This window comes from Aedes aegypti, chromosome 3 (assembly GCF_002204515.2).
Source record: "Aedes aegypti strain LVP_AGWG chromosome 3, AaegL5.0 Primary Assembly, whole genome shotgun sequence".
In the NCBI taxonomy this organism is placed as follows: Eukaryota; Metazoa; Arthropoda; class Insecta; order Diptera; family Culicidae; genus Aedes; species Aedes aegypti.
This window is the reverse complement of record NC_035109.1, coordinates 44754171-44997963: the sequence shown is the minus strand read 5'-3', so window position 1 is coordinate 44997963 and position 243793 is coordinate 44754171. Positions and strand designations below refer to the sequence as shown.

The 243793-nt window shown below is 38.5% G+C and overlaps 5 protein-coding genes across 13 annotated transcripts in view; 3 read left to right on the top strand and 2 right to left on the bottom strand.

The window, feature by feature from the left end:
- The first annotated feature begins 1474 nt into the window (after window positions 1–1474).
- On the top strand, window positions 1475–190173 carry LOC5568147 (mucin-5AC). 9 transcript variants are annotated; one of them, XM_021848622.1, is made up of 12 exons: window positions 1475–2254; window positions 78027–78033; window positions 94374–95026; window positions 162210–162756; window positions 176584–176743; window positions 177658–177868; window positions 177935–178044; window positions 178329–178701; window positions 178761–179236; window positions 179298–179415; window positions 179484–179960; window positions 187401–190173. In XM_021848622.1, exons 3-12 carry the CDS (start codon window positions 94399–94401, stop codon window positions 187619–187621), a joined length of 3321 nt encoding a protein of 1106 aa, XP_021704314.1. In that variant the 5' UTR covers window positions 1475–2254; window positions 78027–78033; window positions 94374–94398; the 3' UTR covers window positions 187622–190173. The 9 variants fall into 9 exon arrangements, with proteins under 9 accessions (XP_021704314.1, XP_021704316.1, XP_021704319.1 ...); XM_021848624.1 differs by lacking the exon at window positions 1475–2254 and adding an exon at window positions 35803–36665; XM_021848621.1 differs by lacking the exon at window positions 1475–2254 and adding an exon at window positions 77197–77531.
- A 430-nt stretch (window positions 190174–190603) lies between these two features.
- LOC5568148 (serine/threonine-protein kinase pelle) lies at window positions 190604–223439 on the bottom strand. The gene is made up of 6 exons (XM_021848629.1): window positions 223357–223439; window positions 223019–223294; window positions 222826–222935; window positions 222186–222763; window positions 203238–203367; window positions 190604–191155 (listed from the first exon to the last, which is right to left on the bottom strand). Exons 2-6 carry the CDS (start codon window positions 223214–223216, stop codon window positions 190639–190641), a joined length of 1533 nt encoding a protein of 510 aa, XP_021704321.1. The 5' UTR covers window positions 223217–223294; window positions 223357–223439; the 3' UTR covers window positions 190604–190638.
- On the top strand, window positions 202499–203430 carry LOC110677663. The gene is made up of 2 exons (XM_021848630.1): window positions 202499–202949; window positions 203016–203430. The coding sequence occupies exons 1-2, from the start codon at window positions 202668–202670 to the stop codon at window positions 203220–203222; spliced, it is 489 nt and encodes a 162-aa protein (XP_021704322.1). The 5' UTR covers window positions 202499–202667; the 3' UTR covers window positions 203223–203430.
- Window positions 223440–232388: 8949 nt separating the features above from the next.
- Window positions 232389–235073, top strand: LOC5568149 (thiamin pyrophosphokinase 1). The gene is made up of 4 exons (XM_001652045.2): window positions 232389–232684; window positions 233454–233586; window positions 233650–233813; window positions 234397–235073. The coding sequence occupies exons 1-4, from the start codon at window positions 232667–232669 to the stop codon at window positions 234865–234867; spliced, it is 786 nt and encodes a 261-aa protein (XP_001652095.1). The 5' UTR covers window positions 232389–232666; the 3' UTR covers window positions 234868–235073.
- A 5525-nt stretch (window positions 235074–240598) lies between these two features.
- LOC5568150 (asparagine--tRNA ligase, cytoplasmic) overlaps window positions 240599–243793 on the bottom strand; it is a 19691-nt gene continuing 16496 nt past the window's right edge. The window contains exons 2-3 of the mRNA XM_001652046.2: window positions 241564–242431; window positions 240599–241497 (exon numbers count right to left, since the gene is read on the bottom strand). Coding sequence (XP_001652096.1) covers window positions 240723–241497; window positions 241564–242431 — 1643 coding nt within the window. The 3' untranslated portion in view covers window positions 240599–240722. The remainder of the gene's footprint in view (window positions 241498–241563; window positions 242432–243793) is intronic.

Genomic DNA, 243793 nt, shown 5'->3' with positions numbered 1-243793 from the left:
GGGATTGCTTTATAAATTCCTCTATGAATCAGTCCATATAAGATTTCTAAAGTAACGAAAGGTTTGAAATAACCTTATTGATAAGTTATTGAATAATTGCAGCTTAAACATACTTCGGAAAATATCATTGAATTCCTGTCGTAAAATTTAAGAATTTCTGAAACATGTTAACAATGTACCTCACAGAAAAGCTTAAGTGGTTCTTGTAGGATTTACTACATAAAATCGTATTCTTTTTGACGTCTTTTATAATACAAAATGATCCATGTTAAAACGTATGAAATTTTTACTGAAAGTATTTGTAACTAGAGTCTTATATAATATTTAGTATGAACTCTGAAGATTCATGATACTATGGTGAACATATTGATGTAAAACCCATTTTTTCCTACCTCTAGAAATTCCAAACAAACTTTTTTGAAGGTTTTATTATCGACTATTTTGTAGTACTGTAGAAGTTTAACGTGAAAATGTAAGATTCTAATTTAACTCTTTCTTTCCCACAGCTTTGTTTGACAATTTAACTATCAAAATGGCGTTTCAAAAAACAAAAAGTTTTTACAAATAAGCTATATTATTCAAAATCACAATAAAATTTTTATTGTTTTTCAATAGTTAGTTGATTGTTTTCCAATAGTTTGACCCTAAGGTCACTTATTTCGATGTTTGATAAGACAAATGAGCGAATAAATTTATTCCAATCATTTTTGAGCTACTTGTACCAATTCGGTTTAGCTACCGTTCGTTGAAAATCGGTGGCACCTGTGCTACCATGGGAAAGAGAGGGTTAAATCTTAGTGAAAACTTCTGCATTACTTTGAAATTTTGTTGAGGAATTCCTCATGGATTTTCAGGAATTAGAAACGCATAAGAATTCTGTAAGTTTTCACAAGTTACTATAGGAATATTTGAGAAATTCCTATAGTAACTTTGTCTATTTTTTCAATTATTTTTTTCGGACATCATACGAGTCTAAGTTAAATGGATTTCTTTAGTGATTCAGAAGATTTTGCTGCAAGTTAAATTGTTTGTTTGTTTTTTAATTTTTTAATTTTATTATCATCAAAAATTCTGGAGCGGACCTGGATGGTTCTGGAGGGGGCCAGGCCCCCCTGGCCCCTCCTGTTCCTACGCCAATGGTTCGCTGACTAGCGCCCTGAAGTAAAGAAGAACTTGCATCTTGTCACCTTTATTCGCAGGAGAGAAATCGATCACGTTACATTTGCCCTAATTCAAACACACGCTTGAAATATGGTTTTTAAATCCAAACAGCAAAATGTACCAAAATGTAGTATTTTGTTTCCATCAAATTATTTGAAAATATCTTTTTCGTTTCGTTGCTTAATTGGAGTTTTTCAACTATTTGAGCAAGATCTGCACTTCTGATCAGCTTTTGTATAGATTGCGGCCACTGTGCACCGCATCCAAGTTCGTTGCAGAGCAGGAGGGTCTTGCGCTTGATTCGCCGTCAGGCAGTCATCATTCCGTGTTGGTTCGGTTCCCGTATCGGTCGAGCGACTGCTTTTGCTCTCGGATTTCTCTGCGTGGCAGGCAACGTTACTCCCCCACCCCGCCCCACTTCTCTTCACAGTGGTTTAATTGCTACAATTGCCAATGAGCGATGCAGCCTTGATAGTGGGCTCAAGTGGCGCAAAAGTGCATTGCGGAGCCGCGTCGTTTCACAAAGGCGCACAGACGCATCGAAGAAGTTGGCTTTGGGCGGTGGGGTGTGATGCTCTGCGTTCTGGGTGCGTTTCCCGTCCCGAGAATTAACGTCGTTTCCCGAATTCCGTGCTGCAACAGATGCGTTATATTTAGCGTGAGAAGCAAAGTGGGAAGTGGGCGCGTAAAAGTTGTTTTTCGCGAGTGAAAATTTTTAAATTTAGTACTTTTTGAACTTGTGAGGTAGAATACTACGTACTAGGCTAGAGCAAGCGAACTTGAGTGGTGATAGTGTGAAAAGGTGTTGGAGGTGTGTGAAGCGACGCGCACAGAAGAAGCAGCAGGTGGGGACCAATTTTCCGCTTTTTTCGTTCCGAGTGTACACGAGCAGAAGAGGGGTTACAGCGGAAGTGGAAGTGTAGTGGCGTTTGGAATAGTGAACGATCCCAGATTCCGGTGAGAAGCTTGGAGAGAAGAGCAACAATCTAGCGGTGACCGATTCTAGGTAGTGGTTACACAGCAGTTCGGGCCAACTGCAGATTGAGAAATCCTCAAGACTGAGGAAACATCGTTGTAAAATTCAATACTAAATGTAAGTATGGAATATATTTTTTTCTTTAAATCATCTTCAAAGGTCAGTTTCAAGTAAACTTGAAAATTTGCTGAGTCTGAGGATTTTTTTTTCTGATCAGAGAAGGCAGTGACGAAAACAGCAGGCTAGAGCTTGTGTGCTTGATCTAGTTGACCGTGGTGTACGTGCACGGCAACGTGAGCTATCACTACTGCTCACAGAGCTCTTGTGGTTGTGATGCTTATTTTAATCGCATAGCCTGCTGTACGCGCGTAGCTTTCTGAAGCATATGTGGCATGTGTACAAAAAAGCACCGTCAGACGCCTGCTTCGACCGGCCCGCAATCTACACTTGGCGCAAGCTTTCCTCCATTGAACCATAGATTGTTACAAAATTCTGCTGTTTAAGCAACGCGGAAAGGTGTCGTTTTGGGACTCTAGCAGTTACGTTTGTAGTTCAGAAACAAAGGAATCAATGGACCTTCCCATGCAGACCGAAGCCCTCTACCGATTAAAGGGAACGGCTCCGGTCACGGTCAATTGATGCATGCAAGGGAAAAAGAAAAGAGCTTTTCGACCCGTCGTTGACACGACAATGACGGCTGACGACGGTTTGCGACTGTAATATTGTGTCATTTGCTACAAAGCGTACAGTTGTAGGTGTTGTTTTCTTAAAATTTCTCGTTTCACTGTATTTCTTCAACTGAAGCATTCAAGTTGTCATTACGTTCCGTTTTACCGTTCTGAATACTGTCAACTCTTTCTTACTCGAAATTTTCCTTAACTCGATGGAATGTGCGGTCCCTTCAGTTTAGTGTACTTTGACCCCTCTGTAAGTCGATACCTCTCTAACACGACGTTCCTTAACTCCATCTTATCTTTTCAGTATCCTATGTAAATTTACCTCTCTAATTCGATATTTACATAAAAAGCTTCAAATTCCCTGTAAATGTTGATAAATCCCATCAATTTGATTATCTAGATTATGCTGATGGTAATATGAAAGATGATAACAGCAAGAAATAGTTATTGGTTATTAAAAAAGAAAAAACGGTGTGAATTACAAATCAAATAGTCAGGAAAGATAAGGACTCCTGGCTAGCTTTCTAAAACATTTCAGGTGAATGTTCAGTAAACATCTCCAACTGAATACGTTAAAATTTTCTAGTAAATGTTTTGAAGAAGCTTCTGGCCAAACTCAGCAAGCAACTTTTGTATGGATTTTCTGGTCGAAACATTTCAATAATCTTTGGCAAAAACCAGGACCAATATCTGACAGACCTGCTGAATAAATTCTGAAAGAAGCTCATCAAAACTTCTCCGGAAGAAATGCTAGAGACGGTTAGGAATAACAACCAAAAATATTTAAAGAGCTTGACAAAAGCTCCTCTAGGACTTCAAAAACGAATACCGTAAAACGGGGTAACTTTGATAATGCGGGTGACTTTGATAGTGCGAGACCCTCAACATATTAAACGAAATAACGAAGTTTCTGTCAATCAGTTAAGGAAAACGAATGCAAAAGTAAAGGGTATTAGTATGACACTTCATGCCAAAGCTATTTCCGTTGGAATCAAGTGCATTTGAGGATTTTTATGCAAATAGTAAAAATTTACAAGATTTTAGCATTTTTTACAACGCTTACAAACAATCTGTTCTACGACCACTCTTTGATGAAGTCATAATGAGATCGTCACTTACCCATGACAGCCTAGTTATAGTAGAACATGAATTCAGTCTCTAATCTCTTAGCGAAACCCATTTTTACAAACTGGGACCAATTTTGTAATCAAAGTCAGAAATTTCCATATAGCGTTAAACGCCTAGAGGTATGCAACACCCTATAAATGTTCCGTAATTCATTCAATCTTGTTCGATTTATACTCCATTATCAAAGTTACCCCAAAACAGAAAACCGACTTTCGATTATATGAAAAAATATATATCTATTCAGAATAAATCTTTTGGCAATCTATCAAGTGCAATCGATAGCTAGGATGTCAGTACTTGTTTTAAAAATATGAATTGTAATTCTTTGAAACAGCATGCATAAATAGTGAAGTTTTCTTCGAAAAAAACTATCAAAGTTACCCCGTTTTACGGTACTTATTATGCTATACATTTTTCCACTGATTAACCCTTTGTACTGTTCTTACACGACTTTGGCAAACTTCTATACAATAAACAAGCTCCCATAAAAAAAATTCGAATATTGTTGGACAATAATGATTAATCAATAGTGGCTATTCCCTAACGCCAAATTCACATGTTTATGAAATTCAGCAACAAATAATCGATTCCAATTGTTTACTATTTGCTTTATAATCTAAGTAAACAAAATAAGTCATTTTCAGGATCGTATATCATATAAAACGGGAGGTTACGAGTCGCCATTGAGTGATATGATAGTTTACATTAATTCATTTATTGGAACATTCAGAGGACACGCATGGAACAATTTTATAATTACTTATGCACAACATTCATCTAATTCGCTTTGTCTCTAGTGAGTGATTCCAAGCAACAGCACCAAAATTTGGTAAATTTTTTAATTCATTTTTTTCTATTGAGCTTTTGAAACTTTGCACAGTTTTCCAGTTCCATCTAAATCGTCATTTTCCGATATCAAATCTTCAAGTTGAGTCACGACTAACTTTTCAAAAGGGTGTATGTGAAAATGGTTCAAAAATATTCAAAAAGCTGCACAGCAAAAACGGTTCGTTTGATTGTTAGACAACTAAAGAAACAAAGTTAGACAACTAAATAAAGATTCCAAAAAAAATACACACAGTAGAAAAAATTTTTTTTTGCATTAAAAAACATAATTTTTGACACAAAAACTCAAATATCTCAAAACCCTATCGAAATACCAACGTAATTTTTTGAGGGAAAACGGTCCATTATATTAGCTATCTACCATAAAAATTTGGTGATGGTAAGCCAATAAACAAAAAAGTTATGACATTTCAAACATGTCACAATTTTCACATTTAGTAGAAAAAAAAAATTTTTTCGGTGTAAATTATTACGGGAACCGCAGTTTGTTGCTGATTTTATTGTTAAGGGCCTTGCGTGAATTAAACAAGTCGTTTTCATGTATTCATTAGTATTATGTATATTATATGTATAAATATTATGTATATGTATAAATATTATATGTATATGTATATATGTGTAAATTAAAATGAATTAACAGATTACACGAAAATAAAATTTTTTTTTACCAGGATATTTTTTTTAGAGTATGATCGATGAGTTTCTAAATGTTATATATAAACTTTAAAAGTTTTGGATTTGGGTATGCGTTATGAGATCATTAAAACATTTTATTAATACTTATTTATTTATTTATTGTTATTCAATTTTTTTACAATATCGAACACTTTTGCATCATTATCAGTACAGTTCGAGTATAGTTTTGCTTTAATTTTATTTTCTGACAATGGAATGAAACAGTGAAATTTTTGGGTTCCTTGGATCGTTTTCGCGTTGTTATATTGCTCGCTGAGCTCTGATGCCGTTAATTCGTACTCTTCAGTAGTAGTAAAACAAAATGATAATTTTGTTAAATCTTCTTCTTTTCTGCGATTCGCCCAATCAAATAGTTCTTTTGCAGTTTTAATTGGATGCTCACGTTCCTTGGCTAAACTTGCTCTTGTGGCCATGCGCTTTATGGTTCCTCCCTTAGCATCACAAGGACCTTTGCCATGTGACGTAGCAAAGAAATGCCATTCTGCATCAATTCCGTACTTTGATTTAAATTGACATAGGCTCGAAAAATTCTTACGGTTTTTGTACTGCGATGCTGCTCCATCAGACATGAAATATATCTTTCTGATTTCTTTATCCTTATCAACGCGTAAAAAGTTAATCATTTTGGCAATGAACAAATTTACAGATACTGAGTCGTGTCCTAAATCTTCGGAAATTACAATAAAACTAAAATGTTCAATTTGCGTACTTCCATTGAAATAAATAACGAATGGATGAATTGTAGCTTGTTGTACGTTCCAGTGATGGGACTGCACTTCATCTTTGCAATACAAAGCTATAGTTTTCAGAAAAATCACAAATGACTAAAAATTAACCATCTTGTAATGTATTTTTCGTATTTTTTAAAAAGCGGGATTGCTCTGTTTTAATAAAGTCGTGAGGAATTAAACTTTCTAATTTCAAGCAAAAAAATGACACAAACTCATCTACAGGTTTTACAATAGTTTCTAGGTCACACCTATCCGTGGTCACCCATTGCTCAAATGATAACTGATCAATATAATTTTCTTCAAACTCAGCGAATAAAGTATTTTCCAATGATGAAGAATCTGGACAATCCGAACAAGATCGTAGATAATTTGATGTTGTATTTTCACACAAAAGACTACCAGTTAACATTTTAATATCCTTTGATAAATTGATTCTTTTCAAACTATGTAAGATTAGGTTAATATTTTCCTGTGTTGTGCACACACAAACTTTTTGTGTTCCTGAATTGGATAGAAGCTTGCATTGCCTTGGACGAAGGCTTGCAAATGAGGAAAAACCTACCTTAATATTTTCGTTAATTTCCTTGAAGCGTGTATACGCTTCTTTCAAAGTAGTCATCATTAATCGTTTTTGGATTGCTTGACGCTTTCCATCTTTTTTTACAGATACATAATCTTTTTGGCCAGGCATAGCTCTACTTACTTCATCGTCTTCAAAATATTGAATTATTTTTTCTTTTGTCTCATCTGTTAATGAAGTACTCGACCTAGCATTTTTGGTTGCAAGACAGTTATTTTTGAATTGTTTTGCCTCTTTTGCTGTATTTCTATTGGTTTTGAAATCATCAATGGCGTCTTGAATAGACCACGAGCTTGGCAGCATCGACAAAATCAATAATTTTTCTTTCCTTGTCGTGGCTAGATTCGAGAACATTTCCTTCATATTCATAATTACCTCATCGTAGTCTGTATTTTCCACATCCTCAGGTCCTAATTTGAAGAGGTTTCTTCGTACAGCTTCGTTGATTTCACGGTATTTTTTCTCGGGATAATTGACGTAACCCATCTTCGTCCATTTAATCGGAGTCACTTTTATTCCAGCTATCCCTTCGTTGAAGTGTTCGATGTTGACCTTCTGGATGCACTCATCTTCTGATTGATTTGTTGAAACAGATGTCGCTGATGGTACCGTGGCAAGACTATCTGCACTTGGTACTTCTGGTAACTCCTCAGTTGTTGTCGGTGCATCTAGTAATTCCTCAGTTGTTGTTGTTTTCGAACTTCCTGCAACCTGATCCACCGATGATGTACAGATTGCCCGTTTGTCAACGTTTAAACGTCAGGACGTACAAATGCGTAAATTTGTATTCAATGTAGACATTGGAGCATAACCAGCCGCTTTCAGTTTATCTATGGTGCTTTCGGTGAGATTTCGTAGCTCTTTCGAACACTTTTTTTCTGCAAACGGCCTGCAATAGTTGAGAAAGCGACTACTCATGTTGCTCGTTAGATTTAAAATCAAGTCTTATCCCAGACAGATAACTGTTAAGAAGTATTTCGAATTCCTGCTACAAATTACAAATTCATCCAATGTGTAGATTGGTTATTTTAACATAGAACGTATTTTTTCCATTTTATGACTAATTTGTATGGTTTTGAAGTCACTTTTAGGTCACTATTTGCTCATTGTTTTGATCACTTTGATCACTCAAGTCACTATTATTTTTCTGTCTGACCTCTACCAGCCCTGCTCTTTTAAATGAACAACTGTAATGTCTGCATTATTTCTAGGAAATTTTCATTGTACATATCTTGTTATCAGTAGACCTACATGTTCTTTCAGTCATTCCATTATTAAACACTATGTTAAAAACACTTCATACATCCTTCAGGTTGATGCAATAGGGTAACTATTGATAAACAATCAAAAAATAATTGATTTGTAATTTTTTTTGTGATTTCGATAAATTTAGACAATATCCAAAAACTTTTGTTTAAGCTAATTTTGTTTGAGCATTTTACCCATTCGAAACATTGAAAGAATTCGATTAATTAATTCTTCAAAATATTTCTTTAGAAATTACTCCTAATAATTCGACTACATGGTCCTCTCTACAAAAGAGAAACACTCTTTGATTGATTTGATTGACGTTCTTTTTCGACTATTTATACGATATTACAGTAGCAGATCGAAAAATATTTGTTAAAAGCTTAAAAAAATACCTGATATCCTGTGCAAAAGTAATAGGGTAAATGATGGCTTCGGCACCCTGAGGGTATTTTCGGCATCACTAACTTATCGCCCTAGTTAAAATTTATCTACGGAACAAGGGTTACCTTCAATGTACTCAACATATTCCTTGAACTATAATTTTCCATGTAAATCATATCTTTCACAAAAATATTATGTAACATGGGTTTCATCATTAAATGAAATAAATGCTTACGAAATTATCGTAATTTGTGAGCTGCCGAATAAAACAACATAAGAATAGCTTACAAAAACTCACCACTTTGGAAGGTCAAATTCTCTGCTCCAAAGCCATTTTTTCACAAAAGCTACGCACCGATCACTTATGCACTATTGAACTTTTGATTTGTACATAAAGCACTCGAAAATACTTAGTTTTTATACTTAAAATCACAAATTAAAACTAATGCACTTTGATTTCCTCGGCAATCACTTTTTATTACTGGTCCAGGTTGCCAGAAAACCATATTCAATGGCGGTGTATTTATTATTCACGATTTAAATTCACAGACAAAATCGAACGTCTTATGTCAGAAAATGACGTTTGCCTTCGTTTTAGGTGGTCTATAGCCCAACTAACGGGTGCCCAATTAAAACGTAGCCCACTTAAAGATAGTGCAATGAACGAAATTCGACTGCAGTTGTAAATAATTTCAAGGATTTCCACGGTTGAGAAGGTGATGTATTCTGAAAACTGATAGCTACTTGATGACGTCATTCCTATCCATCTCGAACACATTTGTGAAAATGAATAGAAGTGACGTCGCTTGTTTACAACCAAATTCGAGTTTACACCAGTAAAGAGCCTGCCTAGTTAATTGTTATGCCGTGAGAAATACTACATTAATGTTTTTTTTAATATTCCCAATGCTTGCTGAGATTTTTCAGATTCAGAATCGCACCTGCTGCAAGTTTATAACCATGGCATGTCAATTTTCACAGCCGAAATGCTACCACAGTGAGACTAGGCAGCGTCAATTTATGACGTAATGTTAAACTGTACAATTTTCGACCCCCTCCCTCCTCCGTAACGGTCTTTGTATGAAAAAGAAATGTGTATGAGCCGCAACATTTGAGCTTACATCCCATCCTCCTAAAGCGTTACGTCATGTGTGGACGGCGCCTTAGTCTGCACAAATTAAGTGGCGTTGTGCATTCAATTTGATTCTCTGTTACTGTATTTATAACTGCAACGCTGTTTTCAGTGTAGTCTGTATTTTTCTGCATTGGCCCTTTCAACGGGTAGACCATAATGAGTGCCGTTTGATTTCAGGCATTGTCAACACATGCGAAAAGTAACCAATACATAAGCTAGTTTTTGCACAGTTTTGGATTGCCGAAGAGAACATTTTGGTTGCCGACAATAGTTATTGCATTGCCGATAAAAGAACAAGTGCCTCGTGACTTTGGGGAGGAAAAACAGATGATTTAGAGAACATAATAGTGTAATGTGTATAATGATTAATTAACGAAGAGTGCTCAAGTGTAGTTCAGGTGTCTCCTGCTAATTGTTGTGTTTTATTGTTGTGTATAATTGCCTTCTTAAAAGTTCAGCTGCTTAGGCTGCCGACAATACGTAAGTTCCCCTACTTGAATTTGTTGAGAGAAGCAAGTAATTACTAGAACAGAGCGTACTTCAAGCGCTCCTTTCTTTCGCAGATATGACATGTGGCATGTTTATGGTTCCGATTTTGTCACAAAATCTACCAGAAATTCTTAATACAAGAATCAAATTAGGAGATTTTATTGATTTTTTGAAAATTCCTCCAATGATGATTACAAGCAATCCTTCATGATTCGTTCCTGGAATCATTCGAATTTTCAACCAGAAATTCCACCAAATTCCTTCAAATATTCCTCAAGGTTACTTCATGGAATCTTCCAGGAATTCTTACGGGTTTTATTCGGGTATCGGTTCCGGGTAATTTGGCCGAACGCCATTTGACAGAATGGGTCATTTTGCCGAATGCCGTTTGGCCGAAATTGAAAACAATATGAACTACAAGCTTATTCTTAAAAAAGAATAAATCATCATTGATATACAGCTCTTTAGTGTAAGTTCAACGAACAGTCAATGCTGAAAGAAGCACATTCTAAATATAAGCAATTATTCACTTCTCTGCTAGCAGTAATAGCTGCCATAGGTTTGCACATTCCGTTACAGTTACTAAAACGGTTCACGACTTATTCGTCTTTCTGTAGCATCGATTTGCTTCAATCCCTCTGATAGTACTTAGTAAATTAATTAATTTCTAGCAACCACAAGTTTGGCTTCCTCTTTTCACAACGGAGAAACAATTAGCTTCTTTAACGTAAATGTTCACCGACTCATTCAGTTTAATGTTTAATAAGACGATGTGAACGTATAATAAGAGCCTTAGTTCCATTAACTATGAAAAATATTAAAATACTAGTGGTCCCGGCAAACTTCGTCTTGCCATCAAGTAGGCTGTAGAAAACCGCTATGAATCGTCCCAAACAAAATGACAGTTCCGTTCAGTCCCGTTTTTCCTACTCTCCCGGTGCACATCCTGGAACTTTTATACACACAAACACGTCGGAACCCTTGACGAACAAAATGGAGAAAGAATCATCCAAATCCGTTGCCCCGTTTGTGAGCCATTTCGTGACATACGAACACCATTCAATTTTTATTTATATAGATGAAAGAACAGCCTATGATTAAAAGAAGGATATCTCTTATAAAAAAAATAAGCTAGCGACATGCAAATAATTGTTACATCAGTATAACTATGAAAAACTGCTGATGATTTAAATAAGGTAAAATTTCCAATTAATATATAAGCTAAAATATTCCCAATAATAAAGAAACCAGTACAAATTGAAAGAATAGCCTATGTTTAAAAGAAGAAGAAATTTCTTATGAAACTGTCAAAATCATTTCAAACCCTAGCACACCATTGGTAGCCCGGACACGAACCAACCATGAGTTCAGAGCCTTGACGCCACTTCACAACTTCGTCCTGAATGGAGAGACTTAGGGAGGATAAATGAAAGGCACACATGTCTAGTTTCAGAAAGCCTCCCGGAGATCCGGATTTGGGTTTCCAGAACCGGGTCCAGTCCACGTGAATACCTATTCAGCAACATGAGGACGGTTCAGATTACTTGTTTAGCTCCGAAACTTCTGGTTGTCAAAGTAAGGGTCTCTAAAGGGACCTTTTTCAGATGTAGCAGGTTCCCGGTGGCCACAGTGATCGAATCCGGATCTCCGAGAGTTTCTGAAAGACCTCATTAAAAATACAATCCACAAACATTTTAATAAGGAATTTTCTGTCGGATTTCTTGAACGAACGTTTTTTTTTTAAATGCGTGGAGAAATTCGGGAGTTATTCCAGGAGGAAAAGCTGGTGGACTCTATCTTAAGGAATTATTTGACAAACTATAAGAAATACTTATATCCCACTTCAACAACTAGCTAGGCTGAAATTGCTGGTCTGTAGAAATCTTCAGGCTTTATCAAATTTGAAATTTCCCAAGGCGTCTAATGGACCCGTAACTCAGCCAATAAATTGAACCAAAATGCGTTTCAGATTCCACCTTGCTTACTATAAAAGTAAAAGGGGGTAGATGACCATTATTTTTCGAAAATTCATATCCTGTATTTTCTTGGAATTCATAGTAAAGTTCTGCATAAATCATATTTAGCAATATTGCAGAGGCTTTTTCTTTGCTAAAAAAGGAAATTTAAAGGTAAATAAAAACAAAAATTCAAAATAATAACAAATTTCAATAAAAAAAAGTTTCAGAGGTGAATCAACCGCGCATGAATAACACAAAAAAGAAAAATAAGTTTGCCATAAAGAACAATTTTACTTATGTTATCAGAGAAATGGTTTCATGGTAGCTACCATCCTAGCTTGAGTCTTGCTCTGCATGCGGTTCCACTTAACAGTCAAGTCAATTGTCATTATCAATCCGAATTCAACATACCATTGTATGAAGGGCCAAAATGGGGTATGGCGGACCCGTAAGCAGAGACACTTACGCGAAACCCGCGGGAAATAGAGAATCTCCTTCCAATAATATGATCCAACGGAAAGCATAATGAAATTTGCAATGCCTATCAAGTTATCCACGGGATGGTTTGTTATAAGAGGGGCGCGTCAAATCCATTACAACTGTTGGGATAGAAGAACCCATCTACAAGGATGTTACGGTTACTTCAACCCTTGACTTCGGCTGGCACTCCACTCCATTGTCCAGCTGTAACTTCAATGATGCCCTGATGCACCCTCCAAATATCACCCGTATTATATGGTTCAATTAAATGATTGTTATGTAATAAAATTAAATACAATAATTCAAAATATAAGAAATCATGCAATAACTCGATGGTTTGACCTAGAATCGTTGAATGAAAGATGATAAATATTAAATACATATTAATAGCTTGTTCCAACAAGCCTGGAAAAAAATACGATGACCTTTTATACTAAATGTTTACGACGGCTTCCTGCAATTACATATTGCTAATATACCCTTAAAAAAAGAAATGCATGAAATAAAATTATCATTTGCAGTTCCTTTCCAATGATCATAGGACATGGTGCAGTAATTCTGTAATCAATTTTGTATTAATGATTCAAAATAAGCCACATAGCCAATGACTGAGAGGAATGGAGGGATTCCACGGAGGCATGCAAGTCGATTCTGATCGACCATTTCAAAAATATCTGAAACTTTGCACAGTTTTTCAGTTCCATCTAAATCGTCATTTTCCGATATCAAATCTTCAAGTTGAGTCACGACTAACTTTTCAAAAGGGTGTATGTGAAAATGGTTCAAAAATATTCAAAAAGCTGCACAGCAAAAACGGTTCGTTCGATTGTTAGACAACTAAAGAAACAAAGTTAGACAACTAAATAAAGATTCCAAAAAAATACACACAGTAAAAAAAATTTTTTTTTTGCATTAAAAAACATCATTTTTGTCACAAAAACTCAAATATCTCAAAACCCTATCAGAATACCAACGTAATTTTTTGAGGGAAAACGGTCCATTATATTAGCTATCTACCATAAAAATTTGGTGATGGTAAGCCAATAAACAAAAAAGTTATGACATTTCAAATATTTCACAAATTTGACACTTAGTGAAATTTTTTTTTTTCATTGTTAATTTTTTTTAGGACCGCAGTTTGTTGCTGAATTTTTTGTTAAGGGTACCACATGAGGTTAACAAGTTGTTTTCATGATATTTTATTTAATTATTCATAACTATTATAGCATCTATTAGAAAGTTAGACGCGATCCAGTGTTGTGATCTAAAGTCTTGATAGTGTCATATTTTTTATTGTACGTAACTGAAGAAAAATTCTCTCAATAGTGTTGAAACCTTTTGATAAAAGAAACCTATAAGAAATCTAATATTGAAGACAAAAGCTACAAAAAAAGTTTTCTATACAGGTATACGACTAGTTTACCTGCAAAAAGTTTACCTCGTAGAGAACAAGGCGGGTCTATACCCAGGTGATCTAGTATACGTAAAGCAGGTCGGTTTTCTTGGCGCTGGTTTTCTCCACAAAGTTAAAATCTGATTACACCTGGGTATAGACCCGCCTTGGTAGAGAATAGACTTTGTTAATCATATTTGGAAGAAAGCGAGTAACTTCAACAACATCAAAAACATGATAGGTACATACCATGAACATACTCACGAAAAAGCTAAAAATATACTACCACTATGGTTATAAAAGATTTAATTGTAAAATTTTTCTTCAGTCAAGCAAACGACACCAAACTAGTCAGTAAAAACTTAAAAGTGATTTTGTTTATTAAAATCTAACGAGCAACATGAGTAGTCGCTTTCTCAACTGTTGCAGGCCGTTTGCAGAAAAAAAGTGTTCGAAAGAGCTACGAAATCTCACCGAAAGCACCATAGATAAACTGAAAGCGGCTGGTTATGCTCCAATGTCTACATTGAATACAAATTTACGCATTTGTACGTCCTGCCGTTTAAACGTTGACAAACGGGCAATCTGTACATCATCGGTGGATCAGGTTGCAGGAAGTTCGAAAACAACAACAACTGAGGAATTACTAGATGCACCGACAACAACTGAGGAGTTACCAGAAGTACCAAGTGCAGATAGTCTTGCCACGGTACCATCAGCAACATCTGTTTCAACAAATCAATCAGAAGATGAGTGCATCCAGAAGGTCAACATCGAACACTTCAACGAAGGGATAGCTGGAATAAAAGTGACTCCGATTAAATGGACGAAGATGGGTTACGTCAATTATCCCGAGAAAAAATACCGTGAAATCAACGAAGCTGTACGAAGAAACCTCTTCAAATTAGGACCTGAGGATGTGGAAAATACAGACTACGATGAGGTAATTATGAATATGAAGGAAAGGTTCTCGAATCTAGCCACGACAAGGAAAGAAAAATTATTGATTTTGTCGATGCTGCCAAGCTCGTGGTCTATTCAAGACGCCATTGATGAGTTCAAAACCAATAGAAATACAGCAAAAGAGACAAAACAATTCAAAAATAACTGTCTTGCAACCAAAAATGCTAGGTCGAGTACTTCATTAACAGATGAGACAAAAGAAAAAATAATTCAATATTTTGAAGACGATGAAGTAAGTAGAGCTATGCCTGGCCAAAAAGATTATGTATCTGTAAAAAAAGATGGAAAGCGTCAAGCAATCCAAAAACGATTAATGATGACTACTTTGAAAGAAGCGTATACACGCTTCAAGGAAATTAACGAAAATATGAAGGTAGGTTTTTCCTCATTTGAAAGCCTTCGTCCAAGGCAATGCAAGCTTCTATCCAATTCAGGAACACATAATGTTTGTGTATGCACAACACACGATATACCTAATCTTACATAGTTTGAAAAGAATCAATTTATCAAAGGATATTAAAATGTTAACTGGTAGTCTTTTGTGTGAAAATACAACATCAAATTATCTACGATCTTGTTCGGATTGTCCAGATTCTTCATCATTGGAAAATACTTTATTCGCTGAGTTTGAAGAAAATTATATTGATCAGTTATCATTTGAGCAATGGGTGACCACGGATAGGTGTGACCTAGAAACTATTGTAAAACCTGTAGATGAGTTTGTGTCATTTTTTTGCTTGAAATTAGAAAGTTTAATTCCTCACGACTTTATTAAAACAGAGCAATCCCGCTTTTTAAAAAATACGAAAAATACATTACAAGATGGTGAATTTTTAGTCATTTGTGATTTTTCTGAAAACTATAGCTTTGTATTGCAAGATGAAGTGCAGTCCCATCACTGGAACGTACAACAAGCTACAATTCATCCATTCGTTATTTATTTCAATGGAAGTACGCAAATTGAACATTTTAGTTTTATTGTAATTTCCGAAGATTTAAGACACGACTCAGTATCTGTAAATTTGTTCATTGCCAAAATGATTAACTTTTACGCGTTGATAAGGATAAAGAAATCAGAAAGATATATTTCATGTCTGATAGAGCAGCATCGCAGTACAAAAACCGTAAGAATTTTTCGAGCCTATGTCAATTTAAATCAAAGTACGGAATTGATGCAGAATGGCATTTCTTTGCTACGTCACATGGCAAAGGTCCTTGTGATGCTATTGGAGGAACCATAAAGCGCATGGCCACAAGAGCAAGTTTAGCCAAAGAACGTGAGCATCCAATTAAAACTGCAAAAGAACTATTTGATTGGGCGAATCGCAGAAAAGAAGAAGATTTAACAAAATTATCATTTTGTTTTACTACTACTGAAGAGTACGAATTAACGGCATCAGAGCTCAGCGAGCAATATAATAACGCGAAAACGATCCAAGGAACCCAAAAATTTCACTGTTTCATTCCATTGTCAGAAAATAAAATTAAAGCAAAACTATACTCGAACTGTACTGATAATGATGCAAAAGTGTTCGATATTGTAAAAAAATTGAATAACAATAAATAAATAAATAAGTATTAATAAAATGTTTTCATGATCTCATAACGCATACCCAAATCCAAAACTTTTAAAGTTTATATATAACATTTAGAAACTCATCGATCATACTCTAAAAAAAATATCCTGGTAAAAAAAATTATTTTTGTGTAATATGTTAATTCATTTTAATGTATACAAATATACATATACATATAATACTTATACATATACATAATATTTATACATATAATATACATAATACTAATGAATACATGAAAACGACTTGTTTAATTCACGCAAGGCCCTTAACAATAAAATCAGCAACAAACTGCGGTTCCCGTAATAATTTACACCGAAAAAAAAATTTTTTTTTCTACTAAATGTGAAAATTGTGACATGTTTGAAATGTCATAACTTTTTTGTTTATTGGTTTACCATCACTAAATTTTTATGGTAGATAGCTAATATAATGGACCGTTTTCCCTCAAAAAATTACGTTGGTATTCCGATAGGGTTTTGAGATATTTGAGTTTTTGTGTCAAAAATTATGTTTTTTAATGCAAAAAAAATTGTTTTTTACTGTGTGTATTTTTTTTGGAATCTTTATTTAGTTGTCTAACTTTGTTTCTTTAGTTGTCTAACAATCGAACGAACCGTTTTTGCTGTGCAGCTTTTTAAATATTTTTGAACCATTTTCACATACACCCTTTTGAAAAGTTAGTCGTGACTCAACTTGAAGATTTGATATCGGAAAATGACGATTTAGATGGAACTGGAAAACTGTGCAATGTTTCAGCTCAATAGAAAAAAATGAATTAAAAAATTTACCAAATTTTGGTGCTGTTGCTTGGAATCACTAAATGGTTTCATGGTTTCGAAATATTGAGAACAACTTATTCAGCTAACATTATGTTTATACAGCTTCTTTTCAGTTGAATAAGCTGTTATTGAGTCACCAATGTTTCCTGGGTATGATACTATGCAATTATCAATATTTCGCATTATTTAAGTTCAGTAGAAATTTAGTTTCTTTAAGTTTAACTTTTAGCAGTGAACGATGAGGTTCTGTAAGACTAGAGTTTCCATGTAGAGAAAACTAAATCATCAAATAATACACAAGTTAATTACAAAATTCAAATTCAGCAACACTTCTTGACACCGATTAAGATATAATAAATGACAGAAGTAAATAATTTTGTATCAATTTTCGGGAAGTTGGTCTAGTATTATAAGAAATTATCAAAGAACTTAAATTTACAGGAAAACATCCAACCCATACCCCAATAAAAAAAAACCTGTTCCGGCGAAATTCTCCAACCAAGACATCAACGAAGCTGATATTTGGAAACAGTTTCACAAAAACACTCCCAGCTTGGAAAACCGCACACGAACCCGACTGGGAGTTGTGGTGATGCCTTGGCAGTTTCCAGTCCCGGCTTCATCAGTCCATTCCGTATCTTCGCACCCGCACCAGAAATCTCTGGTGGTGGTTGCATTTTGATGACGCAGCCCCAAAATGTTTGTGTTCCTCCCTTCTTGGTCCAGCTTCTCGAGTGCGTATTGGGAGCCGACACGCATACGCACCTCCAATCTGGGATTCGAACCTCTCTCGCACGCACATTACACTTCGTCATCAAATCCCGGAAAGTGGCAGTTTCGTCGGGTTTCTTTCTTCAGGTTCGGCAGAATGGCCAGCTCGGCCGTATTCGAGAGCGACAAAGGCGAGATGTGTTATTGCTCTGAGCGGTAAATATTTGTTATTACAGTATAGTTTCCTGTTCTTCTCCCTGTTACCTCGGGGAAGAATGGGTGAGATTTGTGCCGCAACAGTGCGTACCCATACTTGGAGAGTGATTCCAAGAAAAATTGCGATGTTTGGAAGGAAATTCAAGTCGAGACTGAAGAATCGGACTTGTTCAGATGAGCCACACAGATCTTCCAAGGCGATCTAGCAACATGCCTTCAAGAAGAACACTGCTTCCACAAGTAGGCAGCGATTTTGTGCGTAACGTACCAACATCTTCTCACGAGCTCGTACATTGCTCTACGCACAGAGCTTCAATCAAAAATGATCGATAGTTCTGTACAGAGTCGCCATAGAAAGCGATGATGATGGCGATGATAAAGCCTACTTGGATACATGTCGATCACCTTGTGCTGTTATTGGGCAAGAAGCGCTGCTCCCAAGAGGATGGAGCTTACAGAACAGGTTGACTCCAAACCTGATGGAGCAAGCTATCATCATTCTTGCTGCTGGATTCGTTTCCAGCATAGTTCACTGTCCATCGTTCCCGTGGGTTATGTGTATGTATGATATACGTGAGTTGGTGCGAGCAGAACTATTCGTAGTTTTATGGAAACATCGAGACGATATTAACTCACTCTGGGAACAATATACACAAGATTTTAGAGAAATTGATGTGAATCTATACCAAAGCTGTTTCCACTAAATGGCTCTTCCGGTCACGTCGATACTTTGAAACTTGTGAAGTCGGCTATTCATAGTCTTTGTGATTTATCTGTACGTTTCTATCTCATATGAGTTGTACCAGATGAGTCATGAACAATTTTCGAAATCAGAAGGCAATACTGGGTAACTTAACACATAAGTTGTCATGAAATATAAGAGTTTACAAGACATTTTCTCTGTTTTTTTTGCATTAATAATTGATGTAGGATTTAAGATGCATTTGATATGTTGAAAGAAGCCTTGAAGCTCGGGCCTTGAACTATGGACCTAGAAGTTTAAATTCCGGTTAATTTATAATGGATAGACGATTAACAGGACTGTTGGCGAACAGTCAACTGTCTGACTCTGTTCCGTGACTAAAAACTCGACATTTTTCCCATTTCCTCCATTACTAAGTTTCCGAACGAGCGGTGTTTCTGTAAGAATGTCGTAGAAGCATAATTTGCCATATCTCCGAGTGAATTGGAAAACGGTGGCGGTCGCCGATGACGACGACAACTCCAGTACCTACATTGGTATGTTGCTGTAGGGTTGTTGCTGCAGCATGGATGGAATCTACATCTGCACGAGAAGCAGAGAGTATGCCCGGTTTTCCGAATGTTCCCACAAATGCTGACGATGTAGAGTCAGAGCATGGGAGAGAGCATAATATAGCCCGCACATACACACTAGCCGGTGTGATTCCCATAAATGGGCGTTTATCGAATGCCAAATACCACCGACCGCCCTATTCTATCCTATGATATAAATACGGTATATGCGATCCGGCGTTTCTCTTATGGTGCCCTTTGTTGATGTTTCTCGACGACGATGTGCATCGAAAGACTGTATCGCTCAAATGAATGGAAAGGTCGATAAATCCACTTATTGTAGTGGTTGTCTTTACCGATGATCGATAGTAATGTTAAAATAAAATAATATCTTTTAGATTCCTTAAGGGCAACTTCACCGGTGGTCCAAATCAATTGATTGGTTCAAAATATTTGGACCATGTTAAAAATTGTAACATGCACCGGTGTTGCAAATGATGTTCCAATTTTTTTTTTATACCAGTTTTCTGTTCTTCTTTTCTACTGCCTAGTCCATTTTTGGTCGGTTATGGACCAAGATTTCAGCTGTTCCAAATCTGATTTGACACCCCTTTTTCTTTACCAGTTTGGATTTTTCTCCCGGAAAAAGCCAAGCTGGGGAGACGCTCATCCGATTTCCTTCAGAAATTCCTCTGGAAATTGACATTCGGCCGGGGATTTACTTCAAGAATTACGCCGCAGATTTGCTCCAGGAAATCCATCGGGTATCCATCATGTATTTCAGAAATATCTCCGTGGATTTCCAACCAGGAATGGATTTTTTTAGGAATTCCTCCGGGGATTTCCTCAAGGAATTTCTCTGGTAAATTCGTACAAGAATTACTTCGGAGACTTCAGGGATTTTCTCCAGGAATTCATTGAAGGATTTTTCTCAGAGAATTCATCCAAGAATGTCCTCTAAGAATATGGATTTGCAGCAGGTATTTCTCCGAGGATTTCGTCTAGAAATTCCTCCAGACATTTTATCCAAAAATTCTTTCGGGGATTTATTACAAGAATTTATTCGGGGAATTCCACCAGGAGTGTCTCTTGAAATTTGCATCAGGAATTTCTCCAGGAATTCTCCGGTGTTTTTCTTCATATTTTTTGCAAAAATTCCGGGGATTTCCTTCATGAATTCCACAGAAGACGATTTCCAATATCAATTCCTCTGGGAATTTCGTCCAGGAATTCCTCTGGTTATCCCTAGAAATTCCTTCGGGGTTTATTTTTTTGACAATTTTTCTAGATATTTCCTCAAGGATTTTCTCTGGGCATTTTCAACAGGAGTTTCTCTAGGGATTGCTCCGGGTATTAGGGTAGGTCTTGGGATTCCTCCGAGGATTTTCCCTATGTTCTTCAGGGGATTTCTAATAGCAATTCTTCAGGGGATTCGTTCAAATATTTTTCCGAAGATTTCCTCCGCGGATTTCATTAAGAAATTTCCCCGAAGATTTTTAATATTCACACTGGGATTTTCAGGAACTCAGGAATCTCTTTGGGGATTTGCAACAGGAATTTCTGTAGGGATTTCGTTCAGAAATTCCCCCGAGAATTTCCTCCAGGAATTCCCCCGTGGATCATTGGCGTAGAAACAGGGGGGGGCCAAGGGGGTCTGGCCCCCTCCAGAAGCATCTAGGCCCCCCCAGAATTTTTGATGATAATGAAAAAAAAACAAACAATTCAATATTAAGCAAAATCTTCTGAATCAATGTACATGACTCTTGTTATTGGTAAAATCTCTTCAATAGCTACGTTATTTTATGTTGTACAGCTATAGTGAGAAAACCTCGCTTGTCTTACACAGCATCAGCGTGGCGGTTCTGATTTCGGTGAATTGCGCGACAACCGAAAGCGTAACCGTCCGGTTGTCGATCGATTGGTTACTGTTAGAACTAGCTTCTTGTTGTTGTTCTCATGTTTTTGGAGGAAACCGTGCCCGAGCTGTCCGGTGATGATGATTTCCCATATGAGTCTTTCCCTTATGATCTTGTATAATGTCAGAAAAAAAAATAGATGAAATTACTAAATGGATTTCTTAGAAAATACATAGCGAGAATTTTTGTCGAAAAATAAGGTTTAATATTCAAGTAATTTCGGCATGCCCAAGTTTTCTTGAGATGAATGGCAGAAATTTAACCTTGCGTGAAAAATATGTAACATAATCGACAATAGCTTTTTATTGCAGCAATAAATTCTCTCTTGGAATTTGATTCAATTTTTCAAGTATTTTAGCGTGCATAAATTTATTGCTTTAACTATATTCTTCCAAAAAAAAAACTTATTATTTCATAATTTTTTCGACTATTTTCCAACAGATTTGTAGCAAACAAAAACTTTTCGATTTTCTTTATGGAATTTTAGTTTCTGAAATTCCTCAACGAATATTGAAAGATGGTTTCAGAACTTTTGCAAATCGCTTGGAAATTAGTCGAATAATATTATGGGACTTTTTCATACTTTCAAAGCAAATTCATCCCGGTGGATATCCGGTCCTTCTATGTCTACTTAATCTTAATCTTTCAAAGGTTCAAAGAAAACTTCGTAAGAAGATTCTGATGGACCTTCTTGAGAAATTTGTTTTATTGGTAAATTCATTAGAGAGGTTCTAACTATCCTGTAATTTACCTTCAGAGAAACGATTATTAATTATTCCATTGCCCATCATTTATTCTACCTGCTTCAACATTTTGATGTTTCTCCTTCCTCCGCATGACACTTTGAGGAACTTCGTACAAAAATCTATAAATACTTCAAAAAGCAATATTTTAAAGAATCTTAAAAAAGGTAAATTATAGAAGTTTTGAAAAATTGCAAATTTCTTATCAGTTTAAATCTAATAAAACCGTACATTACGAATTTTATCACAATACATCTCCGAATGTTCTTAAAAAATGCCAGCAATATTTTCGCGTTAAACTTATACAGTACTACAAAATAATCAATAATAGACCCTTCAAAACAGTTTGGAATTTCTAAAGGGAAGAAAAAATAATTCTACATCAATATGTTCACCATAGTATCATGAAACCTCAGAGTTCATACACAATATTATTTAAGATTTTAGTTACAATTACTTTCAGTAAAAGTTTCATCCATCTTAACAGCAATGATTTTCTATTATAAAAGACGAAGAGAAAAAAACAAAAATTTTTGTAGTAAATCCTACAAGGACCACTCAATCTTTTCTGTGAAGTACATTGTCAACAAGATTCAGAAATTCTACGATTTATGTATAGAATTTGACGACATGTAAATTTTTGTTTGTATTTAAGCTGCAATTATTCAATAACAAAAAATACCAACAGATTTCTTTAGAAATCTGATATGGAGTGATTCGTGAGGAATTTGTAAAAAATATTAAGATATTCTTGGATTTGATTTTTGTTATTTTTGTTTGATTGTTATTTAAGAAAGAATACTGAGATTACCTTTTACAATTCGCAAAAAAAGTAGTTTTTACAACCTAAAAAAATACTTGATGGAACTTCTGGAGAAATTTTTTAGAAGTTCAGGAAGTAATTGCAAAATCGTAGTAAATCTGGTGTAAAATTTCTTCTAAAGATTCTCAAAATAAAACCTCTGGAAAATACTTAATAAATACTGGTAAATTTTTTGGAAGAAGATATCCTTGAACAAATTACTCGGGGAATCTTTGAGTATTTTTGCAGAAGAATTTTTGAAAGAACATTTGAACGTATTTCGCTAAGAATTTAATAGGAATGTTAGAATTCATTAAACATTTCTTAGTTAGGCATTTGAAACAAAGTAAAAAATATATTTTCGAGAGACTTTTTAAGGAATTAGAGATGTTGGTCCTTGATTTTAGATAAACCTCAAAAATAATTATCTGTGAAAAAAATATCTGCATTCTGCGGAGGAATTCTCTGAAAAATCATGAATAAAATTTTCCCAGTTGATTTTTCTTAAATTCCTCATGAAATTCATGTGGAATATTACAAGGAATTCTTACAGTAACACCTGGAAGAATTTTTTTTTTCAGGAAGTCTAGGTATTTTTTGCTGCATTTTTTTTAAACAATCTTGTAGAGAAACTTCAGGAAGAACTTCAAAATCAAAGTTGGAAAAACTGTTGGCGTACTCTCTGATGAATTCGTGGACTGAATTCTTACTTGGTGATCTTGAAGACATTTTTGATAAGACTCTCAGAATTTTTTGTACTATTTTTTGAGAAAATAGCTGTAAATCCTGAAAATTCTAAACAAATTATTAATGAGTACAGCAGGATACTTTAAACTATCAAATAGAATTTATATGTAATTATTACGTAGGACCTTCAAGAAGAAATTATTTTAAAAATACTAATGCATGGCGGAATCTTTCAAAAGAATTTTTAAGCAATTCGATAGAGATTTTTCAAGAAATTTTCGGGTGAGGTCAGAAAGTCTGGGAATGATTTTCCGTGGGAATCCTAGGACGAACTAAGTGAAAACTGATAAAGGAGATTTTGAAGAAATCACTGAAAAGTACGAAAATAATGCATGAAGAAATTCTCGTAGGAATTCTCAGAAAAAATCTGCTGAATACCTGAAAAGTTCGTAGAAGAATTACAAAGGACATTAATTGCTAGTTTTTTTTTGCTAAAATTCTTGAAGGATTTTGGCTGGGTTACAAAAAACATTAATCTTTTTCGTAGCGAAAATTGAAATTTACAAATATGCCTGATGTCCCACGAAATGAGACAAAATAACAAATAAATAAAATCAATACAAATCTGATAAAACTACGAAATTTTTGAAAACCGTCATTGTTGCGACCAACATTACTTCTGTAAAAAAAAAAAATTGCCCCTAGGCCCCCTCCAGAAAAAATCCTAGCTACGCCAATGACGGGGACTTAATTATGGAATTCTTTTAGACATTTTCTCCAGAAACTCCTTAGGAAGCGAGTTCATCCGGGAGTTTCCTCTGGGAATTTCTATGGGGTTTTGCACCAGAAATTTCTCCGGAGGGGCTTACCCCAGCAATTCTCTCTAAATTCTTCCGAAGATATTTTTCAAGAAATCCTCCGGCGATTTTCCCCAAAAACTCCCGGGGATTTCCTCTTGGAATTCAAAATTGCATTTTTCATAGAAATTCCTCCAGGGATGCCTTTAAAAAATCCTCCGCCCACTTAAATTATTTCGCCAAGAACCCAACAGCTGAGATTTCGGTTATTTTCAATACCGAATATCGGTATTTATTTTACCGAGACAGGCAAACCTATTTTTTCACAGAGATCTCAGCAAACGTTAGCGAGATTTGGTAGACACTTACCTCATGGAATTTCTTCGGAATTCCTCCAGGGTGCCTCCTGGCATTTTCCCGGAATTTCTCCAGGAGTTCATCAGAGTTCTAGTAATACATCGTTAATCCTCCGGATTTGCACTAGGAATTTTTTACGATTCAAGAGACTCAAGAGTTTCTCCAGGTATTCCTCCAGAGATCTTCGTGTAATTTCTCCGGAGTTCCTCTAGGATTTTTCTTAAGTTTTCCAAAAATTCTTCCTGATTTGCTCCGGCAATTCCTCTGAATTTCATCCAGCAATTTCTCAGAGCTGCTTTTGAATTTCCACAAGGAATTTTTACAAAGTTCTTCCTGAAATTTCTCTAGAGTCCCCAAGCGTTTGCTCTTGAATTTATCCAGTAATTCGTGGAAAATTGTTCCGGAGATCCATCTGGAATTCTTATGAATATCCTCCATAGTTTCTCCAGGAATTTTTCCGGAGTTCCTCAAGCAACAACCCCGGAGTTCCACCAAAACCGCCTCCGGAGTTCTTTCAGCAACGCATCCGGGAAATCCTTAAGTACTCATCCGTGGATTTTCGCGAGGAATTCCTCAGGGTAATTCTAATAGCAGTTCCTCCGAGGATTTCCTCCGGAGATATCTCAAGAACTCAAGAACTTCCCCGGGGATTTTCTCTAGGAATTCGTCAGGGGATTTTCAACAGTAAATCTTTCGAGAAATTTCTCCTCCAGAGTTCTTTCAGTAATTCCATCGGAGATTTCCTCCAGGAATTCCTCAGGGGTTTTCCTCCGGGAATTTCAAGGATTCATCCGAAGATAAGAACTCCCCATTTTCTCCAGGGGAATTCCAATAGCAATACCTTCTGAGACTTTGTTCAGGACTTCCTCTGGGGATTTCGTCTAGAATTATACTGGGGATTTCGTCCAGGAAATCCTCCGGGCATTTAATTAAGAAATTCCTTAGAGGATTTTTTCAGGGTGTTTCTCCGAAGATTTCCTCCAAGAATTCCACCAGAGATTTGTTCCAGGAATTTTTCCGGACATCTCCAGGAATTAATTCAGGGATTTCCTCCGAGAATTTCCTACAGGAATTCCTTCGTGGATTTACTCCAGATATTCCTTCGAAGATTTTTTTTTCTGAGAATGTATCGGAAGATTTCTTCCAGGAATTTCTTCGGGGATTTCCTCCAGGGATTCCTCCGTGGATCACCCCCAGGAAATCCGCTGGGGATTTTCTCCAGGAACTCCTCAGAAGAATAGAATATTCTATAGAGGATTGATAGACATTCTTCCGAGGATTTCATCTAAGCATTTACCAGGAATTTGCTCCAGAAATTAATCCGGGGATTTCCTCCAGGAATGCCTTCAGGGATTTCTCCCAGGAAATACTCTAGAGGATTTTTTTCCTCTGGCGATTTGCTTTTCTGCTTCCTTGGGGATTTTCAATAGTAATTCTTTCGAGGATTTCGTTCAGTAATTCTTCCGGGGACTTCCTCCAGGGATTTTCCTCCAAATTTTCCGGCTGAGATTTGTCCAAGAATTCCTCCAAGAATTATCTCCACTGATTCCTCAGGAGATTTTAAGGATTCATCCGTGGATTTTTGCAAGGAGTTCCCCAGGAGAATTGCAAAAGCAATGTCCCCGTAGATTTCGTCCAGGACTTTCTCTGGGGATACCATTCAGGAATTTCTCCGGGGATTTCATGAGGAAATTCCTTCGGGTATTTCCTCCCGAAATTCTCTCGAGGGTTTGTTTCAGAGAATTTATCCAGAGATTTTCTTCAGGAATTTCCTTGGGGATTTGCTCCATGAATTACTCCGCAGATGTCTTCAGAATTTCTTCGTACTTGGTCCAGGTCCAGGTGGTTCGCTGTTTATTTTGTAATTCCTTCAGAGCTCCGCTATAAATTCTTCCGGATTTCTGTCAGGATTATTTTCAGAATACTTGCCGGGAATTCGTTCGAACCTCCATCTAGAATTTCTTCAAAGTTTAGTAGTTATAACGGCAATTTCACCGTCGGGTATTCTCTCCAAGTATTTCTCTGAGGATTTTGTCCAGACATTCTTTCGGTAATTTCCTCCGGGGATTTCATTGACGAATACTTCTGGGAAATTCCGCCTGGAATTCCTTCGGAAATCCAACGAGAATGCCTCGAAATTTCTCCATTCTGGAATAAGTAGGAGATCCACTGGAAATTCATCAAAAGTTCGTTCCAAAATTCATCCGGAGTTTCTTCCGGAATTTTTCCACAGTTCCTCCATGAATTCCGCCGTATTTCCTTCAGGAATTCCCCTGCGAGCTGCTCCAAGAATCCCGCTGGCAGTTTTCGACCGAATTCTACCCAGGAGTTCCTCAAAAATTCTTATCGGGCGTTCCATCAAGCATTACTAAGTCCGTCTCTCAGGTTACAGTTTCTCCGGAAATTATTTGATAAGCTCCACCAGGAGTTCCACTACGCAGAGATGAATACGCAAAACGCCAAGAATTCCTAAGTCCGCCAGAAATCCCAGGATGAATGAACTCTGCCAGGAACTCCTTTGTAAATTTCGCGGTATGTTTAAGGTGAAACATCTCGGAATCCAAGGATGGCCTGCACAATAGCCGACTTGTGCCCCTACTCACGTTTCAAAGGCACTGAACTGAAGAAATAGTTGGAAAACGTTTCTGATCTTCTTATTTTAAGCTTGCTGTTAGTGTACAAAGCCAAAATAAGAAGGGCACGGTTGTAGTATGCTTTTTCGTTAGATTTGTGCCTTTGAAGTTTTAGTGCAATCTTAGAAGTTGATACCAATCTGTTTCACCTTAATGCGTGGTTCTTACGTGAATTTCTACAGAAATCCCTCCAGGGATTCAGCTGGAATTTCACTTATTTCAAGCATCACCAACATGTTTGTTGTTGCGATCACGTTCGTAATAAATCGAAAAAAAATACAACGCCTGTGCATGCTCGTGCGGTTTGGTCTATTTTTAATGGTCTAATTAATTTTGACAGGTCTATTTTTGGAATATATTTGGATCAAAAAATGGACCACCGGTGAAGTTGCCCTAACCTAATGGTGGAGTCCGCAGATACAAAGCAAAGTCATGCTTGATGGAGTCTGGATTTGATTACTAGTTGGCACAAGATCTTTTCCTAATGGTAATTTCAATGACTTCCCTGTGCACCATCGTACCTGCCTCACGATATACTAATGCGAAAATGTTAACTGTCTCAAAGAAAGCTCTCATGTTATAACTGTGGAAGTGTTATTAGAACACTAAGTTGAGAATCAAGCTCTGTCTTAGTGGAAACATAACGCCAAGAAGAAGAAACATGTTGATGACGAAGTTGAAAAAGACTTGAGGCTGCTCAATGGTGAGCTCTTTTCATGTTTTTTTTAATTTTGTACAATATTATGAACCAAATTTTGTCCAGATAACTGTAGCCATTACTATATTTTCTGACTGAGACTGACAACTGTCATATTGAGTGAGGTTTCATGAATGGTATCACTCATTAAGGTAAATCCAGATAGTGTAACCTTTGAATCCCTTTATACTAGCGTTTGAATCCCTTCCTACTAGTAATAACTTCCTGTGATATCTATGGAAAATGAGTCTTGTAAAATAAACTGAAAATGATCATTACAAGTCTAATACTTAGAATGTTTAGGCATAATTACAATTTGAAAAATATGTAAGAGCGCTGTTTGTACAAGAGACAGTTTTTGCACTCTGTTTTCGCATATGAACTCATTCTAAAACCAATCCAATTTATCAATTTAACTACAAAATTCTGCCCCCAAACGAAAGCAAAAAAATACTACTCCAAAACTAAAACGAATAAAGTACTGGTAGCAATTCACAAACATCCATCCATGTATGTGAACCAAACCAGTCCACAGATCGTCATTCTACAACACCGTGTCTTCCATCGGCGAGCATCCAGCATAGTGACTCGTGATTCACCACCACCTATTTCCACACAACGCTTCCAACTTCCATCCCCTGACGGTGGCACACCAACACAAACGTTCAGCGCCTCAACGCAATCAGCAGGTTTATGTTTTCGTTCATTCTCTCTCTCTCTCTACTCTCTGTAGCTACAAAGCTCGAGTGTTTCTGTGTTATGTTTTCTGACTCCCATTGTATTCTTCCGGAAAAATAAGTGAATGTGCTACAATCTTCACTTTGTAATGATGGTGAATTCCTCAAAATATGATGATTTTCACTATTACTTGTCAACATGTCATGTGTGGCTTCTTTTTAGCGTATACGTTCTCTCGCTCAGTTTTGCAACGCCGACGATCCACTACACGTGTTGGTATTGAAAGCGCGCCGCACGCTTCGATGCTATAAATGTGTGTGTGCGTCTGTGAAAAATCGAGCCGAGAGAGCTCGAGTCATCACGATGCAATTATCAGAGCAGGCCAGGAACAACAACGGTAAGCGTTGTACGCCGAAAAATGCTCGAAAGCCAAAGCGGGACGGCGCGCGGGAAAATTTATTCACAACAACGTATCGAGTCGGCGGCACTCGCCGCGAGTGTGTTTGTTTTGCAAAAATAGCGTGAGCACCATCAGCATCGTCATCGTGCTCTTGGTCCACGCGCTTCGTGCAGCTCAGGCCCGACCCCACTGCCAGCGAACGACGGCAACCAACAGCAACGCGCTTTCGTTTTACGCATAAATGTCTCATGTTCAAAAATATGAAAACGAATAAAACATGTTTGAAGATTTCAACACATATATGCCTTTTAATGGAAAAGCTTTTGAAGTAATTCAAATAAATTATATGCAATATATAGGGCAAATGTACTATTAATGAAGAGCCTAAGGGAGAACAGCTAAGATATGTTGATAAATGAATGAAACTTGTAATTTTAATGTATCAGTCGATAGATTTCAAACTCTTGTATCATTCAAAATGTATGAAAATCACGAACAATTTGAAATTGCTTGCAGAAATCCTTACATCAATATTAGGAACACTATTCCTTTAGTGGAGATATACCTGATATATATGATATATTAGCACCATGCTAAGAAACCATTCTTTTATGATGCAATTCATTGAGACAAAGCAAGCCCTGGGATTCTATTTTCCAGGCAGTGATTATTGTAGATATATGGTCGCTGTATTCTGTAATGTTGATTCGATGATTTCCAAGACAACGGCAAAGTTTATATTATAATAATTAGATATACCGTTTTGTCTCAAATTCTGAACAGACTCATATTCCGAACACTCCGTTTTTGTATGGCGGTTCGGTTGAAATGTTTCGCTGAAATATGTCATCAAATTACAACGAAATGGCAAGCAATTGCAATTCAATTTAAACGTCTTCCAATCTATTTTATACCTCGGAAGTAGTGATGAGTCTCTAGTTTGAGACCAGTAAAACTAGTTTAGATACATTTTTTGCGAAATTTTTCATTTGAATACTCAATATTCACGCTGTTCGGAATTTGAATCAAGGTGTTCGGAATATGAGACAGAATGAGAACAGTGTTCGGCATTTGAATCAAATAGTTGTTTCATACTTTTGCGTAAAAACAATACTAAATAAGTTTAAGCTAACAATTTTATCGTTACACCAAACAGCTAACAGTTAGTCTTTGCGAAGAAATTGAAATTTTCACAAATATCAGCAAATTTATGCCTATCAGATGCATTTGCAGTCACTGTTGGCCTTAAGTGTTCGGAATATGAATCAAAACGGTATTACCTTCTGATCTAATGATTCATGTCAAACTACTGCATAATACAGCGATCATTCATTAAAGTCATCTATACTCCGGGGAAACATAATTTCAACCTGGTGGGAAGATTACAAACTGAAGGTTGTAGCAGTTTGTGGGAGTCATTCCTTTTTTTTTTTTTGAGTGTAGAGGTAGGAGTGTGAATTAAACTGAATTGTTGAGAAGGAAGTTGTAAGATCGTCGAGATTTTAGGAGATGACATCCGGTACAGACAGATAGATAATAGTCTGCCATGATGTATGGCAGACATTTTTTTGTAATCGGGAAATTTTTATTTTAATAAAGTTAATTTGTTACGAAAATGTGGAAATTCGGCTATAGGGTTGATTATGAGCTCAATCAGATCCATGAGTATGCAGAGTAGGTTAGTATATAAGAAATGTCAATAACGGCTTGGATTATTTTACGAGTTTTTTTTAAGACCTACAGGTCGCGTGCATCGGGTAGCGGATATGAAAAAAGGGCGACGCTTAAATTATTATTATTATTATTATTATTATCTTTATTAACGAGATTTGCAGCCCGAGGCTGGCTCATCTCGGTAACGCTTAAATAATAGCACAAAATACCGTTCTATAACAAGGTGATGTTATGTAATCTCTTATGGTAGTAGTAGTATAAGGTGATTCACTACTTGAAAATTCTAGCCTATTTTTCTATATTTGACGAGGCGGGGAATATTACCAGATCACGCGGACAATTTGGAAACAAATTATATCTATTACTTAATCTTATGATCTGAAAGTCTTAGCATTGCCGTAAAACCATTCATTAGAAAGTTATCATTAGTACCAAAGACACATTAAAGACCCCCATGTCCCTTGCAGTTGCCCATAATTTTATGGCTCATAAGGTAATCTAGAATGCCGCGAAAAGTGTACTGCGATCTGTCAAACTTGGGTACCTTTTGCACTACCGAGGGACCAAAGGCAGTACTAGAAGTGGTACCCAATCTGAGCACGAGTGGGACGGACCTGTGAGTACTGTCATATAATAATCGTAATGCAAGATACATTCATTGTTAGCTTTTGGGCTTACGGGAATGGGGACATTAAGGCGAAGATGAACCGAAGCCAGGCTTCAGTTTTTCTGGAGAGCCCAACAGCCATTCAAGCTGAGGAGTTGGTCAACTGGTCACTCGCTGCTGACCAATTGGGCGGGATTTTGACACGCTACACAGCTAAAAACATGTTGTAAATTAAAGTTTATTTCCATGCACATATTTGAAGCATCAAAATTAACCTCAATTTCAACGACAAATCCATTATTTATCAATCGAAGTCACTTTAAATTTACACGATCATGTAATCATCAAGCATATTTAGTTGAACATGAATGTATATTCATTTAGGTTTACATGATGCTGTAACAACAAACGAATTTGATTTATTTTTACAATAGGCTTTCGTTTACATCGCATAGAAAATGTAAATATTTTTCTCTGTGTACCTTTACAATTCTTCCAGACATCTTCAATGCTGGTCGTGTTAACACATAATTATGTATCAAGTAACATATTTAATGTTATCTGAATTGTAATGCATTTATATAGAGTATAATATATAAATTCACATAAATCTGATTTATTGCCGGAATCATCATCAAAGCATCAATATGCTGAAATCCGCTTATTCTACTATTAGTTTGTGGTGATCATCAGCAGACAAAATCGCACTCAAAGGTAATCTAGTAGTAGATATAAAAACCATCTAAGAGTTTTCCTTTGTCATATTCGTCATGATAAAACTAGATCACGACCATACAGCACAACTGTTAAATTTTCGCACCGCCGTAGCCAGTGGAAATAAAAATAAACGCTCAACTGAACCACTGGCAAACTGCAAAAACAAATATACTTCTTAGTTCTATTTCCAACGAAATTGGATACAACAGCAATGAAAAAAAATCAGACCTACCCCCACATGGTGTCAAAATTTTGCCTGTTACCGAAGTTGGATGTACCTTTGATATTTTTTGCTGAGAATAAGCATAATTGAAACTACCCGAAAAAAATAATAGTAAATGAGAAGAATTTTACTCCAGATATTAATGAAATGTGTTAGTTGAGCAAAATACGTACTACTGCGGTTTTCAAAACGAAAGTTTGAAAATTTGCTTTGTTTTGGTTTTGTTGTAAGCATCATTAGGGCTAGGGTCACATAATTTACGTAATTAGAAACCAAATAGCTGTATAAAAAAAAACAATGTTTTAGATTTTTGTGTGTTGTCAGCAGGTTACAAATCGTATTACTAGTTACGAAAAGTTTGCAACTCTTCGTACGATTTGTAGCTCTGCTGAAGACGGCTTACATCTGTTTTCAGAGCAGCATTTTCAGACGTTTAAATGCAAACATAAAACCAGTTTCTAAAACAATTGGCTTTCATTGTGATGCTGTTTCAGTACTATTTCTAAAACATTATGTAAAATGTCTTGGAACGACAATCAAATAAACGTCGCGTTTGGTAGTCTAATGGCTATTGCTTCGGCTTTCTAAAGCTAGGTACGCTTTTCCGCTCAAGAAAAGTAAAAATTTCTACTTGAAAAATGGTCAAGAAATTTTCTACAGTGAGCTCCATTTGAATTGACATTTCTTTTCAACTGGGTACTGCGATCAAAGAAAAATGCTTTTCTTGAGCATTTATCGCAAGAAATTCCTCTCGCATCGAGATAGGCGATTACATTTCTGTTGAAGTGTACACTTCCCTTAAGCAGGAAATCGTGGGTTCAACCCCAGGCCCTCATTCTCATATTTTGTTACATTCTTCCTAATAACTATCTTTCTGTTCATCCTCACGGCTTGTTTGGTAGAACAATCCGAAGCAATCAAAAGTTCAGACAAGAGAGCATGTTTTGGCTACATCAGCTACTTTTAAGTATTTAACCAAAAAAATGTAAAATGTACTTTATTTTTTGTTTTTGAGTTATGGCCAATTTTGTGGAAAATGACCATATAAGCCTTTTCTTTGAAAACCCATATTTCAATCGAAGCATCGGAAAAACAAAGATTTTATATCAAAGCAATTGCAAATTTTCTAAAACATCTGAAAAAAAATATGGGATTGGTTTTAATGAAGTATGAGTCGGAATGGATGATATTTTTCATGAAAAATTACACCGCTTAGAAAAACTGAAAAAAAAACTGTTTCTGCCTCCACTTTTTATCACACTGAAAAGAGATTCTTTCTTTTCTATGGGACAAATAAGATTATTATTATTTGTTTTTATTTTATTTATTCAATTATTCAGTATATAACTTACATTTTCCTCTTAATACTATCTATTTTTTCAACCGGGAAGATTGTCTTTGGTTGCTAACACCAGAAGATTTTCGTTTCTGGTTAATCATAATCATGCACTTAATGCAGATTTTCATCTTTTCCGTAATCCACCGAATTCCATTCGAATGAAACTTGGTCATGAGACCATGGCTAATCGAGCGTAAATTTGTGCTTACTGATTTGTGGCCGTCCAGTCCGAAGGGGTTACAGCATAGCGAATAGTATTCGTAGTATTGAACTTTGTCCATTTCAACAACTTCGGTAATAACGAGCAATATACAGCTGACAACACTTGCACTTTCTCACTGCTCTTTGTTAGTTTTTTTGGTAAACTTATAATTCTCAAGTCATTTCAACGCTTTAAACCAGAATTGGTAAATACCTAATTGCCATATTGTCTACCCATTGATTTAACTGTCAATTTTGTAGTTACCTAACAGGTAGCTGGAAAAAATGCCTACATTATGATTGAAGAAACTTTTGTTTCTATGCTGTTTCGTTCTTAAGTAGTTTTGTTTATAAACTTATAAATATGAAAACAAGCTTTATAAACTTAAAAATGTATAAATTTGTAAACAGCTCATCTTGGCAATATTTGATCATGTTTTAGGAACGAAAAATGAGCGTATTTAAAAAAATGTTTAGAATTGGATCTTATTGATCGCTCTTTTCAAATAAACTTTGTTTGTAAGCTGGAATAGCTAATCGGATTATCATTATTTATTTTCCTTAACGGTGAAAAATGTCCTGGGAAATTTATTCCATTTCAAAAAATCTCAAAGTTTTGAGAAAATTTGATTCCGACTTGACAAAAAAAATGTTTCTGTGACGCTTTTATCTTCAGTTATGATTTTCGAACGAAAATACTTGTACGAGAAATCTGGGCATTTTTCACAAAACTATGACCAAACGCAGGAATTAAAAAGTAGTACATTTTAAAAATTTCAGTGAATGAAATTTATAAAATTCTGTTCTCAAAAATATTTCTTTGAAAATCTTACACGAGTTGGAACATAGTTTTCCCGGCTTTTCTTTACGAATTTTCTCAACGGTGAAAAATTTTGTAAAAAACTTTTTCCAGTTAACATTTTTTCTATTCCTTAGAAAATTTGCTTTCATTTTCATAGAAAAAAAACTTTGTTTCTACGATGCTTCTTTCTTGAGCTATGATTTTTCAAAGAAAAGGCTCAAAATGGCACATTTGCACATTTTTTACAAAATTGGCCATAACCTAAAAACGAAAAAAAAATACCATTTCAAAATTTCAGCGATTAAAGCTTATGAAATTACCTTCTCAAAAATATTTTTTTTGAAAATTTTCCACGAGTTGGAGCATAATTTTTCCGGCTTTTCTTTACGAATTTTCTCAACGGTGGAAAACTTTGTGGAAATACTTTTTCCAGTTAATATTTTTTTTTATTCCTGAGAAAATTTGCTTTCATTTTCGTAGAAAAAACTTTGTTTCTATGATGCTTCGTTCTTGAGTTATGATTTTTCAAAGTAAGTAGTGTCAGGGGAAAACAAAAAAATTCCAACTGAATTTTCCGGGAAAATAGGCGACCCTGAATTTTTCTCAATTTTTTTTATTCATATATTGATGAGCCCTGCCTGTGGAAAAAGTTTCATGAAAATCTGAGACCTTTCGGCCCAAACCCGTACGGAAATAGAATATCCCCATCTGTTACATGAAAAGGCTTATTATAGATATTGCTATATTGCCTTATGTGCCATAAAATTTTGGGCAACTGGTTTGGTCTATATTACGTCTTATGTAGAGACGCATAAACTGCTAAATAATTGCTTATTCGAGTGCTTACTGGTTATTTGCACAGCGCTTTGTTTAGTGTGACAGATATGCGTAAAAATAAAGTAGCGGAACAGTTATGTGTGCAAATTGAGCAACGGGTCAAATTAACTAGGAATGATTTTCATAGTTTCCGAGCAAAGTTTACTTCTGTAAGCGTTTTCTTACAATGTGTAACGTGGGACATTTATATGTACAACGGCAACGCGGCGGTCGCTGCTTTTTGGTGCGATGATTATAATGATGAGGATGATGACGATGGAAAGAGGCAAGCGAATATCAAGCTGAGGAGACCAACAAGCAGTGTTCTCACAGCCATCGAGTCGGTCGACAAGCAGCGAAGTTCACAAAGCGCTCCCAGTAGCGGTGTCGGTTACACGTCACTTCAGTGGCTCAGTTCTGTTGTAGAGTATTCTTCGGTAGTAGCAGAAGCCGCACACGGGTAGACTAGTTGGGGCACTTTTCCAGGTTTAGCTCTAGGGCATTCTGATAAGGCGCTTTCGGTGATCACTTTAGAGCTCTAAGACGTCGTTGGCTGAGTTGATCTCAGAAGTTAGTCGGTTTCGTAGCAGGCGTTGAAGAAGGTGATCCGCAGCCTACTGTGCGTAGACTCCTAGGTAACGATTAGTGTGTAGGTAGTGTACGGAAGGTCGATCCTAGTTGAGGAAGTGCACACGGCGAACAAAGTGTCGGGGAAGAAAATTACCGGAAAGTGAGAATTTGATGTGAATTTCAACGGTTTGAAAAGACATAATCAATAAAGCGAGAGTCCGGAAAAATTCTTTCATCGTTGTCCAGGGGTGAGAAAAAAAAGTGAAGCTAGTGTAGTGACGACGGGTGAATGGCGGCTGGGGCGTGCTTCAGAAGTGTGTTTTGCTTTCTCGTGGTCGTAGCAGCCTGATGTTGTGTAGTGTGTGAACTCGTTTCAGTAGAGAAGAGAAGAGCAGGCGTGTACACGTCCTCATCCTCAACGTAGTCATCGTCGGTTGCTTGGATTTGGACGGTCGGTCGTTGTACGCATATTAGCAAGCGCGCGAACCAGTCAGTCAAGCAGGCAGTGGCCAGGAAGAAGAAGGCACACCAGCACTACAGAGCAGCAAACAACAGTCGACACACGAGGAGACGAGAGAACGACTGGCTAGAAACACAGGAAACACAGAAAAACATAAAACGGTAACTTTATGCTTTGTTCTACATATACACAAAGTGGGAAAAGAAGGGGGATCCCATCCCATCAACGCAATCTCTATCTATAGGGTACGCAGTGGTGGTTCGGCTTTGGTGGCTTCACTGGGTGTTTGCATTGATTTGAACTTCTGTTCATCACTATCCCTCGCATTTGTTATACAGTCTGTTCTATATACATGGAATTCTCTTTGTTTTGAACAAAACCTAGAAAATGTTTCTTTCTACCACTAGAAACCCTATTGATTCAAATACAGACAAACGGTCTTGGACTGAAAGGACAATTGACTAATAGTGACTATTGTCATTGACAGAAATATCAAGTTAGCTCTATATTGAATAATGGACTGAAAAAACATCAATATAGCCTTATTTTTTGTAATTTTCATCGTAATAGGCTGATTTTTTTATCTTAAATCCGTTACGAAACAGATTACTTTCATGCGTCAAATTATGTGTATCGTAAGAGCCCACAACCCAACTGATTTCAATTATGTTATAGTTCATAAGGCAATAGTATTTTATTACGTTACAGATTTGAGTTGCATAATGACTCATTACACAGCGATTTTCATTTTTTAAGGGGTGTTTTACGGCATTGAAAATAATGCTGTACGCAAATTGTGCAAAACTCTACTTTTAAAGCACTCGTGATTCTCCAAAAATGACGCACCGACGACTCATGCTGTCAAAAATCTGTATTTTGTTGCGCAAACTACTATTTTTTACAGTCAGATTTTCAACCTTCGAAAACTTACTCCATTCAACTTTCCATAACTTGATATTAAAGGGATCATTGAGTTAGAGAGGTATCATGTTATAGAACTAAAAACAGCGCAAATGCCATCCAAGGAACCATCGAGGCAGAGTCTATGAATGGAGAGTTGCGCAAAGAGAACTGGCAACAAGTTCCCCAATCACAAATCATTTAATTATTTTGGCCACCTATTTTACTGTGTGCGCTTTCAAGTGACTTCACTCAAATGTACTCTCAGCTCGAATGTTTGTTTATCAATTGCAAAGAACAAAGTTAAGCTTGATCTCTGGTTTCGTAATTATAAAGTAATCACAATGATGTGTTTAGTAGAGTATTGCAACAGCACATACGACAAAAAGCTTGAACTCAAAAACTTGATCTTTTTCGGTTTCCGCTCCGCGCAACTGACAAAACAGTGAATTTCTTTTTGCCGTTTGCCGCCCCAAAGGGAATTAACCGAAAACAGCCGCATCTATAGCGTCAGTCTGTGTTGAATAACAATTATATATTTTTTAAACTAATTAATTTTGAATAGTTTATTAAATTGCAGTTACAGTTCAACTATTGAACGGATTGATATATTTCCACTATGGGGTGAGATTACTTACATTACTGTTACATTACATGTAACAAGTAGGGGGCTCATTCACAAATCATAGGCCCTAAAGAGTAATTATTTCGTTACATAATTGTAAATTATGTAACTTTTTTTTTTAATTTCGTCACGATAACAATACCCCTCTCGTCTCAAAACGTGTTTGTTTATTCTGCTCGATAGGTAGACGATTTGACAGTTCAATAGGTAGACTTGGTTTCAGTCTTCGCGCAACTCTCCATTCATCGACTCTGCATCGAGGTAGGCATGAAAACCAACTTTTACTATGGTTAATTATTTAAACTCCTGCATGATGCTTGATGCTTGACAAATTTCAGGTAGTATTTCGGTTCACACATGTTAAGATCTTTGACAGATTTATGTGGTGATATTTGACGACACCAGGCCGCTCTTGGTTTATAAACTGTTTGACTATTACGCTTAAACCATTAAGAAAATTTTAGGGCAGATGTTGATGCTTCTACTTAGCACAGCTTACTTCAATGCAAATTTCCGTCTACTACGCTTTCAGAGGTTTCGCCTACAGCCAAAATACTAAATAAATCGCCTACTGTCTAGGAGGGCATTTCCCTCTTAATTGTTCGAAGATCTGTTTATCTCAGAATTGGATAGCGTATCTCATTTGATAATCATATACCAACACTTATTTTTGTCGCAAAATATTCAGGTTTTCCCACTGATGATCGTTCTTTCGCTCGGTGCAAAACTACTTCCCCCACAGCCAGTGCAGTCAGTGGCTCGAAGGAACCCGGCAGAGGGGAACCTGTCTGAGTCTAACGGTTTTCGCTCTCCCGATCGACGAGACACGAAAAACAACAACCCTGTCGGCCCATTGTTCAGTGCGTTATACATATTCACGCGAGGTTCCCCCCTTTCCCCAAGCAACCACCCAGTAGAGGTTTGCGCGAAAGTTGCTCATGAATACATTCAGCGCAAGACCCGAACTCGTCTTTGATTTTGTTTTTGCCAACTCGGCCGGACGGATTCGGGAGAATGGGGAACGTCACTTTTTTTGTTTGTCATACGTTTCTCGAACGAAAGTTTCATCATCTGGAGGTTCCAAAATTTACAACCACACACCACCAGCTCGCACTCTTAAAAAGCTCCGAACCGGTAGTGGTAGATTTCGCGTATACCTGTGTGCATGGTGTGTCTGAAACCAGTATAAGCGAAAAAAAAGTCCACTAATATGACACTCACTATTCAAAGATGTAGTATTCCAGTTTCTCCTCATTATATTTGATAATATTCTAATTTCATCTAAAGCATCACATGTTATAGTTATTTGCGCATTTTTCATTATTTGCAAGAGATCCGATTCATATGAAATCGTTTTATGAGTGGACTCTACTAAAAACAAAAACAAATGTCCAAAGGTTTGACACTTGCAATTCAAAAGTTTTTGTTTTCTTTTTATTACACTGCGGAACACGTTTTTGTCTCAAACATCAAAATACCGCTGTTTACTTAATTAAGGGTTGCTGAATCCATTGTCGTTAAAAATATCAAAAATATCATAGCACGTCCTGGTTTTGAGATATTGGCTGTTGAAAATGCTAACTTTGACTATATCGTCCAACTTGCATGCAAGTTTCCCAACTTGTATGGCAATTTATTTGCTTAATTTGTCTCAGAATTCAAACTTTATGGGTACAACAATACTTATCAGCAAAGTTCATAATACTTTCGATGCTCACAAGTTATTTTTTGGTGATTCAGAAAAGTATTGTATTTTTCCATATAAGAGAAATGAAGAGTTTTGTATGGAGACTGCAGTCATGTTGAAAAAATCGATTCAATCTAAATTTGATCGTGCGTTTTCAACAAAATTATATCTGAAAAGAAAGTTTAAGTCCTATTTTGCATGCTTGCTGGATAAGATCATAAAGAAGTTTGATAAATCATACTTTTAATGTCATGTAAACATCAATCAAACCAGTGTTTTATACAACTTTGGCGGCCTGTAGCTAAAAATTGTGACGTGTAGGGACATTTCTAAGAATGGCTTCAGATTCAGCGACCCCAAATCTTCAAGAGATACATAATTTGATCCTTGAGACACGAAAAATTGTCAGTTTTGTTTCGCTGTGTTATGTTTTAAGGTACTTTAGTAAATTTGAAAATATCAAAGGAAAACAGAACTATAGTAATTTGGAAATTACGACAAAGCAGTTTTCGACGATTTAATTAGCATCTTCGGTGTTCTCACCATCAATAAGTACAAAAAAAATCTCAATGTTTTATTTGATGTGATTTATCACTCCGAATTCTTCATGAAATCAGAAAAAAAGAAGATATTGAATGGAATACCCAGAGATAAAAGTAGAGTTTATTCATGTACAGCACGCATGCATAAACCATGAACTTTTCAAAAAGCTGTTCATCAGTTTGACAACAGTCCTAAGCAAGTATTTGTTAATCGGTTTATAAAATTTGATAATGCACTTGCTAGTTGAAGCTTATAGATATTCGAAGCTTAGGAGGTACGAAAAATTCCACGCTAATTCATATTAATTATTCATACAGTTAACTCCATTACTTGATATTCCGTAGGTGAGTTAGAGAACCACAATAATAGTTGGTTTTCATGACTAACTCGATGGTCCTTGGACCGCAGTTGCACTGGTTTTGTTTTCTACAACTCGATACCTCCCTAACTCGGTGGTCTCTTCAATATTTAGTTGGGGATGGTACACAAATTATGTCTGAAGAATGCTGAAAGTGGTAGTCGAAATACGCATATCTGTCAAAGATAAGCAATTTGGGCGGAACTGTAATCTAATTTCTTTATTGAAATTCTGCTCAGAGGATTTGAATTCATTAGAAAGAGTTATAAAAGTTATAAAAGGCCGGAAAAAACGGGAAATACCCGGGAATTTGAAAAACATACCGGGAAAATGTATATCAAACATAAGAATACCGGTTTATTTCAGTTTCAAGCCTATAGGCGAAACTAGAAAACTACCTGTCAACTCGTATTTTGTTATTTGTTTTATCACAATCTTGTAAAAAAACATCACTGTCATAGGTAATTGCTTGGCAAATTATTCTAACAATTCTCACCGATTTCTTGTGAGATGCTTTGTAGGAAAGATATTTAACTCACCTGATTTTTTAATACTTAGTAGATTCGTATTAGTTGGCGAAAACCTGAGCCCAAAACAGTGTCAAAAATTCTTGGCAGAACTATTGAAATTTTGGGCAAATGTTTTATTTAAGAACTCCGTTTGACGATTTCTGGAGTTACCGATGGTACTTATTCTTGATGAAGCCTTGCCTGTAATGAATAGTCTTCAATTTATGACAGAGCTTTTATGAGGTTTCTGACAAGATTTTGTATGGATTTCTGCAGATTTACAGTAAATTATTTCAATCATTCTCCACAACTTGGGAAGATCTTTTTAAAGATTGTGTCAGGGTATTTCTTCCGTTTCACTACAACACAAGTGTTAACAGCTCAACTTCCAAATCAAGCCTCACCACTCTTTATTCGATCATGTATTTATACATGTATGGATTTTAGTGTTTGTATTCCAAATGGTTGGCAATCGTTCGAACCGACAGTATTAATCTGACAGCATAGCACACGCTTGAAATAATCATTCAGATTTCAAATCTTACAATCTTCAATGGATTAACAAATAGCGAGATCCTTTAGGTAATCTTATGCAGATTTTTGTTGAGTTGTTGACGAGGTTTTTGGTCAAATGGTTGTTATTGTTCGGAAGATGCTTTTTCGAATCTACGTCGAAAATTGTATATAGCTTAATGGAGGAACTGTGAAATGCTTTTTGTCAATATATTGTTTCTTCTTGGGTCTAACATAAGTTTAACAAAAAGTATTTCTCCAAGAGCCTGCCATGTCTAACACATAATTCACATAAGGCACTCATAGAAGATAATGGTTTTTTTATGCAACTTTGCCGTTTTGTGAAAATATATTGTAAATCAGAGAGTTAAAAGTTATTCATATAATTCCAAGTTCTTATTTTAGATACTTCATCAAATAGTTTGTTTTATCCTTAATCGAAATTCAAACCGTTTTGAACTCACATGATTTTATAAATTTGATAAAAACTCATTTATAAATAAGTTAAATGAAGTCCTCCAAATTTGACAATTTTGTATGAAAAAAAAAAAACATCAAGTCGCAGGATCATTTTATTATCCATTTTTAATTGTTTGGGCACCTGGGAAAAATCCGGGAATTGGAAAACTGATTTTAAATGGACATCCCGTGTACTTATTTTTGGTGAAAATTAAAACTTATGTATTTGCCATTTGAACACAAAATGGCAGTAGTAATAGAAATTTTATATGGGGTTTATCGGTCTTCAAAAACCAACATATCCTTAAAACTAAAGATCTATAATTAATACCAACACAGATTCTTTAAAAAAAAATGAATCACGTTAAGATTAAGAAAACGTGTGTTGAAAATATAACGCTGCAGGTAGACAAACTTGTACAACCCTCCTTCCTAGGTTCATAAGTAACTATTGAACGACCCTTATTAAATTTTATTTGTTGACTGCTCGGAGCCGCAAATCAACCTTAACTTATTTTTTTTCTTCGAACTTTTAACGAGATTTTCAGCCCTGGGTTTTTAAATAACTGTAGTTTTTCTAGATTCATGAATAAATGTGAGGAATTTCTTACTCCATTTGATTAACAAAAAAAAAAAATAATGTATAATTAACGTAGTTCATATTCTGGAAAAAAAATCAATTAGTCCAAAATATAAATTTTGTTTTAAATATGCGAATAATGTTCAAAGAAATTGCCATACCATTCTATGAATAAGAGATTGTAAGCCTTATTTTTTAAAAACTAGAATTGGAATTGGAAAATGAAACTAACATATTTTCTAAATTTACTAGAGAATGTTTTCAACATAGGAAGCTAGATCTATATTAATCAACAACATTACGTATAATTATGTCGGGACTTTATCCAGTTGAAATGATCCTAGAGGTATCCACCGAAAATTCCTGGCATATTTCAAGCTTCTCCTTCTTCTTCTTGGCATTAACGTCCCCACTGGGACAGAGTTGGCTTCTCAGCTTAGTGTTCTTATGATCAATTTCACAGTTATTAACTGAGAGCTTTCTTTGCCAAAGTTGCCATTTTCGTATATCGTGTGGCAGGTACTATGATACTCTATGCCCAGGGAACTCAAGGAAATTTACATTACGAAAACATCCTTGATCGACCGGGAATCGAACCCATACACCTTCAGCATGGCTTTGCTTTGTAACCGCGGACTCTAACCACTGTAGTAGTGATACTTGAAAAAATCTCAAAGCTTGTTGATGAATATCTGAGAAGATTGCTTGCAAAATGTTCAACACTTTTTTTACGGTCGTTCGCTTCTAAAAATCTTAATAACAAGTTTCTCTAAATGTTCAAAAGAGTTTCTAGAACTTAGTGGACACCTAACCTATCTTTCAGAAAATTCCGGGCAAGAACTTCACGGATTATGGTGAAATCATAAGGTATAATTGGAGAAATCTTTCAAATCTTGTGAAGACCTTCAGTGATAGTTCTTCAAGAAATCTACATTTTTTTCATTGGATGTTGATTATTTTTAAGAACTTCCAAAACAGATTCTTAGAAAGATGTTCGGTTGATTCCTTGCTAGATTCTTAGTGGACTTAGTGAAATCAAGAGAGTCACAACAGAACTCTATACATCATCTGTGGTGGATTACAGGCCTGCCTTTTGGGAGTACCTGCTAAAAACATCTGTGGATTCAATACTACACAAAATTTCCAATCAATAAATAGCGTTGAAACACATAGTGTTTAGTTTGATGGTAAATAAATTCAGTGAGTGCAGCTGCTTCGCTTTCTTTCCTGCAATTCAATTCAATTGCCCTTATTTCGAGTAAGTAGTTCTTCCCATAAAACACCTTCCACACCTGTTATCGTATACTTATGAATCAAATAACTTAAGAGATTCTTTAGTAATGTACAATTAAAATGAAAAAGTTTTGGACCATGTTTATATAATCGTTTATAATAATTGAATGTATCTATAAGCATTCCCAGTTAATGTATTAGCCCTACATTTTCCTTTTGAAATGAAACCCAGCCAGAAAGTGTTGTTAAGCGCCCAAGAAACAAGAAGTTCAGATTATTAGATTATTCTTTATCTGTAAACTTCGTAGTTCTAATTTGGTTTCACAGCAATTTTTTTTGTGGAACTTTTTTACTAAACAAATCGTCTGTGGTGAACTCGTTTTAAACTATAGAATCAAGTTCTACCAAAGCACTAAGATAGAGCATTGCTACAATAAACTTCAGTTTTATTTGAAAGTACGCTGTAAGTTCAAATGAAATCTTTGTAGCAACTTGGTAAGGATGAAATTGAACTGGTTTCGAACTCTTTATAATTAAATCAGATTAAATTAGTGTGATACCAGTGCTGTAGAACGTCAAAATTTTGGGAAAATTTCAAATGCTAATAGCATTTTTCCATGCGAAGTACAACATCAGCTAATATTTCCAACCGATAGTAATTCGGAAAAGGTCACAGGGAAAACATTTTCGATGACTTTTTCCATGGGAAAGAATGATATTAGCAATATTCGATTGTTAAATTGATATTGATTCATGACATTGAACAGCTCTGGTACTAAACGCACCTGATTTGAACTTCTTTCGAACTATAAAAAAGTTCCAATAAAAACAAAAAAAAGTTTTCACCTAGCATCGACCATGGCCCTACGGATTCAAAGACCGACACCTTACCACTACACCACCAAATGATTCATGACTAAGGTGTGATTATTTGCTAATTTGAATGCAAACTTTATATACAACGTTACTTGCTTTGTTATTTTTCGAGATTCATCGTCAGCAAAGGGATCAATGCACGAGTTCATTATTTGATGTTTGAGTGGTGCCATCGCATCAAGTGAATTCGGCTCCGCTCAAACGTCAAGTTAGTGAACTCGTGCATTGGTCCATACCAAGCGTGGGTGGCATTTTTTGCTAATTACTACGATTTCATTTGATGCTTTTATGGATTGATAAACGATCTGTCAGTTTATGCAACCTGACATGATTCTAGATTATAATATTAACTATATGTTTTGTTTTTAATATAGATTGTCGATAATGAATCATAGTGAAGAATTATATACAACTTGTGTTAACATTCAAAAAGTTTAATATGGCATATTGTGCGATTCTGATTTTTGACGTTCGAATATGTGATTTTCAGGGTGTCTACTACCTGGAAAAACCTGGAAAACCTGGAATTATCAGGGAATTTTATTCAACCTGGAAAAAACCTGGAATTCTCAGGGAATTTCGATCACAATCAGGGAATTTATTTTGAAGCAGTAATTCATGATAGAATATGTTCACGACAACGGATTTTTGCGTTATAACCCAGAGCTATCATTAATTGCCAGAAAACTATCTTCATTCGAAAAAAATTCGGCTGCGCCGCTCTCCAAAAACTATATGAGCTGTTCAGTGAGAATTCTTTCGAGTATGAAATTTCATCAGCTTATCAAAACATGATTGATGTTTTTAATGTATCTAAATTTATTCGGTAAAGGATTAACATATCTAGGGCTGGTAGCAGGTTTGTTTTTATATACATTTTTTTTTTGCAATTCTCTAAAAAGTCTCTATTTTTGATAAAAGGGTCTGAAGTCTCTATTTTAACCAAAATAGTATCTAAAGTCTCTTTTCTTTCCTTATCTTGCTTGCAGATAACTGAGATGCAAAATTTCTTCTCGTATTTCTCGAGAACAACCTCAGGAAAAATCCGTGTGGTTTCTCCAAAGATTTTATTATGAATTCTTCAAGAAATTGCTTCAGCATTTTTTTCATAGGATGCTTACAGGAGTTCCTCCATAATTTGCTTCAGGAAATCCTTGAACATTTCAACGTTAATACCTCTAGAAATTTTTCTCAGGCAGTACTTTGAACAAAGACTATCTTAGGACTTCCTCCAGATATTTTTTTCACTAACTATCCAACCGAATTCCACAGTCATTAATCAAAGAGATATCCAAAGTTTCCCACAGAATTTCTCCCAAGAAAACTTGACAATAATTTCAACGCCATTTCGTCTACGGTTATTCCAAAGAATAGATCCAAAAGCTCCTCGAGGGGTTATTCGAGTCAATATATTGAGAACATTTCAAATAATTTCCTCAATTCGACCTGTGTTTCATTATTAGGTTTCTTTAGAGTTTCTAGCAATTTCGTCCAGTGTTCCTGGAGATCCTGCGCACTATATTGCGAGATATTATGATTTTTCATTTTTTTTTATTATCGTAGCAATAATCTTGGAAATCTTCTAAAAGTTCTTCAAGAGTAAGTCTTCCTGAAAATCCTCTTTAATCAAGGGTGGCCTAAGAAATTACATAAGGGGATTTTTTTTTATTATCGGACAATTTGGGCCGGAGGTTCTCCGATTTGCATGAAATTTTCCCCAGAGGTAGAGCTCGTGGATACATGACCAAAAGCGAAATTCAAAAAAATTATAGTGGCCTATTTTCCCGGAAAACTCTAGATGAATTTTCACGATTTTTCTATATACCTCAAACTTTGAAAATTCATATCTCCTGAACTATGCATCGTAGAACAAAAGTTTTTTAGTGAAATCGAAAGGAAATTTTCTCAGCAATCTATTAAAAATATAAAAAGAAAAACATTTCTCGGAAAATTTTTCACCATGGAGAAAATTGTCGGAAAAATAGCGAAAAAACTATCGTCTGTATCATAAAAAATTTTCAAAAAAATATTTTTTGTTTCATCAATCCATACTCTAACTTTCGTCCATAGACGCCAAAGTGGTATCTTTTACCGTTTAGGCGACAGAACTGAAAAACCGATGACCACCCACACGCTTCCCATAGGAAAATGTGTGCTATTGTGGGCCTCATAACCGTGCGCTAACGGCGGCAGTAATTTACACGCATTGTAAGTGTAACGCAGTAAACCATCCTTTCCTTTCCAGTCAGAAGAAGCTTTTCGTCAATCGGAGCACTCTCCTTTGGTCTGTTGGTCCTTTATTCGTAACCTTTACTATTGAGACCAACAGTCTTTAATTGAAAACGATCCTAACATTTAATAATATAGGTAATAGGAACTGACCCTCAGCAAGCATGGGAAAATTCACTCACTCACCCGAATGCCACCGATGAAAAATAGCAAAAAATCTGCTGCTATCGAACATTCAGTGATAGCTGTACCGTCCTAGGCGGAATGTAGCATGAAAGCGTCGAAACCGATTGTGTAAAAGCGACAGTCGGAAGGAACGCGAAGAGAAGTTAATACCAATACACTTGTATCTGCGAGGCACGAGTTAATGAACTGACTGAGAGGATTTCTACTCACTGAATCATTCCGTGATGTGGACTGCCAGTCAGTGAACACTCATTAGCACTCAAACCCGAATGCCATCCGAACGGAATCAGAATGTAAACAATCATTCCTGGGCAAATATATTAAAAGGGCACATCGACATTGTCGACTATTGGCTTTGCAAGCCGCTGTTGAACCCAATTCAACTCGATCACGCTCACCAATACCACTATCAGGAAGAGCTAACACCAATCTTTCTGATAGCGGGGTTAGTTTGCGTGGGCTAAAAAGGACTAACAAGGGCTCAACAGCAACGTTTCTGAAAAAAAGCTCAAGACCTCTTGGGCCCTTTTCAAATGTTTGTCCTTTGTCCGAATTTTGGTATTGCATTCGACTGATCAGATGCCGTTTTTTGTTTCGCTTAGTGCTCGCCGAAGAAACAGAATGGGCATTGGAAATTGAAACGTTCGACTTGGTTAAAAAAACGGCTTTCTCGCTCCCGACTGTGCGTGGAAGCGAGTGAGGGAAACACAATAACTGAGTGAGTGTTTCCCATACTTGACCTTCAGTATCATATAGTTGCCAAGCAAAAAGGATATTTATACATACATAAAATGCTATTTGTAATTTTCTTGCCTTTTTCAAATTTTGTTCAATTTATCAAATGATTAGATAATTAACTAAAAACGCGCGAATAAATTTTCAGTTTTGTTTTCTATACAAAGTGATATATTTGATATAAATTCTGATTGTTCCTTGGAAGAATATAGTATAGTATTTGCATGTATATAATATCAATCAACTGTATAACACTCAGGGACGCTATCTATTGTTCCATTGATGGCTGCTGTGGAATATTCCACTGCCAGTCAGCATGCAGCCTCTACAGTTGGCGCCAATCCAACAGCGCGCCAAACTGTATTGAGAAGCGTACGCGCGTAATGAATAATTATTGTATGTTTTGTCTGGCCGTATCGTGCGCCTATATAAGGCGCACCCATTGAATTTGTAAGAATGTAGTTTCTTCCGTTTCTCCACTGAGTAGGCATGCTACCTCTCAGTGGTAATAAATCTGATAAGTGAAGCCGTTCGCTTGATTTGCTGTCCGTTGTATCGTAAAAGACACAACGTAGGAAAGACGTCCTTGCCGAAACAACATATAAACAATATATTCATAAGTTTTCAAAGAAAGTGGATCCTGAGATTTGATCCTTGAAACGTTACCATAATGATTGATTGTAACAAGAACTTCCCGTGCGGCTTTCATAGAGGCTGTTAGCTTTAATACTAAATAACGTTGCTGATGAAGGGCACACAAAACACCCAACTGACCATTGGAGAGTGGTCCGATTAACGAAAAGCTTCTTCTGACTGGAAAGGAAAGGATGGTTTACTGTGTTACACTTACAATGCGTGTAAATTACTACCGCCGTTAGCGCACGGTTATGAGGCCCACAATAGCACACATTTTCCTATGGGAAGCGTGCGGGTGGTCATCGGTTTTTCAGTTCTGTCGCCTAAACGGTAAAAGATACCACTTTGGCGTCTATGGACGAAAGTTAGGGTATGGATTGATGAAACAAAAAATATTTTTTTGAAAATTTTTCATGATACAGACGATAGTTTTTTCGCTATTTTTCCGACAATTTTCTCCATGGTGAAAAATTTTCCGAGAAATGTTTTTCTTTTTATATTTTTAATAGATTGCTGAGAAAATTTCCTTTCGATTTTACTAAAAAACTTTTGTTCTACGATGCATAGTTCAGGAGATATGAATTTTCAAAGTTTGAGGTATATAGAGAAATCGTGAAAATTCATCTAGAGTTTTCCGGGAAAATAGGCCACTATAATTTTTTTGAATTTCACTTTTGGTCATGTATCCACTAGCTCTACCTCTGGTGAAAATTTCATGCAAATCGGAGAACCTCCGGCCCAAACCTGTCCGGTAATTTAAAAAAATGCCCATAAGTAACTGTAACAGAAGATACCCATAAATTTACGTTAAGGTTTTTTTTTTTAATTCTCAGCTCTCTGGGAAATTACATTCAAATTTCCTTGGTGAAAATTCCTGGAAGGATGCTTGAGAAAAATGTTTTGAAAACTTCCTTGAGAAATATCTTAGAATTAATAGAAGAATTTCCAAGAAGAAATCCTAGGCGCAATCCTGAAGGTATCCTCAGAGTAATTTGTAGTCAAAATCTTATAAAAATTCTCAAGAACAATTTTGTAGAAAATCTTGAGAAATCTTTGGAGGGATCTGGAGAAGTTTCTAGTTGAATATTACAACATGTTTTAAACGGGAGTCTTGGAGGATGTTCTAGGAAAAACTAATCGGAGAATCACCGGATCTTCGAGGACTAAGGGTTTTTTTCACAAAAAATATCTGAAGGAATTTCTGATGAAAGCCTTGTGGTATTTTTTGTGACAATGTTTGGAAAAATCTTGGTTCTATTTTGAGATATAAAAAACAAAATTTTTGGAGGAATTCCTTTGGAAAATTTTTGGAGAGTGAATATCTTAAATATAGATATGAATCCATCCCTTTCGTAATGTCGTCGTAATACATCAATGAATGTTTGTCCTTTACTGGCATATACCAGATGTGCTGGTATGTCGTCGTAACGTCGCAAAAAAAAAATATTTGAAAAAAAAAGTTTTAAACATATTTTCAGAGAAATGTTTGCTCTGATTAATCTATTTTGTACTGGTTCCTGTTAGGTTTCGGTTTTTGATTTCTGTTTTGTCTCTTTTCGGTCTCATTTTAATTACTTTTTAATCTCTTTTTTACTGGAAAGAGGTTTCTAAATTTCATATTTTCATTCATTTTTTAAATTATTGGAAAATATTTCGAAAAGTAAACTGGAACTTGGACAACAATCAATTCGAAATTTCGTAACAATCATGACTAATTTAGAACTTTTTCGAATGAATTGCAAACATTTATAATTTAATCATATTAAAACAGTCAAATGTTATACGGTCGAACGCGATTACCCAGGGGCTTGATAATCCGTGTTTCTATCATAAAAAAAATGGATCCGGGATCCAAAAGTTTTACGAATTATTTGTGTTAATTTATATTGTAGATATATTGTCACATATCCAAATAAAGTTTAATTTAGCGCCCATGAAGCTGTCTAAGTTATCCAAACGACCGATGGAAATGAATGGTACATAATCTGTACAAAAAATACTTTCAAGAAGACACATACTGATGCACTTGAAAGTTCCGTACCGTAAAATGGGGTGAAGTTGATCACTTTTGTGCCATTCTGTTCTATAATTCCTAGTAGGATCCATGTATTATCATCCAAATATTTTTAAAACCTGTACTGGTTGAATGTTTATCGGATTATACAAACGTAATTTTGACGAAATGTTATCATAACGATAAAAATATTTTTAAGAAATCAAAAAGTGGAGTTTTTGATTCCGGGGTGAAGTTGATCAATCACTGCGATAGGTTTCGTAAAATAAAGCGATATGCCAATCATAAGATTTGGGATCACTAAATCTGAATCAAGTCTCGAAAGTCTTACAACTTATTGATAAATCGGTCAATTTTTGAGTTGAACGTTGTGAATTACAGAATACACCACATAAAACGTCCAAATGTATGCAATTTTCCTTCAAAATAGCAACTCGCTCACAAAAAGAACGTGTTTTTTCTCTGAAAATAAAATTTCATCGTCAATGCAAATTCGAAATTGAGTTCACAGAATATACCTGGAATGTATGAAACAGTTTATGTAAATGGTGCTTTTATATAGCCTTGGTAATAGTCGATTGTTTGGAGAAGAACCCTTCAACAGTTCCTCAAACATTTTATAAAAAAATCTGTTTTTACATGGTATAATTATGTTGCATGTACAAACGAACTTCAAAACATCAAGAGCAGATATCAGGTAACGTGACATAACAAAAATTGTGATAATTGAAATCGGATCATAGCTCTTTTGACAGTTTATACATGTGGGTACGGGAATGATCAACTTTTCCCCACTGATCAACTACACCCCGAATTACGGTACATTAATTTGTTTTAGACATATAAAATTACAGTATTTCTTGAACCTGGAATTATTTTTATAAAACCTGGAAATATCAGGGAATTTCATTTTGCTAAACGAGTAGACACCCTGATTTTGAACGCAAATTTTTATACGATATACGTTCATTTTCGAGCCCAATTGCTTGAAGTAAACCATCCGTGAGGAAAAGAATAATTCAACAAGTAACCCTGTCAAGTTTACAAATAGTTCCTTATGAACTTGCTGAAACTTTCAAGCTCATGTTGAGTTCTGTTTTTACTTTTTGAAAAATTTAAAATTTATTAGATGCTCTGTTTGTTTGCGTACAACCACAAATATCAACATTTTGAGCAAAACGAATTGCACAACGCATTGATGGAACTTCAGAGACAACGAGTAGAAAACGTGTTCGAGTCTTGATGTAAGACTTCTCAGAAAATAAAATTTTAAAATTTGGGTGTAACAACCGTTGCTATAGTAATCCTAGCAAAATAATGAATTACATAAAACAAAATCATTGCTCAAAACATGTTTTAATTTTTTGTATGTTATAATCAATATTATTGTAAAACTTTTTAGCGTTCTATTAAGCGGCCAAACCAACTTGTTGTGAACGCAGGTTTGATTAGTTATTCAAAAATAAGCTAAAAATCATTTTCTTCTTAATTGTATGATTAGCTGATTAACTGTGCTGTTTTATTCGAACTTTTGATTGCTTAGAAATACAATAAGTAAGCAAAATCCTCAGATCGGCTATTGCAGGATGTTTGGACAATATTTTAACGTTAACAAAGATTTCAGACACACCGTTGTGTGTGGTTGTTGCCGCACGTTGCGTCGGTGGTCGTCCCGCTGCACGCGGTGGGTGTAGGAGGAGGACACGGAACACCAGTGCATAGGCACGACGACGACGACGACCGACAACGACGACGGAGCACCATCAGCCGAGAATGCCGTCTTTCCAGAATGGATGGGGCGAAACGGCAAGATCAACGACCGCGAGCGCGAGGCATAGGGCTTTCTCGGTCAGGCTGACACCAGTGGAGAATTCCGGTCGGGGCGGAATGGGGAGTGAATTGATGTGGCGCAAGCTACCTAGGGGATCGGATTCTTGTGTTGGTTGCTCGGTACTTGAACCAGAGTTGGGGAGTCGGATTGTGCTCTTCTTCTCTCGTTCGGTATCTGTTGGTTTGGTGTATTGTGTTGTTGTACATACAACTTCAGAAATGTGGGTGCTCTTGTCAGCTCAAGCATGCTTTCCGTGTTTTTATGTCTGGTTTTCACGATGTTGGTGTGCAGCAGTTGAGCTGGACGAATTTCTGGTTTTGCAACATTTTGAGGTACTGTAAAACCTTTCTGAATCTTTTCTAAAAATATGAGTACCGAGTAGAAGTATAAGTAACGGGCCGTCCCAAGATATCACTGTATCATAAAACTTGGGGGCTCATACTCCAAAGTTTGGCTAAGAATATTACAACTTTTGTGTTTATGAGGGAAATTCTGAGAAATGATACCTAAAGATAGCTCCTATGAGATTTTCAAAAAACGTTCGATTTTTGTGACTCATATATACAAATGTTTCCAGTTCTGCAAATTTTCCATATATTTATTATTTTTATATACTTGCTTATCCCTTGGGATCCAATCTTCATGATAAATAAATCAGTCTTCGTACGTTTTTCAATACAATTGGACATGAGTACTAATTTTGAAAGCTCAAAAACTACGTCTTTTTTAAAGCGAATTATTATTTTATTGATGCTTTAAAAGTGAGTTTCAAAATTAATCATATTGTCACATCAATAATATTGTGTGTTTTAGTGTTATTTAAGGTTTACTTAAGGCAGAATTGTGATTCTATTGTGATCTGTTTCTGAACATCATACATCACATTTGTATAATATCTGTCTTCAGTCGCCAACGGCAGGCGTCAATAACGTACGTTGGTTAAAACAACAAGTTTCGGGTGCAATTTTACTATTATTTCATCAGGCAATCGAGATTCAAGGTCTTGGAAACAATACGTCAATTTTTCTTTTTCAAACATTCGTCAAGCAGCTTACTCCCCCTGAGAATCTGGCAAACAATTCTTGAAGAAATAGACAAGTTAAGGGTATATAATAGCCTAACTTTATATGGAAACAATATAACAAATAAAATCCAAATTCTTACTGATTAGATTCAGTGTTTTAAGGCCTGAAAGACTACTGTGAATTTGAACAGAATAAATAAAGGTTAAAGTTTGTATGGGAAAAATGGGTTTAATTTCTGTAGAAACTAGTGTACAAATGATTTGTATTGCCAATATAAGGCGTTAAAACTTTGTCTAAAATCGTGGTCGCTCTAGATGTCACGCTTATGAGGAATCATTATTTGTCGTCTTGATATCATGACATAACCATTTGAAAAATTCTATAATTTGTGCTTCTTCAGATGTCCATGCAGCTAGCGTTCAGATTTTCCTAAAATTGACAGTGTTTTTCCGTAATTATATTTGGAAGCTACGTGTCCAATTCCCCCAATTACACGACAACTCTTTCATAAGCTCTACAGGGATTTCTTCATATATTACTTATTACACATATAACTTCATAGATTCACCTTCATGTTGCAACTTAGTGTTACACTTTGCATCACGGTTTGTAACTGCATACCAACAAGCAAGTGAAATCCCCAAATCAAAACCTACTCAGCAATTTTTAATTTTCTCCCTTCCCTCCCTCAGCGAATGGTAGCTCCGTCGAGTTCATATTTGCCACATTTTATCTTTTTTTCCATTACGATAAATTGTAGCTGGAAATAGAACTCAAGTGAAATGTCCTGAAAGCAACCGTGTAAAATGCACGAGTAAACCAAGGGGACCCATCCTCCCATATCCCAAAGCCCCGGGGCCCACTCAAGGTGCCCGATTCTTCCACCCTGAAGCAATAACTCAAGCACCTTTCGTTGGTAGGTACTCCTTGGCGCTTTGATTACAGTCATTAACGCGAAATCATGACCGCACTCCTTCGCTGCTGTTCTGTTTTATGTTTGTGGCATAAATAGCACACGTCCGCTTTTCCTACCGGGAAATGTTCACATCCTGGCACTGCTTGAATGTTTGGTGGAAAGGGTCGACCTTTCAATGTCTGCCCCTGTCGGCGTGTGTGTGTGTGGCTTGGCCAAGAACGTGGAGGGATAACAACTAGTTGCACTTCCATGTCCCTCTGGCCCTCGCGGGGGTTGAAACAATTGCCGAGAATGAGCGCCCGATAGGGCGAAAATAAGTGCCGGGTTCAGCCAGTGCCGGGTTTTTGCAATGAAATCACTGACAAAGGGAACTGTTTTCGCGCTCCTCCTGGTGGTGCTGCATGCAGCAGAAGCCAGCGAGTGTCTGCGCATAATCGGAAATTTTCCCGGTTGGATGCTGTCCAGGAAAGGATTTCGAGGTGTTTTGGAGACTGACGTCAACGGCAGGAGAGTGCTTCAAAATCAAGTGCCATGTGATCTTGAAAAATAAAAAACCTTTTCCTGCTGAACAAGGAGGCCATGGTTTTGCAAAGCTCCCCAAATTGCGCACCATCGGTGAACTTTGATAATTCGGATTGCTTTGTCCTTCGATGCTCTGCGAAAATCCAAGTAGGCCGAGGGCACGCGTGAATGGGGAAAAGTCGAATCCCCTCCCAGGCTGGCTGGCGATCCATTCACACAACCAAAATATTATGTTTTCCGCTCCAGCAACACATGTCCGGTCATGTACGAAATGGTCCTGGGTGGGAAGGATGGGAAAATTCCCCAACTAACGATAACAACAACGACAACGACGACAACCGAACCGGTCGGAATCGTCATCATCATCATTACTATCATGGGTGTAGCCAGAGAAGAGTAATTGACTTACTCCCCCTCCTGGCCGTTAGAAATGAATTCGCTACAGTATTTTTTTTTTTGGTTTTCCATATATCGTTTCCAAAACTCATCGTCTTCGTCTCTCTCACTGGGACAGAACCTGCTTCTCAGCTTAGTGCACTTCCACAGTTATTTCTTTGCCAATTTTGCAATTTTTGCATTCGTATATCGTGTGGCAGGCAGGTACAATGATACTTTATACCCAGGGAAGTCAAGGAAATTTCCATAACGAAAAGATCCTGAACCGACCGGGAATCGAACCCAGACACTTTCAGTATGTTTTTGCTTTGTAGCCGCGGACTCTAACTACTCGGTTAAAGAAGGCCCCGTTCATAAAATAATTTAGTTATGATAGATTCATTGGATTTTTTTTAAAAGGATATAAGAAAGATCTGTGCAGAAATTATTCAAAGATTTTATCAATGGTCCGTAATGGTTCTTGCTTGGAATCCGCAAAAATCGGTTATGCAACTCGAAAGTTTTATGTCAAGGATATTGCCAGCTGGTTCATAGTATTATTCTATTAAATTACATCTATTCAGGAATTCTTGGAAGAATTTTTCAAGGAATCTCTTTAGAGAAACTTCCTCATATTTTAACAGGAATTCCTCCTGGGAGAATCCAATTCTCTTTTTACATTTTTATCTGAAATTTGTCAAGGAGTTTAATATCACTCCAGTGGGTTTTCCAAAGACGAAGCAAACACATAGTAATTGGGCTCAGAATGGGTAATATTTCTAGTAGTACACTCGGTGCACAAGTTTCACAGAACTAAACTTTTGACAGTATTCTTGATTTCGATCTATTACTTCATTTTCCATGAAATTTAGACCATCTGCAATGGATATGAGCGTCTTTACTTCGTTTTTGGGTATTCCATATTAGAATGCAATTTATTTAAGAAGTACGCTAGACTACTCCATTGCTTCATGAAATGCAGCAAAGAACATCTTGGGAAGTTCATAAGGTTTCCTTCAAGTGTTCGTCCACGATGGCACATTCAGAAATTTTTCTGCATACTCTTCAAGAAATTTCTACATTGAACTCGTTCATGAATTACACAAGCAATTCCTATATATGAACAGCCGAATAGTTGGCACACAAATTTGATGAGATCTCAAGAAATTAAAGCATTGTATCAGTAAATCCTGATTCGATGCTAAGCAACTTATATTTTTAAGGTATATTTTAAAATGATTAAAAACATAAAAATCTTAAAATAGTTTTCGATGGTGATCATTGTGCCGCGGGTCAAATCTCAGCCACACAATTTGGTGGCGGGCAAAATTTTCCGCACTCCACCAAAAATCTTTTTTAATAAAATCAAACAAATACTCTCTAGAAGCCTGCCCAAGATTTTGCGAGAATTTTATCTATGTTAAATAAGAATTCTGCGCTGGATACTGTGAAAATTGTGGGAAATTGCAAAGCAGAGAAGCAGGCTTTGTGCTAATAAGGATGTAATGCCAATACTCAGGAGTATTATTTTAAGGTTGAAAAATCGACGCCATCTTGGTTTAAACAGCTGAATTAATTGTTTACCATCTTAGCGCTCATCGTATTGAATTATGAGGTCTCTGTTGACAAAACGATCAGATTCTTTCATTCTTATCTTATTTCAGCTGTTCAATTGATTGTTCATTTAAATCAACGGCTTTAGACCAAATAAATAATAGAATGAATACTATTCCTGCACTCGAAGATATGCAGAAGTGTTATTCTTGTACCAAATAAGCATTATGTAAGACAATTCATATTTAATAACCTGTTTTTATGAATAACGAAACTGAGAAGTAGGCATGGATCCAGTAGGGAGGTATCGCTAGGAAAAGGAAGAAAAAGAAGAAGAAGAAGAGTATGCGTAACATGATTTTAGGGGTAGCCTCGAAATTTAACATGTTAAGTGCTCACAAGGTGAAAAACACTTTCCACTATTTCAAATCAAGATGGTGTCAAAATCCAAAATGGCCGCCGGAAGTCTTACCTTTATATTAATACTCTTATTGTTCACTAAACTTGTTTCTTTGTTTACAAAAAATAATGTTTGCATTGATTGAACTCGCTATTCACGCTAAAATCGCAGAACATGATTTGGAAAATCGTTCATCTCATAGAGTTAAGTTGAAACTCCTTTGAATCCACTAATATCTGTAAAAAAAAGGTGGAACACAAAAAATATTCTCTTACTTGCTGGTAAAAGTGAAATTATAATTGATAAGACGTAGTTGAGTTTGAGTATTTTCCCCTTCGACTTTATAATATTGCTTGATGTCGTACGTAACCATCAACATATCTTACAGCCCTGCAAGTGGGCAGTAGCCTGGGACACGGTTATATGAAAAATTTAGATTCTCGCTCCAGTCCACTTTTTGGATTGCATTTAGGTCCCATAACAACTGTGCAAAATTTCAGCTCGATCGGAGAAACTATATTTTAGCGCCAGCCGTTCAAAGTTTGTATGGGGTTTACTATGGGAAAACTTACTTTTGCAAAGAAAAATCGCCAGAGGTCGCCTATTGCCCTCTATAAAAATTCTGAACACAGATCTCGATAGGTATTTCTGCCGTGAGCAACATTGCCGAAGACCGCAAAACAATCCGATGCTTGTAAAAAAAGTTATTAAGCATATAGTTTTTAAGATTTACGGAAAATTCAAGATTTGATAACTGTAGGGATTGTCAGACAAAATTCAGAGCCGTTCATGGAATAAAAAATAAACAAGATAACATTCCGTCTCTGTTCAGCACGATGTAGTGTATAATGTTTTTGATTGTAAGGACTTAACTGCCGTTATACGCATAATTGTCCCATGTTCCAAAATATGCAATCGAGAAAAACGCGTTTAAAAATTTTAACACATTTAGGCCTCGCATTGACCAGGTGTGTGGTAAATTAAATTAAAATCTTTACAATAGTGTAAAGAATAGCGTGTTTATTAGAGTCAAGAGATTGTATTATGGGAATAAAGTTAATTTAGCTACAAAATTCAAAGTGGGACTCTTATGCCTAGAAATACGTTTTTTTTTTGGTGAATCTCTACGCATAACAGTCCCACTGATAGTGATGACCAAATATGTGCTAAGCATAATGCTGTAGAAGACCGTTTTTACGTATGGATTGTACCGAATGTAGAGGACGTATATCCTCAAGACTATGTTAAGGCACCTTATGTAGGCTCAAGTGACATGTGCCAAACGGAGCCACGTGTGGCAAAATGAAGAAATACGATTTTATAGTTCGGGATGACAAAACAAAGTTTTCTGTATGTGTGATAATGAGAAAATGTATGAGTTAGTGATAGAAAGAGTAAGTTAGAGAGTTTATAAGATGTAATTAATTCCTATATCGACTCTTCTAGCTGCAGACTTGACAGAAACTCATCTGCGAATTCAAGGTTATGCTGTGGAGTAAATATTTAACTCAAAGTTCACGACACAAATTTTTACACGATTTGACATTTTGTGGACTTTGTTTGCAAAATCATGATATGTGATACATCGCGAATTAAGTTTTAGAACTACCAACATATTTGCCACTTGCACCGAAGAGCCAATTGTCCGGAATAACCCAGTATGTGGCCAGGTTATCCAAAACCTTTTGAACTATTTTTCTTTAGACTTGAATTTGATTTCTTCTTGACTTCATCAAGTTTGATATGTCGCAAGATAGGTCTCAGGACCGCCAATATAATGGCCACTTCCTCTGGGGAACTGGCATGTTATCAAGTCATCCAAGAACCTTTGAATTACCCTTCTTTAGCCTTGATTTGGGAATTTATAAAGTTTGATGTTTCCAGCTAGGTTTCAGAACCGACAGTTTAGAGGTCATTTCTTCCAGGGAACCGGGAATTCTGAACAATCCGACATGTGATCAAGTCATCCACCTTTAGATTTGATTTGCAAATTCATAAAAATTAGAGTGTCCATCCCGGGACATCCCGGGACAAAAAATCCCGGGATTTGACAAATTTCGGGATTTCCCGTTTCCCGGGATTTTAGTTCTGACATCCCGGGAATCCCGGGATTCCCGAAATGTACGTAGAATTTGATGAAAACCACTAACTGTCAATGAAAAACAATCACATTTTTCCTAACTATCAAGCCCTATTTGATAAAATAGGAAAGCATCATGTAAAAGAGAATGAACGAGTAATTATTTTCATTAATAGACCAATTTACCTAGTAAGAAACACATATTTGTAATGGTCGAGTTGCAAAGTTGCAATGCTTTTTTCTTCAACATTGACCGGTTTTATAATTCTAGACTGAGAAAACAAATTTGAAAGTATAATAATTTTGGGTAATTAACTTTTTTCATGATCTTCTACAATACATACCCTTGATGATCTTGAATCGTTTCTTTAGAACAGTTTTGATGAGTTTTCAAATGTTTTAAGCAAATTGCTTTGATATTATGAGTTAATTTTTTACCATATTTCCATTCATAAGTGATACAGAGAATTTTAAAAATCCTTAGCTTACCCGTAATTAGTCAAGCTAAGTTTTGATTTTTGTTAAGTTACTTTATCAGAATAAGAGAGTCACACATGAAATGTGATTTGTTATAATTAACATGTTATCTAAGAAAGTCGCATTATTTTCTCCTTTCATTAAAAAAACATTGTATTGTCGAATTTATACTTTTATTTCAACCAAAGTACAAGTTTTTTTTCGAAAATTTGAGAAATCCCGGGATCCCGAGATTTCCCGGGATAAGCTAAAATTTTTTTCCCGAATCCCGGGACGATCAAAATGGCCGGGAAATGGACACTCTAATAAAAATTGATATGTCGCAAGCCAGGTTTCAGATTCGCCACTTCCACCAGTGAACCAGTATTCGGAACAACCAAGCATGTGGCCAAGTCATCCAAATGCGGTCGAACTGTTTTTATTTAGACTTGATTTGCTAAATCATAAAGTTGATTTGTCGCAAGCCATGGACTCGAAATTAAAGTGGTTACTGATTCTTCAAGTGGGATTATTTCAGTACTCCCACGATGAATCCAAAATTACGGTGAATTTCTAAGCGATGACCATGGTTCCAAAAACTAGAAGAATTTTGTGATTGACCCTGAAAATTCAACTGAAATTCATTGAAAAACGGATGGGAAAAAATATTTTGATATTGAAAATTTTAATCATATTTGACGCCAGGCTCGCATGAATGATGAATGCATCCCGATAATACAAACACATAAAATAGATTGTGTTCAACATGGGATGTAGAGCCAACGTAAGAAGATGTTAAAAACGATTTTCATAAACACCAGCTAATTGAAAACTGACATCTGAATATTTCGTTCGATATCAGTGCAGCGAATTGTATAGTGTGACAGTTATGCGTAGAAATACAGTAGTGGGATAGTTATGCGTGGAAATTCAACATTGGGACAAATTGACTTGGCTTGCTTTTCATTGAGGTTCCGAACAAAGTTAATGTTTGGTAAGTGTTTTCTAAAACTTTACGTAAAAATAAATTGTTTGATGACAAAAAGTCAAAATGCACAAAAAGTAACATGGGGCAATTATGCGTATAACGGCAGTTAAGAAATATAATCCTTTTTTAATGAGAATTTTTAATGAGATCATAAAGGGCCCCAACTCATTTATATCCAACCAGTGAATACATTGTCACCCAACTAGAGTTACTGTGCACGTGCTGTAGCCTTAGGTGCAGGAGCCTCATTGCATGCAAGCGCAAGGGCGCTCTGTACATTGTGAGACCTTTTTTGGTGCGCCTCATTTTTCTTGAAATGTGTCTCACTGCGGTCTCATGCGCTCCGTCACATGTGCTATTTAAAAGTCAGCGCAATAATTGAAGTGAATACAAAAGTTTTCATCGAGGATCGAAATTGTAACTCTTGGATCGCGAGTTTACGACCATATCATATAGACCATCTAGACACCTGCATAATGAGGCGAAAATAGTTGTAGAGGCTCTTCGTTACTAAGCAGTTGTTTCACAACTTGGATACCGATAACGAGCCGTAGCGCCGAGCAGCACATGAGACGAGTCTCCCCGAGAGCACATCATCTAGCGCGCGCTTTTAGAATTTTCGTGAGCCTCCGTCCAGCGCAGCACACTAGGATTCCTATGAGCTGAGAGACGGTTTGGTGGGAGGCTCGTCAGTACATTTATGTGCTCCTGATAAATAAGTCCTTTTCTTGTTGCAACAATTTTATTCCGCAACATCAGTTTATCACCACCTGAACAGAATATGACAAAGATCTTTTTCTGGGCTTCGCATTGCAATTTTCGAGAACTTTCTCTGTGTTGGTAAACATTGGCACACTATCGAACAGCATGCATAAAACAAATTTGGTTTTGTGTTTAAAATAACTGCTTAATCGCGAGTTGAAAAAGTTGCAACAATGTTGTGCCCTGTGATTGTCATGACAATTTTGCTTTTGATTGTATCCCAATCCGCAAAAGTATGGATAAACGGGTTGTGAGCGACTTGCTTTGTTGTTTGTTTTTCGTCTCCTTTGATGACAATTTGATTCACTGTATCCAACGAAGTCTCGCGGGCTGTACAAAATCGTGGAAAGGGCCGCAAGCGGCCTGCGGGTCGCAGTTTGGTGACCACTGGTCTAAAACTATCAATATCACTCTCAAGCTATCAATATCATTCTGATTTGACAACCAACAGCAGTGAAGTGACACCGCCCTCTGATAATTACCACGTGATCACTCATTCTGCAGTGATTATCTGCAGAATGAGTGATCACGTGGTAATTATCCAAGCTTTTAAAGTTTTTCGGTGACCAACAAATAGTTGCCATCATTCCAACAACAACATTTGAACATGGAACAACATTTTGATTCAAATGGCGAACACTGTGTTCATTCTGTCTCATATTCCGAACACCTTGATTCAAATTCCGAAAAGCACGAATAAATCGTATTCAAAATAATAATTTCGGAAACAAATTTATCTGAGCTTGTTCTACTAGTCTCAAACTAGAGAATCGTGGCTACTCCCGCGATATAAAATATATTGGAGACGTTAAAATTGAATTGCAATTGACTGCCATTTCCTTGTAATTTGTTGACATATTTCAATGAAACATTTCAACCAAATCGTCATACAACAACCGAGTGTTCGGAATATGAGTCTGTTCGGAATTTGAGACAAAACGGTAGTTGTTTACTGAAAACTCGATATTATACGACATTTTTCACCTTTTTGATGGAAAGACGGCCAACATATTATTATTTATGGATTGCGATAAAGATATAATAAGAAAAACATAATTGTCAGTAACATTGAACCAATCAAAACGAAGACTTTTATTTTTATTTGCCATCTACACTGCCGTGAATCTCAAGTCAGTCCCATCTGTAAAAAGTAGGCATTAAAAAAATGGACTGAGAAGTTTATAAACTCGTTTTACATACGAATATTCAAAACATTCTAGAAGATTAAAACATGTTTGAATCCTAATGAAACTTTCACAATTTGTTACACACACCGATATACTTCCGAGAAAAATATAAAGATGACCAAAACATGGTTCACTATTGAGCAATTTTCGCTGAAACCAGGCCACCATGCCAATTTTTTGACGAATCTTAAGTATTTCTTCAAGCGATATGTCTCATATTTCCTTTGAAACACAAAGCAAACTTAGTGGCATCGTATAGAGGAAGGTTGTAGCTCTCATTTGAAGTTTAAAGCTTGTTGGTTGCCATTTTGAATTTGGCGGCCATCTTGAATTTTGTTAGAAAACCCGTTTTTTAACCATTAGCGCTGGTTTTGAATTCTAAGTTCACTATCAGAAAGCTGAGAAAATACTGAGTAAGTTAGGCTACGAAAACTAGGTGAGCAATGGTATTAAGGACATATAAGAAAGGAATCCCTATCATGGCAGTGAAGATGGCTCCCTCACATACACAAACACATTTTCTGGAAGTTCACATTCTTTCTTAAAATATTTCACTTAATTACACTAAATCCACTTCCAAATTGCTAGCGATACGTTAGAACATTATTACTTTACAATTTTCGTAGTTTTAACACTAGTAACTGGTGAAAGTTCATGAATCGTGCTAATTTTCAACATGAACGTTTAACTTTTCTACAATTTTTTACACTTATTCACCCGCGAACAAAGAACACTTTTCGCCGAATTTCACCACTTTCGCTACACGTAGAACCTTCAACACATTTTACTTTCACTACTTTCTTATTTAAGAACATTTTCTGGTTGATTTCTGATGAAAACAACTTAAAATTTCACCAAACCGTGCTAAAAACAATTACCCGATCACAACATTTCGCTTTTTTATTTTTCTATTTTTACGTCGACTGCCCACTAGTGTGGGACAACATTTAGATTCTCACTCCAGTCCACTTTTTGGATTGCATTTAGGTCCCATAACAACTGTGCAAAGTTTCAGCTCGATCGGAGAAACTACATTTTAGCGCCAGCCGTTCAAAGTTTGTATCGGATTTACTATGGGAAAACCTATAGGTCAGCTATAGTAAAGCTATAGCTTTTTTGCCAATTAGCATTGAAGCGTTCTAAACCTTTTAAGAGCTTTGAGAGCGCAATTTTTATGTAAAGTAAGTTGGTAAAGCTTCCTACAGTGGCTGGAAAAACTTCCTAACAGAAACTAAAAAAGCTTTCTTCCAGAAGCTGGAAAAATTTTTTTTCCCGAAACTGGCCGAAACTGGAAAATCTTGCTTCCAGAAGCTAGAAAAGCTTCCTTTCCGAAGCTGGAAAAGCTTTTTACAGAAGCTGGAAAAGCTTCCTTCCAAAAGCTGGACAAGCTTCCTTCCCAAAGCTGGAAAGCTTCTTTTCAGAACCTGGAAAAAATTCCCTCCAGAAGCTGGAAAAGCTGTCTCCCAAAATCTGTAAAAGCTGCCATCCAGAAACTTCCTTTCAAAAGCTGGGAAAACTCCCTTCCAGAAGCTAGTAAAACTTTATCCAGAATCTTGAAAAGCTTCCTTCCAGAAGCTGGAAAAGTCTTCTTCCAGAAGCTGGGAAAGCTTCCTTCCCATTTCTAAGATGAAATGATCACACAAATACCTTTTTTGCAATTTCTCATCGTAATAGGCTGTTTATCATCACGCCAATCTGTCATGAAACGGCCTACTTTCCTGCACTGAAGTATGCAGTGCGGGAATAGTCATTACGCAACTGTAACCAGTGCTGTAATGATTCATTACGCAACGCTTTCTCATTACGCAACTGTTCTGAGTTGCGCAATGAATCATTACACAACATTTTTTTAGAAATTGTAAAATGATGGTGTATGCTTTCCGACATAATTTCTGATACCCTCAAATGGTCTTCTACGAAATTGCAAAAAATGTTGTACGTAACTCGTTGCAGAACTCTATTTTTACAGCACTCGTCGTAATTATCCTACTCGGCAAGCCTCGTAGAATAAATTTACGACTCGTGCTGTAAAAATCATCATTCTGCAACTTGTTCCGTAAACTACTATTAAAATTCACAAAACTTGTGTGGATTGAACCGGCTTAGAAGACAGATATGAGGGATATTTTAGCATTGAAGAGGAATCGTCATTCTTTCTGTTAAATTCATGTATTCGATGTCTTAAATAAGAATCGGATTTTTTATTACAAACCATGAAACATTCTGATTATAAAAAAGTTATATGCAGGTGGAAAATCATAAAAGACTCAAAGATGTTGAAGGTTTTTTTTTATTATATTTCAAATCCGTCAAAATAGAGTCTTCCATGTCTTGCGGCCCGCTCCATGTTCTGAAAGTACCGAAGTGGCCCGCATAGACAGCATGGCTGAGGACCACTGTTTTAGACCATCAGCCATCAGTTGATATGACTGATATTGTGCAACTCTGCACCCAACAGCTAACAGTTAGACTTTGCGAAGCAATTAAAATGTTCACAAATATCAGCTAATTTGTATCATTCAAATGCATTTGTAGTCACTGTTGGCCTTAAGTGTTCGGAATATGAGTCAAAACGGTACTTTGAAAACGCAATGCAAATTGATTCTATCGTCGCTAAGAAACCACAAATTGAGGGTCCCAAACGCAAAGAAGTGCAGGTGACATTTTGGTCGGTTTTTGTTACGTATATTAAAATCCAGGTTCCCAAGCTTTTCTACGGTACCTTTGGCAATCTTTTTCGTTCAACATAAAAAGTAGTTTTTGGCTTACATACAATTTGCATGGAATAAAATATTGCTGAAGAACCTCCAAAGTCGATTTTCTCAAAATTAGGTTTTTGTCACTTAAAGCCCTTTGCTTTTAACCTCCTCATTTGTAAGGTTTCCAAAAAAAGAATGAATAAAACTTTAAAACTCTAATATGGCTCAAGCGAATTGGCAAAGTTTTTGATGATTATAAAATATAAAATATCTTGTGCCGAATAACAACTATTTGAAGATAAACAAATAATCACGGAAAAAGTTGGTTTAATGAGCATTAGCCTCATGACAGTATTCCAAACTTCTAACAAAAATATAACTTTAGATAACGCTGAGCCTTACCAACGATAGGCTTGAATAATTAGCAAACAACTAATCAATTATCTATGAAGCATTCAATATCAAGGTTTCGAAGTACTATTCAGTTTCGTGGAAGAACTTTTAAGGTTGCTTGCCCCCTCCTGATGGAAATCCTGTCTACCCCCATGATCATTACCATCATCTCTTTGAACCAGACGAAACCCGGTTTACGGGACAGCTGGGCTGGGTGTAAAGAGTGCCCTTTTCGGCTGGCCACCCTCTCTGCCCCATCCCCATCTGCATTTGCCCAAATTTGGTAGCACTGAGCATCGTCAGTGGCGCAGCTTCGTCATGGACATGCGCACCGTTGCAAAACGAGTATTCTCTGGTGCTGCAACGGAACGGATCGTCGCGTGTTGTATACAAACAAACCCATGTCTCGGCCTGGCTGACGAGGTGAGAGCCGGCAACACCCGGCCCAGGACACCACCACCTTCCCATGGTCCTCTCATTCCGTGTCCTCACAAGCAGCGCGAAAAGTTGTTTTTATCTTGCTTGCTGGTGCTGCGTTATTTTGGTGCATGTCTGAGGGGGCATCCGGAATGAGGGACTGACTGTGGGACGGATGGCGGCGAATATTGATATCACACGCACGTTTGACGATAGGGAAATTTATGGTTCCAACGCGGCCAATCGGTTGTCGTAGTGTGTCTGTGTGTGTGCACAGGATATGGGATGTGGTAGTGGCCGATATGAGTTTCGGTATTCTTTACGACCCGGGTGAATCACAGTCAACTTAACCGGATTCAGATTCCGGCGGCTTTTGAAGGGCGTTCAAATCTGTTGGAAGCTGCTTCCATAAGCTTACTGATGCCCAGGGTGTATACCTATGAAAGCAGGTGGCTGGGCTTAACTATTCGAAGGCCGAATCAGTTTTTAGCCACAGAAGTATCGTCCTTATTACAAAAAGTCACAGACAAAGCACACTACACACGGTACAAGAAAGCAAAATAGTACAATTGCAAAGAACGCTCTTGCTTAATAACTATGGAAGTGCTCATAGAACAATAAGCTGAGAAACAAACTCTGTGAAAGAAGAAGAAGTAGGACATGCAGGAATTGATTTCTGTTTCCATGTTTAACTTGCTCAATTTTCAACACGAATAAGTTACAAAAGTTTGTGGATTGGTTATGTTTTATACTAAGAATATATCTACATTAAGTAAACTGCCGTGAATATAAATGATATCAATTTCAAACAAATCTTCCAATGATCTTTCATCTACGCTAACGAGACAGCACGATTTGTTCCGTAATTTTACGTTGGAAAACATACCAAGCCAAATTGTCTTATAATAAAAAGCAACCGCTTATTAGACAAAAACGGTGTTTTGTCTATCTATATTTTTTCTTGGAAAGATAACGGAGTGAAAATCAATTTGTAAAAGTTTCGCTGATATTGAAATAGGTTTCAATCTTCTGTAGAGTAATTCTGTGCATAATTGCGCACGGAGCAAAAGAATTTCGCTTTTAAATAAGTTTGATTGGCGAAAATAACTAAAACTCTAAGAATCTCTAGTAAGTGAGTTTCATGTTATCAAAACTGTTATTATTGTAGCTTAAATAATGTCATATTCTATGAATCGACCGAACCATGAAAAAAAGTTCGCCAATTTTTCGACAATCCCCCAAATAAACCCTGTTGTCTGCACAACTCAATCACGCCAGCGGCACCAACATAACCAAAGCCTGGAATTGCTTTCGCGTGTCAAAATACAAACACCTTCTCTTCGGCGGCTGCCATAAATGTGCGCCGATGAACGGCGGGCTCCTCTGTAACCAGCACCGGCATTGCTTCGGCCGGTCGTCCTTCTCCAAGTCTCTGGGCATTACCAAAATAACAACAAAATTTCAACACATGCTTTTGAGCGTCGTCGACTCGACGCTCTATCTCTATAGATACCCACTAGAGAGGGGCCTACAAACCCACTGACTGTAGCTGGTAGGGAATGACGCGCGACGTTATCGGCGAGCAATATCGGAGAGTAAACGCATGCGCTTCAACGGTAGTATTTTTTGTACTGGATAGAAGTATTATAGTCCTTTGGATTAGGTATACAAGAAATTTTGTATGAGAATCGGTCGAATATGACAAATCTTATTCCAGTTCTTCGAATGATTACTCGACATTCAAAGTTCGCTTGGAAGCTCTTCACAGAAGTGTTCGAAATATTCGTCCAGCACAGGGATGCCCCAACGTACGGCGTACGGCCCGCGTCTTCATTTTATGCGGCCCGCAAAGAGTTTGTAGGAGACTCTTCTCATATATAGCTTGTAGGGTGTTCTTGGAGTTTTAATAACCGTTAAGATGTTTCTTCTTCGTGGCGTATCGTCTCAACTGAGACAGATCCTGCTTCTCAGCTCAGTGTTCTAATGAGCACTTACACATTTATTAACTGAGAGTTTTTCTTTTCCGGTTAACCATTTTTGCATGTGTCGTGTGGCAGGTAAAATATGCTCTATGCCCTAGGAAGTCGAGAAAATTTCATTTAAGATAAGATCCTCTACATGCGGGATTCGAAACCACGACCTTCAGTATGGTCGTTCTCAATAGCTGCGCGTTCACCGCTACGTTTGACTGGGCCCTAAACCGTTAGGATTGTTTTGTGAAAAATAAATGGCTTGAGGTGATCGATTTATGTTTGAGAAAGAGAAAACAGTTATGGTTTCGGATTACTAGAACATTTGTTCTTTTATGATTCGTTTTACACGCTCAGAAACTTTCAGAAAATGCTGACTGTAAAACATACACCGTGAACTAGTAATGTCTTACATGCTGGGAAATTTTAATTGAAGCCGGCTCATAAATAACTGATTATTTATGAGCCGGCTTCAATTAAAATTTCCCAGCATGTAAGACATTACTTGGATTTAAAAATACAAAGTCAGCAATAACTAGGATCAATAGTAATTCACGACAAAGTCCTTGAAATTTCGCGGGTTATTAAGGCGATAAAACGATGATTTTGCGCCTTTGTAGAGGTCTTATATTACGGTTGTTAAGAAAATTTTCCGGTTTGCGGTAGCCGCAGAGTTCTACCGCAGCTGTCAAAGTTCTACCGCAGGCTTCGAAATCATTCCATCATTGAAGCAAACAATTCAATCATAGTATGCTACTATGAAAAAACGCTATGAAAAATAACAACAAACAACGATCATCAAGACGGTATCCAAGGTATCATTGAAGCCTACTGATGATTCACCAGTGCAAATCAGTGATGTGACAGCTGCGGTAGCTTTTCGTTGCACCGTAAAACGGAAAATTTTCCCTAAAATTGCAATACTGTTGGCAAAATTTTCCAAAAAAAAATGCATTTTCTGTTTAAATTTAGTGGATTTTGATCAATCCTATTTTTTGTTTCTCACAAATAGAAATTATAAAACCATTACTAGACAGACTAGCAATTCAAAAGTTACGGCTACACGATATGAAAATTATTGGTGGAACCTCGACACTCAATTAAAAAAAAACGGCTTCTTATGCAAAACCCTGGTGTTTTCTACGATTGTCATATCAATTTTTCGGATTCATCAAATTCGAGACATTTCACGCGATTTACTAAATTTTGCGTCTTACACAAAACCTGATTCTGACACATTTGTTCATCTCGTCTAGTGTACAGCTCTGCTGAAGGTTTTTCTTCTTTTTTTTTCAATTATGTGGATTTTTAAAATTTGCAAAAAAATACTTTGGTCAAACCGTTATTGCTTTTGATCTCGAGATAGGAAAAATCAGTCAAACAAAAATATATGTTGAGATTCAAGTTATGTCTGAGGAACTGAAACAATTTCATTCAAATCGGTTAAAAAAGCCTTAGCTCTTTTCTATAGAAAATTGAAAAAAAAAATGCAAATTCTATAGCTTGCTTGTTCTTAAGTTCTTGGCAGCTGATCACGGATTTGAGACCGATTTTTATGTTTAACCAGACAAAACTGTAATTCTGTCGAGCTTGAGCAAAAGTTATTGCAAATAGGTCAAATTGACCAAAACCGATCTCACTAAATCAAGAACTGTTTTTTTATAGAATCGTGATAATGAGTCTTACACAATCCTGGAAAGGTTTACAGTACGGCCCATAAAAAATGAGAAAGTTTTCACAAGCGTTATTTTCATTGTTTTTATAAGTGTATGTAAGTTCTGATGACTGTAGTTCATTCTTATATAACTTCGCTATATAGAACAGTTTGTGTCATATTTTTATCATTAACCTAAATAATATACTGACGCAGAAAAGTAGGAAGGTTTAGTTCTCCTGAAGTCAGACAAAAACATTTGTCCTTCGTGTACTCTGGTGATAAACTTTGCACCTTCAAAAATAACACTTGATTGTTGAAAAAAATAATTTGTTAGATATCAGAAGATGTAGATATTCTTAGACTGCGTGATTTTCATATTCACCTTCAAATCATGGTCATAGTTTTGAGAGCAATTGTGTCTTATGGGTTGATGTGTCTTTATTTTTTATTGAATTTTAATGAAAAATTAAAACAAAGGTCTATTAGAGTTTTTTGAGGAAGAAGTTAGTTTCTTTGGTATTCAGATTCTGGCGGGATTTACTCAAAAAATTGGCTGGAATTGTCACAGAATACTGGACATGATTTGAAACTTAAGTAACATTCTCACAGAATGTAAGACATGATCTGTCAGAGAGAATCACAAGCAGAATTCTGTGACAATCCTAGCTAGTGGTAACCTGAATCCGGAACGTAATTTGCACAAAATTCTGGGCATAGTTTTCACATAATTCTGAATGGGAGTCTGATAAAATGGTATGCAGTATTCATATCGATTCCATGTCAGGATTTAAAAGGAATTTTTGGCGTCCCTACTGTGGTAAAGTACTGATTCTCAGCTTATTGTTGAGGAGCACATTCACAGTTATTTTTTGCCGTTGTTTCAATTGCATTCGCATATCTTGTGGCAGGTATGATTATGCTGTACACCCTAAGCAATGTTCAATCATAAAGAGATTCTGATGATGAAGCTGCAATTTATGCATACGTTACATATGTATAAAGCTAGCGTAACTGGATAACTACAGTTAATCTGAATTGAATTGGGGAAGGGTCCTACTAAAGCTGTATTGAAGTTAAAATTTATATCAATTTATTTCAATCTTTAGTCCCCAGTAATGCTAGCTTTATATCCACCGTATGTTTATCCGCATAAATTGCAGTTTGAGCACCATGGTTACTTGGGTATGCTCCGAAAAGTTTTTGGCACTCATAATTGTCGTAATTTTATACATTTCAGGGTGGTGAACGAACTAACCATCTAATATGCACCCTTCTTTATTTAATTGGCGTCCTCAGCATTTTTGCCAACATGTGCATAGCCAAGAATGACAGAATACCTTCTTCTTTTGATTGCTTATCGTTCTTTCTCGCTCACTATCCAGCCACTAAAGACTATTATAGTTTCTATTTGAATTGCACCACTTTTCGAGGAAACTGGTCATTCGGGGAACTGCCATTCGGGGAACCGATGATTCTGAACGCAACTTTTGATGTCTTTTCGTTGTATTATGCCGCGATAATTTTTGGCGTCTTCTTCTATATGTAATCATTAATGTTGCCTTCTTTTGAAAATAGACTGTTCTTTATATTTATACTGTTTAAAATTTTTATTATTTAGTAAAGCTAAATGTTAACCTATTTTTATACTTTGCTGTATTATGAATTCTTGCAAGACGTGCTGTAAGAATGATTATTACTCAACATATTTTTTTTGATTGCGAATACATGATCTCTTTTCCCTTTTTTGGGTAATAGACGGTGTTTTTGACGTACACTTTCAAAATTAAAATTTATATTGAATCGTTCAAAAGTTTTGCCACACAAACATTTAAAACGAAAAATTATCTGCTCTCGTTTATAGGCTATTCTTGCATAATGCTGTAATAATAGGTCTTTGGATTAGAGCTTTAAATATTTTGCAAACAAATTTTCCCTTCTTTTATCAAGTAATTTTCATCAAGTGTTCACGTCAAAACTGGGACAAAGCTTGATCTGCAGCGAAATATTCCATGAGCGAAATATTCTACTGCGAACTTCCTTTGAAAATTTAATATTTTCAAATATGTAGATCCCAACAAGCTATTCTATGTTCTAGAGATATTCTATGTTCTGAGATGTAGAAAAAAATATCATTCGGTATAGATCTTCCACCAGACCCGTTACGAGTTTTATTTAGTTATGCTCTCTAATGTCACAACAATTTTTGACATTCATAGCTTGGAAAATCTCTGATCAAACAGCATGATTATTGCAAACCAATTAAAATTTTTTGCTATGGGCACGGTGGTGTTGCTCTCGGTAAAAGCTTAAAAAATGCCGATATTCATTCTAAGTCAATCATTATGCCAAACGACCATTATGCCAAATGAAAATTATGCCAAACGGCCATTATGCCAAACAACCATTATGCCAAACGACTTTATGCCAAACGGGGTACAATCGCAATATATTAGTTATTAATCATGATATACATTGATTACGATTTCTGAACAAAATGGGTGATCAATCATCAAAAAGGTGCAATAACCATTCAGAAAACGCTCTAGATAGTAGAGTAAAGAATTCAATACGAAATGGATGAAGCAAGTTAATTAACCATTGATAATGAAACCTATGGAGGTGTGATTAGTGGAACACTTAGAGAAATCTTTGAATCAGTTAATGGATGAATGTTTGTAAGAGTTATAGTTAAAGTTTATGAAAGAATCCGTTGTGACATTAAAGAGTTATGTTTATAGGTAAACATTGAGGAGCTTGATAGAGGGGGGAGGGGGATCAAGAAATCTCGAAAAACGATGGACGTCATATTTGAATCGCCTCTAGTGTAATTTGTATGCAGTGAAGTGATCAAAACTGAGTATGAACGATTTTTTGGTTTGTAATTTGGGGGGGGGGGGGGGGGCACGTGCCCCCCGTGCCCCCCGTGCCCCCTTTGTCTACGCCAATGCTTATAATGTTGCATCTCTTAAAAAAAATTTGGATACTCTGGTATTTGGGAGATTGCCAAAAATGTCGTTTATATATAAAATTTATGTAATTCGTGGTAGTTCGATATTAGGGGGTGACATTAGGCCAAAGCATAATCTGAAAGATCTCAGAAAATATTGGGAATATTATTTTAAAAAAATCATGTTGTATTTCTTCAGTTAAGTTATTTGCAGCTACAGTGGGATTCCGTTTTTGGCATGCTCCATTTTTAGCACCCCCTGATTTTGGCAACAAAATGGATCCGTTTTTGGCAACATTTTTGAAAACCATTAAAATTTATAAACTTTTGCAAATATCTGTGTGTATTTTGTGTTAGTCATTTGAAAAGCAAGTCAACTTCACGCTTATCGCATTTCAGAGCTCAATTTTTGTTGATATTCCTCCAAATTGCACCAACTGCTGGTATAACCGTACGCGCCTATTTACTTCTAAAAGATCGTGTGTTTGCAACGTTTCATAAATTAATTAATCTCTATGAGTATCTCAACTAGTGTTCCAATATCTTTTCTCAGGCATTCCCGCTATATGACCAGCCCACTTGAGTATGCCGGTAGGTGATACACCATCTTCTTCGAATTTGGAAAATCTCTTTTGAACAAAGCACAAGCATCAACACAAGAGCAACAAAAAGTCTATGAGTTTCTATCATCGTCTCGCCTTTTCAGCTCACTGTTTTTTTTATGGTGGAATTACATGTATAGCGTATGTAAAAGCATCCATAACAATAGATGCAAACCAAGCAAAAAGTCGGGTCTCTCAGCTTTTATAGAATTAATTTGACAATACCACCAGCTTTTATAGAATTAATTTGACAATACCCACCAGCTGCTATACGCTGTTTGCAAACACTGTCGAAACTACACTTTATTTTCAATAAGGGAATTAAAGCGTGCAATGAATACGATAGAGACTCTGTATAATGATAGACATTTAAAGATACAATCCAATATTGCTCAGGATAGAATGTAATGCGTGCCATATTAAGATTTTAATTAAGCATGCGGGCCACATGGATTAAAATGTTCCTAATGCTATCAAGGATCACCAGCTAGGTCTAGGAGTTTTGTAACTGTATTCTGGAGAATCCTTACGGGATCCTATGTTCTTTTAGGAATTTTCAACGAAATCTTGAAAATACTGAGTGAAATCTGGGTATTCCTATCGGGCATTAAAGGTTTTTTGAAAACGGAATCTTAATGTTCTGAGCAAAGTCCTTGAAATAAGCGATAGCCATTAGATCACCAACCCCTTCATTGTAAAATTTGACGCTTGGACTTAAACTGTTGAGTTAAGATATGCTCATCGAATTAGAAAAATCATTATGTTTTGTAACACCTAGAACTTTTTTGTAAATACGTTTGTTAATGAAGGTATTGTATTTCGGTATTTTTTCACTATTTTATGGACTTGTCCAATTCTAGAATAAAGGTCACTTATGCGATGATTGTTTTTACATGGCCTATGTATACAAATAGTATGCATAAAGCTTATAGAACATCATTGAAGATGCTTCAGCAATAAAAGTGTGTGAATTTTTTATCTGTCGCAATTAACATGACAGGTCTATAAATTTATAGTATAGCCCTCTCCTACAGAAATCCACTTCGAAATGGACCATTTGGAAGTCTGACCATCATTTGGATCCATAATGATGATATAATAACGTCCAAATAATATTCTTGAAATTGGCAAAAATGGATTCCGATTTTGGCACGGTTCCGTTTTTGGCAACTGAAAATTTCGATTTTGTTGCCAAAAACGGAATCCCACTGTACCATAAAAAATAGATTCGTTCTTAAACCATTTCGTGACATACAAATACCATTCCATTTTTATGTATATAGATAAATAATTGAAAAACGCTTGATAATATTGCCTTTTTAAATTATCACTTTTTAACCCTCTAATACCCAAATTTTTATTTTCGATTTAAGTATTATTTTTCGTTATCTAAAATCGTTCTAATCACGTTTTGGGCATTTATTTATTTTTATTCGCAAATTTTTAAATTTTGGTTTTTGATTTTTATAATTTTTATTTTTGAACATCCCTAGCTTTTTTCATTTTTTCTTGAAGCCTTTTCTAGTTGTTGATTTTTGGCAATAATAAAAATTTTAATTGTTACGGTATTTTGAAAAATATTAAATTTTTAATTTTTATTCGGAGCGTATTTTATTTTCCGTGTAACTAACGGAAAAACAGGTTTGAAATGATTTCAATACCACCAGGCTCTTCGTTTGTGATAGGTTAATCGTAGAAAAATATAAAAGGCACGATTTTTTTATATTACACGTTAAATGAAGCCCAGGCATTTGTAGGTTATATAAGAATGCAATTTTTCAAACAATTTCTAAAAATACAAAAAAGTTTCAAAAGTCATAAAAAACTTTTCTTATATGCGTGTTATGAGTCAAGGTATAAGCCAAAAATAAAATCATTTTGATTTCCGAGCTACGAAAAAATACACAAAATTCCAAAGTGTACCCCGTCTAAAGGCGGGGTTGGGTATTAGAGGGTTAAGCGATTTCTTCACCATGGCCTAAGTCTTAAACCTAGTTTAACTAAATGGGTAAACGTGGTTTACAGCTCAAATGAAGGTGAAGAAATCGGCCCTTCAAAGAAAATTTCACATTTAGGTGGATGAACACTATTTTAAAATCTCACACCCATGTCCGGTATATCAATTGTTATTGGAAAGCTCTTAAAAAAGCGGTACCGTCCACCCCCGCTAATTTGAACGGTATCTCATGCAAACCATCGGGATTCATTTTTAATTTGAACATCTAGTCAACCTAGAAACGTGTTTCTGGTTACCTCTTTCACTGTTTTGTTTTGATTCTGCGTTCCGTTCCACAGCGTTCCACTTCACTTTACTCCGTTCCATGAGCGTCATTTAGTTTGAACCATTTTTAATCTGAACGATGTGCAAATTAGCGGGCTACAGATTAAAAAGTGTTCAAATTAAACGTGGTCAGACCAACGGGGGTACCCGGTAGACGTAAAATTTATGATCTTGCCCTAAAACCCATTGGCAGCCGAGTGTGCTGCTCTTCGTTTTCAAGCTAATGAATAGACCAAAATAAAACCTATCACCACTGGGAGATAGAAGAAGATATTATCTTCATCGTAGCATTGTTCAATAACGTGTAAATCCATTTGTTTACCCAGTAGCAACAAGCTACACACTTGGTTATCAATGGCTTTTAGGGCGAGATCATAAGTTATGCGAGATTTGTATCAATTCTAGTTTTTTTTTTTTTTTTTGATCCAATGTCATTCCTTCGAAGGGGTGAGATTGAGCTAACTTTCTTACGTTTCTAGTAGGGAAACAAACGAATTTTAATTAATTGTTCAACATTTGCAAATACATTACCCATGAACGTATTCTCATATTTGACAGAACATTTCAAGTCAAACTGCGAAAATTGTTGAAAAATCAAACTTACACATTTTTGGACCAATGTCACTCAAACGACGGTACATATATTTTTTTTAAATTTCACATGTAAGTTTCGCGCTCGAAGTTTTCATCTGAGTATGGTCAATAGTTTACTCATGATTTACTGAACATCCACTCTTCTTTTACTGGTTTATTCGTACGAGTTTTCATGTTTGAAAAGTAAATGCTGAAGTGCTCAATTGTGTCATATCAGCTTGAGCAAAAGTACAAGAAAATTATTTGACAAGTGGATTCGAGTAAAGTAAAAACTTTTGCTCAATTTATTGATACGTCCTATTGTTCTCTTATGATAACATAAAACATACAAAATGCTAGATATTAATCTTCTCGTATGAATCGTACTTATCTCGGTTCAAATCAAACAATTAAATGGTTTAGAATTTTTTTGGATAACGACTGGAAGATCTGGGAAAGTCTAGAAATTTTATTTTCAAAATTGAATCGACACCCTGGTTTTAACCCAAAGCAAAATATTATTCCATAGACTTGGTCCGTGGCTTCAAAACGTTTGGGCAGGCCTGGTCTAGTACTTCTCGGAACAGATGAGAGTCGTACGTCGCCTACTCCGAAAACCGCGTCGAGAGAGGACACGCGCTTTCGCGTGTCTTCTTGGCTCTACAGTTTCGTTTGTCTGCGATTCGGGTGCTATGCTTTGGATGTTGTTGATCACAGAAAACCAACGAATTGTGGGGGGTACAGAGGAGAAGGCCTCTAGCAGCCGGTCGAGTCCGAAGTGGCATGGCAAGCCATGTGACTCGTCCGGTTTTGATTTATGCATGTGTGAACATGGTTTTTCGCCGCTCGCGTTGTCATTGTGTTGGAGATCCATGGCGGCACACTCAGCCGCGATGTGTGTGATTTGTTTTTATTTTCCACCATCATCATCATCGTCGTGCGATTGGGGCGTTTTGTAGAATGTGCGGAGCGACGATTCGTCAGTCGTCTCGTACAGAGCCGAGTGTGTCGAGTCAAGACCATGTGCCCTTCCGTCAGTCAGTGTCAGGTTCGAACTAATGTGTGCTTCGTCGCGGTCGACATTGTCCAGTCATTTGCGCCAGCAGTTTAGTTTAGGTCACATTGAACAAAGTAGCTCTGCAACCTGCAGAATCTGCATTACTCATAGCAGGCGCGGTGAACAGTACTGATAGAGTGGTGAATTATTGTGATCTAGTGGGTGCACAGAAACGAGTACAACGATCCGGGCGTTGTGAAGAGTGAAGAGAAAGGAGGTTGAGGAGCGGTGGCGATAAAATTGAGCAATTCGGTGAGCAAATGCGTGTATTACAGTCAACACTCCATAACTCGATATTGAAGGGATCAACGAGTTATAGACCACAAAATTTAGTGTAACTGTGTCCAAGGGACCATCGAAGTAGCCATGAAAACCAGTACCATAATTCTCTAACTCGCCTTCGAGACACGAATTATCGAGTCTGGGAGAGTTGACTGTATTTCACCGAGCGTTCTTTGTTGACACGTGCAATCGACCGAAAATCGGAGTCATCATCACCGGGCCGCGAAGAACAGAGAGAAACACGTGGATTAAATGATTGCGACTGTGAGCTAATTTTGCTCCCGGCCGGGGACGGGGAGCGGGATTCTAATTTATGTTAATCGATTTTCATAGCGTCCGATGTTTGGCATGTTAATTGAATTTCGCCGGAACGGAGCTTTCGGTTGAGTGTCGCAATGCCCGGTGACCTATTCTTCGATACCCACCATGCTGATGTGTTTTTCTTTTTTCTCTTTCTCTTTGCAGATTTCTGGTAAGCATCAACATCGTGCTACAGATTTGTGATTCGGTTTGTATCAAATCGATTGTGTGTTTTCTCGTGACAATAAGTTGTTCTTGGTTTCCACCTTTTCACTTTCCTTTGATCAAAAAACGCTTACTCTAAACTAAAACAAACTAGGTTGCATTGCATCCTAGATGACCAGGTATGAAGGTCAGTTTATTTCATTAAGAAACAGATTGTAAGCAACAGCCTAGGCTAAGTAGGGGAACACGGGGTAAGAGCGCCCGCCGGGGTAAGACGGACCACCTCCAGTTTGGCATGAAAACGGCGGTTTTCTTAAAAGTTCATCAAGCACTTTGCATAAACACAAGATTTTTGTCATTCCGAGGCATTTGGGGTGATATTTTAATGGAATTTTCCATAACAAATATCGAAAACAAAGTTTCTGCTCGTCGATATTGAATTTGATCTTAATTTGACAGATACTCATTTAAGAATTTCGGAAGGGATTTTTTTGTAAAAACATTACAAATTTCCCATCCATGCTTGAACAGCAATGTTAAATATGCATTAGTGAAGTGAAAAATTAATTGTAAATATTTTAGCTTTGAAATAAGGCCATAGTTCTGAAAACTGCGCTAGTGGGGTAAAACCGACCACTGTTAGTGGGATAAGAGTGCCACCCCTAATTTATACCAAATAACCATTTTTAAAGTTGTAACTAAGTTGTACATTACTATTCAAGTAAAATGAAATCAACTTTGATAAAACATACAAGCCAAATGCGCATATTTTTCCACAATAAGGGTGTCTTAAGGGGATGATAAGTATGTATCAAAAATTTTTTGAATTATTAAACCCTAAAAATGATTCAATATCTACGTTAATCAATGTAGAATTCATAAAACATTATTCTTTTTAGAATCACAGGGAACTGATATGTTTTATCGTAAAATTGTGTACGAAAATCGTGGTGGTCGCTTTTACCCCGTGGGTGGGCGGTTTTACCCCGTCGCTAAAAAAAATCGTTATAAGACATCACTTTTTCAAGCTTCAAGAAATAAATATTTTTTTGCAAATACAACCCCTGTGATATTTTTTGATCATACCCAAGGCTTCAAAAAACGACATGCTGCGCAGAAAAATGATTTTTTGTTTCTTGATTTTGACATATGAATTAAATTGCTTAGGCGGGCGGTCTTACCCCGTCTTCCCCTACAGAGCTCTCTAGACACTAGCATCTGCAAAGGGTGGAACAACTGCTTCTTTTGTTCATCCCATGTGTATTTCTAGATTACTAAGTTTTACCTGCTGTGTGCGTTTGAAACGCAAATATGAAATGCGGGAACACCAAACGCGGTAAGATTTTTAACAAGGAAGGCGAAGTCAAAGATTAGTTTTCCTTGCTAGGATGGCGGTGATATTCATCATAGTTGCTAAATATCTTTTGGTTACTTTGTGTTACCGCATTTGAAGCCCAGTTAGATTGGATTCGCACCTCAAATGTAAACAGAAATATTTCTGAAAACTTTTGAGAATTAATCGCAATATGTCTACACTGCCCATACTCGCAATACAGTCCCATTAGGAAAACCATCATATCGAGAAAAACGCATCTAAACATAAATGTTAAAGTTTTCGTTACGCCGCTGCTGGCAGTCGATAATTCTGGTGGCATTACTCAACACATTATCATTGATGTATAAGAATTTGTTCAATAACTAAAATTAAGTTAATGCGATAGTTTTTTACGTGCAAATCCAAGATAAGAGCAAATGGGACTCGTTATCCGAGTATTTTTCTCGCAAAATGCAAATATACCCGCATACCAGTCCCATTACTTGGGACTCGCTTACTTTGTTATCGCTGACGATGACATATTTATTTCCAATTTTACAAGACATTCCAAGACACCGTTCCTGTTGAAACTTTTAGGACTCGCAATTCTTAATCGTAAACGTAATTGTAGTGCTGAAGATTACCCTAGATTGGTTGGACCAGTACGACCGAACAACACGAACAATTTTCTGGATCCACTTGCAGTGGATGTTGGATTTGAAACAGATCAGTTGGAAATCCGATAGCAGTTGGAAATTCGATAGATATAGATAATCGTACTAAGTGCCCAGGTCCTTCTTATTTTCCGCCATTCGATGTCACACTCAGTTTGACTTACCTTGTCGACTGCATGTGTCAATGGCTATGTGCGCATTTCTACGCTAGTATCAAAAGCATTCCTCTTCATGGCTTTGGATGATAAATCTACTGGAGATTTCGTTGTTATAACCGGATCATGATAGTAATGACCAACATGGACTCTACGGGAAGCTTTTTTCTCCAGGATACACGGCAAGATGTGGTTCTATAGATCCTATAACATTTCCCCGAATACCATTACCCCGAAAACCATCACCCCGAAAGTCAATACCCCGAATGGTCAAGTACCCCGAAAACCAATACCCCGAAAACCATTACCCCGAATAGTCCGTTACCCCGAATACCATTTCCCCGAATGGACCATAATCCCGAATTTTCTTGGCACGAAAAATTGAAGATCCGACAAATTAAAGCCATATATCCATTTCATAGAATTTTGATTTTCATTTGAATTCATGTTCTTCATGTTATCAAAGATTTATTATTCTTTTAATCAACAGCTATTCTTCATGAGCCAAGTGAGAACCCAAATTTTACTCACAGGCGTGTACTTGATTTTGTGAGAATGATTATGTTCACAGCAATAAATCATTTTTCGAACTGATGATAATGCTGACATATTATTATTAGAGACCTTTCCCGCCCTCTTTCAAAAGCGTTATATTATTTGGTAATACATAATTATATTTTTATATTGCTGGAGGCAATGCGAGTTCAACATATTCTAAAATTTCATTAGACTATGGTTTAAAAAATGGCAGATGAAAATGTTAACTGATATTAAACTAACCACTATTTCAAAAGTACATCGCTAAAGAATAGCCTATGATAAAAGAAGAAAAAATCACTGTTGAAAGTGTCAATAATTATGATGCCAACAATCACTTTGCTAGTGCAACTTCCGAAAGAATAGCCGATAACTAAAAGAAGGACAAATCTCTTGTTGGAAATTGTAATACTGACAAAATGTAATACAGACAAGTAATGCAGGGACAAGATGTAATACAGACAAGTAATGCAGGGACAAGATGTAATACAGACAAGTAATGCATTTTCATTTACTTTTTGAAGTCTCTGTCAACTTTAAATTTCGCTCAAGACAATTTTGTCAGTCGATTTTTTTTACCGCTATCGCTCAAACTTCAACTCAAACGGTACAACTCGAAAGAACAGCCTATAACTCAATGAAGAGAAAATCATTGATTAAAATTTTTACACTGCCATTATACAACCTCGAAAGAACAGCCGATGATTGAAAGAATAAAAAATCACTAATAGGAATAGTAGTAGTTACTAAGCCAAAAACTTTCAGGCTCAAATTCGCGAGCTTCCTTGCATCACTGATTTTCGGGGAAGTGTCGTATTAGGGAAACTTATTTTCGGGGTAATTTACCATTCGGGGTAATGGTTTTCGGGGTAATGTGTCATTCGGGGTAACGTTGCATTCGGGGTAATGGTTTTCGGGGTACTGGTTTTTGGGGAAATGGTTTTCGGGGTAATGGTATTCGGGGAAGTGTTGTAGGACCGGTTCTATAACCTATCCCGTAAGAAGGCTTTCTGAGAATATTTTCAAGTCAAGCAAATCTTTCTTGAATAAAACTGATTTGAACCTCTGTAATTTGTATTATATCTACTTTTAATAGGAAAATAACCATCATCGTTTTACAAATTTTCAAAACCTGTATTTTTGCTCGAAATCGAAGCAATGTTCATGGAAATCTATCATTGCATTGCACTAGCGATCTCTATTGCAATGATAGATTGTCATGAAGATATCTTTAAATTTGAACGAAAAAACTGGTTTTTAATTTTTGATGATTGCTGATGATTGAATGATGGATTCTTGAGCCTTAATGTGATCAAAACTAGGATGTAAGATTACAGAAATCCTTACAATAAATACAGTAATACTTTTGGTTGAATTACATCGTAATTTACTAATGGGACTGTTATGCGGGTATATTCAATATGGGACGCTCATGTTTTGGTATTTTTTCGCATTTTGTCCATACAAAAACACAATTTTAAGAATGATACCGAAAAGTACATTAAAAATGAACACTATGCATGGAGCTAACTCAAATGTATCGAAAATTCAAATGGGACTGTTATGCGAGTATGGGCAGTACAGTAGACAGGAGAAGCTTCGGTGCGCAAAGGCCCTTTTCGCCTGTTTGGCTTTTCCAGATGTTAGTCTAGAATTGGCAAAAATCATATTAGTGATTGATTTTATGGTCCACTAAAAACTGCATTCAACATTTCTGATGATTTTGCTCTGGCTTTTTATTTGCAAGAAAAATATTAAGGACAGTTCATTTAAGAAAACGGACACGTGTTATTTACAGTAAACTGTTATTTTCGAACACATTCATGAGTTTACCTAAAATACATGGAAATCAACGTAATTTCGATCAAATTCACATAAATTTGAACATTTATTGAGCATTGCTGGAGAATGCTCTTACTTTTCTTTTGATACCTCCCATAAAATTCTGCACAACTTTTTTCGGAACTTTTCGAACTGCTTTTTGAACTGCTGACCACATTTTCTTGAAAAAATCGATGGAGCTTGCTTCTCTTCCATCCTTCTTAAGATGTCATTTGATTATTGCCCAATATGTTTCAATGAGGCGTAGTTCTGAGCAATTTGATGGATTCGATCATTTTTCTACAAATTCGACTTATTCCTTCTTGAGCATCTCCAAAGTGGCTGAAGCATAGTGAGCCGATGCTAGGTCTGGCAAAAACAATGGAGGCATGGTATGCTTTCAGTAGATGGGCAGAAGCCATTTTTTAATGCATTCAGTTCTGTAATTTTCGCCGTTGATTGAACCCGTTGTGAAATATGTAGTACTTTCATACCGCAGGAGCAAATTGCTTGCCATACCAAATCATTTTTCCCAAATTTTTCTGTTGGGATGTAGAGTAAAGTGGGGCAAAAGTTCGAGTGGGGTAAGAGTTTCTTTTTAAGATTTCCAGTTCATTTCAAAACAAATCTTATAAATGTCATGGTGGGTCGAATGCTATTCAAGTAAGAGACTTTCAATCCAAATATCATAAAAATCGATTGAGATTTGGAAAAGTTATGGCTATTTGTTGTTTTTCGACGTGAATATTGTAATTTTTGGTCAAACTTTCGTTGCATGGAACCAATTGAAGATAAAATATTTTTCAATATTTTATGTAAGGGCGTTTCTAGGCCTATCATAAGGTTGCTTTGAGGTGCACTAGTTTTTGCATAAATGCTTGAAAACAATTTTTGGCCCATAGTGGGGCAAAAGTTCGAATCAGCGGGGCAAAAGTTCGACCCATGTATAAAATCGCGGAAAAATTTACAAATTGCCTAAAATCCACATATTATTTTCAAATTTAGTTAAATTTGTCTGACCGTGTGAAAATTGTCACCAAAATTTTACATTTCCACATAGTTTTGTGAAAAACTGCTATTTTTGAGTATATCACAATTAACCCGGTTTTGGGCAATTTTTTGATGAAAATTTAGTGTGTATTTTTCGTCAAACTTAAGTTTACGGCTGGTGTAAAGTATGCCTATCATAAAAGGATCGATATTTTGTGTTTTAGCCAGCGAACTTTTGCCCCACCGGTGGGGCAAAAGTTCGAATAAGACAATTAATTTTGAAACTGTTATTACTAAAAATGGGTAAATATTTTGACACAAGTTTGTTCAGCAAAATTGTAGCCAATATGTTGAAGGTTCACTGTATGGTATTTGTTTTGTTTTAACTGCTATTGTTTTCCTGGAAACATTGATTATACCACTAAGGTCGAACTTTTGCCCCACCTTACTCTATCGTACGTCGTCAGGAATATCTGTTTTGGCCACAGTGTTGAAAAAATTCAATTTGGACACTTCGCGATTTAAGCCAAATCTCGGAACGGCAGTTTTTCTGAACACCATTTGTGCAGAAATAAATTGTGAGTCGCCATGTCAATTCGACCCATCGTTTAGAATTTATAATTTTTTTATGTCAACTTTTGTCTGCTGTCGAAATAAACACTTGAGATCACACTGAAACAAAATTTTATTTGTTTTTATGGAATTTTTACACCGAAATGTGTCCACTTTCATAAATGAACAGTCCTTAATTTGAACCTTTCTAATGATCATACGGAGGGCCACTTATCATTTTTTCTAAGCTTTTCATGTTAGCTTGGGATAGCCTAGATTCACAAATTGAGTCACGCCAAATGTCGACTTTTTCTAAACACAAAGGGCAAATTATCGTATGGGCACGGTGTCTTTTTCATGTAACTTTTTAACAAAAAAAAAATCGGCATGTCTCAAATTTGGACCGATGAAAAGCAAGACCTTCCTCTTTCATTTGCTGCTAAAATCAAAATAATCCATCGGGGGGTCTAGTGCAACTTTTTTTTTTTTGAAGTTTTGTTGTTTGTAATATCATTTTACATGCACCGTAAATTAATAAATTTTGATGAGGTGAACTGTTGTAATGGATTTAGATGAAAATGGTGCAAAAATCTAGTGTCAGTATCTTGTAGATTATATTCTAGACAGCTCTACATCTAAAAATTTACAGGCATGGGTCCGAGTTTTCTCTTCTTTGCTGCTTCATTCATTGTTGAAATTTTCATTGCTTTTACAATCAAGTATGTCAAACAACCTTTTTCAATTTTAATTTGTAACTCAAAAGCAATATTCATCTTTTTGACTTGGTTTAGGAACAAACGATCGAAAGACAAAAGGTTGAAAGGACAAAAAGTCGAAAAACAAAAGGTTGGAAGGCAAATGATCGAAAACGCAAAAAGACAAAAGGACAAAAGGTTGAAAGTGATTTGCATTATGGAAAATTTAATCATCTTTGAAAGAAGATTTTTGACCTTTTATCCCCTCTTTATTCATCTTCGATCTTTTGCCCTTTCGACCTTATGTCATAGATTCCGGAATATTGACAAGTTCACATTTGTGCCAATGACAGACGTAATATAACACTTAATAAATCCCATATTCCAACCCAAATGCAATAGCAGTACAATGTTGACACTATTGTCCATGTGCTGGTTATGATGATTGACAGAACATTTCTTTTGTTTGCGATGGAAAAACAAACAGAATTGCTGACAAATATTTTAAAATTAGCCAGTCAAGGGCTGAAAATCTATTAATTAAAGATAAGAATAGTAATAATAATGCTGACAAATATACACTTCCTTGTTAAATTGATGGTAGAAAAGTGCTAATGAATTCAAACAAACATCGATAGGCTTAATTCATAACAAATCTACCTGTGAAAAATTGATGGTGTGATTGTGGCATTTTGCTCAGAGATTTCAATAAGATGCTGTAATGTTCAGTTTTAGCATAGTTTTATTAGAGTTGTACGGAATTCTAGGGGCCCAGATAGCCGTAGCGGTTAACGCGCAGCTATTCAGCAAGACCAAGCTGAGGGTCTTGGGTTCGAATCCCACCGGTCGAGGATCTTTTCGGGTTGGAAATTTTCTCGACTTCCCAGGGCATAGAGTATCTTCGTACCTGCCACACGATATACGCATGCAAAAATGGTTATTGGCATAGTAAGCTCTCAGTTAATAACTGTGGAAGTGCTCATAAGAACACTAAGCTGAGAAGCAGGCTCTGTCCCAGTGGGGACGTAACGCCAGAAAAGAAGAAGAAGAAGACGGAATTCTATAGTAATACATAAAACAAATAAATTCAACCAGCTTTGAAAATGTTACTCAACTTTTCGATTTTGTTAGCTTAATAACGAAATCATACGAAGCTTTAACAAAAATCTCAGGCGAGTCATTAGAGTATCCGATTACTCCAAAAAGGAGCCAAAAACGGTGATCTTTAGTGCATACAAATTTGTTTGTCATTTATATCCAGCAGATCTCAAGTACTATGTTTCGTATATATGTTGTGTTCAAAACTGATGAAAGCGCCAACTCGAACGACCTTTGATGCTAATGTTCCATCAAAAGACGTTCGAGTTGGTGCTATAATTGAATTAGAAGAGTCACAGAATTCAAAATCATGAAGTTTGAGCCGTCGCATGCAGTTTCGGTGCTAAAACTTAGTGGTCCCATATTACGGAGTTTCCGGTGGTCATTCCAGCCCAGTAAACATACCCTCGTATATGATGGTATACAAGAGTACAAAAGTGGAGGCGATATACGTACATCTTGCATGCAGCCTTATGGCGCACGTACGTATATCGCCTCCACTTTTGTACTCTTATGCACTATCGTATGCGAGTTTGTGTTCATTGGGAGTGCTCCATTTATTCTTTTGGCAAAATACATCCAAACATAATAAATCGTTATGAGTTGGACACAATTCATTTGGTTTTGGGGCATAAATTCGAGTAATTTCATCGAATTGTCCAGATTTACTACCTTCCGGGACTCCAGGAACCGGTTCCGCATGAACCAGACTAGACCAAAATTTTCAAGGGATGTGCGCCGGTAATTAATTCCTTATTACAGAGAAATTGCCAAAATGTCCATCAACCGAATAGTACCGATATGAATTACATATACAAAACTGAGATAGAAACTTACTTTTCGGATGTTCCGGGTTTCCAGAACCGGGTAAGAATTAGTAAATGATTTGAGAATCTTTAATCATAGTTCACCTGAATACCTACTCAACCATATGAGGACGGTTCAGATTACTTCTTTAGTTACGAAACTACAAGTCGTCAAAGTAAGGGTCTCTTAAGGGACTGTTTTCAGATGTATCAGGTTTCCGGTGGCCAAAGCGACCCAATTGCGGATCTCAAGCTGTTTAAATTTCCTTGTCAAAAAGAACCCTATATAAGTCACTTTTTTATAGAAGCTCCCCTAGGGGTCATTCAAAACTTTTGTTTCCGCAAAAATATAATCCCACAAAAAATTATAAATTATTTCAATCAAAAGCTACAATGATTTGAATTTTTAAATGGGTCGAAAAAGACCCTAGGTGCTTACTAAGGTAAAGTTATAACCCAAACTCCGTAAAAAATATTGAAAAAAAAAATGCTCCAGACCCCCCGACCGATTATTTTCGTTTAAGTTGCAAATGAAAGGGGACAATCATGGCTTTCTTGTGTCAAAATTTCAGACATGCCGAATTTTTTGTTTTGAAATTGCTCTATGAAACACACCGTGATGGGTACTGTAATGATTAATAAAATATACAGGGCTGGTAACAGGTCTGTCTTCAGAGAATTGGTCTGCAAGTCGCCAAAAAGTCTCTATTTTGTAATGGCTCTAGTTGAATAAAAATGGTCTCTAAAGTCGCTTTTTTTCCTTATTCTGAAGAAATCTATTTTTTTATGTGTCATTCGAAGAAACCTATTTCTTTTCTCCAGCATTTTATCAAAGTATTACTCCTGCAATTTTTTCTAAAATCTTTCTATTTGGAGGGATATTGGATGGTTTCTGAAAGAATCTTCGGAGATATTTCTGATGATCTCTAGGGTTATTCCTGTTTTTATACTTTAGAAAATCCAGATTGAATTCTTGACGTATTCAAAACAAAACTTCAATTCTATGGGAAATTTGTTCCTGGAATAAGAAATCTCTAAAGGCATTTTTGAAGTAATTTGACACTTGAGATACTTGAGCAAAAGCAAAGTGCTTAGAAAAGTGTACCGCAATCTGTCAATCTTGGGTAACGAATTTAGTATTAGAACAGGTACCCAGTTTGAGCTTCATTTCAATGTATTTATTTCGTCTATGGTCTAAAAGGTTAGCGCTTCTACTTCTATGACATAATATTTTGAGTTCAATCCCTGATTTATACCATATAACAAAAAATTTATAATTGTCTGATCGAATTTGTCTAACACATTTACATCGAACATTCTATGATTCTATAGAGTTCTTAGAAGTGCATCTTACAAAGAATCCTCAAAGAATATCTAAAGAAATACCTCATAGAGAATAGCTGAAATCCGCAAAAAAAAATGTATCTGCTTTAGTCATGTTATCTTAATAAATAAATGTATCACAAAAATTCGTGAAAACCCCTCATTTTGAAGCACCGTCTTCCATAAACAGTCTCATGACAGCATACAATCACGCACCGCACTCGTGCTACGATTAGCTGGAGATCCCTTCAGCCCATGCTTATTGAGCTCGCTCTCCGTGGTCGTTATCACACGGTGGAAGAAAATCACAGATAAAACCACTCTCGAGGGGGCGCCTTTGAGGTGGTGGTAGTATACACACCCAGCCAGTAGGGCAGTCAGTGGATGCACAAGTTCATCAACAGATGTGAAGGTTGCCACACAGACGTCTTCGTCGTCGGTTGACAAAGACTCTCCGTCGAAGTCTCGTCTCAATGCTGGTTGCAACAACGAGAGGAGGTCAGTCATATGGGGGTGTCCCTGAAACTCCTACGGCTTGTTCGGATCGTACTGTTTCTGGTGGTCAGTGGACAACGACATCTACGCGCGCGGGACGCCTTACAAGTGTTTACAATTTCCTGGCGACCTGCGTCCTCGCAGCTCAAAATAACACCACCGTTGAAGCGAAGTGACGTTGGACGCGCATGTGTCACACCCGAGAGTGTGTGTAACAGAAACGTATGGGGTACAAGAACAAAGAAATGCCTTTTCAGTGCATCACCGCTATTACCAGGCCTGGTAATACGGCCGACGACGGTAGATGCAATCCGCACCATTGAACCGGGCCTTATCCATGTTTGTCAAAGTCCGCAGCAATGTCGTCTTGCTTTGCGAGAATGCTACTTTGTTAGATGAACTACAGGTTTTCTGGGTCTCTCAATGTAAGTATTGAAAACTTTGAGTGCGACGAAATCTTCGCCATCATTATCTGTAATGTGTACTACGCTTCATAGTCTTATAGACAATCTTTTGGAGACTCGTATCTTCAATAGGGTACAATAGTACATTGAACGGTTATTATTACAATTACACTTTACAAGCTTGCAAAAGAAACAAAGGCTTGTCATCACTATGCCAAAAAAATGGTATTTATCATGAATGATAAATACATTAAAACAAGCAATGATACTAGTCGAATTGCCACTAGCAGCTTCCAAAAACTCCTAAGACTATCGTTATATGAATGGCTGGTTTGTTTTTTTAACGATTTCTTATAAAAAATCTCATTTCCTAATTCCTCTTGATTTTTTTTTAATTTTCTTGGATTCAGTTTGGTCTAAGTTTTAGTAAGAAGGTATCTAAAGTTCCTATTTTTAAAACTCTTAGACGCTACAGGTCCTGTTATGTAGCACCGTTTCTACCATCTGATATGAACTTCGACAACTGTTTGAACAGTTTAGTAACAATAGCATCGAAATCAAAATGTTCAAAGATTTCAATCGCCATATCTACATTACGACGCTCCGCGTCCAATTTTTGCATCACGTACGCTTATTTTCAGTGCACTCACACACATACAAATAACCAACGACGATGCACACTTGCATACTTCGATTAGCCGATCGAGGGTGCACTCTCGGCAGTAATTTACTTCACAATCCCACGAAAATAGACACGGCTTTATGCCGACAAACGGCCGACAAAGAAGAGAGAAGTAAACAACCATATCAATACTTAGACGCGTGAGACGAAATGAGAGGCGCATGGGGCGCACATGCCGCTGCCGCCGCCGATGACGATGTAGAGAACAGCGCACAATCTAAACGCACACATGCACGGACACGATCATATGGACGTCACGCTCACTCGCACACTCCACTTGTGACCTTGCCATTCAAAACTCTTTTCGAAAGTGTTGATTTCCAAGCCTGCTTCGTTTCTTTTGCCGCGTTCTCTCTCTCACGTGCATTATCGTTCTCTTCTCCTTCCCACTTGCGAATCAGAAAATGAGAGAAACGCTTCACTCACACCAATTGGCCATTGTTTGTTTTCCTTTCAACCCACCAATACACGTACACAGCTGTGTATATATAGACGACAATCAGATAGAAGAAATTAGTGCAATATACAATTGCCACCCCATCTGTCCGCTCTCATATCCACTCCTTCAACCCCATTCAAGAAAAAATGCTGATATAAGCGAAACATTATCGTCTGTTATTTATTTAAAGTTGACTAAAGTGTCACTGTGACTCTTCTCTATAAATTGTGCAACAAAGTTGATCTTTGCTGCAATCGTACGAGGCGACATCGTTTCTCGCCCGACCTCTTTGTTTCATGTACAATCAGGGTTTTTGTGCAATTGAGGAAACTGTCCGCATCCGTTCTCTTTCTCGCAGACGTCAAACCCGAAAAAAATCATGCATTCATGATCCAATGCGTGCTCACGCACACGCACACACTCTCGTATGTACTCGATACGCACAAAAATGCGCGCACGCACCGGTGTCGACATCGAAGCAAACCGGTTTTTTGCAAGAAAATAACGTGCGTGTCCGAAAGGTAAATTTCTCTCACGCGCTCTCCTCACGAGAAAGAAGTAGAGAGAGAGAGAGAGAGAGAGAGGAAAGATGACGATTGTTTTGCACATCGACGGTGCGTGAGCGTCACGCAAAATAGGTGTGTACCAAGGTGTGTGCATTTTACTCTGTAGCCAGAGTAAGGTGTAATCACTTGGCGAAAGCGGCTAGGAGACCATCTTTAAATTGCTGGCCGTTTTGTTTACAAACATTACTGCCTTGCCAGGATGATGCTGAAACTGAAACTAACTGTGCTGCCATCAGTGTGGACGAAATTGTCAAAAAAGAAAGAAATGAGTAGAGCACACAAGGAGCAGGGGCGACCAGATTAGAATTATTCTTGACAACACTGTTTCTCCAACCAATCAGGAGTCAGTCTCTCGTCTGTCAGTCTCAGATGTTTGTAAACAAAACGACCAGCCTTTCCTCACCTACCCTGTCTGGTTTTCTCCACAAAGTGAACATAATGGAACACCTTAGAGAAATGAACCCATCTTGGTGTGTACTCGCACGCGTGCACGAGAGTGAGCGAGAGAGTATTGGAGAACACGCGCGCATGTTTGCACACTCTCTCTCTCTCTCCCTTTTCCAGGCATGGATAAACTCCATCACTGGGTTTGTCGTGCATCAGTATTGCGTGTAGTGGCACGCTTGCTGAAAAAACAGCTATGTACTACATCACGCTTCACAAAGTGTCATGAGATAGAGATCATGAATTTTATGCGATTTTCATTCAAATGGAAAATACGATGCTCTGCAGTGGGGACTATAAAGTAGGCCTATTCTAATTAAGTACGGGGACGGCTATGCGCATCAAAGATGGAAATTTTCCACACTAACCCGAGTGGATTCGAACGAAATTAGCCGAGCGGATGTTCGTATATAACTCTGCGTACGCACAATGAAGCAACATGCGTAACTATATGTAATTATCTTATATCTTCGCTGTGCCTGTCTTTCCTCGAAAGATTCGATGGGCATTGGACTTGACGGTCAAGCGGTCTTCGGGTTCCACGTTTCGCCACGCGTAGCCTACTTGGACCGTAGCAATTCTCTACGCACACTACGCACTTTGGTTCGGAGGTCTTCGCGAAACCAAAGTAGGCAGCTTGACCATAACATGAAATATTGAAATTCGTTAGACGAATGTCCCCATATTTGACGTCAGCGAAAGCCGAAAGCTGGTTAACAAGACCACCCGATGTGTTCAAATGCATCCTATGCAATTTTGTTCTCCCATGTGCTAATTTTATCGCACACATTATCCGATTTGAGCGGATGAAAGTCGTCCATCCTTCGGGTCGGTTTTACGATTCTAAAAATACGTATTTTTCCACTAAAAATTGACTGAAAACAATTTTTTTTTCGGACTGCTACGGTTGCGACCGTAGTCCGGATCGAAGCGTTTTATATATAGCTGAAATCAGCGTCGTTTTCCACTCATCTGTGTGGTAATATAAACCAGATGTATGGTTGGTCAAAGGGAAGAATCTATTCGCGCGGGATGAGGAAGCGGAGACGCGGAATTTCACACGACGACGCGCCGATCAACACCCGACGACGGTGGTCATGTGTTGATTCCGGTTGTAAGTGGTGAGCGTGATGTTTTTTCTTTTCGCTTTTCTCTCTCATTCTCTTTATGGAGTTCGTCGGCTCTGGACACGAAGAGAGAGAATTCCGCGAGAGATTCTCACGTGGTAACCGACGGCGAATCATCACACAATCACCAACACTTGAGCATGGTAGGGTTTCTTGGCTAGTTAGCTAGTAGTTGTCATTGAGCTGCGTTACTTTTCGGATGCATTACGTGCCGAAGCGTATTGAAAACTGGCTGTTTATGTGTGGCTAGTGAAGAAGCGTACAGAGAAGAAAATTATGTTTTCCTACAATTCCGTAGAAATTAATTTTCGAACTGGGAAGGCTATAGCATTCGGCTTCGGTGACGGCCATTTGTCGAAATATGGATACTTCTGAAGGTTTTACAAAAACTAAATCAAACGTTATATTATATCGACTGTAGAGTGGCGAAGAGTAACTCGTCCCCTTAATGCTACAACTATATAACTCGAAAATCAAAATTTTGGGATGTGCAACTTTGAAAATAAGACCGTTTTACAAGGTGATGGTTAATCGCAGAGGATATGGTTCGAAAATAAACTTTAACTTGTGTATTTTGAATCACTGAATAATTTCTAAAGATATCCATAGAGATATTTCTGGTTCAATTATTCGAAGGTCATTCGAAAACCAAAATCTTACATCTTAGGAAAATCAATGGAAGAGTCACTATGCGGAATCCTGGATAAACTCATTGATGACTCATACACAATTCTTCCAAAAGGTGCTCAATATTTAAAAAAAATCACTGAAGGTATTTCTGACGAAAGCCCTGAAGGATTTCATGGAAGAATTTCTGGAGGTATAATTAGAGATATTGATATAATGAAGATATCCTGAAAAATATCGTGGTGGAATTCCTAGGAACAAATGAGACAGTGTTTGATTCATGAAGAAGTGCTAACAAAAATCTTTCAGTAAATATTAGAAAAAATTATGAACACTGCAAAAAGTCAAATTGATCAGATATATTTTGTGCGATACACCAGTCGATTTAGATGTTTGAAAAAACAAAGCCATGCTGAAGGTGTCTGGGTTCGATTTCCTTGACTTCCCTGGGCATAGAGTATCATCGTACCTGCCGCACGAATATTAATGCGAAAATGGCAACTTTGGTAAAGAAAGCTCTCAGTTAATAATTGTGGAAGTGCTCATAAGAACACTAAGCTGAAAAGTAGGCTCTGTCCCAGAGAGGACGTTGATGCCAAGAATAAGAAGAAGAAGAAGAAGACAATTGGTGAGCTCGTTTCTTGCTAAGAAATGTCTTTTTTCGATTTATTTGCGCCTTTCTGCGTGTAAAACTTAAGAATTTTGAGTTAAATTATTTGTAGGTATGAGAAAATTGTTTTGTGTTCACATGAAAACAAATTTGATTTTCTAGTGCATCACGATAACAGATACACACAATAATTTCATTTATTAGCTTTAATTTGAAAATTGAGATCCATAATCCAATTCGCCCAGAATATTCCAAGCTTTATGAAATTTAATTTCAATTTGGCTTCCCGTCAACATACACATTTTCTCAATTCAATTATCTATATACACTTTACGCTCACTACTGCTTGCCCTAAATCGTACGTCTGTGCTTGTGATCGAACGATCTTCGTTCGTCAATCGCGCACCCTACCCTACTTTGCGCCTACTGCGGTTTGTTTACTCTCGCCATCCACGTAACTTTGTTGTTCTCTGTTTTGACGGCCGCAACCTTCCCGAAGTGCAACGCATACTGTGCCGTTTCCCATTCTCGTAAAATCCAACGCCGCAAGAGCAAGTCCCCACGCGTACATTTCTATGTACTCGCTATATTTATCACAGAATGCCTCTGTTTATTGCTTCCCTTCTTTCGAGTATATCTTGCGGGTTTGGAAAAAAACAACGAACTACTCTTCGAATGTATGTGGCTATTCTGGTGAACACTACGATCAACATCCGATTCCAGTGCGGGTCTCGGAGGTCTGCGCATAACTTTCTCCGATCTAGCAGTCAGTCACAATCCGCACATCGAGCAGATCAAAGACTGCGCAGAGCGAACTCACGACGTAGCATTCTTTGAGCAGGTGTGCGAAACAGGGTCGCGAGAGGCGCTAAATCACCATCTACCGTTATAATATTAATTAGATGCAAAGTCCGAGAACGTCTGCACCGCCTTCTTCGATCGGTACTAATTCGGTTCTTCGTGTTTCTTTATCGTTTCTCATTGCAGCGATCTTGACGGGGACCCGTTGAAGATGCTTACCGGGTTGGATGCGTTACTTCAGGCAGCTCAGTTTCTCGAGCAGCAGGAACAGCACCACCATCGGCAGCCACCGCCGCACAGAGTGCGCAGTGAAGTGTCGATCATCCCAACGAGCAACAACCAACAGAATGGCACCAGCAGTAGCAACAACAATAGTGTACATACGAACAACAGCAGTAGCAATAGTAATACCATTAGTTTTATACCGAGTAGCAACGGTAACAGTGTGACAACTAGTGTAAGTGAGAATCGTTTCATCCCGCCGATCGGAAAGATCAGTAACGGTACGGTGATCTTGACGGCCAGCGGTACCAGCGGTCAGAATGGCCTGATCAGCAACGGATCGACCGTGGTGGGGTCGTCCCCGAAGCGGATCCTGTCGCCGAGCAGTGCAACATCTACGACAGCGGCCGTAGTGGCCGGTCTGGTGACCCAGGGTACAACCGCCTATCTGACCAACTCGAATCAATCGGCTGCGGCGGCATCTTCGGTAGTGTCCTCGACGACGTCCTCTCCGCGGCATCAGAGTGCTGGGACGCCCATCATCCCACTCATCAGCGGATCGCGGAAACGCACCATCAGCAATGCCAGCAACCACAGCACAGGAGGATACGTAAAAGGTAAGTGTCACAGTAGATTAGAATACCTAAAGCTTTGCGAAGGGGGCATCTGTTAGCAGCAACGTTAAACAGATCAAGCAAACCTATTCAAAGTTGTTGAACGTTGTTCGGGTTCAACTCACAGCAAGCCATGAAATTACACGCTTGACATATTTCCACTCGCTACATTTGCATCACAAAGCACCGTTGGATGTTTGCTGTGTAAGCCAGATGTGAAGTTGTCGTGAATGAGTGTTATGGCCGTTTTCAGTACTTTTCCGATTGCAATACTTCCCACATAATTGGAGTTGCACCAATACACATAGGGATTCTCTCATTGTACCAACTCTCTCTCTCTCTCACATCTACGCTCTCACCAACACTGAGCTAGGCTGTGTGCGTAAGCATTCTTTCTCTTACAAACACAAGCTAAAATTTTCCATTTTCTCTCTCTCTCTTTACTTCCGAAGAGAGTACATTCTTGAAAAAAATAATACAAACAATCACACAATCTTTTGTGTAAGTTTCGCACAACGATAGAAAACTCTTTTGTCTTTTTACACACGATCTGATTTATAAATGCAGTGATTGTAAAAAAATGTCCCTATAAAATTTGCGTTGATCTAAAGAATCTTATACTAACACTATGATACTCTCGTGCATAAAAACCCCAAAAGAGAGTGGAAGAGACTCCGGATCAGAAAGAAGAGCGACGCAGTCAAAACAATACTCCGATCGGAGACGGCCGGCTCCGATGAGCACGTGCTATCAACCCACGCACACTTGGATAATAGGCTTGGGGATGACACAGGCCTACTGTGCGCATGCAACCAACAACGCAAACCATGATTTGCAGGTCGCACATTAAATTTTGTTCAATGATATTTTTTCTGCTTTCCATACAAACCAACTATACCTACCTACCTACTAGTACACATATTTTCGTCCGATGCACTTGAATGGTAGGAATGAGGGCATAAGGCTCTCCTCTTTGGAACAATGAACGAATTATTCTTGAACGGGACGGAGTTTATTATTCAGGTTTGTGTTAGTGGGAGAAGGTACTTTATGACTGTTGGATGAGAGGAGCGATGACAGACTCTACAGACCGTTAATGATAGAATTACAAGTTAAGGGATTGTTATCAGAAAATACATCTCGAATAGATTTAGCTTCGGATGCTCATAAAACTTCGAACACTATGAATTTTAATTATATTAGAGTAGTTAAACGATAAAAAATGATCATGAAAGCATCTTATACAGTCAACTCTCCCTTACTCGATATTCGTTGTCTTGATATCGAATTAGAGAACCATAGTAAAAGTTTCATGGCTACCTCGATGGTCTCTTGAAGTCGATACCTCCCTAACTCAATGGTCCCTTCGAGTTATGGAGAGTAGATTGTACAAAACTGTAACTTTTTTGGAAAGCTATTGTTGTTAAGGTGAAGATTAATCGTAGCCATACATAAAATATTCAAGAGCACAAATCTGGAGAACCAAATATCAGTTCAAACTTAAAATTTTATGGATTGGTCAATTGCTGGTGGTAACCAATTGATTAAATTTTCAGCATGATCGATTGTATGGTTCTTCAGATTTGTGCTCTAGAATATTTGAGGTTTAACTTCGATTCATCTTCACCTTAAGGTGACACATTACGAAATCCAAACATGGCAGGCACAATGGCCGGCTTGTGCCTCAACTCACGATTTCAAAGGTACAAATCTGCTGAAATAATGAACGTACAAAGTAAATCTTCTTATTTTAAGCTTTCTGCTAGTGCACAAAGCTAAAATAGAAATTTCACTGTAGTTTGATGCTTCTTTCGCGAGATTTGTGCGTTCAAAATGTTGGAACATTATTGAATTTTGATTGCAAGCTGTTTCACCTTAAATTTTGACGAGTTTTCCAATACCTGCAAGAAATTTTATTTACAATCCTGTCCAAGTAAGACTTTATGATTCGACAGAATTCAATTCTAGTTGAATTATAGGATTCCTCACCCTTAGATTGAAAAACTTTTCAGAATGCTTCTCCAGGATCCAAAAAGGTTCTTCAAACCGTATAATGCACTTAAATGGCTTTGAAATGATTCCGGTATGCTTCAAGCAAAACTATGATGACGATATAAAATGCTTTCTTCAGCTCCGTGATAACTTTCGCTGCTGAATGAAATTTCCATGCTGATGGTGTCTGAGCTCGATTCCTGGTCGGCCCAGGATCTTTTCGTAATGGAAATTCCCTTGACTTCTTTGAGCATAAGGTATCGTCGCAAAAACAATAACTCTGACAAAGAAAGCCTTCAGGTAATAACTGTGGAGGTACTCATTGAACTAAGCTGAGAATAGGCTCTGTCCCAGTGGAGACGTAATGCCATAAAAAAGAAAAAGAATTAGAAGATAGAATGCTTTCATGCCATATGTCATGTTTATGTTGTTGTTTTGATTTCAAAACCGATTTAATACTTAAATTAGGTCTCAAACAGCATAATAAAACCAAATGCTTCTCAGGGTAATAAAGTCGCTGTCATCATGCTTCTGATACACTTCCAAAGTACATTCAGAAAACTGATGACTTGCGAAAAAATAAGACAACAGGCTGGAAAATGTTCATTTTCCATACAAAAAAAAAAGTTGAAGGGGGACCATTCGACTGATGGTTCAACGATTCCATGATCTACATTCTACATCATCACCTATCTCGCGCAGTGCTGACTTGTTTTGAGTGTTGGAAGAAAGGACAAATTCGAATTGCAAATTGACACCCATCGAAGTCGAATCTGTCGTCCATTTAGTTACTGAAGTTAGATGGACCCTGACCCGATGTATAACAAACTATGTATTTAGCAAAAGTGTTTGTCCTCTTTGCGGTATTGGCTGACCTGCGCATCAAAGTAGGCGCTAAGCGATATGGGGTTGTTAACAGACATCGATCGATCAGTCTAATGAGCAAAGGCGTCGGATTGTCAATTAGGAATCAATGGGTTCGATTCCCGTTTTGGCTGAAATTCGTTTTGATTGAGAAACATTATCAACTTTCTTTCCGGACAAGCTGCATCATTGTACTTCATAATATGCATAAAAGCAGATGACACAGACTAACAGAACACATAGAGTCAAGATAAACTGAATGTTTTCCTCGTAAGAGGATCAAAGTCCGCAATAAAAATGCACAGACAGATGGGCGTTCCGGTTTGGGGCCTTATTTTCCGCTGTTGCTGCATTGAAGACGTTGAAGAATTGCAAATACCTTGTAGTAGTCTGTCGTCAGTTTCCGATCGCTGCTGGCCATTTTCTTCGTGCTGGCTTTACACCTAAACGGGAACCGCAGCTTTTTTTTCCTATATCGGTATATGAATCCAACCTCCTTCAGTGAAGTCTATCTTCATAGCTATACCTTCACCAACTGATCAAAGGTGGGCAATCCGTAAGGGTTTTTCCATGAAATAATATCCTGCTGTTGCGACATTTTGGTTTCATTATTTGTTTCCAATCCTTGAAAGCCATTTTGCAATCAAAAACACACTTCTCCACCTAATAAAGTGTAACGGTCACCGGATGTGTTACCAATATGTACCATAGGCACAACGATTGTGAAAGTCGCTTTGAATAGATTTGAAGAACAGACGGGTGGATTTTATCGAGGTTATGGAAAATTCCGAACGTCACGTGTCGATGGGTGTGAGAGTCATTGAAATTCAGTTCAATGGACATCGACATCGATCGTGTCCTGGACGGTGGTGCGTGGAAAAGTTGATTCCAAAGACAATACGATCTAGCTGAATATGATCTTAGATGGACAAGATTTCAATGTAGAATGGCCTAGTTTTGGAGCTTAGGCGATATATGGACGCTGTGCATCAACATGTAATGTGGAGCAAAAATTTTAATATGAAAATGAGAAATCAGTGGATGCTAGAAGTGGAATTGCAATAATTTTACTGCAGCGAAAAAAAAAAAAGTTTAAAAAGTGTTCATGCCCATATTTAAAAACATGTCTGAATTTGGAAAATTATGATAAAATGCACAACCGCTCCAAATTTTGTTTTTCGTTTGGTTCCAACTGTAACAGAACCAGTGTTCTAATAACACTCTTGTAGATTGGAGAATTCCACGGCTAGGGCTCAATACATTTATACTGCCTTTTTTGTAAAGGTTTGCATTGATCATCAAACTATCCTGAACAGGTTTCAAGAGGTTTTGCTGTATCTATCAATTTTATTTTTATGTTAACAAAAATGTCTTGAACGAAAATATTTCATCTCCACAAAATAAACACTGAAATTTAATATATACTCGGAAACAGAAATCATTACAATGTATATGAACCTATTAGAATAACAATAATATTTTAAATTTCTCGTACTTAAGCATATCCCAATATTTTTCAAAAACCTTTGTGGTTTACTCAACTAAATATGTGCGAATGAGTGATGGAAAATCATATATTTGCCGCATTGTGACCAAAGTTATTTCAGAGCATCGCTGGGTAAACTTCCCCTTAACAGTGTTTTATTATTTGGAATTTAAATATTTTCGTTCGAATTGTGAACAAAGACCATGCATATAAAGGTTGATGATTAAAATTGCAGTGTGTTTCAGAAACCTCAAGGTGAATATGAATCGATCCTAACCTTACATTTTCAAAAGCACGAACTTCCTAGTGGTGTGATCACTAAAGTTTTCAGTGTGGTTATCTGGTTATCCATACTTGTTCATTTGAGCTGTGGATTTTATGCATCTTCACCTTAAAACTTCCAAAATTCACAACAGCTCAAAACTCTACTTTATTTATGATGCCGTAGTACTCTTCTGATTTATTTTTATTTTTATATCTGTGAACAGCTGACCTAATAAGGTGTCAACCCCATGCAGTGTTGCCACGGTTTCTGTTATGTGAGCCGAAAATAACCCTACTGCGAACTTTTGCCTCGAATCATTCTACATTTTAGTCAGACCGGACCATGTGCTTTTTATTGGTTTCAGAAAAGCGTCCCCAAACCATTCGAAATAACAAAATATCAGCATTATTTGCTGTTATGTTGGAACTTGTCCATTTGATGAAACATCTTTATCAAAATTGTATCGGAAAAATAAGAATTGATGGAGCCGTTGACTTATCTTTACAAGGCCAAACTATCATGTAGTCCGGTGAACACAGACCATTCGTTCCGTTGCACAGTGGTCCAGATAGAAGTTTACGCGGACATGAACTTTTCGACGTCATTTTGTGGTTTTAGAGTATAGGTTGCTTCCCAGAAGTGTTTTTTTTTAGAAGGTGGTAAATTACATTTACGAACTAACCCAGCGATTCACGTTCGATATGGAGGCTAGTCATATCGAATTCGTCCATCGTGCGCCAGAGTGTCGGACTCTTTTATACCGACTAAAATCCACCTTCGCCCACGAGCCATTCCCCCCGGAACTGCCTCTTGGCATTACTTCATGGGGGAGGCTATTGTGCTAACCACTGCACTGCTCATTAATTCGCTTCCTGCGTGTGACTCACGTGCATCTTACACTCCTGTACTTTCCTTGCTCTCTTCGTAGTGCTGGCATCGCGCCAGGGCCATGTTTCTACTGCCGCTTCTTTCATTACTACGCTTCGTTGCTCTGCTGTGACGTGTTTGGGGCTGGCATCTCGCCAGAGCCCTGCGCAACTTTTGCGCCTGCTGCTAATTCGCCGATTCACGAGTTCTCCAGGATGGACCAGTTGGATGCCGAGGTCGGTCCAGCGATTCCGGTTGGAGGGTAGCTTCCGGTTCACTGGCGCCCCGACGACCCAAAACTGGTGGTTGTCACGATCGCTACTCGGCATAGTCCCCGACGGTGGAGCTAGCCTACTCCAGCGGAGAGTTCCCGACGTAGGAATGTCTCCTGAAACCGTTAACGTTACGCGTTTGTTCCCGCTTCACTGCTGCTGACCGGTGAAGTGCCGAGGTCGATCCAGCGATTCCGGTTGGAGGATGGCTTCCGGTTCACTGGTGCCCCGACGACTTAAGCCGGTGACTCTCAACGGACTACTCAGAATAGTCCCCGGCGGAAGGACATAGCCTACTCCGACGCGATGTTGGTCGGTAAGTGCCGAGGTCGGTCCTGCAATTCCGGTTGGAGGATGACTTCCGGTTTGCAGGCGCCTCGATGACTTATTACCGATATTACGCTACGCCCGCTCTACTCGGTCTAGTCCCCGGCGGAGGATCTAGCCTACTCCGGTCGCGCCCGTTGGTCTCCTTCATATGCTCGCTTCAACAGGCTGACTTGTCAAGTGCCAAGGTCGGTCCGACGATTCCGGCTGCCCCAACGATTCAGAGCCATGTGCTGTCGCTGTGTTGAGTGCCGCTGCTCCTCTCGCCATCTTCGTTGTAAAAGAGACATCATCTGAACGATTGTCCTGTTTACCGCGTCCCATTTCTCTTCGTCGGCACACATTCGTTGGACGATATTGTGCACATTAACGTCATTACCGACGACGGATGTCATCTCGGCTCGCTCATGCTCGAAGCGCGGACATTAGAAGACCACGTGTACAGGGGTTTTGTCAACATCGCCGCACCCTGTGCATAACGGCGATCTTGCGTGTCCAAACCTATTGAGGTATTTCTTGAAACAGCCATGACCAGACAAAAACTGCGTCAAGTGGAAATTCACTTCTCCGTGTTTTCTGTTTACCCACATCGACAGGCACGGAATAAGTCGGTGGGTCCATCTACCGTTCTCAGCGCTATCTCACTGCTGTTGCCATTTCCTCATAGATTCATCTTGGGCTCGTTTCCGAATTCCCCGCGTGTGTCGATCCCTGTAGCACTCGCTGTCCTCTTCGAGTTGAAGGCTTATAGGGATCAATCCTGCAATCACACAGACTGCCTCCGACGAGATCGTACGATACGCGCTCGCCACACGCATGGCCATCAGTCTGAACGTACTGTTCAGCCGAGAGCGGTTCCTCTTCGTCTGCAGTGCTGTCACCCACACGGGGCCAGCGTATCTGAGTACCGACGTCGACACGCTCGCCAGTAGTCGCTTCTTGCTGCTGCTGATCGCTGAGTTGTTGGGCATGATCCGGGATAGAGCTGATATCACCTTCACGGCCCTCTCACATGCATAATCGACATGGCTGTTGAAGTTCAGCCGATCATCGATCATCACTCCCAGGTGTCTAACTTCCCGCTTTGATTCGATGGTACACTGTCCAACCGAGATTCTCGCCTTCTGCACTGCCTTTCGGTTGCTTATCATCACAATTTCGGTTTTGTGATGGGCTAACACAAGCTTCTTCCCTCGCATCCATTCTTCCACGACGTCTACTGCTTCAGTAGCAAGTATCTCTACTTCCTCTAGTGATTCGCCGATGACTACGAGCACCGCGAAGCCGACGATCCTCACACCCCGGGGGACAACTGTAAATTCGCGCAATCAACACACAATCAACACTTTTCTTCCATATTTTTGCCGAGTGGCATAGCACTATCAGCCATTTGAAACGTTTTTGAAATTTCCGCGACCCGAGATGAAACATGACAGCGAATTTGAAAAGCAGCCACACGCGCGCAAAGCCTGCTGCGATCCCTATAGGTTGCTTCCCAGAAGTGTCTCGAAATTAGTTGTACTAAAATTCGTACGAAAGGGATTTTTTTTTCTGCACTAATCGCAATAGTGTCCTATACGCCAACTTTTTTTATGTTAATAGATAGCAATTTGGTATATTTAGCAAAGTTGTAGCATATTTTAATACAAAAAAAACTTTGTAGAACAAACTTTTTCTCTATCTCTTATACTTTCTGAGATAATTGACTTTTTATATAGAAAAAATGAAGAAAATCATTTTTTCACCCATAAGTCATTTATTTACAAATTTTAGCAGCCTACTATGTTCTACAAAGTTTTTGGTACTATTATATTCTACAACTTTGGTAAATATACCACAGTTGTATTTCTTCTGGTTTTCTTATTGTAGGAGATATTAATTTAAAATCATGCCGTATTACAGGCCACATAACTCGCAAAGATGCATTTGAAAATGAACCTACCTGTCACACCGTGACTCTATACCCTCTAAAGATAATAATCAACACCTGTTTAGATTTTGTAGAGTGTGCGATATTTGTTAAAAAGCATAATTTTCATATTTTTTCCAATAATTCATGCGCTTCTTCGTGCAATTCCGAATGCTTCTGTGCGATTCGACAATTTGTCAGTGAGATCACTGGATCTGATGTGAGTAGCAATCGCTAAAACACGTCAGTCAAGTTCACCAGTCGACTGAACTTGCGGGAATGGTGCTCCCTGAATTTCATTATGCACTTAGAATTAGAAAGAATTTGACTTGTTTTATCGACTTATGTCAGATTTTATGCAAAGATTTTTGTTCATTTAAAAACAAATATTGGTTCTGCGATTTGGCACGAGATTCGAAAAGGTTAGGCAGGCCTGGATCAGAACGCAAGAGTATTAGTACAGATTGAAGTAGAGTTGGTGTCAGGTCAATAGGCCGAAGTACGTTAGGCCGAACAGATTATTACGCCGAATGGGTCATTATGCCGATACTTTTCGAAATTAACAGAAATGCGAATTTTTTTCTTTGTTCTTTCGGCTAAATGTCCCAGTCGGCCTAACGTATAAAATATAAAAGCAGTGCTTAACGGAAGTTTAAGTGATTTCCCCCCTACCAGACCCAGAAATGGTCTGGAATAACTTTGTACACAATGATCCAAAGCTATAATTTCCCATCACTCGAAAAACTACAACAAATAAAGAAGCATGTCTCAAAATTTGATCAAGCTTTTTACCAGTGGTTCTGAATCTAAAGGTTTTCAAATGCATTTTGATGGGAAAAGCCTGTTCCATCGCCTTGCGAACCAGAATCTGATGATGTCTGGTAGGTGTAGGATAGGATCCGATTTGAATTGCGTATCAACAACGCTCACGCCTGTTGTGCAAATGTAGCCGGAAAGCCGGTGTACGTGGTCCCTTATTTCCCATCACCCGGGTAGTGTTTGAGTCGTTGAGCGTTTCAACTCACGAACTTGTGAGCGCGCACGATGATTGACAGAGACGGATCGCTGGCAACCGAGACTGTAAATGGGTGAGCAACAACCACCACCGACCCCCATCGAACACATAAAGCGCTCTATGGTGCACGACGAATATGCAATTCCAAGTGAGTTTCGTCCGTCCGCGTTCTCGCCATATCCCGCTTTAACGAAGGGAGCGCACAGTCGTCGCTAATAAACCACCAAGCGTTTCCATTCTACGGTTGCTATATGACGACGCGGCGCACAGTGGATCGAGAGTGACTAAAATTTGAAAAATGAAAGTATTGTTCATTGATCAGTGGTATTTTTCTAGGGTTCCTAAACACTTTTGTGGATTAAATCCAAAGTTTGAAACATATTAATTGGATTTTGAATTTTATATAGTCCTCTGGCTGGAACGTAGACATGATTTGTCATGAAAATTTATGTACAGTTAACTCTCCCTTACTCGATATTTCGTATCTCGATATCGAGTTGAAGAACCATAGTAAAAGTTGGTTTTCATGGCTAACTCGATGGTCCCTTTGATCGCAGTTGCATTGGTTTTGTGTTCTGTAACTCGATACCTCCCTAACTCGATGGTCCCGTCAAAATCGAGTAAGGGAGAGTTGACTGTATATGGTTCATAATTCACCATCAATTTATGAATTTGAAGAAACCTTATTTAGTAAAGAAGTTGCTTACAGGTACTTTGAAGCTGAGTCGAATAAAAGTTTTCAATTATGTGTATGTATGCATTTAGATAGCCACCGTCCTAGCTTGAGTCTTGCTCGGCATGCTGTTGAACTGGATAGCAAGGTCAATTTTCATTATTAATTCTTATTTATATGAAGGGGTGGCTGAGACACTTATGCTAATCCGTGGGAAATAGGAGAATCTCGTTCCAAAGATATAATCCAATATATATATAACCTCATTCAGCACAATCCAAAATAAGAACGAAGTACATTTAGTAGATATATAAAAGTTTTCTATGAACTCATAAAATGGAACTGTTTAGAACCCATGATATAAGCTACAAAAAGTACCCTAAAACCATAATAGCCTGTGATTAGATGAAATAAATTAAATAAAGTTTAAAATAAGAGCTTTCAAGTAGTAAATGCGAAAGTTTGCGAGAGATCACTTTTATCACGTATGAAGGTGTCCTACGCAATGCAATTCTAACCAAATAATAACAAAGCTGTGATAAACTACGTTTCGCTCTTAAGCCTTTAGGCAAAGCTTCCCAACCAGTGGTCCGCGGACCCTTAGCGGGCTGTGACAACTTTTCAGGGAGTCCGCCATTGTAAATATAAGCCGTTGATGAATAAATGCAAGAAAAATCTTGCTTCTGAAGTAAGTGAAGTATTACATACACCTAAATTTCGAGTGGTGGGTTGATTTAGATTCCATATCTTGAATTAACTTTAATAAATGAAAATGTGTGGCCTCTTCATGATTCCTATTCAACCACACAACCGCACTTTTGCTTCATATCCTGGACACTTGGATTCGAATTCCGGACAGCTACTAAAATACAAGGAGAATAGTCAAATCATTAATTGAACTCACTAGCTGTTAGAAAAATGTCAAAACTAGTTGAGCATAGTTAATTTTCATGCATTGCTATAGAAAATATTTATTAAAATCATCTTTCAAATTGGGAGCTTTTGAAACATTTCGAGGGCAATATTTCTCATATAAAGTAGAGTTTCCGGATTTTTTTATAAAACAGAATTTTTTTTATAAAACAGAATACATATAACTTTTGAACCGTTTGACCGATTTTCAATTTTCTTGGACGGAATGAAAGCTAAAGATTTTGACTTATCAAGAAAAATATAAAATATCACAAAAATGGTCAAACGGTTCAAAAGTTATATTTTTTTAAATACAAATTTTGCGAAATCGCGATTTTTCTAGTCACCCTATTTTGGAAATGATCACCCTAATCAAAAAATCCAAAAACACGTGTATCCTTATTACGGATAAGGAACAAAAAAGCAAATTTTCACGGAATTCGGTGACCCACTAGATCGGTTTTTCATGGAATGGCTGAATATATAGTTTTAAATCGTGGCAGTCATAACCCTTGAAACCCTCCAAGAACTTCTTAAAGAGTTACTACACTGAATTTATAGCTATTCTTTCAGCCATTTTCGCAAGAATTCCTTCATGAGTTCAACCACGGCTTGTTTAAGGACCTTTTCAAGAACTCCACCTGGAATAACCCCAGGAAATCTATGAAGAGCTCTTCCAGGAATTTATCAGTAAAAATTCCAGGAATTCACAGCAGCAAATACTACAAAAGCCTCGTTAATAAAAAACAATAACAATAATAAACTAACGCAACTACCTCCTTTAATATCAATAGGGATTACTCTGAAAATGAGTTCAACCACGATTTGTTTGAAGACCTTCTCCAGAACTCCACATGGAATCATTCCCGAAAATCTATAAAAAAAAAAACTCTACCACGAATTCCTCTGTAAGTCTAGCAATTTGTCTACATATCCACAAAACTTCAAGAGTTGAGGAGTTCATCTGCAATTTCTACAAAAGTTTCATTACAGATTACTATAGGAATTGTTTTAGAAATACCTCCAGAATTCTTTAAAGAAGTCTAAAGGATAATTGAAAATATATGGCAAAATTACTTAAGAACTTCTTTGGAAATTTCCCAAAGATCTTCTAAAGGACTTCCTTAAGGAATCCTTAGAGAATTTTTTTGGAGAAATTACTGCTTGAATTATGAAGATGTTCGAATCGGAAATCTTGGACGAAATTCAAGCAAAACCATTGGAAGAATCAGTGGATAAACTCGTGGAAAGCATAAGAATTTCTTGAAAAATTTGTGAAACCTCATAGAAACCTATTGTGAAATCTTTGGAGTAATTTCTAGGGTTACACCTTAAAACATCCAGGTTGAATTCTTGAAGCTTGAACTAAATTCATAAAGGAAATCTGTAAAAATCCCGTCAAGAATCAATAAATCAATTCATGCAGAAATCTTCTATGTAATACCCGAAGAAAGCATTGGACAAATACCAGATTCAGTTTTTGATAAAATTTCTGAAAAATACCTGGACAATACTTGTCGTAATTCAAAATTAAAAATGATAATATCCTGGCCGGATTCTCTGAAAAGATAAAAGTTTTGGAACAAAGTTTCAGAGTTCGAAGTTTTGATCGACATTTGAATCTAGACCGAACCACTGTGCACCGGTTGCCACCACCAGCGTTCGGAATTGTAGATTAGCTCCTGATAGAATTGCACGACTCTCGCGCTCTCGGTTTCCCATATAGAGACCCGGAGGCGAAAGCTTCAAGCTGGGAAGTTTCTGGTCGGCTTTGGCCAGCAGTCAACTGCTGTTCTTCGTCGCGTTCGGACGGATTTGTCCACTTGCACCGATAGTCGCCGTCGTCGTCGTCGCCGTTACTTTGTAACAGTTTCAACTTATATCGCCGAAGAGCTGCCAGTGACTCTAAATTGTGATATTCTAGTCTAGTGTGTTTCAGGGGAATAGAAGAATTCGCGTATCAATGCATTGCCCAACCCGGTAGCCAAGTGCCTATTTGCGATCGAGTTCCACACAGGAGAGAGATATCAGAAGATTCCCGGGCTTATTTAGTCTGTAGATAGTGCGCTTCTTCGATTTCAGTGATATTTTTGAATGGAAGAAAATGCCAGTCGAAACCAGTAAGTGTCTGTGATAGAAACGTGTGATATCGAAAGGCCACGGGGACTGTTTCTGACGGCGCGGTGAGATTAGTGCAGTGTGATTACAATACACAACGGATTCGCGTCTGCGATGTACAGCGATAATAGGCGTAGTGCCTTCAATTGTGAAAGTGGTGGAGATAAGGACAAATGTTTTCCCTACTCGATTCTTTCGAAGCATCAACAACACCAGCAGCAGCAACCGCAACTTCAACAACATCTACAGCATTACTACCCTTCGCAGCAACCTCCTGCTCCGCCAGGATTTCGGAATTACTCCACATCGACATCTCCGCAAGTCACGCATTCGCCCCTGTCCGTACAAGGGACTTCCTTCTACACGAACACCATGGTCACCGACGTCGGAATTTGCTTCAGTATGAGCAACGTGAACCTGAACAGCGATTATCCGCCCTATCTTGGTCATCCCTCTTTGTCCGTACTCGGAAAAGGTTATAACGATTCTGCCCAGTCGGCCAATTACGTCCCCCCATCCAAGTTCCGATCAACATCGTCCTCATACAAAGCTCGCAACGTGACTCCCCCTAACGGATTAACGATGCGAACATCCCACACGCCTCCATCCTCATCTCCCTACACCATACCTTACTCCCCGTACTACTTTGCGCACCCGAAGATCCCCGTCAAGATCTACAACAATCGCGTGGCGCCATATCTTCCCATCCCGACCAATTCGGCATCGTCTGCCTCGGCAGCTGCAGCTTACGGTCAGCAGCTCAACAACTACTTCAACTACCCAGCGGTTCCGGTGGTGCCTTCCGAATTGAACCCCGCATCCAAAGCCCCCACGAAACTTCGGCAGAATGCCTCAAAGACGTTGATGAACAATCAGTACTACGGCATCTGCATGACTCAAGGCGGCAAAGGTTCGCCTTCGTACTCGCCACCGTCCTCAGTGCCTCCTGAACAAGCTGCCAGCCCAGCGCAGTCCGAGAGTCCCATCAACGTGGACGGAGATGTTCCGGAAGACCATAACATGGATGACGATATGCCACCGCTGCCGGATGATGAGGATGACGATGTTGACCTTGATGAACCGCAGGACTTTAGCTTGAAAACACTTTCCGCACAACAACATCGCCCCGGGAGGGATTCGGACGAGTACTCCCGACGGACGTCTGCGCCTCCCAAAAAGAAGTGGATACGGCAACATATGAGGGGTATGTACAAGAAAGGGAGTTCAAGGATTGTGCCCAACGAAATTTTCAATGCATTTATGACCAAGTCATATAGATTACCTCTGAAAATTCATTGTGATTTTTGCAACTTGAAATAAGGACTGTTCATTTTATAAAGTGGACACCTTGTGCATGCTGTATCTTTCTTATTAATCAATGAAATTTCAATCGTTTTTTTTGCACATCGTTCGACTAGTATTGTACAATGTTGTGATAATAAAAATTCTCCAAAATAATTAAATTTCACACGAATATGGAACAACGTTTAGATCGGTCGATTTTTTGAGGTTATCAAAATCAATGATTGTAAGAAATTGGCTGGAAAATTCGATAATTTATATTTTATATTTTCAAAAAAGGCTTGTTCTTCGAAAGCATCATCAATCAGAAGCCTGATGGAAAAAATCAAGTTATTTTTGGAGCAACAATTTTACAGATATAATAAAATCAATTTTCCCGTACATTTTTAAAGAATTTTTTTTTAAATTTGATGGGAATTGATATGAGTAGAATTTTTTGTGTAAAAGTATGTCCTGACGGAAGTCCTAGTATAGTATTGATATGAAAAATAACTTACGCCTTCATAGAGTTACTTAGTAAGTCCCCACGTCACATTCAAAGCACAACAGAAACACAATTGCTTTATTCTTAGAAGACCTATCAAAGTACATTGACAATCATCAAAATTGGCAACACTGCTGTAATAAAATCGATTTTATTTTCCACATATTATTTTCATAATATGTTATTCTGAGATTACCAATTGAAAAATTCGGAGAAAACTGTTTACAATTTGCTGTAGATCGATAAATATGCGTACATGATTTTAAAAGTATGAGACTTTTTAGTAAAACTACCATAAACAGTAAAATTTATACTTAAGACTGTGGTTTAATCTCACGATTTAGCTTTCGTTTATACTAATATAGTTTCTTTAGTAATCCAAACTAGTTTTGAACACGCTTTTTACTGTTCTCTTTTGCTGGGAGTGAAAGGATGGTGTATCAGCAAATTTGGCCATAAATGGGTAAATCACTAAAGTTACCTAATGTCATAGAATGGTGGAATATTATTGATATTTTTAAAGCTTTACCTTTAGTAGAATAGTAAAGGATAGAAACATACACTTTGTTCATAAAAATAAGGATTTTTGTTTTGCGAAAAATAATGTTAAACTTACAAACAAGAGTTTTTTGAAAAACTATTTAGCTCTTCAACCAAAAGCATTTTCAAAGATTTTATATTTTTATAGCATTTTAGAATAATAGGTCAACGATACACAGAAAACCGATTACGATTTTATCAATAAATAAAAAAGATATAGCATAAACAAAGTGTCCACTTTATAAAATGAACAGTCCTTACCTCTTCGAACATTTTTCGTTTTTTTTTTTTTTTTTAATGAAATACACTTCTGTTTTTTATATATTTGAGATCATCAGATTTCGAAACTATTTCGAGGTTGCTTAGACAATTGCAACTGTTCGAGTATGGATTTATCTACAACTAACAAATCAAAATCTGCGAAATGATGATTTTTATTTTTAAACTCAATAATGTATCATTCAATCATCAGACATCATCGAACATAAAAACCCGTTAATTGCAAGAATTCCTTAGCAAAGTCTACAAATGTTTCATTACAGATTAGTAGGCATAGGATTTGTTTTAGAAATAACTTCCGGATTCTTTCAACAAATTCTAATAATTAAAAAAATAGCTTTTCCTGGAGACACCCCTAAAAAACCCTGGCTAAATTCATTGAGATTTTTTTCGGGAATCTTCTGGATGACTATTTTATGAAATTAGTAAATCGATTAACCCCTCTACCGGCAGCTTCATTTTTTACCACTAAAAAAAACTCTTCTAGTTTTAGAATATGTGTCGATATTGATCATTGGTCATCTGGATCCGAAGATATTCCAAAATTTCTTGGGATACCGACATGTAACCATAACCCACGTGTATAATGAAGAAATTTTGTGCAGCCGTCTTTGAGTAATGAGGATTTATGTTTCTAGTACCACACTGGACAAATAAAGATCTTACAAACTCTAAAAAACCTCATATCATAATTTTCAGATTTTTCCAAGAATTCTGCACCAATTTGTATGGTGTTTTCAGAGTAGCTCCTCATCACCTGGCATTGTATAGTACACATTTTTTTTTGTCCAAAACAATTGTAAGTTGTCCAAAAACAAAATGGCCGCCAAAGACATTTTATATGGAGAAGGACCGAAAGGAACATCGGAATATCTTCGAAACTAGATCACCAATGATTAATATCGACACGGATTCTCAAACTAGAAGAGGTCTTGTGAAAAAATGGTGGCTGCCTGCGTTAAAACGTTATTTTCTTCTGAATCATAACTTTCTTGAACTTTTCCTGCAAGTATTGCAGGAGTTTTCAACAGTGATGGAAAGAGGCAAACATATCTACTGAACCGAAACTGAAACTGAAAACCAGAACAAAATGCTCGCGAGCATCAGAGGGCTGATTTACTCGCATCTATCGCGCTCGCGAGTAAGCGTGGACGTGTTCGAAGCTGTTCAGAGTCAATTGCACTTTTGGAAAACAAAGCTATTCCTCCTCCGAGATTTCTGGTTTACAAGGGGTTTTGACTACAAAATGGTAGTTTATTGTTTGATTTATCATTCAAAACATAATAAATCACACCTTGCTCGATTACTCGCGAGCAGAGATGCATTTTCTCATGATCTATTCAAGTTCATGTTTTTAGTCATTGTCATTGAGCTGATGAGCATTGAGCAAAGTTTACATTGGCTGTAGTTCATTACATACTTTGCAAAAAATCATAAAAATCTGGATAATTTTGAATCTAGATGCCATTCATATTGAAATTTTTCAACTCACTCAAGTTCTGAACACATCGCAAACTGTGTTCTGTTCAAGAGCCAAGCGCTTGTTCTGTCCAAAATGCATCTATGCTCGTGAGTAAATGTTCGCGAACTTTGCGCTATTTTTTGTTCCTATATTCTCCCGAGCAGGCGGGTGCGAAACTACTCACACCAAGCTTGTTCGAGAGTCGGTCATATTTGTTTTGCGTTGGTTTACACGCTTCGTGAAATTACCACCAGTGGTTTTTAATGATTTCTCCAGAATCTTTAATGAATTTCTGGTATGATTCCTGGATTTATTTTAGACTTAGCTTTTGGTCGAAATGTCCCTTTCTGTTGAAATTCTACCGCAATACTCAATACAATTCTTTAAAAAATATCCAAAGATTTACTCAAATAAAACTTGTTAGAAGTTTTGGAAGAATTTTCGATAGGTTTCGTCGAGTGGTGCCCTGAAGGTTTATTCGACAAATTTAGAAGAAATGTCTGGTGAACGCCATGTGAATCCCATATTTAATAACATTTAGAGCAATACATGAATTTTCTAGGCCAATTCTTGAAGAAAACTTATATAATTCTATCTGCAATAGAAATAGGTTGAATATGCTATAGAAATTTATCCAGTAAGTGTTCCAAAACATTGTTGGAAATTTCTCCTAGATTTCGATGGAAACTCGTCAGAAAATTTCACCGCACATTGTTTAACCTGTAGGCCACGGGTCTGACATACAAAATTCAAATTGGTCGTTTTTGAGCATAAGTCAACAGTTTTTCATGAAATGTTTAGGATCGCTTCACTATTAATTATGAGTGATAAAGAACTGTTTGCTCGTCCGGAAACGGACTTTGTACAATTAGTGAACACACCAGTGATTTGTTATAAGCTACGATGGACCAAGGGATTTGTAAATGTATAAATCAGCCTGTATACAAGCCTTAGCAGACGTTTCAACCAATTTCAAGAAGTGATGTTTTTCTGCATTTTTTTAAGTTTTCTAAGGCTAGCTTTACTGGTTACCGTAGATTTGATTTTAGTTCTGTATCTCGCTAATGTTTAAGCGTGGATTTCAAACAAAGACATGGGTTATACCGATTCGGAAATAGTTCAGGCAAAACTAATGGAAGTATTCTCGCATAACTTGTGATCTCGCCCTAAATCTCATTGGTAACCGAGTTTGTAGCTTGGTGTTACCGAGCAATCGAAAGGATTTATTCGTTATTCAACAATGCTAGAATGGCTAAGAAATAAAAAGCCATTTAATCGGTTACCAATGGCTTTTAGGGCGACATCACAAGTTATGCGAGTATTCATCATTCTGCAATTTCTAATTGGTATCCTATGATTTTTTGTATCTATATAGTTATCTATCTAGGGAGACTTACGGCTTCGGCACCATTCGACTATTATCGGCAACCAAATTTCAAACGTCAATTACACAGTATTTTTCAATCAAACCACATCAATGAAAACATTCAGATGGTTCTTTGTTCTGCCCGCTTCCCGCTGACGAGATTTCCGAGACTAAACAAACAATATCGCCAGAGATGTCATCAATTCAAATGAACACGCCTCAAAATGTGGCTGATTTGGAGCTGCCGAAGAGATTTACCAGCAGCTCTTATGGGAAAGTTGCCGAAGAGAATGAGGCTGCCGACAATAGTCACACTGACAAGAGATGTTCGCAGCGTTGTCAAAACGTTTCCAAAAGCATTTTGATAAGTCTCTCGGTGCGAATCGATAGAGGATTGAGCAACGCATAAATATAAACAGACAAAAACGGTCTCTGCTGATGTCAAAAACGGTGTCTGCTGATGTGCGAGAAAATTACAAAAGAAGCGCGACATCGGCTTAGACTGCCGAAAATACGTAAGTTCCCCTATATAAAGGGGCCCAGATAGCCGTAGCGGTAAACGCGCAGCTATTCAGCATGACCAAGCTGAGGGTCGTGGGTTCGAATCCCACCGGTCGAGGATCTTTTCGGGTTGGAAATTTTCTCGACTTCCCAGGGCATAGAGTATCTTCGTACCTGCCACACGATATACGCATGCAAAAATGGTCATCGGCATAGTAAGCTCTCAGTTAATAACTATGGAAGTGCTCATTAGAACATTAAGCTGAGAAGCAGGCTCTGTTGAGCAATTCCTACAGAACTCCCGAAGCACATTTCAAAGAAATTCTCTGCATTACCGCAAGACATTCTTGATGAATTCTTAGAAAATGATAAGGTTTTTCATTTTCCATGATTCATTAAAAATAGAGTATTTTTTCATCTATTCTTCTTTCTGACGTTACATCCCAAATATGACAAATCCTTGTTCTCATCTGTTCTTAAACGCACTTCGACAGTTATTAATCGAGAGCTTGTTTTGCCAATTAGCCAGTTTTGCATGTATCTATCGCATGAAAGGTACGAAGACTTAAGCCCAAGGAAGTCGAGAAAATGTCCTTTACGAAAAGATCCCCAACCGGCGGCATTCGAACCCACGAAACTCAGCTTGGTCTTGCTGAGTAGCCGCTTCGGCTACCTAGGTTCATAAAAAGAGAGAATATTGTGGAGAATTTTTGTCGAAAATATTAGAAATGCTTGCAGAATTGTTGGAGAAACTCCAACGAAATATTGGATGGAATTCCTGCACGTTGAACCATTTACCAATAAAATTTAGTTTGTAAAGTAGAGTTATTGCCCGAAAGTTTCTAGATTCGGTGATGTCCAATTTATACCATTGCTATGAATCGCAAATCAAATTGAGTGGATATCATTATTCATCATATCTTCCAATGACGACTAAGAATAGAAATAGAGAATAGAAACTTTAGAGACAACTTTCCTGAAAAAAAGAGACCAAACATGAATCAAAAAGAGATCAGAAAGCGACTAATAAGAATCTAAGATAACAAAACAGAAACCTAATAGGAACCTGGAGATAAAATTATTTCTTATCAGATATTTCTCTGATAATATTTGAAACATACTTTTTCGGGAATTTCTCATAACATTACGACAAGTATTACTACTCGTATTTCTGTATGAATTTCTACATTATTTGCTCCAGGAATTGATTCAAAAAGAAATATTTGCTCGAAGATTTCTCCAAGAGTTTATTTCGTGATTTTTATGGAATTTCTAAGGATCCTTGAATTTTGGTTCAGGAAATGAGGAAATCTACTAAAGATAGCTACAATAATTACCTCAGATGTTTCATCAAGACTTCTTCCAAAGATTCTTCAGATTTTTTTTTTTCAAAGAAGTAATCCAAGAATTTATTCAATGATTCAACCATCCAACTCCAAGATTCTCGTTAAGAACATTTGCAAGAATTCAAACAGTGTTTTATCCAGGCATTTTCCGCAAAGTTGTCGTTCAAAATTGCTTTAAGATTCTTTCAGGAATTATTCGATGAAACTTTTGAGAATTTTCTAAAACCTTAAAAAAATCGGCTTTATTTCAGGGGTGCTTCCAAGAAAGTGTCATGATTTTTTTCACATAATAATAGATTTTTTCATATAACTTGGGATGAATTTCAAATATAAAACCCTATATAATGTCTGATGAATCCTGATTGAGTTCTCGAGTAACCCTTGAATAACTCCCACAAGGTTGGGTTTAAGAACTTCTAGACTATCGAGGAAATCTTTGAGGAATTCTTAAGCAAACTGCTAGTTGCTATCCTATAGGAATTCCTTGAAAACTATTGGATGGGTTTCCTAAAAAAAATTGTATAGGACAGAGCGGAAGAATTATTAAAATGATTACAGAAGTATTATCTGGTGTGAAATCCTAAATAAAGAAATTTTACTAAATATTCAGTAAGATTTTACATAAAAAAATATTTGGATATGTAGAAAAAAATTTGTATTACTACAGCAATTCCTGTGTGAATGTAGATGAGTTATTGTAGGAAATAAAACGAAAATGCCAGGAAAAATGCTTCAAAATCTTTGGAATGAACCTTTCTGGACTTCTTGGAAAAACTCTTGTAAACTATCTCCTAAGGAAACAACTAGGAAAATCCATAAAGGTGACAGTCGACAAATAGCTGGAGCTATTACTGAGAATTACTTTCACCATAATCCATAAATTACTGAAGCATCAAAGTGTTTGAGGATTCCATGTAGTAAATTATTAAATAATTCCTCTAAGCATCTCTTGAAACACCGATGGATAATTTCCTTGTAGAATAAGTGAGGGAATCTGAAGAGGGATTTCTGGAGGAATCTCTTAAGAAGCCGTTCAAAATATGCAAGGAGGGATCTCTAGAGAAGCTCTTTCTTGAAGAAAAGAAAAAAAAATGTGAAACAGATGCGTAATAGTCTCTGATTTTTTTTCTAGAGCTGTTAAATTTAGCAGCAGGATTCACGGCAAGCAAAATAAGGAAGAAAGGGACTTAAGCTACCATTTTTACTGCTGTGTGCGTTTGAAATGCAAATATCAACTGCGGGAACACCAAATGCGGTAAGATTTTCAACAAGGAAGGCGAAGTCAAAATTTGATTTTCTTTGCTAGGTTGGCGTTGATGTGCATCATGGTTGCTAAGCATCCTTTGGCTACTTTGTGTTACCGCATTTGAAGCTCACTTAGCCTGGATTTGCGCGTCAAACGCAAACAGCAATATTAAAATACGGACTTTAGAGACCTACCGTCAAAAATGCATCAATAGGTCTCTTACAAGAGATCCGCTAACAGTTGCAAGCTCTGTTAAGAAACCTTTCGAATCTTTATTGCAAAACTCTGCCAAGATTACAAAGGAAAAAAAACAAATTCACTGCATTTTTATGTTTTCATAGGGAAATTATAGAACAATATCAGCTGTTGAGTCTCGCAGTTAGTTCTAGTTTTTGTCAAGTCCGTCAAAAGTAAACTGGTTCGAAAAGGATATGAATTTTTATAATATATAAAATCACTTATGAAGTTGATCATATAAATAATCTTGAAGCTTTCTCAGTCTCAGTCATATCAGGTAATAACTGATATGAAAACAGTGACGTCAAATTTTATGTCAAGGATTCCATAAATTTGAAAATTTTCTGAACTTCCTTGGACATGAATATTTTGCTTACGTTTGTCCTACCCATGGTTTTGAATGTGGACGCGCCTCTGATGTAAACCATTCATAATGTAGATATAAATGAACAATATAAACCTGAGATTTTGGAAAGGGGTTTTAGCCTACTACTCATCCAATACGACGGCAATACGACATTTTCTGGGCCAACTAATCCTGGAATAATTTCAGATTCAATTCTTAGATGAGGATCTTTTGGGGCTCAAATAGCCGTAGTGGTAAACGCAGCTATTTGCCATGACCTAACTGAAAGTCGTGATTTTGTCGACCGAAATTCTTTTCGTAAAGGTAATTCGGCTTCCCAGCGAGTAAGGCGGCATCCACAAATTACGTAACGCTCGGAGAGGAGGGGAGGGGGTAGGCTCGAGCGTTACGACCCAAAATTTTCATACAAAAAGCGTTACGTAATAAATGGATGCCGCCTAATCTTCGTACTTGCTACACGATATACGAAAACAATTTGGTCAATTTGAAAAGAAAGCTCTCAGTTAATAACTGCGGAAGTGCTCATTGACCACTTAACTGAGAAGTGGGCTCTGTCGCAGTTGGGACGTTCCCAAGAAAAAATTAGGAGAAAAATTAATTCCTACAATCTAGACGAAAATCTAAATACAGTTCTCTATAACTTTTCGGTTGAATTTTTGGCACAATTGCAATAGAATCAAACGTTAGAAAATCACTGAAGGTTTTTTTTTACTTCCTGGTGGAATTCGTAGATAAACTTTTGTGGATTTTTGAATCAATCAAGAGTGCTATCGCAGCTACTATAAGGATTTTTTTTGCTAAATCCGTTGAATTATCCCCGGATTAAGCCATGGAATCCTCGAGGCATGTCCAGTGTTGTGAAAAACTCAATTTCTCACAACTCACGCATGAGATTTTTCATGCGTGAGTTGTCAATCATGGAACTCAGCAGTCAAAAAATCATGGATGAGTTGGCTCACTTTTTTAACTCATTGTCTCATATTTCCACAGTTTACTCACACACGGCAATCATTTCTTGTTAGTCTGGTAAAATTATGTTAATCCTTTCTAACATAAACAAAAACATTCGGGTTTCACGAGTTTTTGCCAGGTTTTGCGACTGAATCATTTTTTACAGTTTGAGTTGATTGAGTTGATTGTGCATCAAAATCTCAAGCGTGAGATTTGCGAAGTAGATCTCTAATGAGTTTTCTCTCACGGGAGAGCTTATTGATTGAGATTTTGAGTGTGAGTCTATCAACACTGGGCATGTCTTGGTCTATCTTTCTGTTTATGAAATGATGTTTGTATGTCACGAAATGACTTGAGAACATGCCCTCAGGATTTAGAAAATTCTTCCATTGTTATGTTTCTAAAATGTTCCAACCGATTTGTGTTCATTACAAGCACAGCATATTGAATGGGAAACTCGAAAAAATGGGAGTGAAAGGAAACGGTTATTTTGTACGAGACGTTTCATGGCGTTTTCCAACCGCCTACTTGATGGCAAGACAAAGTAGGCCGGGACCACTACACAGATAATGATTTTTTAATTGTAGCGTAAACAGAAGAAGATAGTAAAAGTAACCAAATGCATTTATTGTTACAGCTTCACGTTTGATTTTCAACTAAAGATGATTGAATGTCACATGATTTTGTTAATTTAAAGTGTATTCGATTGAAAAATAAGCGATTTGTCGTTGACATTTCAGTTTATTTTGATGCTCCAAATATGTGCATGAAAATAAAGTGAAATTTACAACATATTTTTAGCTGTGTAGAATAGATTCCAAAAGAATCACCAGATTTTTTTTTGTCAAAATTTCTGCCTGAATTTCCATTACAAACTCGTTTGAGGATGCCATTACAAATTCAAAATGTAATAAAATACCTAAAAATTGCCGACACAAGCTTTGGAGATAAACTAATAGATTTTCCTTTTCCAAGATGAGCTTGTTAATAAAGATAGTAATAGTAATAATAATAATTTCCCCTTAATTTACTGGTGAAATTATTTATTTTTTTTAACTTTTTACCTAAGTCATAAGCTTTTCTGTCAGAGTGTCTACTACCTGGAAAAACCTGGAATTATCAGGGAATTTTATTCAACCTGGAAAAACCTGGAATTCTCAGGGAATTTCGACCATAATAAGAGAAATTATTTTGAATCAGTAGTACAAGGTTTGTCCTTTTTGTGCAGAAAATCTTTTCAATCATAAACATTTTTGGCTGCGCTGCTGTTAAGAAGCTACTAGAGAGGTTCAGTCCTTAAATTGTTAAACGATTTTTTTTTTCAACATATTTCAACATAAAAGATGTTCAGATAATTGCATCCTTATCTTAACTCTTTTACTAACTCTAATCCTAACTTGAGATTAGAAAGTTGGTAAGGGCAAGTACAGTTCCCATTTACAGTTGGGTGTCATTCATGAGCATATGAAACTTGGTTGAAAGCATACTAATTTGTTTACAAAAATATTTTTCGACTATTCCACAAGTTCTGGAGGTAATTTCAAGGAATGATTCAGGTATTCTACTGATTCTTTCTGGAATACCTTTATGAACTTCTCGAGGGATGCTACCAGTAATTTTTCAAGGGATACTCAAATGAATTCCTTCACAAATTTTGTCAAGAAAATCGTAGAGCACTCAACATTATTACCTCCAGTAATTTTCACATAGATCACTCTGAAAAAAAATTGACAGTGATTATCCCAAGATTTCCCTCAAATGTTTCCCCACTGATTAATTTATCGCTTTTTTCAGTTATTGCTTCTATTAGATTTACCACATATCCTAATGAAGTTCTTCCACAAAGGTTTATTCCATAGTTTCCATTACGCCGATTTTCCAGTTCCTTTAAAAATTCAGCCACAATTACTTTCAGAAATTGCTCAAAATGTCTTTCTTCTGGCATTATTCGATGAAATCTTTGATGAACTTTTGCAAGAATTCCTAAAAAAAATGACCTGGAATTCCTCATTAAGTTCCTCCAGAATTTCTACACCATTTCATCAAAATATCATTGATGTGGTGCAAACATTTGTCTAAGAATTTTTCAAATAATATTTCCAATTTCCATGGATTTTTCAAAACTTCATTCAAGGTTCCACATCAATCATAACTACAGTCATTCTTACAGGTATTTTTCTAATTATTCATACTTATTTCCTCTTCAAAAAGTCTTGTAGGAAAAATTCGATGTTTTTTTTTCGATTATATTAGCATTTTATCAAGAAAATCTTAAGAAGAGTTTCATCAAGAATACAGGAGTTTTTTTCCGGAGATCATTGTAAGCATTACTTACATACTTAGAACTCACACATACATTTTCTTTAAAAATTCCACGCGGATTTTTCTCAAAATTTGCTCCAAAAAAATCTGAAACAAATCCTTGACATTTGCCTGAAGAAAATTCTGGAAGAATGACTAGAATTTTTTTTTAGATTTCTTTGAGAAATAAAATAAAAAATAACAGGAATGCCTGAATTAATTTTAAATTTTGGAGATGCTCTTAACGGGAATGTTGGAGAAAATCCTAAGGAAATCAATGGAAAAATTAATAGATATATTTCTTGAGACTTCGTTTGAAAATTTCTCCAACGGTTTTTGGAGGGATGCCTGATGGAATATCGGCTGGGGTTAGATGAAATGGCAAGGTATCATAGCGAAATTTTATTATGATGAGAAATATTGTTACAGAAACATTATGTTAACAGATGGAACATGCTTTTAGGGAAGAAAAATCTTTATAATTTATTGGCATTAAGTTCAAAAATTTGTGTTTTAAATTGCCCCGGTGTACCTTATGGTCTCTTTTTGGTTCATGTTCGTTTATTTTTGGCAAGAGGTATTTAAAAATCTATTTCTGAGACAATCAAACGCTACCAGATTCAATTTCCGCAAGACAAAATCTATAAAAAAAATACAACACGCGCTTTAGACAAATTTTGTGGGTGTATCGCTGATGTCCATAATTCAGAATCCCATTTCAAGACAAAGGGTTTTCCCTTAAGTTAGAATAGACTATTTTCTTCATACCTGATTATGATGATTGAAGGCGCTATCAGATCATTTGATAAAAATATATTTTTTTTTTTTAAATAAAAAAAAATCGCCAATTTTTTTTCTGATGTTGTTTACCTACACGTTTAGAACAAACTGATATTGAAATTTTTCATTATTAAAATGAAAAATATTTATCGTTTTTTTTTGTTCAAGTGCTTTGAAGCACTTTTTTTTAAATAATTTTTTAGTTATGTAAAATTAAACATTCGCCAATCATTTATGTATTTTGTAGAATTTCTACAACCTGGAATTGTTTTTATTTTTAACCTGGAAAAACCTGGAAATCTGAGTGAATTTCATTTCTGTAAATGAGTAGACACCCTGTCTGTTGATTTCATTAACGACAAGAGTTTTACGGAGAAAACTCATGGAGAAGCACGGTTGCTGACTCTTAGTTCTAGATTTTTTTCCCACCATTATGAACCACTCCCATTTTTCAACCAACTTTTCGACGCGATTTATAACCTTGAAAAAGCTCGAATATTGTGGAGTTATTGTTATACTTTGAATGACCTGACAATGCTAATCAAGAAAACGGCACAAATCCTTAAAGTGACATTTTGGACCATTTTACCCTTGTACAATCTAGAATCGCGTCCAGCTGTATAAACTGATTGATTATTTATCAATCCAGAATAGCACCAGGGTAAATGTACCAGTTATGGCTTTAGTGGTTACATATATGGCCATATGTGTTTTCTCGAAAATTGTCACATATTGCATTTTTTTAGAAGTTGTAATATCAAGTTTCATTTGATATCAAACTACTAAAACACACAGAATGATTAAAAATTTGCTAATAATCAAATTATCACGTATGGCGAAATAGAGAACCATTGTGTCTATAACTGGTACACCTACCCCATATGAAATCCCAATAACTTACAGAAATTGTCACCCATGCTTAGTATCTGCTGACGATGGATCTCGAAAAGCAAGTGTTGCTGTATATAAAGCTTGGGTTCATATTGGCAAATAATAGCATGACCATGACCATCATGAATCGTTTGGTGGTGCATTTGGTGATTCTCGTGTTCGAGGCTTAGTGAAAACTTTGTTTTTCTATTTTCATCAAAATTTGTTGGCATCGTATTTTACATCACAGAAATTCTGAAAAACTCGTGCCAAGAGCGTATACAGCTTCTGCTTTTGTAGGTATATAGCGTTTCCATGCTTTCTATATGATTAAATTGTTTTATATGGAATGGTGTAACACAAGAGTTTTATCAATCAAAATGTCAACTGAGTTGCGTTAAGCTTTTTACGAATTCATAATTTAAATAAAAGCAAAAAATATATAACATGAAAACACATAAGGTTTACGTTACTACGAAACCTTTATTAATAACTAACAAAAAGTCTAAGTTTTTCTACTTAAAATCCATGAACTACATCAGAAACGGTGCCACAAGTTTTATCAGAAAACCCTTCATGGTAAATTTTGGGTTTTCACTTTTTTCTATTCTCAATCTCCAGGATGGTTATCACTCTCCTGGGAAGTTTACAATTTCAGTATTTCTTTCTTTATAGTAGTATGTAACTCGTCATAAAATTTATTTTTTTCGTATTTATCCCACCTAATAAAACCCCTTTTTAGACATTGTGACGACACAATCAAGTTTTTATTCTTTTCAAGAATAAAAACACATTTTCTTTTGAATGATGCAACTCCATGTTCGACAACACTCTTATCGAATCTCATCGCTTCCAATGGATTAAATAATGCTGTTCCCACGAATGGCCCTCTCCTGTAACATGCTTTTATAACACAAGCATCGTTATTTTAATTCACCTTACCTTCCATCGATGGAAAACGCCACTAATAATTGCAGCTTACTGTCACATCGTATAAACCTCTTGCTTAAGGTGAAACAGTTTGGAATCAATTTCTAAGATTGCACTACAACTTCAAAGGCACAAATCTCGCGAAGAAAGCATCCCACAACAGTGCACTTTTTATTTTGGCTTTGTGCACTAGCAGAAAGCTTAAAATAAGAAGATCAGGAACGATTGCCAACTATTTCTCCAGTTTTGTGCCTTTGAAAACGTGAGTAGGTGCACAAGTCGGCCATTTTGCCAGCCATCTTTGCATTCCGAGATGTTTCACCTTAATCAGCACGCATGCAGCTCTACGAACGTAACTAATCTTTTGCTTACCTAACGTGGTAACTGAAGGATTTCCTATTAGCCCAGTGACCTATGCAACGAATTTTTAAACTGAGGACCCTGAATCAATTTCGATAGGAATTCAATTATTCGCTTATTTGCACAAGAATGTTTCAATTGATAATATCAATTTGAAGTGTGGAATTCATCCCTCAGATTAGGGATGCGAGTCTCCAAACGGTCACCGTTTGACATTTTCCATCGATCACTAAACACACTCACCCTTAGTGGAAAATCTCCATCCTCACGCTTTCGGAACGCGCAACAGCGGCAGCAATTACCCATTATCAAACAACAATGCGGCGACCAAGCAAAACAATTACCCATATCCACGCTAACAACCTGTAGCTAGCTTGTCCTGCGAAGTTTTTGCTATTTATCCAGCGTGTAACATCTCCGGCTTTACATAACCCCCCACCTCTCGTCAGTGCCGGACAGTATATCATCTACTAACTCGAATGTGCTGCTAATGTCAGAGTGAATTTTCCAACTTTATCCCGTCGCGCAAGGGAACACGCGGCTTACGCTCATTTCCCCATCTAGACCTGGGCGCCACCGATTGATTTTACATCACGCCGATGCCGAATGAGATATCGGTGGCCCGCTAATTTCGTAGTTCGATGCCTATATATGATTTAAATTGGAAAATGTTATATTTCAACAAAAAAAGCTTATAGGAAATGTTTGGGCATAGATTTAGAAAATTCTGCAGGGATGATAACATTTTTTTATAGAAATGCATCAGATAAATTTTCTATAGATTTTACGGATCCTATCCAGAATCCTGTCTCAGAGATTCTTTAAAGATGCCTTATGTGAGAACTTACAAACGAGTGCATTATGTATTATGTTCATGTTGAATTTTGTACTCGTCGGCGCTCAGATCTATCCCCGACCCATTCGTATCAATTAACCTACGTTTTATTGTATTGCATGCCGGTGGCGGCGGTGGGACCGGTCTGGAATAAAAATGATGGTTGCATAACTGAAATCCCAACGAGCAGTATTGACGTAGGTCCCTCTGCTCTTCTCGCTATGAAAGGGTTCGTGGCTACAGTAGCGTACCAAGCGTTTCCATTCCATTCGTAATGGTTAGTATATGGAAACAATCTCAGTAACCGGGTTTCATCTAGGTACATCAAAAGAAACAATGACAGACATAAGTCTGTAAAAGAAATTGTCAATGAATTCAGTCCTTCCCAAACTCATTTCTATATTTGTAGAAATTCGATTCACTCGATCCTCAATGGAGACGCACAGTAGTCCACCAAAACTGCATGTGCGTCACCGCCACAATTTATTCTCACATGGGTGAACCGATTAAATCGCTTCGCAAATCGCAGGCAGGCACCGACCGGCAAACGACCTGCTAAATTGCTGCTCCAACCGGCGAAGTAAGCGTGGGGAAATATCAAGCAGGCGCACCCCGGTGGGATACCACGTGCCATCTAATCAAAGAAGCCCGCTGTATAAGTGTGACGTTACGAACTACACTGTTAATAGTAGCAAAACTGACGTATATTGATTCTTGAACTAATGCCTTTTTTGTCATGATATTCATGTTCTTGTTCGCATACTGAAAAACAAAGGCATATCAATCTCTGTAAGAATTTACAATCCCAATAGGAACTGCAAAACTTGAATTATGTTCAAATTTACATTTCTTCTGATCAATGTTAGCAAAATTATTCATCTGTGCGGTGGGGCTAGATTGATATGGCATTCGGAAATGTATTAAAACATTGAACATTTCACGCGTTACTTTTCAAAACATTCTATCGTACATTGATAGGCTCTCTTTGTTTACTTTCTCTTTAAACAATTACTGTGCCAGAAGTCCAATGCCTACTTTTTCCATATGAGACAGTTACGCTGTTATGGGCAGTATACGTACGTTGATTCTCCACGGCCACATACATGTCACTTCCATCGAAGTCGAAATCCAGGCAGGCCTGGTGAGTCTCTGTTTGCGAACAATGCAAAAAACGTGGCATCCAATGGCGGCTTTGAATGGCAATGGGGATGAAGATACTATCCCAACCAGACGAAAGAAACAAAAATTATAACAGAATGCGTTTTTTTTTTTTATATGATTTTTTTCATATAACAATTTGTTTATCATAAATTATGTTTCAGCTCATAAACGTTCAAACTGAATGTCAATGTTGTTATGAATCTGTTACGAAACATATAACAAGTTTCAAATACAGTCATCCTGATAACACAACGATATCAAATTTTGTTGTTTGAAACTGCTGTTTATAGAAACGTGTTATAATCTGATTCTTGTCGGGGGTTAATTTGCATTCTGAACAATAATCCTAACGATAATGTCAAACAAGATTGTGATGATGATGCTGATAATATGGTAACTAAGTACAGTGATACCGGTTACGGCACAACGGCTGCCGCTCTGCTGGAGCTTGTAATCATTGTGGTTTTTGTGGTTGATATGGTAGTCACTGGCTGTTTGTGAAGGGGTCACACCAACAGATTCAGAGTGATTTGAATAATACTAATTTAGAACAAGCTTGCAAATTGACTAATCACCTTTCCTTTCGATCTCTTTTCAGGTATGTTACTCGGATAAAACTTTGAAACTTACAACGAAGGTAAATAAATCAGTCAAATGGAAAAATACAAAATATTTGTTGCGCAATCGCAAGGAAGAAAAAAGCTCAGATTTGTATATTGCAATGATTTCACTGGGTAAATTCCCCTCAAATGGTTCTCCAAAGCATTTCTGTTCTTGGTATTTCTATGAGTTGAAGATCTCTTTTATATCGACGCAGGGATTATCATGCATGCATGTATATAATGAATGCATCATGTAATGATTTTAAAAATCATCAGCCAATTTATATAGTAATCCAATTACATGAAATGACAATTGTTTGCAAATGTTGCTGATAGTGCTAAGTCGAGTGAATTTCTGGGCAAAAAAAAACTCTTTTCGAGTCATTTTGATCGACTTTGCTTAAAAAAATGATCCCTTGAATAAGAAAATGCTCTAGAATTACTAGCAGCTCTAATATGATAATGCTGATGGTTAAGAAAACCGTGAAACGAGCTCACCTGTTTTTTTCTCAGAATGTACATTCAAGATCAACGTGAGAAATTAGAAAGCATCATACCTTCATGCAGATACAGGACTGACGATGTCCGGCCATTTGGCCGAATGGGTCGTTTGGCCGAATTACGAACAAAGAAATAATAAAAAAAACTTCAACGCTGATATGTAGGATTCATAGATGTAGCCCTATAACTGATCAGCTTATAATTTTTTTATCTTTATGATCTGGCGGGACGTCATGTCACAATTAAAACGATTCTTTCATTCAGAACAAAGTTGTGAATTCGCTTCAAGACTCTAAGCCAATGGTTGGTTCTGGATTACCAACGGTTTTGCTAGTTTCATCAGAAATGTTTCCTTCTTTGAAACATAGGCTATTCTTTCGATTTGTACTGGTTTTATTACTGTAGGTAATAATGTAGCTTATATTTTAACAGGGAATTTTACCTTCTTTAAGTCAGTAGATAGATCTTTGTAGTTAAACTGATATAACAATTATTATTTTAAATTTTATGTGAATTTTCCTTATTTTGATCAAAGGCTGTTCTTCCATATTTAAATGATTATATTGGAATTAAGACTTATAGTACGTTTGTAAAAAGTATTAAAAAAATGGTTTTAGCACAAGCACTTTTGTGAGGTGTCATTCTCCACAAAGATTAAGATTGCAATTTGTAAACCGTTTTAGTTACTGTCAAAAGCTGACTACAAACGCAATGTGAAAACCTATTCTGCTAGTTATTACCGCTAGCAAATAAATTAATAATTGCTTACATTTAAAATGTTCTTCTTGCAGCATTGACTGTTTTTTTTTATTTGAACTAACACTAACACTAAGTTCTATATCAATGATGATTTATCCTTGTCTCAGAATAAACTGTTCTTTGAAATTCATTACAAATGCATGTTAATTGTAGTTCACTATTGTTTTAAATTTCGGCCAAACGGCATTTGGCCAAATGACTCTTTCGGTCAAATGGCGTTCGGTCAAGCGGCATTAGGCCAAATGACCCGGAACCGGATTGACTAACAGATAACACTGTACCAAAGGAATTCAAAAAGAAACTAAAGTTTTATTCGTGATTTTAAGATTTTTCTACATTCAAAGATTGTTTAACTTGTAAAGGTAATTTATCCATTGTGGAATTTTTTTATCAACGTTTACTGCAAATGATTTTGATGCGCTTAGTGCCTGCAGTTTGGCCTGGCCTGCTGATTCTAATCACATCAGCTATATTTCGCATTCCAGGAATATTAGAACCCAATCGACACGTTAACCTCACCGGCTTACATCACACAAGCTCCCTAGCCGTATATTACAGGAATTATGGCTACTTACGTTCGGCGCAATTCTCCAGTAGAGAAATACAATCTAAAGCTCTTCACCACACAACCCTGTGATTCATTCACCCTTCAATGCACCTTTCGGCCGTAGCGCAACCCCATCACCCCAGTAGGAACATCTACGACGCGTGCACTCCAACTGCACATTGCATAATATCAGCAGCACTCTATAAAACGGGACGCCCCTCAACTGCCGTAACGCGCTACCCATATAAGCAGCCTACTGCGGTGTTCCTGTGGGATTGCCACCTTGCTACCTTCTGGTAGCGAGCGTTCCCGTATCCCAAGTTCTCCTATAGGGCGATGAGGAAGACCGTACGGCGCAAATCAAATGCGCGATTATATTTACCTACCCCTGTCAGTGTCGCGGTCTTCCTTCCCTACAGTGTTAAGTAGTGGTTCCCAACCTTTTTGATGCTGCGATCCTTTTAATATATTGAAATAAATAAAAAAAGAAATTGTTTGAATTATCAGCATGGAGTTGGGTAAATCCACCGCATCTCAAAACAAACATTAAATTCAATTGACAGAAATTACTATAGGCATCTCGTCAGATATCCAACAAAGTTCTCTCCAGAAAACGAACAAATGTTTTGACCACAGTTTTCCATTAATTTTACGAGATATGAGAAAATTTCTAGCAAGGAACGCGTTCGGAAGTTTAGGAACATTTAAAAATAATCTTGCCAAAACCCATTAAACATTTTGGAAACATTCCAACACTCGATCCCGTCGAACATTCATAAAAATTTCCCAGGTTGAAAGTTTCCTAGAAAATCTTCCAAAAAGAGTTTCACAAGATTAAAAAAAAAATCTGGTTTCCCCATCAGATATGGTCAAGATATCTTATCAGAAATCCTCTGAAATCAACCGTGGATATTCTATGGAACATGTTGATAGCAGTCTTCCCAAGTGAACACCGAACACATTGATTCAGAAATGTACAATTAATTGACAAATTTTCACAATAATTATCTTAGCAATTGGTCTAGTTGTCTAGAGATTTTTACAGGAGTTCATCAGAAATTTGTACGGAAATTCGATTGAAGATTATTTTAGAATTTCGTTTGGAAATATTCACCAGATTTTTGTCAGAAATTTATTCGGTGATTTTTTTTCAAAAATTACCCTGGTGATTTAAAAAAAAAACCTTTGATAATTTGAAAGATAGATCTATCAAATCGACTACCTGGAAAAACCTGGAAAGTCAAGGAATTTCAGTAGAGTTAAGGGAAAAATATCAATAATATACTACAACATCAAACAAATTGAGTGTCTGTAATATTATCGATTAGGACTACTCTCAGCAATACAATAACCATGATGATTACATTGAATTGAATACGATTTTTGCACAAAATGAGTTAATCTATCGTTCAAAATACCAGCTTATCATTGAGAAAATACTCGTATACGTACTAGATTAAAGTCTACTTCACTACCTATACTTAGCTAAAGAATTTATTTTTTTTTCTGGAACAAGAAACATCAGCAGTGCTCTTCGAACAACTTTTGAAAAGTTAGCGTAGATTGCTTTTAAAAATATTTAGTTTTCTAGTGCTCTAGATCAACGATAGCTTTATTTCGCACGTTTTTCTCTTGAGAAAAAATGGAGTATAAATCAATCATGTCAATCTGTAACAGTTTGCTCAAAATGTCAAAAGAAAAAACTGGTAAAAGGATATACGTATAGAGAAAACAAATGTGATTTCTTGTATTTATGTGAAGATAAATCAAAACCGTATCTGAAATTTTCAAGAGCTCCTGAGAATTTAAGGTGTGAGGTTTTTAAAAAATACCATTTACTATAATTTCTAATCCACTGATTTTTTTTTTTTTTTTTTTGAAAATTGCTGAATTAAGGTCCAAGCGTTACTTTTGGGTTTTATCAGAAGCTTTCTTTCCTTCTCTTTTGCATTTTTTTTTCTAAGAATAAACTCAGGAAATCCAACAAAAATTCTAAAAATTCTTCAAAAGATCATAAAATCTTAGGAGGGAATCTACGCGATGATGGATTAAAATTTTGATATAGTTCTTGGAAATATTCATTGAAGATCTTGAAGAAGTTTCTCAGCGCATTGCTGGAGGCTCGACAAATGCAAGAGAGACATCCGATTTCTTTCTTTCTTTGTTAATGAGATTTTCAGCCCTAAACTGGTTCATTTCATTTAGGGTAACTTGTTATTAGCACATTATTCAATCCCTCATGCATTCAGAATGAAGAATGTTTAGATAAATTTCTCAAAGAAAATAAATACGTGGAAAATTTCATATCGGAATCCCAAAATATAACTTAAAATAAATTATCTGTGACGCATCACCATGAAGAATTATTTGAAATACCAACTTATTCTGAAATAATTAATACATTTTTTGAAAAAAAAAAATCTATGCGATTTCAAAAAAAAATGTTTGACAGTGTTCCTGAACAGTGTTGCCTTTAAGGTGCTTTTTCCGTCCAAAATTTAAAAAAATAACATAATTCGCAGAATGGTTTTTTTTTTTTTGGCTGAAAAGCCGATTTCGTCAACACTAGGTTTACGTCACTTACACCCTTTTGTTTCTAATCCCCTCAATACTTGACAATTTTTAGAGTAAGCTCTTAGATTAAAGGAATTCTTAAAGAAATCTTTAGATTAGTTTATGGAGGAATAAAGTAAAAGTTCTTAAAACAGTAAATGAAATAATTCCTTGTGATATTGAAAAAATATTAGAAGAGCTTTTGAAGGAAATCTTAGAAGAGTTTCTGGAGAAGTATTGGAGAGAAATCTGGTGCATCTGTTGAGTTCTTTGAACCAATTCTCCGAGATAGTTTTTCAGCAATGGCTGGAATTTTACTTTGAAAGATCTTGAATTGATGCTCAAGAAAGATTGTAAGGCAACTTGGATAAAGTAATAGATTTTGCTCGGTTTATTCATACGGCCTATAACTTTGATTCATACAAAAAGTCGAATATGTATATTCAAAATCGTACTTATTTTGGTTCAAATTAATTAATTCAGTTGTCTGGAATTTTCCAGAAAAAATACACTGCAAAATCAGGAAAAGTCAGGGAATTCTATTTTCAAAATTAAGTTGACACCCTGGTAGAGAAATTCCTGGATAAATACTTTGAAAATGTTTTAAAATGAATGTCTGGAGTAATTCCTGATTCTGTAAGAATTTCTTGTAAAATTTCTGGTTAAAATTTTTAAGAAATCTTAAACATAAATGTTGTAGGGTTTTCTAAGAAATGCGTGGAGCTATCTCTGTAATTTGTAAGTAATTTTTGCGAATAAATAGTTGAACTTTTAAAAATCGAATCCCGAATGGAAATCTTAGAGAAAATCCTAGAAAAATCGATCAAATAACTAATGGATTGATTCCTGCATGACTTTCATGAGAAATTCCGGGAGGACTTCCTGAAGAAATTCCTGATCCGTTTGTTCAAGGCTGATCCTTGAAAACATTCATATTAATTTCTTGTACGTATATTGAATGGTATTATTAGAGGATTTTTTTTTCTTCTTCTTTCTTCTTTCTGCAGTGCTGTTCCATTAGAATGGCAGATCCCAGCGAGAATCGGACAAAATTGGGTCTGTTAACTGTCTCTCAAGATTTTTTCCTTAATCTTCCCAGAAATCTACCCATAATCATGTATCTCCTACAGATATCAAGTACAATGCTCCGTGGATAATGAAAACATTGCTACATTAAGTACATCTATTGATAACTGTGATAGCATTTCGCTGTTGCAATGGTTGAAGTAGAGTCGATCAGAAAATTCGAAAGAAAACTATCTTGAATGCCGTTAAGAGTTTGTCAAAGACCTTCCTTACAATGTTTGAAGGATTACCCCAAACATCTCTAGTGAAATATTATCGACTCTTTATTTTGCCATATATTTTGCAGACGACACGTTATTCAAGTAACACTACTGCCATCTGTTGAGTCAAAAGCGCGTAAACATTATATTCAGCTAAATTTAAATCATCGTGCAATCAAAAAATGAAAAATGGAAGAAATCAAAACCACCACGCTTAAAAATTGTTACACAGAAGTGAATTCGACTCACATAACATCAGGCTTTTCTGGACCAACACAAAATTTGAGTAATTTTAATACATACTATAACATGTTCATGTGCTGGGATTTCCTTCTTTTTCTCACATTTTATGCCATTTTAAGATGATTGGCAAAATCAAACATCCTTGTTTGAGTTACGTACTTTTTTTCAAGCGTGAATGTCATAAACGAACACCTCAACATCTGGTGGTCACTAGGAGAACGTTGCATATTAGTTGACTTTTGACTCACCAGAGCGGCGCTATTCATGTCGCATAGAAAAGACGGGAGTCGGTTATCTTTTTCCTTCTAACCATCTTTGGAAATATGCTAGCTCTTTCTTCCTAAAGAAAACAACCCCACAGAGTTTGACAATACCGTACATCCCCGCTAAATTGAACAATATATTTTGCAAATCACCGTGGCCCATTTGTTTATTTGAACTTCTAGTCACCCTTCGAACCGCAGAACAACGTGTTTTTGGTCACCGTTTTGGCTGTTTTGATTCTACTTTCATTGACGTTCAAAGATTGAACGATGTGCAAACTAGCGAGGTTCAAATTATAAAGTGTTCAATCTAAAAGCGATCAAACCAGCTGGGGTACCCGGTACTGAGATTGTTTTGTCAGATCATACATTGGTTAGAAAAGGACGGCATTAGGCCTTGTCTTTGTCTTTTCTGTGGATGATCTGTCAAAATAACCTGAGCCAGGTTCAGCTTGATTTGTGGTGTAATGAATAACACTGCGGAACACGTTTTTGTCTCAAGCACCAACATATCGCTGTTTACTAAGGGTTGCTGAATCCATTGCTTTTTTCAAAAGTATCGTAGCACGTCTAGTTTTTTAGATATTGACTGTTGAAAATACAAAATTTGACTATTTCAATCAACTTGCATGCAAGTCTGCCAGCTTGTATGGCAATTTATTTGCTTAATTTGACACAGAATTCAATCTTCATGTGCATAACAACTATTATTCACAATACTTTCGATGCACAAACGTGTGTTGATGATTTCGAAAAGTATTGTATTCTGCCATATAAAAGAAACGAAAAAAAATCTACTGAGACGGCAAGCATGTTGGAAAAATCGATTAAATCTGAATTTAATCGTGTAATTTCAATTAAATTATATCTGAAATGAAAGTGAAAGTCATGCATTGCATGCTTAATGGATTAGATCACAAAAAATTTTAATAAATAATACTTTTCATTTCATGTAAACATCAATGAAAACAGTGTTTCAAACAACTTTGACGAATTGCAGCTAAAAATTGTGACGTGCTGGAACATTTCTGAGAACGGCATCAGATACAGTTACCCCAAATCTACTAGAGACACATAGTTTGGTCCTTGAGACATGCAAAATGTAATTTTTGTTACGCTGTGTAATTAACAGATATAAATTGAATAAAAGTATCTTGATTGTCTATAATTTCAATACATTCGCGTGCCGAACCCAGTATAGGTTGGGAAACCCTGGTGTGCAGAAATGCACTTGACAGGTAGCCGGCAGTCTATATGCAAAGACGGTACGCGAGGGGACACAGCAGCAGGTGGAATCGCTGTGTAGAGGGACTGGGGGACAACAGCTTTTCGCGATGCACGTGGCAGTCGGCAGTCGGAGCGAGCAAAATCAACCGCGCGCCGCCGCCAACTTGATTATTCGCGGCGACGGTGGCGGCGGCGTCCATAAAGCCGGTCGGCAATCGTAGTAGCTGTGTGGGTTAGTACATAACTGTGCACCAAAGGGAAAGGGGAATCCCTCGCTCTCCGCTAAGCTAGTCGCAGTGGGCTGTGATGTGGGTGGGGGTGGCGCGTAGGTGGAGAAGTGTTTTGTATTTACTTTTCACCGCGTGGCTGTTGAAAAGTGGTGGGGGACGTGCGATTACGGGGCTAGAAATTCTGATTTTTTTTCTGTTTTGCTACGACGAGCGCCACGCTACAGTAGGCGAGATGTTTTGATTCGGATTGCACCGCTTCACAGACTGGGCAGGGATGGTAGCAGGTTTCGGTTTAGCGATTTGATTACTGTTTTAAAGGCAAGTCTCTTCATAACTTGTAACTTCATTTTAGAGAGTGTTCGGTTTCCTCCTTTGGTCCTCATTGGTCTCTAAAGTTTCTATTTTTTTCAACACTCAATCGCTACCAGCCCTGGTCACAGACAAATGCAATCCAGGCATAAAAATAGTGCAACTCGAGAGATGGCTTGTCTTGATTGCCCGGAGCTCTGCGATCGGAATCTTATCGGTCCTTGATGATTGCGCCGGAATGACGTCAATCGACTCGGGTGAATGCATCTGTGGAATAGGACTGTCACTCCGGTTCTAGTTTTTTCGTTGTATTTTGCGCCACCGGCAATATGGTGCAAAAATAGCAATCGGGTGCCGGTGAACTACTTCAGTGTTGAACAAATATCAAATATCCCGGAGGAGCTTAGGCAAACAGACCGGATATCGCAAACTTGTGGTCATCGCGTGGCACGACTACCATTTGAAAACGGTGACCATTGCAAATATTATACAAATGAAATTATTCAGTTCCCACTGTTGCGATGGTTTGTGACTATTTTCAGTGTGCCTATCTATTGTTGTATATTCTTTGTTTGGGTAACGCGATGCACAGTTTCGTTGAGCCAACAAGTGGATATAATTCGCTATGTACCAGCAATTTTTCCCTTTTCTACGATACAGTGGCATTTACGACACGAGCCTGCCCGACTCATGCCGCCCGTTGTTTAGGATGGATTTCCGAAGATGCGACACACTTTTCTCACACCACTGCCCAGCGATGACGCCAGTGTATGCATTAGGGGGGCCATGTGGATGGACAGTCACGCGCTTCAGGGCCAGCGGACGACGACGATTGGGCTAGCGATTTGGTTCGTTTCCGGTCATGCAAACAAGAAGCAGAAGGCACGAACATTGTTATGGACGGATGATGAAAAGCTAATAAATATCTACATATAAGGGAGATTCAACTTTAAACACTGCACACATGTGCTCCTGTTTTTATTTTTATTTATTGCAGTCAACTCGTAACAACTCAATATTAAATGGACCATTGAGTAAGGAAGATATCGAGTTATAGAACATAGCTACAACTAGCGAAATTGAAATTTAAGGGATCATCGAGGTTGCCATGAAAATCAACTTTTATCATAGTTCCCTAACTCGATACCAAGTAGCTTATAACTGATTCAGGAATTGCAGAATTCGTTCTCATTTAATTTCGAAGCACGATCAATGCGAGCGATAAAAAAATCCTTTCAATATCGGTCTACGATCGGAAATCGCAAGTTGTAACAAGCTTGATAAATAACGGCATCGAACGAGAGCCCCAAAGAAACAGCGATGACAAAACCAATGTAATCCCCGAACATCCGATAGCAATATTGTTTCCTAGGTTTGAAGCTTGCTAATATGGGTTTTGTAATGCATTGCTATTTCCCCGATCTTATCATATCGGAATAGCAGAAAATGATAAACAAACTCTCATCATGGTTAGCGGATCATGATTGTTACAGAGAGCGATAAGTGAGAGATACTCTCAATTTTCTCTGAAATAAATTCCTGAACTGATTAAACTGATTAAGCAGGGCACTTCCGTACTTCCTTCCATTGAGGGTTCTACCATGATGCTTAAAATATCTTCGAAGGGTTTGAAGATTCATTGACCTAGACAACATGACCACAAACAATCCAATAAGTTCTCTCCCTTATTCGATATTGAAGGGACCATCGAGTTAGGGAAGTATTAAGTTACAGAACACAAAACCAGTGCAACTGCGATCCAAGGGACCATCGAGTTAGCCATGAAAACCAACTTTTACTATGGTTCTCTAACTCGATATCGAGATACGGAATATCGAGTAAGGGAGAGTTAACTGTAATTGCATTTAAAGAAGCTGAACGGAATACCTGCACTTTAACTGGTTGCAGTATACCAAAATTTGTTTCCGAATAATGAATCAACATATGGAAATTATTCGTCAAATGTTATGTTAGTTATGTTCAATGTGCTTTTCGTTGGAGCCGATGTAAATTGTTGCGTTGCGTTGCGTTGCGTAGTAATGGAGTAATTCGTAGATTGCATACTTAAAGCTTTCATGTTTTTGCTTTCTCAATCTTATTCCAATTGCTTATGGAGGGCTATTTTGGAATGAATAGCCATCCAATTAGAGTTCAGAGTTGAGAAGACATGAGAACTTCCATTGCCGGCCACGCCCATCTTCTCCGTTACTGGGATAGGAAAGGATAATGATGATATGATATCCATGATATCTACTTAGCGAGAGGCCAGCGACTCACCGACGCCCTCATAGATATCAAGGATGTAGATGGGTGGGTGGGTGAGTGAATGATGGTCTAGGATTCACCATAAGCGAGTGATTCGACCGGGTTATGATCGTTGGGAGTGGTATTGCTAAGAATGGTTATTAGGGTGCGGCTTATTTTTCTAAAGTTCTCAAAACCAAAAATTCGTGTGCTCTACTGAATTCAAATCACATTGAAAGAGAAACCTCAAAATCTGAGCCAAAAATATTAACGTTTATAGGTGGCGCAAGCGTCTTGAAGGTGAATTTTCAAATTATAAAAAATGACCTTCAGTGAAGTAAACATAACTTTGTTATTTTTCAACCAATTTTGACAATTTTAGCATCATTCTCTCCAAAATTAAATTTATGAAATCTTTGTAAAATATCATATTGGTCTAAAATCAAAACTAGTCTCAGTTAAAAATACTTTTATCCAAATTTTTCATCATTTTACTAAAAAAATCATTTTCATTTGGTCATAACTTCATGAATACTCAATCAATTCCGAATCTTTTTATATGGTTTTGAGGCAAATTTAGTTGTTTTCAAACTGTTTATACATCACATTTTTCTAAACTTTGGCTTTGACTTAGTTTTTCAACAAAAAACTACTCAAAAACATTATTTTTTAATGAAAAAATCATATTTCTTTGGATAATTTATATTTCTTTTACCGGAAATTGCAATTTTCTATAAAACTTACATATATAAAGTATTCTACCTTAATACCGAGTTGAATAGTGCATATGATTTTTAACATATGCAAACATATTTTTGTTCAAAATTATTTAAAAATTGTTGAAAAGTCCTTCTCAAAGGTTTAACAAATGAGAAATACCAGTTTCTGCCTTAGAGATAATTTTTAAATGGCAAAAATATGAAAAAACTGGCATTTTTCCTTAAAAAATAATGTATTTGTGCAGTTTTTACTAAATAACTTGGTCAAGACGTTTTTTTAGTGAAATGTGTTGTATGAACAGTTTGAAAACAATTAAATTAGCTTCGAAAGCATGTAAAAAGATTCGGAATCGGTTTTGTAATCATGAAGTTATGGTCAAACAAAGTTGATTTTTTTAGTAAAATGATGAAAAATCTGGAGAAAATTACTTTTAACTTAAACTTCCTTTGCTTTAAGACAAATTTGATGTTCTACAAAACTTTCATGAATTTCATTTTGAAGGTATTGATGCTAAAAGTTTTAAAATCGGCTGAAAAATAACAAAGTTATGTTAACTTCACTGAAGATCATTTTTTATAACCGTAAAATTCACCTTACGCCACCTTTAAATGTTAATATTTTTGGCTCAGATTTTGAGGTATCTCTTTTAATGTGATTTGAATTCTGTAGAGCACACGAATTCTTGGTTTTGAGAACTTTTGAAAAATAAGCCGCACCCTAATGGTTATTAGCGCTCCATAGTTATCCGATAGTCCAGGGGTTGGAACACCGGAATTTCCTCCTAGTGTTCTGGCTCTTATCATAGCCTAGGCTTAAGCGCCATTACTCGCTCTCTGGAACAATAAAATGAAAAGAGATATAATTTAAACAAAATTTTAATTCTCAATACTTATTATCCTCTAACATCATTCCGACAGTTTATATGTGATATTAGAATGCTGTTCTTAAGGTAGTATCGGACATTACGGAGATGAAAAAGTATTGTTGTAGAATATCTACTTAGTCAGAGGTCAGTGACTTTTTGACGCTAATATTTATATCAGAAAGTTAGGTGAACGAGGAGGTATTGATCTAGTATGCGTTATTCATTTCGCCTTGAGACTAGAAAGAAAAAAAATATAAGGGTTTGAGTGATTGACTCTTTATTATGAGTATATTCAGTCAGAGGCTGGTTCATACCCGCGTTTATAAAAAACCTAAAAAAAATGGTCATTTACGACAACCAATTCCCCCCACCCCCTAGTAACGCTTTTTGTACGATTTTTTTTTATAAATTTTGTATGAGCCGAGGACAAACACCCACCCCCCTCTGAGTTATGAAATATGTGAATGGGTCCTATACAGTGCCGTCATCAGGATTACGTTACTTAAGTACCTTAAGGGGTGATACGCAAATTATGTCACGTTAAAATGGGACTTTTTCGAACCCTTCCTCTTCTTTTTGTACGCTTTTGTATGGAACCACCAAAAATTTGTTTAGACTGGTTACACTATGCTTTACCCCTCTTGAAGCGTGAAATAATTTGTGGATGACCCTCAATAAATTCTAAGACAAATTTCATCCGGTATTCCTGTTAAGATCTTTCGCTTGATATGCGTACATAATATGTGAAGTATAGATAATTTATTCAATCATCTGTAACTAATCATCGGATTCAGATTCGTCGGTAGACTCAGCTTTACTGTAGATCCCGTCGATTTTTTTGTGGAGCTTGTCCTTGTTTTTTGCAAGCTCCTCCCACTCAGCGTATGATAGGTCGCCATACCGCTTCATGTTGGCTATTATAGAGTCCCACCAGGTAAAAGAAGGGCGGCACGGTCGTAGGCGGCGGGCAAATAAATTGGATGCAGCGCGTAGTGTGTGGTTGGGTGGTCGTCGCATTACGTGTCCCCAATATCGTAGCTGATGGACACGTACCTAAGGATGTTTGATTTTTGAATGATTGATCTTTAATCTTATTGGCAATACCATTATCATGAACATTAAAGCAAAAGAGAGTCAATGCAAACCATTCTTGCATATTCTAGCATTGTCAACCTGATATTTACAGAACAATGTAAATTCGCGGAAAAATTCTTGAAATTTCGCGGATGACTAAGACAATAAATCAAAATTTTCGCGGCTTTGTTGCGGTCCCGTACTCTTGGCCAAATTTCACACAAAAATAAAAGTTTTCATTGAAGTATCCTTTTATTGTGTAAATCTAACGATGTTTAAGGAATTCTAGGTTTTATTTAACCGAAGAGGATGATTAGTGTATTACCAGAGTAGCCAAAACGAGACATGAATAATTTTATCGGAAAAGCCAATTTCATAGGCAAAAACTGAAGTTTACTCACTCTCGCGGCATTTACGGGATTTACTGTAGGGCAAATTTCACAGATTTCGTGTTTTCCGCTAAATCGAATTTCCATTGTGCCTTTTTTTTTAATTTCTTTATTAGTATCATTCCAAACATTACATTCATTTCTTATATCTAGGTGTTCTGTGTTTTTGGACAACACTATCATCCTAATTTGGTAAAACAAATTTAAGATTTTTTAAACATTTTGTTAACAACATATTACATTTCATTTGCCGTAGCAGTTCAGATTTTTTACAGGTGAGTTGATTTCACCTGCTTATAAGAGAAAAAAAAAACGCTTTGAATATACTTAACCTAACTTAACCTAAACATATAACGCATTAATCGTGGCAATAGAAGATTGTAACGATTTTTGCCTGAAATTATTAATTATTTTATTTGACATTTGTTCCAATGTTTCAACATTGGATATTCTATGTAACTCATTGGTACTATACCAGGGAGGAAGCTTCAGAATCATTTTCAAAATTTTATTTTGAATTCTCTGCAGAGCTTTTTTCTTGGTATTACAACAGCTAGTCCATATTGGTACAGCATACTACATGGCTGGCCTGAAAATTTGTTTGAATATCAAAAGCTTGTTCTTAAGACAAAGTTTTGATTTTCTATTAATAAGGGGATAGAGACATTTTACATATTTATTACATTTGGCTTGAATGCCCTCAATGTGATTTTTGAAAGTTAAATTCTTATCTAGCATGAGCCCTAGATATATAACTTCATCTGACCAATTTATTGGAACCCCTCTCATCGTGACAACATGTCTACTTGAAGGTTTCAAATAAAGAGCTTTTAGTTTATGTGGGAATATTATTAGTTGAGTTTTGGAAGCATTAGGAGAAATCTTCCATTTTTGCAAGTACGAAGAAAAAATATCCAAACTTTTTTGCAATCGACTACAGATGACACGCAGGCTTCGTCCTCTGGCGGAGAGGCCTGTGTCATCCGCAAATAAGGATTTTTGACATCCCTCGTTGGAGCCGATGTAAATTGTTGAAAAAAAAAACATTCCGGTCGCCATGTTTTGATCTGTCTTGGTCGCCATATGCCTCAATGTCAGGCAATGTCTTAAGTTCTTCTTGACAGCTTTGTTTGTCAAATAATAATAATACATGTTATAGGCAATACTGTATTAATGTCAATCGCAATGGTATTGCAAAAATGTCAACTCAATACCGGGAAAGTCTGCAACGAGCTTTTGCATGTGGGCGGAAAACCTCATGCACTGTGGTATGTAACTGTATTCAGCAAAAGATACATACCCAACATGCAGCCCACCCTATAATATGAAACAGACTTTATGGTCATAATTACATACACCATACCACTGCAAGAGGGAGAGAGGACTCTGACATGTGGCCACCGGAGCACATGGCATGCGTCAAAGCCATTTGATGGCGAGTAAATATGCAAATCCTTGCGGCCGTCGCATGCGAAAACGTAGTAATTCCCAGAACAGTCGTTAAACGTTTCGTGCTGTTTTAGATTTCTCAATTTGTGATTTGACCACTAAATTTGAGAAAGCAGTCATAATCTGCTGAATTAATGATCCAATCAATTGGCAAAGAAAGTTGAAAAGCAGACAATGTCGCTGTTGGAACATAACGCCGGAAAAAATATGAGAAGAACGTAGAATCCTTCCCGCCCAACTTGGGCCACGGCACAGAGTGGAAACAAACAACGAAACCATTGTTGTTTACGAGCTCAACTTTCGCATTCCAGGCTGTTCCATCGGCAATTAGTAGTGGCTCCCGGAGGAAGAGTAGGCTGAGCCACGTGTACAGTTCCTCCAACCCGACCCGCCAGCCAGCCTACTATAACGAGCGGATATATTGCGCAACAGCCACTTGCGAAAGCGCATTATGTGGGGCTTCTCTCTTGCTTGGTATTTTTCGCTGCCATTCTTCACGCAATGTCGAACAGAGAGTCCTACGGCTTGCTAAGGTGATGGAAATCCAGCGCGATGTTGTCGCCTCCAGGCCCCACCACTAGTCGTTTTATTCCGATCCCAGGACTAAAGGAAAGAATACGGATAGCAACCACCGGAGAGACGTCATTGCAGCACGCCAACTGGAAACCCGAGCAAAAGGAAATTGCTGCAGAATACCAAACTAAGGTATTCCATACCAGATTATTTTCAATAATTCCTACCAGAATAAGATATGAATGACCATACACAAAAGGTAAAAAAAAACCTCAAATAATATCTCATGCATTTCCTAAAAACATTAAATCGATAATTGGATGAGGTACTACCATACCTGAATAAGTTATTCGATACTTCAGGCAGTCCTCAATAACTTTCCAGTATTTTAAATAGTTTGAAACGTTTGTTTCAATTCAATAATAATACCAAATTGAGATGTGGATAACACTACTGAACAATACCCAATTACGGTATGATACCAAAATATGGTATAAAAGAAAGGTGCGAGTAATTCGTTCCTGCTCGGGAGCAAAAGAAACGGGGCTTGAAAATGCGCACGAGATTGGCGTGTGGGTGGCTCAGGCTCTCCAGCAGCAGAGCTACAGGTGGAAATAAGTTGACCTTTCCGATGGAAGAGGGATCTCTTTTCGCTAGCGGTTCTAGTCTGCAGTATGACCAGCTACGAAACGGTGAATACTGAGTTTTATTGTCGTAACAGATGTCGCATTTTGCAGGCTTGAACGAATGGACGAATGGCGGCGGAGATGATTTACGTAAACGCTTCTGTTATAGAAACTCTTGCACAATTGTGCAACTTTCAGGAAGAAATATAAAAAGCTCAGTCTCTTCCCTGACTATAACTTATCTTTATTTTGACAGAGTCTGAGTTGCTTCGAGAGCTCCGACGTAAACCAAATTCGTTCAATTTTTAAATCTCTGTTGAAGTGCACTATACTCTTATAAGGTGTTTCAAAAAATCGTTTTTGCTCCAGACAGCGCATCCCATCCTAGACCAAATTATAAATGTTTATGATGATGATGATGATGATGATGAAGCTTTCTTCGGCACTGCAGGACCGCGGGGTATCATATAAGTAAATTCATTCTAATTAATAACCGTTTAATAACTTTCAGCGAGGCTTTCATGGAATTTTGAACTCTGCAGTAGTGTAGAAAGAAAATGATCTTCTAGTTCCATGATTTTGCTGGCATTACAAGCATCTTGAATTTGTTGTGCTGTATAGCAGCAATCTTTTTCACTTCACAAATCAATAATGAATCGGTATAGCAGTTTGGAAAGGTGCCGCAAATCATCAAACAGTAGCCACCTAATCAATAGTTCGATCCTAGACCACGCCAACAAAAAAAAAATGAGAACATAAAAAGGTAAACGAGAACAGAAAAAAACACTTTTTTTCCTTTTTTTTTTTTTGATTCATGTGCTTTCAAATTTTGACATCACTCACTTCAGAGCCTCTAAACAAGTAGGCCGTTTATCAGCCGAATAATGCTCCAAAAGTGGCTTTCTAGCAGCCCTTAATTACGATATAGATTCAATAAGCAGTGGCGTAGCTAGGGTTTTGGGGGCCCGGTGCGGAGTTCGATTAAGGGGCCCTCAAAATTAAGGTGAACGCTGTCTAAATTTGAGACGCTAATGTGCAACCAACTGTTGAAATAAACATTAAACAAATATCTTCTATAGAATTATGACTAAAGAGATGGAACTTATGTTGATATGTTTTGTAGTAGTTTAATGGCAAAAATGTCAATTAATGAGCCTACAGTTCTTCTTTGCATAACTCTTGTTCAGAATGACATTAGCTTACTGAAAATTATCGAGAGGAATCCCAGTGAATTGACATGGAAGAAGAAATATTAGCTGGTGAAGTAGCGCTAGAAAGCAATGATTTAGCTTTAATAAGTTATTCAAAAAAAGTTTGGACATTTTCTCAATTTTGTGTTTTTGAGTCGAGATTTATTTTGAAGTTCTAGATGAATTAATTAATTAGGTCGATAAATTGGCTCAAAGTTTGTTCAAAATAAATTACCCAATGAACTCCAATGATTTCTTCATGAGTTCATTTTGTGATTTTCACGGACTTCCTAAAGATTTCGTTTTAGATTTTCAAAAATTTAACGTAGAATTTTTTCTAAGGGTAGCTATTGACGTTACCTCAGAGATTCCATCACGAATTTCTTCAAAGGTTATTTCAGAAAATCATAAGTGCGCAAAGAATGCATCCAATGATTTTACCAACATTTTTCTTAAATGCCCATCAAGATTCTCGTTTACAATATCTTTGAGATTTAAACTATTATTTTCTCCAGGGATTTTCTAGAATTTTCTTCAAAATTATCGTTCAGATTTCAACCAGAGAATTCTTTCAGGAATGATTCCAGTGATTGTTGCTAAGAATCCTTCAGGAATTATTCTGGCAATTATAGATAAATTTTCTAAAGATTTCTTCAAAGAGTTCCCCAGTCTTTTTGTCAGGAATATCTCCAGAAAGAAACCAACGTTTTTTTTTTACAGAAATTATCGATGAAAATTTTCAAAAATCCGGGAGATATTTCAGAAGTAAATCTCAAAGTATCATCTGATGAAACTCGATGTAGTTTGAAAGTAACCTTTGATGTACTCCCACAAAAATCTCTGAGAGAACTCTTGGGCTCTTGAGGAAGTCTTGAGAGATTTCGTAAGTGAATTTGCTTAGATGATTACTAGAATATTTACTGTAGTATTAGCTGTAGTGTAGAACCTCAGATGAACATTTGAAGAAGTCATGAAGATTTTACTTGAAAAAATACATGAGAAATTGTGGAAGAACTGCAGGAGTAATTTTCCATGAAATGTTAAAGAAATCTTCAAAGAAATTTCTGAAGAAGCTTCATGAGGAATCTCAGGTAAAAAAAGAGAAATTCCTGTAGGTGTATCAATCATATACCCTCGGATAATTCCGGAAGGAATTTTGGGAGCAATTTCAAGGGAATATGTGGATGAATGCATTAAAGAATCTATATCATTCCTGAAAGGAAAATTGGAGGAACTGGCATAGGAACTCACGTAGATCTTCCTGGAAAAATCCCCAAGTGAATTTCTTTAAGAATTGTAGAATATTTGTTTTTTTTCCTAAAATTACACTTTTAGGAAACTCTGGAAGATCTTCTATTAATACAACTGGGGAAATCAAAATAGTCAATAAAAACGTTGTAGAGCTCATGGATTTTCTAAAAGAATTTCTTGAATTTTTCCCCGAGGAATTTTAAAAGAAATTCCTGAAAAACCTGTGAAAAAATCGCGTAAAATTCTCCGAAGATATCTCTGCAACTTCTTGAAGCAAGTTTCACTTCAAGCAGAATAAAGAAAAAAAATGATTTAAAGACATTTTTTTCCTAAAATAGAGACTAAACTTCTAAAATGAGTACCAGTCTTGAATGTGTACAAACCACGTTCTAAAGATGGTAATTGATTTATTTCTTCTACTATGATTGAAATGAAAATCGGATAGTTTAAGAACATGATCTATAACATACTTCCAAATAAGTTCCAGATACAATAATGAGAGCCGCACAGTTAGGTAGATCCATCTTAATTACAAAATTAAACCGAGTTATCGAGAATGAATTTTGAATAGGTATTTAGGCTACTCTAATCACTAATGACATTGATCATGGGGCCCCTACACATTGCCGATCAAGGTCACCTTCAAACTGAATTTTTATCTGCTTGTTTACGTGTTAGTTTTCTAGAAATCCATATCATAATATTAAACGAAATTCTTATCACAATTTGGGGGCCCCTATGAATTTGAGGCCCGGTGCGGACCGCACCCACCTAGCTACGCTACTGTCAATAAGCCCTGGTAGCCATGCCTTTAAATCGACTATAGAACCGGCTTGGTGCCGATTTATACGGCTTAGTGATTACTTGGGTAATTATTGAACTGAGCTCATATTTGGCCACAATATGCAACATATTGAAGTGCCCAAGTCCTGGCACTGGACAAAATCATGACCGATTGAATACACTACTTGGTTTACCTCCTTGGGTTAAATTGTCATTTAGGCAAAAGCAGAGCTCTTCAGTGTATTTCATTTTTAACCAAATTCGTAAACCTTGGTGATCTGTGTTAGGAAACACTTTTTTCTTGATTTGGTGAAACTAAATTAAACTATTATTAATATTTGGTTAACAACATACCTATTACATTTTATTTGCCGTAGCAGTTCAGAACTTTTACAGATAAATTGAATCCACCTGCTTATGTATCTACAGTCATTTTTCTCTTCAATCTGCTCGCATTGAATGTTGGTGTGAAATTCTATAGGATACAGAGCGAAATCCCAAAGCCTTCAGGGACTATCATGAAATTATTCAGTTAGCGTTTTCAGGATTTTCAGAAATACTTTTAGTGATTTTTCTAGAGATTGTTCTTGAATACCTCCAGGAACTCCCCCAGAAACAGAATGCTCCAGAAATTCCATCAGATAAAAAATTTCCACAAAGATTACTCGAAAGTCTTTCCAAGAATATCCATCAGATATTTTTCAACTAATTCTTCAACTGCTTGCACGAGGGAATCATCCAAAAAATTCTACAGGAGTTCCTCAGAGAATATCCATTATATTCCATAGCTTTTAAAGAAATTCGTTTAGACATTTTTCCAAGAAACCCTAAAACAATTCGTACGCCGATTGTTTCAGTTATTCTTCCAGTCATTTTAATATGGATCACGTCGAGAATTTATCCACGGTTACTCCCAGTAATCGCTCCATATTTTTTATGGATTTTTTTCTATTTTTAGATTATTTGAAAAAATCTACTACTCTTCTAGGAATTTATCATTTAGGAGGAGATCCCCCAGTACCGAACACTTAAGCCACTAAATTCATAATTCGAAAAATATTGATTTTATGGGCTCGTGTTACCCATTAATGATAAATATTATCATTTTTATAGTGTACAAAAATAAATTTGAAAATATAAATATGAATTTTGACATTGTGTTTTGATGATGTATTTTAGTACCGAATTGATCGATCTTGAAAGGTGGCACCCAATACCGGACACGATCTGGAAATGCCTCGAATTCTGTAAATTTGAACATCATTGAATGTGTACACTATAGAAATAGTTTATAATTACCAATTCAATGCAATTGCAACATTTACAAAAATAATTTGAGTTTTTCTTAGTTTGCAAGATGCCTATCAAAAACCTCTTTCATATATGATGAAAAATAGCACATTTTACGATGTTGTTATGAATGTTCATTCTTCTTAATTTTATTGCATGTTTGATACCATGGTCGACGGAACCCATGAAAAATGAAAGTATTTTGAGACACTGATGCAATAATTACAAAAATATCATATAACAAATCAAGCTGTCCGAAACTGAGGGACAGGAGGTGCTTAACCAAAATTGTAATTTGTCCATATTTACTTCAATTATGGTACAAAATACATTCATACTATCAAATTACGATTATGTTCGATCATGCTTGCGGGATCCAAAGTATTTTTTCATATTCAAAATAATTACTAAATAGGCTCAAAATTAAGAAGATACGTCAATTTTTTGAAGATTTTCAAACTTTTCTACTTTTTTAAAAAGGGATGCATATTTCAAGGATGTGTTATTCTACGCAAACATTAGTCTACATAATAGCTTTCTTTTCTACTAATACACCATCTTGATTGGACCATGATTTCTCAATGTTTCAACTTTGTCCGGTATTGGGTGCTGTCCGGCACTGGGGGATCTCCCCCCAGGGTTGGGAAAAAATCTGAAATTCATTCTACAGTAGCCAAACAAAGCCAATCGCAGTCAGCGAAGCCAGTGAAACTCACGCCTACCGCTGCTGTAGGCAAAGAGCCTTGAAAATCGCAAAACACCCGTTGCTAAGGGCAACCCAAAATTACTGTAGAAAAATGTTCTATTTCCCGCTGCATTTCCCGCATTTAGAGCCTTCAATGACACTCACGATTTAGAAAATTCATTCACCCAACATAGGCTACTTGATGAGATTCACGTTTTTGAACTACTGTACTGGGAAAGCCACGTGATTTTCGCGAACTTCAAGCCTACTACTATTACCATTCCCAGCACTGTCTCCCCCTAATTCAACCTGATTGAACTTTTGACCCGGACCTTTCAATTAGTTAATGGTAAACTTCAGAATTTTTTCTAGGAATTTCTCCGGCATAGCACTCGAGAATCGCTGATGCAGTTCTGCCAAACATTTCCTGAGTAATTTCTCTAGTCTAGTGAAGTCTCCTTTCATTCTTCAATAGTTCAGTTAGGGTTCCACATCAGTTAATATTGCATCGGATACCATCCGATGTTTCTCAAAGGAATTCCTTGAACAAATTTTGGGGATTTTTTTTTAATTTAATTATCTAAGCAATTCCTAAAACTTCCTGAAGTGTGTTACAATAAATGAATAATTATTAAAGACAATTACATAGGGCCCTATGAGGATGACGAAGTTTCATATTAAATGTTTGGGTCCTCAAGTCAATCCCGTGAATACTTGTGTTTTATTAAGCTTGATGGTTTTGTCGGCAGTGGCACAATTCCGTGCTATAGGATTCCAACTCCTACTGGGCACCTTATACTGAATCGGCTTCTTTGAAATTAACAACTTGATGTCTGGGGTCAGAAAGTAATACAATGATCAAACATGTATCATTGTACGAGCGCTAATGGCCGTCACAAGCTGACTCACTTCCTGGTGAGGATCAAGCGTTCTGACATTTGACTTGCGTTGTGCTCCAATTATTATAACTTTGTAAGGTTCCACTCAAGTGGCTTAGGGACTTTTACACATTATTTAGTGATTTAAGGCAAATGAACAAACATTCAACAATTAACATTGATTTTGACAGAAAATAATCGTAACAAGTGTCCACAAATTCTTTTGTAGATCCTTGTAGGAATACATCTAGGGCTACTTAATAAGTACACGAGTTTCATCGGAGGTTACTTTAGGATTTTCTTATTTCGAAAAGACAAATCGATGGTAATATAAACACACAGCTGTTTTATTTCTAAAATAGAAGAGGCGTTAGTTTTATTTTTTTCGATTTGTTGATTTTAAAAGAGAAAACTGCTCTTTCAGTTTTGACATTTACTCGGCTTTTACATGGACCCTAAAGCTATCATGGTTAGGTAAGGGTCTTGCGACTTGGAGGATAGATGTAATTTTATGGCTTTTTCAGTCCAATAAATTAAACGACTAGTTTGGCTATGCCCCTTCGTTTCGTTCTGTGTATTGGACCTTTTATCAAGGGATAAGTAGTCAACCGTCTCTCGTCACCCGAATGATAATGTTGTAGGATATCTTGAAATAAATCAAGGTTTTAAAGGTATATATCGAGAAATTATTGGTTAGATTTTTAAAAATTTTCCACGTTTAGAAAAATCTTTGGATAAATTCCTGGAGCACTTTCTTGAGATCTTTCGTAAAATTCCCAATGAAATCTCTGAGGAAATTGCTGTGGTCCTTGACAGTGTTGTTCAGACTCATTTCCCCGAAAATAGCATTTTCCGAACTACGAAGCCACAAACTACTACAACCATGCTCTATCCTCCTAAGATAGAAAAGCAGATGGTTAAGCTTGAGTACTGCACACAAAATCGATCAATTTTGATCCCAGAAAGCCACAATTCAAGTTTCGGTGAAATGAAATGAGTGAGTGAGTGAGTGCGAATCATTTCACCGAAACTTGAATTGCGGCCCACCGAGATCGAAACTGTCGGATCCCATGTGCAACACTCAAGCCCAACCACCTCCCCCTCCATCTCAGGAATACAACGCACAGTTCATGGCTTCACAATTCGATTTTCGGGGAAATGAGTCTGGTCAACACTGATCCTTGACAAAATTTGTTCCTTGAACATATTTAAAACTAAGTAAAGTCTTGGAGATAGTAAGTTGAAAAATAAGTAAATGGACTTCTGAACAAGTTTTCGGGGTAATGGTAAATACAGAATTTATTTATGATGAAATTCCTGGGAAAAATCATGAAAAGACACATACAGTAATACTGGTCGTAGACTATGAGGAATCAAATTCTTATCGTCTAATTCCTGTTAGAATTCATTAGTTCGTTAGTTCTGTTTTTATTTCTTCTTGGTTTCTTTTTTATTCCTGTTTGGTTTCTTTTTTGTTGCTGTCTGGTATCTTTTTTGCAGTCAAGAGCACTCTAAAGATCCTATTTTCAATTGTTTTTGAACTGATGTAGTTACAGTGAACTCTCCCTTACTCGATATTTCGTATTTCGATATCGAGTTAGAGAACCATAGTAAAAGTTGGTTTCATGGTTACCTCGATGGTCCGAAGGATCGCAGTTGCACTGGTTTTATGTTCTGTAACTCTATACCTCCATAACTAGCGTGTTCTCTCCAATATCGAGTTAGGGAGTGTTGACTGTATACTGAAAAGCGCACGGCCACGGACAAAAATAACCATGACCTTTACAGGAAAATCCTTCCAACAGGTCGCAAACCATCAAAGCTGAAGAATGTAACGGACTTTCGACATCATGGAGCACGGTAACGCCTTTCGCACCTTTCCTCACGCGAGTATGTGCTCGTATGGCCTCCGGAGCTGCGGTCAGCCACAGCTGAAGATCCATGTGGATTTCAACCCACATGAACCCCAGTATATACATATGTAGGAGAGAAAGACAACATCGTTGGCCATGTTATTCCTCGCCACTTGCCACACTAATTCGATTAGGGATTTGCGTCGAGGATTGCTTAGAAAACACCGAACCCGCGTGGTCCAACAACTGCGTTCCGAACAATGACGCAAGAAGCTCAACAGGATTTGCACTCCGGTTTCTATTTTTAGCTATAGGCATTGGTAGAAGTAAAGACACTACTCGCCTTGATCCAAAGGCAATGGAATTTGTGCACTAGATGGCGCTGAATTGCATCACATCAAACCAGATTATCATGCAACAATCACTGCAAATGGGGAGAAAATTCCTCATAAATATGCAGCGTACCGTGCGTCCCCATTCTCAATGAAGCAATGTCCTCTTTGGCTATACGACAAGTCAGGACTACGTGCTGCGAAAACGCTCCCCAAGAATGGAAACCCCATCGGGGTTTATCCTATTACATTGTAGCTTTGCAAACGTTACATAGAGTTAGAGATTTGCATACTCGCACTCATGCCATGTGCTCCGGTGGCCACATGTCCGGAGACCTTTCCCCTTCTTGCGGTTTGTTCCAACCAATTGTGACCGTACTGTCAGCTTCACACTTCGGGGTGAGCTTCATGTTGGATATACCCCTGTAAGATTCGTTACGTACAGGCAGCAGCACTTGAGATTGTCCACCTACATACGAGTGTTCGGTGCAGACTTTCCGGCATTGGGTTGACACTCTCTTAATGCGATTGACATTCCTACAATATTATAATGTATCACATTCGGATGAATATTAACATTATCAAGTATGAGACCCGAGTAAATGTTTCGATTTCAATTACAGACTCTGGAATAAAATGTCAAACGTCAAAACATGGCGACTGTGAAACGGATAGACCAATTATTCGAAAACACATGTACGAATTGTTCAGTAAGGTGATTGAAAAATCGTCAGCTCTAGTGGAATGTACGAATTTCAGTGCACCTCTGTAATAGTTTTGATGGAAAAATTCTTTAGGTTTCAAGACAGATTGAGAGTTTTTGATGTAATAATTGAATGATCTCTGGTAAGAAGGTGAATGAAGTTAGAAATGCTGAGGTCGGTTTCAATCTGCAAGATGTACCACTCTAAGTGCATCTATAGAATGGAACATTTCGTATGACAGTAGCATACATCAACTACCCTTCTCAAACCTCTGAGAGCAGGTTCCGTTTCCATTAGGATGGAGAACTATGACAAAAGCGAGAGCAGCTAGTTGCCACAGCATTTTGTTCCTTCCGTGTCGCAATATCTCATCAGTCCTCTCTATTACATTTAAGTCTTCAGTTCCGATGAAACCCAACCGACGTCATCTGCTTAATCAGACTAAACGCCTACACATTGGGACACAGCAGGCCACCATCACCATCGCAACTGCTACTGCTCGGAGCAGTTTTCCGCAAACGACAGCATTCACTGTTGACAAACACACCAACAACACCAATCCAAGCAGCCCTGGCGAAGTGCAAAAATTCATCCGCCCACCCGCTCCCCCTCTTCTGTGACGCCTTTGAGCTTGTTTTGCGAAAAGAAGCCACTCCACGTGAGTCGCCCATGAGTGTTGTCCTTTTGGATAACGCCCCACCGAACCCCACCCGAGCCAGTCAAGTAAACAGGTAAATAAACACGCTCCATGTGGCCACTGTTTAACTCCTACTCTCTGGCGCTCTCTCCCCAAGGCCAAAACCTCAGGTTGGGGGAGGGGGATGGCTCTGAGATAAATTACAGGGCTAGTAGCGGTCAAGTCGCAACATAACGCAGCGGAACAAAAATAACATTAATCATTATCGCTAGAGACAGCAAATCTTGCGTTGTTGAATCTGAGGACGCTCTCAGATATGTTCCAGCACGTCGCAATTTTGAGCTACAGATCGCTAAAGTTGTATAATTTATGATTTTTCTAACGTTCCCATGAAATTTGAAACTTTTAAGCGATCTAATCCATCAAGCATGCATTTTTGCTTACGTTAAAAAAAAGTTTGGAATATCTTTGTTAGCTCTTTGTTAATAGCTTTAGTGGGTTTTTTTTCTGAAAAAAGAGAACTTTAGTTACTTTCTGCTGCAAATACTGACTTTAAAGTTACCTTATCGAAAATAGGACTCTCTACCATCCCTAGCATAAAGTGTGGCACGTTGCCACCCACCGCCTACTGGCTAGCTTTTCCGAGTTCTCTGTAATCGACTCACAGCTCACTCTGATGTGGGAAAGGCTCTCACATAGCCCCGAGTAGTAATGCCGCTATGTAAAGTTGAAGTAGGTACATAGGCAGGCAGGCTACTACGACGATCAGCGTGGTTGCTGTTGCTTCGTCGACCTTCGTTCGTAAGCGATCGAGAGCATCGAAGTACACGTTTTTCTCGAGCACGCGGCCGGCTCAAAACACGACTGTGGTTTCCCCCCTTCTGGGTGGGAAGGATGGATGGGCGCAAAAGACGTTGTGTTTGGACGGAGCGAGAAAATTATACCACGCCGCAGTTGTTCCACAGTTTAGCGGGGCTGTATAAAAAGAGGTGGCCGCAATAGGAACAATGTGTTGTAAACAGAGACCGATTTGACGCGGATTACGTAAATATTATGCCCGAGTCAGGAACAGGATTTGGAGCGGAAGCTGGTTTACTATCATAGATCTATACATCGACATTCATCAATGGTAAATGCAAGTTTATGGATTGTGCGAATGTTACGTAGTATCATGTAAACTGAACTGAAAAAAAGTTTATGAATGAAATCGCTGTTGACGGAAATGGACAATAATCCGTTTCCTCTTGCGATGCGAAATTTAGGAAAACCCACGAAATTAGTTAAATCTTGTGAACTTATATGGCAATCGCAGTAAGCTGTAGATTCGAGCTGTCACCAACATGTTTTTCGCTTTTAACTTAGTAGGTGTAATATGCTCGTTTCCCAGATCCGTTTGAAACTTTTAATTGACATTCTAATACCGAACTTACAGTCAACTCTCCCTTACTGGATATTCTATATCTAACACGAAGCTATCTGTTTCAATTTTAGATGCAACTGTATCTCTCTAACTCGATATTTTCATAAAAAGTTCCAAATATCCTTCAAATGGTAATACTTATGCTGATACAGTCAAATCTTCATTAATATATATTCCGTAAGGCCTGTACTCGAAAATATTGCACAAGAGAAAAGTGTTCGCCAAAAAATTATTTTAAGCATGAGCATTAGCATGAGCATGATTGACCGCCCGCAGATGCTATTCCGTTATTGCAAGAACAGCTTTACTTACACAGGGAACCAACAGACACTACTCGGGATCAGTAGCATCCTCAATGTGTAAGTACTGGTGCTCTCATTATTATAACAAACAATAACGGCGCCGACTGCGTCTGAATGCAGGTCAATTTGGGGATGGGAGGGAAATGTTGACGTGTTACTTGCTTTATAGAAGCCGAGGAGTCCTCTGCATTTCCACAAGTAGACACTGTGAGTTTGGATATGGGAAAGGGTCTGGTAAAGGATTCGTTTTGGTAAACGATAAGCATATAATTTGAAATTAATGCGCCTAATCGGATTCGCGATATTACTCGATAAACGCATTGAACGCCGAACAAGTGTTCGCGGCCCGCCCCCACAGGAGCAAGCGTTAAGATCAAAGGATCAAACACTACTAACGCGATCCGCGATACTATTCCACCGTGGTACGCTAACGACGCGCGACATGTTTGATCCTGCCCTCGTCGCTCGCCCCCGCAAGAGCAAGCAACTAGGTCGAAGGAACAAACAATACTCAGGGTGTCCATCCATCCGGGAAATCCGGGAAAACCGGGAAAAACCCGGGAATTACAAATGGCCGGGAAAAATACGGGAAATACCCATGAATTTGGAGAAGACACCGGGAAATTATGTGTTTTGAACATAAGAATACCGGTTTTCTTCAATTCCAAATAATGGAAGAAAATTTTGACAGGGGGCTTTCAAAAGGCTGCCCGTCAACTGGTACTTTGCATAATGACTAGTTGGACTGATTTGGTAGAGAAATAGTTAACGATTTCTAGTGTTTTTTGGACCAAAATCCTTTAAAATAATCGTTGATTTCCTGGGTAGTTGTGTACATTTTTCTAAAATTTTTTACCTATTTCTTGTGAAATGTTTTATAGATTTTTGGCGGCCAATAATTGGAAAACAAAAAATCAAAGAAGATTTTATGGAACATCAATAAGATCCTTGAAACGTCTCTAGAAGGGTTACATAGGGATTCCTGTCAAGATTCTTGGTGAGATGCTTGATAGATTTCCATTTAAATTCATGACAATTTTGTTATGAGATCTTTGCAGGAATCTTAACGTGAATAAAGGCGATAATTGACAAATTTCTTCGAAAGATAACTGAACATGTTATAAGAGGATTGCCAATAAAGTTTCTAGTGGATTATATTATTATTACTTATCTTTATTTAAGTGTATTTTCGCCCAAGGCGTGTTCACCATTCTAGTAAATTCTAGAAAAGACCCTTGGCTGATATTTTCTTGAAATTCTTATTAGACTCGTAGAGATTGGCGAAGAGCAGAGCCAACACATATATAGCAAATTTCTTGGAATATTTACTAGATTCCTGGACAAATTCATCGAAAATTCCGTTTGGCAGGATTTTTGGACTTACTGATGATACTGATTCATACTGAAGCCTCTTCAGGATTACTAGTTTGACTAGTCCTAGATGTATGACAATGTTTCTTATGAGGTCCCTGATAAGATTTGTGTCGATTTCTGCAGATTTACAGTAAATTCTTCCAATCATTACCAAGTTGGAAATCCCAAAACATTTCGTGTAAAATTATTCGTGAATTCATGGTAAGTTTTTTTTATGGATAATTAAATAGCGAGATCTTTTGGGTATTCTTGGACGGGAAGTCATTGGTTAAATTCTTGCCAATTTCGATCATAGGGCTCATTCACAAATTTCATTACGCTGTGGCCTTGGTCCTCATGACCCCTTCCATTTCAGCGCCTCTCAGTCAAAGCTTATCGAAACATATCATAAAAATTTAATTATTATTTTTTTTTATTTTGAGCTACAAGAATTTATATGAAAATCATCAAAAGTATCATAAATAAATGAAACACTTTCTTAACTTTAGAACACATTAAATTACTGACTAAACTTCTGTTAGAAAACATGTATATTCCTTTTTTTATGAAAATTATCTGAGAACTTTTAAATGTTATCTGAAAGACGCTCTAAAAATTCTGAAGAAATTTACAGTTAATATGGCTATAAACAAATCTATTGAACCTACTTCATGTTTTCAGGTAGAATTTTAAAATAATTTGCCCTGAAGAACTGGAAAGAATTTAGGAGCTTTTGCCTGAAATAGGATCCGAAAGTCATAGCAACTTCTTACAAAATTAAGTATGTTTTACAAAGACATGATAGAACGGTTCTGATATAGGATACGATGGTTAAAATTCTTTCATTTAATTTTTCAGGAAATTCATAAAGAAATCAAAGAAAACTCTCTAAGATTTTAAGGGATATTTTCCAGAAGTTTCGTGTAGATTTAGTCAAGATATTCTCTAGAAGTTTTATTGTAAAATAGTTAAAAAAAATGGTCAAAGTTTTCAAAAAATACACAACATTCTGTCAGAATCACACCTATAATTATGTGAAAGACCGGTCAAGATAAAGCAAGAGCTCTGCATCCTGACCTTGATTTTGTGTGAATCTCGCCCATTGTTGTTGAAATTATGCTCAGAGCTCCGTGGACCACGCTGAGGATAATGTTAGATTACGCAGCGTAACAAAAATTACATTTTTGCGTGTCTCAAGGATTACATTATATGTCTCATGAACATGAGTTTCACCAGATCAAGATTTTTTTCATGAATCAGCCATGGACCATGTCTAACGCATAATTTCGAAGGCATCTATCTTCTGTATAAATAAAAATGGAATGGTGTTTGTATAACACGAAATGACATAAAAAAGAGCCAATGGACTTACATGACTCTTTCACTATTGTATTCTTCAAGTGCTGCTACGTGTTTGTGTTTGGAAACCTCTCCTGAACAGCTGGAAAATCAACTTAAAACTTATCTGGCACTTTGTATGGGAGTTTTACATAGCGTCTTTCAACAGCCTACTTGAATCCGGGAAGCTAGTAAAGATATAGATACATACCTTTTTTCCAAAACACTTTCGATACTCAAACTGTTTGGAGCTAGCAGTATTTTATAAATATAATCAAACATTCTATCAAAATAAGAAAATATCAAAACGCAGAAACCTTTTGTCATCTGATTTTTAATTTTTTAGGCATCCGGGAAAAATCCGGGAATTGGAAAATTGATTTTGAATGGACACCCTGAATACTCTGTTCCCCAAAATGTTATTTTAAGTCGGATTTTATTGAAACTTGCAGGGAATAAACTAATACATATGGATTATGTTTCGGCATAATTACTTTATTAAATGTCCTTTCCTTCGCTGAAAGCCCGCACCTTTCCCTTAAGACCCCTCATTACATTTTGTGCAATGGTGGAGCCAACCTTTTTGGTCATTTTCATCCATGCTTTCATCAATTCCAGCTCGTTTTTAAACACCTTGGACGATTTTCGAACTTTGACTACCAGATAACTCAAACTTTGCATTAAAATCAGAGTGTCCCGGCCTTTTTGCTCGTCCCCGCAACACGGGACAAAAATCTAAGCTTGTTCCGGGAAATCCCAGGATTTCTCAAATTTTCAATAAAACTAGTATTTTGGTTGAAATGGATGTACAAATTCAGCAATACAATGTTTATTGAATGAAACAAAAAGATGTTGTTACTTTTCAAAATATGTATTTATTATATGAAACCACCGCATAAGATTTTCTTATTCTGATAAAGTAACTTAATTAAAATCACAAATTAAATTGAGTAATTACTGGTACTTACGAATGGAAGCGTGTTTGAAAAAAATAAGTTATGATATTGATCCAATTTGCTTCAGATTTGTGAAAAGTAATCACAACATCAGAACAAAAATACGATTAAAAACCATTCAAGGTATTGTAGAATATCATGCTAAAAGTTATTTACTGAAAATTATTGACTGAAGTTTAAGTGTACTTCCGAATTTGCTTCCTCAGCCGGAAAAAAAGGATTGAAACTTTGCAACCTGACAAATAAAAATATGTGTTTCTTATTTGGTAAATTGGATGGACGGGGTTAACAAGGAATGGACACTAATTAAAACTAAATTTTGGTGAGATGCTAAAGGGATATTTCATGGTTTTTATTTATCTTCGGTTTCTTGGAAAGATTTTTGACAATTTTTTCCTGCATATTATACCAATTATCTTACAAGCGATAATTTGAAGATATCTGGCGAAAAGATGCCGAGCCGATTCAAAGGAGATCTTATGAAATATCTTTGAAAAAATCTGGAAGGTACCAAGGGATTGTCGACAAGGTTTTTCGTTAGATGATTGATATATATCTATCAAGATTCATGGCAAATTCTTGATGAGATCATTGCAGTATTCCGAGAATCTAGAATCCGAGAATCTAGGCATTAATTGACTAGATACTTTAAGGTTCTTCGGAAAATCAATAAATCAATAAATTTCAAGTAGATTTCATAAAACATCTCTGGCTGATTTTAATTTTTTTTTGGCCGATCCTAATTTTTTTTTGGTGATCTTCCTTGGGATATCTAGGTGGTTTCCTACTGAAAACCTGGGTAGAATTATTGCTATCTCTGTTTGTCGGATTCCTGGAGATACTTATTCCTGGTTAAGGTGATTATAAAACGAAGCCAAACTTTGAATTTTCAAGTGCACAAGACGAAAGAATCTGACAGCAGTTCACGTTGAAAACCAATCAAATTGCTTGCTTGCTGGTGATGACCAATGGGATACATTTTCAACGCGAAGCGCTATTCAGTTCTCAAGTCTTGTGCTCTTGAAAATTTGAGGTGTGGCTTCGTTCTATAATCACCTTAAGACATGATTGGGTTACTAGCTGAACTAATACAGTGAGAACCCGACCCAGCCCCTCGATGAATTTTAGGCTGATAAAATGGGGAACCTGACAAAATCGGGTCATTTTATTATGTTCCTGTTTTTTCAAATTTTGACGTGTTAGTAGTTCATTTAAAAATTACGCGTTAAAAAACGCGTCTTATTTCAGTGTTGAATGACGGGTCTATTTAAACTCTTGCAGATTTACCTATTGGAAAAATTCCAAAGATTCGATTCGTTGTGGTCCCTTTGATCGGCAATTTTGCTTCGTCCAGTAAGACAAATGGAATCAACCTAAGTTCCTAGTTATACATGATCGATGAATTATCTAAGAATTTCTCACAGAACACAGAAATTCCTAAAGAAGTTCATATTAAAATTCCTCTTGATTTAGAAACTCCTTCGAAATAGCATAAATAATTGCCTCAAAGCTCTTCTTGGAATTCATTTTATATAATTCAAAGAATGTTTCATACGGAGTTTTCACATAATTTTTCCTAAACATTGTTTCAAAGTCAATGTTTGGAAATGGAATGTATGTAAAAATATTTCTTACTGTTTGAAAATCAAGAAATTTTCTTTAGTTTTCATGGATTTTTTTTGCTGGGTTTTTAGCGCAGAAGTATTCATGAATTACATAACATGAAGTTGTGAATAAATCTCATAAATTATTCCTATACCTAAGGGATGATTTAATGCTTCAAAATGTTTTTGGTGAAATTCCTAGTCAAGTTCCTGAAAATCTCGTGAGATGATTCCTGTGGAAATCTTTCAATAAGCATAGAAATTGAAAAAAAAGGAGAAAGAGAAGAAAAAGAAAAAGAAGGATAATTGGATGAATTTCCAAAGAAATTTTTAAAACAGTTTTTAGAGGAATATCGAAATTATAGAAAAATAGATTTTTAATGAGCCCTAGGTAAAACTTCATCAAGAATATCCAAAGAGAGCTTCAAATAAACTTTTTTTTTAAGGAACCTTTTAAACAGTTTATTGTAGGCACAATCTCAATATGCAGCAAATTTTGAAGTTTATCTCGAGACATACTGAAGATAAAAATGGAATGAATTCAACAAGGACTAAAAGAAGATAATTATTGAAGTAATTACTTGAAAAATAAAAATATTCTATTAGAATTTTGAGTGAAGTTTGTGATCGAGTTCAAGTTCAAGCATAAAGAAATTTGAATTTAGACGAAAATCCCTTTCGGTGTACCCAGTGTGTTTCTGGAACAATTTATAAAATTATTGCTTGGAAATTTTTGAAAAAAAAGTTTCAACAGGAATCTATAGATGAATTTTTGAAATAGTATTGAGAGAAATTCTCGGAGGAATTCATGAATGAACCTTTGTCATAAACTGGGCTGTATGAATACCGTTTTTTTTTATTTTAAGCATGATTTAACTAGCGGATTGCCAAGTTGCTTAGTAACGAAACACAGTTTTATGATACTTGAGATCGCTGTACATATCTCGTTTAATATATGGCATACTAAATTGAGTTTTAATGGAAGAATTTTTAGAATCCTCTCCAGAAAACACCTTTAAATTTTGTTGAGGAATCTTTGGAGAAATTCGAGGTACAGCCAGGAACGATTTATAGAATAATTTCAGAAATAATTGGAGAAACACGTTGAAGAAATATCTGGAGGATTATGAATGATATCTCGAGTGTAATTTCTGGGGGAAATACGAGGAGTTTTATCCGATTACTTTAATGATAATATTCTGCTGACAATAAATTTTGTAGAATCTTTTTGAGTTTCCCAACAGATTTGATGAACCCTTCGAATAATTTATGGCAGATGTTTTTCAAAAGGCTGATTGTTTGGTATACTCCATAAGTTTTCCAATCTATCATTATGTAACTATTATATAAATATGAGTGCTGGATACAATCTTTTAAGAATACAAACACATGATTAATTCCCGTAATATTGGTTTTAGCATCGTCCAAAGGGGAGGAGGCATTCCCATTGCCCCCTCTGGCTATGCCCATGCGTGCATTACATTGAACATCATCATCAATTTTAATGAAAATGTGGTATAACATGGCGAAAACAATTTTTTGATAAATTTAAAACAGGCTGACAAAATCGGGTCAAAAAGCTGACAAAATCTGGGGTAGACAAAATCGGGGGCAGACAAAATCGGGGGCTGACAAAATCGGGTCAGTACTGTATTTGAACTGGATAATACTGGAGCTATGGTGAACCAACGTTCTTATGAGGTCCCTGAAGTGTCTTTGTATGGATATTTGCATATTTGAGGTGAATTCTTTATGATCTCTTTTTGGAGCCTCTTTAATAAGATCCCTAATGAATTTATGGCAATATCTTTGTTGGATGAATAAATTGTGAGATCCTTTAAGTATTGTTGGGTCAATTTTTGTTTAGTTCTTTTCAAGATTCTTGGCAAAATCTTGGATGGATTGCTGGAAGGATGATGTTTTGAATTTATGACAGTTTTTTGAAGTGAGCTTCACACAGAGATGTAATCAAAGCTTTATCTTTTGGCGAGGTATCATTTAGGCTTAAAACGCATAGTCCATCACTTTCATCCATGCTTTCTTCAATTCCAGCTCGTTTTTAAACACCTTGGACGATTTTGGCCTTCATTATAGCCCAAAATCTTTCCACCGGACGAATTTCTAGTGAATTTGGGGGGTTGTCGGTTTTTATTACAAAAAAAAAAACAAGGTTATTGTCCCTGTGCCAATCTTAAATCGATCGCGCGTAATGGCATGATGCCAGATACGGCCATAATAATGTCTCGTCTCCGTGAGACCGCAGGAAGGGCAGCAGACGTTTCTGGAGGCACTCGATGCGGTAAATTTCGGTGTTGATGGTACCCGTTGTAATGTACGGTTTACTCAGTTTACCGCATTGGCAAATGGCCTGCCAAATGAAGTATTTTTTGGCAAATTTGTCCATCTTTTCTTCCTTATATCTTCCGGAACATCTAATCGTGATTTGGCAATGTAGAACTCCAGCCCCGATATCTGCTTTGCGTCTGCCTTGATGTAGGTTTCGTCATCCACAACCACACATTTCGGTTTCGTTAACCACTCTCACTACAACTTCCTTGTGCAGGATTTGGTCGCCGTTTTTTGTTGATCACACTGGTTCGGTGCCTCCCGGACCTTGAATACACGAAACCCAGCTCGTTTCATGGTTTGTTGAATGAACCAGGTGGAACACTTGGCCTTCAGAAAAAAAAGGTTTAAGAAAGATTCGTTTTACGCTTGAAATAATCCAACACCTTCCGGGCTTTCACAGGGTCAGCTGTCTTCGATTTTCTTCCACTTCCAGCCCGCCGTTCGGACGTCTGGGACTCCTTAAAAGATTTTACCACCCGAGAGACAGTTGTATGGGTGATTCCCAGATGTCTTCCGATCCATCTCATGCTCGCAGTCGGATTGTCCATGACGGTGCGCAAAATTCTCCGTCGATTTTCTTGTTTCGATGCCATCTCAATAATCACTGAACCGATTGTTGTTTAATTTTGCTCATGTAAACAGTACACTCCAATCTAGTTATACCCAGATTTTCATCATTTTTTACCCATGGACAAATAAGTTACAGTGAAAATGGTGCATTGTTTTTTTTCGAATACAAGCCTTATTTCGATATAGAGTTAGAGAACCGTAGTAAGAGTTGGTTTTCATGGCTCTTGGATCGGCCCTTGGCGGCAGCATCGCATGCTTCGATCTCGTTTATATTTTCCATGGAAATTATTTCCCATCTAGTACACTTGGTGACAATTTATCTGCTTCATCTCCTTGAATGTTTGCTTTCCATTCTTTTTGTACAGTTAAGGTCATGGGCTTCCTTTAACTATAAACAATTTTAGCATTTGTATGTCATATGACAAACATGGAGATAATATTGTTAAGAATGCTCAACGTTCGAAACAGAAACCATCAATTATACCGATATGTACTTCAATTTAGTCTTGTTTCAGTTATCAACTTCAGACCTATTAGATATGTAAATTACAGACGATGGAATATTTTTCCGTTACTTAACTTTATGTGTACTACAAAACATCATTATCATTTGTCGTGCATCACCTATATATTGCTATGCTGTGTACCAAGTACTTGAAACATTGTTGTTGTTGAATTGGATGACGCGTACCTACCGGGTCATGAAACGACTTTTAAACTGTTGTATAAACACACCCGCCGAGATTGCACGACATTGAAACTGGATTTTAATCACCTCTCCCGGCCATGCTTGCCGGCAAACGACAGACAAGTGCCGTAGAACCGGGTAACTTTGATAGTTTGTTGGAATTTTCTTCTGATTATTTCTGGATTTGGAATGGATTTGGATTGGATTTGGATTGGATTTGGATTGGATTTGAACTGGATTTGGATTGGATTTGAAGTTACATGAAGTGTCGTACTACATAACATGGTTTTTTGCATTCATTTTGATAGGTTAACAGAAATTATGTTATTTCGTTTAGTAGACTGCTGATTCCGCACTACCAAAGTTACCCACATTATCAAAGATAACCCGTTTTACGGTACCCATTATCCGATGTGCTCACGATACCCTTCCATCGTGGCGATGTAGCACGGTGCTACGCCTCCCCCTAACTATAATCTCCACCCAGAAGCATGTGGGATTCAATTTCACATGCATGGTGGTTACACAACCAATTCAACCCTTACTGACGTGCATTTTTCCCTATCTCTCTCCGGATCTTTCCAGACGAACCCCTCGTAAACGGACATTCCACAGCACCACCGCTCGTTGTGATATCGACCAATAATAATGCCAGCCAGAAGCACCATGCCGTCTCGTCCCTCACGATTGATCTCTCGACCAAAAGCAGCAACGGAAGCAGCAGTACGGGGATTATCGGGCACCGGTTGTCCAGCACGCCGCCCTCGTCCGGGTGTTCGTCGTCCTCGTCGACCCTCACCATCTCGCCGGTGGACGATTCGCAGTCGTCGTTGAACCTGAGCGGTGGTTCCACCAGCGGTTACATCACCAGCCACAGCGCCAACAGTTCCAGCTCGCTTAACCTGAGCGGTTCCTCGCCGTTACCCATCAACGGCAGCGTGATAGCGACGACGTCCCATGGATCGAACTCGTCTCCGCTGCCGCATGATCTCGTTATTGTACAACAGCAGCAAATTGGCCATCTGGTGCAGGCCGCCGGGCAGTCACACCACGGATTGACTAGCACGGCCACTCTGCTGAACCACATCCCGACTGGTGGCCGGAGGCGGACCACCAGCTCGAACAGCAATGGGTACGTTATTCTTAGATTGAGTTGTTCTCGCTGAAACCAGGCTGCGCACATTTGATTAGGATTCCAATTTTATGCCACTATTCACTAGTACTTATTTGCTAAAACTAGAGGAGGGTCGTTTTTGTTAACTCAAATTGGTAGACCCCTTGTACGCTGTCTAGCTCAGGGTTGTAGTGAATTGTCTTTTTCTCGAGACCATTCTTCACATAATTTCGGTAATAATTGTTATTTCAAAAACACTAATTTTCACTCGTTTCACTGAAACACGTTTATTTTCTTCAAATCAGACCAACAAACTGACTCCTGCTTTTCTTACTCAGAAACGACTGCCTACTACGATCAGAACTAGTATCATTCCTTCAAATTTGAATTATATCTTATTCCTTGCCTTTCACTATCCCTACATTCACCTCTTCCTCTACTCTTAGTTATAAACAAATCTATTTAGTTAGATATTACAAATTTATTTCTTGCTGTTCAGTTGCTTCCTTTTTTCAGTTGAATCTTCGATTTCAAGTTTCATCATTCTTATGCAAACATCATCTGTTCCAATATTTTTCCAAGATTTTCCATTGAGTTTTATTTCCACGACGCTTATAGGTGAAGATGTCATCAACAAATGGGTCTGTCTACTCCTTGGCAAATAGAGGAACCACTCCTTTAAGTTGTAACGTTTCCTACAGATGAAATTAGAGCGTTTTCATACCTTATTTGGTTTTTATACACCTAGAAGACATCGCTAAAATAGTTATTATATAGACATGGTGCAACTTTACGTTTTCTTGGTTTTATTGTTAATCACTAGCAATTCACGCTATGTTTTCTCCGTCCAGTGCTCCTTTTAAGCAGCTAATCATAACTGAAATATTGTCCTCAAACCTAAGTTTATATCAATCTTAGATATCTTAGATATCGACCTGCATAAAATTGAGATAAAATTATGAACATTTCTTTGTATATTTTACTCCTGATCATTCTCATTCATTTCTATATATTATTTCTAAATATATCTTTGTTTTCATAATGCTATATGGTATTATTTAAAAAAAAAAAAAAAAAAAAAAATATATATATATATATATATATATATATATATATATATATATATATATATATATATATATATATATATATATATATATATATATATATATATATATATATATATATATATATATATATATATATATATATATATATATATATATATATATATATATATATATATATATATCAAAATCTTTCGAATTTTCTAAGTTTCAAATTTAGAACTTAAAAGGCTAAAATCCTTAAAATTGTTAAATGCTACTAATAGAATTTCACAGGCTTAGAACATCAAAAAGAAAATGAGAGATCCAAATATTTGAATTTTATAATAGCACAATACACTTTACTTGTAATAACTCTAAATTATTGTTTATGTCTTTGTTTTTCTCAAAACGCATTTTTTGGATTGAGTTTTTCAAATTCTGAACCTCAAAGAGAACATAAGCGATCAACACTATTTGACTTTAGAAATGATTAAACACACTTTAGATATTCTTACTCTACTTAATCGTCCATTTTTTTTTTTTTGTTCTCAAAAAAACTACTTCAAAATTATTTGATTTTATGAGTTGCTAACACTTTGCATGTAACTCTACTTGATTGGAAAGTTTTTTTTTTCAAATGCATCTTCGAACGGAGTTTTTCAGGCTTCTTCTTCTTTTTTCTGGCGTTACGTCCCAACTGGGACAAAGCCTTCTTCTCAGATTAGTGTTCTTATGAGCACTTCCACAGTTATTAACTGAGAGCTTTCTTTGCGATTGATCATTTTTGCATTCGTATATCGTGTGGCAGCTACGAAGATACTCTATGACCTGGGAATCGAGAAAATTTCCTTTACGAAAAGATCCTCGACCAGCGGGATTCGAACCCACGACCCTCAGCATGGTCATGCTGAATAGTTGCGCGTTTACCGCTACGGCTATCTGGCTCTATACATTAAAGAGAACATAAGAGATAAAAATTATTTGAATTTTTATCTACCTAAATATTCTTTCCATTTTCTAACTCTACTTCTTCGTCTAAATTGTTTTCAAAATGTATCTTCGGATAAGTGTCAGGTTTTGAACATCAAAGAAAGCATAAGTGCTCAAAATTATTTGGATTATAAAATGGCTTAATATTCTTCACATGTTCTACCTCCACTTCATCGTCTACCTTTGTTCTTAAAATGCTTTTTCGGATAATATTCCGAGCTCAGAACATCAGAGAAAGCATTACAGATCAAAATTATTTGTTTTTTTTTTTTTAATAACTAAAATACTTAATATATTATAACTCTACTTCATCATGCTAGCTCCGATAGAATTTTCCAGGCTCAGAACAGCAAACTGAACACCAGAGATCAACATTATATAATTTTTTGAATGGCTAAGCACACTTTTAACTCTACTCTATTGTTTATATTTGTTTTCAAAATACAACTTTGTATGTAGTTTTTTAAGCTCCGAACATCAAAGAGAATGTAAGAGATAAAAAATATTTGAATTTGTCAATGGCTAAATACACTTTCCATGTTCCAACTCTACTTCATCGTCTATATTTGTTTTCATAATGCTTCTTCGGATATTTTTGCAGGATCAGAACTTCGAAGAAAGCACAAGAATTTGAAACTATTTTTTTAATGGCTAAATGCACTTTATATATTCTAACTCTAATGCATTGTCTATCTTTGTTAAAAAATTCTCCTTTGAATAGAGTTTTTCAGGCTCATAACATCACACTGAACATCAGAGATCAATGTTATTTACAATTTTAATTGGCTAAACACGCTATACATGTTTTAACTCTACTTCATTGATTATATTTGTTCTCAAAATGCGTCTTTGGATAAAGTTTTGAAGGCTTAGATCATCAAAGAGAATATAAAAGATAAACATTTTTAGTATGCTTATATTACTAAATACACTTTACATGTTATAACTCTATTTCAACGTCCATCTTTGTTCAGAACATCAGAGTGAATATAAGATATCAAAATTACTTCAGTTTTTTTAAACGGCTATACTATTCACATGTTCTAACTTTACTTCATCGTCTACCTTTGTTCTCAACATGCTTCTTTGACGTTTGAGACTTAGATTATCAGTTACCTTTATTACCTACCCTCAGGGGATTCACTTTTTTTAGACTACCCTCTCAGGGGACTCGCTTCTTTTTAGATACCCTCTCAGGGAACTTGTTTTTTTTTTTATTAACTATTCTCTCGGGAGACTTTAACTTTTTATTGGATGCCCTCTCAGGGTACACACTTTTTGTAGACTACCCGCTTTTTATTTCCTACCCTCTCAGGGGACTTGCTTTTTGTTAGACATCCTCTCAGGGGACTCGTTTTTTATTACTTAGCCTCTCAGGGGACTAAATTTTTATTGGATACCATCTCAAGGGACTCACTTTTTTATACTCTCTCAGGGGACTCATTTTTTTACTTTCCCTCTCAGTAAACTCACTAGTGGACTACTCTTTCAGGGAACTAACTGTTTTATTGGATACCCTCTCAGGGAACTCGCCTTTTATTACCTACCCCTTCAGGGGACAACACTTTTTGTAGACTACCGTCTCAGGGGACTCGCTTTTTATTAGATACCCTCTCAGGGGACTTGTTTTTTATTATCTACCCTCTCAGGGGACTTGCTTTTTGTTAGATACCCTCTCAGGGGACTCGTTTTTCTATTGGATACCCTCTCAGGGGACTAACTTTTTATTGGATACCCTCTCAGGGGACTCACTTTTTTTACTTACCCTCTCAGGGGACAAACTTTTTGTAGACTACCCTCTCATGGGACTTGCGTTTTATTAGATACCCTCTCAGGGGACTTGTTTTTTATTATCTACCCTCTCAGGGGACTTGCTTTTTGTTAGACATCCTCTCAGAGGACTCGTTTTTTATTACTTAGCCTCTCAGGGGATTAAATTTTTATTGGATACCATCTCAAGGGACTCACTTTTTTATACTCTCTCAGGGGACTCATTTTTTTACTTTCCCTCTCAGTGGACTCACTAGTGGACTACTCTTTCAGGGAACTAACTGTTTTATTGGATACCCTCTCAGGGAACTCGCCTTTTATTACCTACCCCTTCAGGGGACAACACTTTTTGTAGACTACCGTCTCAGGGGACTTGCTTTTTATTAGATACCCTCTCAGGGGACTTGTTTTTTTATTACCTACCCTCTCAGGGGACTTGCGTTTTGTTAGATACCCTCTCAGGGGACTGGTTTTTTTATTGGATACCCTCTCAGGGGACTCACTTTTTGTAGACTACCCTCTCAGGGGACTCGCTTTTTATTAGATACCCTCTCAGGGGACTTGTTTTTTATTATCTACCCTCTCAGGGGACTTGCTTTTTGTTAGATACCCTCTCAGGGGACTCGTTTTTCTATTGGATACCCTCTCAGAGGACTAACTTTTTATTGGATACCCTCTCAGGGGACTCACTTTTTTTTACTTACCCTCTCAGGGGACACACTTTTTGTAGACTACCCTCTCAGGGGACTTGCTTTTTATTAGATACCCTCTCAGGGGACTTGTTTTTTTATTACCTACCCTCTCAGGGGACTTGCGTTTTATTAGATACCCTCTCAGGGGACACACTTTTTATAGACTACCCTCTCAGGGGACTCACTTTTTGTTGACTACTTTCTCAGGGGACTCGTTTTTATATTACCTATTCTCTCATGGGACTCGCAAAAAAATCTGAAATTTTATTCAACCTGGATAAAAAACCTGTAATTCTCAAAGAATTTCAGCTACACTAAGGGAAATCATTTTGAAGCTGTAATTCATGATTGAACATGTTCACAACACTGATGTAAATTTTGAAGCTTTTGTTTTCCTGTGCTTGAACGGTGTCATGGATTGCAGTTGCACTGGTTTTGTGTTCTATGGACCTATGCACAAGCCATTTGAAGTTTATTTGGAAATTACTATGGAAAAGGCCATCCCTTTGCGTTCAGTCCTCTATCTGCTCGTCATAATATTTGATAGAAAAATGATCAAACTTTTTCTTAAGTGAAATCTTCCCAGCTATAACTTTGCAGAAGACCACATTTTGATCGAATATCTCAATAGCTAATATGCTGCGATGAGCATTGAATCACTTTCAGAGCAACACTGTTGTTTTGCAGTAGAACATACCTAATAGCATGGATTACTTTGATCTATTCTCTCAGCCAGGGGCTCCAATGTTGCCTACCGAACAGTTGGTGGAGCATGCTACCCACGCCCATGGCACGGGACGACTTTTAGCGTAGTCAACATCTCCATGTGTTTACTCATTTTCGAGTAATTTGAAACGAGAGTGCAATCAGAATGCGAAGTTTTGTTTAATGTTTATGATTCATAATCGAGCAAGTGTCGCAATCAAATCACTGATTGCTTGCTTGGAGGCTTGCAGGATGCCTTTCAATGTTTGCTCTCCATCCAAAACCATCGAAATGTTGAATGTGCTTCAACTTTTTGGCACATTATTAGCTGATTTAACAATATCAAAAATTGATAATCAAACCATAGCAAACAATTAAACAAAACAATGGTCTTTATTTTCACAGTACTGACAGTGGGCGATATTCACTTATCGCCCGGGACATCCTGGCTACGAAGAACACTGTGTATCGATATAAGGTTGTCATGGGCCTGATGCTACCTGTTAACCCACTTTATAATGATGAATAGCAATTTATCCTAACGTCCTATCAAAGTGCGGTCTTCGGCAAAGTTTTAACTGGGAAAATTTCACTTTGGGACAGTTTGTAAACTTTTCCTCGGAATAAGGACTGTTCATTTTATAAAGTGAACACTTTGGGCATGATGTATCTTTTCAATTAATCAATGAAATTTCAATAGGTTTTCTGTACATCGTTCGACTAGTATTGTACAATGTTATAATAATAAAATATTCTCCAAAATAATTTAATTGCACACGAATATGGAACAACGTTTTGAAAGGTCGATTTTTTCACCTTATCAAAATGTTAGAAATTGGCTGGAAAATTCGACAATCTATATTTTTTATTTTCAAAAAAGGCTTGTTCTTCGATAACAACATCAATCAGAAGCCTAATGGAAAAAATCAAGTTATTTGTTGTGCAACAATTTTACAGATGTAATAAAATCATTATTCCCCGATATTTTTGGAGAAAAATATTTAAAATTTGAAGGGAACTGATATGATTAGTTTTTTTTTTTGGTTTGAAGTACGTTCTGACGGAAGTGCTAATATAGTATTAATATTAAAAATAACTTACGCCTTCGTAGAGTTACTTAATTACACACAAATATCTACTGACCCAATAGCTACTCACTGGGTCTTGTGTTTTTAATATAAAGAAGTATTGTAACAAATGAGAATAACCGCTCTACCAGCAGCTTCATTTTTTTACCGCAAAACAAATATTCAATTCGCGATAACTTTTTCATTTCGATATTTTTGCACCTATTTTTCACAATTTCTCAAAAAATAACTCTTCTAGTTCAAGAATCCGTGTCGATCATTGGTGATCTTGTTTTTAAGATATTACGATGTAATTATGTTATCCGTATCTTTTGTGGTTATGTTATCTTTTGTGAGATTCTCACAATTTAGATGGGAACAAAAGTTGACAATTTTTCGGAAAATTCAAAAACCAAATTAGGATGAAAGCACCGGTTTTTGCCATAGCTCCAATTGTGGCGACAGTGGACAGTGGACACTGATTTTCACAGAAAATTATCATGAAATATTTCGTGTATATTACACATTAGGAAGGCATATCCATACCTTTGTCCAAAATGATCCAAAAACTAAAAGAAAACAATTATTTTTATTATAGTTTTAAATTCTATACACCTAAATTGGCCAGAGTCTTTCTAATTTGGCTACTCTCACAAGAACTCAATGTGATTGGTCACTTTAGGAACCGAAGTTAAGCGTGAGGCTGAAACTGGTTCTGGTGGCCTATATTAACCAACGTGATTCTTAATGCAAACATAAAGTTCATGCTCAGTTCTGATAGTTTTCATAAATAATATGAATTGAAAGCATTCATTTGGCGTATTTGCAGTACATATAGGGCTTTCCATATATTTTTCAAACATATTTTCTTTTAGGCTGGCCAAAACTGGTGCTTCTACCCTACCGGTTAGAACTAGAATGTTTGGTGTCTGCTATGTTTGAAGTTCTTCTCTTGCATTCTCCACAAAAAATGTATGTGAAAGCAACGAGTTCCAAAACTCAAAATACTATTCGAACATTCAGTGGAAGTACTCATTTTTTTTATCAGACTGCTGATTACTGGCGCATACAGACTGTTTTACAATCATTTCTGTTTTCAGTAGAAATTGGATTGAAATACACTGAAAAATCATTGATTCATTATATTTACTTTGACCAATAATATGTACATCCGGGCAAGTGTTTCAATAGTTGAACAACTAAGGAAAAACAGCCATAATATGCAGGTAATTTAGAGAAATATGTGATTTTCTCATATTTTGCATCTTTGAACTCTTTTATCATTCATTTCATTTTTTCATTTTGATTAAATTGAAATTTATCAATTTAGAATCCTTTCAAAAAAAACTCTACACTAATGATAGGAAAGCTGTTCCCGTAGTGGAGGTTTTTTGTATGGTTCCTTGAGTAACGCAATCTATTGACTAATTATGACCTCCAGGGAGAACTGGTAGTGAGTCACTTTTTAGTGACTTCGTCACCTTTTTAACCTGATTACTAAAAAGTCACTATTTTCAACAAAATCACTAAAGGAAAATATAGCAAATTTTATGGTAAAAGTTTTGAAGAAGATCCTGGGAAAATTTAGAAAACGGCTTTAGGCTGAATTTCCTGGCCGAAATATTTTAATAAATTTGGGCCAAAACCAGGACCAATATCTGACAGACCTGTTAAATAAATGAGCTACACATTTTCCCATTGATTAACCCTTGTTACTTTTCGATGATTTTGGTAAACTATTTCTATACAAAAACACGTTTCCATAACACAGTGCAACATTTTCAAGGTCATCGAGTGTCAACAAAATTCTGTCTTTAGATCCGAAAAATACAGACCCATTAGCAATACCCTATTGTATTATATCCTATTGTCTGTCTAACGATAAACTTGCGACGATCGACGCGCCACCATATTTCATATAACGGAGGTTTTTAGAACTAACTTGGAGGTGATGATTTGGAGGTTATTTGGAAATTTGGAGGTTAAAATCCCCTCCAAACACTAGCGATTTTGCGGTGGGATGTTGACGTTTGATCACGAATACATTTTTTTTAATTTCTTTATTAGTATCATTCTAAACATTACATTCATTTCTTATATCTAGGTGTTCTGTGTTATTTGACAACACTATCATCCTAATTTGGTAAAACAAATTTAAGATTTAATTAACATTTTGTTAACAACATATTACATTTCATTTGCCGTAGCAGTTCATTTTTTTACAGGTGAGTTGATTTCACCTGCTTATAAGAGAAAAAAAAACGCTTTGAATATACTTAACCTAACTTAACCTAAACATATAACGCATTAATCGTGGCAATAGAAGATTGTAACGATTTTTGCTTGAAATTATTAATGATTGTATTTGACATTTGTTCCAATGTTTCAACATTGGATATTCTATGTAACTCATTGGTACTATACCAGGGAGGAAGCCTCAGAATCATTTTCAAAATTTTATTTTGAATTCTCTGCAGAGCTTTCTTCCTGGTATTACAACAGCTAGTCCATATTGGTACAGCATACAACATGGCTGGCCTGAAAATTTGTTTGAATATCAACAGCTTGCTCTTAAGACAAAGTATTGATTTTCTATTAATAAGGGGATAAAGACATTTTACATATTTATTACTTTTGGCTTGAATGCCCTCAATGTGATTTTTGAAAGTTAAATTCTTATCTAGCATGAGCCCTAGATACTTAACTTCATCTGACCAATTTATTGGAACCCCTCTCATCGTGACAACATGTCTACTTGAAGGTTTCAAATAAAGAGCTTTTGGTTTATGTGGGAATATTATTAGTTGAGTTTTGGAAGCATTAGGAGAAATCTTCCATTTTTGCAAGTATGAAGAAAAAATATCCAAACTTTTTTGCAATCGACTACAGATGACACGCAGGCTTCGTCCTTTGGCGGAGAGGCCTGTGTCATCCGCAAACAAAGATTTTTGACATCCCTGAGGTAGCTCAGGTAAGTCAGATGTGAAAATATTGTATAATATTGGTCCCAAAATGCTGCCTTGAGGAACACCAGCTCTTACAGGAAGTCTTTCAAATCTGGAGTTCTGATAATTAACCTGAAGTGTACGATTTGACAGATAACTTTGAATTATTCTAACAATGTATGTTGGAAAATTAAAGTTTTTCAATTTTACAATCAAACCTTCATGCCAAACACTGTCGAATGCTTTTTCTATGTCTAGAAGAGCAAGACCAGTAGAATAGCCTTCTGATTTGTTGGAACGGATCAAATTTGTTACACGTAAAAGTTGATGAGTGGTCGAATGTCCATGGCAAAAATTGAATTTTCGTTGATGTGGGCCATCATTCTGTTCAAAATAACCTTTTCAAAAAGTTTACTGATGGAGGAGAGCAAACTGATTGGACGATAGCTAGAAGCTTCTGCAGGATTTTTGTCTGGTTTTAAAATTGGAACAACCTTAGCATTTTTCCATTTGTCAGGAAAATATGCTAATTGAAAACATTTGTTGAATATATCAACTAAAAATGATAAGCTACTTTCTGGAAGTTTCTTGATGAGGATGTAGAAAATTCCATCATCGCCAGGAGCTTTCATGTTTTTGAATTTTTTAATAATAGTTCTCACTTCATCCAAATCAGTCTCCCAGGCATTTTCGAAAACGTTCTCTTGATTGAGAATATTTTCGAACTCCTGAGTAACTTCATTTTCAATTGGACTAGTAAGTCCTAAATTAAAATTGTGCGCACTTTCAAACTGCATAGCAAGTTTTTGAGCTTTTTCGCAATTAGTTAGTAATAATTTGTTTTCCTCTTTCAATGCCGGTATTGGCTTCTGAGGTTTTTTCAAGATTTTCGATAATTTCCAAAAGGGCTTAGAGCCAGGATCCAATTGAGAAATTTTATTTTCAAAATTTTTGTTTCTTAATTGAGCAAAACGTTTCTTGATTTCTTTCTGCAAATCCTGCCATATAATTTTCATAGCAGGATCGCGAGTGCGTTGAAATTGCCTTCTCCTCACATTTTTAAGACGGATCAAGAGTTTAAGATCATCGTCTATAATCACGGATTCAAATTTTACTTCACATTTTGGAATTGCAATGCTCCGGGCTTCAACAATGGAATTTGTTAAAGTTTCAAGAGCATTGTCAATATCAAGTTTAGTTTCTAAAGAAATGTTAATATCAAGATTGGAGTCAACATACGTTTTATATATATTCCAGTCGGCTCGTAAATAATTGAAAGTGGAGCTGATAGGATTGAGAATCGCTTCTTGGGATATTTGAAATGTAACAGGGACATGACCAGAATCAAAATCAGCATGAGTAATCAGTTGGCTACAAAGATGACTAGAGTCGGTTAAGACCAAATCAATCGTAGATGGATTTCTAGAAGAGGAAAAACATGTGGGGCTATCAGGGTATTGAATTGAGAAATATCCTGAAGAGCACTCATCAAATAAAATTCTGCCGTTGGAATTACTTTGAGAATTATTCCATGACCGATGTTTGGCATTAAAGTCACCAATGACAAAAAAATTTGACTTATTGCGAGTCAATTTACGCAAGTCAGTTTGGAGCAAATTAACTTGCTGTCCAGAGCATTGAAAAGGCAAATAGGCAGCTATGAAAGTATATTTACCAAACTGTGTTTCAACAGAAACACCTAAAGTTTCAAAAACTTTAGTTTCAAATGATGAAAACAGTTGATGTTTTATACGCCTATGAATGATGATTGCAACTCCCCCACATGCCCCATCAAGTCGATCATTACGATAAACAAAAAAGTTAGGATCTCTTTTGAGTTTAGATCCAGGTTTTAAATACGTTTCGGTAATAACTGCTATATGCACGTTATTAACCGTAAGAAAGTTAAACAGCTCGTCCTCTTTACCATTCAGAGAACGAGCATTCCAATTTAAAATATTTAAATTATTATTTGGATCCATTAGAAAAACGTAATCCAATAACAATTTGATTAGTAAATTTTACACCTACTTGGACTGCTTCAGTCATAGTGGTGGCTTTGAACATTGCATCAATCATTAGATTCAATTGTTCAGTTAGAAAATTAAAATCAGAGGCAGACATTTCATGTGATTTCCCATTGGAATTTTCGGTAGACGAAGAAGCGGAGTTACCTGTGGCGGTAGGGTTTTTTCCATTTGATTTGAAACTAGTAGAATGGGTACCCATGGATCGAACAGGGGAGAAGTTCGAATTTCCTGCTACGATATCGGCAAAGGATTTACCGTGGGTAGATACATTCGAAATAGAAAGATTCGAACGGCTACCCGACGGATTAAAATTAGTTTGTGACTGAGCATGATTATGATCTTCCTGATGGGTATGATTCATGATCAAGCGATCGTTAACTGAAAAATGAGCATTGTTCGATACTCTACCAGGCAAATTCCGGAAACGACCGTTATCGTAACGGATATTATCTTTCATCTGCCTGGCACGAGCCTCAATGACCCTTTTGCGTGAAGGATAATTCCAAAAATTGGACTTATGGTTAGCCCCGCAATTACAACATATGAATTTGGTGGTATCTTCCTTCACTGGACAGACTTCTTTGGCGTGAGAAGAACCTCCGCAAATCATGCATTTAGCATCCATGCGACAATTTTTTGTACCATGACCCCACTTTTGGCACCGACGGCACTGAGTGGGGTTCTGGTAATTTCCTCCAGGTTTCTGGAAATGTTCCCATGTCACACGGACATCAAACAAAAGTTTTGCTTTTTCTAAAGCTTTAATATTATTTAGTTCTTTTTTGTTAAAGTGAACTAAATAAAATTCTTGAGAAAGCCCTTTCCGAACAATGCCAGATTGGGTTCTCTTTTTCATACTGATTACTTGGACTGGGGAAAATCCAAGTAAATCATTTATTCCATTTTTGATCTCTTCAGGTGATTTATAGTCACTTGAGAGACCTTTCAAGACAACTTTGAACAAACGTTCAGTTTTGTCGTCATAAGTAAAAAATTTGTGCTTCTTCTCTTCAAGATGTTTGAGAAGAAGCTCACGATCTTTAAGAGTTTCCGGCAAAACGCGACAGTCTCCTTTCTTTGCGATTTGGAAGGAAATCTTGATTCCCCTAATGGAGTTCAAGATCTCCTGCCTAAATCCCCCAAATTCGGAACAACTGACCACGATAGGCGGCACTCTTTGCTTCCTCACTTGAATCAAAGAGCCTGGGCTAGAGGCTGCTTCGATTTGGTGTTCGGAAAATTTGTCTAGAGCATCGAACTGATTGCTCATTTCGATACAATTATTCATTTCACCCTTGGAAGAAAGTTCGCATTCCGGGGAAGCGTCCTTTCTTCCATTCTTGCCACGTGTAGTGACAGTTTTAAAACCCACTTTTTTGGAAGGAAGTAGTGAATTCAGAGATTCACCCTTCCTTTTGTTAGTTCTTGATACCATGTTTAATTAATAAACGAAAGAAGACGTGACCTTCGAAAGGTTTTTTCCCTAGACGGTGTCCAAGAAGGATTACCACCGCTAGCTTTCGCCAACGGGTCCAACGAAAAATCGAAGGCACGGGTCCAAACAAGGATCGTAAAGGGATCAATAGTAGAAAAAAATAGTACTGAAAAGTACTGTTTTAGTAGCACTGAAAAGTACCGTTTTTAATTTTAGCACTGAAAAGTACTGTTTTTGTAGCACTGAAAAGTACTGTTTTATTGCTTTAGGTAGTTTTTAAGAAAACTTCCAAGAGCAGAGAGAATTCGTGTACGCACAGCACGAAGGTACGATGCGCACTGATCTTCTTGTTTTGTTCATATTAACACTTCATTGTTCGTGCTGTCGTGTTTTGTACACCGTTGTGAAACCCTCGCTGTTCGCATCAGCGCGGTGCTTGGCAGTCGTGCGACAAAATGAGGGTTAACGAATGTTGTATTCAATTAATGATTTTTTTTTTATATAACGTCTCAGCTTCTTATAAATTTGGCAACGTTCATTTATAACGTTTGAACTTGTTACATTGTTGAACAAAAATTGTGTTAGCATTAATTGCATTTGCCACATACGTCAGAATCGTAGAACATGATTAGGAAAATTGTTCATATCATATAATATCACATCATACAATTACTCACCTAGTTTTTGTAGCTGCTCTTACTCAGTTTTTTTTTTCGGCTCAGAATTCAAAACGAGCGGCGTGCTAAAGGCAAAAATAAATCAAAACGGCGGTTTAATATAAAATGGCTGTTCTAACTTGATATGGAAGCTTCATTCTTTTTGTATACGATGCCACTAAGTTTTTTTTCTTTGTGTTTCATGGAGAATATGAAACATATCACGTGAAGAAATACCTGATATTTATTTTAAAAAATGGGTTTTTATGCAAACTGTTTAGCTAGCTGGCGTACGAGGGGTGCACCAATTTGAGTTAAAATAAACGATTCTTATCTAGTTTTAGCAAATTCTACCGAACAGCGTGAAAAAAATAGAATTCTAACGAAATGTGTCGGCCTGGTTTCAGTAAGAATTACTCATTGCAAATGACGCCAGCAACTCCAGGGAACTACAGTGTAGAACACTAAATGACGGTTCGTATTTTGTCTCGTTTTGTCCATTTCAGCAGCGTTGGTACGAGGGAAGTGCACAATAAACTGGAGAAGAATCGGCGGGCCCATCTGAAGGAGTGCTTCGAGCAGCTGAAGAAGCAGCTCACGCTCCAGCCGGATGAGAAGAAAACTTCCAACTTGTCGATTCTGCACGCGGCCATCCGGTACATTCAGGTGAGTTTCCGTCTATTTTCATCTTAGGTGACATTTTCAGAACTGCGTTTTATGAAGTTTTAAGAAGGTTGTTCTATACAACCATGATGGAACCACGGGCCATCCAAGCTTGTCAACCACATATTGATGCACCGTGGCCAACATGATTATGACATTTTTGGGAATCTGACACTTTTGGGAAATCTGACAATTTTGGATTGTACACGTTAGCTTATAACTACTCATTAACGTGGGTTTAAGCTGGGTAAGGCGCATAATGACGGAATTGATTTTAGTGTGTTATTGCTTAAACATTACACGATTCCTAGAAATACGCAAGTAAATGAGTAAACAATTGTGTAAGCCACTAAATAAAAGGAGAAACTATCTTCAACGTGTTTTTGTTGTAAGCTACGGAGAAATCGTCTTTTGATGCCCCCTTGGATGGAACCGTATCAAAACGAATCTTCACAACATCTAATTTGATTTATTATAACCTTTAACTCTTTCTTACTCGATATCGAGTTAGAGAACCAATGCAAAGATTGGTTTTCACGGTCTCTTGATTCGTATTTGCACTGGTTTTGTGTTATATAACTCGATGGCAAACAATCAATCTTACTAAAGTAAAGAATTTCAAATTTGTTTATTATTTTATTATTTTGAATTTAAAGGATAGAGACAAAGAAGATTTGAGTATTGTGCCTTTTAATTTCGCCCTTATTGCTTATCTTTTGACAAATACGCGTATTTCGACTACCACTTGAAATCTTCTTCTATGTCAGTCACTTGCATCCAGCTTGAAAATGTGGATTAAATACGGAATTCAACTATTCTGTCAATTATTTTTAAGATTTTCCAGAATGGGGTTAATGTCTATATTTCATTTTGACTCCCAAATGAACAACTTTTCAAATTCTATCTGTCCCTTTCAGGTGTTGAAGCGCAAGGAGCGCGAATACGAGCATGAAATGGAGCGACTGGCCAAGGAGAAAATCGCATCCCAGAACAGGATACTGGTGCTGAAGCGTGAGATATCGCAGTGGGGAGACGTTGACTTCTCCCGCCTCGCACCGGACACCGACGCCATTCCAAACAGCAGCAGCAGCAGCAATGCTGCGACCAACAGCGTGCAATCGGATCGAGGTAAAGAGTTGCTCTTTATTGTGCTCGAGCAACGCGATGGATAATTTGAAATTGTAATTATTGCAGATTTGCTGAACGACCCGCCGGGTATTGCCCCAGGTCGTAACGGTATTCGGTACAGTTCGTCCAGCTCTCTGTCCAGCGTTGCCACCACTGCCTCCATCGGCAATCTACCGGTCAGTATAAACCGTTTCACACGGCTTGCTGCGATCTCTTTATGTTGAAATCCAAGCTATTTTTGAAAAACTGAAAATTTCGGTCATTTTCATTTTATAAACACCTAAGATAAAATTATATAACGTTGCAAATGTATTGTGCAATACTGTGATTCTTTTTATGCTGGAATACCTTTGTTGCAAATGTCTATTATGCCAAATGACCTTATGACAATTACCTTAAGCCAAAAGGCTTTCTACCAAATGGCATTTCGCATTCCTACTAACTTCTACTAATCTTATAGCTGCAGACCACCATCTCGCCGGTGCTGATAGCAGCTTCATCACCAAGCCGTGCCAGTCCGCCGTCGTCTACGGTAAATCGGAACTCGAGTTCCCCGGCCGGCGGAAGCATGCCGATGCCGCTGTCTCTCACGACCAAAGGCTCCACGGGGGTGGTCTCGGATACGCACAACAGTACCCCATCTCCGCTGAAGTTCAGCGCCTCCAGCCTTCCCAATGGGCTCAATCTCAGCACCGCCACCACCAATACCAATGGATTCAGCAATGGAGGTAACTCCTCCGGCGGTAGCAACTGCAGCACGCCAAACAGCACCGCCGGTGGTTCCATCGTTACCAACGGTCTCAACGGAACCCCACTACCATTGATCGTCAATGGTGAGTTGCTTCTACGATCCCATATTTTCCATTATAATCCTCATGGACACCCATTTCAGCAAACAACCTAGGCAGTTTGAGTCAGTCGCAGCTGTTGACCCCGGTCACGGCCACAATCCTGACGACCGGCAATGGCACCGCTCTTCAGACGCTGCCCCTGAACCTGAACGTCGCTTCCAGCATCTCCAACGGTCACCACTTGGCATCGTCCTCGTCGGCGCCATCCATTGTCAGCACATCCAACGGAATGACCAACGCCACCTCGGGCTTGCAAATCATCGGCACCACCGCCAACGGAACGACCATTCCGGCCAGTTTGATCAGTTCCACCACCGGCAAGGAATTGCTCAATGGCACCGCGCTGACCAAGAATGGTTTCCGCACCGACAGCGGCAACAAGATTGAGATTATTGCCACCCAATCAGCGGCTGGTTCCGCACTAGATCCCCCAGCTACCAAGGTGATCAAGCTGGTCAACGGCAATACTCTGGTCGGGGTGACCTCGATCGATAAAGACAAGATGATGCTGTCGCAGGTAAATTGGATTATGAGTATACTAAATGCTAAATTCACACCATTCTGATCCTTTCCTCCAGGTCGTTCCGCAAGGTGGTCTGGTAGTGAGCCCCATCCAGTTGCTCACCTCCCAGGGTCTCCGCGTGATCCAGCAAGCGCCCAACGGACTGGCCACCATCGAGCTCAGCACCGCCAATGGTAGTTTACCAACGCTTTCCCACCCATCATTCCTCAGACTTCAGTTCTAATTCCTGTGCTTCTTGCAGTGCAGCCGCAGTCAAACCAAGCTCAACGAACCACCGGTGGTAATAGCCTCCACAACAGCTCCAGCAGCAACAACCCATCGCATTTAACCTCCATCACCACCAGTCAGCCATCGATTCAGTCTTCTAGCAGCAGTAATCACACCCACCACCACCACCACCTCCAGCAACCCACCCACATCCAGACGATGACCGGCGCCCAGCTGCACAAACTTCTCATCAGCTCGTCGGCGACCGGGGCAAGCAACGGGATCAGCACCACAACGAGCACCGGCTACAGCAATGGAGGAAGCACGCCGACGACGACCATCACCCCGGAATTGGCGCGGCTTCCCGGTGGAGCCGAGCTCAACATCCTGCCGGCCGGGACCAATGGTGCCACGGCGTTGCCCCTGTACCGGGCCACCACCGGGCAGGGCGGGAAGCTCACCTTCCTGAATGCGATCTCCACCGGCAGCGGTACCGGACTGACTCTGAAAGGTGAGTGATACCTGAAGTAAATTTTTCGATCTATAACAATCGATAATGAATCGATGGAGCCCACTTTTTTGATACTCTAATCTACTGTTTCTTCAAAATCAGCTCGTTTTCGAATACCTTAAGTATTTAAGGGGGCAGGATCTGTCATTGATGTCGGAATTTTCAAATGCATTTTTGTCGATCAAAATCCAGAAAATATTCAGGAAAATATGTTCACTGTAATCTATTCTCCTACTGCAACACAGTAAACACATTTTCATCAAATATTTTTTTAGTTTTGAACAAAAAAAAACTGCTTTTGAAGTTTTGATGATGACGATGATTACGATGACGGAGCGTAAAACATTGAGGAAGTTTGGCCTTCATGGTGGTCCATAAATTCCTATTCGGTCGAAGTTTTGGCGTGTTTGAGACTTCCTCCTTACGTCTTTCGTTCATAAATAACATTGTTATCTCTGTACCAGTCTAGCAGTAGCAGTCAAGCGGCCGAAGTATCGTCTCTCGCCTTCGTGAAAAAGCAGGCGCTTCTCGTCTCAGTAGATTTGCCCATTTGTCCTCGTTTTGTCCTGCAAGATCAAGAACTTTTTGACGAATTTGTTCCCGTTCGTCTTCCTTACCTATTCAAAAACAGCCAACCGTAAAATTCATATTCCTCGATACAACTCTCGTCGTTCATCTCGACGCATCTCGGTTTCGTCAACTTCCTTCCTTCCTTCCTGGCATACATTCAAATACATCTTCACGAATTCCTCTAGAAATTGAGAAAGTGATGTCTCAGAGATTTGTACAAAAATTCCTCCAGCGATTTCGCAAGCAATGCTTAGTGATTTTTTTTTTAAATTTAATACACTTCACACCAGAGGGGTGCATTCGTGTCTGAATAGGGTGGTTTTTTGTTTACATATAATTTAACAATTCATGATACTTCCTTCACAATTGTTTGTATAGATTTGTGTCATGTAGAAACTTCAGTAGATTCAGCGTGGCGTTTTCTTCATCTGCTAGGGTGTCTCTTAAGCTAGTTGTGCTAACATTGTTGTCCGTCCTTTCTCTTTCGTATTTCCTGCATTGTAGAATCAAATGCCGCACGTCCACAGTTGTTCCGCAACATTCGCAGGTTGGTGGGGATTCTCTTTTTAGTAGAAATGTATGGGTAAGCCGCGTATGGCCGATCCTTAGCCGTGTCAGCACACGCTGGTCGGCTGCACTACCGCGATCTACCCATCGAAGCGTGTCTTGTTTGACTTCCCGCAGCTTGGATTCACGGGTATCGTACCACTGATTGTTCCAGTGACGTCGTATTAGCTGTTTGACAGCTCTTAGCGCGTCTTCTCCTGGGAGGGGGATATCAATGGGTGATTGCCTTCTAGCCTCGTTGGCTAGTCGATCGGCTTCATTGTTTCCGCTGATGCCTGCGTGTCCAGGGATCCAACAGAATCGGACCGACTTGGTTCTCGCTACTCGTTCAACTTCCTGTATCCACGGGTGCTTGGATTTACCCGCCTCCAGCGCTTGAAGACAGCTCGCAGAGTCCGTAAGAATAACTAGTTCTCTAGCCACGTTCGGAATCGAAACTGCCATTTTTATGGTGTATGCTTCCGCAGAAAAGACACTGCATTCTTCCGGTAGCCTGTATGTGCAACTCAAACCTGTAGAGTGCCAAGCCGCACCTACGGTGTTCTGTAACTTGGGACCCATCAGTGTATACGACGGTCGATTGATGGAAGCGCGTCCTAAGCAGAAGTTGTACTACCGGGCGAACTTTTTCAGGTGGGTCACCGGCTCTAATATTCCGTTTAACATCCCAAACTATTGTTGGTTTTCGCGCGTGCCACTCGCGGTTGTTTTGTCTAACAAGGTGGCTGACATTCGGGAGCTCTGTTCCCGTTAGTTCAACTAGACGGTCTGACATTCGCCGGATCAGAGGAAGGTTGGTGTTATCAGGACTTTTTGCTGCAATTCGCATGGCCACCCGTGCTGAGGATTGTATCGCTAGAAGGTCAAAGGGCAAGTGCCTGCCTCGGCCATGACCGATGTTATCGGGCTAGTTACAAACGCACCAGAAGCGAAACGAACCATCTTATTGTACGCCGGGGCAAGGATCTGCAAAGATGCTGGACCTCCTCGACTCACTGGTCCGATCCCGTAAATCAGTTTCGATGTGACCAGTGCCGAGCCAACCTGGAGCAAGGAAGATCGATTGCCACGGGGAAGTTTGGCACCGATTATTTGCAGTATCCGCAGCCGCGATTCACACGCTTTCTTGACCGCCTGGCAGTGAGGTTTGAAGGTAAGCGTCCGATCCAAAGTTATGCCCAGGATTCTAAGACGGTTTGTCTTCGGGATGGCGGATCGATCAATGGTGATCTCTTTAGCTGGCTCTCGGCGCGCATTCGGGCTACAGTAGAAACTATGTGACTTTGTCGCAGATATACTGAATCCCACACTCTTTGCCCATTTGTCAACCGCTTTCACGGCGACCTGAAGTTTACGGTGCAACCCTTCGTTTTTCGGCCCACGTACAACGAGAAGGATGTCGTCGACATACAAAGGACTTCTGCTGGTATGATTCGGAAGATAGGTTGCATTGCGACGAGGAAAAGTGTCACGGATAACACGGAACCCTGCGGCACTCCGTTCTCAAGTGGTTGTTGGGGGGACAAATGTCCTCCTACGGACACCTGAAACGTTCGCTCCGAGAGGAAACTTTTCAGAATGTTGATCATTCGACCACGTATTCACCACGACATTAAATTACGCAATATTCCGTGTCGCCAGGTCGTATCATACGCCTTCGACAGATCCAAGGAGGCTATGAGGCAGTGCTCGTCGATATTTGGAAGCGATCTCTCCAGCTCGGCAAAATATGTGTCAGTGCCCCGTCCTGCACGAAAGGCGTGTTGACGCTTGTCAAGCCGATTGCTCGACTCTAGCTCCGTAATCAAACGGCGGTTGATGATGCGCTCAAACAGCTTCGCCATGCAACTGGTGAGTGAGATTGGTCGGAAATAGGCCGGTCCGGATTCCTGTCAATGCGGTTTCGAAATGGGAACGACGATAGCATTCCGCCAACTGGCCGGAAACTTACCACTTCGCCAGATTTTGTCGAGGAGCTCAAGAAGTGTCATCTTTACAGACAGAGGGAGACGTTGAAGAAGCGGGTACCCTATAGAATCAGCACCTGTTGAGGCGCCTCGCCCTTTGTCGAGAGCCCACAGAAGTTCGGCAAGGGTAATATCGATGTTATACACATCGCCGGTATTGGGCGAAAAATCCATGGACTCTCGTTCGGCTGCCGATTTCGCCATCTGGAACGATGGAGGGTAGTCGCCGATCTCTCGCTGTAATACTTCGCCAGTTCTTCCGCTACTTCTTCGGGATTGTCTGTAAATCCGTTCGTCCCCTTGAGTACCACCGGTCGCTGTTGTCGGTTGCCGCGTAATTTATTAACCGTACTCCATAGTTCGGTCGTCGTGCTGTTGGGTGATACTTTCGCCACGAAATTTTCCCACGATTGCTGCTTTGCTTGGATGACCGCCTTTTTCGCCATTGCTTTAGCTTTCTGGAAGCTCGCCAATGCTTCGGGTTGGTTCGGATCGCGCTGCTGAAGACGTCGAAGGGATCGCAAACACTTTCTTCGCTGATGAATTGCCGCCTTCACTTCAGGACACCACCAAGGTACCGATTTCGGTCCAATACGTCCACTGGTCCGCGGTATGGACTTCTTTGCTGCTGCTATTATCTTCTCCGTGAAGCTCTCTACATCCCACTCGACATCTGGGCGAATGGTTTCCGCTACAACGACCAATCTGCTTGGTCGTATAGCCACTTCTGCCGTGTCGTTCGGTGATTGGACCATCCGGGTATGGACACCGTTATCGGAAAGTGGTCGCTGTTGTGTGTGTCCGACAAGGTCCGCCAGGTGAACCTTCGCGCCAGACTCTCAGAACAGATGGAGACGTCGATTGCTGAGGTGTTACCCGTTGCCGGGTCGATACAAGTGGGAAAGCCGTCGTTTAGGATAACCAGTTGTTTCGGCAATATATCGGCCAAGCGCGCTCAACTGGTGTGACCCCCACGCGAGATGGTGGGCGTTAAAGTCCCCCAAAAGAAGAACCGGACCGTCTAGATGCTCAAACAGATCTCCCAATGCGGTCTGACATTGAGCTGCACTCGGAGGGATATACACCGAAACCACGGTCATCTTGATAGGTGCAAAGATGCGTGCAGCGACAAGGTGTAAGGTGGTGTCGATCTGTACACGCTCGAAGGGTATGCCTTCTCGAATAGCTAGGCCTACTCCATGTTGCCAATAGTGTGCGGTGTTCGATGCTAGTAACATCGTATACTGCTTGCCGATAAAGTCCTGAGAGATGACGTGCTGACCGACTTTAGTCTCTTGGAGTGCTACCACACAACGTTCAAGGTCGGCGATAAGGAGTTTCAATTCGCTAATGTTGGCCCTTAGACCACGGATGTTCCATTGAAGGGCAAAGCAGCCGCCAGAGCGACAGTCAGTGACGAAACGAGTTTCGGATGATGACGTTGATGTTCTTCGTATTGGCGAATCAGCTGGAGATGAAAAAGGGACCGCAGTGACGTCTGCTGATGATTGAGCGTGAATGCAACTTGCCTGTTGGACGTTTTGCCCCACAGTACCAGCTGCTGTCGAAACCATTACACTAGATCTACCAATACCGACAACAGCCGGCACTGGGGAAGAGCATTGTGTAATGTTTGTTCGTTGGATTCCGGAAGGACCTTCTCCGGGTGATGTGAGATAACCTGGAAGAACATTAGGCGCGGCAATATTTGTTTGCTGTTTTTCAGAACTGACCTGTGGGACGTCTTGCCCCACAGTGCCAGCCGTTGCCGAAACTACTACACGACTGCTACCAGAAACACCGGCAACAGCCGGCACTGGGCAAAGACTTTGTGTAGTATCATCGGTATTCTCGTTGTTGGTTTCGATGCTGTTGCTTGATGTTGGTGCAAAGTGGATGTTACCTCGGTGGTTATGCAATATCGTGGTGTCGTGTGGGATTCCATCGGATACGGAGGTGAACTCGTCATCAACGGGTTGGGATAGTCGTCCCGGATGACTCCTTCAGCCTGCCGTACTTGCGTCGGAAGAGGTACTACACTTTCCCTACTTCCGAACCGAAAAGTCTCGTTGTCAGTGTTCGTGCGAAGGTCCTCGTTGTATTCCGAACGTTGTTCGAGAGTGGCGTTATCGAAGACGCTGGTTAGGGGGTGTCTCCGATACCTCAGACTCTTCGCCGGAATACTCCATCTGAGTCAGGTCATGGGTAGTGGGTGCGGTCTTCTTCGGGGGCGGGCTGGTATCTGGCGAGGTGGCTGGTTTGGGGTAGACGAATTTTGGAGGTCTTCCGCGCTTGGTCTCCTGAACGGCCGGGGAGTTGTTCCTTGAGCGTGTCATCGGGCCAGCCGTCGACTGGGCCACTCGTTGCTCTCGGCTGTGGCGGGGCTTTTCAACAACGACGGTTTCGCTGATTCTGTAAGTGGTCTTACAGAAAGTAAGGATCAGTGCCGGTGTATTGACCCTTTTTCCGCTTTCATTTCGGGTGATACGCTGTACCCGAATAACCTTCTGGCTGATCATCTCCGTCAGAATGTCCTTTTCCTCCATCTGAATGAGGTCGAAGCACGAGATGACACACCTACTTACATTCAGATTGGGGTGAGGGACAACCTCTACCTCAGTTCCGTCAATTAGCTTCGTTAACTTAAGTAGCTTGGCTACTTGGGCTGGGTCGCGAACTCTTAGGGTGTATTTTGTTCCCTGCGCTTCGGTCTTCGCACTCTCAATTGGACCGCGAGGCACATGCCTCAACCGATTTCCCGGTAATGTACGGGTTGATCGGAAGTGGAGTTCCGTTTTTTCCAGACAACTGGACGAACGTCAATTCGCCAAATTGGTTCGTTGGATCCATAAATTCAGGCAATCTACGTTTGGCGAACCCCCCTGGGTCGCCGCTACTAGCGGCCACCATGTTATTTTATGTGGAATACACTTCCACTGGCAACGGTCACCCGTTACCTACCCCAAATGGACGATAGAAAAGTAAAAGGAAAGATCCTACCTTCCTTTTTCCTTGGTCGTAGAAAGCGATGCCCAGGCGTTCCCAAAATTTTGTGCCGCACTGTAGACACTACTGGACACTACTATTGTAGACCCCTGATGAGAATCGCTCACTTTCTCAATTCCAACTATTTCCCAAACTTTCGACACTGTGTCTACCGAATGGTGAATGAGAACGGCCGGCTGGCAGCGATTTGTTTGGCCGTTTCAAAGCACGTGGGTGTCACTTTTTTCGCCGTTTTCGGCCGGTTTAACACCGATTTTCACCAAACCTTCACTATCCTCTTCTTCTTCACCACCGCAATCACAGATTCACACGCGTTTCGATCGCGAAAACCGCGAAAAACTCGAAATAACACCTGATTTAACTCGAACGCGTGAACGGAGACAACCGGTCAACACAGTGTGCTGGAACGATCTGCGAATGCTTAGTGATATTTTTCAAGAATTGCTACAGAAATTCATCTAGACCAGGGGTTTTCAGCCTGTTTGGCTCGCGGAGCACTTTCTGAAATAAAATTGTTGCGCGGAGCACTTGTCTTTCATCACCACTTTTGTTCTAAACTTCTAAACTTCTTTGTTCTAAACTTTTAACTCTGATGTAATAATTTTCTAACTCTTGATTTTAGTTAATTTCCTATTATTGTTTGATATGTGAAAGCGTGAGGTACGAACTTGTGAGGATCAGAGCTACATATGATGGACGCTCCTTCCTGCTTGTCGACTCAACATTTCACTGTCCAAAGAGTGATGCTACACGATACTTGGTACATAATGATTAGCTACTCAAAAGCCTGTCCATCACCTTGTCGTAGTTCCCAGCGGAATTCGAACAAACTGGAATATTTACCTGAAATCTTCACACAAGATGGTGTCCATCGTCGCTGTTCATCAGTCTTGTGAGCTTCCCGAAAAAGCTGTTCTCGTCCATAGCTCTACACGGTCTGACCTGATATCCACGCCACATTCTTAAAAAATTGTCGATCTGTGAAGATCTGGTCCGTTGTGCATCAGCCGTCAGCAAATCCGAGTTTCCTGCGTAGTCTTGACCCTCAATGCCTGTGCTCTTAGCATCATTCAGATGTTCACAGTAGTGCTGCTTCCAACTTTCAACCATCTCACGTTTGTCCGTCAAGATGCTACCGTCCTTAGCGTCAAGTGAGCTCATTCTACGAGTGGGAACCCAGATTGAGATTTCCCACTTTAATCTACTCATAGAGTAGTTCCAAATCTCTTAATGGCGGCCCCTGGAATCAAAAACTTGGCCATCAATCTTTACATTTCATACGCCAATTCTTCTTTAACTCACCTTACCACTATCTTCTCTTCCATTCCAGGTACCGACAGTTCCGCCACCGGAACGGGTCGAACGACGGCCCTCCACGTGGTCCAGACCAGTTCGGGGCAGCTCTCCGGTCTCACGCCGGTTGTGGTGTCGCGGTACGATCCAGACGCCGCAGGCCACATGATCGGTCCCTTCACAACCTCCGCCGCTGCCACCGGTTCGTCCCAAAGCACCCAGCTCGGAAAGGTGGGTGCCTTAGTTTCGCGGAACTGAACCGAGCGCCGAGTGTGCCACCCTGTAACCACCCCCACCACAACCACCAATTCAGCGGACCAGAGCCGTTGAACAGAACCAATAACACCTCACCTTCACCACCCCAAACAAACAAACAACCATACACAACAGAACACGCTGGACGGTTTTTTCCTGTCTACAAGGGATCACAATTTTGTTCAGTTCGGAAACTGAAAACCTACAGAATATACCTATAGATGTGTTTAGGTACACCAATACTAGAGAAGAGACTAACCTAAAGTGCCCTCTCCGTTCTTTTCCCACTCAACGCAACGCAATCTCCGCGTATTGGCGTTTCTCGTCTCGTTGTTGCTCTCTCTTTCTGTCTTTGTCACTTCGGGCACGCATGGTCTCAAACAGCAGATGGTCATGTCAGTGGGACAGTCGTCGTCCACCGGGAGCAGCGGTTCCGGAACAGTAACGCCCGGTCTGGTGCTACTCGACAAGGGCCATCGTGTGGCGACATCTAGATGTGACGACGCCGAGGAAGCAACAGCAATCGCCATCTAGGCGTCGAGGAGGAGACACAATGCAAATGGAATCGCCTAAAGGGTATATCAAAGGTTTCGTGTCCCAGAGCAACTAGAGGGACAGGGTTCGGTCAGTTTTTTTTTTCGACGATGTGCTTTTGAGGTAGTGCTTTTGAGAAGGTACAGTGAAATTAGCAGAGACAAGCAATATCAAAATTTTATAATTGAAATGTATATAAACAAAATTTTACGTATATCTTTAATAATAAATGGCTAAAGATTTTATTTGGAAGCAAGTATCAAAAATTACCTATTTATTGTAACATTTTTTTCGGTTTGTTATAGTTAAATTAGTACCGCCGCAGTTTGGCAGGAAGTTTTATACGGGTTGACTCTGCTCATACATGGAAGAGAAAACAGTATGAAAATGTTTGGCTAACTTAGTTCATTAATACTTTTTTGATTATCATGCACAACAGAAGGCAAAATAGCATCACTTTAGCTACTAAATTCAAGCTTTTTCTTTGGAAGGTAGATTAAAGTCAGTTTTGTTCCACAATAACTAAAAATTTTCAAAAAAAAAACTCAATTCATTTTAGGTGTCTGCACATCATTTCGGCACACTTTAGTGGCAATTTCTTAGTCGCCGATCCAAAATAGCTCGAATTAGCTAAAATAATCTTAGTTACAATGTAAGTAACGGGAGTTGCATCACACAGAACTATTTTGTTCAAATACCTAATACAGTCCTAATCCAAGTTTCGAGAATTATAATACGATAATTCCCGTCAAACACCATTTTAAAATGGGAAATTCCTTTGATTTCTTTTAGCTTTACCCGTTTTACTATTCGGTCATAGAAAGCGCCACGAGTGTTTGCCTTCATTATTCAAAAAACCTACAAATAGTCATCTAATCTAGGTGAATCAAAGCCGGCGCGAGAGAGAAAAGAACGAGACAGCTAAACCCAGCGGAAAACATTTTTCCTAAATACAAAGTAAAACAAATCAATTATAATTCCTATCTTGTGGACCCGAAACAAAATCCGAACAGTTTTTTTGGCAAATCGGATACAAACAGAACAGCAGACAATGCTGAAGATGTAAATTATTACTATTCTATATTATCGTAAGAGAACAGAAACCAATCATGAACCTAAAAAATACAAGACAACACAAAAACACTCACACGAACTCATTTAATGTATAATTTCGTTGGAAATGACAGTAGCTCAATTTTATCTTTTTTTAATTTAAAACGTTTTTTAACAGTAAAACGATACAAATCAAAACAAGGAACCACAAATATTGAGATGTTTGTAAATGTGTAGACCGCCACAAAATGGTAAAGTTTAAAAAAAAACTAAGCTAAAGTGAAAACAAAAAAATGAATAATCAAACCCAAAAGCTGAGGAAAAAACGAAGAAAAACATATTTTAATGTAAATATTTGAAGCTACAAAAGGCAACAACACATACACATCCACACACAAACACACACAGTCAAAACGTGGATGAAGAGTCAAGCCTCTACCCTGGTTTATTCCACAGAGCAGGCATTAAAACAGTAACAATAAACGCAATCCCACACTCACACATAAGCAAACGACCAGGGAGAAAAAGAGAACAAAATACAAAAACACACAAACACTTTGAAACACGTTGTACAGTATTTAATCGAGAAAAAAAACGCTAGTGAAGTAAGTACTAAAAAAAACAAACAAACAAGGAAACATTGAGTAAGACAAGGAAACACACACCATACTAATAACACTTAAAAAAAACTGTGTGTTTGTGTGGACTTTTGCAAAGATAAAGCGCGAGAGAGCATTAGAAGCATAGTGGAGCAAAACTCATTTGTGCATGGTACAAACAAACGAAAAACAAAACTAATCAAAGAGAGTGCGTGCTAGATCACAGGAGCGAACGAGTAGGACGGACGCGAGAGAGCAGACGACGAATAGGGGAGAAGCAAGGGTAGAGAAAAAACACACACAAACAAACAAAACTCACTTGGACGATTTGGAGAGAGGAAAGTTGTTCAGGGCTGAGAAGGGAACAGACAAAACAGAGGTAAATAATCGAAGAAAGTGCGAGAGAAGGAAGCGCGTAAAACAAAACGGAAAACAAGTGAGAATGATTAGTAATAGGAACTATGAATGGATAAATATCGAAAAAAAAGAACAAAATAAAAATGTATTTGAAAAAAATGTGATATCGTTAAGTTTTGAACTTGAAAGAACATCCAATAAATGGTCGGACCCGAAGACAGAAATGCTGGCGATAGGATCCAAATTATGTTCAAATCAGATCACATAAAACTATTTGATGTGTCGCATGAAATTTGTTAGTTTTTATATTTGACCACTTCCTTTGGAGCAACTCGAACTAGCGCAAGTACTTGTCACTCAACATAATTATTATCTTCGCGTAAATTTTCCGAATGAAATATATTTCTTTTGTTCTATTTAAGATATTACCCAGAAAACAAAATTTGTAAATAAAATGTATATTGCTATATGTGACCTCTATTCCCCAAAAACCTCGACCAAAGATTTGTAAACCTCCGCCATCTCCTTTCGCTTTTCCGGTTCGTCGGCCGTACACGACAATCCCGTCCTCAGCAGCATCACGCAGCTAGGAAAGGTTCGAACATTGGCCGTATGCAGCAGAACCGGATCCATAAGATTGCGTATGTCGGCGTTACTTTGCACTGCGGCCAATATCACGGCCTTCAGATGCTTCGGAACCCGCTTGTCATCGTACACTCGTTGCCCGGTGAAGATCTCGTACAGAACCAGCCCATAGCTGTAGCTGTCCACCTTGGTGCTCAGTTGGCGTTGCGATATGAACTCTGGGGGAATGTACGGGCGGGTACCGTACACGCGAGATACCTTCATACTCGAATCACTGACCGCCATTTCGCGCGTTAAACCAAAATCGCCGATTTTGGGTTCGTTGTTGGCGCCCAGTAGGATGTTACCCGGTTTGATGTCCCCGTGGATGACCGGTTTCTGTGCGAAGGTGTGAAGATATTGAAGACCCCTGAAATGAGTGGTAGAGAGTAACAGACGTGAAGAATTCCGCCAGGGGTCGTATGCTTGTGGCCGGTACCCGGCAAATCTTTGATTAAAATATAGAAATACAACAGGTTTTATTGCTACAACATTTTATTTTCCATTAAGTATTATCATAGAACAGAGATCCGCTGCCTGCATGTGAACTTCGAAATCTATAAATGCTGCCTACAGAGTGATTTAGAAAAACACAGTTGAACACACACAAATACCTGCCTATATCAACCATGTCCTGACAGAAACTGCGCCAGTTCACTTCTCCATGGTCTCTTTTATACTAATCTGACACATTTGGTATTAGTCGATGGGTCCATCTACCTTTTGTGGAGTTATCCCATTCCTGCTGCCTACCTCTGAGCTTTGCCTCTTTACACGCTTTGCGGACTCCTCTGGTACTTCTTTGGTTGAAGCATTGAACATCTTTCTAGAGTAGTGTTTGATCCTTTGCTTGCGTCGCTTGCTCCTGCGGGGGCGGGTGATGTGAGCAGGATCAATCGTGTTGCGCGTCGCTCGCGCGGCATGAATAAATAGTGGCGTTAAACGGGTTAGGCGTGAATGTATCATGGATCGCATCACCAACCGCTGGTGACTCCTAGATCTTTACCTTATCCGACTAACCGAATATCCTTTTCATGACAACTGTGGAGATGCAGAAGATTCTTCGGTCTCTAGTAACAACGGTTGTCTAGCTAACAATCCTTCCCTTCCCCGATGACCGTAAGGACGTGGCCGGCGCCGTTATTGGCTTTTAAAATTTGAGCTCTCGATTTGTGCACATTGAAGAATGGTAAGCTAATCCCAAGCCCCATTCATTGATTCCCTGTGCAACTTCGATTGCTCTAGTCAATCACGGAGTAGCAACTACGAATTGTACGGTCATATATGCTCATGCTCATTCTCATGAAGCATTGAACATCTTCCTACCTTGTGGTTGTTGGCAATGACAGCAGAGCTGTTAGACATATTCTCGAAAGTGCCGTTGTAGCCGTAGATGCCCTTTTACGGGCATATTCAACGTGGCTAGCAAAGCTGAGCTTGTCATCGATCATTACCCCAAGATGCCTAAGGGATCACTTGGACTCTATGGTGCAATCACCTACCGAGATAAGCGCCCGTTGCTCGGACTTGTGGTTGTTGACCACCACTACCTCAGCCAGTCCAAGTTTCATAGACTTCATCCATTCCTCAACTATGGAGATAAAGTGCGCTGCTGTCAACTCTACTTCCTCCATCGATTCACCATATACCACTAGGGTGATATCGTCGGTGAAGCCAATAATCTAAACACCCGTCGGAAAGAACAGCCTCTGTACGTCATCGTACATCGCATTCCATAACAGCGGGCCCAGGATTGAACCTTGAGATATTCACAGGCTAATTCGAACACTTTTCTGCCCATCCTCTATGTCATACAATAGAATCCTACCATCAAAATAGCTTTCTAGAAGCTAACACAACTGCATCGGTACCTTGAGGCAGTGAAGTGCGTGGGCTATCGCTTCCCAGCTTGCGATGTTGAGCGCATTCTTCACATCCAGAGTGACAACCGCGTTACGCCACTACACATATATCTTAAACAAGAAGCACTTTCTTGCTCTTACCGTTAATGGGTACTGGATCTACTGGAGAAAAATCCAGTAAATCGTAGATCAACACACACTTCGTTGTTTCCACTTTTGGTGAATTGGGACAAAATTGTCCTTGCTCCAAGTGATCTCACAATTGCTTGTCACTTTCCTTACAGGACATTTACCACACAATTCCCTTCACGGGAAGAGTGGACGTCTGGCTATTTGGAAAGAAGTATATCGAACAATACAGTATGTTACACTGATGGCTCCCTTCTTGAAGGTAGTGCTGGTGCAGGAGTATATTCTCGTGAGCTAAGGCTGAATCAGTTTTACTCACTTGGTAGAAACTGCACCGTTTTTCAGGCGGAAATATTTGCTCTTATGTGTGGAGTGCAATCAGGACTTCAACAGCGCGTAATGGGTAAAGTCATGTACTTCTGTTCAGATAGTCAGGCTGCTATAAAAGCTCTCGCTTTGGCCAACTCAAGGTCGAAGCTTGTTATCGCATGTTGAACTCAAATTGAGGAACTGAATTCAGTCAACTCTGTAAACCTTGTATGGGTACCTGGCCATTCAAGTGTTGGGTGAAGCTTCAGATAAACTCTTGGGCGGCATCTCAGCACAAGCAATATTGGAAAAGTTTTTTATCGTGTCGTCAAACAAAATTGTACATTACTGAGCCATCTCCAAGGGTGGCGAAGTATTTAACAAATCTGTCAAAGCAGAATTGCAGTCTCTTGGTCAAAGCGTTGACAGGCCACTGCCGACTCAACTATCACATGGCAAATATTCAGCGTGCTGACTCATTTATTGGAGTTGAGGTTACAGCGGAATGAAATGCCGAGTTTAATTAATTTACGAAATAAACGGAACTTTATTCAACAACGATGTTAACTCTACGAATTCACTTTCACTTTTGCTTTTGGCGCGTGATGCGCAATGATGCTGCTGTTGGTAAAGACCTACAACAGAGAGAGGCGCAACATAAAGATGTCATCTTAAAGAGGTGCAGAGTGGCATACTCGTTGTCTTTATCAACACTCCTCCTCAACGAACATTGCCAGCCTATGACAAACCCATCATGCTTGCAAACTTCTGCATCTTTACTGCACCCATCGGTTTAGTGAGTACATCAGCCACCATATCCTCCGTTGGACAGTACTGCAGCTTCATGGTTCCTTCCTCACACAGTTGTCTCACAAAATGCTGCTTCACTTCAATGTGCTTTGACCGACGACTTCTGCGATCCGAGCTTACGAATTGGATGCAGCTTTGATTGTCCTCCATTACCGTGACAGGACCTTCAAGCTTCTCGCCCATATCTGCCAACAGCTTCCGCAGCCAGATCAACTCCTGACTAGCTTCACTCAGCGCCACATATTCGGACTCCATCGAAGACAGATTGACGCAACTTTGCCTCCGACTAACCCACGATACAGCTCCACCGGCATAGTGGAAGACAAAACTTGTTGTGGACTTTCTTGTACCTGCGTCGCCGGCCCAATCAGCATCCGAATAGCCGATCAGTTCTCCACCTTCGTCACCGTACACCAGTTTCCACTTTTTCGTTGCCTTCAGGTAACGGACAACACGTTTTGCCGCCACCCAATCCGCTTCAGTCGGCGAACACACTTTCCGGCCCAATATCGCTACGCTAGCTGCTACATCTGGCCTAGTACAGACAGAAATGTAGAGCAGCGCGCCGACGAGACTACGATATTCGTTCTCATCCGGCAGTTTTGCACTTTTGTCCTCAGAACTAGTGAAACCTTCGTCCATTGGCGTTTTAGCCCGCTTCGCATCACGGAGACCGAATCTACAACAACACGATCGATGTAACCTTCCACCGAAACACTGTATTTCCCGTCGATTCTCTCAATCTTCAGTCCAAGAAAGTCACTCGGTTCTCCGAGATTCGTCACTTCGAAATACCGCTTTAACACTTTGTACACCGAGTCAATTCGAGCCCCATCTTCACAGCCAATCATAATATCGTCCACATATACCAGTAGGTAAACACGCTTCCCGTCTACTACTTTCGTACAGAGACACGGATCGGTCGCACTTTGTTCGAAACCCATTTCCACGAGAACATTATGGAGTCGCTGATTCCAGCACCGCGCTGACTGTTTGAGTCCATAGATGCTCTTTTTCAAGCGACAAACCATATTTTCCCGCCCCTTCTCTGCGTATCCAGGAGGCTGCCTCATGAAGATTTTCTCGTTCAAATCACCGTACAAGTAGGCCGTTTTCACATCAAAATGTTTCAACGTCATTTTCCTCTTGCTTGCCACGGCTAACAGCACCCGCAGAGTAGTGTGGCTGGTTACCGGTGCGAAAACTTCGTCGTAATCGACACCGTATTTCTGGGAGAATCCCTTAGCCACCAGACGTGCCTTGTATTTGGTAATCTCGCCGGATGCATTCCTCTTCAGCTTGTACACCCAGCGACAACCAACTGTTTTCCGTCCGACAGGTAAGTCAACGAGCTCCCACGTTCCGTTTTGCTGGTGGGATTTCAGCTCATCAACCATCGCCGCTTTCCACAATTCCTGTTTTTCACAGGTCAACGCTTCCTTCAAGGTTTTCGGTTCAACCTCGTCCGGATCCAGCGATTCCGCAGCGAAAATCTCCTCGATCAAGCGACGCGGCGCAACCCCTTTCGTAGCTCGACTCGAACGCCGTGCTATTTCGTCCGAAGAGAATCCATGGAATGATCCATCGCCTTCCGAAACACTTTCGTTGAACGTCTCGTTGAGTTCCTGAGCATCTTCAAATTGGTCTACTTCAGCCGGTTCCGGCTCACACCGCCGCTCATCCTCAGATGGCCACATCAGCGGTACTTCCAGTACTCCTCCTGATTCCTGATTCCGGCGCCGAACAGTTTCTTCTGTGTCACACAATTCCAGAAATTTGGCATCCCTACTAATCTTAATCATATCCGTTTCAGGGTTCAAGAAACGATACGCTTTCCGACCTTCAGCGTAGCCCACGAACACCATCTTCTCTGCCTTGTGATCCAGCTTGCGTCGTTTTTCCTTGGGAATATGCACATACGCTTCCGAACCGAAGATCCGCAGATGTCCATACGAGGGCTTCTTCCCATGCCAGAGCTCGTACGGTGTCTTGGTCACGACGGACGACGGCAGACGATTCTGCAAATAGTTTGCAGTGCAAATCGCCTCGCCCCAAAACCGTTTAGGCAACTTCGACTCCGCAAGCATACACCGAAGCATCTCGACAAGATAACGATTCTTCCGTTCCGCGACACCGTTCTGCTGTGGAGAATACAGCGCCGTCACTTCGTGCACAATACCACAACCCGCGAAATACTTACGCAACGAATCGTTCATATATTCGCCACCACCGTCGGATCGAATCTTCTTAGGAAAATGCCCAAACTGATTCTTCACCAGATTGCAAAATTCCCGAATGCGTTCATCAGCGTCCGATTTACGCCGCAACAGGTACACTGCACTGTAACGCGAGTAATCGTCTACCAACACGATATAAAACCGATTTCCACTGGGCGTTTCCTCTTCCATCGGACCACCCAAGTCGGTGTGCACAAGATCTCCCACCGCGCAAGATTTACTGTCCGATACTTTTGGGAACGATTCACGAACCATTTTCCCCTCACAACACGGACCACAAACCGACTGCACTTCGCATGGATCAAGCTTCAACCCGTAACCCAGATTGTTCCGCACTATTTTGTTCACAGCTTGCATATCACGATGCCCGAGACGCCGGTGCCACAGATGCTTACACAAATCGGAATGCTTCGGATTCGCTAGAAAGGCCTTCTCCGGAGCTTGCTTCAAGTGGTACAACCCTCCTTTACGTTGTCCAACTAGCACTGATTTTTCTCCTTTCAGGATACGGCACTCCTGCTCGAACAGAACCCGAAACCCCAAATCCGTGATTCTACTTACCGACAGCAGGTTACCAGCAAGAGACGGGACGTGCAAAACGTTGTCAAGCCGCACATTCATTTTTGCACCATCTCCGTTGTAAGAGACGAGCTTACCTGTACCGCTTCCCGATGATTTAATGGACTTTCCGTCCGCCAGGCAAACCGCCGTTGCCTTGGATTTATCCACATCCACCAACAACGATGCATCACTGGTCATGTGAGACGTTGCACCAGAATCCAGGTACCAGAAACCGGATCCGCCGACTCTACCCGCTGCTAAACACACCTCGAAACTGGAATCTGAGTTGATTGCGACGTTTGCCTTCGGGCCATCGGACTTCTCCTTCCCACGCTTTTCCTGTGCCAGCTTCTGGCAATCACGCCGGAAATGGCCCGACTTCTTGCAGTAATGACACAACAACTCCCTATTCACTTTCGGCTTACTCACATTTTTCGATTTTGCCGAACTTATCACCAGAGCCTTATTCTCACTGGAGTCACTTTCGACACGACGTCGACCTTCGTCAAGCAGCTTACCCTTCACAAAGTCCACTGTAAGATCTGCATCCGGTCGACTCTCAAGTGCCACAATCAAACCGTCGTACGATCGCGGAAGACTGGACAGCATCAACGCGACGAACCAGTTGTCCTTCGCTTCCTCACCCAGAGCAGACAAGCGGAGCCGTAACGCCGTCATCTGCTTGAGATGTTCCGCCATGTTACCATCTTCTGCCATCCGGATGGTAATCAACTGTCGCACTACGTGGATTATGCTGGACAGAGATGAGCGCTCGTGGTAATCCTTCAGCGCATCCCACATCTCCTTTGCCGTTTGCTTCGTCATCACGTGGATTAGCTGCGTGTCCTCCAAAGCCAGACCGATTAGTGCTTGCGCCTTCTCGTCTTCCGAGGTCCAGGTCGCATCAGCAGCTTCCGGTTTCGGATCGATGACCACTCTCAGCAGCTTCTCCTTCGTCAGAAGCAAACGCATTTTAAACTTCCACACCGCGTAATTTCCGTCGTTCAATCTTTCGACCGTCGCTTTTGTGTCCGCCATCTTGTTTTTCACAAGCACACCGACGACACTTCCGATCCGAAAAGAACGATCTGAAAATCCACTACCACGCTACAAATGTCCTCAAAACTCAAGCACTTCCAACGCTAACTGGGCCAATAACCTATTGGAGTTGAGGTTACAGCGGAATGAAATGCCGAGTTTAATTAATTTACGAAATAAACGGAACTTTATTCAACAACGATGTTAACTCTACGAATTCACTTTCACTTTTGCTTTTGGCGCGTGATGCGCAATGATGCTGCTGTTGGTAAAGACCTACAACAGAGAGAGGCGCAACATAAAGATGTCATCTTAAAGAGGTGCAGAGTGGCATGCTCGTTGTCTATATCAACATCATTTGTGTGTGATAGTTGTGACTCCGATTATGGAACTTCGTATCACCTGATATGTAACTGTCCAGTTTTTGCGCAAATGCGATTCCAATTACTTGGTAGGGTTTCGTTCTGCTTCGTCGTAAGAGCTGCTATTCGTCGTATCAAACTTAAAATGTTCCACTACGGCGGATATTCCAACTTACCTGCAACATAGATTCATTTTCCAAATGTAATTTTGTGAAAGCTTTTATGATTCGTCCATCTGTACACCAAAAATGCAATGAAACTACTGTATTTCGATAAATAACTTCAGTTCAATTATCCACTTTACACTTTTTCACCGAAACCGCATGGACGAACACGATTTGAGAGAAATGCTTAGCGATCGACATCAGTCACACCACTTTCCAACACAAGTTTCTTCTCGCCCCCCTGTGTGACTAACATCGCCGGGCACTTATTTTCATTATGGAAAACTTTCGTACTTCTTCAGTGATGGATTTCATTCCAATCACACGCCGTAAAACTTCAATAAATCCCCAAATTTTACGAAATTTCCTCAACCGCCGCGAATAATTGAGAATGTAAACAAAGTTCAATCCGTCGTACTGAGAAAAAAAAAGTTTGTGCGCATCAATGTGTGCGCGACGCTCGACGTAAAAATACGGTTCCTTTGATTGTGTTGTTTTCGCTGTACTGTGAGCAAATGCCAGAATTGTACGGTCAAAAGTAATTGTGTTCATATGTTTGGGCTGAATTTTGATAAGAAACAATTAATTTTAAAGGAAATTAGTATATTCCATCATGCTGAAGGAATGGAGGGAGATGCCCGTAGATCTATATTTTCTAGTAAAACATTTTATTATAGCGTTGATGTATTGTGTCTTAGCCACTCAATACATCAAAGTGAGCCGTAAGTTGTGAGACGAATCTGGAAACTGATTGCGACGGAGTTGAAAACGATACGACGGATTGAGAATACGGTAAGATGCATTTTCTTTGCATTATTTCCAAAAAGAGATCAAGATTTATCAAAATGTTATTGTACAATGCTAAAGCCGTTTTGAGAAAGAATTGTTTGGCATCGGTTTGTATCAGCATCATTCACTGCAATACTGGGAAAATTGCAGTTCTCGCTGATCAATGCTTAATACGATGGATACTAGCACATCACCCTAAACACTTATTAAGTGAAACTGAATTCAGAAGCCTGAATCTTCAGGACATTCTCTTATTCTTAACCCGCTGTGGTAATGAGCTATAGGCTCTCTTTATGCTCATGCGTTTTGCAGTGCCCTTTTTAGGGCGCTTTTCGAACCCATTGTGGTATGGAGCTACATGCTCTCAATTCGCTTATGCGATTTTCCCTCTTCAAGGGACCCCACTCCTATTTCCTCCCATCTTTCCCTTCCCTTTCCTCTCCCATCGGGTAGATGATGAAATAAGCTCAAATATGGCGATGGCACAAATCTCCCAACTGGTGGGGAACGTGCCTTTGGAGCCGGCCTTCTGATACCTGATACCTGAGGTATTCACACGCTAATTCGAACACTTTTCTGCCCCTCCTCTATGTCAAACAGTAGAATCCTACCATCAAAATAGCTTTCTAGAAGCTAACACAACTGCACCGGTACCTTGAGGCAGTGAAGTGCGTGGGCTATCGCTTTCCAGCTTGCGATGTTGAACGTATTCTTCACATCCAGAGTGACAACCGCGCAGTAACGGATGTCGCTCCTTTTATGATCGATTGTCACCTCAGCAGTCTGAAGTACCGACTGGATGGAGAGTAGATTTAGCTTACTTTAATCCAAACTGGTTGTTCGATAGGCCGTCCGCACTTTCCGTTTACGGTACTATCCTGTTGAGAATCAACCTCTCCAATAACTTGCCCGTCGTATCTAGTGGACAGATAGGTCTATACGCCGACAGGTCACCTGGTGGTTTTCTTACCTTTGGTAGTAGCACCAATTATGTCGCTTCCATACATCCGGGAAGATTCCTATGCAGCGTTGCATTGTAGTTCTGAACATGTCCGGATCCGCATTCACTGCCGCTTTTAAGGCAACATTTGGGATACCATCGGGTCCCGATGCCTTGTTTGACGCCAATCATCGCACGACTTCTGCCAGCTCTTCGTTCGTCACCGTCGCCACTTCTTCTCCTTCATCTGCCGCATACGGCGCTGGGGGCCATGGGCTTATGGGATGGTGCGGGAAGAGTACATCGATTATCGATCGCAGCAACTCGGGCGACTTCTCTTGGGGCGCTATGGCACCTTTGGTCTTAGCCATTACCACTCGGACTATCAGCATGCCCGTTTTCGACTCTTGATTTCCTTTTTGAGAGCTAACATTGCCTCTCTGAATGCTGCACCGCATTCTTCTGTTTGTGCTTCTGTGCGTGCGCGTTGCATTCTTCGTGTAGCCCAAAGGCAGATTGCTCGAAGATTTGCAATTGATTCGCACCACCAGTACACCGGCGGCCTGTTCTCTCTTGGAGGGGCTTTTCTAGCCATGGAAGCATTACACGCTCGTGATATCACAGCAACTAGCTCTTCACCGTTTAGGTCCAGAGTGTTTCTTTCGCGTCTCAGGGCTTCAGTGAACACAGTTCCGTCAGGTCCGTCACACTCGGGCTCAGATTGGGTACCACTTCTAGTACTGCATTTGGTCCCTCGGTAGTGCAAAAGGTACCCAAGTTTGACAGATCGCAGTACACTTTCACGGCATTCTAGATTACCTTGAGCCATAAAAATTTGAGCAACTGCAAGGGACATGGAGGTCTTTAATTTGTCTTTGGTGAACACTTCGCCGTCGAAGTGCGCTGTTTTCCACCCTCGGGTTTTAGTCGAGTTACATCGCACTGCCCTTCGCCCACCTTGTATTATACTATAACGTATCGAATGATGATCGCTATGAGTATAACCAAAGACAAATTAAAGACCTCCATGTCCCTTGCAGTTGCCCAAAATTTTATGGCTCAAGAGGTAATCTAGAATGCCGTGAAAAGTGTACTGCGATCTGTCAAACTTGGGTATCTTTTGCACTATCGAGGGACCGAATGCAGTACTAGAAGTGGTACCCAATCTGAGCCCGAGAGCGACGGAGAGGGATTCCAACAATAGCTGGCCTCTTTGGTTGGTGCAGCGGCTACCTCACTCCACTGCCCGTGAATCAAAGTCGCCAGCTATCACTACTGGCTACCGATTAGCTAGTTCGGCTATAATCCTGTCGAACATGTGGGAAAATTCCTCAATCGACCACCGCACATTGTTCCAGATTTTCAAATAGCTGGCAAAAACCCCATTTCCAAACTTAGTTTTTAGTTGAAAAACAAAGTCAAACCTATCAGATAGTTGAGAATACGTACGAGGAGTTAAAAATAAACATTGTTTCTACATGTTCAGACGTTAAATAGCTGTACATATATAAAAAAAAAACCTAAATTTTTGCTTCAAAACTCACTTAATCCATTTTCACCAAAACCCGTGAAAAAATGGATTTCAGCATATTTTTTTCTGGTCGATAACTCATTCTCATATAGATTGAACATCTTCGGATGCAAATTTTAATTCATGTGTCGTTAACCTTATTAAATTAATACTTATTGTTGTAGGTTCTTAAAATATTTGAAGAAGAGCTTCTTTATACCGTACAAATCGCTCCCCGCCACTCCCCGCGGAGATATCTTGCTCAAACGCGCGTTCAAGACTAAGGAATCGATTGAAGAAGATTCTTCTTGCCTAAGTTTGCCTAAACGATAGTTGTTTGAAAAAGTTGAAAAAACAGCATTGTTGTTAAAAATTTACCCTATGACAACCAAAATATTGTGATGTCAAAAATAGAGTTTTATACCGTAAATCATGTTCCAACACACTTATTATGGATAAAAAAAGTGAAATATTGAGAATGCGCAATTTATGCCATGGTTTTTTTTAAAAACTGGACCAATGTGCAAATGTCGTCCCTATAGCTGCTAGCTTTTGAGACTTATCTGCCACCCAGTTCCCGTTTTTGGCTGGTATGCGGTATGGGTCCGATAGTAACACCACGTCAATCTTGGTTTCCGAGACTGACTGCCAAAGCAGCTGCTGGGCTGCATCAGAGTGGTTTAAATTTAACTGTGTTACTTCCGTTTTGGCTGCTTTGATTCTCCGCTTGTGCCCGGACATTTGGGTCCGCCCGTTAAGTGTCCGTTGTTTGCTCTGTCGACACATATTAGGCATTTAGCGATTTGCTTTCAATCGCTTGCCCTATGGCTTTCGGTGCCGAATTTTCTGCACATCTTACTTCTGTCGGAACCATAGACGCCTAAGCTATCTGGGCATTATAAATTTTCATAGATATCTATAGAAAATGATTATTGAAACGAGCCTCGAAAGTGAGAGCTTTTGAAAGGCATAAATTGAAACATTTCGTGTAAAATGTTTCCCATACAAAGTAGAGTGTCCGGAATTTGAAGCTGTCCGTAATATGAATTGAAACGGTAGGTAAGAAATGAGATGTTAAGGCCTTAAATCAATCAAAGCAGCCCAGGCAGTCGTTTTTTTTTTGTTTTACGTGAATGTCAATCCAGAAAGACTTTTTCATACGATCGTGACGATGGCCGGTACAATGGACGAATTGTTGAAAGAGCTCAACTATGATTTTAACTATCTGCTGCACGAGGTACGGACAAGCTCGAGACATCTGAAACTGGAAAGCCGCCGCACTGTGGAAGCATGGATCCAGAAGCTGTCGGCCACCAATCAATCGATGGAGGAAGTTCGGCTGAGGAACGATTTCCTCTTCTACTTGGCAAGGAGCTGCGAAGAGGGAACTCTCTTGCCACCGTTCGACCAGAGGCCACCTACTGGCTATGTTCTAAATTCGTCACATTTGATGGTAACAGTTAAATGTTTTATATCTCTCAGAGAGATTATCTCTATTAACCCTCTTCCTTTCAAAAAGCCGATTTTAGGTACCGAAATGACCGCTTCCACCAGTAGCAAACCGATCTACGAGGCTTACTCGGGACCATCAAGCTCAGGATCGCAGTCACAAAAGGCCGAACTGTTCAAACGATCGCCGGATGGAGGAGCATTTTTGGTTTCGCAACCTGTACCACGATGTGGCGCTTTCTGCTATCTTGCCGTCGTTAGCAAACAACCCAAATAGGACAAACACACTTACCTGGCCGTGCCTTTGGCAATCTTTATCCGGTCGTCGATCATCAACGTGGGAACGGCGCTGCTTTTCGGAAATAGTTTCATATCTAACGATCCACCGGGCATATACTGGTACACCAAACAAGGTTCGCCATCTGAAATTGATACGTTGAATCGAAACATTGTATAATTTAATAAACTGTTTTATCGTACTTTTATCTTAGTTTTCAACAGCTGATTGGAGATATAGAAATATGTTTTCAAGAATTTCCGTATCTTCAATCAGCTGTTTATAGTAGTTTACGGAGCAAGTTGCAGAATGATGACTTTTACAGCACGAGTCGTAAAATTATCCTACGAGGCTTGCCTCGTAGGATAATTACGACGAGTTCTGTAAGTCATCATTTTGCAATAAGTTAAGTACAACATTTTTTGCAATTTCGTTGAAGGCCACTTGAGGGTATCAGAAATTATATCGGAATGCATTCACCTTTATTTTACAATTTATGAAAAAAAATTGTATAATGATTCATTACGCAACTCAAAACAGTTGCATAATGATAAAGTGTTACGTAATGAATCATAACAGAACTGATTTCAATTTCGTAATGACTATTCCCGCACTCAGTGATGCGTATAATACATTTTTTATGCTATTGTCGCATCGCTGTTGCATTCACATGCAGGAGGTTTCTAAACATTCATTTGTGACATTCGGGTTGCTACTGATACATTCTTACTGCAGCCATGAATGTATTACCTGACATGTATAAGAGTAGCGTGCCATTCTTTCCAGCCTCCCATGAACGTTATGCCATCGTGCATGACGGGAGTGCCAAATGAATGTAAAAACCAATCATGACGCAGCTGCGATCTTAACGACAACTCTTCACTCGTTTGATTCTGAGCCAAATCACCACTTCATCACAGCTCTGAACTGTCAAACGTCGCCTTTATGACGTTATCTTGCAGTATTTTATACATCATGCGTTTTCACTGCTGCGCTATGGACCAATGCACGAGTTCATTATTTGACGTTTTAGCGGTGCCGTGTTATTTATGTGACCATGGAAACGAGTGAATTCGGCACCACTCAAATGTCAAATTAGTGAACTCGTGCATTGGCCCATGGACCAGTGCACGAGTTCACTATTTGAGTTTCAATGGTCACATAAATAACACGGCACCGCTTAAACGTCAAAAAATGAACTCGTACACAGGTCAATTGGAAGAGTGGGCGTTCATTGGACGCAACAAAAAAGCGGCACAAACGGAGCACCATTTTAGGTTTGCTTCTACTCTCTTTATTCGTATCGGTTTCGGCTTCGTGCCGTTCTCGCACAAGGTGCTGTCCATAAACCACGTTGTCATCCATGGGGGGGCGTGAGATGGGGATAGTTTGTTTGACCAAAGATCACGATCGACATATTTTTTTATACATGAAAGATCATGAAAATAAAAAAAAATGACCAGTGAGTTATGGACAGCCCTCAAGCTAGTGCGGCTGGTTGATACAAGAATAAAAAGAAAAGCATATTTCAATCGGTGCATCATGATAATACAGGTTTACGTCTACTACAGTAATTCATTATAACCATGATACATTTGTAGCTGACCAAAAAAAAAGTCACAGTCGCGCGTGACTTTTATTTTCAGTATCACATGAAAGTTTTTGATGCATGAAAGTCATGGTAGTCAATGCGTGATTGTCACGCTCACTACAGTTTTTGACGGTACATTTTGGTTCACTGCCCGCACTGCATGCTTCAGTGTAGCAAAGTAGGCCGTTTCATGACAGATTGGCGTGATGAAAAACAGCCTATTACGATGAGAAAATGCAAAAAAAAATGATTTTCCAACCGATTTTTTCAAAGTGGATGGCTCCGATTTAGATTTATCCCAATTGATAAGGGCTGCATTATGAAACCGGTTTCCCTGACGGTTCAGGGGTTTCTTCGGAGTCCATCAGGGTTAAAATATGTTGAAATACGATGTGGTCAATCATTTTACTTGTAAACTGATTATATTCAAAATTTTTATACAAAAACACTATCGATATATACAAGGCCTAGAACCGCATATTTGTTAAGTTCGGCAAAATTAGGCATTGTTGAGAAAATGGAGTACCGTAATTCGGGGGATAATTGATCACTGGACCAAAAATCCAAGGAACATGAATGTTCAATAATGATCAAGATTTTGACATCACTGTGTATAACGAAACATTCAGCATCCATGAAAGGAAAAGCTATTTGATACCGACCTGGTCAAAATCAAATAGCTTTTCCTTTCATGGATGCTGAATGTTTCGTTATACACAGTGATGTCAAAATCTTGATCATTATTGAACATTCATGTTCCTTGGATTTTTTAACGAAAATGTCAAACATTTGGGCAAAGATTTTGTTATATGATGGTTAAAAGTATTTTTTCGGGGATAATGATACATTTTCTATGGGACAGATTTAGCTGTAAAATTGGGTTTTCTTAAATTCAGTATGGGAAACAACTCTTAAAGTTGAAGATATTCAATTTACCCTAACAATAATTTGAAACTATCTGGTTGTGATAGTCTTGTCGGAATACTCCGTCCAAAAATATTAGAAGAACATGCAACTTCAATAATAATTGAAATTTTGATACCGTGATAAATATTACGAATTTTATCACAATTATGAATATTTCCTAGACCTGACTCTCTCGAACAACTTGCTGGATATGACAAAGCCCGTCAGCTTAAACGAACTGTCCTCGGATCATCGCCCGATAACATTCAGCATAAGTCTCTTAGCTCCAACTGTACGACTAACACAAAAAAACCGCTGCTATGCTCGTGCGGACTGGCCTCGTCTCCATCGTGAGGTCAACGCTAAGCTGAACCTACTAGATCCAACTGTAGTAACCCTCAATGACGAAGCTGATATTGACGCTGCTATAGTGCTCCTGACAACGACCATACTTGACGCAGAAGCTGCTGCGGTCCCTGAAGTCCAGCAACGAACTTATCAAACTGCAACAATTCCTGAAAGTACACGTAAATTGATTGCATTACGTAATAAACGGCGGCGCCAGTGGTATCGGAGAAGAGATCCCATTTACCGAGACATAGTTTCGTCCCTTAATCGCAGAATTCGTGAAGAGTGCGATCAAGCCAATTACAACAAATTCAAGCAAACGCTGAGCACGCTGAACGATGATCGTGACACTCTCTGGAGAATCACCAAAGCTCTGCGTAAATCCACCAAATACAGCCCACCACTGCGCCAAGGAGACACCATCATCGCCTCGTCGGTAGAGAAAGCGCAGCTACTGGCCATGAACTTTGCACAAGCACACTCCAACCAAATGGCGGACGATCCTGAAACCGTCGTAGCGGTCAACGAGTCAATCAACCGCATCGACCAGACCCAATTGGATGGCACTCACCCATGGCTGATCCACCCAAAGGAAGTAGCCCAGACAATTCGAAAACTGAAATCCAAAAAATCTCCGGGTCATGACAACATCCGGAACTGCGTTATCAAGAAGCTACCTCGAAAGGCCATTGTTTTTCTTGCCAAAATATTTTCTGCTTGCCTTCGAAACGGGTATTTTCCATCCAGTTGGAAACATGCCGTTGTGATTGGTATTCCGAAGCCAAACAAAGATTCTATGATTGCGTCTAACTATAGACCAATTAGTCTCTTGCCTACCTTCAGCAAACTTCTAGAACGCATAATCCTAAAGCGTATAGAGCAACACCTTGAAAACACTCGGATCATCCCCGATGAACAGTTTGGCTTCAAACGAGGGCATTCTACCAATCACCAGCTCGTCCGTCTGGTAAGGGAGATTCGCACCAATTTTGCGCAGGGTAGATCTTCAGGCATGGTCCTATTAGATGTTGAAAAAGCTTACGATTCCGTATGGCAGGAGGCAATCCTTCATAAAATATCAAGAGGAAATTTTCCTCTATACGTCTTGAAAATCATTCGCTCCTTCCTCCTGAACCGCTGCTATCACGTAGCAGTTAACGGGCAAACGTCGAATAGGTACCAAATACCTTTTGGCGTTCCGCAAGGTGCTGTACTAAGCCCCACACTTTACAACATCTTCACTGCTGACCTAGTGATGCTTGAAGATGTTCAGTATTATCTCTTCGCTGACGATACGGGTTTTGTCGCATCCGATTCTGACCCCGCCATAGTAATCACCAAGCTACAATCGGCCCAAAACTCCATCGAATCCTATCAGAAGAAATGGAAAATCAAAACCAACGCGGATAAATCGGGGGTGACCCATTTCGCATAAAGACGTTTCGCATAAGGACGTTTCGCATACGGACGTTTGGCATAATGGACGTTTCGCATAAAGCAGTTTCATATAAGAACAGGTAGCATTTTAAAGAAGGCATATAATTCTCTTTATGCCAAACGTCCATTATGCGAAACGTCCACCCATAAAATTATGCGAAACGTCCTTATGCGAAACGTCTTTATGCGAAACGTCCCTCCCCCGGATAAATCACAGGCGATTTTTTTCACCCGCAAACGAAGTCCCCACAAACTTCCGCAAAATCAGATCTCTGTATGGAGCCGCGAGATCCCATGGTCAAACGACGCGAAATATCTTGGACTAACTATGGACCGCAAACTAACGTTCGCTACCCACATTCAGAACACTCTCAGAACATGCAACAAATTGATAAGAATGCTTTACCCCCTGATCAATCGGCGTTCACGGTTGGATACGAACTCAAAGCTCCTAATATACAAGACGGTGTTCATGCCGTCAATGACGTACGGATTTCCCGCCTGGTATGACTGCGCTGCTGTTCATAAAAAGAAGCTTCAAGTGAAACAAAATAGGATACTAAAAATAATCCTGAACCTAGACCCACAGTATCCAACAGATGGCGTTCACGAAATTGCAAAAATGGAAAAAATCAACGACTGGTTCCAACGTGTCCTTCCAAAGTTTTGGACGGGATGTGCAACATCAGCAAACCCTTTGCTCGAGCAATTGTGCCTGTAGTTCCTGTGATATAAGAATAGTAGTATTGTACCTTTCTTCTATCTATACCCTTTCTATTTGCTATGATGAAGGTTTTTCTTACCTTTTCCTTCCATGAATTCAATTCAACCGGTAATTTTGTAATTAATTGTTTTATTTTAGCTGTTGAAAGGATTTCCATAACTCAGCTTAAGATACCTACACGCCATGTAACGTTAAATTTGAATTAATAAATAAAATGAAAATGAAAAAATGAAAATGAAAATGAATATTTCCTTACGTGGTGAACTTCTAGTTAATCCATTCAATCACCTTAATGTGAAGATGCATCGAAGCCAAACCACCTGCGAGTGACAAGTGAGTTAAATTTTCAGCACAAATGGTCGGCGTTAAGCCAGAGTGGACCAAGTGACATTTTTCATATTTTGAGAAAAATGGGCTTAAAGTCTAACGCTTTGTAATTTTTAACTCGTTAAAATTTTAGTTCAATATTTCTATCATGAAAAATCTCAATCCAAATCTCTGATAGAACGATTTTTTGATGGACTATGTCCACTTGGTCCACTCTGACTGAATTAAAGGCCACCGTTCTGTAAGTTGGTTCACTTTGACTGAACAATTTCTAGGAAAATAACAATCATGTAATGGTTGCATGATCAAACTGGGTGCATACCTCTAAGATAAAAAGATTATCAAGACCCTTCGACATCAGTACCGTAAATTTTTCAATAATCCATATCGTCAATCCCGAAAACAATGGCATTACGATAGCTTGAAGATTAAGGTTTTGCAGTTTCAGTACATTGAAGACCAGTAATATTCAAATATGCGTTCAGTCAGAGTGGGCCAAGTGAAAATCTTGAGTACCGACCAAAATATACTGGTCCAATAAGCTGGTTCTAGGACGTTCCATACATACACCATAGAACTACCATAAACTTCTATCGGACTCTGAAATCGACTAAAAATCAATAATCAATCAGGTTATTGCTCTACAACACTTGGTCCGCTCTGTCTGCACAGAAATTGTTACAATTTCTGACCGCCCATCCAAATATGGTAAAAGCCAAAATCAAATGAATTGAATCTAGTCAAATTTATGAACTCCTATTGATTGATGAATAAAAGAATCATTCGATTTTGAAAAATTTGACAAATCTCTTGAAATGTTTTTAATTTACTCGCATTCCTCAGCGCGCTGATAATTTTCGCCATCATCCAAAGTAGATTTATTACATATCTCTCGCATTTTACGGCATTCATCAAATCTGATCAAAGTGAAATGGTGGTAAGGTAATTTCGCATCTAATGAAAGAATAAACCAATTTTCCAAAGTTTTGTACTTGGTCCCCTCTGACTTTACGCCGACCAAATGGTCTTCTAGTTCTCTAGATTTGTACTCTAGAAAATTCGAGGTTTGGTTCCCATGCATCTTTCATTTTCATTCATTTTGCAGCGTTTGGTGGGGCAATGAGAGCGCAAGTCAGTCCAAAGCCGGGGGAAGGGATAGGTAATGATCGTAATAGCCTATGCGGACCACTTGAACACCATCGGAAAGGATAAGAAGGGTTAGGGTAGGGTATAGGGAATGGAGAAGACTTGACACAGTAACAGCTATCAATTATCAAAATTCATCGCTCCCTGGAAAATATAATCCCAAGCCCAGGGAGGTTTGGTTCCCATGCATCTTTACCTTAATATAGGTTTAAAAATAAATATTTCGCTACAGAAAGTCGCTCAGTTCCTCGAAATAAAAACAAAAGTTTGAATTACACTACCCATTATAAATACGGACTCACTAAAATAAGTATTGCAACACCCAGTTAAATATTGAATCAGCCCATAAAAAGTTTAGCATCACCTCAAAATAGGTTAATTTACATTGCTTTATCTCGAGATCCTTATGATATGCGAAGAACCAACCTTCAGCAAAGTTGTTCAGCGGATCAAGGCTACAATTGAGCATGTTCTATCTTGTGATCCACATGAGATAGAAAGTTCGAGTCTTCGGCAAAGTTGCTCAAAAGGTAAATGACATTCGGAAAGCAAATAGTTTGGTTTGCAATTTTGTCGCTAGGTGGCATTAGTGAGCATGTAAAATTAAGCATTTTAAGCAAGTTCTATCTTGTGATCTACATGAGATAGAGAGTTCGAGTCTTCGGCAAATTTGTTCAGAAGGTCGAGGACATTCAGAAGACAGACAGTTTGGTTTGAATTTTTGCTGATAGAAGGTGCTAGTGAGCATGTAAAATTAAGCGTGCTAAACTAGTTATTTCTTGTGATCTACAAGATATAGAAAGCTCGAGTCTTCGGGAAAATTGTTCAGAGTCCGGTTGGTGCCACCAGTAAGCAATCAAATTTAACGATTTCAAGCGAGTTATATCGTCTGACCCAGATACGATAAAAAATTAGAGTCTTGAATATCCAATGATTTAAACCCGAATCACTCGGAAATGAAGTGAATCAGGACTGAATCGCTGGAATATGAAGTGAATTATACCTGAAATTATTTTATATGATGTCATACCTAAATCTTTTTAATATGAGGTGAATCTGGCATGATTTGTTAAAAATTAAGTAGATCAATCCAGGATCTCATAACATTGAAGTGAATCAGTCTTAAATTATTTGAACGTTAAGTTAATCACACCTGCGTCATTAGAAAATGAAGGGAGTTAGTCCTAAACTGATTGGAAGACATGAATCACTGGAAAATGCAGTTAAACAAAAAATGAATATCATAAACTCGAAATGAATCATACCTGAATTACTTGAATATGAAGTAAATCAGACCTGAATCTCGTGAATATGAAGTAAATTAGACCTATGAAGTGAATCAAACCTGATGCACTTGAATACGCAATGAATCCGATATGAATCGCTTGGATGTGGAGCGAATCTAATATGAATCACTTGACTATGAAGATAATCAGTCCTGAATCACTTAAATATGAAGTGTATCTGTCCTGAATCACTTGAATATAAAATGAATCAGACTTGAATCACTTGTATATGAAGTGAATCTGACCTGAATCACTTAAATATGAAGTATGAAAGAATTGAAACATTTGAATACAGCGAATCAGTCTCGATTATGAAGAGAATTCTCAAAAAGAATTTAAGAAATTTAGAGATTAACTAAATCTGCTAATCTGCTAATATCAACGCACCCCCTAGCCATGGCCAATCTGCGTTGTTTACACAAACATCCCTATAAACCCCACGCTGGGAAATACGTTTACCTAAAAAGGCGTTATGAGGTTCTGCACTGCATTCTTGTATTGGATTTACTTTAATGGCATTGTTGTTAGCAATTCACAAAAAAGTGAAAGAGAAAGAAAACATGATTTGTGCAGGCAGAGCCCCATAGGCCATGCTATACCAGTTAGCACGCCCGACGCCCACCGATGACAGAGTGGGTAGGCTCGCACCATCGTCCCGCCCTTCTACCTATTTTTGAGATAGGCAGTTCTGTCAGGGTGTAAATAGTTTTTAAGTCTGAACCAAATTAGACTGTTATATTGAATACTTCTCTCATTTAACTGGAGGTTGCTGCAATCCTTCGTTGGTCCGTTGGTTCCGACGATCGTTCCCGTATCCGCGTTTCCTCGGCCATTACGCTGTTTACATTGCATTGTTGCTCGTGGTAGTGGCGGGTTAAACATGAAAACAAGGATAGGGAGAGAAGAAATGTTAGTGATTGTAACATGCTTTATTGCAGTATTGGCCTACACTGAAGTCATACAAAATTCGCTCTTTGGATTCCCACGATAACAATCCCTGAAACTGATTATGAACCACATAAAATTTATCCGATAGAGCAAAAATCTAAATGCTTCAATGTAGGACAATCCAGCTTTATTGCATGTGAGAAGTTCTTGATGATATTCTCACAACGGCCATTCAGAATGGTTCGACGAATGTAGATAAAAGATCATTATGATAAAATTAACGCAACTGCAATTGCAACTGATAATTTAAATAGTTAAGCTAAGGGTCGGTTATTGTATATAATTTTATAGATATGGAGAAGTATAGCACGAACGCGAAGTAATGACCTTCCACTCCATCTTCAAGTGCTCCCCACAAGCCCAACACTTCATTCTGGCACTTTAGAACGTCCATGTTGTAACTTGTTCACACAAGAAATCTGCCTCTGTTCTGCCGAGTTGGCAGAACGCGCCCGTACCCCATTCTGAACCAAAAGACAGGATTCAACTAATATCATGGTACCTTAACTACAAATACAAAAGCTACTTCTATGTTATTTCCACTACTACGCTCACGATAATTATGTTATGATCGTTAGAATAAAAACGGTAGAGGTTACTACTACATAACAGAAATACTACCCAAAGAACGCTAATGTCGCCAGTTTTGGTGTGGATGCAAGGTAGTGCAAAAATGTTTAGAGAATTAAATAAGTTATAAATTACAGCATTCTGTTCAAAAATATTATATTATTTTATAAAAGACAGTAAAGAATGAAACATTTCAGTAACAACAGCGCCATTAGTTTTCTAATTATTATACATATATCAGTAATACTTCTCTAATTCCGCTACAACTTTACTAGATAACGCAATATTGTAAAATGCCGTAAATCAGCACATTTTGGAATATTTCTCAAACATTGGAAATTATTGTTTATGATGTTTTAATTGCAATTATGAATATACAAAAAACAAATAGCGGTATGGGCATCGGATTTAGGCGATGCGCTGAATTAGGGCAACCCACAGGCGTTAAGTTGTACCTGATTTATTTAAATAGTCTTATACCAAGGTAAGTATTACTACGTTGTTAGTAAACCTAATATAAAAGTCTATTTTCAATGTGTGAGACGCAGAGACCACCCGCACCCACTCTTGCGCCTCGTGGACTATTGAAAACGACTTGTGTATATTGAACTAATTCTACTATTAGAAATAGTGCTACTGATGAAGGTGATCGTTGGTTTCCCAGTCTTGTTAGTGATTTGAGTGTTAGTAGAGACTGGTAGTAGGCCCTGCCGGTCCCTCCAGCATTACGCGTAGTTATCTGGTGTTAGATCATGCGACAGTAACTAAACTCATGCTGAAGGTGTGATAAATCAAGTGTAAAATATATTTAAGCATTGCCACACATGTCATTATATAACTTAAACTACTAGATTAACTTACATTTTATAAGTTATAATTACGATTAATTTTCGCGATCAATAAACATTAGAGTAATTTCACAATATCAACAATATGTAATGCCAACTTGATTAATCACCGTCAATCCCATCACCCAAGGGCAGGGAAGAAATTTAGAGATTAACTAAATTACTAGAAAATGAAGTAAATCAGTCCTGAATTCCATAAATATGAAGCAAATCAGACCCCGTATAACAAAAATAAAAATTCAATCAAACCTTAAACACTTGAATATAAAGTAAAACAAACATGAATCGCTTGTAAATGACTGAATCAAACTTGAATCACTCAAAAATGGAGTGAATCAGTAATGATGTTCTCAAATATAAAGTAAATCAGCCCTGGATCTCTAGAAAATGCAGTCAATCGTACATAAAACACTTGAATGTGAAGTGACTCTGGCATGATTCGCTAGAAAATGCAGTGAATCAGCCCTAAACTGTTTTAACATGAAGTGAATCATACCTGATCAACTGAAAAATTTAGTAAAACAAATCCAAATGACTTAAATTTTAGGTGAATCAGACCTGAACTATTTGAATATCAAATATTACGTACTTGAAACAGGTTAATATGAAGTAATTCATACCTGCATCGCTTGAATATCAAGCAGATCTAAACAGCAGATCTAAACGCCTTGAATATGCAGTGAATCCGATATGAATCACTGAAATATGAAGTGAATCAATTCCAAATCATTCGAATATGAAATGAATCAGGTATGAAAGTTAAAAATGGAGTCAATATGGAGAAAATCAAACCTGAATTACTTGATTATGAAGTGAATCAAACCTGAAACACATGAATATGAAGAGGATCAAACATGAATCACTTGAATATAACGACAATCAATCCTGAATCTCCTGAAATGAAAAGTTTCTGACTTGAATAATTTGAATATGATGTGCGTCAGGCATGAATCACTCGCACATGAAGTAAAACATACCCGAATCCTTCCTCCTTCTGTCGGGTGTGAGATCACTGCGTCAATTTTTTTTTTTGAAACAATGGTGATATACCCTTTTGCTTTTACAAAGACCCTCAGTGGCGGGAACGCCACCGGAATACTTTGCGCGGTGACTGAACTTTTAGCCATCTGCCATTGATCGGCCGGCTTGCCAAAAAAAAAGGGCTTGCCAAATATTTTGGATCTTCGTTGTATATGTGCACTGCAAGAGCAGAGAAGGTGTTGTGAGGTTTCGCACGTTTCACTACAGAAACGGCAATTTGGGTTTTGGATGGCTCCGATCTTTTGTAAATGGTATCTGCTGGGGCAGTGTCCAGTTATAAGACCGGTGTAGGTGCTGAGTTCCCTTTTGTTGAGACCAATGAGTTTTTGTGTTTGTTTCAAATTAATTATGACGAATCTTTTAGATTGATTCGCATTGGAAACTGTTTTCCAATTGGATATAATTTGCCTGGACAACCAGCTGTTCAGTTCAATATTTAGTGAGCAGTTTGATATGCCAAAGAATGGCTCAGGACCAATGAATGTATTGGCCGATCCATTCCTGGCTAGCTCATCGGCAATTTCATTACCCTCTAGACCCGTATGCCCGGGGATCCAATATAGTTTAACTCGATTGCGGATGGCTAGGGTTTTTAGAGCAAGAGCACATTCCCACACTAATTTTGAGTTAAAGGTGTAAGCTTTCAGAGCATGAAGAGCTGCTTGGGGTTCATTCAAATATTACGTAACGCAAAATTTATTAATTTTAGACTCCCTCCCTCCCCCACGTAACAACTTTTGTATGGAAAATTTAAAATTTTTGTATGGACCGTAAGACCCCCTCCCTCCCCCTCATGCGTTACGTAATATTTGAACGATCCCTTGGCTGTCGGAGAAAATACAGATTGTGGCATTTCTGTAATTCCTATTTATGCTGAGCTGCACACATTCAATGATAGCATACACTTCAGCCTGAAAAACTGTAGGCCACTGTCCGAGAGGGACAGAGATTTTGGTTCTTGGTCCGTGCACTCCAGATCCAGAACGATTGTTCATTCTCGATCCATCAGTGTAGAATTTGATTGAGCCTGGAGGAATACTCGGTCCACCTTTTTGCCACTCTTGGCGAGAAGGAATGAACACCGTATATGATATGTCATAATTCACAACCATTTCCATCCAGTCACTGCATTTTTCTACAATTGGATTTATAGAAAATTCATTTAGTATGCTTAGGTGACCGGTTAAATCACCTGGCAGAAGGTTTGTTGATCGTTTTAGCCTCAGAGCGCTTTTCTTAGCATCCAGTTTTATGAATTGATCTAGCCGGGGCAGATTAAGCATTGCATCTAGGGCGAATGAAGGGGTACTGCGAACTGCACCAGTAATAGCGACGCACGCGGCGCGTTGGATTTTGTTCAGCTTGGCTCTAGCCGTAACCTCGCTTGTTTTTGGCCACCAAACAAGGAAAGCGTAGGCTATTCTAGGCCGAACGATGGTTTTATATATCCACATGATCATATTAGGTTTTAGGCCCCACTTTTTTCCACAGGTCTTTGAGCAGACCCACAGAGAATTGAGACCTTTATTTACCATGTTTTGAAGATGTGTGTTCCAATTGAGTTTAGCATCAAGCGTAATGCCAAGGTATTTGACTTCATTTGAGTAAACCAATTGTGTTTGATTAAGGAAAAGATGTTGCAGCTGTACCTTTCTGCGCTTTGTGAAAGGAACAATCGTAGTTTTTGAAGGATTTATCCCCAGTTTCTCTTTCAGACACCAGGAGAGCGTGTAATCGAGAGCTGATTGCATTCTTGCAAGGACAACGCTTTCAAATTTGCCGCGCACAATGATGACAACATCATCAGCGTAGCCAACAACCTCGAATCCTCTTTTTTCCAGGCTATTAAGTAGATCATCCACCACTAGAGACCATAGCAAAGATGAAAGTACCCCTCCTTGAGGACACCCCTTTGTGGCCATGACAGTGGCGCACGATCCGCTCAACTCGGATGAGATTCGGCGATTTGCTAGCATAGCATGTACCCAGGTAGCAATGCATGGGTCAAATTTTCTCCTATGCATTGCTGACACTATAGACAAATAGGAAGCGTTATCGAATGCACCCTCAATGTCAAGAAATGCCACGATGGCGATTTCCTTTGCATGAAATGTTTTCTCGATCTTGTTGACTAGCATGTGTAGTGCTGAGATCGTAGATTTTCCACTTTGGTAAGCGAATTGGTATTTGGAAAGAGGCATTGCTTCCATAAATTTTGAATTTATGAACTCTCCTAAGACCTTTTCCATTATTTTAAGCATCACTGACGACAGACTTATCGGTCTGTATGCTTTGGGATTGGTTTTGTCTTTTTTTCCCGGCTTCGGGATAAAGACAACTCGAACTTGACGCCAGCCATCTGGAATATGTCCTAAGACTAAACTGGCCTTAAAAATCTCTATCATGGGAGGAATAAGCGTTTGCTCCTCTTTCTGGATAAGCGCTGGGAAAATTCCATCCATGCCAGCAGATTTAAATGGCTCAAAGGATCTCACTGCCCTTTCCACCCTTGCTCGCGTAAAAGCTTTTTTGGCAATCTTCAATGCGTCTCTTTTGGTACTTGAGTCCCATGACAGGAGCTCTTGTTGACCAGAGACGCCATGTCTGTCGCCTATAGCGTTCACGCTCGCTTCAGGGATTGAATCAAGGAAGTGAGTCCTCAGCATTTCACTCAGTGTTTCTGTGGGATCCACAGTGAGCGAACCGTCAGTCTTTCGGAGAGTTCCCAGACCATTGGAGTGGTCTTTCGATAGAGTTTTATGAAGTCTGGCAGCTACGGGAGTCTTCTCAATGCTTTCACACATGAGGACCCATGATTTCCGCTTAGCTAGCCTTATTTCCTTGTTGTAGTCTGTCAGAGCCTTTCGGTATAGGCTCGAATCAGTAGAGCGTTTGGCACGGTTGAACTCCCTCCGTGCCGTTTTCCTAAGCTTTTCAAGATGGTTGTTCCACCACGGAACATCTCTGCTCGACTTAACAGTTTTAGTCGGACAGCTTTCTTGATATGCATTAAGAATTTTAGTTTGTATAGAGTCAGAAGCCATTTCTAACTCTAGAACTGTTTTGATATTAGGATTTATGATGTAGTCTTCGGATCGGAGAGTGGCTGAATAGGTTTCCCAATCAGTCTTCTTAGGATCTTTAAACGATTTTGCAATAGTTAGACCCCCTTCCCATTCAAAGACAGTTTGTGGTCTGACATAGATATTTCATCAAAAACATGCCAGTTTGTTATTTTGTGGGAGATGGACTGACTACATAAAGTCAGATCCAGCACTTCCTGTCGTATGGCGTTTTCATATGTAGGCTTGTCACCTGTGTTACATATGTCTATGTTGTTTGATGATAGAAACTGTAAAAGGTACTCACCTCGAGGATTTATATTTGTACTTCCCCATACAGTGTGATGCGCATTCGCGTCACATCCGATGACAAGGGGAATGTTTTTTGTTTCACAGTAAGAGGTTAGCGCAGCAATCTCTGGAGGAGGAACATCTTCCGCGTCGCCTGGAAAATACGCCGAGACCATGACGATATCAGCCTTCCCTCTAGCGGTAGGAACCTCCACCCTGACTGCTACGATGTCGCGTTTAATGAATTCTGTAATTGGAAAGCATTTAGTGTCATTGCGTATTAGAATAGCTGCTCTTGGAGAGAGCTGGCTGTCATCATATACCAACTTGCATGAGTTTACATGAATACCCTGTATTCGAGATTGGTTGACCCATGGCTCCTGGATAAGAGCTACAGTGAACAGTTCTTTTGTGAATCTCCGGCAAAGCACATCCGTTGCGCTTCGAGCATGATGGAGATTCACTTGAATGATCTTAGTCATTTTTAGGTGTGCCGCAGTTTCCAGGACAGAAGTCGTCCTTCTTTGGATGCTGCGGATCATCTTGTATTTGTTTTGGATGATGTTTCGGGTGTTCGTGTTTGTCAATTTTCTTCCCTAGGCCAGCCTTTTTTGTCTCTGTAGTCGAATTCAATCTTTTACCAGATCCACTGCTCTTATATGGCACCAATCTGCCACCGCTAGAGCTAGGAGTTTGGTTGGAGCTTGAATCTTTAGAAACAGGCAGACTGGCCTTTTTAATGGGGTTTGATTGTGGGTTTTTGCTAGAGGCTGCCTTAGATTTCTCTTGGGGCACCCTATTAGTTGAATTTTCGTTCGACTGAGCGGTTTTGCCCTTTATTTTTCTCAGCTGTATTTCCCCAAAGCGATAGTTGAGGATAAAGTTGGATTTTGTTAGGTTCGCCATAGACGGCCCATCAACCGTAAATATCCACTCGACATGGATATCGTTTGGTGTGCTTCTTTGGAGAATACGCCAACTAGAGGTTTTGATCTTGTATTGACTCTCGATGAGCGTTTTTATGCGCTCATCACAGTATTTCGCACTTTGGGGAAAGAACGCACGAATTGGTTCTGGACGCTGAATTTTCTCCTCGTCCATTGCTTCCAACTCGGCACCTTCCCAAGGGATGAGTGAAGGAGTTTTTTGTTTTACCCAGTCTGCAGTCTCGAGATCCTTGCAGACAAGGACCATGTATCCAGACTTGTAGAGCAGGTTGCAGAATTTTGGTTTCATCGGCTCATTACGCTGTTTCTCCACTTTTAGCAGCAGGGCCTCCTGAAGAGCATCAAGCTGAGTCGTGGAAAGATGGGATGTGGGAAAGTGTTTCGGAACAACTCCGACCTTCTTACGATTGGTCATGTCACTGTAGCTATGACCAGCCGTTTGGTTTTCTCCGCTATTTTGGTGACCGTCACTTGACTGCTGAGCCATTGGGCCATCGTGGTTGGATTGCTAAGCTCGATCTCTGGGATCCAGGCGTTTCTTGGTTCGTTTCTGCTTGGGGACGTCCTCACTGGTAGCCGAGTTGTCTAGGTCCGTCCTGCCACGTTTAGAGGAAGCTAGCTCATCTTTGCCCTTCCCGAGTTGAATGAGGGCTTCATATCGACTCACGCCGCTCTGCATCAGTGCTTTAAACTTCTTCCTTTGTCCTCTCGTGAGGTTTATTTTTGTCGTCTGTTGGTCATTCGCGTTGTTCGGATGACATGAAGGATCCGTTTTGGATTCAGATCCTGATGGTTGAGATTCTGGGATGTTGATGATAACATTTATACCATCGTTATTATCGTCGTCCATGTCCAGTTGGGTGTCCGGATGGTTTGTTGAATTTTTGTTGCTTACTTCGGTTGCGTCGGTAAGCATATCCTCCTGCGAACTTGCGAGTAACTGCTCTTCGGTTAGCTCAGTATTGCTCTGCACGTCCTCCACTACCATTGGCTCCGACTGAGAGAGGCAGTCGACACCTTCAAGATTGTTGTTGTTTTGATTTGTACTCATATTTGTTCCTACGAGTCGCTGGGGAATAACGGTCCGCTGCATCATTGCCCCGCCGTAATGCAGTAAGGGCTACATACTGGGGAGTTCGCCCTGGTACACACCAGGCTCCGTTCGCGATTGAGCATCTTTTAAACCCCCTCAACCATTCATCCATCAGCACGGGTCGCATGACACCTTGGAATTGGGGTTACCTGACTGGTGGATTTCTACCACCGGATCAGGTGATCCGTAGTATTATTCTTAGCCAGTTGAGTCAACCGCTACCGATAACTACACGGCTCTCTAGGCTGCTTGGAAAAGTTGCTGAAATTGATGTTCAACAACTTATTTGGCCAAGACAGCCAGAATACCCGAATCCTTAAAAGATGCATCAGATTTGAAACACTTGAATATGCAATGAATAAAACCTGAATCACTTGAATATGATATGATTCTGATTATAAACACTTCCACTTCCAAATGACAAAGGCTATCTGGACAATCTATCTTATTCAATCACGACATTTAATAACAGTTAACCCCTCCATTACTTCATGTTCCATATCTCGACAAAGTTTTGAAGAACCAGAGTAAAAGTTGGTTTTATTGGCAACCTCGGAACTCAGTAACCTCAGTGACGTCCGGATTTGTTTGGCTGTCTGAACAGCTTTGTCGAAGACTCGAACTTGCTATTTCATTAGGATCACAATACACAACTAGCTTGAAATTCTTCTTTCAACATGTTCACTACCGCCACCTAGTGACAAAATTACGAGCTAAACTGTTTGCCTTTCGGATTACCTTGACCTTCTAACAACTTTGCCAACAACTTTAACCTTCTTCCTTTTCAAAATTATGGGATAGGACTTTCATGAAGTTAAAAATAAATAAATCAATCTGTTTCCCGGATGCCCTTGTCTTTCTGAATAGCTTTGCCGAAGACTCGAGCTTTCAATCTCACCTGGTTTCCAAGATAGAATTTGTTTGATTAACTTTGCTCATTAGCACCACCTAGCAACAAAATTTAGAACTAAAATGTTTGTCATTTGGATGTCCTTGAACTTACAACAATTTTGTCGACGACTCGAACTTTCTAACTTATTCTTCTTCTTCTTGGCATTACGTCCTCACTGGGACAAAGCATGCTTCTCAGCTTAGTGTTCTTATGAACACTTCCACAGTTATTAACTGAGAGCTTTCTTTGCTAAAATTGCCATTTTCACATTCGTATATCGTGTGGCAGGAAATTTCCATTACGAAAAGATCCTGGACCGACCGGGATTCGAACCCAGACACCTTCAGTATGACTTTGCTTTGTAGCCGCGGACTCTAATTACTCGGCTAAGGAAGGCCCCGTATCTGGATGATGAGATAGATGCTCATGTTTATCTGCTCCCAAAAAATCCATTTTTCTCGCTTGTTTACCGTTGCTGGAATGATTAAAAACCCCCAAACGTCCGATAGCAATGTCCCCCAGGCTTGGAACTTGTTCAGAGAGTTTTATCATGCACTGCTATCCCCCTCATCTAATCATCGGCAATATTTTCTTGTTAGTCTGGTAAAATTATGTTAATCCTTTCTAACGTAAACAACAACATTCGGGTTTCACGAGATTTTGCCGGGTTTTGCGACTGAATCATTTTTTAACGGTTTGAGTTGATTGAGTTGATTTTGCATCAAAATCTCAAGCGTAAGATTTGCGGATCAGATCTCTAATGAGTTTGCTCTCACGGGAGAGCGTATTGATTGAGATTTTGAGTGTGAGTCTATCAACACTGAGCATGATTGTTACAGAGAGCGATAAATGAAAGATTCTCTCATTTTTTTCAGGATGCAATCCCTGATTCTAACCCTTTCGAGACGAAGCAGCACAGTTGTGCTGGACATGGTTCATTAAAACGCCTCATTCTGGGCTGGATTTACACATGTATCCCTTTCGCCTCTAATTCTCTATAGCGAATGAATCAAATTTATACCTCGTAAAGACTACAATTTATTCTTAAGTATTGCCTCATAGAGAAAGCAATTTAATCATGAAGGTGAAAGATCGTCCGTCCCGGAAGGGCTAAAGAAAGAATGGCTAACATAAATCGTACTTCACAATTTTCGTAAGAATTATATGATCGGTTTAAGCTCATAAAAAGTCTAGATTTCAAACGAAGTGGTGATGAAAAACAGGTACTCCGCGCAACATTTTTTTTTTTTCAAAAAGTTCTCCGTTAGCCAAAAAGACTGAAAACCCCTGTTTTAGGTGACCTTTGCAAATCGGGATAAACCTGTATCGGATGCCATTTACTTGTGGCGTGAAATTGTTGATTCAGTGTTATCTGTTTAGACGTTAACTAAATAAATGAAATGAGAAAATCGCTGTGAAAATGACTTGAGTTTGACAATAGTTTGAAGATTTGGAAGATCCTCAAAAAAGTTGGATACGCAATGTTTAATCTACTTTTCTACTTACAATCCAAGCTGTATCCCAAAAGAGGCACAACGTTTTCGTGGCGGCACGCATTCAAGTACTTCAACTCATTGAGACTTTGCCGCAGCTCCGTCCGGGCAGATTCCATGTTCGCTCCTTTGATCTTCTTAATTGCCACATATGTTTGCTTGAAGTACCCTCTGTAAACCACGCCGAATCCTCCTTTTCCCAGCTCGTTATCCGGATGCCAGTTTTTGGTGGCTTCGCGAAGTTCTTCCCCACTGAACTGCGGCAGCCCACCGACAGTGGCCGCGATTTGATCGGAAGGGGATCGCATGAGGGCTGGAAATTGTGCTGGAGCTGCCAAAGGAATAGGGGCTATTGGAACCACAACTGGAGGTGCAATGGGCGGCAATACCTTCTGAGCAAACTCTACTTTCTGTTGAGCATTTTCGGAGTTTTCGTCGGTTGTTGTGTATCCCTCGACTGGATTTCCATTCGCAGCCGGAGGTCCGTTCATGACTTTAACTGAAGTGTTCGACACGGGAGTCTTCAAAAGGATGTGGTATTTCGGTTCAACGTAACGTTTAATTACTTCCATAGCGGGCGTCATGTTTTCCCTAAAAGATCAAATATTTTAGGCTTATGAATCTATTAAATCCAAATCATTTCCTTTAATTACCTGTAGAAGACAACGAACAGCTCCACAATAGTATGGTTTAAATTTCCCCATTTCACCAGGAGGCTCTCGGCAGGAGATCGTCCCGAACGGTTGCAGCATCTTCTTATACCCTGAAACGCAACATAAATTATCATAAGTACGGAAATCGGAACACAGATGCGTGACGCATCTCATCGGGAATTCCCAAACTTACCTCCACATCGTCCGCACTGTAACCCATCTGTCGCAGGGCAAGTCCGACCCACCTGGCGTCCTGATCGAGCAAATCGGCCAAGCGTTTCTTCTCCATTTGCGGAATGTCGTAAATGTATTTGAAGTTGCTGCTAAAATCCGACGTGACGTTCTGGGGATTTCCCGTATTCCCTCTTCCTTGTGATGGTTCAGCTGACATTGTCGTTTATTTGAAGGTATCACGATGTTCTACTAATGAGTGTTACTAGCAAAAAAAAGCTTAAACTAAGCCAAACAACTAAAAATGCGAAAGAATTTTTATCAATGAAATTTGTAAATAAAACGTAAACAGTAGTTTACGTTTATCCGCTGACAGTGTTTTGACTGCGTTCGGAGCGATCTTGACAGCGTCTGAGCTCGATAGCTGTAAAAATGCAGTCAAATGCAATCCAGGGAGAGCCGAGAGCAAAACCGAGACAGTGAGAGAAAGTGCCTGTACACGCTAAAATAAAGCGGCACGGATCATTTTATATACACTCTAGAATAAAGCAACACACTCTCGTGAGGTAAGCTTTACGTCTCGCAAGCCCGGTTTGTATACAGTGGGAATTCGCTCGTTGGGGGTCCGCTACAGGGAATGACTCGATGGTTGAAAAATATTCCAACTAAAAAGCACTCGAATGTCAAGAGAAAATGTCAAACTGACTTTGACGTCTGAGCACCGTCGCATTGGAGTCACCATATATAGAACAAATGTGCATGTATATGTGCGTTTCGTGACGATTTGCTCTCCAGATGCGTGAGTATGGAGCATTTTCACCATCTGTCAGTCGTTCCAACTAACGGGTCGGATTCGTTAGATGGAAGGCAGTCGTGTTACAACCAGCGAATCCCCGCTGTATTTATGTAAAGCGGGTCCTAATTTGGCACATTTTCTAATTATTTCTATTTATCATTAATAGGGTCCTAAACCCCTGTCCCAATTTTAGTGCCAAACGCTTAAGTTTATGCCAAAAACACATGTTTACTCAATTTTTTTCAATGTTTTCCGTTGGTTTAACTTTAAAAAACAGTCTTTCATGTTTCTTTAGATTTTGTCACACCCCTTGGCTTAAACTCACAATTTTGGTATATTTTGTTTTCCGTGTCCCTTCCGAAATGTCAGTTAGGAACAACCCCAGTTTTAAAACTAAAACCCCTGTGGTATTTTTGTCGACTGAGCGAACGTCAAACATGATCTCAAGTGTCAAGATTCATTTATGGACCCAATTTTTAAATTAAAGTTTAAACATGATATAGCCGTTATTTGAACGGGAAAAATTGCTTAAGTAGTTGCAGTAACATGCTCTTTCGTGTTGTTAAATAATAACAAGATTTCATTAATAATTTTAGGAATTAGGAGATTTTAGTTTTGTTTTTACGTAAATGAAGAAGTTCTTTGGACAGGACTTTATTTCAAGCTCTGTTTTTGATTTGTATTCGTCAAAAACATCACTGATGTCAAGATTCAATTGACTGCAAATGTCCAAATATTTTGCTAAGTTTCCATCTTCCTGGTGTTTTTTTTTTATAAATTTTGTGTGCCTTTTGCTTCCGATTTTTCAGATTTTTTATGTGGTTGTTATACCATATTGGATTTTTTGTATTGAGGTTTGGCTTCTTCAGGAGGCCATAGTAGGCCCGACTTCCACTGATGATGCGCCTCCGTACTCCACGGCTAACGTCATTGTCAGTCGTCAGCAAGGATCCAAGGTAGACGAACTCGTCGACCCCCTCGAACGTATCTGTAGAAGGAGTTGAGTAGGCGACGAAAAACTTGTACATAGCAACCAAGTCTTGTTGATCAAGTTAACACACACAATGTCATGTATGAGTATAAATAGAGGAGAGCTCAATAAAGTTATTCATTCGTTGTTTGACCATTGAACAGTTAACAAGTTGTTTCAATTCGATCTACAACATCTAAACCTACCAAGAGGTTATGGGCCTTTAAGAAACTGAAATTTTGATTTTCAATTCTGAAGAACTCTGAATTTAAAGATTGGTCGGAACTTTGGATCTGTTTTCAAGATGGACGCTAGCAAGGTCATGATGGAACGTCTGAATAACGCCAATTATGAAGCTTGGAGATTCAGAATTGAAATGCTCCTGATTCGTGAAGGATTGTGGAAGCACATCTCGGAGGAGGTACCCAATCCGGTCACAAGCGAATGGAAGCAAGGGGACGATAAGGCCAGGGCGACTATTGCACTTTTCGTCAAGGACAACCAATATCCGATTATCCGGGATTGCAAGACTTCGAGAGAAACTTGGGAAGTTCTGAAGAAGCATCACCAGAGTGTGTCTCTCACATCTCGGTTTACGTTATTGAAGCGGATTTGCCAGTTACAGTTCCGGGATGGTGACGACATGGAACAACATTTCCAAGAAATGGAACGGCTCTTCTCCCGCCTATCTAACGCTGGCCAGAAGCTAGATTCTCAGTTGATGGTCGCGATGGTATTGAGAAGTCTACCAGAATCATACGACACTCTCACGACGGCTCTTGAGAGTCGCTCAGATGATGAGTTAACTATGGATTTGGTGAAGTGCAAATTGATGGACGAATCCATGAAACGTAGAAAATATCTGTCACGGGGAGAATCTTTATTGCGCGTCGAATCCTCGAAGAAGCAGATTCTTTGCCATAACTGTGGAAAACCTGGTAACGTCGAGAAAGACTGTCGATTGCAATCCTATCAAAAGGTAGATGAATCCCGCCGGAAGTTCAAACCTAAAGCAAGAACTGTGAAAGAAGAAGAAAGTTCAATGTTCTGTTTCACGGTACGTAACAAGCCAACTGCGATGAACTCCTGGGTCATTGATTCTGGTGCAAGTACACACATGTGCGCAGAAAAACGTTTTTTCAAGCACTATAAGACATGCTCAGGGATAACCGTCACATTAGCCGATGGCAGTGAAGTTAGTGTTGCTGGAAAGGGCTCTGGAACACTGCAATGTACTGTAGACAACCGTGAAACGCAAGTAACAATCACCGATGTTCTCCACGTTCCGAAGTTGGACGCAAATCTGGTATCAGTCGGTAAGCTAACTGAGAAGAATGCAGAGGTGATTTTCACTGGAGAAACATGCAAAATTTTGAAACATGGACACGTTGCCGCCATTGCAGTGAAGAAGTCAGACCTATATCAACTGGAAACATTGAACAACAGCAAATCGATAACCGCTATGTCAGTGAAGCATGCCGAAAATTGTATTCATAAATGGCATCGAATCCTAGGGCACCGAGACGAAGAAGCCATTCGTAAACTAGTACGTGATGATCTAGTAACTGGTATTCAGATTTAGAAATGTGAAGTTAACGCCGACTGCGAGTGTTGCCTGGAGGGTAAGATGACGCGATTGCCTTTCCCAAAACAAGCTGGCCCCCAATCATCGAAAATGTTGGAACTCGTGCATACCGATTTGTGTGGACCTATGAATACCGTCACACCAGGAGGCGCCCGATATTTTATGACGATTATAGACGATTTTACCCGATATTGCACCGTGTATTTTCTTCGAAAGAAATCGGAAGTGACAGAAAGGATGGAGGAATACATCTGGATGGTTGAAACACGTTTCGGAAAAACACCTGCTATCATTCGATCCGATTGCGGCGGAGAATATAAATCAAGCAACCTGGACAGATTATACCGCCAAAAGGGAATCATTCCGCAATATACAGCAGCCTACAGTCCTCAGCAAAATGGAGTTGCGGAACGTAAGAATCGAAGTCTAGTCGAAATGGCGCGATGTATGCTCATCGATGCTGGTATTGATTATAAATACTGGGCAGAAGCTATCAACACCGCCTCGCATATCCAAAACTTGTTGCCAACTAGAGCTACTGCAAGAACACCATATGAAGCCTGGTATAAGAAGACGCCAGATTTGAAACATTTGCATATATTCGGGAGCAGTGCGTTCATCCATATTCCTGACCAGAGGAGGACTAAGCTGGAGCCAAAAGGAATCAAGCTTACGTTTGTAGGATATTCTGATAATCAAAAAGCATACCGCTTCGTGGATCTGGCAACCAACAAAGTCTATCACAGTAGAGATGTACGATTTGTGAATGAAGGAAAACCGTTGAAAATTTTTTCGAAGCCTTCCATCTTAGTGGAGTACGAATCAATTCTAGAGCCAAGTATTTCAAACGATCTGAGTATTGATGAAGGTAATCAAGAATTCGAAACGGAAGATGATCAATCAACGTCAGATGAATCTTATCTGGACTGTAGTCAAGGAATCGATACGGAAGATGAACTAGTAACCCTGCAAACACCACCTGAGAATATAAGACGTTCGGAGAGAAGCACGAAGGGAATACCACCCACACGTTATTGTGAAGTAGCTGATATGATAAAGAAGAATATCCCTGAACCACGCACAATCAAAGAAGCGCTAGCGAGTCCGGAAAGCGAACTTTGGAGAGCTGCGGTTGAGGAGGAGTTGCAGTCGCACAAAGAAAACTGCACTTGGAATATTGTATCCCTGCCACATGGACGTAAAACAATCGGCTGTAAATGGATTTTTAAAAGGAAGATAGATGAAACTGGCAAAGTTGTTCGTTATAAGGCAAGATTGGTGGCCCAAGGCTTTACGCAAAAATTTGGAACAGATTACGATGAAGTTTTTGCCCCCGTGGTGAAGCAAACTACGTTTAGAACTTTGCTGTCTGTGGCTCACCAAAGGAATATGCTAATCAAACACGTGGACGTGAAGACGGCTTACCTAAACGGAGAACTCCAGGAAACTGTCTATATGAAACCACCTCCTGGTTGTGATTATGAAGATCCAAGTCTGGTGTGTCATCTTCAGAAAGGACTATATGGATTGAAGCAAGCCGCAAATATTTGGAACAAGAAGCTCGATTCAGTTTTACGAAAACTTAGATTCAAGCCCTCTGAAAGCGATCCGTGTTTGTATTCGAAGCACAACGATGATGGTACGATGTCTTTCATTGCTGTATATGTGGACGACCTACTCATTGTTTGCAAGTCCGAGAAGGAGCATGAGGCCATTTTCAAGAATTTGAATAGTCACTTCAAAGTAACATCACTGGGAGATATAACACATTTTCTTGGCATCCATGTAATACGTTCGCAAGATGGTGTGTCATTAAATCAGAAGGCGTACATCCAAAAACTTTTGACAAGATTTGGACTACAAGATGCAAAATCTTCGAAGATTCCACTTGATCCCGGCTATATACAGTCAAAGGAGGAGGAAACAGAAAGATTACCAAACAATCATCAGTTCGCCAGCCTGATCGGAGGATTGCTGTACATAGCCGTGAATACCAGACCAGATATAGCTGTGGCAGTGTCTATCCTTGGACGAAAAACTAGTAACCCAAGTCAAGATGACTGGAATGAAGCAAAACGAGTACTTCGCTATCTCAAAGGAACCATCGATCATAGGCTAGTATTGGGCATCGATTCATCACAACTAGAAGTATTTGTTGATGCTGATTGGGCAGGAGATTCCAAGGATCGCAAGTCAACATCTGGTTTCCTATTTCGTTATGCTGGAGGAATGATTGGATGGAATGCAAGAAAGCAAGATAATGTGACACTCAGTAGTACGGAAGCCGAATACGTGGCCATGGCAGATTGCTGTAAAGAACTCACCTGGATACTTCGTTTGTTCAATGATTTGAAGATCGTAACAACATTGCCGGTGAAAATCAATGAGGATAATCAAAGCTGTATCAAGCAATTAAGCGCACCGAACATCAACCGAAGATCCAAGCACATTGAGAAAAAATATCATTTCATCCGACAACTCAAACAAGACGGAATTATCAATCCTCAATACTTGCCAACCGAAGACATGATAGCCGACATGATGACAAAACTATTATATGGAATTAAGCTCTCAAAATTTCGGGACCAAGCAAGAGTAATTTCGTCGAGGAGGAGTGTAGAAGGAGTTGAGTAGGCGACGAAAAACTTGTACATAGCAACCAAGTCTTGTTGATCAAGTTAACACACACAATGTCATGTATGAGTATAAATAGAGGAGAGCTCAATAAAGTTATTCATTCGTTGTTTGACCATTGAACAGTTAACAAGTTGTTTCAATTCGATCTACGACATCTAAACCTACCAAGAGTATCCCCGTCTATCGTAACACTGCTACCTAGGCGAGCCCTGTCGCGCTCGGCCCCACCAGCTAGCATGTACTTTGTCTTGGACGCATTCACCACCAGTCCAACTTTCGCTGCCTCGCGTTTCAGGCGGGTGTACACTGTACAGGTCTGCCACCTTTTCAAATGTTCGGCCGACAATGTCCATATCATCCACGAAGCAAACAAATTGTCCGGATCTCGTAAAAACCGTATCCCGGCTGTTGAGCCCGGCTCATAACACTTTCTAGCGCAATATTGAACAACAGGCACGAAAGTCCATCACCTTGTCGAAGTCCCCGGCGTGATCCAAACGAACTGGACTGTTCGCCTGAAACCTTCACACAATTTTGCATACCTTCCATCGTTGCTCTTATCAGTCTCGTGAGCTTCCCGGGAAAGCTGTTCTCGTCCATGATTTTCCATAGCTCTACGCGGTCGATACTATCGTATGCCGCCTTTAAATCGATAAAAAGGTGATGCGGTGGGACCTGGTATTCACGACATTTTTGGAGGATTTGCCGTACAGTAAAGACAAAGACAAATTAAAGACCTCCATGTCCCTTGCAGTTGACTAAAATTTTATGGCTCATAAGGTAATCTAGAATGCCGTTCAAAGTGTACTGCGATCTGTCAAACTTGGGTACCTTTTGCACTACCGAGGGACCAAATGCAGTACTAGAAGGTACCTAATCTGAGTCCGAGTGGGACGGACCTGGTAAAGATCTGGTCCGTTGTCGATCGGCCGTCAACGAAGCCGGCTTGATAACTTCCCACAAACTCGCTTACTATAGGTGATAGACGACGGAAGCTGATCTGGGACAATACTTTGTAGGCCGCATTTAGAATGGTGATCGCTCGAAAGTTCTCACAATCTAACTTGTCGCCTTTCTTGTAGATGGGACATATTACCCCTTTCTTCCACTCCTCCGGTAGCTGTTCTGTTTCCAAGATTGTGCCTTGGACAAATGACAGACAAATGGCCAGCCTCTCCGGGCCCATCTTTATGAGTTCAGCTCCGATACCATCCTTACCAGCAGCTACATTGTTCTTGAGCTGGTGAATGGCATCCTTAACCTCCCCCAATGTGGGGGCTGGTTGGTTTCCATCCTCCGCAGTACCAACGAAGGCATTTCCTCCGTTGTCCCGACCTTCATTGCCTGTGCTCTCAGCGCCATTCAAATGTTCGTCGAAGTGCTGCTTCCACCTTTCGATCACCTCACGCTCGTCCGTCAAAATGCTCCCATCCTTATCCCTGCACAAATCGGCTCGCGGCACTAAGCCGTTGCGGGATGCGATGAGCTTCTGATAGAACTTGCGTGTTTCTTGAGACCGACACAGCTGTTCCATCTCCTCGCACTCCGTCTCCTCCAGGCGGCGTTTTTTCTCCCGAAAGAGGCGGGTCTGCTGTTGCCGTTTCCGTCTATATCGCTCCACGTTCTGCCGGGTTCCTTGCTGCAGCATGACCGCCCGCGCTGAGTTCTTCACCTCCTAAATCTGCTTACATTCTTCGTCGAAACATCGTTCTTGGCAGTTCGTCATCATCATTCCAGATAAGAGAACCGGAACTCGTTTCACTTGTTCCATTGGTATCGGATTGGCCATGAAGGGACAAAGGCAAAAGGCGTCGCGAAGCTGCCGACTTGAAACAGCTTGGAACCACCATCAGCAGAAAACATCGGCCCGTTTGTTATCTTAGTGTTTATCACCAGAAAAAAAGCGAAGAAAATGCATGAACTGTGTTAAAAAAGTGATTGAGTGATGAGCAATAATATTATGTATCCGGTAGAAATCAAGACCAACGTTTATTTATAATTATTGTTTTCTCGGGCCCCGTGCGTCGCAGCTAATATGTGAATAGTGCGCTGTGTTCATAAAAATCGTAAGAATGCAGCGCCACACTAAAAAACTGATTTCAAAATCGCGCGAGTTGAGGCGCGTCGCGAGTCTCACTGGCGCGATCCGGTTTGGTGGCGGTGCGACAATAATGGAAATAAAAATTGTAATTGTTATTTCAAAATAATAGTGAAACCAGTGGTACGTGTCATTTAAACTCGTTTCAAACAAAAACGGAAATATTATGTTTTTTTTTTCTTTTGATTGAAATGAGGTTGAAATTTTAATTTTGATTGAAATGAGGTTTTTACACGTATCTACTTGTTTAATTGTTTCTTCATTTTTTCTTAATTTTATCACATTTTGTTTTATTGTTTAAATGTAACAGAACAGCACAGTATATGGTCAAAGTACAATGAATCACCGTAAACGAAAACATGCTGTATTCGCTTTTTAAAAATAAATATGATTTAACTGTTTCGAAACTGTTTCTATTACATTTATCTTGGCAAAAAATGGATAGTTTAGCTACCATTTGGTGAACCGTTCACTAAAAATTTTGTTCGAGAAAATCGTCATTTTCAAATTGTAACATAACTTAACCGCCCATTCCCCACATTGTAATTTACTAATTTACCGTTTATCGAACTGTAGAAACTATTCACCGTACGGGTGGTTTATGGTTATTTTACATGTTATACGAAATTGTTCGGATATGGTATCAGATGGTTGTGGACACTACGGGGAACCATTCTAATGTGGTTCATAATTATGCGGGAAGTTGGTCAAAAATCGAACTTCACACGTTGGCTTACCCATTTTTAATCGCGAAGCAGTATAATGTTTACTTCGATCACTTATTCGGATATTGTTTTAATAAAAAAAAGTGAAATTTAGGATAAGTATGTCGATATAAACAAGTATTAGCAGGGATGCCATTGCAAAATGCACAAAACAGATACTTATATAACTTGTTGAAGAAATCGGAACGTCACAAGCCTGATTTGCTACTGAAAAGGAATCGCTAAAGAAATTTCTCGCCGATTCCTTGCAGACATTTTCTACAGCGACTCCCATTTGAAGTGACAGTTCTTTTCAACTGCGTACTGCGATTAGAAAAAGCGCATTCTCGATCGATTCCTTGCAGAAATTTCGCATGCATCAAGATAGGCCGAGAAATTACTTGTCAGCAGCGAATCAGGCTACAAGAATGCAACAACTGACCTGAATATGTTCAGCGTGTAGTCTAACAACTTTATAAACAGTGTTTGCGTTTATTTGTACGTGCACGGATGCACGCATGCATTTTTTCCGTTCTCTCTCTTCTCAGAAAAGTGCATTATTTTCCGCTCTCCCGGATCTGTCAACGTTGATTTTGTGTTTTCTTTCTTTCATTCGCGTACAATCAGCGCTGGGGGTTCGCCGTTCCGTTGTTGGTGCCACCACCTTTCTCTATTCGCTGTTTTGCGCATGAAGTTAGCGAACATGGTTTATTATCTTTCCTGCACCAACAATCATAATTAAGTACCTATTGGTGTAAGAGGCGTTTTCAAGGCTGATTGATCAGTGTCGTTCTAAGACGTACTTCACAAGAGGAGCGATAGTATCAGTTTGCGTGTCAATATATCATACGCACGTGTTGCAGCCTAGAGTGCACCAAGAATGCTTTTCAACGATGACGTAAGTAGATTGATAATAGTAAACAGTGGGTTGGTTATCATTCGTTCAGAAAGATGCAATTACGTTGAAGACCTGGTCCTACCTCACTACTCAAAAACTCAAATAAAGAATCAGTAAATAATCTAGTTATTAGTAGGATAATGCGCCAAGCTTTTATGGTTTGGACGGAGCTCGAAAATATTTTCTTTTTGCGGCGTTTCTCTCCAAGGTCGCATCTATAGAGCATCATGAGTATGATACCGATGGAAAATGCGTGGTAGTTAACCCTCTGTCCGTGTTCTGTGGTCAATATGACCCCACAGCACTTTGAAGGGTTGAAGTTTTTTTTATATATTTGATTATAAGTTAGGTATATAACTTCATAGCCGTTTAGGGCAAAAGGAAAATAAAATTTTCTGAGCTAGCGGAGGAATTTCCAAATAGATTACAATAACCCATTTCCGGAAAAAAACCTCCCTCTTTGAAAATTAATTCTCATTTTTTTGAGTGAAATTGAATCAAATTTTCTTCCCAAAACAGCAGAGAAATCGGAGATCCATTTCAATTTGAAGTTATCACGATTTGTATTTCTTGTCCTATATGTATAGGCACAAAACACGTAACTTTTTTTGACACCGACAGAAGGCTAACAATCAAGATCGAGATAGCAAACGCAGTCGGCCACGGTTAACCAGGCCTGACGCGGGTCGCTTTTAGGTAGATCGGGGCCTTCAAAATGAAGTTATGTTCTCTGGGGCGGCAAATTTTCATCAGAGGCTGTTCGTTTCAGCTGCCAAACACCATCACGTGGTCTCCAGCGGATCTTATCGAGGCGCGCAACTTCGATGACGAGCTGGCCGTTGTGCTGTTGAACCGACCGATACTGCTGCATAAGGATTACTTTAGAACAATATGGAATACTGGTACGTATAATTAACTGGATGTAATGTGCTTGACCAATTACAATTAATTTGCTACATTTTTAGCCAAGGTGAGAGTTACAGTCGATGGAGGGACAAATAGATGGGTGGATTTCGTTAAGGGGCACATCGGACCTGACGAACAGCTGAAAGCGCCGGATTTGGTGACGGGTGATTTTGATTCTTGTACGGATGAATCCATGTCTTATGTCACTCGTCTGAATTGTAGGGTAAGTAGCAATAAGCCTGTTGCATTGTGTAAGAGTTGCCGCTTTTGCTTTATAACTTAAAGACAGAGATTTGGGACTGAGCTTTGGTTCTTAGATGAGAGATAAGATTAACAATTTTCAGCTGTCGAATCTGCTTTGGTCTTGTCCCGGAGATAACTTTTGCTTTTCTGGAAAAAAGGATTTCATAGACTAGGTCGAAAATTGTGTCAACTCACTAAAAGTAATTCGCTATTGGCCCTGCATTACTATAACCAGTTTTTTTGGTCTAAACACAACTTGTTTTAATGGCATGATCAATGGTGTATATTCTGGGCCCATAAGGTGACACGGGAGACCATGTTATTTTCCCTATCTTTTGTCTCCCTCTAACAATTATCATAAAAACTTTGTGGAAGCAAATCTCGAGTTTTAGTGAACCGATGAAGCTGAAAATGTATTGGGTTGTGCACTACATATATAGAATCATAGTGATACATTTTTCGCATCGATATATGGAGTGGTTCTTGGGATTTGCTTCTTCAAATGGATAGGGTGATAATGATGACGTCCCGTGCGGCCTTACCATTTGTTATTGTCATTTTAGATTATCAAAACGCCCGATCAGAATGCAACCGACTTCACCAAATCGCTAATGGCCCTCCAGAGCACGGGCTACGCTAGCGAAATAAGCCGCGTATTGGTGCTGTGCGAAAGTTCCGGACGATTGGATCAGATCATGGCCAATATCAACACACTATTCCTAGCGCGGAAAATCCTGCCCGAAACGCCTGTATTCCTACGGTCTAGCAACTCGCTCAGTTGGCTGCTCCCAGCGGGAAGTCACCTCATCAACATTCCTCCTCGGTTGCTTAACGAACGCATCTGGTGCTCCCTGATACCGGTTGGATATCGAGCTGTCTGCAGCACCAGCGGTCTACGTTGGAATCTGGACAACCAAGTGACGGAATTCGGTACTCTGGTTAGCACGTCAAACACCTACGCGGAACTGGAGGTCGGAATCAAGACAGACAGCGCCCTCCTCTGGTGCATGGGGACGTCGCCCAAGGATATGTGATAGACGGTGTTTTGCGTGGAACCAAGTTCAATGTAGGATTGTAAATCGACTAGTATTTGCCTTACTGTTAAAATCGTGCGACAAAACGTGACTTCTCTTGTGAGGGATTTAATTTTGGTGCTTGAGTTCTGGCCGTAGGTACTTTGTCTTGTTTTATGTTTCATTGTTATTTAAAAGGATACAAATAGAGCAATTGAAAAAGATTACCTATGAAGTAGGAATAGGTTATTTCTTATCATTGATGACTACCTTAGTGGGAATATTCTAATTAGATAAAACACAGGGTTGATTTGATCCTCTTGATCTTGATTGGCTGCCCGTGGTTGCTACTCCAGTATCGCCAGATCAGCTGCACTTACACGACTGCTTGGGATTAACAGACATCCTCAATGTATAAGTGCTGGTGATCTTCTATTTTTAGGCAACAATGACGCCTGTCACGTCAGAATGCAGACCAATGAGGGGAAGGAATTGATGATGCATTCAACTGGCTCCCGCGGTAGACCGTATATACCACTGCGTCTACGACAGTTCATGCGGGAAGGGTGAAGGGGTGGTTATTTGTATGGCAGAGAGGCTTGTTGGTTTGGTAGCAGACTGCCTATGTATCAGGCGTAAGGAAAGGCGTGCTATAATGAATGAAAGAATGGAAGGTTTATTTCTGTCCGTCTCGGGTTCTAGCAAATACTATGAACTGTGGTATATAACTGTGATAAAGATACAACTACAAAGTACGAGAAAAGGGTCGGGCCTGGGATTTAACCCATGACCTTCTGCTTATGAAGCAGAAGCGGTAACCAGTGGACAACCAACCCCGTCCTCAATGATAAAACACATGGATGAAGTCTATAAAAAACTCTTAAGAGATTTTCTCGAGTTCCGAAGATTTTTTGGAGAAATTCTTCAGAGTTACCGTGGATAAGAAGCGCGTCCACGTTCTAGACCATGGGTAGAACAAACATTAACAGACATATTGTGATTTTTTAACCCTATGGAATACTAGGCTGTAAATTGAAGGTTGCTATATTTATGGGGCTCCAACGCAAAGAGTGCCAGTCGTAACCTCAAGACTAAGACAGTGTTTTGTCTTTACAGGGCTGGTAGCCACTGAGGACCTTAAAATAAAAAATAGAGACCGCTTGCCTGAAAACAGAGACCCAAAAGGAATCAAAAAGGGGCCGAAAAAAGACCGAACTGAAATCAAGCAAACAAAACGGAACCTGCTACCTGCTAGGAACCAGGAGATAAGAGTTTGATTTTTCATACCATCAGAGCACATGTTTATCTAAGATCTAAGCCTTTTTTTGAGAATTCATCGTGACATTATTACAAGTATTACTGCTTGTATTGTGTATGTGTTTTTTTCATGATCTTCTCTAGGAATTTCATCAGAAATTATTTCAGGTAGGGAAAGTGTACCAGTTATGGCCATAGTGGTTCCCTATTTGGCCATATGCATTATTTCGATAACTTTCACATTTTCAATTTTTTCGAATGTTTTAACATCAAGAAAAATCCTATATCTTACTGCTAAAACACACGAAACTTTTCAAAATGTGGACACATTCAAGTTATCACGTATGGCGAAATAGGGAACCACTATGGCCATAACTGGTACACTTACCCTATGTTCAGTTATTACTCTGGAAATTTCCAAAGGAGTAAATTTAGTATTTAGTTCCCAAGGAATGTCTTCACGAATATCTCCAGAGAATTTCTGCAAGAATTCAACCTGGATTTTCCCAAAAAATAACACAGAAAATGAATTTCTCCTAAGATTGTTTCAGAAATCTTCGGAATTCCTCCAAAAATTCTTTAAGTTTTTTTTTAAGTCGTAACTTCTCCAAGATTTTATCCAATACATATATTTCCCTGGTACATCCTTCAGTACTTCTCCAGAAACGCCTCTAGAAATTTCACGGATTTCCCAAGATTTGAACTAAGGATTTCTCTGAAGATACCTCCAGCAATTGTTCCAGAGATTTTTTCTAAAATTTCTTAAGAAATTTCTATACTAATTCTATTAGATTTTCTAAAGTAAGTTTTGAAAGTTTATTTTTTAGAAGCTCGTCCGTTTTAAAGTAATCCTTATTGAGCAAGGAACTCTGAAAGAACTCCTGGACTTTTGACGAAGTTTTAATAGATTTCGTAGGTAAAATCCTTCGATCTTTAATAGATAAAATCAATCAAATCTCGGAATAATATTCCGCAGGATTCTCTAAAGGAATTTCTAGATTGGACAGAATAAAACAGAATGATCGGAGGAACTATTGGAAAGAATACTGTAATATTAACGAATTTAAAAACTTATATAAACTTTTGAAGATATCATGGGATTTTTATTTTGTTGAGAAAGTGCAGCAGTAATACTTGGATGAAATGCAGGCGGAAGAATTATTGCAGGGTTTCTTAAGAAAACCCTTTAGTTTTTTTTTTTTCTTCAAAAACTCTGGAATAAAACTTTGTGGATTTCCTTGGAAGAAATTCTGTAGAAATCTTTGGAAGATCTTTTAGAGTAACTGGAGAATTCGGATGAAGAAATAGTAAAGAAATATCTGGAAGAAATTCTATAATATTTTGAAGAAAAAAAAAACAAAATAATACCTGAGGAAATTAGTGGAGGTAGTAGCTTTGGAGTTCTCATGGATTTCCTGGAGCACATTCTAGAGAAATTCATCTAAGCATCCTTTGAAAAAACGTTGAAAGTATTTCTGGAAGCATTGCACTATGGTCCAGAAAGCAGTTTTACGCGGAAAGATGCATTTTGAGCTTTAGAATGAAACATTAGACGAAAACGGTCTTCTACAAAGTTGTTTGTATTAGTAAAGTCCTTTGTTTGGTGTTATTGAAAATTAGGGTGGACCACATTTTCAAAGAAATTGTGTAAATAACTTTCTTATTTGTAGAAATTATATAATACATGCTTCAGCTAAGTTGTAGACCATTCAATTTGAAGCAACTTTGCAAAAAAAAGTTTTTTGTGGCTCTTAAATTGATCGATTTAGAGCTTTTTTCCTACGGTGACATAGGGTGGTCCGAACAAAACTGGTTTTCTGGCTCTAGCGATTTTAATTCGAATATCTCATCACTTTTAGAGCTTTGAAAAATGCGTAACTTGGTGAGTGAAGAAACTCGATATCTTCTTCCGTTTAGGAATTATTGTTGTTTTTCTCAAAAACATGTCTACTTTGATTAGTGAATATCTCTGATTGGGGTAAACATAAAAAATATCTTCTGACGGCATTCGAAAGACAAAAAGGAAATTGTATATTATATCAAAAAATTACAGATGTGTTATTTTTGTAATTCATATAAAATGCATTGAAAAACAAATGATTTTTATCACAAAAACCTTAATAACTTTTTAACTAAAATAGATATCAACAATCTTTTTACATGTAAATTTGCATTTGTTGAATTTTAAAAGTCGTTCATAGACTACTTTGCCGAGAAAGCTAAAATAAGCAATAAAGGGCAATAAAAAAGTTGATAAAAATAGCAAATAAAAAGGTGATAATATTATTTATGTGATATTGTGGACCACCCTAGATTTAAATATCACAGTATGAAAGCTTTTATTTTAAAACTTTACAAAACGCAAGTTTTCATGCAAAAATACTAATGATATCAATTTTAGTTATTGTTGGTTATTGGTTTTTCTGCTAAAAATCCTTTGTTTTCAGGATATTCCAAAACATCTGTATTTTTTTGATATAATATACAATTTTATTTTGTCTTTCGAATGCCGTCAAAAGATGTTTTATGTTTGCCCCAATCAGAGATATTCAGAATCAAAGTAGGCATGTTTTTGTGAGAAAAACAACAATAACTCCCAAACGGAAGGAGATAGCGAGTTTTTTCACCCACCAATTTACGCATTTTTCAAATCTTTGAAAGTGTTTCATAGACTACTTTGACGAGATATTTGAATTAAAAACGCTAGAGCCAGAAAACCAGTTTTGTTCGGACCAACCTATGTCACCGTAGGCAAACAGCTCTAGATCGGCCAATTTAAGAGATACAAAAAACTTTCTTTGGCAAAGTTGCTTGAAATTGAATGGTCTACAACTTACAACCACAATTTTTTTCAAGATATTCTTTGAGAAATCGCTGGAGGAATTGGGTTTATTCTACGAGTGGCGTGAGGTGAGAATTGTCGGTCTCGTATTATACGTATAATTAGTATAATACTGCCCATAAATGCATGTCAGTCCCTTGTTTTCTGGATTTCCTATTCACATGGGATAATTATGCGTTTATAGGCAGTATAGCGAGTTGACAATTCTCGACTTGAGTGAAGTGACTCGCTGTGTAAATCAAATGGAGAGTCACTTCCCTTGAAAGTATTCCAGATGAAGGAACCACTAGGACAATTCGTGAGGCTTTTCCTCGAGAAATCTGAGATGAATCTCTTGAAGTATCAGTTGAATTGGCTCGTAATAGTCTCAGAAGGTTTCTCTGGAGCCTACTGAATTTTGCATCAGAAAACACTGCAAACAAGATAAGGAAAAAGAGACTTTTGAGACTTTGGGTATAAATTAAAGACTTTAAGGCTTAGAAGCCCGTCATTCGCTTTGGCAACAATGATGACTTTTCAACTTGCATTTCAAAGTGATAAAACTCAGTCTTGGTAGTTTATATTGACTTGATAAAGTATTACTGTACGCGCTAACATGCATAAAGTATGCTGATACTTTTTCAGCTGTGTCAGTGCAAAACCAACTGATTTTCTTGGATTCGAAATCTTGAGATGAGTTAGCAACAATCATCAACGACGCGTACAAATTTCAATGACGGCCTACTTCGTCTTAAAGACCTTTCATCAAAAATAGAGATGCAAAAATAGATCATTAATGCATGATAGAATTTCTCAAAAGAAACCTACTATAAGCCCTGAAATCGATAAATTGATTGTTTCGACATTTAAAATTTAAAATTAACATTTAAAATAATTTTCAAAATTGTGCATGAAAATAAGTGAATCTATTACTGATCAAATTTTGAGATATTCATAAAATTCAATCATATCTTGTCAAGTCGATTAAATTGCATACCTGAAAAGATCGTCATTTAACAGCTCAGGAAGGGTTATGGCCGCTATCATAAGTCGTATTTTTTGGGGGACTGGGGCTTAAAACGCGAAAATCCTTTTCCATGAACATATTATACCATGAATTACTGCCTCAAAGAAAAATCCCTGATTATTATCGAAATTCCCTGAGAATTCCAGGTTCAATAAAAATCCCTAAGAATTCAATTTACGAATGTTTCCAGAGATTCTTGAATTTCTATTACTAGATAATAGTTGCAAAAATTGATTACAGATTCATGTATGATTTGTTCAAGTTTTTTATCAAGAATTTGTTCAAAGTGTGGACGAATTTTCAAAAGATTTTCTTGACCCAAGGATTGTACAAGGAATTCTTTGCTTTTTTCAGATGTTGCTTCAGCGATTCCGAAAGGAATGATTTCGTAAATTCTTGCAAAAAAGCCCTCACGAATTCCTCTTGGAACTATTCCAGTAATTCCTCTAATAGCTCTAGAGTGATTGATGCATGGATTAATGCTACAAAAAATCTTGGAACTATTACTTTTATGAAACCCCTTAGAGATATCCAATGCAATCTACAGATTTCTCTTCACTACAATGATCAATTATAATCATTTGCAAACGAAGTAGTTTCGGAATTCCGAAGCACAAGGAAGGTGATATGAACGATCGTACGCACAATTGCAAGCGTTAAACTTAGAGCCTGTTTATTCCAAGTCACATTTATAATCGCGAAAAGATAATAGCGTTAAATTGAATAAAGATTATAAATGCGGGCACAGAAATGCATCGTTCGTAAACTCGTTTAGGGTTTGCATCTGTCCAAGAAACGGGGATAAAGACATACCTCGCGGATGTGGTATCTGTTCAACAACCAGCACATGAAACGCTCCAAGCCCAATCCATATCCTCCATGGGGTTGCGATCCGTAGACACGCTGATCAATATACCAGTAGTACGGCTTGGGGTCAATTCCTTCGCGCTTGTAGCCCTCCATCAGTTCTTCGTGATCCCAGGACCTCATAGATCCTCCGACGATTTCTCCGACATTCGGCAGCAGAACGTCAACGCTCTCGGTCAGCCTTCGGTCCTCCGGGCACTTAGCCATATAGAAGGACTTGATTTCGGCCGGGAAACGGCACAGCATAATCGGTTCGTTAATAGTATCGGTCATTTTCCGCTCCGGTCCTTCCGGGATATCTTCTCCGAATTCGTAGAAAGTTCCATCCTCCTTGGTAACGTTGTTCTCCTTCAGCCAGACGATCGCATCGGCATAGTTCATGCGACGGAATGGTGTCTTCGGTGGAACGAAATCGGGGTTGAGTTCTTTAACGATATGGCCCCATGGCGACTTAAGGACCCGATCTACGACATCAACCACCAAATCTTCCAAACGATCCAACAAGTCATCGAACGAGATGAATGGGCACTCGGCTTCAACGTGGCTGTATTCGGCCAAGTGACGACGAGTGCGGCTCTGCTCGGCACGATAACTTTGGGCAATACAGTAGACATCACCTAGCGCTGGCAGACATGTTTCCAGGTACAGCTGGGAACTTTGCGTCAAGTAGGCTTCCTCGCTGAAATCAAAGAATAGAAAAGATATTATAGTTATCCAAGCTATTTGTGCTTAAGTTCCATCCTACCCAAAGTAGTTGAGCTTGAAGAGTGTGGAACCTCCCTCGACTTGAGTTTGCACCAGCGTTGGTGGAGTGACCTCCGTATAGCCACGATCATGGTAATGCGCACGGAAGGCGTCCATAATCACATCACGCATTTTAAGAATCTTGGAAGTGTTCTCACCACGAATCATAATGTGACGGTTGTCCAGCTGTACATCCGGATGGGCATCCTCGTTCAAAATCGTATCGGCGCCGCCAGCCGGTGCCAGACCAATCAGCTCCCAGTAATCCACATGGAGCTCGTGTCCTCCAGGGGCACTTTTGCCTTCCGGGACTTCCTTCAGGGTACCGAAGAGCTGCACGGCAGACTCCGTTGATAGAACCAAAGCGTTGTAGGTTTGGCACATCAGATCGTTCAAAACGCACTGCAGGAAACCGGTTCCATCACGGAGCGTAATGAACATCAGTCCCTTTCCTTGCCTTCTCAACCGATGCACCCAACCGTTGATCTTAACTCGAATGTCGCGGTTCTCGCTGCCCTTGACGATCTTGATCCTTTTGGCCGGCGTCCACGATGGATCTTCCTTGATGACGATCTTCCTCGCCTCCTCCAGGTTTTGCTCACGCTTCTTGGCGTCCTCCGCTTCGCGCTTCTGCTTTTCGCTGGACTTTAAGCTATCGCGGACCCACAGCTTCTGGATCTTTTTGAGCTGGGACTTGGCCGCTACCTCGAACGGAGATTCCGCCTTCTCGTCCTTGGCATCGACGTAGATGGTTGGGAATGGTTCCTTGCCGGCGTGACGCATCGCCTGTAGGATCGTCTTGAAGGGCTTCTCGGCGGTGCCATCGCCGATCTCGTCGCTTCCACGGGCGTCCGAAGTGTATATTTCCTCTGGAAATTAAAAAAAAGCGAGAGATATTGGACAATTAATATGCAATTTTAAAACCTTCTATCATTCAAATGTATGAAAATCACGATTCATTGAAAATTTCCCTGCAAAAATCTTTGTATTAATAATAGGAACACTGTTCCTTTAGAGGAGCTATGTTCTTATTATGGTTCCTTAAATGGCGCAATCTTTTGATTTCTTATGTCGAGACCTTCCACTATGGGTACTGTTGCGTCAATATATATATATATATATATATATATATATATATATATATATATATATATATATATATATATAGATATATATTTTTTTTTAACAAGATGAGGCTAGAGTTCAAACTTTTTTTTTTTTTTTTTTTTTTTTTTTTTTTTTTTTTTTTTTTTTTTTTTTTAAAGGCATTCCGTGCTCGTGGCCACTACTGTGCCGGAATCAGTTTATCTGTATTTTCCTTACCGATACAGTTCTATTTTTAGCTAATCTATATTTACATCTGCTTTCACTCTCTTCCGCTCTTTTGCTCTCCCACCGAGCAAGTAGGAGAGTGCTCTGCTGTTGGTCCAATCGATTTCCATAAGCCATAGTCCATTGCTCTTGCGGTGGTTCGTTTTGCCGTGTTCCTGAGTCGTTTGAGGCTAGCTGCCTGCGAAGTGGGTCAGTTTGTCTCAGTCACCATCTGATACTGACGGAGGATGGATGTGTTCCCCTAAGCACGGTCCTCCGTGCGGCGTCTTCTGGTGGCTGGACGGGTTATTTTTTTGGAGGGGCTGGGAATTGAATCCATGACCTTCCGCTTATGAAGCGAAAGCGTTACCTCAAGGCTACGGACCCCCCTTATTGCGTCAATATAGGCACTAAGGAGCAATATTTTTAAGCAAGATAATTGTTTCAAATAGCTTTATGATCAAACGGTCAATTGAATATTATTTGATTACTTGTATTTAATGGCTGCTTGAGCACATCAGGAGTTAATCATCAATATTAATCACATTTACCCGAGTAGCCTAGATGGCCGCGTAGTGTCGGTAACGGTCGTTTCAATTGGCTAAGAATTAACACTACGGACTGCCGGTGGTAAAAGTCCCCCTCACAGGTGACCCCTAATTTATGATGTGATGCGTACCGTGCCTAGAAATTAATGGTTAGGAGGGTCTAAATAAAACCAAACCGTTAACGGAGCCTGTGGAGTACCGTGAAGGCCCCTAACTCTGCGCAGCTCCTAATTCTGCGCACTTTTACCAAAGTCCACCAAAATCTGGTAAAATACTTACATTTTTGTTCTAAATTTATTTTTCATGTATTGCTACAATAGTAATAAAAAAGTACGCGAACGATTTTCTTGACAAATTTACGTTTATTATTTT

Excerpts from the sequence above, each read along its gene's own strand:
- LOC110677663 (XM_021848630.1), top strand. The coding sequence starts at position 202,668 with ATGGCCGGTACAATGGACGAATTGTTGAAAGAGCTCAACTATGATTTT. Across the intron at positions 202,950-203,015 it reads TAAATTCGTCACATTTGATG|CCGATTTTAGGTACCGAAAT; the intron begins GTAACAGTTAAA and ends CCTTTCAAAAAG.
- LOC5568149 (XM_001652045.2), top strand. Across the intron at positions 233,587-233,649 it reads TAGAACAATATGGAATACTG|CCAAGGTGAGAGTTACAGTC; the intron begins GTACGTATAATT and ends CTACATTTTTAG. Across the intron at positions 233,814-234,396 it reads TCACTCGTCTGAATTGTAGG|ATTATCAAAACGCCCGATCA; the intron begins GTAAGTAGCAAT and ends TTGTCATTTTAG.
- LOC5568148 (XM_021848629.1), bottom strand. The coding sequence starts at position 223,216 with ATGTCAGCTGAACCATCACAAGGAAGAGGGAATACGGGAAATCCCCAG. Across the intron at positions 222,936-223,018 it reads ACAGTGCGGACGATGTGGAG|GGTATAAGAAGATGCTGCAA; the intron begins GTAAGTTTGGGA and ends GTTGCGTTTCAG. Across the intron at positions 203,368-222,185 it reads TTTGGGATACAGCTTGGATT|ATGGCGAACCTTGTTTGGTG; the intron begins GTAAGTAGAAAA and ends TATCAATTTCAG.
- LOC5568147 (XM_021848619.1), top strand. The coding sequence starts at position 107,838 with ATGTACAGCGATAATAGGCGTAGTGCCTTCAATTGTGAAAGTGGTGGA. Across the intron at positions 177,869-177,934 it reads CAGCGTGCAATCGGATCGAG|ATTTGCTGAACGACCCGCCG; the intron begins GTAAAGAGTTGC and ends TAATTATTGCAG. Across the intron at positions 178,045-178,328 it reads CCTCCATCGGCAATCTACCG|CTGCAGACCACCATCTCGCC; the intron begins GTCAGTATAAAC and ends CTAATCTTATAG.